Genomic DNA, 275,237 nt, shown 5'->3' on the forward strand with positions numbered 1-275,237 from the left:
TATAATTTATTTTATTTATGCATTGATATTACACCATATATTAATGATTGTTGTGAAATTTGGGGTAACACTTATAAAAGTACAGTACAAAATGTTTACAAAAAAAAAGGTACTGTAATTTATAAAATTATCAATAGTGTAAGATGATAGCATTAGCCATAGTAGTAAATGATACTGGATACCAGAGGAAGTAGAGGTTTCGTTTTGAGGTTTTTTCATCTACAGTTATATATAATGCCTTCAATTCAGAATAAGGAAATAGAATTAAGCTTCACGGCCAAACTGATAAAACTAAAACAAAGTGGAATGCGTCAATTTCTCATGCATTTATTGGTGAAAAACACGTTTAATCTCAATATATTTGTTAATTTGTCAATAAAAATGCTGTAATATGTTACTGCTGATACTGTTCTGTTTTCAAAGAATAATAATTGATCCTAAATTTTGGGAAATGATAAAATGATGCCTCGCATTTTTTGACGATGGTAAAACGATGCCTCGCATAAATTTCTGACTTGCCTTGCTTTTGCGCATATCCTAGGCCTGTTGTGCATGTAGTTCTCTGTGCCCTGGGGACCTGTGAACACCTGCACATAGCCGGCCTAGCCCATTAAACAATTATTACGCAATAAACATTAAGCTATATATGCTTTGCAATTAGTGGTAATATGTAGGCCTACACACATAAATATAAGTTTAATTTATAGTATAATAATTAGATATCAAATTAATAGTTTTCATACAATAATATCGTGGATTTATATAGCGCCTAATGTTGTGAAACATTATTACCCCAGTCTATTGGATCAAACGTGTATGGAAACATCCAAAATTGAAATGACACATGAAATAAATAATGTCATATTGCAGTTTTTGGTATAACAAGTGAGCATCTTCATCTGCAATCAAAGTTGCTATTTCATTGCCAGAATTTTACCTGTTTGGTGACCAAGTCAACAACTTTTTTGGCTTATATTATAATGCTGTTTCCAAGATTCATCGAGCATAAAGGACATTATATTGTGCCAACAAGGATGAAGAACCATCAGTTAAAGATACTGCATATCAACGGTATTCAAAGGGTTTGGGTAATTTTCTAACTTGCCATCACTACCGGTGACCGGTAAACAAGCTTTGTTCTTATGTCATCCACACCAGCATTTGTTATAAATCTTTATGAATTTGAAATAATTTGAAATGGTGAATAAATTGATAATTGGTACTTAATTACAGTATTTAAATTTCTACAACAAGCAGTATTTAACTTCCTTGGCAAAAAATTTCAGGAAATGGAATCGAAACTTTGAATGCAGATGGAGCATTAAATCTATTAGGGGCCTACTATTACTTTGCCATCATTAATAAAATATTTTAAGATAGAAGAAGCAATATAGTGGAAAAATCTGTAGTTAAAGAAAACACTGGGGAGCAAATGGCAACATCTTCAATGGCATTTCGAATGAGAAACGATCTGTACTTGCAAAGAAACAAAGATATGAATTATGAATGAATTCGAAACATGCATCTTTTGTTCAGTCCAAAATTAACAAGACATCTGATTAATAATAATTAATAGTAATTCACTTAGAGTAGGTGGTCTATATTAGTAAAACCAACCGTTAAGGAGATAATATACAGGGCTTCAAAATGGTAAATGGCGGCCATTTTTAATTTATGCTAATGAACCCACTTCACGATGTCCAATTTTGGTAAACTTTGGATATGATGTTAATTTGGACCATATCAACCAGACAAAACAAAAACAAATTATGTTGCAATTTGTTCTAGGTTCAACCATACTTTTACTGGACTATAGGTATAAACCATTTTTAACTTGCTATGAATAATTAAAAGTCAAGTTATAAGCCAAAATACGTTTAAAATGATGGCGGCCATCTTGGATTTAAACATGGCGGCTGAAATAGAATATTTACAACTTTAATAACAATATATTTGGAATCCTCTGTATCACAAACATAGGTACTGTATATAGACATCATTTCTAACCTACTATGTTACTTATATGTCAAGTTATAAGTCAAAATACGTTTTAAATGGCGACCATCTTGAATTCCAACATGGAAGCTGAAGTAGAATATTTACAACTTTAATAACAATATATTTGGAATCCTCAGTATCACAAACATAGGTATAGAAACTATTTTTAACTTGCTATGTTAATTAAAAGTCAAGTTATAAGCCAAAATACGTTTAAAATGGCGGCCATCTTGGATTTCAACATGGCGGCTGAAATAGAATATTTGCAACTTTAATAACAATATAGTTGGAATCTTCACTATCACAAACATAGGTATAGACACCATTTTTAACTTGCTACGTCACTTAAAAGTCAAGTTATAAGCCAAAATAAGTCTGAAATGGCGGCCATTTTGTTTTTCACATTTTAAGGGTGAAGATCTAAAAATTGAGCCGGGTAAACAGCAAATTTGAATTCAGCACCCCTAAATTACCCTAAAACACATGTTTATTCGCTTTTAACACGAAATGCCTACAGCATTTCATTTTTCTCAAATCTGGACTATAGTCTATATAACTATAGATGGTACGCTCGCTTCGCTCGCGTACCATCTAGGTCGTGCCCACAACAGATGGTTCTCGAATACACAGTAATTTCAGCGTAAAAAAATGCTTTTTTTTTAATGTACGTACTGCAGGACGATAATAGTTATTGTCGTTTACAGAAATGAATAAATAGACACGATGATTTATGTATTAAACTGAAATTAGCACACTGGGAATTACTTCCGAAAGAGAAACTTGTCACAAAATGAGTCCAAATTTGTTATTTGGACGCATTTAAACAAACCCAATTTGTGTTTTGTGTGTAACATTAGGGTTGAGGGATGGGGAAGAGGATATGGGTACAAACAATGTTTTAATATATTCTTTATCTACTCAGTAACGAAATATGTTTTTCATGTTTGATAGGCCTATAAATAATATACCACTTGATACAGTAACACATTTGCAATTTAATACTTTGTTAAAACTGTCACTGTTAATGTTATAGTCGATTGAAATAGCATGTACATGTAACGATACACGTACCACTACAACGTTTATATTCTTTGTAATTATTAATTAATACAAACGTTGAGAAGCAACTGTCAGTAGTACAGTTTATTTGTACAGTATATTGCTTCGCTCGCGTACCATCTAGGTCGTGCCCACAGACGGTTCTCGAATACACAGTCATTTCAGCGTAAAATTAAATGTACGTACTGCAGTATGGGCGGCCATTAGGGCCAAAATAGACAAACGTTCCCGTACGAACAATTCCGCTCGTAGTTTACAGAAACGAATAAATAGACACGATGGTTTATGTATTAAACTAAAATTAGCACACTGGGAATTACTTCCGAAAGAGAAACTTGTCACAAAATGAGTCCAGATTTGTTATTTGGACTCATACTTTGTTAAAACTGTCATAGTCGATTGAAATAGCATAGTACATGTAACGATACACGTACCACTACAACGTTTATATTCTTTGTAATTATTAATTAATACAAACGTTGAGAAGCAACTGTCAGTACTACAGTTTATTTGTATATTGTACGTTCTATATAACAGTAGGGCCTACTCACACTCACAGTAATACGTTTATTTGTGCATGATTGTGTTATACATCTAACAGTACCCACACTCACAGTAAATTCTATGGCGACCACAAATGTTAATACGTATTTACAGTAATGTCCAAGTATTGCAATACTATATCTATATATAGGTTTTAGGTTAATTCCCCAAGGGCCAATAAATTTACCTACAGCTGGTGGTACTTGTGTTAAAGCAAAGAGTTATATTGGAAAGTTCCATTCATCGGAAATCAATACATTTGTATAAACGTATATTAATCGGCCTGTCTTCAACATTATGATGCTGTACTCGAGCTGTTCAATCGGTTTTCAGCCATTAAAAACAATTATCGTAGGAGGAGATAGGAAAATGCGAAGCATCTTCGTATATTGTCTGCGGGTATTTTTCAAGACGGACATCCATTAGACAGTGTATACCACGATCGAAAAACACCCCTATTTGGGGCAAATCGTTGAACCTAAATTCGTTGTAATCGTCAATAACTAATTATCTAACTTAATTTAATTAGTAAACAGGGTTACATCAGGTGGTTAAAATCAGTACCGAAAGTACGAACCAACTTTATATACCATCGAGTAAACATTCTAGAAATAACGCGCGATTTACCGAATTTTGCCCTTACGTAAATTTATATATAGAAGATACGATATCTATGTTTGAATGCGTATTACCATTTATCACTAGGGTGATGGTCATGTTTATAATTATTTCTGTGAACTTTTTAATGAGTAGGCGGTAATTACAAAGTCTGAAAATGTTGAAACATGTATAAAACAATATATTTAATTATAATTGTGGACATTACTTTTAGTAATAATGGTTTGAGATCCCTTTATAATGGCCGATGATAAGACTTGGGTTACATGTTGGTATGCCTAAAGTACAGCTCACAAATCACTGTTTGGTTGCAATTTTTGCACAAAGAGAATCGAGAAATATATGATACTGTACAGGGCCATTTACCAAATATACATATACATAGTTATTTCATCGTGTTTGTAGTATATAAGCCTATGATTGTTATCTATCGGCTATTAACTTAGCAGATAACAATAAAAATAATACACCAAACATCGATCAATCAGTATAAGATTTTCCTGAATCGAGAAATATGATACATTTATCAAATATGATCTTAGAGAGAAAGAAAAAAAGAAATAAGAAATAAATGCTAAAATAGTTTGGTTTCTTAGTTAATTGATGGTTAGTATTCGTAGTTAATTGATGGTCAGTATTCTTGATGGTTAGTATTCTTGATGGTCAGTATTCTTGATGGTCAGTATTCTTGATGGTCAGTATTCTTGATGGTCAGTATTCTTGATAGTCAGTATTCTTGATGGTCAGTTTTCTTGATGGTCAGTATTCTTGATGGTCAGTATTCTTGATGGTCAGTATTCTTGATGGTCAGTATTCTTGATGGTCAGTATTATTATTTACAATTAAATAAATTATATAGTTTGTTTAAGTTTGTTTGTTTCTATTATAGTGGAATCTAAAAGGTTTTAAGAATTTAGCCTGAAAAATTGCACTCCTTTCTTATTGTGTTCATTATTATTATAAACATAAGCAAACATTTACCCGGTATACTTGTCAGCAATAAACCGTGACGAAGTCGGGACAGTTTGACAACGAAAAAAAAAACACTTTCTTTTCAAAGACTTGTGGTTGAGGTATAACTCTAGCTCAAAAAAACCTTTAGAAGCCAGCAACGAAAGCCTAATTTCAAATGTTTGTTCCAATTCAATAAATGATTCTGGTTTTTTTCGTAGTTGAAAATAAGATTTAAAAAAGAAATAATTATTGCAAGTGTAAGAAATATTGCCTCACTTGTCTGGAATTTTGTTTTATTTAATCATAATCAAATTTAAAGTGTCCAGGCTCTGGTCAATATAATAGATTAATGCCTGTTTTGATATCTTTCAGGCAAAATGGTGAGCTTAGGTCGAAATCGGAACTGGCTTGTTTGTGGTATTTCACTTCTTTGTGTAATATTATACTTCAACAAACAGTAAGTACACGTTCTTAACACTACGAAGACGCTAAAAAATGGGATATTTGTTACGAAAAATCTGAGACAAAATTGGATTATGTCTCAGACAGACGTTTGCAATTTGGACAATGACAACAAACGACGACAATTACCTCCCGGACTGCTGCCATAAAAACAACTACCCACTTGGATTGGACAACCAGCCCTTTGACAATCACCCCATAGAACAATCACTCCTAAAACAAATATGCCAAGACTGTTCCCGGACTCTATGACAACCAACCCACATTTAAACCAACTGACCATCCATACCACATAACAGGTATATATTATTATAAAATAAATTATCGTTTTTACAGGGAGGACATACACAATGATGTTCTAAAAATAGATGTGATTAAGATTGAAGATCACAAAATGGAGAACATTCCAAGCAAAACAGCCAGAAGTTCCAGTATAAATCAAGAAAACAAGATTTACACAGCGAAACAACAACAATACGAGGTTTGCAAACCGAAGCAGCAAATATTGTTTTTGAAAACACATAAAACTGGAAGTTCGACCTTAACTTCTATTCTACAAGTGTATGGGTTTTTAAGAAATCTTACTTTTGCCGTTCCAAAAACCGGTGCACAAATATTGAGCAGAGGCTTCTTCAAGACGAAACAAGTTCGTCCTGGAAAATACGATATGTTAGTGAATCATGCTAGGTATAACAAACCAGAAATGGAAAAAGTTATGAAACCAAACACAACATACATTACAATAATAAGGGACCCAAGCACACAGATTGAATCAAACTTTGGATACTTTCGACTTAGTGGCAAATTTAAACTTGGAAACATGTCAAACCCATTTCAGACATTTGCAGAAAATCCTTCATATTACTGGACCAGGTACCGAAAAACTTCTTTCCGCAATTATATGAAGAATCCAAATTTATATGATTTAGGTTTGACAGAATCTCAACAAGAAGACAGAGATGTAGTCGAGAAATTCATTGCTAAAATAGCCAAAGAATTCGATCTTGTTCTTATTCAAGAATATTTCAACGAATCTTTACTTTTGTTGAAAAAACTAATGTGCTGGGAAATAGACGACATCTTGTATTTGTCAAAGGGAAAACGGAGTAAAAAAATTCGGTTCGATATTGATCAGTCACTTAGGGAGTCAATTCGTAAATGGAGCTGGGGAGATGTACTGTTGTATGATCACTTTAACAAAACGTTGTGGAGTAAAATACGAGATTACGGTCCATCTTTTCAAGCGGATCTTGCAGAATTAGAACTGAACTTAAACCGAATTTTACATAATTGTACCGTACCAGATGTTGTCCTTGACAACCGCCGTGAAACGTACTTTAAATTAAACAAAAAAGGGGCGCCAAAGTGTACCCATATGTTAAGGAACGATTTGAAGTTTACTAAATTGATAAGGATCGCTCAATATGGTGAAGAGGAGACAATTAGATAAACTATAAAAAAACATTAAATTTACAGATATACATTTGGGATTTTAAAGACAATGTTTGTAATAAAGGGATTGTTGTCTGGAAAAAGAACATTCATGAAATAATAATTAAATTTCAAACTTGAATGAAATTTTAATTGCAAATAAAAATTACTGTACTAATATAAACTATCGTATCTCTGTTATGTTATGTAAACTATGTGTTTGTACACATGCGTGTACAAACATGCACATGTAAACATGTTTATGCATTGTAAACAACTATGGGTATATTGCAATCTAAAATATTTTGAAAAATAAGCTATAGACTATACAGTATATATATTTATTTAATAGTTAAGGGACATCACAATGTAAATAAAAATATGATCAAATCGGTGGACATATGGATATAGCCATAATGACAATTATAATTTGTATTCTAAAACAAAATTTGACCTGATATTTTAAATTGAAAATTAAATTTACCATACGTTGTTTTTAATATTTTGCATCTGTAGTGATTATGTAGTGGATTATTATATATCAATAAATGTCAGTGTGTCAAATCAATATTCAGTCTGTATGGAGTATAGACTCTGACAAAAAATCGTAAGCTTTGTCTACACTAACAAACTTTATGTGCACATCACACTTTTTTGTCACATAACGTTTGATAGTGTAAACAGAGCTTTAGAAGAAAAACATAAAAGATAATTGTTAGTTCATGGAAATACTTAAGTATTATAAGTGGCTATAGGAATGACCTTGTATAAAAGTACAGATGCTTCGTTGATTTTATCCATTTATTTTTCTTATTACACTTTATTAATAGAGGGTGACCCTACGAAAGCCTATTAGGGCCAACAAAATGAAAAGCAATATTATTTTTTTGTTGGTCCTAATAGGCTTTCGTATGACGACCCTAAACAGCGTATGCTGACAATCTTTTGATGAGTTATGATAAGTGTCTGTATGTGACAGTGGCTGTGTGTCTAGTACACTCGTCTCGAAAGATGTAGGCCTAGTAGGTTCTTTAAAGTGCCAATGAGCCAGATGTGTACACTGGACCTACGGTTTATAGTCCATCCGAGAAGACTCGTTCTACCACCAGAACCATATAGAGCGAGTGAGGCTCAAACCCTTGCCGATGTTAATATGGAAAGGTATTACGGTTCCACTGTCTTAACCGCTTGGCCACTTACCGATAATATTGATTCGTTGCAATTTTACAGAAACAAACATAGAAATAACTAGCCTAAACCTTCCTTGTGTAATATTACAAATGAAAAACTAAATTACAGATTGATATAGGCCTATGTAGTTTTATAAAAATTATCATTATATCTCTAGTTTACACAGAAAACATTATTTTTTTTTATCGAAAACCCCTGTATTCACATTACATATTTATTTTCACATTCTTATTTTTTAAAATTACCATTAACAGGGTTGAAAGTAATAAAATATAATAATATATATAAGCAAAAATCAACAGAAAGCAAGACAACATTTATATATTACTGACATGAGACAAAACCTTGTGACGGAAACAAGGAAGTGAATAAAAAAAAATATCAACAGATCCATGAACTTTACAATGTATTACATATCATCATATCACATGTTTTTAGTATAATTAAATTGTATTGATTGATTATGTGTAGTGTATGGTATCCCGTGGTGGTACAAGGTTAATATTAGCAAAACTGGTCTTTTTGACTGCCTTTGTTATTAGCTACCACCAACGAGTTGATATTGATCGCAATACATTCTGATTGGACGGTATCGATATAAAACAGTGTGTAGTCGAACGTCTGGAGGCTTTTAGAGATGTAGTCCTACAAAAAAAACGAAGCTACAGCTTTTTTATGCAGGATCTCTGTTTTCAGTTGTACTGTAATTATGATGTACTGTAATTGATGCCTAAATAAATGTGGAATAAATGAAAATGAAATAGTCGGAACTTATTTATTTGTCTTGTAGTAGACCAAAACGTAGATCTTCGACTAAATGGTCTTCCACACCGGTTCCAGTCCGGTCCGGCGAATCGAAAAAATCAGTGTTTCGTTTTCACGATGCTCTAATACGTAGCCGCGTGAAATCGAAACATTGACGTTCGATTGGATTTTCCGGTGCCGGACCATCGAAACCATGCCGGAACATGTGTGAAAGACCCTTAAAATACCCTTTAGGCCTGGTAAAAACTAAAGATAGATGTTTAAGATGAACACTGAATTACTCGTAATCAATGTTGTTATACTGCCCTCTTTATAAGGGATAACACACTGAGGCCCGTTTTATACTGTTTATTTTGTTATACCATGGAGGTATTATACAGTACAGTAGTAGTAAAATCCGAAGCAAAATACTGACGTCTGTAATGCATGTGCTTGTTGTATAGAGCCTACCATTCGATCTATTTAGACCTTATCAATTAGGTCTACTAATAAACAGCAGGTGGATACCTTCTCAGAAATATCAAAGAACGGTAGGTCCGTATTTACTAAGCCATTAAAGGGATGTATAGGCCTAAATTATAACTAATATAGGCCTCTTATTAGCTAAAAGAACGGTGACTGGGACTTAACTTTATTTTGACGTTAAGTTATTAAGGACTGTACATTTGATTTTAAGATACGGTCTTGTGAAATACTTTAAATTGAGCTCCCTGTACACATACGTCCGGTATGCCGTTCGTAAGTCGACCAAGCCTTTTCAATCGTTACCATCAATAGGAAGCCCCAAGCCCTACCTAGCCCTTTAATCGGAACCAAACCCTACCAAGCCCTATATAACCAGTAAAAAGTGTAACAAAAAAACAAGGATATATTTAGACTAAGAGGTTTGATTGCATTTTCATCAATAAACTCATACTTTATATATATCTGCTGTCTATCTGAAGATCGTTTAACGTGAAACACCGTGTAATAGACGCCCGTGTTCTATGTAATTCATAATATATATATATATATATATATATATATAAACACAAGAGGCAAAGAACATTAATTCTAAACCGATATATATATATATCCTCCATTTTATACACTTTATACTGTTAATAGGTCAAAATGATACTGGCCAGAAATACATTGTCTCAATTGTTAACCATACAAGTTGTAGGCACTTTTATTTATTAACATTATTTTATTTTAATATAGCCTATACGTAATTTGTTTTGGGACAAAAGGTGAAATCTAAACTTCATTCAGTTGTTTTTCTATTATACGCCCGAGAGCGAATTTTGTTAAGGTTTCGGATTTACCTATTTACACTCCTTTTCATACGTTTTGTTCTATTATATGCTATTGTTAATAAAAACCCGGAATACTGTTAGCGCCGTCACGACAAGATATGTCCAAACTTCCTATGAAAGATTGGTAACGCTTGAGAGAACACATTTATATTGATATTTCGTTCCAAATACAATCAGATTGTTAATGATATCTTTCAGGAAAAATGGCGAGTTTAGGTCGAAATCGACGTTGGCTTATTGTTTGCGGTATTTCAATTTTACTTTTGGTAGTATATTTCAAGACGGAAGCAGAAATAAAGTAAGTTCACGTTCACACAAGGAACAGACCATAACGGTGACGAAAACCATTAATTAATCTTATTTTCCACTAGACGAATTTATTCGCGTGAACTTCGAAAGGGTCAGATTATATACGCATGTGTAGAGTGGAGTTTGGAAGATGGAAACATGAATACGCATGCGTATAAGCTGACGCTTTCGATTCGCACGAACAATTTCGCCTAGTGGAAAATCGGCTTTACGTTCGAAACGCAAAGAAAGAAATTTGACCAAGCGAATGCCGATCAACCAAATGTCACCTGTGACGTCACACCAGTAAATAAACTTAACACAGCGAATTGGTCTGAGAGAGTCATGTTTAAAATATATAATTATGAAGTGTGAAGCTGTAGCTTGGTGGTTTACGTGCTTGCAATTTACTTAAATTGGCGAATTACTCGCTGTTGGATGCGTAAAAAAGAAAAAAAAATGTATCGCATGCAGTATCCGAACTAACCTTGGACAACTACCGATGACCTCAAACGATTATCACAATTTTCTATATTGTGTGGCGCAGTTTGCAAAAACAAACATCAACATATTGCGTAAAGTAATCAATACGCTCAAAATATGGCAAAATAATAATATCTCTATTAGATTAGATCTCTGTATCGTCTGCTAAAAAATGACAGCTTGGCGCGCCATAGCCGATCTGTCAACAAACAATAACATTTTTTGGCGATATACTTACGAGTTAATGAATAGTATATTAAACCAATATTATTACAAAAATGACTTCTTTCTAAAAAAGAAATATGATTATCGTTTTCACAGGGAGGATATGCGCAGTGATGATGAAAAAAATGATCGAAAAAAATATGTGATTAAAATCGAAGGAAAGAAGTTGATGAATATTACGAGAGAAAAAGCAACCAGCAGTTCCAGTATAAATAAAGAAAACAAGATGTACACAGCGAAACAATACGAGGTTTGCATACCGAAGCAGCAAATATTATTCTTGAAAACACATAAAACTGGAAGTTCAACTTTAACTTCCATTCTACAAGTGTATGGATTTTTAAGAAATCTTACTTTTGCCGTTCCAAAAACCGGTGCACAAATTATAAGTAGAGGTTTCTTTAGAACGGACCAAGTTCGTCCTGGAAAATACGATATGTTAGTGAACCATGCAAGGTATAGCAGAACTGAAATGCAAAAAGTTATGAAACCAAACACAACATATATTACAATATTTAGAGACCCAAGCACACAGATTGAATCAAACTTTGAATATTTTCTACTTAGGAACACATTTCACCTTGAAAACATGCCAAACCCATTTCAGACATTTGCAGAAAATCCTTCATATTACTATTCCAAATACGGACAAAGGTCTCCTTTCCGCCATTATATGAAGAATCCAAATCTATATGATTTAGGTTTGAAAGAATCTCAACAAGAAGACAGAGGTGTAGTCGAGAAATTCATTGCTAAAATAGCCAAAGAATTCGATCTTGTTCTTATTCAAGAATATTTCAACGAATCTTTACTTTTGTTGAAAAAATTAATGTGCTGGGAAATAGACGACATCTTGTATTTGTCAAAGGGAAAACGGAGTAAAAAAATTCGGTTCGACATTGATCAGTCACTTAGGGAGTCAATTCGTAAATGGAGCTGGGGAGATGTACTGTTGTATGATCACTTTAACAAAACGTTGTGGAGTAAAATACGAGATTACGGTCCATCTTTTCAAACGGATCTTGCAGAATTAGAATTTAACTTAAACCGAATTTTAAATAATTGTACCGTACCAAATGTTGTCCTTGACAATCGCCGTGAAACATACTTTAAATTAAACAAAAAAGGCGCGCCAAAGTGTACCCATATGTTAAGGAACGATTTGACGTTTACTAAATTGATAAGGATCGCTCAATATGGCGAAGAAGAAGAAACGGGTAAAGTAGGCCTACAATAACATTCAAGAGTTAGGCCATACTAAAAAGTTCGTGAATCATCTAGGATTGCGAATCATGGTATTTTAAACTTAAGCATAGTTCATTTATTTTGAATAAAAAAAATTGATTTTAAAAATAATAATGAAGTTTTGACTCTTTGTGAGGAAATTAGACGATGCTGTTGGTTTTTTTTTTCTCCGTAAAATAGATAGATTTCTACGGAAATCTATAATTAAATCATGAGTGTACTAATTTCAAACATTTTTGTTGCATTTCTCTCTTTTATTAAGCTGTTTTATCATGTTATTAATATTTGAATATTTGCTCATTATTTTATGTCTAGGTATTTAGCTGGTTACCAGTAATTTAATTGCGTTGTATGTCTATACGTTTTTTTCGATTCAGAATATAATTTAGGGACGAGGCTCATTAACTCGATTAATTTATATTGGACCATTAAAATTAAATGCAAACATGGCACCCTCACAAATGTACAAATCTGTAAAAAAGAAAATCACCCAATCACGTAGATCTGCCCATTTGAAGGCGGAGTTTGCACATCATGTGACTTTGCACACATCTCAACAAGGTTCTAGGACACCTACCCCCTAGACAGTTAACCCCCGGATGTTTACCACCCGGACAACTACCTCCTTAGGACAACTACCCCACGGACAACTACCCCCCGGACAACTACCCCCTTGGGACAACTACCCCCTTAGGATAACAACCCCGGACAACTACCCTCCGGACAACCACCCCCTTAGGACAACTACCCCCTTAGGATAACTACCCCCGGGTAACTACCCCCGGGTAACTACCCCCGGTCAACTACCCCCGCCCCCCTCCAAATCCAAAAGTAGACAAATATATAGGACCGGTTTCTGTAAAAATGAAATCATCTGTTTTTAACGGGTGTTTCGAAACTAGAGACCCGAGACCAGAGACCTGACACAAGACCCAATACGAAAAGGGAGACCTATATTTGGGTCTCCCTTTTCGTATATTAGGGTCTCCCTTTTCGTATAGTGTGGTCTCTCTTTTCGTATAGTGTGGTCTCTCTTTTCGTATAGTGGGGTCTCTCTTTTCTTATAGTGGGTCTCCCATTTTCGTATATTTGGGTCTCCCTTTTCGTATATTTGGGTCTCCCTTTTCGTATATTTGGGTCTCCCTTTTCGTATATTAGGGTCTCCCTTTTCGTATAGTGGGGTCTTCCTTTTCGTACGTGGGTTTCCCTTTTCGTATATTTAGGTCTCCCTTTTCGTATTGGGTCTCGGGTCTCTGGTCGCGGGTCTCTAGTTTCGAAACACCCGTTTTTAACCGATTATTCTGTTTAACAGCACGCTAGACCCTAGATGTGCTAGATTTAAAGTACCGTATTTATTGAAAAAACGGCCTGGGCTGTTTATTGTTTAGGTGGTTTTTAGGTGGACATTTATTGGAAGAAAGTTGTTTATTCAATGGGAGGGGGTATAATCTAATGGAAATAGACGCCGATTATTCCATATGATGTTTCATGGGAGTGACACCGTTTATTTGAGGGGAATTTATTTAAAGATCGCCGTTTATTCGGTGAGTGAACATTGAGGTCAAATATCAAAAGTGATATTATTCTTCAAGTGTACAAAAATACATATATGACAAATTTGAGACAAAAATTAATTCTTTTAAGACCAGTGGTTATCGAAGCATTGTCCTGACGCAAAAATTATTATTATTATTAGCGAACCCAGTCTTTACAGTAAATACAGGGAGTACTATATAATACGTTCGACTATCCTATGATCATGTGTGACAATCTTCAGTTTATACCAGGCTATATTTATGTTCAATCTTTTACTTTTGTTTACAATAATGAATAGTAATTCGTCAAAGTAACGAATTAAAATATAGTTATTAATTCCTATTATACACTGTTGCAATCAGGTTGTTGAATGGTGGTAGTTGGCCGTCCGGGGGATAGTTGTTCTAAAGGGATAGTTTTCTGGGTGGTAGTTGTCCAGGGGTTAGTTGTCCTGCGGAGGTAGTTGTCCTAAAAGATTATTTGCCCTCGGAGTATTGTCCAGGTCCAGGAGGTAGTTGTCCTACGGGGAGTATTGTGTCAGAGGTAGTTGTCCGCGGGGTAATTACCCGGGGGGGGGGGGGTAATTGTTTCTAGGGAGTAATTGTCCGGGGGGTAGTTGTCCAGGGGTTAGTTGTCCTGCGGAGGTAGTTGTCCTAAAAGATTATTTGCCCTCGGAGTATTGTCCAGGTCCAGGAGGTAGTTGTCCTACGGGGAGTATTGTGTCAGAGGTAGTTGTCCGCGGGGTAATTACCCGGGGGGGGGGGGGGGGGGTAATTGTTTCTAGGGAGTAATTGTCCGGGGGGTAGTTGTCCAGGGGTTAGTTGTCCTACGGAGGTAGTTGTCCTAAAAGATTATTTTCCCTCGTAGTATTGTCCAGGAAGTAGTTGTCCTACGGGGAGTATTGTGTCAGAGGTAGTTGTCCGCGGGGTAATTACCCGGGGGGAGGTAATTGTCCGGGGGTAATTGTCCGGGGGGTAATTGTTCCTAAGGGGGTAATTGTTCCTAAGGGGGTATTTGTCCGGGGGGTAGTTGTCCTAAAGGGGTAGTTGTCCTAAGGGGGTAGTGGTCCAGGTGGTGGTTGTCCGGGGGGTAGTTTTCCAGGGGATAAATGTCCAGGGGGGAATATCCGGATACGCTCAACAAACCGCCGCTGTCCACCATCTGTATAATTTATTTAATTGTATGCGTTGTATTTGTATATTTATACGGTACCGTTCTTATTTTTGTTTGAATTATTATTATTATTTTAGGGGTCAATGTGAGACAAGTTCTACTTCTAATTTTGATCCCTAAGATGGTCTTATATTAATTGTTTATGATTGTTTATTGTAATATTGTTTGTTATATATTGTGACCATCTTAAATAAATGTATTATTGAATTGAATTGAATTGAATATAGTCTGCGTTTCAATCTGCTGATGTGTAGGCCCTACTATGAAGACGTAAGTCGGTTTTCCACTAGTCAAATTTATTCTCGCAAATCGCACACGTATTTATATTTTCATTTACGTGACGTGAAAAACGCGCAATAATTGAGAACTGAGGAGGGATATTGAATTCGCCTCGGATTTTGGACGCCCCCCGGAGTGTGAACAATTTATATTATTTAGGCCTATCATAGATAACAATTATCTTGCAACCTGTCAAAGAATGAGGGTTATCATTAACATTGTTGTTAAAGTTTATATCAAATAGGCCCTAATAGAAGTATTAAAACCCGGATGTACCGGTTTTACAAAATAAATAAACGGCTGGTTTTCACATTGTTTGATACTTTTTATTCAATATTAAATATTATTCATATATTTACAATTATTTGTTAGAGAACACATACAGCATTCATCACATTTACCCAAAAAATTATCTTGTTTTATGATGATTTTTTAAACTCGGAGCTTCCCTTTTCTGTTTCTTTTTAATGAAAAAAAAAACCCCCAAATTATAAAAATAATTCAATAATTATTATTTAATATGTATTTATTTATTTTTAAACATATTTTCCGGAGTTCCATTCTGCACCTTTATCGTTCTAGAATGACAATTGAGTGATCAATCAAATCAACAAGATTAAATTACTTATAACAAAATTGGCTTTATGATTTTTGGCATGACTACTGGCTTTCTTTTGGTCCTTGTTTGGTCAATAATTTCAATGTACAGGTACAATAATGTCCAGCGAGTAGAGGTCTCACGACAGGCGCTATATAAATATATTATTACGCTGTATATATATAATTAGGCTATAAAAATATATTAGTCACTATAAAATGTAAAATGATTGATAGGGATGATAGGAAATGATAGTGATGAACTTGTGGAATTTACGAAATACATGTCTGATGATTTACTGCTTGGAAGGAGTAGTAACATCTCTGATGCGTTTACAGTATAAATAGGTTTATACAGTGGCGTAACAGAGAGACCCCTGGTTTAGTAACCCTAAGTGGCCCTCCAACGCTGGAGGCCTTGGCGTTTTTAGCCCTTTATGATTTTTCCTCTTGCCACTGCTCAGGGGCCCCCATAAGCTTCGGTGCCCCTGGGTATAGCCAATGAGCACTCATGTCCATTGCGCCACTGGGTTTATAAATACTTGTTTTCATTTTCATTTCATTTCTTTATTCGACAACAAGCGGTCCAGGGGTTGCTACAGCAACAGAGCGCCATAACACATTTGTGTCCGCAACCCCTGTAACATACAACTTAATACAAGTTAAAAATGTATATAAAATATACAGAATATACAAAAAATTTAATTCATTTGTATTACTGTGTTACACAATTTAAAATACACCTATACAATTATTATTATTAACCCCATGTGTTGAACTAGGGGTTGTTTTAACCAAGACCTGTTAGCTTTCTGATGCGGCTGTCAACCTCGTCTCGTGGCAATACGGTGTTGCGGATCACTCGAGTTCCGGTGAACATAGATCTACCGTGAAGCAGGCGAAAGTTGTCAAATATCACCACACGACCTGGGTTGTATTTGATCCAGAACTCGTTTTCGGGGCTGTATATTAACTTATTAAAGAGACGTATTCCGTCGTAGAACTGCTCAGTTTCTTCAAGTGAAAGGTGTTGTACCGAAATTCTGTCCGTTGTTTGGTACCTAATACAAATTATAAAGATACGAGATGTAAGAGGAGTAACGGCTATGGCCACTCAATGGCTGAGCACAGGGTCCCCAAAGCATGAGAGCGCTCACTGGCTAAACACGGGGGCCACATAGCGCGAGAGCACTCACTGGCTAAACACAGGGGCCCCATAGCGTGAGAGCACTCACTGGCTAAACACAGGGGCCCCATAGCATGAGAGCGCTCAATGGCTAAACCCAGCAGCCCCCTGCCTGATACTAGGCATATATTTTATACAAAAATTGTATAATATAATTAAAATTATATATATTTTGTATAGCCTATTTTGTAAATAACGTATTATATCTTCATAATTTATCTTTTCTGTGTATTTGATTGGAACTTAAAGAGGGCCCTAAATATCTGGAAGCATTACCCGCTATACATAAAGTTGAAATAAAATAAAATTAGTAAATACAAATACCTGATAATTTTGACCTCATTGTCTCGAATGGTAAATACCGGATAATTTCCTTTGTAATGGACATCTATTAGGTAAAATAAACAAAATAATACCGCTTACCGATCATCCACATGAGGGGGTGGTTTAACCGGGTTTCAAGGAGAAGTATGGGCCATTGATAATTGGAGGAGGGTATCACTTACTACAGTTGAGAAAATAAATGATGTCGACTTATACATTTAGCATTTTTATGGAAATAACATAAATATTGAATCTAGTTTGTACTGTTTGTACTATTACATCATACAGTACATACGCTATTTTGTTACCATGTACAATAATATAATGATAATAGATAATTGTGTATTTACGTTTATCAATAAATTCCTGTTTCACTAACACTTCTGATAGGATTCGGTAAGCATCCGGGTTAGATTTACGGATTATTTCAGAGACATGAAACCCATCGACGTAACAACCAAGACCGCCCTCTCCCGTGTGCTCCATCAGGTGAAACGTCAGATATCTGAAAAAGCAAGCTTAATTGAGTCTGTAAGGTTTGTGGCATTACTGGAGGAAGTTTTGTAGGCTTACATAGACAATTATTTTGTGCTAAGTTAGTGGAGTGGAGTGGTTAACATGCTTGCCTTCCAATCCCAAGGTCTAGGGTTCAATCCTGACCTAGTGCCAGGGTTGTAACTCATGACTCTTTCAACTCCACTCTCTAAACCTCAAATGATACTTAGTGTAAAGTATGCCAATTCTAAAATAGTTTATCCATCCTGTAATTCAAACTCGCTGTTGAATGTGCATACAATTTAAAAAAAAATAAAAATTTGAATCGCCATCTAAAACCACATTAAATTATATTGTTATAAAACACAGAAAGTAAACCTGGGAGAGACTTATCGGGATAATCTTCTAGTAAACATGTAAAACATACCCCAGTGGTTCGACTGAGTAGGCGCTATCTGTGTGGAAGCCAAGGGAATGGTTCGTGTACGCTATATCATCATACATTTTCTCCTTCGATGATATAACAATGTTATCCCTGCCATGTTCACATTCACGCAGAAAACAAATTCTTTCCGATAAAGCCTATACCATAAGAGAAGCAGAATTAAATATCTATAAAGCTCTGTCTAAACCATCAAACTAGTGTTCTGTGCCCAAATATGGTAGTGCTATGCTTAAATATGGTAGTGATATGACAAAATCATGTCCATATATGGGCACATCACATTTTGTTGTCACAGAAAGTTTGATAGTGTAGACAGAGCTTTATAATATTAATGTTTAAAGGGGCGGATCCAGGAAAGTGGTAACATAGTCTGTGTCAAATGTAATTCATAAATTCATTATAACTGCCAAAAGAGGGGATTAAGCGTGTGGACCAAGGGCTGCCTCTGCATTGTGATCATTATGTACTTACAAGAAAATCTTCTTTTGTTAGAGGCACATTGTCAATAAATGCAATACCATATGTATAAAGATTTCTGAGACATTTAGCCAATCCCTCAGTTTCGTTCATATATTCTTGAAAGGAGACATCGGCTATTTCTGATGTTAGTTTTTCGGCATTCCATAGTCTTCTGTTTGGGTATCGAATTGGTCTGTTATCTAATAAGCTGAGTAAATAGTCTAAAGTGTACACACTGCTGTGGCCATCATTCCCTAACAAAACAAGAAATAACCTTTTAAATAGTAACAATTTTGTATTTGTGCTGTGGTGTACATAATAACAATGGTATGGTATGTCCAACAAAATATATATATGATTCATTAGACCATTATATCATTGCATTTATTTTGGATGCATTATGCCTTTGTTGTAAAGTACAGTGAAACCCTATTAGGGGTTTTTTTAATTTTTATTTCTTTATTCTGATATAAAATCAATATGATAAAAACACAAAAAAAGTACCGAGATGGCAAACTTATTTCCATTGTGGTCCTAAACAAATATAACAGAATAAACAAGGAAACCACAATTACTTAAACATAATACACAAACATATAGCAAATTAAATTTCTCTTAATCTAAGAATTTCACAAAAATAACCTTTTGATCTCTGTTTAAATTATTGTAATGAAGAGGAGCTTTGAACAAAATAGGGGAGTGAATCTAGTTACACATCCTTATGACCCAAAAAAAGGGTCCCTTGTTAAAACATGATATGCTCCAAGATCATTTCACAGAAAAGTGGTTCCTTCTTAGGTGTCCTCTGAATAAGAGTTGCAAAGGAGCGATTTTCTACTGTACTGGAAAGAAAGATCTAGTTAAAGTAACTTAAAGCAGAATTTTGAAATAAGGGGAGTCATGGTGTAGTGGCAGGGTCTAAAAGTTGTAAATTCAAGGGTTGTCTGTAATGTTTGGTGAGTGGGTGTGGTAGGTTTGGCGTGTGTGTGGTAGTTTGGTGTGTTTGGTTGCGAGAACTGCACGGTAAGCATACTTACAATCTACATGCACGCTATTCCCTTTCTTCTCCAGCTTAGCTATTGTTGGTTTCGTTTCTATTTTAGACGGATCATAGAGATTCTGGTAGCGGGTTTCACTGAAGCACTCCTGGCATCTATACAAAAGGGAAAGTAAGTAAGATTAGTGTACAATTGTTAAAAAATTTTTGCAATTTTTATACTCTCTTTTTTTTATTGATCAATCAATTTTAACTTACTTAAGCACATACTAAATATTAAAAAGCTACGTCACTATAACACGGTGGAAGAAATAATTATATAATTAACTAACAAGTAGTGTCAGTACTACATACGGTTGGGGTGTTTCATACAAAACTTGAGGCCTAGTATTTTAGTTATGCACTTGTCAATTGTATGACCCACTATACGACCCCCGGGAGAGGTGCGTCATTTGTCCGATGTGCGTCATACCTTTGAATACCATGACGCACCGGTGCGTACAAAATGTGACTTACCTTTAGGTGACCATGACGCACCCATTTTGACGCACTGTGACCATGTTGTTTATGATATGGTGGGTGGTAAAGTGACGGTCATTGACACACCTTGTTCATTGATGTGACGTACCATCTAGGTTTTTTGACGTACCCCTGCGTCAGTAATTATTTGTAAATGACGCACCTCTCCCGGGGGTCGTATAGTGGGTCATACAATTGACAAGTGCATTATTACCAGGGGCGGATCCTGGATTTTTCACAAACATATCTGATGATAGGCTGTCAAAAAGTAATTGATAAAATGTAAATAATTTCATTTTAGCTGTAGCGGTTTCACTGAAGCACTCCTGGCATCCCCACCCCCGGCTAAACCACTGATCATAGACAATCACCTTTGTCTAATTGTCAATACAATAGCCTACCAACTTATTATGGGATACCTTTTCAGGGGACATTGCTGCTCGCGAACTAGAAGAACTAATGTTTTAACACTGCGGCCAAACACTATATTGAGGAGAACTCCTATTTAGGAACACATTGTTGGGACCCGTTGCTGGATTCACACCTAAAACTTGGTTTCCACTAGGACGCAAGCACAACAAAAGTAATTTGACCATCACAAACGATGGATTATTAGCTTGTGATAGGTCAATTTGCAAAATGTGTTGTTCTTATACGTGTACACGCATGTGTTCTAGTGTGAACAAAGCAACCAAAACAATTAACGCGCGAACAATTAATCTACAAAAAAAAGAAATGTCATTTATGATATATATATATAAATATATAACTGTTGCTCAATGATTGATAAATGATAAATTCAAAATTGATAAACCTGCAATGGTCTCTTAGCCACATTCCACTGACGTTCTTCTCAGAGATTCCATTTTCATTAATTACTATATGATCTGACGTTGTCGTGACCACTACATCATCCTGACGTTCCTTCTTCAGATCATGTTTAGAAAACTTTCCGCTACTGCTGCTAGTGCTAAGCAGACGAAGTCCGAGGAGCGAGCCACTGCCGGTATTGCCATCGTCGGGGGGTAGGTTAGCCAGACACCTAGCGGCACACAGATTTTTACTTACAGGTGTTGTACGCAGGAAGTGTCTAACTTGACTATACCGAAGCGAATATTTGAAACAAATATTAAACAATTTCATTTTTTAAAACGTTTGGCAGTTCGTAGGAGAGATGTAGGTACTTCAGCTTTGATTTACAGTGTGACCGATTGCAGTTATTACACACCATGATATCTCTCGAACTACTGAACTGTGAGATTTAGAAGCACTGAAGTATGAAACTACGGTGAACCATAGGTGAGGCGCCTGCGATGTACACCTTGTGTGTTTGAACAAACTCTCACGACGACGGCCGGGAAGCGATTTTTTTTTTCGTACATAAGTTGGGGACCCCTCATGAAAATGTCACAAAATAAACATGAATAATTCATCAGTTCAATTTGTTATTCCGTGTGCACCCAAGCGTATAGCAACAAGAAGTGATTACACGCACAACTGCAATACGATTCTTTCTACAGTAGGCCTAGGATTCAAGGTCAATTCACGTGATTGCCTTCGCGCTTCACACACACACCACTATGCAAAATGTGTCGAGGCTAATCGACAGCTAGGCAAGATATTACACTAAGTAGTAATTGGACATAGCCCAAAGAAAGCTTAGACCCACAAGAATAAAAAATGTGTATAATTTGTGTACTGTAATTTGTTAATTCTGCTATTTTATTATCAAACAATATGCATGTTCTCAAAGGAACTTTAAAAATGCGCGTATATGAACACATGAGATGGGAAGATTAGACCCATGAGAATAAAAAATGTATTTTTGTGTAATGTTTTTTGTTTAATTTTGCTGACTTCTTACTCGGACTGTGTCATACCTAACATACACACGTCACACACACCCACACAGCTACTACTAGAATAGACATGGGTTTAGAGACTAATAATTAGGCCTAATAGTATTAATATAAATTATAATTTTAACACGTATTTCTTTAGTAATAAATTATATTAAAACCCCATAAACTAAAGGCTGATTATTTCGACAATCCACACAAAACGCTGCTATTCTTTTATGAAATCCCACGCGGCAACCACAGCGGAGATTAGGCCTAGAATCGTACCGCACTTGTGTAATCACTTCTTGTTGCTATACGCTTGGGTGCACACGGAACAAGAAAATTTAACTGATGAATTATTCATGTTTATTTTGTGACGTTTCATGAGGGGGTCCCCAACTTATGTACGAAAACAAAAATCGCCGGGGAAGAGGCATCGCGGGCATGATTATATAAAGTTAAACAAGGCATAGAGATATTAATATATTAATATAATGAAATATCTCAATGATCTCAAGCTTTAGCAATTTTGTCAAAGGATAACATCAGCAATAATTCTTTTTTCTTTGTCAGAACTAGAGCTAAAGCCTTTTATTATTACCTTTTTTATCTGTTATATAAATGATTAATTAAATACTGATAATATAAAATACGCGGCGTATAATAATAAAATAAGTTTTATAATGATTTAGGCCTAATATATCCCCCGTATATCTTCTTTTGAGGGTAGTACAATAGAGTCGCTTATTATATACAGTGTCAAATGAATATTTCCGAGTTTGGCAATACAAACAAAATATTCGTATAGGCATATACATCATATCAAAATGGTACGGTAGAGTAATCAACGTAGTAGTAGATGTACAGTAGGCGTATCTTGAGTTTCACTCGGCCGTTTGTTGTCAGAGAGACCTAAACTAAATCTGCAGAGTTCACGTCGCTTGTATCTTTAAAATCTATAATATTCTTACTTTAAGAACTGGAAATACCCCAATTGTTATGAAATACCCAATTGGTATGTATATACTGTGCTCAAGTGGACCCAATTTGGGCCAGTGGAGCACATGTGTATAGAACATACATAAATATAAAAATGTAGTGACTTTTTTCTTTTTTATATCACTGCGTGCCAAATTGGGTCCACTTGAGCACAGTTTAATTAACATACGAAAATATATTAAAATTCAGTAACTTATTTCTATTTTATATCACTGTGCTCCCCTAGTGCTAACGTAGTACCGTACAATTTCTATTTCTGAAGTTAATAAAGGCATAAATGGCGCTCCGTAGAGACTAGAGAATGATCGATGATTTCGTCACAGTGTACACACAAAGAGATAGACTACACTATCATATCTTTGGTACACATATACCACCTCGTGCATGTTTCATGTAGGATAGTAGAGTAGGCCTACTAGGCTATATCAACTGTTAATTGAATAGCCCGCGCTAAAGAAATCTAGGCCCTAAGCTGTTTTTTTGTTAACTAAACATGTCGACTTCTTCTAGGTATATTATATTGCATGTTGTTGGTAACCAACCCATTTATTACAATTGCTAAAATAGGCTAGGCTCTTTTTTAGCCTACCTAAGAAAGGCAGGTAAAGACGGTCTGAGAGAGGCGTGCCAGAGAGAGCTACCTACTACTACTAGAGGCCTAGCTACTACCTACTCCTAGGCCTAACTTAGGATGCTGTGTACATTGTGTCAGCTGAATGAACGCAATTGATTGGTCAATTGAAAATCGCTCACTCATAATAATTGATAATATGGCATGCATGCACATTTTTATTATTATTAATAATATATTAACTCGACAAACAAAGTTTAACTAACATCAATTTTTTTCGACTGGTTGGTTGGCTTTTAGTGGGTGTGGTACTGTCTATACCCATCATTGTCTTCACCCACCATTGCCTAAAAGGCCTTATTTGCTTTATAGGTCTACCAGTAACAGCTGATAATAAGGTGTGGGGAAATTACGAATACAGTTCACTCCGGCCGCGCTTAATTAATAATAAATCCGGCCGCGCTTCAATCCGGCCGCGATTCATTCCGGCCGCAGCTATGGAGCGCCCAATGAGACACGTTTTTTGTAGAGAATCAAAATAAAAATTAATTAGACGGATATTTTATTATTTGAAATAAATTTATTAATATTTTACATATTGTTATTATTAACTACAATTAGTAAGTATGGGTACTGGCAAGATAAAGTTAAGGTTTTTAACTAATTTTTAATGTTAATGTAAAGCTATAAAATGTACATAGAAAGAAATTAAATGTTGTTATTCAAGCATTAATTAGACGGGCATTTGATTATTTGAAAGGAAAAAGTTAAGTTAGGTTTAATTTGTAAGAAAAAGCATATCCAACTTCTTTGAATGTTAATGAAAAAAGTAAAATTGTTGCTAATAAATATTCAACTAGTTTCATTTAAATTCTTTTTTCTTTTAATTCTTTTGGTCACCAAGAATTTGTTATAACACTGAACAGTATAGAAAACGTAGATATGGGCGCGGCGCTCCATACTAACGGCCCCTTTGCACAGGAAGTCGAATTGAATAGCGGCCGAGTGCATAACATCGCGCTAAACTGATACAGCGGAGTGATCGGCTTCCGAAATTACCCCTGCATTGTTGTTGGGTGGGGTAGGATATCTCTTGACGTGCGCACTGACTGCCAGCAGTCGGTCGTATCAGCTACTGGTGGTTATAAAGTTATTCATGGAATAAATCACAAATAAATGCATAAATTTACCCTTACTTACCAATATTTATTCCTTTCTTTTTTTGCTGACATGGCTAAAAAATAAAGTTTGTTTGTTCATTGTTTAATATGGTAATTTCTCCCAAATCAAATTTTCATCCATTACAAAAGAATTATATTATTATTAATTTTTAGTAGTAGTGTACCCATCCATGATGCAGTAAAATGTATTGAATGGTTGCTTGGGCATTGGAAGTCAGAGACCAGCAAAGGTCAATTCCCTACCATTGAAACGTTCACATACCAAGAAGAAGCCGTGTTCAGTCATGTCGGCCAACCAATGTTGAATTTTAGGTACAGTTGATTAATATATATTCAATTTTATTTTCAGATACATCATTGTGTAATAACATGACAGTTTTTAAAAAAGTAGAATACACTTAATGCTGGAGTAACTTAATTAAGCCCAGAAGGCTTTACGGGTAGTTCAACCAGAAAAAATTATTTAAAAAAAAGTATATATAATACATTTTTCAAAAGTCAATAAATAAAAAAATTAAAATATATGATGTGAAAATGTGTATACCCGTACCTAAAAGTGAAACTACTAGTTTTTATGAAAAGAAATATTATGAAATTAACTAAACTAAACAGAAAAAAAAGTTTTCAAATAACGTAATAAATGGTTATATTCAACTAAAAATCCATTGACAGCCAATTTGACCATTTAAATTGACAGTCTTTTCAGGTAAATTAATTTTGTTGGAATCCAATTTTTGGTCAAAGTGGATAACTATTATGTTACATTAAAATGGCATATTTAAACAAAAATATTTTTCAGGGGGACAACATCTTTAAATCAACCAAACTGTGTTTTTTTTCTGTTTTTAGTTTCAATGCCACCCATCCAGAGACTAGTAAACCATTACACCGAGAAACTGGGTTTTTACGAATCAATCCTGGTACAAATCAAGCTGCTTATCTTGCTGCTCAAAACTTTGGTAAAAATTGTAGGAATTATTTGTTTTTACTCGGGGTACCCGAGTCTAGGACTTACTCATTTTCTCCTCCACCATCTGGACACTATTGAGTAAAAAGTGCAATTTTTAAAGTACTACTCCTCCATTATTAGTTGTAGTATTGAGCTGGGATTTGGCATGAATATACTACAGGGACATGTCCTCAAAGCTATAGAGCCGGATTTTTAATTTTTTGTTAATTAATTTGTTTAATTAAGAAGCCACAATGTGTGACACACACCACAGCGTTATGTAGTTATATGGTTATATGCGGCTTCTTGGCGTAGTGGTTATCACGTTTGCTTAACACGCAGAAGGTACCTGGTTCGAGCCCGGACGAAACCTTTTTTTTTTAAACTTTATGGTGAAAAGTACTGTATACGCAATATGATAATTATACACAGTATATCTTATTTTTATTATTTTTTTAAATACTTATTTTGTGTAATCGGTAATTATCACTTTTACACATGTTTATTTTTTAATTCTTTGTGCTTATTACCATATTTATTTGTAATTTAAATGGATTAAAAAACTTTCTGTAACCCACATTTTTAGTGTAAGTGGGTTTCGTAGTGTAGTGATTGTCAAGTCTGCTTAACACGCAGAAGGTCCCGGTTAGAGCCCTGGCGAAACCTATTTTTCTTTAACTTTAACTGTATACGTCTGTATACAGCTTCTTTCTCTGTACCCCGAGTATTGCACATTCGTGCTTTTTTACTCGGGGTACCCGAGTCTAGGACTTACTCATTTTCTCCTCGTCCTCCATCTGGACACTATTGAGTAAAAAGTGCGATTTTCAAAGTACTACTCCTCCCTTATTCGTTGTAGTATTGAGCTGGGATTTCGCATGAATATACTAAAGGCACATGTCCTCAAAGCTATAGAGCCGGATTTTTCATTTTCAAACCAGATGCAGCCATAAGACGTCTCGAAGATGGTACCATATAGCCGTATTTGGTAGGTTATTGATGTGTATGTGACGTCACATCCCGTCTTATGACGTCATTGCAGCTTCATTTGCTGTACACCGAGTATCGCACATTCGTGCTTATTTGTTAATAATTAATTTGTTTAATTAAGAAGCCACAATGTGTGAGACACACCAAAGCGTTAGGTAGTTATATGCGGCTTCTCTTGGCGTAGTGGTTATCACGTTTGATTAACACGCAGAAGGTACCTGGTTCGAGCCCGGGCACAACTTTTTTTTTTAAACTTTATGGTGAAAAGTACTGTATACGCAATATGATATAGGCCTACAGTATATCTTATTTTTATTATTTTTTAAAATATTTATTTTGTGTAATCGGTAATTATCACTTTTACACATGTTTATCTTGCTTTGTGCTTATTACCATAATGATTTATTTGTAATTTAAATGGATTAAAAAACTTTGTGTAACCCACATTTTTGGTGTAAGAGGTTTCGTATTGTAGTGGTTATCAAGTCTGCTTAACACGCAGAAGGTCCCCGGTTCGAGCCCTTGCGAGACCATTTTGCTTAAACTTTATGGTGAAATATACTGTATACGATGATATAGAGTATATATATCTCGTTTTATTACTCGGGGTACATGAGTCTAGGACTCTCTAATCTTTTCCTCTTCTTCTTCCATCTGGACATGACACACTATTGAGCGAAAAGTGCGATTTATAAAGTACTACTCCTCCCTTATTCGTGGTAGTATTGAGCTCAGATTTAGCATGAATATACTACAGGGACATGTCCTCAAAGCTATAGAGCCGGATTTTTTATTTCAAACCGGATGCAGCCATATCACGTCTCGAAGATGGTACCGTATAGCCGTATTTGGTAGCGCGGTTATTGATTTGTATGTGACGTTACATCCGGTCTTATGACGTCATTACAGCTACTTTCGCTGTACCCCGAGTATTGCACATTCGTGCTTGTTATTATTATTAGGGAAAAAATGACCAGAATTGTACTGAGAATTGAAGGTTTTAAATTACATTTTATTTAAATCACTTTAACGGTGGGGTTGTGGTCAAAATGACCCTGATTGTGAAAGACAACACATTGAACAAGTTTTCCATGTTAGGTCACAAAGTAACGATGCTCTTGTATAGAAAATAGACGTATGTCCGTATCATGGATTGTGGATAGAGTAAGTGTGACAAGCATTGCCTTATATGGTACTGGCAATTATACCCGCCCCAGGGCGGGTTCAAAATTAGTTTACAGCCTTCTCAGTACATAACACCCGACGCCAGTATCTGTCTATACTCGCCAACCTCCACCCCTCTTCAATAACACCCCATACTCTTTCTTAAAAACAAATTCTTCCCAGTGATGGACAAATTCAATTCAACCTAAGCTTCGAATTGAGAGGAGTATGCATAGCTACGATGGGTCTAATAATGGTTAAATGGTACGTTGTAAATTGTGTAAATGAATAGGTGTCATATTGGCTGATAATTAAAATATGTAATTTAGATACTGCGGTCCCCCAGCCTTCTTTCTCCTTTCACCACCCCAGCCACCATCAACAAACCTTAACTCCTCCCCTGGACAGTTCAAATTTAGTAACTTTTCCTAGTACAATCCAATCATATAGGCTACTTCATTACGCTAGTATTTTCACTCCTCCTCCCCCTACTACACTACACCCCAGTACAAATTATCTTATTATCACTCCCAACCCATAAACCCTCAGTGGCAGTTTTCAAATGTAGTTTAAAACATTCCAAATACAGTTTCGGTCATGGTGATAGGCCTACATCCCCACCCCAAACTCTCATCTGCTTCCCAGGGATGATTAAATACTTTAACATTTTCCAACCACAATTCTGGTGTAAGCAAAATCCCCTGAACCCAAACCCTATCTCCCAACCCCACTCTCCCACAATTGACGTTTTTTTCTTGGAGGATTGGTGATGTAATTGAACACAGTAACAGTAAACATCATGTGTATGTTCACACAGGTATGGATGTCTGTAATGAGACAATCCAAGAGACCGATACATAGCTGGATATGGTTAAAGTACTTTGCTAAATGTGTAATTGAATAGGTGTCATATTGGTTAATGAATAAAATATGTATATCTATATCTATATTTCCCCAAACGCCTTGCTGAGGATAATTCAAATACTGTAAAACTTTTGTAGTATATATTTTACAATTCGATAGCCTACAACCCCGAGCCCTAGCAAAAATGTGACATCACAAACCACCACACCACCCACCCCTCCCACTAAAACCCCAGGAGTCGGGGGAATTTTTGTAAATGTAGTTTAAAACCTTCCGGGTACAATTGCCATCATTTTAATACCCCATACGTATGGTTACGTGCAGAAACAGAAATTTTTATAACGAACAAACATCGAAAGTGGGGGGTTTGACCACATTTTGGTCCCTAACTTGGATCCTAGGTGGCGGATGATGTTGAAATATAGCTTAGAACATTCCCGGTACAATTGCGGTCATTTTGATACCCCATATGTAAGATTATGTGCAGTAACAAAATTTTGTATAACGAACAAACAAACAAACAGACAGACAAACTCTCTCACTTATAATATAGATTATACATGAAGAAATATTTCTTACAAAAAACGCTGCTTGCTTATTGACTTAAAATACTTAAATTGTCTGTCAGACAATGGTTTTTGAGTTATAATTAAACGTTTCTTTTCTCTTTTTATACGTGAATACATTTTTTTTTTTACAGAAGTGATAACTTTAATATGAAACACAGACTCAATTTGTGTCACTTCAGTTTATTTTATTGCTAAGGTCAAGTCTGGGGGTCACTTTATCAGCCTAGATACTTCAAGTGTATCCTATTACAAACAAAAATTTTAATGGACTGTTTTGATAATAATTCAATGATTATCTGACAGCGAATTACATTATATATATCGGTCTAGATTGACAGTAAAAATAAATACTAGAAATGCTTTGGGATTTGTAATTTTAGCATGACGTGTCCTAATAGACTATCTTTTCCCATAATTTTTGGGTCCAGCAGCTGCGATCTATAAATTATAGTTGTGTTTACAATTTAGCAAAAACGTCAGCCTCTAGTACTATAACTGCTGCTTGCTTTCAGCTTATAAATGATTCATCTCTCGTGACATAGCGGGCTAGAGCAGCAGTGTGAAAATTAAAATAAGTGTATATGCAATAAAATGTTGGTAATTTACAAGCGTCTTTATCATTTATTTCTTTATAAAAATGTAATGAATCATTTTAGAGGCAATTAGTAATTGACATAACATGCATTTGTGCTACATTACAATGTGTGAAAAGATCTATTTTTTATTTGGCGTTTTATTTATTTATAGGTTTAGTTGAACTTGAAGAAGGCACAGTTGAGGGTACGGAAATAAATCTAGAGTCTACAACAATTGGCAGAATGTCGTTTGCAAATGACCCATGTGTAACAAAGGTAATACTGCAAAGTATACCATTTTCTAAAGCTCTGTCCACACTATCACTCTGTATATGAAAAAGTGTCCCTTTAATAGAGGTGGCCCCTGAATACAAGTCGGCTGTTGTAGTGTATATTTCTTCGTTTGTTTCACAGGAAAGTTTCTCCTTAATAGGGATGTCCTCTGAATGGTGTTTTCCAAAGAGGGGTTCTACTGTGTAAATCTTAAAGCTCTGTCTACACTATCAAACTTTATGTGACAAAAAGAATGTGATGATGATATCATATCACTACCATATTTAAGCATATCACTACCATATTTAAGCATATCACTACCATATTTAAGCACCTCTTTCAAAATATTCACAGCACTACTGCATTGAAAAGAATAAATCAATTTTTTTTTCATTTTTAAGATAAAAAGAAAATTTAAATTGACTGCGCCCGACACATTGGAACAGACTGTTTATATGGCAACAACCAAAACACCAGAATTAAAGGAACATCTGTGGGTACAGTACAAAAGATAGATGAGCATGATTGTGATCAGGTAAAGCTAAAGGTGTGTTCACACTAGCAAACCAGTTTGATAAAGTTTCATAGTAAAGCTCTGTCTACACTATTGAACTAGTTTGACAAAAAAAGTGTGATGTACCCAAATATGGTAGTGATATGACATCATCATGTCCATATATGGGCACATCACACTTTTTTGTTGCATAAAGTTTGATAGTGTAGACAGAGGTTTAAGCCTAGTCTACACTTTTATTTGCTTGTGTTTGAAAACTGAAGTTTGCTAGTGTAGACCAAAGCATAAGCCTAAGAACACAGACTAGACACATGTCCTTGCTTGTTTTTGTTTGTTTATGAGATGAATAAAGAGATTTACAGTACAGATAATAAATACTGCAACATTTGGACGCGTAGACTACGTTTCGTACGCGTGGCAACTTCGTAGGTTTCGCGTGGCGTAATCTACGCAAGCTAACATGCTACGCGTAGTCTACGCGTAGCCTACGAAGCGAGAGCTAGGAGGGGAAATCCCAATGTTCAGATTATTGTGTACTGTGCTCTGCATGCACCACACTGAATTAGTTAACGAATTTGAATACTAGTTTTCATCAAATTTAAAATGCGAGTTAATTACTGTGAAGTAATAATAAATGTATTAATATTAGTATTAATTACTGCTGTGTGTTGGTTGTGTTAAAATGGGACATTTATTTTTATGAAAGAAGAACAAGTGTACATCTATCACCGATCGGCCAACGTACGGACGGACGGCGGTCGTTGTCTGTTTGTGTGAAATGGCCTCCGGCTAGGCCTAGCTAGCTAGCTAAAAAGGTAGGGTTACCGGCGTACCTACCGACAGTTTAATTTTAAAATATGTGGTACGCCTATATAGTACTTATAGGCCTACTTAGTAGTAGTACTGTATGATAATCCATACTGTGTACAAGCGTTAAATACGATGTACATGGCGTGAAAATGTGAAATAATGTGGTATAGCCTAGCTTATAGGTGACAGAAGGATATTTCCTCGATACGACATTTTTCGCCGTGAAGCTGCTGTTTACCCACGTGTGTGTATCGCGCAGTACAACTCTACTGTCTGAACTATGTTTGTTTACTAGGCTATATAATGAACGATGTTTCGTTTTAAAATTGCGTTTAAATGAAATATTACGCTTATTTAGTACTATGGGATAATATGAATTCTTTAAATACTGTAAATGTCAAAATAATAGAATACAAATACGATATTATTTTTGTTCTAACGGAAATCGAGACGGATCACTCCATTCGTAATTCATTCGCCCAGTGTGTTTATATCCACGTGTTTATGATCCGCGGATGGATACTCTCTCTGAACTGTACTTTTATGTTTTGATTTTAACCTTCCATTTAGTGAAGTTCAACTTTTATTAAAGACCCCTTCCCTGCAATTTTGGACGTTTTTTGGAAAATAATACATATATATCACTTTAAAAACATTAAACCATGTCATTCCTTGTCTTAAATGTACGTTTTATGGTAAATTATGATAAAAAGTGAGAAACAATGCACTACCTAAGTAGCTCGCGGCGATCGACCTCTCGTGGACGGTCTTAGGCCTAGCCTAGCTAGGCTTAGTTTTGTAGGCCTAGCTGGTAAACATCGATAACGTACGAACATCGTACGCTAGCTATATACCTAGCCTGACGTTGTATAGTTGCTGCATTAATTGTCTTTCTATTTTTGTCAGACTCCGTTGATACAAATTTGGGAAAACCCGGTATTTTCGCTGAAAAGTTAGGAGTCTTCCATTTGTTTTGGCTTCACGATCGATCGAAAAGTGGGCGAATTACAGGTGAAAAACAAAAATATCAATCCGCGCGCAATGCATTTTGGGATTTATAGCGGGCCTCTATAATTATTAGAATCGATTTATTTTTCACATTTTTAACCGTTTAAAGACGAAAAAAGTTATCGCAATAGGACCATATAGTATTATTTTTACATTAAATATAGTTTGTGATCTTAAAATAGATCTAAAAAACGTAGGGAATGGGGCTTTAAATAAAGTCTTGCATATTTCCTAACCCTAAAATTTATTTTTATTTATAACTAAAATAACATTTATTTAAATACTATCTAATTTATTATCGCGCATGACTAAAAAAAACCAAAACAACAAGATCAGGCAAGCACATGTTATGTGTCCTCCCCGGTGTCCTCCGATCCTCCTCCTCTCTGCTGATAACGATGTTCTAAACGACCTGTAACTTGACCCTCCACCGATCCTCTGCTGCAGGTTGTTACAATAGCTAATAATGGAGTTTGATGTACAGTTACGACAGTTTCAAACCTGGATATTTTTTGTTTAAATGAAACATACTGAGTACTGTATTAATTACTTATAAAAAATTAACTTGCAATTTTAGGCCTACTACTTATACTATTGCTATGGAAGGTAGTCATAATAACGGCCCGTCATCAATTCATTTTGTACACTACTGCCTGGCCGGCGATGGTGAATGTACAGCAGTCAGCAGTAGGCCTAGTTAATTAGACTTTTCGCGTCTAGCCTAGGCTTTGAGCAATTTTAATTGCTATTTTCTTTAGAAAAATTTGAATTTCAAGTATGTTTAATAATGATGATGATATTAATATTATTGTATTGGCGAAACAATCGTATCATTTCTATTTATTCGAACTTTTTGTAGCCTGCTTAGCTGTCGACGATGTACTTGTACACAGTTGAGTTTGGGGAATTCCCACACACAGTTGATCACAACGTAGGCTACGAATGCTACGCGTAGCCTACGCACTACGAATGCTACGCCACGCAACCGCCACGCACCCGCCACGCGTAGACTACGTTACCTACGCGTGGCAAATGTTGCAGTAGTTTTTATCTGTAAAGGGTAATTAGTTTTAATTGGTTTATAACATTTAATGTGTGTTAAAGTGGAGCTACACTCAGACTTTCTCAGCTTATATTATGTTTAAGTATGTTTAATTGAAAGTGATTACATAAAAAAAAACAGGAAAAATACGGAAATATTTTCCAAAAACTCATTTCTAAAAAATCGGTCAGAAAATAGTGTTTTTTAACACATTACAGTTTTTCAGTAACTTAGGGGTTATTAGTTTACAATACGTCGCAAAACGCGTTACACTTAGCGACTGACGCGTTTTAGTCGCCGTTCAACGCATTGATGAAATGTCTCCCCTTGGGTAAATTATGTGTCGAAAAATGGGGAATAAATTTTATACACACAATTAATACGATTTGTTTAGGCCTAAGTAATATTTCCGATAAGAATGTCAGTATAATTTACATGTAACCTCATGATTTTCACTGTACAACAACAGCATAATAATCTTATCAGATTGCTTTTAACTTTAAGCTAGGGCTAGGCCTAGCTCAGCCGTGTGCTCAGCCTAGCTAGCCTTGAATTTTTGTCTAGAGGCCTATGTATTCATAGGCATGGTCGTTTCGCCCCATTTATCGTTCCTGGGTTTTCTCGCACATTAAGAATTGTGAAACACAAAATCCTATAGTATACAGAACAAGAGTAGTAAAGTGATGTGCAAGCTTAGACCTGACTGAAAAGCAACTATTCAGGCACCCTATCATGGCCCATGGGTAGGCCAAGGTCGGGTGCCAGCAAAACAAACTTCACTGCTGTCAGCCTAGCCTAGCTAGAGGCCACGCAGGATCGGTACATACCTACACTCTAGTAGGCCTAGGCCTAGCTTTATTGAATATACTGTATAGCCACGTCTTTCTCAAATCTCGTTAAATTTGACATTTTAGTAATAGTCTCATAATCACATTATTACACTGTGAAATATAATAGGGTCACATTCAGAATGTTTTAATATACTTTTCGCCCGTCAAAAATAACATCGCGACAAAATAACAGATCGCCAGCTGCAGTAGTGTGATTGTGAAAAATGTCACGTGATCGTACTCCCTAGCAAAATAAAAAACCCAATTGGACCCGAACGGGGGAAAGTGTCTATTTACGCAAAATTGCGCAATGTATACGTGATAAAAATACCAGAAATAGAAAGATCTGGAAAAATTACATAAATTTACATTTTACATTTTTTTTTTGGTGAAGAAATGAATTTTTTAGGATTATTCAAATATACCCCCCTTTTGCATGTAAAAGAATAGGAAATTACAAGGTATCCCCCCAAAACGCAAAAAGGCGTGATTTTCAAGAAAATCGTACTCATTGAAAAAAAATTCAAAAAAATATGAAGTATAAGGGATGATATTTTTAAATAATAGTTGAAATGTATGAAAAATAGTAATTTTCTGGGTGGAGCTCCACTTTAAAACAACTTGGGTCTATAAACAATTATTGTCATTTAGTGCGATAAATATAAAACTGGTTTGACTATAAGCAATTATTAACAATAAAACATGTTTGACTGTAATAAAACAAAATATATAAATTCCTTTACTTGCACTGATGAAGGGCTAGTGTTGCCCAAAAGCTCTGTTAACTTTTCTGGCTCGTTTTAATTTAGCTTTTCGCTTTCTTCTTTGTATCTCTATTGAGATCCAGCCACTGATACCCACAGCATTGTCATTTTTTCAGTGCTTATTTTATATTGTAGCCTATCTCCATTGAGATCCAGCCACTGATACCCACAGCATTGTCATTTTTTCAGTGCTTATTTTATATTGTAGCCTATCTCCATTGAGATCCAGTCACTGATACCCACAGCATTGTCATTTTTTCAGTGCTTATTTTATATTGTATCTATCTCCATTGAGATCCAGCCACTGATACCCACAGCATTGTCATTTTTTCAGTGCTTATTTTATATTGTATCTATCTCCATTGAGATCCAGCCACTGATACCCACAGCATTGTCATTTTTTCAGTGCTTATTTTATTTGTATCTCCATTGAGATCCAGCCACTGTGATACCCACAGCATTGTCATTTTTTCAGTGCTTATTTTATTTTGTATCTCCATTGAGATCCAGTCACTGATACCCACAGCATTGTCATTTTTTCAGTGCTTATTTTATTTTGTATCTCCATTGAGATCCAGCCACTGATACCCACAGCATTGTCATTTTGTCAGTGCTTATTTTATTTTGTATCTCCATTGAGATCCAGCCACTGATACCCACAGCAATGTAATTTTTTCAGTGCTTATTTTATTTTGTATCTCCATTGAGATCCAGCCACTGATACCCACAGCTTGTTATTTTTTCAGTAATTTGCCATTGGATTTAAACTAAAATTATGAAATATAAAAAAAATATATTCAATTTCAAATTTCTTCTTTGTTAGGTGTGAACCAGAGCTTAATGTGATAATGTATAGTTGTAATGATTTCTAGTATTGCATGTAAAGTACAATATACCATGGTAAAAAAACATGTTTGATATATATATATGAGAATGTTGGCTATCTCTTATATAAAGATATGCCTAGATTAAATGTAATTTGTGAAATGATAATATTGGTGCTTGTATAGAGTTTAATCTCAATCATGGTTGTAATTGTTTTAATCCATGCTGTAAAGCTCTGTCTATATTATCAAACTAGTTGACAAAAAGTATGATGTGCTCAAATACAGTAGTAATATGCCCAAATATGGTAGTGATATGACATCATCATGTCTATATAAGGGCACATTATATGTTTTTGTCTCATAAAGTTTGATAGTGTAGAGAGAGCTTAAGTAAATGGACAGGTTGTTATGAAATTATAATAAATTTTGATTATTTTACAATAATCAACTTGTGCACATGTCAGTAAACTGATTCAACTCTCCTCTTAGTATTCACTGTTTCTGTAATGTTGAATTAATTTCAATTGTGCTTTTCCAATTCACTGCCATGACTACAACAGTAATAAATATCAGGTTGCTGTTGCACTTTTAATTTCATCCAATAGAATGGCATCAATAGTTTAAAGGATGCATGAACTTTTGATACAAAATGATCCTCGAGTTATTTTTAGATCGACCATCCACTTTGTTAATTAGTGAACAACAATAGGCAACCTTATTGTATATTAGATTCAACTATTTATGCTTACGCAATGGAGTTATTCATTTTATACCTCCATTCTCAAGCACTATACACTCTCCATGGTTACCAATTAGGTACTGCTAATAATAACAATCATCATAACACTTAAATATGTTCAGAGATTTATTACTTCTTTAGAATAACAATAGAGAATTACTGTCTGTTATTTTTTTGGATTCATTTTTCGTCATATATCTAAATTGTATTAGTATGAAAAAATAGTATGTTAGGTGAGAAAAAAAGAGTGTTTTATACACCTGATTGATTCATTAAATTTAATATATTTGAGCCTGTGCAATTCGTCTTCCTAGCAATGTTTTCTACTTTCTCTGACCCACTATCTCAATAGTTTTCGTAATTTAAATCATGATTGTAAACATAAAACAAACAAACAAGTATTCAGTATTTAGCTACATACAATGAATTTACAACTAATGAATGGAATGAAATTGCATATTTTTGTACATAAAAATAACGATTAGTTTCTTTTACTATATTATACTAAATTCTACTTAAATTACCAAAAATATACAGTAAACCCCTTTTCCCTGGACACTCTCAGAGGAATTACCGAGAATTTCATGGTTCCCAGAGTTCCATGGTTACCCAGAATTCCATGGTTACCCAGAATTCCATGGTTACCCTGAGTTCCATGGTTACCCAGAATTCCATGGTTACCCAGAGTTCCATGGTTACCCAGAGTTCCAATGGTGCCTTTCATAGAAGATTTCATTCCCCCATTAATGTATGCTTCGTGTTTTAAATATATTCTTTTTTATTATTTTTTATTTATTAGACATTATCACTGAGAAAAAATTTACAAAGTAAATAAATGTTCGCATTGTTAAAAAATTATAATAAACTCAACAAATATATTATTTACAATTCTTAGAAAAACATGTAACAAAATCTTTTTTTTTTTACTGCACATTATGTTATTTAAAAATGAAAAAATATAGTGAAATGTTTTGCGTTCCATTAGATAAGATGCAACAATAAGCATTGTAAAGAACAAACCATTTTCTGTTATAACTTGACATCGCTTAATATGGTAATACAAATTTCATAAATTTGGTATTACTGTATTCGCGAAAGTTATCACCATGGCAATTTGTTAGTATCCATTGAGTTCATAAATTACAACCTAATTATTTTTTCTCAATGTTTTGTTCCTTAACAATGATCTTGCATTTGCCACAAGCTGTAATGAAAACCAGTCATTAACTATTTTGAACTACAAGAAAGACAATTTTTTAATGATATAAACAAACTTCTTAAAAATGACAATATTTATGTCGGTGGTTAATTGTTGATCATTAATATAATAAATAATCTCAGAAATTAGACACCACTTTTGTTTACATATTGTATCAAACAATATGATTTTAGTCTTCAATTGTCATTGTACTACTACTTTGGTACACCCCTATTAAAGATATATTGTCCCCCAAATACATGTAAAATGAAGATCAGACTTTAAATAGGCCATTAACGAAGTTAATCACTTAAAAAATAATGTTTTCACTTATAAAATGACAAATAAATGGTTAAATTCAATTCAACCAAAAACCCAATCGCTGGCAATTTGACTATTTTTGTCTTTAAATTACAGTTTTTTCAGGTACATAATTTTGTTTTCACTTAAATTTTTGGTAAAAGTGAATTAATATTACAGTATGTGATGTTAAAATTGCATAGTCAACAAAACCATTATTTTGTTCAGGGGGACAATACATCTTTAAGAAAGACTTTACCATCAATTTATTGAACAAGAGGAAGTGCTGTTTTAACACTATGACCATCCCCCTATTCAGGGGACACCCTATTGTTACATTATTTGGTCCTGCAGGTGTCCCTTTAATAGAGGTTCTGCTGTACTGTGTCCGTGATTTATTTTGGCTAGGAATGCATTTGATGGATTCCTGTTTACTGATTACGTATTATGTTCCCTCGGAGAGTAGAATATTAGAAACTCCGATACAGAATTAACATCAACTGGAACCATGGGCTGGCAGCTTCAGACATCAAACAAACGGTATTCGGATATTGAAAATAAATTATGAGCAAGTACTAGTAGTACCGGATTAATTCATCTAGAATAGTCCAGAGATGAGCGTAGGATTACACTGTTTAAAATTTGTAGTCAAATGTATACTGTGTGTAGGCCCCTACTGTATTTTATCTTATTGTCCATACATAGGATTTTTGTAGGATGTCGTAGATGATTTAAACAATGGATTTTCGCCCTGTAATAGATAAAAGAAATATATTTATTATAGTACAGAGTCACATATGTATCACATGAGAAAACGTCACTCTTCCCTGATGTTACATCTTATATTTAGGTTATGCATAAGGTATGATACAGGTTTCACATGTGATATGTATGTAACACTGTTTCATAGAATTTGCCTATGATACTACATAAAGTATTTGGCAAATTATTGATAGTAATTGAAAGTTGTTGACCATATGCAGTATCTAGGCAAATTCAATAAAACAGTATTGCGTATGTGTTACATATGACACTGTTTCATAGCATTTGCCTATGATACTGCATATTATTTAAAAGTTGCTCACCGTTTCCTTAGTACTTTTGTTGAGTTCTTTTTCAAACCTTGCATACTCTCTTCTGTCGTATATAAATGTCAGCATTCTCCAGATGAACAAGGCGGCTAATCCTGCCAGTAAAATACCCAGGATAATCCCCAGCACCAGGAAAATTATATTTTCTATACTTTCAAATATTTTTTCTTGGCAATCTAGAAAATCCAGAAAAAAATATATTAATTTTTTTTTTAACAACAATTGTGTTTAACTTCTTAAGCTCTGTCTACATTATCAAACTTTGACAAAAAAAGTTTGATGTTCCAAATATTGTAGTGATATGACATCATCATGTATCATTTTTTGACATAAAGTTTGATAGTGAAGAAAGAGCTTTAGAAACTTCTATTTATTGTTATTAATGTTTGGTGATTATTTACAGTAGGCCTAGTGATCAAACTCTCTCCAATACTGGGCTCTCTGAAAACTGAAAACTCTCCCAAAACCAGACTTTTCTTGAGGTCCAGAATGTTCCAAATTTATTTACTATTAGAAATGTATTCAGAATTTCCAGAAAACCAGAAATATTAGGTCAGGCCAACGGTTTTGGGAGAGTTTGACTTTGGGTAAGCCAAAGTACTACTTACATCGTCTGCTGTTAATAATGATGTACGTTGCCGTGTCGTTTGTTACGATGATGAACGAAAATCGACAATTGTCTTCATTCACATATTCACATGTTTTGTTGGAATCTGAAATAAAATTGAAGCCATTTTTAGAGTGTTTTCTGGTTGTAAAGGGCTTAAGGCTTATTTACACTAGTATGATAATCAATGTATTATGCATTTTTCATACATTAAAAAATATCTAAAAAGTTTTCAGCCTAGGACTATAGGTTAACCATCTATGCTAACTTTGATGAAAATAATATGTTCACAAATCAAATGATGTCATGATTAGTAAGAGCAATAATGATATGATTTTATTCTTCATTGATTTTATTGATCATTATTTGATTGGATTTTGAAAAAAATTATTTTTTATTGAAGACAGCATAAATGATTATCCTATAGTTCTAGAATGAAAATATTTCAGTTATTTTTGTTTCAAGTAAGAAAAATGTATGTGTTTATTTATATATTGTTGATCATTATTCTCCTAGTTTAAATGGGTCTTTAGTCCTGTTCCATTGCAGGTTCCATTGGTGACCCTGGAATAATTTTCCCTATTCTATTAAAGTTTAGGTTTATCATAAGCTCTGTCTACACTAAAAAAGTGTGATGTGACCAAATATGGTAGTGATATGACATCATCATGTCCGTATATGGGCACATCACATAAAGTTTAATAGTGTAGACAAGGCTATATTACTCACCTAAATCATATGTAGAGTTTTCATAATTTTCATCCTCAAAGATGACATATTGTTTGCATTTGTTTGGACATTTCGATCCATCGCCGTTTACCGTACAAGCAATGCAATCGCGCTTTTCATCACACAGTGCTTCAAAACATGTCTGTTAAAGATGTATTATTCAATTATTTGGATTTTATTTGTTTGTTTTATGTAATATTTGAAAGCTTTTTATTTGGTTGTTTTGAATCAGAAATCGACGTTGATGCCATAAAAAAAAAAATTCCTTTGGCCTTGTGTAGCAGTCTTCAATTTTGGAATAAATCTATATCACTATTTGACATTGTTTTACTTTTAAAATCACATACAACAAACAATTAAATATCCAAATAATAGTAAACATGATGTTAGCATGTATCTTATATAACTTTTTATAATTTCAACTACTACCGGGAGTAGACTATTATGACCATGTGACTCTACTAGTGTATAAAGCCGATTATTAACTAGGCGGATTTATTTACATGAATCGAAAACATCAGTTAATATGTATGCGTAGAGAGGTATTTGGAAGATGGAAGCATGAATATGCATGCGTATAAGCTGACTCTTTCTTTTCGTGAACAAATTCACCTAGTGGAAAATCGGCTTTAAGTTTCTTGTACATTTTGTATTCTGTAGGGTGGGTTACTAAATTTACACAGTACAACTCCTTGGCCATAAATGTTAATAAGTTTGCAATGTAGTTTTACTTACATATTCATCGCACAGCTCACATGTTGGTCCGTCGTAGGCTGAGTCTTGGGAACATTTGCATAACCCACATTCACAAGTTCCGTATCCATTACACAATTTCTATATATTTATTATAGACAATAAAAAAACAATAATAAATGCTACCAATACTCACTTTAATCTCCATTACTATTAAGTGGGCTAATGCTAAAATATTTTGTTATTATTAATTTTTATTTTTTCAGGATTAAACCCTGATCAAATTGTTTGATGTATTTATTAATAACTAAGTCTCTGCTGAGTTTGTAACAATGTATAATATTGCATGCCCCAATGAAAGTCAGTTTAAATCTGTTTGGGCTACCCTGGGTAAAGAATTGTAAAAATACTAATTAGTAATAATAATAATAATGATCAACTTGGTACACCACATATATTAGTTCTGAAAGAACTGTTGAGTTTCTCTACGTTTTGATCAATATGCTTTGATTATTTTGAGTGAGGATGATCAAAGCATATTGATCGAAACGTCAAGAAACTCAACAGTTCTTTTCAGAACTAATATTTACGTGGTGTACCGCCAACTTTATATCAACATTTGATTTCGCCATGCAAACCTTTAAACAATATAATTATTACATTGTAAAACCTAGGCCTACCCCATTAGCAGCAATACATCCATCGTTAGGAGGACAACTACAGTCATCCCCTGTGTACCCAGGCTCACATACACATTCATTGCATTCACATCTACCATAATCTATGTAACAAATGTAAAATATTTATTTTTATTTAACGCCGTTCCGCCTCATAATCTTCTGACTTTTCCGCCTCGGTCGCTCTGCTTATTTCTGCTGTGAAGTTTCTCCAGATTGTTCTGTCGGTTCTAGGACACCTACCCCCTAGACAGTTACCCCCCGGATGTTTACCACCCGGACAACTACCCCCTTAGGACAACTACCCTCTTAGGACAACTACCCTCTTAGGACAACTACCCTCTTAGGACAACTACCCCCTTAAGACAACTACCCCCTTAGGATAACAACCCCCTTAGGACAACCACCCCCTTAGGACAACCACCCCCTTAGGACAACTACCCCCTTAGGATAACTACCCCCCCGGGTAACTACTACCCCCGGTCAACTAACCCCCGGTCAACTATCCCTCGGTCAACTATCTCCCCCCCCCCAATCCAAATCCAAAAGTAGACAAATATATATGACCGGTTTCTGTAAAAATGAAATCATCTGTTTTTTACGGGTGTTTCGAAACTAGAGACCCGAGACCAGAGACCTGACACGAGACCCAATACGAAAAGGGTCTCCCTTTTCGTATATTAGGGTCTCCCTTTTCGTATAGTGTGGTCTCTCTTTTCGTATAGTGGGGTCTCCCTTTTCTTAACTTATAGTGGGTCTCCCTTTTCGTATATTTGGGTCTCCCATTTTGTATATTTGGGTCTCCCTTTTCGTATATTTGGGTCTCCCTTTTCGTATAATTAGGTCTCCCCTTTCGTATATTAGGGTCTCCATTTTTGTATAGTGGGGTCTCCCTTTTCGTATAGTGGGTTCTCCCTTTTCGTACGTGAGTCTCCCTTTTCGTATATTTAGGTCTCCCTTTTTGTATTGGGTCTCGGGTTTCTGGTCTCTGGTCTCGGGTCTCTAGTTTTGAAACACCCGTTTTTAACCGATTATTCTGTTTAACAGCACGCTAGACCCTAGATGTGCTAGATTTAAAGCACCGTATTTATTGAAAAAACGGCCTGGGCTGTTTATTGTTTAGGTGGTTTTTAGGTGGACATTTATTGGAAGAAAGTTGTTTATTCAATGGGAGGGGGTATAATCTAATGGAAATAGACGCCGATTATTCCATATGATGTTTCATGGGAGTGACATGGTCACCGTTTATTTGAGGGGAATTTATTTAAAGATCGCCGTTTATTCGGTGAGCTAACATTGAGGTCAAATATCAAAAGTGATATTATTCTTCAAGTGTACAAAAATACATATATGACAAATTTTAGACAAAAATTAATTCTTTTAAGACCAGTGGTTATCGAAGCATTGTCCTGACCCAAAAATTATTATTATTATTAGCGAACCCAGTCTTTACAGTAAATACAGGGAGTATAATACGTTCGTCTATCCTATGATCATGTGTGACAATCTTCAGTTTATACCAGGCTATATTTATGTTCAATCTTTTACTTTTGTTTACAATAATGAATAGTAATTCGTCAAAGTAACGAATTAAAATATAGTTAAATATATAGGTATATTAGTTATTCTTATTATACACTGTTGCAGAGTCAGGTTGTTGAATGGTCTGGGTGGTAGTTGTCCGGGTGGTAGTTGTCCAGGGGTTAGTTGTCCTACGGAGGTAGTTGTCCTAAAAGATTATTTGCCCTCGGAGTATTGTCCAGGTCCAGGAGGTAGTTGTCCTACGGGGAGTATTGTGTCAGAGGTAGTTGTCCGCGGGGTAATTACCCGGAGGAGGGGGTAATTGTCCGGGGGTAATTGTTCCTAGGGGGTAATTGTCCGGGGGTAGTTGTCCAGGGGGTAGTTGTCCAGGGGGGTTGTTGTCCTAAGGGGGTTGTTGTCCTAAGGGGGTATTTGTCCGGGGGTAGTTGTCCTAAGGGGGTAGTGGTCCAGGTGGTGGTTGTCCATGGGATAGTTTTCCGGGGGGTAAATGTCCAGGGGGTGAATATCCAGATACATGTTCTGTCAGATGTTCTTTATTTTCTGTAGGTCCGTTGCAGTTTTGAATTTGCGTTGGTAGTATGGTAGTTGGATCTGATTATATTAGTGCTTTCAAGTCCCATTTCAATGTTATTAGAATAGTGCACACTGTGGTCTCCTTTTGAAATGGGTTTGATAGTTAGTCTGGAAACCATATTGAGTAAAAAATTGGCGCATAGCTGCATGGAGCATTGTGAAAACGATGCCATTTTATTTGCCAGAGCAGAGTGAAAGACGTTTAAACCCGGTATAAATTGGCATGATTAATTTTTTTTTTTTGAGAAATAAAAATGGTATTTATTTACCTCCACACATGCTGCCTTCATATATTGGGCAGGTTGTACTGCTACATTGACAAAACTCACCAGTAAGCTAGAAAATTAAATGTACTGCATGGTAACTATAAACAGTTAAATTAACAACTTATCATATAGTCTGACCATTTTATGCACAACACAAGTATTATATACCATTAATACCATTGGCAAACCTACTACATTTTTACCCTAGCCCTAATGCTGGCTTCCCATTAGATACACAACACAAGGACATAATGCAACGATTTGCTTCTACGCCCTTGCGCCTCTAGTGCGAACCAAACTTAAAGCTCTGTCTACACTATAAAACTAGTTTGACAAAAAAGTGTGATGTGCCCAAATATGATAGTGATGTGACATCATCATGTCCATATATGGGCACATCACCTTTTTTTGTCGCATAAAGTTTGATAGTGTAGAGTCCAATTTGAGGAGTTTGAAATGTGGCTCACATATAAGTAGGTATCCCAATGAAAGCGCACAGAGGGGTATCACTTTTGAAATATTGACGAAATTCGAAAAAGTAGTATGACTTTGATGTTAAATAAATCGTATTCAATCTTAATTAATACTTACAAAATTTATATTGTTTGAAAGTACTTGTTTTAATCTTTGTATAAGTGTGTTTATAATTAAAATTAATGAATTAGTTGCCGAGAAAATGCGATTTTAAAACGGTTCTAAAATCCCGTCGAGCCGATTTCCGCGCGTTGAAAACCTCATCGGAAAATACCCATCAGTTTTCAAAACACGATCGCACGATTACCATTGGAGCTAGCGGATTAATTTTTGTTGTATGTTATCAGGCTTTAAATAAGCTTTAATTTGATACGAAAATCGTCTTCTATAAATAGGTTTTTCGTAACGAAAAGTCAATTTTTGTGACAAAAATCCAATTTTGATTCACCGTTTATGGAAAAATATTATGGATTTTGGTATTAAATTATAGCTAAATCTACATTGAAATCGATAAAACATAGTTTACAAACGTATTGTGCATGGTAATTGAGCGAACTACATTTTAAAATGGTGCATGAGGCGTAAATCCCGTTCAAAATTTTAAAGATCCAACCATTATAATCCGGTGAATATTGTAGTGAGTAAAATATTGTACTCTAAAATACGCGCGTGTTTGTTGTGGCGTTTTCCGTTAAGTACATTAATGCACCCTATCAGCGAATGGTACGTTCCATATTTTGAACACGTTGTTTAGTTTTCCTCGCTCGAGTTCGACCGGCTCGACGCGAGATGTGTGACAGCAGCGATGTCGGAGATTGACATGTCCTTTTCCGTCGTAGAATATCTGGTTTTACACATTAATTTAACAACTTAAAATTGATGTAATGTGCGGAAGATTTATTATGCAAGTATACAATGCAAATGCGTTAGGTTAAAATGTACCGAGGAAATTTATTAAGCTAATTTACCAACGTTACATTTGACTCTGTATACGGCGGCCGAAAGTCATTAACTGCGACCGAAATACTTTAACGGAGCGACTACTGATCGCGAGTAAGCCGTGACTTGGCCTAAACTTTAGCTCCGTATTTCAATTTAATAACGTAATAATACGAAAAGAAAACAATTTTTATAATGTTATATATACTATTCAGGTAAACAATTAATTGTTTTAATTAACATTGATTATTTTAAATGAGTTTATTTTGACCCATATTGTGCGTTTGCCTTAAAAGAGCATATCTTACTTAGCTTAGATTTGGTGTCATAATCATATGGGCCTAAAATCTTGTTTTACGTATTCAAAAGTTATATATAATAGTATTTATGATTGAAATTATAAATATAAAGTATATTAAAATATTCTAATAATTATACTTACCGAAAATTAGTGTAAAAGAAAGGAAACAGTACACACCGTTTTTAACATACTTTTTCATTTTTTCTTTTTATAATTTTAAATTTCACCATTAAAAAAAATTTTTTTTTTCATATACACATCTAAAATATATTTATTAATGAAATATACACTACATTCTAACAAGTACAAAAAAAATTAAATGAATTAGTACAGTAGTTCAAAAGTTACAGATCATTGAAAAATTGCAGTTTTTTCATTTTTTAGGGAATTCCAGCAAAAATGGGCGTTAAATGCTTTCCTACCACTTTGCGGACCAATAATTTAAAAAATAGGTTTCGTTGAGGCTCCAAAAAAAATAGAGTTGTACAACTCTGTGATATCTATAGGTTTAACAAAATTCAAAACTTTTAACTAATTATTGTAAAAGTTATAACCTTTTAAAAATGCTTCCAATTTCAACTGCAAAAAACACCATTTTTAGGCAAAAAATCGTATATTTTTTTACCACTTTAAATAACCATAACTTTAGAACGGGTAATCGGATTTCAATCATTTAAATCGCAAAATGCTAATTACATTAAGTTCTTTATGGTTAACTGAAAGAAAATGTAAAAAAATTAATCTGAATTTTTTCATTGGGATACCTAATATAAGCTAGAAGAAAAGAATTACAGAAAAAATGTTGAACTTACACCTTCATTGCAAAGGCATTTACCACAAATGCAGGTACCTTTACTTGAACAGGCAATGCTTTCTCCGTCCCTTTACGAAAAAATAAAAGTGTTAATTAAATTATTACAAAGTATTAGTACTATATAATAATTACTTTAGCAAAATTTAAATCCAGACTTTCAATTAAAAAAAAAATGGTATAAGATCAATCAAAGGTGGTACACATGTTACTCTGTATCACAGGATTTGTCTAAGATACTGGACACATATAGATACAGTACTCCTGGACTAATAATGAAGTGCAGTATTTGTTTATGTAGAGTATGTATCAATGGTGGAAACACAGGCTAGTGACTGTATTCACCAATTACACTTAAGTAAAATTTCTCCATTAAATGTTAAGTATTTCACTTAACTCAGTAAATATCTTAAGTATTTCCCTTAAATTGTATTCATTTAAGTGGGAGATTTTTTTAATTTTAAGTGTAATTATTTTCCTTAGCCTAAAGCTCTGTCTACAACAAACCAAAAAGTGTGATGTGCCTAAATATAGTAGTGTACTTCAATATGGTAGTAATATGACATCACCATGTCCATATATATGGGCACATCACATGAAGTTTGATAGTGTAGACAGAGCTTAAGTGTGATTGGTGAATACAGCCACTGGCCCCAAGCTGGATATGCGTATGACAAACATTGTAAATACTTACGCAATACACTCATCATTGAGGACAGAGCTGCCTTCATCTAAGCTGCATTCACAGTCTTGTCCATATCTACCAGCGTTGCATTTACACACCCCACACACATTTGTTCCGTTACCATAAGTGCACTGTGATGCGCTAAGGGACTGTTATAAAATTTAAAAACGAATTTATAATGATTGCTTTGTTTTGTTTATTAACCAGGAACAAATGTAAAAGGATGTTCATCTTTGAAGTACAGACAATTGAAATATAAAAACACAAATTATGCAAATTATGCAAATAACCTCACCCTGGTTATTTAACTGACCAATCACAGCACACAAGTTTTAATTTAACATATGAACAAATTGTTGCTCTTCATGAAAACAATAGAATATCTCAAGAGATAATGATTGCAACTTGTAAAGGTCTGTCTACACTATCAAACTTTATGTGACAAAAAAATTTGATATGCCCATATATGGAGACGATGATGTATATCACTACCATATTTGAGTATATCACCACCATATTTGGGAACACCACACTTTTTTTTGTCGTCAAACTAGTTCGATAGTGTAGTTTAGACAGAGCTTTAAAAATTGTAAAATATGTACTGCAGTGTGAAAGGGATGTAACTTACAGGAGTACAGTTGCAATCACAAAGTGTTTCCACACGAACTAACACTTCCTCATTAAATCCATCTGGTTTTACAGTAAATCTGAAACAAAAAACAAAACATTAATGTTTGTATTATACAGTATGTATTTCCTGTTCAATCAATCAGAAACTAACCAATACAAATCACAACAATAAATCAATGCACATTTTTATCACAGAGTAGTTTTGACAGTGATTCCAATTGTTTTACTTACTCAATAGCAATTAGCATAATAGGAAATCAGTCATATTTAAATAAGTACAACTGTTGAATAAGTACCATTAATGAATAAATGAACCTGTTAAATAATAAGTATTGCTGTTGATTATGTGTAACTGTTTGATAAATGCAACTTTGAATAAGTACTGCTGTTGAATAAGTGCAACTGTTAAATAAGCACATTATTAACTATTCCTCATAATGGGTAAACTAGAGGATGGTGTTATAATACAATAGGGCTTAAGATTTAGCACTTTGTAATTTTAAATGGTTTGTTATGTATTCATTTCAAGGATAAGTGTGACAAAAATGGTCTAAAAACCTGGGATTGAGTAAGCATACCAGTAAACCTTCATGTCTATCATTACCTTTGTTCTCCAGAAAAACAATTTTGGTTAGTAACGCTAACTTCCAGTTCAAAGGTCACAGATTCTTGACTTGCAACACTCAGACATTGTCTTGAATTGGTCGTAACTGTGTTACCACAGTAAGAGGTATATTTAACTTTAAGTGGTGACGCTGCCGTATCATCCATTCTCACTTCTGATGTGATTTGCTGAGAATATGAAACAAAATTTGCATAATGAAATTTGCATAATGACAGTGGATGAAAATAAGTAAAGAAATGCAAATAAGCACATAGTGAGAACCAATCAACTTCAAGATTGATCATGGAAGAGAAAGTTGAAGTTGAAGGAAAGAGGAAGTTGAACGAAAGAGGAAGTTGAAAGAAAGAGGAAGTTAAAGGAAAGAGGAAGTTACAGGAAAGAGAGGAAGTTGCAGGAAAAAGGAAGTTGAAAGAAAGAGGAAGTTGAAAAAAGAAAGGAAGTTACAGGAAAGAGAGGATGTTGCAGGAAAAAGGAAGTTGAAAGAAAAGATGAAGTTGACCGAAAGAGGAAGTTGAAAGAAAGAGGAAGTTGCAGGAAAAATGAAGTTGAAAAAAAGAGAATGTTGAAGGAATTGCAGGAAAAGAGGAAGTTGAAGGCAAAGAGAGGAAATTGAACGAAAGAGGAAGTTGAAAGAAAGAGGACGTTACAGGAAAGAGAGGATGTTGCAGGAAAGGGGCAGTTGAAAGAAAGAGGAAATTGCAGGAAAGAGAGGAAGTTGAAAGAAAGAGAGGAAGTTGAAGGCAAAGAGAGGAAGTTGAAGGCAAAAAGAGGAAGTTGAAGGAAAGAGAGGAAGTTGAAGGAAAGAAGAAGTTGCAGTATAATAAAAAAAGGAAGTAGAAGATAAAGAGGAAGTTCTCTAGTATGATGAAATGGTTAGAGTGTAATTGGGAGTTACTTACTTCATAACTACTCCTTACAAGCTGAACGATGTTTGAGGAATCTGTAGCTAGTTCAGCTACTTTACCACTTTCAAAGAACTCTTTCACAAGACTCTGCAAAAATGAGAACATTTAAATGCATTGTAATTACAGTAGAACTCATTATCAAACTGACAACAAAATGCGATGTGCCAAGATATGGACATGATGATGTCCTATCACTACCATATTTAAGCATATCACTACCATATTTGGGCACATCACACTTTTTTTGTCAAACTAGTTTGTTAGTGTAGACAGAGCATTAAAGAGACACCCTTGTGCCCAACGAAGTGTCCCTTAATAGTGGTGTCTTAATATGGATTAATTGGCCATAGTAAAAAGTAAAATTATAAATTCTTGTGAATTAAATTGTAATTATATTTTGAAATTCCTTTCTGCTAAATTAGTCTTTACAATCAATTAGGTGATTTTGAAGAAGAAGAATGTACAATTTATTACCTTGTAAAATGGTATGTCGTCGTAGAATTGTCCTCTAGATATTGCAAATATTGGAATTATGTTTTGTTTCTTCATTTTGCTGCTGATTTGTCCTATTGATGGATAGTCCTGCAAAATTAATATTGAATTATTAATATTGAATTAATTACTCATAGTGATTTTCTAAAATTTAGTGCTTCACTGAAAACCTTAAGAAGAGTTAACTTATTTAAAACGTGTGTTTATTAATCAATAGTGGTTCAATTTATACTTTAAACATTTTGTTTTCATGGCAGTACTCCACAAAACTGAACATTGACTTCGATTTAATTTGCTGGTGCTGGACCGGAACCATACCAGCACAGGTGTGAAAGACCCTTTTAGTTATGTGGTGGCGCTGTATTGGCCTGTGACAGGATTTGAACCAAAAACCAATGAAGCATAACAACCAATAAAACCACTGTGCCACTACTTAATGTCCAAACGCTATACACCATGAAATACACATTATCATGTCTGCTATCTGCATTCAAAATTCCATGAATTCCATTGGCATTTCTAAATTGTAGGCCTATAATTGTGACTGAGATTTTACTAGTATTGTTTCTTTAGTGTAGTAACCATTACGATCCAAGTGGCATTCTCCGTCATTTGGTGTAGATGCTTTTCCAATCTAAAAACAAATTAATAAACATATAATTTTACAAAATGTCAATTAGTAGACTAAAGAGATTACAGAAAAATACAATGTATCAAAAAAAGTTAATATTTAAATTGATATCATTTAGTTAGTAGATATAATATATAATAGTGTTTATTATTTTACTTTATCTGTCGAAAGTGGAGCATGCCGCACACCAAACTCTACCCCTGGAAAAACACACCCCTTATTATCACCTGTCGTTGTAATGAATGATAAATAGAAATAGGAAAATGGTAATACATGGATCATGTTAAAAATTATTTTACTGTAGTAACCACTTTTTTTACTGCCATATCATGATTTTAATTAGTTTCAATGCAACCTAAATTTGCAGTAATTGTATAAACAGTTTTATTATGTATATCACTTTCCTATTATGTGTGTATTTTCACTTTTCTATTTATCATTTATATGATTGTAGTTAGTTTCAATGCATATAACCTAAAATAGATTGTATAAACATGTTTAAGAATAAACAAATGTAGTTCCTGCAGTACAGTAACTGCAGTAGAATAAATTTGACATGGTTCCTTAGTAAAATGTTTTACCATAATACTAATAGTGTATTTATTCTCTTGACTTTGTGTTCCTGATGGACTCCTCCCATGACATCATGACCAAAGGTGCTTCAAATGAGTCACCCTCAAATGGTTTTGAGTAATGCTTTCACTTGTACAGGACATAAATTAAGTTTGTACTTAAACATCCCACCCACCATTTGTATAATACAGTAGGTATAGCTTTTATGGACATATTTTAACCTGTATAGTTTTCTAGGCATTTTGAGATTTTAAATAGATTTTTTAATAACTTTTTTAAAGATGTATTGTCCCCCTGAAAAAAATAATTCTTAAAACTGTTATGCTATTTTAATTTCACCTATAGTATAGTGTATAGTGTATTAGTACATCACAGCCACTGATCACCAACTGGGCCCTCTGGGAGATCAGTCTTTGACTGAAGAGGTCAACCAGTATGAAGATAAAACAAACAAATACAAACAAACAAATAGTTATCCACTTTGACCAAAAATTGGATTGAAGAAAGAAATTATTAACCTTTAAAAAAAACTGTAATTTAAAGTAAAATAATAGTCAAATTGACCGGAAGTCAATTGGTTTTTGGTTAAATTTAACTACTTATTTAAGTTAAATCATTGTTTTATATTGTTTCGTAATAACTTCATTAAAACTGCAAAATTGGCGATTAAATTTTTTTTTTCCTGAACAATTTCATGAATGGATACTAGCTGTAGAAGAGCATTGTTTCTGATAGGTGTGATAAAGAAAGTGAGCTTTGAAACTAAATTATTTATCACTTACCTTTCCATCGAGAGCGATGTGAAAGTCAGCGTCGCTCATATAAATAATGAAATGACGGGCTTCCTCACGCCAACCAATTTCTTTCTACGTAATAAAATTGTAAAAGTCATAAAGAAACATGCAACACATACAAAATATTATATACATATTTGGCATGATCTAAAGTAGTTTAAACTCTGTGACACAGATAATCAGTTATATCCAATATGGATTAAAACTAAAACTGTTTTTGTACTAGAATATGACAAGAACTAATATCTAAATATGATATACTGTATATGAAGGACTAATTAATAATTGCATAAACAGCACAGAACTCGTAAGTTATGTTTATGCTGTCAAAAGTTATGTCGCGATCCTGTGATGTCCATGACGCAAACATATTTGGCACAGTCACATTAAAATATTTTTTTTACATTTTTTTATATACCTACTTAAATTTAATATATAAGCAATAATTCAACCAAAAAATGAAATGTTTTCATAGATTTGTTTACTAGATATAGCAATTCAAACTTTCTAAAGTGTAATGTCTGTGACTAAAAAATACTGTGGAATGCCCCTTATATTAAATCCATACGTGGGTCCTACAATTACAATACAAAAGATAGGAGATTAGTTAAGTACAGCACATTTTAGGCCGTGTTCAAAGGGAGAAGCAGAATAGTAGTAATATTGTATGGAGAGTGCAGAATCTGTTTGGGCTTTAGCCTATTTTCAATCCTGGTTATTTTTCATTGATGACAGAATAAATATTATAATTTTTATAGTACCTTGCATACAGTAGCTTGCATGAGACCATCTAGGCCTCCCTCAGGTCTGTCTGAACTCAGTGATTTGGTTACATCTGTGAGTAATGCCTGAAAAAAAACATTTAATGAATAAAATAAATCTAGGTTGATTAGCTTAGTGATGGAAGAACATGGTGCAATGTTTAAGATAAATAATGTTTAAGATAAATAATGTTTAAGATAAATAATGTTTAAGATAAATAATGTTTAAGATAAATAATGTTTAAGATAAATAATTTTTAAGATAAATAATTTTTAAGATAAATAATGTTTAAGATAAATAATGTTTAAGATAAATAATGTTTAAGATAAATAATGTTTAAGATAAATAATGTTTAAGATAAATAATGTTTAAGATAAAAAATGTTTACGATAAATAATGTTTAAGAATGTCACTATAGTAGAACCCATCCATTGAGACATCCCTATTAAGAGGATACTTTCCTGTGAAATGAACAAGAGGCAATATATACAGTATGTTTAATGGTTGGATCCTGTATGTGTCCTCTTAATAATAAATATTCCCTACTGTAATTGCCAAAATTGATTTATTTTTTTACTCAATCTGTTATTTTTTATCGAAGACAACAATTGCCTCAGATTTTATAGTGTATGTTATAACCCTGTTTTAAACACTATCAAACTTTATGTTACAAAAAAAATGTGATGTGCCCATATATGGACATGATGATGTCATATCACTACTATATTTGGGTATATCACTACCATAGCTTGGCACATCACATTTTTATGTCAAACTAGTTTGATAGTGTAGGCAGAGCTTTACACTCCTATTCAGAAGACGCCTCTATTAAGGGACCACTTCTAACGAAATGAAGTTGAGCAATATTATGCTTTCACACCCTATTAAAGAGACACTTTGTTGGGTCCCAAAGGTGTCCTTTTAATAGGGGTTCTGCTGTGTTAGTGGTAATACCTAATCTGTACCATGTGATAGAGAATATGTTTCCTTTGAATCAATTGGTATTAAAATACAAATATCAGAAATTGAAACATTGCATTTAATGCTCTGTGGTTTTTTATGGTTTATACTTATACACAGGTCATGTATGCTAGTAAAATTATACTTGCAACCGTCTTTATCATACATTACAATATTCTATGCATATAATTAACCTTTGACCCACAATCGTGCAATTTAATGGATATCTTGTGTAAATCCTTCCAAGATCCAAGATGTCTTTGTAATTATGAAATTGAACGATTAATAAATGATAATCTTTTAGAATATTATATAGCTTGTATTATGCTCTATTTGAATAGCAGTGTAGTTTGTTATTCAAATCCTAGTCTTATTTTATTTTTATTAGGACATGTTTAAATTGAGGTCTTATTAAATAAAGAGAACTATGCTTGAAATATGAATGACATTGTTTGAAGGGAGGTGGTGTTGAAGGGAGAAGGAGGGGAAAAGAGATGTAAAGATTATGTGATCTATCAAACTAATTTGACAAAAAAAAAGTGTTATGCGGCCAAATATGGTAGTGATGTAAATGTAATCTCATGTTTCTCTCTTATTCTATTGTTGTACCTTTGCATTGTCCTTGTTTTTTTTTAGACGAATAAATGAAATGAAAATTAAAATACAAATATGTATTTAAAACAAGAGCAAATCAGCCTGTAATATGCATTTTAACCCAGTGATGTTATTCTGGTTTTAGCTTTTAGGAGTGGAGAAAGGTTGTGTTTTTGAAAGGAGATTTTAACTTCATAGAATCCTCTGTATCTTTATGTTTGAATGTCATCTGTATATTTTGTATTGTTGTTAAGAGGGCCTCTTCAAGTCAGCTGTACTGACAAAGTTGACTAAAGAAAATAGCACTAATATTTCAATATTGTACCAAGAAAAATGTAGATTACCACAGATATTACTGTAGATAAGATTCACAATATGAACATAAAAGGAAATAAGTGGTAATTAAAACCAATAATAATCTATGACCTCAGCCAATAACCATAAGGAAAAATTCATAATTTCATTATTAGTCATACACTAGTAGTATATATAATTAGAAATTTGATATGTAAATGATTCATCTATAATACTTTACTGTCATGTGAAATTTATACTGGTTATTACTAATTTTAAATTATATACATTTGCTGAGTAATAAATTAATATTAACATTTAACACACATTTTTATGCAAACTGTATATTGTCTATTTACCATGAGTAGAAGGTTCGCCAAACCTGAATATACACTATAAACTGATATGACTGCAGATGTAATAGCCACAGAAAATTGAAGCATTCAGCCCGTAAATTATAAGCAAGCAAGCTAGGAAGTTTTGTAGATTTAGATATTGAATGAGAAAGTAGGGGTGGGGAAGAGTAGAAGTGAGCAAGAGTAGGGGTGAGCAGGAGTAGGGGTGGGAAAGCGTAATGATGAAAAAGACTGGGTAGGGCTAGGAGGAGGAGAGGTGTGGAAGAGTAGGAGTGAGCAAGAGTAGGGTTAGAGTGTAGTTTTCGGTATGAGGTTGAAATGGACACCAAACCAGTAGTATATTCATTCCAACTGCAATAGTATTTTTATATAGTACATTTTTTTATTTTTTTAAATTTTTATTTGAGTTTTATCCCATTTAACTCCAATTGTTCTTCCTGTTTTGTATTTTTTGTTCATCAAAATTTATGATTGAATGAATGACCAACCAACCAACCAACCAACCTTGTAGAGACTAGGAATTATAAATAATACAATAATATAATAACCACAATGGTAATATTTACTTTATAATACCATATTAAGTACTTACTAACATTCTTTGCCGATGAGACTTTGCCATGAAGATTTAAAGAAGGTGGAATTATATATCTACTGGTACCATAATGTTTTATTACTACTGTTAGCCAATGCATTAGTCCTGCCACATAGAGAACTATAATATTGATATGGTATCAACAATATCATTGGTAAACCAAGGCAATCCTGTCTTGGTTAAATTATATTGTAAAAGAGAATATCACGAGTTTTAATCCCAACTTAAAATGAACTTTTTGTGATAAAGATTTCTATAATTAAAGTTGGGAAATAAAGAAAAGTTACCCGATTCTCTGTACTGTATCTAGAAAAATCCTGTAATACAGTATCGCCTAGTATCACAGACTACAAAATACCACTTACCCTAAACTTACATGATACAGGAATCATGTGATACAAATGACGTGCTGTATTATGGAATATGCATGTGATACTGTGAGGCAAATATTGTATGTTGAGATACAGCGTTGATATTCGGCTAGAAAAGTATATTGTTTGTTACAACCCACCGTCTTGGGGAATACACGATTAATAATTTATATATACCTTACCTGAAACATGTTAGTGCTTTGAGAAAGAGGAAAGATATTCCTAAATCCGTATGGCTTGTCACACACATCATTTTGAAGACTAGTTAGGTATATACACGGATTTTGATTTCTATTATCCAAAATAAAGCACAAAAAGATCATTTTTACCATATACAGAATTTATATAATGTATTAAAAACAGAATTTTATGTGCCTCTTCCCTGTTCAAATCGCCCCCATGTACGTGATTTTTTGTTCAAATTTGAATTTAAATAAACCTATAATTCGTTCTTTCTTAAGGTCTTTCTACACTACAAAACTAGTTTAACAAAAAATTGTGATGTTCCCAAATATGGTAGTGATATGTCCAAATATGGTGGTGATATGACATCATCGTGTCTATATATGGGTTCATCACATTTGTTGTCACATCAAAATTTAATAGTGTAAACTGAGCTTTGCACATTGTCAAAAATCTGAATGTAGCCAGTTGGCACTGATATCGTTCCGATCGATAAAAATGGTCTATCTCATTGTGATTGGTCAAAGTACAAATTGCGTTGCACTTAGGTCGTTATATTGCGTCCTAAGAGTGGGGCCCAAGTTTAGGAGGTTTTGACAAAGGATTGAATGTACAAGATTTTATTAGACTACTGAGAAACGTAAATCAACTTTGAACAAAGAATTTCGCCATAATTAGCATAAAGCTTGGTTCCCACTAGGACGTAAGCGCAACGCAAGGGACCAATCACGACGCGATGGATCATCCGAACTGTCTCTTGTGATTGGTCCACTGTGTTGCGTGTACGCCCTTTATGTTCCAAGACTGATTTATGTACAACAATTTGTACACAATTACCAACCAAGTAGAACCATGTTGTATCCCTCTTCATTAACAATAAAATATCTACTTTAGATTTTAAAGATTAAAATGGATATTTCCTTTGAGATTAATAATAATAAATTGAATTATGAGTCAGAGGTTACAATAATGTAGTACACAGGATGTAAAAAAACATGCATCATAACAAATCCTTTATTGTCTGTAAACTTATAGGCCTTACCAGTAAAACATTCATTTCAGCTTTATATTTATTGTATACGACGCATCATAGACAAGATATTGTCTGTTTTTTTTATGTTGTTGTTATTCCATTCGGCGTTTCTATTGTCTGATGATTCGCGCCTTTAACATAATCAAAGTCTGGTCCCCACTAGAGACGCAACGCAATTAAGGACGTAAACGCAACGCAAGAGTGTTGACCAATAACAAGCGACAGTTTGAATAACCCATCGCTTGTAATTTGTCAAAAACAGATACAATATCCATAGACAAACTTTACTTACTGTAGATATAATTCTCTAATAAACGGGGAGACTGTTTTATCCACGAACGAACCAAATCCAAGCTGAAAGTCGGTTGTTATCAATCGCATAGCGTTTGCTGGAAAAACAATCATAAAATAATCGTAAATGAATTATTAACAGTACATATTGATATAACAACGCTTTACCTATTTTTCCATATTTCATTTTAAGCCTGTTTTCCATTAACGAATTTAATTCGCATGAATCGAGCATTCTGATTGGTTGCGCATGTTACTATGCCGGGAAACGTTAATAGTCATGCGCATTAATATTTCATCCGCTTTTTGCAACCCGATCAGAGATTAGGGATTTTCAATTTATTTTATTGGAAACTTACCTAAATCGACAATAACTTTTCGCATGGTTTCTAAATCATCGTTCATAGAATGGGAGAGATCCATGACAAAGTACATATCAACTGGATAGTCACGTGACGGCCTTACTGTCACGTTAAAGTAAGCTGGTTGGCCTATGAAAATATAAAAAAAAAACAGTCAGTTACTCTGATGTGACTGTCATGGGCGGATCTAACGCCCCAGCCTTCTAAATGTTGCTTGATTATACATTAACCATCCCTAGTAGTAAGTAGTAGTACTAGTAGTAAGACCTCCACCGTGAAACAAATCAGTCGAAACTGTCAGTAGTTATTCAAATTCTTTTAGTTGCTAATTAGCAATGCTAAGAAGAGACTTAGCTTATCGTTATATGCAAGCGACTACGCAGCTATTGAGTCAAAATAGTCATTCCGCGCATTTTTTTGCTGAGCGTGCGCAGAATGAGTCGATGAAAGGTCGCTAGTACTGTAGTAAAATAGTTTTGCATCATAAAATAACTTTCGTACACTTTGTAAATTTTCATTACTTGAAACTTCAGTTTTGAAACCGAAAATTGATTTTATAATTGTACTTTGTCTAAACAAACGTATTCAAAGTACTGTAAAAACAACACTTAAAAATGTAAAAATATAGTCCTTTGGGTGAAGCGTTTTCCGATGATTCTTAACAAAGGAAAACAGATTGATAGTTTCCTGTCTGTCGTCAGATAACTTTTACAAATTGTCGATTATTAGAATAAGTGAATTGTCTGGTCTAGAAAAATCTACTCTATTATAGATTTATGACGAAGTTACAAGTTCATGAACTTTAAACATTATTTTAAACCAAGGAATTTTACTATTTCGCCTGGTCTTAACAGATGTTACAAACTACAGTGGAAAGATTTAAATAGTTTTAAAATATTAAGCTTTGTCCGTCCCCATTTGAAGGTAATTTAACCAACCACGACGCGATGGATCGTTGAAACTGTCGTTGTGATTGGTTAACTCACTTAAGTTGCGCCTACATCGTTGCGTTGCGTCCAAGTGGGAAAATAGGTTCGAGCCCGTAATTAGTAAAGATAAATATGTTGGCACATATGGCGTTTCATGCGCCTAATAAAACAATCGCATTTTCAGACAAAAGTCGAAACGTCGACTGATGGACTAACATAAAAAAGACAATAACAGGGGCAAGTCTAATGTATTGGTTTCATAAAACGTACCTGGCCTTATTGCTAGTAGAACTTCCTGTGGACTGACTTGGATCGGACCAATATTATTAATCTTATCTTGTACAGCCATATCCTACAAATAAAATGCATAGGCCTAATTATTAATATAATTTGTTGGAATATTTCAACCATTTTTTTTTTGTGAAGACACGATTTTAGTTTCATGACCCTTATTTGACCTTTGATGTCATGAATATCTTTTTCAAAATAAATGTAATATTCAACTAGAATATAATAATAAAAATTAAATGAAAGAGCAGAAAAGTTATTAATAAGTCATGATAAAACCTGTTTAATTATGTAGAAACAGCTCAAAAGTGTTTATTATTTAAATTTTTATCATTTCTAAGTTAATAGTGTAAACTATTTTTATCTCATAGCTATAACACAATTCGCCTCTCAAATTGTTTTGCTTTTAAATAAATTGAGTATTTAAATATTGATAATCTAGGTTTTAAACCGTGTAATATTAGTAAAAGATAAATATTTGGCATATATGGCGTTGCATGCGTATGATACTTACTATTATAGGATATACATCTCGTGTCGTCGGGTTCTGTATATCTGCTTTCATACAATATAATTCAATGTTAGCTACAGTATCACATCTGGATCGGGAATAGGTCTAAAACCAAAGAAATCTGAACATTATGCCTAATCAGAATATATCACAAGCCAGGGCCTACATTTGGAGTATGATGTAATCAATAGAATATTGAATATTAAGAAAGCTTTAAATCAATAAACGGATTCGATCGATTAATTAATTTCAACGAATATTGATCGGATTCATTTATCGATTATTTTACGAAACGATTGATTGATCGTTTCTCAATTTTTTTGATTGAAATAATTATTGATAAGTTGGTAAATGATTGATTCATTTATCGATTATTTTACGAAACGATTGATTAATTATTTGTCGATAATACATTGAATGATTATTGATAAGTTGGTAAATGATTGATTCATTTATCGATTATCTTACGAAACGATTGATTGATTATTTCTAAATTTTTTTGATTAATCGCTTGAAAGGATTATTGATAAGTTGGTAACATTGAATAATTGATTTGTTCATATTGATTATCGATTATTGATTTACTTACAGCCGATGAACACCAAGCACACAATGCCGACGATTGTAAACATTCACTACAGGTTGACGAACTGGAACATGATACTAAATTGCTTTCTGAAAAATGAAGTCACAAACATACTTTATGGGTGGGAGGGATAGGTGGGGATAGGGGGTAGAGGAACACGTTTGTAGTGAGTCTATTGTTCTTTCCAATTCGATCACAGTCAATATATGTCGTTTCTAACATAAAGACACTTATAATAGTATAGGCAACACGTTTGAATGAAGAAGTTAAGCGCTGTCGATACGTAGGCCCACTACAGACTTTCAGACAGATTTTAGTATTAATTAAGTATTTAAAAAAAATCATTAACACGTGTATAATTAGATCGTTGATACGGGAGCATCGCTTTTAATTTAGACTTCACGGTCATCCATCGACGATTCTTTCCTTTTTAATTATAAATAATAGTTCATGGTTACGTTACCACCTGTCTATATAATCAATACGCACAACGAATCATTTTAAAAGTTTAGGCCAGGCCTACTGTAAACCATGGTTGGGGCCATGGTTGTTGTCGGGCCTATGTGTTTCACCGCATTTCTCGCAAAGTATAACACCATTTTATTTACTACTACGGATTGTGACCCGACGTGTTTTGACAGTAAGCATATTGTTGCTTAAAGGTGTTGTGTTATGAGTTATAGTTTCCTTTGACTTCCTTCCTTTACTTCCTCATTCGTGTTTTAAAATAATGTAAGGTGATAATCTGGTACGTATGCCTACTACTAATCGTGTTTTTGCAGCAGTGGTAAAGGCAACGATGACGACATGTGAAACATGACGAGAAACCGGACGGGGGATGGCGACGGCAGTGGTGATAAAGAAGGTAAACAGGACGAGGGTGGATAGCGATAAAGAAGGTGAAGACGACAAGTGGTGATGTAGACGGAAGAAACAGGACGGTGGATAGCGACGGCAGTGGTAAAAAGGTGAAGACGACAGCCGAAGTGACGACGACACGACGGCAGTGGTGATTTAAAGAAGACAGTCGTGAAGACAACTGTGAGATAACGTACACGTCAGAGGTGGAAGATGACGACGACGGCAATGTTGATAAGGCGACGGCGGTAAAAACGGGAGCATAGGAGGGTGTCACGAAAGCTCAGACCACGAAAGCTCAGACCCCCTAAGACCTAAGATCACGAAAGCTAAGACCCAACACCTGAGATTACAAATACTAAGATATACTACAGCTTAAAAACAATACTTGTTTATCCATACATAATTTTAAACACAGTAGGTTTCATTTATTACCATAAATATAATTTAATAATACCGCAAAACATAGATAAAATCGCATTATTTTCGCCCGTTGAGTAAATGTATATTTTTTCTTTACAACAAACAAACTTGACGGGTTGTTTGTTGGTATATATTTACTCCATTGTGTTGGTTCAGAGGATGTTTTTCTTGCGCACCTGCCTTTCTTGTATTTTGACTCCAAATTTGTTGACTAACTTTATCCTGAACACCACACTTTAAAATTAGGACTTATAAGTACTTTCAGAAGGAGAAACACATGATAACAAATAAATAAATCTTTTAAATTGATGATTTTACAGATATGTTTCTTTGTATACTGTAATGTAACTCCTCGAGCTCCCCATGCTCAATGTTTTTGTTTCTATGGAGCGCCAAAAGAGCAACAATAATAGTACAAGTATAAAAACAGAAAGGAAACGAAACAAAAAATTAAAATTTATTTGCCGGTATTTATTTCTTCGTACTTGCATGATTATACTATTATCATTACAATTTTAATTTTACATTGTTCCATCCACACTGTAGATGGACTCCACAGAGTTTTCAGCCCTCTATATAATTTTTGCTATTTTGACGTTCCATAGAAACAAAAACATTGGGTAGGCCTACTGTACTGTAGGCTAGTCATTTTGTGTGCGAGAAAAAGTGCCAATTCTAAGGTGTGGTATTCATAATAAATATTGGGAGTTAAAATACAAGGCAGGTGCGAAAGATAAATATTTGTAATCTTAGGTGTTGGGTCTTAGCTTTCGTGATCTTAGGTCTTAGGGGGTCTGAGCTTTCGTGACACCCGAGCATAGGACACAGTACCTGTACCGTAAATGGTTATAAGATAACTTGCTTGGGGTTGGTAACCAAATCATAAAAATCATGACGAGGATGATGATGACGTCACCACCATACACGCGCGCTCACCATTCAGTACTTACTTTTTGATTGGACAGTCGCTGATGATAACAGCAAAACCATGATAACTATTGCTAGGTGTAATACTACATAGGACGCCATTATTCGTTGTTTGGACCTGTTGAACAAAACACATAAAATGTCAGAAATATTATGAGAAAATAGTAGTCGCAGACAATAAAAAAAAACACTGAGCATAGTCATATCACTACCATATTAAAGCATATTTGGGTGCATCATACTATGAACATTCAATTTTGTTAAAAATTTGGGGTATTGCTAAATCCCGCAAACCCCCGCAAACCTCCAAAAAAACATAGCAAACCCCATCCCAGTGGGTTGTACACTACTTGATTCAATCACTTTTATGTTGGTTCGGTGGGGTTTGCTATGTTTTTTTGGGAGGTTTGCGGTGTTTAGCAATACCCAAAATGTCCAAATATTAGATTTAGAGACTCTTTTTTCCATATGCTTGTCATCTATATAATGTACATTTTTCAAGATAATTAGTTAAAGTGTTACATTTTTATATTGTGTTTTAAATTGTATTGTATCTATGTTTCTAAACTCAGGAAAACAAATTTCATGTATGTAATATTATGTGATAATAAATTGAATCTTGAAGTATTCATTATAAATCTACAATACTATTTTTGTTGTACTTTCGTAGGAAACCAAAAAGCAGGAAATCAAGGCGGCTGTCAACGCTTTGATCCTCATGACATCTCCCATGATTATCGTTCTCAACTACGGGAACTTTAGGTCACCAGAAAACGCAACATTGTTGTTAAAAAGCTATTAAACTTCGATGATTTGACTTTCTATTGTTGCCTTCTGATGAAAAAGGACATAGAGAGTAAAGAATTCTAATTGTCGAAGATCAAGAGATCTTGTGCGTGTGTAAGCCTATACTTAAATTAGTTTTGTAGAGATTGTATAGGCCTAATTGAACTGAAATACTTCTTTAAAACGAGAGTTTAAAAGTTAGTGTATATAAAGTGTTCTTGAGCAGTTCCTCATTGTGCTCCTCTGCTATTCTCTGATACATAGCTTTTATTCTTATGAAAGTCGTTAGAAATAACACAGCTTTTCTGCTTTATCGGAAGAAGAATACAAAAGCTTAAAGGATAATAGTGTTGAGTCTCCTTGACATGTGTTAAACAATATAATCCCGCTCCATAGATTCTGAACTGACTTTAGTAATTATTTTAGCTTGTAGGTACAGTATTATTATGGTATTAAAATCCGATGTCCGGGTTATATTCTTGGGTTTCAATTGTCAGCACAAACGTGGTTAATTACCGATTTAAAACACTTGCTTTTTCACATCAAGATATAATATCAGGTACTTCTGTATTTGAAATCATTTAATTCAAAACATGTAAACATCCGGTGGCAACATGAAGCTTTTTATAGACATATAGGAAATTTAAATTGTAAATGAAAAACGAAACATGACCTTACACAGCAAGCATTGTGTGAAACCTGTACTTTTTGAAATAATATATTATTATTACTTATAAGTTAATTAGTTATACTTAAAGATGTATTGTCCCCAAAAAACATGAAAATGAAGATTAATTAAATCAAATAGGTTAGTTTTACTAAAGTTAATCACTTCCGTAGAAAAAGAAAATAAAAAAAATTATGTTTTTTCACTCACAAATAACATACAGTAATAAATGGTTAAATTCAACCAAAAATCCACTGGCTGGCAGGCAATTTGACCCTAAATTACAGTTTTCCAGGTAAATACATTTTGTTTACATTCAATTTTTGGTCAAAGTAGATAACTATTATGTGACATTACAATGGAATATTCAACAACAAAAATTAATTTCACAGAAACATTAACATCAGATATTATTCGAACTATTTATCCATTCGATCGTAAGATCATGATGCATTATGACAGAGCTAGCTAAACTCTCACCTGATACTAACCATTATTAATTAGCAACATTAGCTTGCCTTTATTAGTGCAAAGTACAACAGCCATTACATGTTTTGTTTTAAATGTGACCTTTCGGGCATGTCACTCGAGACTATACGCGTACGCGTAAAACATCATTCTGCGCATGCTCATATATGTTTATGAGCGTACGTAGGAACGACTTTTTCACTCGACAGCTGTAAGTTCGAGTGACACCCCTTGAAAGCAATTGTTGCTATTTCTTTCAATACGAATAATATTGTTCTAGTTAACAAGGCCTATATTAATTTAGTTTCGAAATGATTAAAACTCATAATAATTGGTATTCAATCTTGAAATAATAAACAGTATATTCAATCCACGTTAATTATATTTTAAGATTTCCGATACTACTAATACTACTGTACTACTAATACTTATGGTTATTTCTTGACAACCACCGATATACAGTATCTACACACACAGACACCAGACATCCTCTTAATAAATAACAACCCTCTTAGGCACCATATGTTTTAACATTGACCGAAACTCAACAAATTAGATTTTTAACAGTAAATTCAAGTTTGTCCAAATTCGTGTTAGAAAAAAATCTGTCGGGTGTTAACAGACTACTAACAAGGCTGTTTGATTCATTTGGTTTTCTTTTTGTAATAAGTTTACTGAGTGGGATGTATGGCAACTCTGACGTAATTGTACTTCAGGCAAGTACACACTGAGCACAAAATGAAATGATTTTCGGGTGGGACTCGAACCCACGACCTCCAGATCCCTGACGAAAAGCAACTTCGTATAGTATATTCATATACATATAGTAATTATCAATAATTTTCTGTCGAGTTGGCCTAATCTATACGTTGAATAATACCGTAAAAGTAATATGCGAAATAAGTATAACAAATAGCTAAGGTTTTGCCTGCCACACCCCTTTAACTGTTAGAGGGGTGTGGCAGAAACTTATACACGAAAGTCATTTTATAGATGATAATATAATATATTGTATTGCACCACAGGCCCTACTTTGGCGTTATTTCATAAGAGGTTAATAAATTTCCGTCAAAAAAAAACATAATTCGTTACTGAACCATAACAGTTTCTATCACTTTTGTACACTGTAACCTTCACGGTTCTATATCTGTAAACGGCCGCCGGAAATAATACGATTTACTCTAATTACTCCGTACTCTAATTTCTACTTGTAAGTACGATAAATTATCCCTGGTGTAAAGTCAACTTGAATCCAGATTTTGTTAAGGTCTACACAAATCCTTCAACCGTGGTATCATTTCCGTTCTTATTGTATACTTTAGCTTAACTTACAATTTCACCGGTAGTGCTGCTGCAAAATGACAACCGGCTAATTTTGATAAAACAGGCTAAATTTCACTTTGAAGAAAATATTATGTGTAGCATACCAGTATATTTCTAATTGCTGTAAGAAAATTAATTCTTACTCCCGGTTCATGAATTGGCTTTCCTCCGAGTTAAAACATTTATACATACAGTGGGCCAATTGTAATAAATACTCATTGTAATTATAATAATTATATTAATAAATATTCCGATTCGAACGAAAGGTTAATAATAATAGTACATTCTATACGTATGTTTTTCTATATATAGGCCTACAATGACGTGATTGGTGATGAGAAGTTTTATTTAGCTGTATCTTCGTTAGGCCTATTGTCGTTTCTTTTAATAACATTTTTTTTACCGTTTCATTTGTTAATATAATTTATAATAGCTGTTGCTTGGGCACTAAAGGCTTGACCCCCACTTTTGGATGCAGCCCAACTACGTAGGCGCAACGCAAGTGAGTTGACCAATCACAAACCAACAGTGAGATAATCCAACGCTTTGTGATTGGTCAAATTAATTGCGGTGCGCTTATGTCAATAAAATGTCACTCTTCGCTTTCCAAATGCATTGAATATCGAGGGTTTTTTGCTTTTGTTATCAGTCCCTCGAATTTGTCTTTTTAACCGATAGTAAATTTAGGCCTAGCAACAGCAATACCGTAACAGCATTAAGTAAAGGAACCAACCAATATCTTGCTTCTGATTGTGTAAAACGGTAAAATCATAAAAGTAGGTTGACAGATATTTGACACCGAACAAATAGTACTTTCAAAAGAATTTTGTCGTTGTTGAATTGACTTAAAATACCGTAATCACCACAATAATAAAAACTAAGAAAATAGCCCCGAAGCGTGAAGCGTTATAGGCAGTGTAGCCACCAAGACAGAATCACAATATGTACTTTGAACTACACTACCCGGTTATATAATTTCCTTTCAGCTGAGGGGAGCGGGTAGGGCCTAATCATCGTGACAGAGATCAGACCACTCCTAGTGTTACCGGCAATCGAGTGGTGGTCTATTGTTTTCAAGACCGTTTTCAAGCCTACACTGTTACATAAAATCAATCATTGAAGATTAACAAATAAAGTTCGAAATAATAATCATTGTGGTTTGTCCCACTTTGGTCGGAAATTCGTGCTAATAATAAATTTAGACATTACCTCAAAATTAAAGTTTAAAATATCACTGTTACTGATAAAAATCAATTATATGGTGGTGTTACTGCTGGTAGCTTTAACGTTTAAGTGAAGAAGACCAAAGAATAGAACAAATGAAAAAAAATGATAACAAAATGATAACAACCCGGTCTTCTATTGTTATAAGAATACCAATGCTATAACAAAGGAAATGAAGCAGACAATTTAGATTAGCAATAAAGAAGATTTTGCGGGCTTTTTATCATATTTACACTCATGATATTTTATATTTCAAATATACTGTATTATTTCTATGAATCTGTGTATATAATAATTATATAGAAATTTCGTGATATGAGACGTTTCTTTTGCCACTTCTTTTTACTCTGTGAAATATAATTATTAATATTTATTATTATTATTCATTTATTAGGATTTATATATTACATTCTTGATAACATTTAAAAAAAATAGTATATTTGTGTCTCGTTTTCGGCCTCTAACTTTCATACGATATTACCGTATGTGGCATATGTTGTTATGTTAGCAGGAGGCCTATACGCACCTTCATAGATGGTATACGTACCCGCCTATGTGATATGGATCTCCTGTGATATTACCTCAGAGATGTAGAAAATAAGTCTTCCTATTTTACATGTGACTGAATATGTAACGTTTTAATAAACAATTCCATTGGCATATAGCATAAATAATGTATCAAAAACAGGCTACAATTCTTCTAACCTGGAAACGATTAAAATTAATGAACAACAAAATGACGTAGATGTGATCGCTAAGATCGTTCTTCTTGTGCTGAATAAAGTAAAAACTAAACCAATTGCTGTATGTATGTTCAAGCAGAAAAAAAAAACGATTTTACCTTTCGACGACAACCCCGTTCACTTCTGAAACACCTTCACCACATGCGTAATATAATCCGAATCGTAGGCCTATGGAATGAACAAAATACACGAATGCTGTCCACACACCGGCGTAATTACAAATGATTACGAGGCAAGATTCTGTGTATTTTAAATAAGGAAGCGCGCAAAGATAGTATCTCCGGCTTTCAATACATCGACAACGGACATGACAAATTCATAGATTGTTCAATATAAGGATTTTTTTTTGTAATGCTTCAGTGGTTTTGCCGGAGTTTTTATTATTTATTTCTAACTATTCAGCACATGTTATCAACCATCACCAGGGGCGTATTATATTTTGTATCGTATTTTATATTGTACCTCTATTATGATTGTCGATGTGATGCAGAGATGTTCAATGAAGAGAGAGAGAGGTATAAATTAATTAAATTAAAAATATCTCCCTGGTTGTATAAATCGTTTTGATACCTCTTCCCCCGTTTCTCCCCTACCAACAAAACCTTCCACACCACGTCCTGAAACAGAAAATCATATTAAAAATCACCATCTTTGAAAATACTGTTGAATAGGACGCCTTTTAACTCATGGCGGGCTGCTGTAGATATATGATAAGGCCTACATTGATTTTCATACGGAAATTCATTATACCGATTTGTGTTTTTCGTCTGTACAATAGAGTAGTCGTGCTTTTAGACTAATTAAAGTTTAGAAGACGTTCAATCTTACTGATAATAAATGGTTACAATGTGATTGCCATGGTAACGCTTCTATTATAATCATCTTTCAATTAATCACGTGACATGAAACGTATTGTTTTTAGACTCGCCATTATTCATCATTAACAATAATGGTCTAAATAGTAATTTCTTGAGATGGAATATTATCAATAATAAGTAACAGATGGCATTGTTTGGTTCTTGTCTACAAAACAATTTACATATTGGACCAATAAAGATTCTGTATTCCGATATTTTAATAAGGATACTTATTACGTAGAATAGGCCTATTGTTACCAAAAGTTATTCAATTTTTGTTTTGCCACTTCAATGTTCATTTTACTTTATAGCCCGGATGTAGTAAAATCATAAAGGAAATACACCTTTCCGTGGTAAAATAAAGCACAGCCCACGTAATAGGCCTACATGTAATTTAGCGTGTCATGCACATTGAACTACAACAACATTTTAAATGAATTCACGTTGCTACGTGAATCAACATTTTGACATTGATTGTTATTATACAATGAGGGCGATATTTATATTTGTGTTAATGCTTCCTCATGTAAACCAAGATAGTCTATAGTAATAATATTATTTAAAGATATATTGACCTCTGAAAATATAATTCTTATAAATCATTTTTTGTTGAATATTCCATTTTAATGTAGTAATAGTTATCCACTTTGACCAAAAATTGGATTGAAAACAACATTTACCTGAAAAACTGTAATTTAAAAATATTCAAATTGGCTGTCAGCCAATGGATTTTTAATTAAATTTTATTTTTTCATTTAGTAAACATTATTTGTTTTAGTTTTGTTTTCTACGGAAGTGATTAACTTCATTAAAACTACAAAATAACCTATTCCAAAGATTTCTTCGTTCTTTCGTTTTTTCGGGGCAAAACATCGTTTTAAAATACTATTAATAAATACATGTAAATTTGTCGTCGGTGTTTCTAGACAAAGGCAATAATATGATTGAACAACGTGCATTATTTACGGTTGTGTGTGTAGTAGCCTACATCGTTCTACTTATATTCGTTCACCTTATAAAGAGAATTTCATTCAAAATTTAATTAATTAATATTTAAATTAACTCCACATAAAGCAAAGGAACGTTTGTAATATTTAGCAACTCCCTGAAGATATATCGTGTTACTTATGGCCTATATTTATTATGTATAAGTGTCGCGTAATTAACTTTATGGCCGCCAAATGGTAATAAAGGCTAAGTACAACGTGAAATAATAGACTCGCCAAACAGTGTTATATGATACGAGTCATCCAATCAGACATACACGCTCTATACTGAAAAAAAGGCAGATAAACACTTCGGAATCACCAAATTATAATTCATTAATCGCGCGCTGAGAGCGTGTCGTGGGAACTTAACTTTAAGAAATAAGGTCTGCTGCCACCAACGAAAAATAATACTGCACAAATAGTGGATTAGTTAATTTTCCTAAGCAGGTGTTTACTTAACATTTAAATCAATCAGAACAAGATTCAAGTTATTTGTCAAACTATGTAGAAACAAAGACTAGATAAAATTTGTATAAATATGCTGTATCTTATACAAAAATTGTGTTTCTAAACCTATTTTGCTTGTTTCCGGAGTGCTTATATTTTAGTTGTGTGGTGAATAATCGTATGGTCCAAAATCATCCACGAAATATCAATGGCGGACACATCGACAAGACGTATAGTTCACTCGTTCCACATGTTGGAGTTTTTGTGACAAAAATTAACACATTATTTACCTAGTAAATGACATTGAGAGGAAACAGTATTTTATCTATTATGACAGGACTAGATAGATGTGATCATAGTCCGATGGAATCGCCGGCAGATGTGAATGGACAGGATTTAGAACCGGGTCTTTCTTCTAAGCCCGGCGGCGGCGGGAAATATTCATCATCGGTCGGCGGCAAGCACAACTCACCCGATGGGTTCTACCAATTGCATGAATCACCACGTTCAACATCGGGTTCCCGGCCATGTTCACGGCCTTCATCGAGGCATGGTTCTCTTCCAGGTTCTCGTATTGTGTCAAGAACAAACAGCCAAGAATCTATAATAGATCTTTTTGACAACATTCTCACGTTAAAGTAAGTAGCCTATTTTTTGTTGACTGCATTCAGTGTTAGGGTAGAAAAGGGTAGAAGTGACAGTAAGTTCTATTTTTTTTTAATTAATAATTATTTTAAAAAAAAAGTAATTTTACTAAATTATTTTTCTGTAGATATAATAAAAAAAAAAGTCTAGAGAAGCCTACATCCGATCCCACCTTCCAGGTTCCTACTGTACACCACCCTCACCACTGCACCTCACCCCAACCCACCACACACTGCACCCTTACCCACCACACTGCACCCTTCACCCACCACACTGCACCCCTCACCCACCACACTGCACCCTTCACCCACCACACTGCACGACCCGTCACCCACCACACTGCACGACCCCTCACCCCACCACACTGCACCCTCACCTCATTCCACCCACCACACCCTTCCTTCACCTCCAACCACCACACATCCTGTCTGTTTGGTTGGAGGGAGAGCTGTAGCAATCTGTACACTTATTGTTAGTAGGGATAACGATGCAAAATTAAAAGTTGTTATTTTTAAACCAATTTAAATATTATATGTTAGTATTTTGTTTCAATATTCCAATAAAGAAAGAATTACGAAAATCTGACTTGTAGTTTTCGAAATATAGGGTCTAAAACATCGCCGAAAATGATCGTTTTTGGCCACGAACGTTGTAAACAAATTGCGCCCTCAGTCGACAATTGTATGAACCACACCGTTTTTCGCTAAAATAATTACATATAATTACGTTTTATAGTAATTTATTTTATATATCAACATTGGAAATATCAATAAAATATATTATTAAATGTTTACAAAATATATAAAGTTGTTTATTTAACGGAATTCGTACAAATTCATTGCTCTAAATTGGTGTAGTAACGATCAGTACAGACAGACCATGTGACTTCGCAGTACACGCGAGAGAAAACATTCCGCTGTGGGTGATTCGCGTCCACCAATCAAATAGCCAGAATCCAAAATCATTCAACCGTGAGCTCTGCCGATCGCGGGAAATCTCAGCTTTGATTGGATTACGATGACATCATATCACAAAATGGTGGTTTTGTAGTTGAGCCTCACGTAATTTTCACAATTTTATTTCAAAAATGAAATAAATAGACCTTCTTTATGGTATGTCTGATTTTTCTCTAAAAGATTTGAATAATAAAGGCTTCATATCGAGAAAAAACCGTTTTTTTGGCACTTATAATAAATATTTCTCAGAGAAAAAAGCACATGGCATGTAGAACTATATTATCTTGGCGTAGGAAGACAAACAAATCCCAGGTCATGAGAGGCTCAACTACAAAAACAAGGTTGAATAGGGTAAGGTCACTGGACCGTTTGAAGGTTTTTGAGTAAACAATCTACCGCGTATGGTCGTACGCGCTAGACAGTACGATATTTTAAGCACATTTTTTACATGTTTGGTTGAATGTAATGAAGATAAAAAATAGTTGATCTTATGGAATGATATGTAAATAAATAAATACTCAAAAGAATTATGTTTACAGTTCAATTATTTTCAGAATAATACTACATAAAAATGTGTTTACCAATGGACAAATAATCGCGTCAATGACATAGCGCGCATGGTAACGTACGCGGAGTTGAATCGTGGCAATAACAATGGAGTCAACTCTCGGTAACCCTATTGTTAGCGATGTTGACAGTCAAGAAACACATTATTGTGCAAAACTAGCATGTCACCTATAATAATAATATAAAAATATTAAAACAAACGTTAACATAGTAATATGTAACTATGACAAATTATATAAATGATTTAAAATTCAGAAAAAAAACAGAATTATGGTTGAATCAATATAAGTTGAGTTTGACATTGATTTTTTAATTAAATTTACCCTTGAAAGAAAGGTTGAATATAGATTCAATTGAATCATCCATTGAATCCATTTTCTTTATAAAATATAGAAGCTACAGGTCATGAATTAAAAACAACAGTGTTTATATATATTTATGTCTGCTTAAAATGGATATGAAAGGGTTCCTAGCAATATCATTTTATTGGCTCAACGTGTAGATCAATCAGTTTTAAGCTTGCCATAGTCATACTTAATGTTTTGGAGGACGACAACGCCCTCAAAACGCCCCTGAGAAACCTGTGAAAAACTTTTTGTGACGTCACTAAAAGTTATTTTTGTATTACAGAGATAGGAATTTAGCAGTAAATCATTGATTGATGCAAAAGCATGGTAGTAATTACTTATTGCTTTGATATTTTTATTCTTGGATAAGTATGTTAGCCTAATCGAATAAAATTAATTCATATTATCAACCAAGTTTTTTTTTAAACGGATTTTAATTTCGTTTTTCAAGGCCATCTTTTACGAAATTCATAGCCAAATGCCTATCTTGCTGGGTACACGGAGTTATTTTGCGCATGCGTGAGAATCACAGAGTCGACCACCTTGGCCTCTCTCTCGACCCTCCTCGCGAGCGATGTTTATTTCGCTATTTATTATACACGTATTATTGAAACATTCATTTTATTATTATTTCGTTGTAATTAACTGAAATTGATGGAAATTCGTCCACATCGTCTTGTTAACACGGGTGTTAACATCGTTTTGAAGAAACGGTTGGACGAGTAAATGGTGTTTGACAATGCCATGGCCTGGAGCTAGCTAGGCCTAGCCTAGGCCTTTTTAGTAGTGATGACTGCTGGATACGGTGTTTAGTCGCCCGGCCAGAGGTGAGCTGAGAGCGTATGCTCCTTGATGTATCGTTGAGGGTGTTAATGGTAGGCACAATTGTGTTACTGTATTATGTATATACACATTATTTATAAGTACGTTTATTAATATTGTTGTGTGCTGTAGTGTCCTGACTAACGTATTATTAAAATATTTTTTTGTTATTACATGCCGCCCTACTAGCTAGCTAGGCAACACTGAATACTAAATATTATGATTCCCAATAAAATAAATAGAGTTGGATTTTCTCTAATGTAGTAATAAAGGTTATAACAGGCCAGGCCTAGTTAGGGGTATTTCAGCTTGTATCATATACAGTACAATATACAGTACAGTATACAGTAAATAAACAATTCATTTGTATTTTTACCTACCTACAGGTCTATAATTGGAGTGCAATTATGATAATTGATGGACGGGATAAGCAAATGTATTTATTGATTGGAATGGAAGCGCAAATGTTAGAGTAAAATTATAATATTAAGGTAACAGATACTGAGCATTGCTATTTTAAACTGTTGATCAAACCTACATAATACATTATACTAAATTATTATTTTGTTTTGAGGGCAGATAAACATGTGCTTATTCATTTTCCTTTTTTCAGGTGAATAGAAAGATACCCAGAGTACTTTATAATAGATGCTACTTGGATCATGCTTGCACGATACATTTATGCAGTATACTAAGACACCAAGTATAGAATGAGCGCAGACAATTAAAATTACAGAACTAAATATTTATGAAGAATAGTAAAATATGCATAATAGAATTCTTTAGACGCGAGCGCTAGGGTTACAGTCATACTGTAACTATGGTAATGTACTACCAGACAGTACACTAGTAGCAGTGCATCATATAGTGTTTGTTTTTAACCATCTAAATGGGTCTGGGTATATAAACAAATAAACCACTACTGTACTTCTTTTTTTATTTATTTAGCCAAATACTATGTACAATGGACATTTATGAAAGAATCCATCTCTTGAATATGATGGAGCTGGCTGGTGTTGATAGAATTAAAATGTATCACTCAGGTCTCAAAAGTAATTTATGTCCTGTTTGAAAAATCCTGCTTGTTCCAAACTCATTATGATACATTTGTTCAATAAAATTCATTCCACACACTATTTCTGCCATATAATTTGATGTTTACAATTTTATTACTAGTACTATTACAGTTCTTCAAAGCCATCTCATGTACTGTTGATTCCATAAATCTGCAAAGATAAGACCAATAAATGGATGGAAATGTACTACTGTATTATTTTTATTCAATCCTACCTCTAGGCCCTATAGTATTATATTTTATGACTTGGTAACAAACAGAAAGAGGTTATTATTTAATTACACTACAGTTACTAACTAAACTATAATAATCCTCTCGGCCTCACCTCCTCTGCTCTACTTTAATTATTAGTATTATTATATTACTATATTAGTCAATAACAAAAGTCAGAGCCAAAAACAAGTTCAACACAAGCTTACCTTTTTTATTTACGTCGCCTTTTACATACGTCTACGCCCGCGCCTTGTCCACTTCCTGGAGGTTCGTCGGTGGACCGGCGACTGCTACTCTCTTGTACTGTAGGCCATGGAGTAACTCCATGTGTAGGCCTAGCCTACTACTACTAGCGAATTTAGAAGAAACTATAGTCTACTAGACCTAGCCTAATTTGTAATCTGCGTGAGTGGTTTAGTGTGAGAAGTACAAATACACACTTTCTTCTTTTCACGTACAATCTTTGCAGACATAACTTTTTATTGATTTGTGAAATATCGATATTTTCTACGACTGCAGCAACAGGGAGCTTGCAACACGCGAGTCTCGTGTAGCATGGGTTTGTTTATTTTGTTTACACCACACAGTCCGCGAACGAGACAAGGCGGTGATTGGACTGTATTAAAATTCATTAACCAATCACAAAACGACTGCTGCCGTGGCTACAACCCCGGGTGTTTCAAACTCTAAATTTGACGATCTCGTACGTGCGTATAGAACGTTCATAAAAATTAAGATGGCGTGCCAGTTGGTCGGCCATTTTGCGGACGTTTTATACCAAAATTTAATTTGTTTATTTCTCAATTTCTACTAGGTATTTGAATCTAATTTTTTGTGTGCTGTTTATTAACATTAAAAGGATTCATACAAAGTCCTTTTTGTGAAATTTTAAAATCCTTTCATATCCATTTTAAGTCTATAGTAATTGGATTAACAACAATATTGATTTATTTCTATCTTGCACAGTGAGTTCCGGTCAATTCTTTTATTGTACTATGTGTTTTTAACTTTCTAAAGACTTGAACCAGTAAAATGCCAAGTCATTGTATCCAAGCAAATAATTAGCACTAGGTCATGTTTATGAAACTTTAAATATAAACACAGGTGTTTTTATGCAAATTCTATACTCGTGCTATTTTTTTATCCAGTAGCAGTCTGACTACTACTATTTAAAAAAAGTTCCAGCCTATGTATTTTTTGCTTGCGTTTGATTATTATTATTATTAGCTTTAATAACGTTAAAGTTTTAACCAATATCATATTTAATACAGGCAGTATTTTGTTGTTACAAAAGTTAAACGTACAATGTGTTTAATGCTTACATAGTGCAAAGGTTAATCAAATTTATTCTTGCGCACCGGATTTTATCAAAAAAAGCTGTGACGCTTCAGTTTGCAACGAAAGCATTGTACTGTAATTAAGTCTGAAGACTTTGATGTTATGACGTTAATTATAATATGACCCTTGTTTGCGATATGAAATCAAACTGAATCTGAACATGCCCTAGACTTTGACCTGACAACTGGTACAAGCGTTGGAAATGATGATAAAATGAATGACAAGACATCACTCATGTTAACAATCAAACTATTGTCATCATTTCAAGTATCGATATTAATGTTTATACACAGTGGGTATCAGTATACCTTAATACACATGATAACACATAATAGCCCCACATAGGTAAAGGTACCTGTCAATAGACCACTTATACACTAATTAATCACATTTTTTGGCAGATACATGGGCTAATCTATATAACTGAAGTATATATAGATATAATTAATAACAATTATGACTGCCAGTTGTCAATTTGAAAAAATGATTGACGGGTAAAAATCGATTTGATTGAATCAATTAATCGTCTCAAGTTTTTCACCTAGTATGTCATCTCATACTTTAGACTTGTATTCAACTAGGTTGTAACTACAGTATATCGAAAATTACATTATACAGTATTTGTATTCACTGATACAGTACATTAGTGCTTTTAATAAAGGTAGCATCAACTAACATTTGTGGACGGTCGTTAGGTACAGTTAGTCTTTTTTTTTGGTGAATATTTATTTGAAATTTGAGGCTATTTCTCCATGCATAGTGTTAAACCAGCGTAAGTACTTTGTAAACCTTTGATATTTTGCAACTCATTAAAATAGTAGCATGTTGTTGATCATTTGCTGTAATGTCATGCAATGTTGAGGGAGTGACTAATTTAATTCGGTTTGATTACCAGTTCTGGGTGTGGTTGTTAAAGTGTAATTTGAAATTTTTATTTTTGGTTACGATCTTCTTTCGAATTGTGAAAATGCTTTATTGTTTTATTATGTACAACAATTTCTTGTTAATTCTGGAAGATTTGATTGTCAATGTTTCTGTTTTTTTGTTTTAAAATATTTTATTTGTTAATCTGAGGCGCCTGAAGCTAAGGTGGTTCCATCTTGTAAGGCGTCTCTGTGTAATATACTGAATTAAAAAAAAACGGTTGCCTACACCACTACTGATGTATTGTCTTGAAATGTATTGATGTTAGGCCAAGTAAAGGTTGTTATAACAAGCAACAGATTATTTAGTCAGGATGCAATCAGCTGTTGCTGCTGTCACTGTTGGTTAAAGCTCACTAGATCAGAAACTTCAAACCTATTTGTGTTAGCCATTGTGGTAAAACTAAAATGCTTTTTAAATTCCAATACTGTATAATAATACATATCTTTTTTCACAGAACCATTAACATTGAGTATTATCCAGATTCAGATTCAGATTCGATTTATTAAGTCATTCATACATAGTATAATGATAATTGTTTTCTTGGCAGAAAAACACAAGCAAATCAATACACACATAACATCAAATACAGTATTTATGCATTTGATTGTCTGATCATGATTCATTACTGTACATTGTACTATAGAGACTCTCACCTGATACTAAATAATGCTGTATAATAGCACACTTTATAATTCATTTGTTTGATCTCTAAACACCCATTCAAGTGAAATGAAACATTATTTAGCCCAATCCATAAATGGCTGGCCCAGTGAGTTGCGCGCGGCTTGCAGCCTATGTACATGGGCCTCTAAATTAAACAAACATTAGACTACAGTAGTTAGTCCAATCCATAAATGGCAGGCCCAGTTAGTTACACTTACATCCTACGTGGGGTTCCAGATTAAACAAACCAGATATCCAATACTGATCCATACAGTAGTAAGCCAGACTTGCCAGTTTTTTCTATATTATTGTTGCCCATTTTGCAATTGATGTCGCCACTATTGTTAATTATAGTAAGATGATCATAATCAATTTGTTCCACCCACCCATACTGTAAACTCCTATTCGTCCCCTGTCAAAAGTGGATTAAATTTTGGTTAAGCCATTGCTGGCCTACAGTAAACAAGATTATTTTACCCAATGGCTCTGAGATTTGAATTTAAAGTTCTTTAATCAGTGAATAGAGATAGTATACTGTACGTTGCATTTTTAAAATATCCATTTTGCATACAAATGAGTTGCATATACAGGGCAAATTGAAAGTTTAAGTTGTTGCATACAGTATAAGATTTCTAAGGTCTTTCTACTGCTGTGGAATATTTTATACTTAATTACCAATATTTGTAATAAAGAATAGCAAATTACAGTATTATGCATGTTTAAAACTCTGTCTACACTATTTATGTGACAAAAATGTGATGACAATGATGTCATATTTCTACCATATTTGGGCACATCACACTTTTTTTTGTCAAACTAGTTTGATAGTGTGGACAGAGCTTTATTGTCTCATCACATTTGATGACAGTATATCGTGGTGTTCTAATTATTTTTGGTTTTTCCAGTGGAAAGTTTGTGTCTCCAAAGCCGAAGCCATTCAAAGAAGCCAAATTACATTGGAGGGATAAAGTGCGGATGAATCATGCCATTTGGAGGGCTTGGCATATTCAGTGTAAGAATGAACACATTATTTCTTGGTTTATTTACAGGCGAGCGGTAACGGCAATAAAAATATAGAATCTACAGTTTCTCCGTGTGATAAGCTACGCGGTTTTCCGCTTAACGTTACCGCTCGTCTGTGTAAATTGGCCTTTACGGTAACATAGTATGTGAACATGTTGTTTTTAGAACATGCAACAAGGTATTAATTAGAACACATTATTTCTGCCATCACTGTAGAGTATGCTAATGTGAACAGTAAATTGTGCTGCATGTACAGGTATTAGTTTAAGTTTATACAGTAAGTCTGTTTCCTGTCTAGCTTACAGTACCTGGATAAACCGACAATAGCCCTTTCTCCTCAAAGAGCGAGATATAATTTGAAATTTTTATTGAACATCCCTCTCCACAAATGGAATAGTCCATGAACTATGCCTTCAGGTGGTAGCCTTCCCACAAACCTCCATCATCACTTCTTTTCGAGATAAATTTTAGGAGGTACTGTATTTTGATAAACCGGACCGACCATTGATAATACTAGCAATTAAGTTTTTATTTTTATTGTTAAGACGAATATAAATCTGTGATAATATGAAAAAGTCCTCTAACGGAGACTCAAACCCGGAACCTTCTGCTTGATATGCCGATGTCCAACCATTAGACCACTCATTGGCTTTATGATACATGATTACATTTGATTAGATAATGACCCTTTAACACTCTATACAGTTAGAATGGAATATTGCAAAAACCAATGATACCCAAAATGAATAGACTAAAAATGAAAACTTGAGGGGAAAAAATGTTGAACATTTCATAGCTAAAGCTCTGTCAACACTATCAAATGTGATGTGCGTGCCTATATATGGACATGATGAATTCATATCACTACCGTATTTAAGCATATCACTATATATTTGGGCACATCACACTTTTTTTGTCAAACTAGTTTGATAATGTAGACAGAGCTTTAGTAGAAGATACACTTTATGATTAGATGAATAACGACAAGCCTCTCTTTAAATTCTTACTCCCAATTAGATGTAAAGAAGAAAGAGCCTGTGATTTGTCAGTTCACTACACCAGAGCCTGATGAAAGGGCACGCCTACAGGTACTGTATGTCTGCATTATGTTTGTGAATTACCATTTTTGCTTGCGTAGAATATAGTGCTTCCAGCATTTCTTTTAAAGTGGTATTAATATTTGCGCCGTATCTTGTTAATTTAAACCCTTGAGACAAATTTATATGATGGTCTTAAATGTTCCAATGAGAAAATACTTTTTTAGACATTTAACCGATGTACGATAATCACACTTTTAGCCTTTGAATAGTAAATAAAGTATGTATACGTTTCATTTTTCTTCGTAATTGTATTTCCCGAAGTAACAGAATGGACTGTGAACGTAACGTTTGAGGATGAACAAATTTGAGGATAGAATGTAGCCAAAAACTAGACTCTACTGACAAAAATGGCTTTAATAATAACATTACTATATCTTATCTACAGTTTAGTCCTTATTTAATTTACTTATTAGATGTTAATCTACTTCTGTGAAAGCCGCTTAAAAATCTATATATTATTTTTTATTTTAGATAATTGACTTAATTATTATAAGCTATAGTTGAACCTTGACATGTTTTAGTAGGCAAACTGCGGAAACAGACCAGGGGCCTGAAAACAGATTTGATTGTCCTGGGAATTGTGGCTGATATTTTGCAATATATTTTTACATGATCAGTTTTGTTTCTTATTTCTCAGGCTGATATAATTCAAGGCGGCAACGCTAACCTACCGCATCCCTCAAACCTTGGAATGCATATTCAACATTATAAGAATTGGAGGCTCTACCACAAAGATGTTGTCAAGGTATGTTGAGGTACTGGAAGTTTCCCCCCAGTCAAAAGGATATTTTAAGGCCTTTTATCATCTTTCCAAATATCATCCTAAGTAGCCTCTTATTAAATTAATAGAGAGCTTTCGTTTGTGGATGACGTATGTCATTGGCAGGAGATAATAATGTATACAAAGATAACCCTTGCATATAAGCTCAGTTACGCCGTTTTGTTCTGGATTGTCATGTGAACGAGTTAACGTTCTTTCATTGTCTGCCATCCCATGAGCTTGCTGTTAAAGATGTATTGTCTCCCAAATACATGAAAAATGAAGATTGATTTTTTACTTACTTGCATTCATTTTTTAGAATATTGTTATGTGTTATGATATGGACTTTGTTCTGAAGTAAAAGTGAATTGAATTGAATTACTTAAAAACAGACTTTGAATAGGTTATTTTGTAGTTTTAATAAATTTAATCACTTCAGTAGAAAAAAAAATGAAAAAAAAAATAATGTTTTAACTTATAAAATGACAAAATAAATGGTAACATTCAACCAAAAAATCATTGGCTAGCTACATTTTTTTCAGGTAAATATAATTTTTTTAGATCTAACTTTTGGTAAACATGGATAATTATTATGTGACATTAAAATGGCATATTCAACTTGTTGCACATCTCATTGAGACTGTGCCTCTGACTTAAAAGAGATACAATAAAAGTTCAGTTCAACAACAAGAAAATATTTTTGCGGGGGAATAATACATCTTTAACAAAGATTGCTTAATTATTTCTGTAGCTACACCCCCCTCGCAATAATGTGTGTTTACAGATTATAAATTACTAGCTCATTGATTTTTGTTCAAACACCCACGATTTCAGAGATTTCATTCATAATATAATAGTAAATAATAGGGGTCAAACAACTTTCCTTTATAACAGTAGAAGGTAAGGTTTGGTGATCCGTAAAAAAATGTTTTTGGAGACGATGATGCATTTTAAAAGTTATTATAAGATGGAATTAAATGCGTTTATTGAATATGGTCTATGGTCTACTGACTAACCAAAGACATTACTGAGACCATCCCTAATTAAAGGATTACCTGTTATAGGACCACTTTTAATTATAATTGTTAAAACTGCATTAGTGTCTAAAGCTTTGTCTACACTATCAAACTAGTTTGACAAAAAAGTGTGACATGCCCAAATATGTTAGAGATATTCCCAAATATGGTAGTTACTATATATGACATGTCGTGTCTATATATGGGCACATCACATTTTTTTGTCACATAGAGTTTGATTGTGTAGACATTGCTTTATTATAAACCTGGATAATAAAGATTGCTAAAAATAGAAATTATGAACAAGATCAGATGACACATATTTAGCGGTCTACTGATAGATTGGCCCACTTTTTTCTAATTTACATAATTGACCCAAATATGAGGTCAAATCATTATTAAAAACAATTCAAGTTTAATAATAATAATGAGGGCCTGGAGAAAAAGTTGAGATGTGTAATCCCAACCATGCTTGTGGGACGTCATCAGTTTAATCAATTCTTGAATCTTAATATTTAATACCTCATGTACAGTATCTCATGAATGTCAGTTCATGTTTTTAGTAGTCTCCCCCCTCCCCCTCTCCCTTTCCATGGATCTCACATTAGGGAGTTATATTATACTCAAGCATAGGATTATGTACATATTCAGTCATAATATACTACTACAGTTAACTCTCCCAATACCAGACACCTTTGGGCTGGCCAAATATGTTTTCTGGAAAGTCTGGTATTCGGAATATGTTTTTAATAGTAAAAAGGAATTGGGGCCTTTTGGACCTCTAAAAAAGACTGGTATTGGGAGAGTTTACGGTTTTCAGAGAGTCCGGTATTGGGAGACTTGACTATACTAGCAAAAGCCAAAACTCTCAAAGTGCGAGTACATTAATCATTTGCGTCCTTTCCACAGTGTTCATCTGCCAAAAAGGATGACCCAGAGGACTATGCCATCGATTTGGATAAATCGCACCCACCCCTATCCCCCATGTTGGCGAAGAACCTCGCCAACGACGACACTCTTAAAGACTTCTCAGACACGCTCTTCATCAGCCGCACGAAGAAAAAATTTGCGGCACCAACTGCTAAAGAAATAAGTAAGATTTTAAAAAATCTTTCTAAAGCTTTGTCTACACTATCAAACTTTATGTGCCAAATAATGTGATGTGCCAAATAATGTGATGTGCCCATATATGGGCATGATGATGTCATATCAATACCATATTTAGGTACATCACACTTTTTTGTCAAACTAGTTTGATGATAAAGAATTTTATTAAAGGTTGACAAAGGTCTGGTTTTGCTTAAATTGGTTTTTTTTCTGATTCTCTATGCTATAATGAAAACTGTGTTTCGAGGAATTCATTTCTGATTCTTTAACACCGCATATAAATCGTTGAAGAACGTCGACCACAAATTGCCTGGATAAACCTTTTACATGATTCTGTATAAAGTGATTCAATGTATTTTCCACGTAATTCAGATATGTCATCCATCTTTACTGTAATGTTATACATTTGCTGTTGTGAAAAATCAGTTCTATGTTTAATTCCTTATCTTTATGTTAAATGAATAGTGAAAATTATTAATAAAAGAAAATGTTATACAGGCTGACATTTCAAGAAAATATGTAAGAAACGAAATGTATATTGCTGTCCTGTATTAAAGCTCTGTATTACACTATCAAACTTAATGTTATAAAACAATGTGATGTGCCCATATATGGACATGATGATGTCATATCACTAACATTTGATAGTGTAGACTGAACTTGACTTATGGCAAATGTTTTTAATTTAATATTGTATAAAATGTGTGTGTTTTTTTTTAATAGTACGAAAGGCGCATATATCAGATATAATTCAGCCAAGTCTGATGACCCTTGAACCTGATCTAGATGAAGATTTTTTTATGGACACATTAGAATCATTAACAGGTACTTGAAACTTAAAGATGTATTGTCCCCCAAAAACATGAAAAAATAAAGATGAATACAATCAGATTTTGAATAGGCCATTTTGTAATATTAATATTAAAGTTAATAATCACTTCCAAAGCCAAAAAAAAAAAAAAATTATGTTTTTATTATAAAAAGACAAAATTAATAGTTAAATTCAGACATTGAATAGGCCATATTTGTAGTTTTAATATTAAAGTTAATAACTTCCAAAGAAAAAAAATATAAAACAAATTATGTTTTTTACTTAAAAAATTACAAATGATTGTATCTAATTTTTGGTCAAAGTGGTTAACTATTATGTGACATTAAAGTGGCATAATCAACAAAAATATTTTAAGAATAATTTTGTCAGGGCGACAATACATCTTTAATTGTTACATTTTATTAACATTAACACAACATTTACTGAATTTTCACAATCTAATGTTCTTATATTACTATATTAATAGACTGGGTATGAATTCAATCAATCAATCAATCAATCGTTCGATTTATATAGCGCCATTCCAACATTCATTGCTCAAGGCGCTGAGTTCCTATAGCATTCGTGCCCCCCACCCCACCTTTCCCCAAAATTAAGCACACATTGAGCCAAGTTGCATTTTGAATTCCTGATGTACTGTAGAAGTGATAATGTCAACACTGTCATTCCAGTTGTTCAGAATTTGACCTATATAACATAACCTTAATAATGTAATCAACAACAGATGTTATACTGTAATGTCACATTTTATTTTGTAATTAACATTAGTAAATGTTCAACATTGGTTACTTTCTATCAAATTCATGGCTTGTTTTTTTAATTGCCATAATTTAAATACTAGTCAGAACTAATAACCAGTGGACCAGTGAAAATTACTACCATATATAAGCACAGTACATTGAAATGGTAATTTGGGACAGTAAAATGGCATGGGCTAGTGTGATAGGTATAACTAGTTTACTGGACTAGTTGAGTACCAACTATAACATCAATAAATGATGTTTGTCTTTGATATTTATTTCTGTAGACAAGTTTTACAAATAACATGAAAACATTGCATTAGATGATGATTAGATAATGTTTATGCTGTATTTATAAGTATTAGTATTAGTAATAAAAGATTTTCATTTTTCAGCTAGATTTTTATTATTTATATTATAATAACATCTTGGAATATTATGAACATAAGCCATAAAACATTTGGTTTGATTTGGCTTTAGGTTTTAACATGGTGACATTCTTATGATTTACTGCCCTGGTTTAAGACATGCTGACATATCATAAGAGATATATAGTGATGGCTTAAGTTATTTTGCAACATATGTTTATGCGAAAGAAATCTAGTTTATCAAGTGTCAGATTATCGTAATTGATAAAAATCAAAACAAAATTAAGAAGCTGTAGATGTTTTAATTTAATTTTAACGTTAGTTGCACAATTATTATGTAAATAATTCAAGTTGGTATTATTTCAATAAATTAGTTTTAGGACAAGATGTAACAGCTCTGTCTACACTATCAAACTTGTATGTGACAAAACAAATGTGATTTGCCCAGATATGGACATGATGATTTCATATCACTACCGTATTTGGGCATATCACTGCCATATTTGGGCACATCACACTTCTTTTGTCAAACTAGTTTTATAGTGTAAACAGAGCTTAACAAATTAGCTAATAAATTAACAGTAATCTAATCAAATATTTACTGAATTATTTTAGAAGATAAAAAATATGGTATAAATATGGATAGTTTAGACAGTATATATTTTAATTTTTGTATTTATTTCTACCTTATTATGCGTACACATTCTCATACGGTAGAATATTGTAATATTTATAATGGTTTTGTAATGTCGTTTAGAGAGAATATCAAAGAAGATTCTCTTGCCACTCGTGATTGATGGTTTTAATTTACAATTTATTGTAATTGTGTGTCGTTTTTGGACAGTGCAGATTACCAAATTCGTATGAAGAACTTGATAGTACAAATCGATATTGATAGAAACAAATTGGAATATTCAAATACTTAATTGGTGATTAAGTGGATAAATTAATTAAATCTCATTATTGCCAATTCATAATTGATTTTCTACATCGGTAATCTTCCTTCCAAACAGCATTTATCTAAAGTGACTAGTTATTTAGGATACATGATATTGTGTTTGTTTCTCTATAATATTATCAATTTCCTTTTCATTCGGAAATATTTCATCAACAAACGCACAAACAGAAAAAGAAAATTCTCAAACTCTAAGCTTAAATATATAGGATACTTCTCCAACTACAATTCATTTTTTAGTTATGGAGCATATAATATGGTAGAACCCCTATTGAGATTACACCTTCAAGACAGTGTCCCCTTAATAGAGGTTTTTCTTGTCAATAGTGGTTAGCCATAGCGTTAAAACATATTGCAGTAGTAGTAGGGATCTTCCAAAGAAGCATTCTTCTGTATTTGTAATTGTAGTCTAATGCCAGTCAGTTCATATGGACAATACTATTAGCTCCATGCGATTATGTAGTAATTCGTGGTTTAATAATAATAATATCATTGTAGGTATATAAAGTGCTTAATAATGATACGTCAATATTATATGGCACTTAATGCACAAAGCCTGTAATCGCCTCACATTATCCAGAATGTTGTGAAACTTTTAAGCGCTGTATATACAGTTAGTATTACCCCGGTTATTTTTTTATCAAACACGTTCAAATATGTATCCCATAATGCAGCTAGTAATCACCGCAAAATTGTGCCTTGACCTTACCAGGTACCCATTTGTACACGTGGGTGAAGAGAAGCAATATAATATGTTGTTTGTGGGTGTTTTAATAGAAATTCTTACAATATAAAGTATAGTAATAGTATAGTAATAACAATAACCTGCAAACTCTGTTTATACAATAATTACATATTTTAAAAATGTCTTTTTCTAGACTTGCTAACCAAAACACCAACCAAGGACAATAGTATGGGCTCTATGCCAATGTGTGGCAATTCCTATGGTGGTTTAATGAGAAGTGACTCATTAGGACATGTGAGTTAAGCAATTAATGAGTCACAATTTAACACGTTCTTCTAGTACATTTTAAGAAAAGCAATGTAATGTGTCACATTAAATTCAATAGATAGACAACAGAACAAAAAAATAAAATTAAATGAATATATGATGTTGTAATTAAACATGTGACCACACCATCAGAAAATTGTCACCAAGAATTAAATCATAAACATTTTTTTTTTAATGTGGCATCACCTAAAAAGCAAAATACAAATTGGAAAAAGATATTATTAAATACAGTCAACTCTCCCAATACCGGACTCTCTGAAAACCAGAAACTATCCCAAAATTAGAAAACTCTCCCAATACCAGACTTTTCTTGAAGTCCAAACAGTCCCATTAAAAACACATTCCGACTTCTCGAAAGACCAGACATATTTGGCCAGCCCAAAGGTGTCCGGTATTGGGAGAGTTGACTATATAATGAAACAATATTTCAGATATGGCCTAATATAATTGATATAAATTCTAAAATTGTAGAAAAATCTTTTTTTCCTATTGCAGGATCAACTATCCAGCTCCATATATGGTGAAATGATGAGTACAGATGCGTCTTACCCGGTTGTAGTGCAGTCGTCCAGCAAACCGCGCACAGTCAGTTTCAACACTATCCCGTCACCGACATCGCGCCAACTATTCAACTCTAACGAGCCCCAGATGCAGTTCAACCAGTTCCCGATGTCCATGCCACAGAACAACCAAATGGAAGGAAACTTTGTGAGTGATATGGGCGTCTCGGAAGTTGATATAATAGATGATTTGCTAAATTCTTTCTCAACAGCAAACTATAGTTTTCAGACAATGCATCCTGTGTCTACCACTCCTGTTGACGTCATGACGAATTTTGGAAATCAAGTGCAAATGGTAACTAAACTGAATGAATAAAAAAATTAATAGAGTTCATTTGAGTAGGCAGCCTCCCACAAGTTATCACTGGCTTTATCATTCTCTCTTGAATTAAAATTTTTTTTTTTTTTAGAAAAAGACAAAATAAATGGTTAAATTTAACCAGAAACCCATTGGATCAATTCAACTATTTTTTGTTACAGTTTTACAATACAATATATTTTTTTCAATCCAATTTTTGGTTAAAGTGGATAACTATTATGGGACATCAAAATGGCATATTCAACAAGCAAAAAGGTCTAAGAATAAGTTTAAACAAGCCTTTAATCTGACATCAGCAACAAATCCACACTATGCCTATCACTAGATCACAGATAAGATAAATCAACTGAGTTTTACATTATAATTCTTTTTTACAGGCGACTTCAAATACTAAAATGGAACCTGTCAGTCCCATAATGCATCAGTGCAATAGCAACGTTTCCAGCGTTGTATCCTCTCCTGGAAACGTTCCTCAATCCATGTCGGAACAAACCCAAAATGAACTAATCGCATCGTTGAACACCTGGGTTAAACCGACGGCGTCAGCTACCGCCGGTTGGGATCCTACTACCATGGTGATTACAACCGAATCCGGTATGCAACCGATACCGATGGCTATACGTATAGCACAGACGCCGACAAGTTACTATTCGCAAGAAAACATGGACTTTGAAAACTCGAATGTCTCTACTTACAACCAATCTTTGCAGACAAATACTAGAAGAGGTTTGATTTAGATAACAATAAAGACAAAATTTCTTTATATTTTAGATAGAGTAAAGAAATATAAATAAATAAATAAAAAGTTGAAAATACAACATGCTCTAAACTTTTTTCAAATAAATTGTCCAAAAAATATATTAAATAAAACAATAATTTTAAAATTCCTCAGTTAAAAGTGATGCTATTTGATTCATTGTTATTATGATAGTTTTTATTTTTTATAATCAGAGCGAGCAAAGACAGCAAGTCCTCGTCAATACAGGACGCTGGCGCCCCTTCCTGAGGCCATCGGATCTGCCTTATCTGTAAAGGTAGGTAGCATGCTTACTGAGAGTTTGCCGTGGTAGTAAATATTTATACCAATACAGAATACAATATAATACTTTGTGTAGATCCTTGGAGGTTGATTTCGAAGGAGAACAATTTTGTAGAAAAGTTTTTTGAAAGAAAAATATGTAATTTTACATTTTACTAAATTAAAATTTAAAATGTTTTGATGCATTTTACTTCTGTTGTATTACTCTCATGGCAACGCCTTTTTGGTTTAAGTAGATTAAATTCACACTTAGACTATATAGAAAAAAATATTTAAAATATAAACATGTGTAAATACAAGCAAATTGAAAATGATATATTGTATTCTGTATTGGAATTGTAGAATAAAATATCTGCTTTTACAGTACAATGTAACAGAATTGTTGAAAATTGTAAAGAAATGCCATGTTACAATTTGACTAGTAGTCAATTTACTCCTACGACAAAAATATGTTTTGTATAAGGGATCATGTCAAAATATTCTTGTGCAGTTACTGCAGTAATTACATTTTGTTTAATGCAATTAGCATGATTTTTTCAATCGTACACACTATTGTAATCCATTTTTCAAAAAATTTTTTTTAAACATTAAAAATAATTATACATATTATACAATTGTACATTACTGCAGTAACTGCAGTAGAATATTGTTCACATGATTTCTAAATATGATAATTAATTGATACATCTATCATAAAACAATCTATGATTGGACATTTTATGTGGTTTGGTGAAACTTGATAAAACACTTTTTTTTATATTTTTATTAGTTATTGTTAAAGGTAGGTGTATTGTTTTTTTTTTTTTACACTAATATTTGCATATATTTGCATATCATTGCCCTACTACGTATGTTTTCCTAGTTGGATTCGAAAGATCGTGGTAAACAAAGTCCCACGAGTGATCGAGAAGCGTTAACCCCGGTGCTAACTCCTGGCTACCTGTCTACAGCATCTAGTGAGTAATGGTGTTGAGTGTCTATACTCTGCTGCCACCGCGTCTCCTCAGACAATGTTATTTGCACTATGTGAACCTCAGGTTACTCTGTGAACCCCTGGTTCACTTGCGGCAAGTATACCGCGGCGTTTGATCCACGCCGTGGATTTTGCTTTTTATCACCTTGTTTTTTTTCTAAATATAATATGTATATTTTCTTATAATTTTCATTTATTAAATTTTTCATATTTTAACCCGTTTTCACTTTCAACAACAAATATATATCCCGGGATTAAATTCTTAGTGGTATAGAGGTAGATTCCCAGGCTTATGTTCTAAAGTGCATAGGTTCGAATCCACAAAATAATCATTTGCAGGGATCCCATTATTCTAATTAGTAGACAATATTTGCTTTTATCGTAGAAAAACGTAAAAAATATGAGTGACATGTTGTCATATGTAGGATGTCCATATTTCACAAGTTATTTTTAATAATAATAATTTAGTTGATTATGTAAAGAAATGTAATTTTAAACACTACCCTATGCTTAATCTTGTTGGTGTAATGCTCATATAATAATAAGAATTGATAAAAACATTAGTTTGAATTTATATAATAATTCAAAACTCAAAACCCCCTTTTAGCACATTTTGCTGTGTTCAAATGAATGCTGTGTTGTTTTTAAACTATAAGAAAATAATTATATTCATTTGTATCATATTAGATAGGTTGTAAAAATATTCTCTGCCACTACTTAAAAAAAACACACACAAAAAATCAAAAAATCATACAAAATTGTAATTTATGTACGTTGTATAATTTTTAATTATATCAATTTCTTTTTTTAGTGAAGTACCTAATTGATTTTTTTGTTTTAGATGCCGAATAATTTAATATTCTTATTTTTAACTTCCTTTTAGGTATGGAATATTCTTATTTAGACAAATAACTACAAATAATTAATTATCAATAAATCTTCTATTTTTATACAAATTAGGCCCATAAGAATCCCACACAACATTTATCTGTTAATTTGTAATAAAAAATTGCAGATTTTTAACAACCACTTTCTAGTGGTAAGTACACCCTATACAACAGTATTACTTATTATATACTGGTTGTTTTCAGTGAAAAATACATACTGTAAATATATGATGTGTATGATAAAATATGTTTTGTGCCATTATTTCTATCTATGATTCAGTATTTTGTCGCTTTTTACTCCACAGGTACAGCTTCTTCTCCTGGTGGGCCTAATGATCCAAACACTCCTACAGAATTTGAGGTAAAGTTTGAATCCTTTGAATTGACAATTTCATCACATACATTTGTTGATATATATAAGGCCTTGTCTACACTATCAAATTTTATGTGACAAAAAAATGTGATGTGCCCATATATGGGCATGATGATTTCATATCACTATCATACTTTTTGGTCAAACTAATTTGATAGTGTAGTCAATAGCATGTTGCATCTTGTTTTGTTTTTGTTTATATATTTAGCAAATTGCCAAGGGTAACCATAAGCGAATTCCTTCACTATCCTCTTTAAAGATGGCAATCATGTTTACAAGACAAACATATACACACAAGACGCTCTACAAACAAAGACTTATTACCAGTCTTGGAGTGTGGAGTTGTTATTTGTCATTAGAAAAAATCCTAAATGACAGGACTTTAATCCAGGACCCTTGGATTGGTAGCCAAGCATCATAACCACCAAGCCACAACTCCACTGTATTAACATTACTTTTTTTTGGTTTTGTAGTTTCAGGCCCCAAGGTCGAAAAAGAAACGTTCAGAATTAGATGGTAAACAAAGAGTAAGTAGAATTGAACAAAACTAACCAAGATTTGTTTTCTGTTAAAATTTTTGTGATTTTACTTAAGGATCTTTATCAAGTCTTCATGTTTATCTGGTCTTCATGAAGAGTGTGACAAAGGCCGGTTTCAGAATTGTTATATTGGATTTCTTTTGTCCCCAAAATCGAGTAAAGGGCTTGAGGGGGCTATTGAAAGATTGATTAATAAGCCCCTTGGCTAATCGAGAAATTTGCTGGCAATGACAGCATGTTTTCAATCACAGATTTCTTGGGTCCAATTTGGAAGTCACTTAAGACATCAAAGAATTAATTAAAACTGAATTAACATTAATTAAAGAAATATGTAGACAACGACGTTTTATTTACACAAGCGTTTTCAAATACGTATTTTACTTAAATTGCGATACAGGAACAACGCAGGAGGATACAACATTTATCGTCAGAACACAAAAGAAGACATAATATACAATCAGGCTTGGACGAGATTCAGCAGATAGTGTGTGGGCCTCAATCGGGAAATGAAAAGATTAGTCAAGCTACGCTTTTAATAAAAAGTAAGCTATTATATTTGTAGTAAATTCTCCAGAAAAAGAAATTCATTTTTTTCAGAATAGATTTTTGTTTTTTTTAACTGAACCATGGTGTCACTAAAGAAAACAAAGATATATTTTGTTGCGATTTCTGTTTACCTGATGATGTTAATTAATTTTTAAAAAGGCAGGTAAATTATAATAATATTCGTTCTTAACATAGCCTTTTTCACAATGCTTCTAAGTGCTTCACATTATTACACCGGTCATTTTTTGGATGGAAACATACTCCCAGAATGCAAGTGGTAATCAGCGCAAAGTTGTGTCTTGATCTAACCGCTTTACTAAAGAAAATGGAAATATATTGGAGACAAAGTGTCCTGTAAAGAATTTATATTAACCTATCTCTAACTCCTTTCTTGACCATGTGCCTATCTGGCCCTTTCTCACTCTCTCAGTGGTCATAATAGGCAACAGTTGGAAAAACCATATTTATCATTATTTCTTCTTACTAATGTATACATTTTATTTCTAATTTGTAGCTACGGACCATATAAAATCTATACAAGGCGAGATTGAAAAGAAGAAATGTGAAATGACAGAGTTAAATGAAGAAATTGAACGTTTAAATGACCAAATAAAGTAAAAACTTGTTTTTTGTATTGTAATGACAATGTAGCTAAGTGGCTACTTATTAATGCCATGTTTGTGGTTCAAATCCTATCGCTGTATCATATATGGCTATAGCAGCTTCCATACCCATGAGTGCATCCACAAACTCATGCCTTGATTGCTATTGCAACTTAAATTGCAACCTCAATTGCAACTCTGGTTTACAGCTAATTTCATTTCATCTTTTATTTAAAAAAAAAGAATACAGAGTACAAAATTTTCCATAGCTGAAGAACAAGTTTAGTGTCTACATTATTATAAATATAAATTTAAAAAAAATAAAATTATATGTATAAATAAACCGATGCCACATTAGTCACGTGGTTAATACAATAACTTCATCCATCTACCATGTAGATTGGATGATGGAAGAGCAAAATCATAAATGCATTCGTGACCATATTGCCTGTCCTCCTCTCACAACATGCCATACACCACTTTACAGTGTAGTTCATAGAAGGAACAAATGTGGTTTTCTACAAATGCCTTCCAAGATTTTGATTTGCTTTGTTGCTGCCTAGCCTGTGAAACTGACACATTCTAGTTCTCCAGTTACAATCTGACAATAAACTTTGACTGCAATTTGAGTTACATAGCAAAAAAGGAATGTTACAAGATTTAAACTCAATCTATGTATTTAGTTATACCAACTTTTTCATGTTAATCAATGTAATATATGTTATTTGCAGTGAAGTCCAGGATGCGTTACCGGATGCTGGAGCACCAGTGGTCAGTTCACAAAATGACCATCAACTACAAGCAATGTACGATGAGTATGTTAGACAATCAATGTGCTCTAATTGGAAGTTCTGGATTGTATCCTTATAAATCAAACTTCATTTTTTAACATTTTATTTTAAGTCTTTAAGCACATGTGGCCAAGGATTACCAATAGTAAATTAATCACTGTCCTATCAGGTAGGTGGTAATACCCCCAATACAGGGCTATTATGTGAACCAGTTCACCGGGGTAACCCTATACGTGCTCAAATGATGAACTGTGTTCTTTAAAGTGCACACAGGTTATAACTGTGTACTGGACATTTATTGTTTTAATGTTAAAAAAAAAATTTTAAATGTTAAATTATTCTGGTCCTCAAGTTTAACTGGAAACTTAGGAAATTCGGATTAGGCTGTGAGTGAGTGAGTGGCCGAGCGGTTAAGACAGTAGAACCGTAATCACGTAGCCATAACATCGGCAGGGGTTCGAGGCTCACTCACTCCATGGTTCTGGTGGTAGAAAGAGTCTTCTCGGATAAGGACTATAAACCGTAGGTCCAGTGTACACAACTTGCTCGTGTGCACTTTAAAGAACCTAGTACATCTTTCGAGACGAGTAGGGGGTTACCCCGGTGTATTAGTACATCACAGCCACTGATCACCAACTGGGCCCTCTGGGAGATCAGTCTTTGACTGAAGAGGTCACCCAGTATAAAGATAAAACAAACAAACAAGGCCCTCCACAGACCCACGGCAGCCAGCAGTGCAGCGCCTACCAGATCAGCACACCGGGAGACGATCCCCTACTCTTTTTGAATAATGTACCAAGTTCTTTAATGTGCACTGTGAAGTACACGGGACCAACAGATTTACATCCCATCCAAAGGACGAGGCAATGAAAAGTAAAGCATCGTACCTAAGGATGCAATTAGTATGGTACAGATATTACCATTACACCATCACTCTCCGGTATATACAGCACCCGCCGCTATTTCTAGACGGTCTCCCATCCAGAAAAAAACCGGGCCCAACATTGCTTAACTTCGGTGATCTGACGAGAACCAGTGTTTCAACGCAGTATGGCCGTATATAATATATATATAATAGTCTTATCTTAGAACAGGAATAGAAAGTAACACATATGCCTTTAATCTTTATTTACCCACTGTACCACTATGATTTTATTCCTTAATTCGTAACCAGTTTCGTATGCTAATTGAGCCTCTATTTTCATCGTATTTAAGTGCGATGTCGAGCGTATCGAGCGATAATTTTGAGCAAGCACTAAACGAATGGGTTGATCAATCTTGTAGACTAAAAAATCTACGACCATGTAAGTATTTATAACCTAATTTAACCAAACCGAACCAGCAAGTTTCTGTCTACACTATCAAACTAGTATGACAAAAAAAATGTGATGTGCCCACAAATATGGTAGTGATATGACATCATCATGTCCATATATGGGCACATCACATTTTTTGTCGCATAAAGTTTGATAGTGTAGACAAGCTTTAGTAAGACATTGGAGATACTCATTGCAATGAGTTGGTTGTGATAGCTCTGGTATTGACCACACAACTGTATTTCACTCCTGCTCTTTTTCAGTGGCAACAAAAGCTGTTCGTGAAGTCAGTAAAAAGACGATGGTGCTTACAAAACCTCAATTACTTTCAAAACAAGTTCAAGATTTAGTGGACAGAGAATTTAGCAATCACATGGAGGAGAGTTGATAGTCACCCAGTATTCAAAAGAGTTTTACATATAGCATGCCTTGATGAATTTTTAATTCAAATTTAAGATAAAACTTAAAGATAGCAGAAAAAAACACATTGCTGAGTTCAAGAACAATTTTAATATATTTTTGTTATATTGGCATGGTAAATCGTGTGTTTAATTTGATATTTTCTATTGGATTGGTCAACTGTTCATGTAATTTGATATTTTCTATTGGTACAGTTGACTGTATGTCCAACATGAAGTTTTCTAACAGTGCCTAGTTACCTGTTCTGATAAGATAGAATTAAGTAGCATGTTCGACATTGCTGATGGAAAATAAATACTAATTACATACATGGTTGACTGTGCCTATAGACAATTTTAAACCATACGCATGATTGTGCGGATAACCGTATAGCAACAAGTATAGCATTTTTCTGCAATTTTTATTGTTTGATCCCAAATTTGACTATGTGCCATTTAAACTGTAGATAGAGTATATTATAGTACTTTTTAAAATGGTGCAGAATTTATATTCTTATGTTTTCTAAGATAAATCTAAGTATCTATAAGTTTTAGCATATTTTTTACACAGAATTGTATCAAATAACCTCTTTTGTGTTTACTCACTACTTTGTAGTTCAGTTGCATTTATATGTGTGTGTGTGTGTGTGTGTATATGCAAGGACGTATGCAGTTATAAAGTAATGTTATACAGGTTATATAGAGCCTGGTATCCAGGACAAACTGGTGTTCTTTTCTTCGCTACAAAGATTGGCAACAAAGCATTTATTTTTATCTTTCGTAAATCATAGAATGTATAAATTTGTGACAGAAATTTATGCTGCATTGTCTTGTCATATTTTCCTTATCCTTGATTTTTTATATATGTTTCTATAAGCCTGTTGGTTCATCTCCATCACCATTATACCACCAATTTTAAGCTCTGTCTACACTATCAAACTTGATGCGACAATTAAAATGTGATGTGCCTATAATATGGACATGATGATGTCATATCACTACCATATTTAAGCATATCACTACAACTTTTTGTGTCAAACTCGTCTGATTGTGTAGACAGAGCTTTAGAGAGCTTTCAATTTGCGATGACTATGAGCTCTGCTTATTGTGTCATTGGTCGTTGTCTGACCTAGAAGCCACTAAAACTTTTGAGGAATAGAGCTAGGAATCTCGTCCCAATGCGCATGATATAATAAGGTATTCGGCTGTTCCAAATCAAAAACTGCTGTTGATGCTATAACTACATTTAGTGTTTGGATGGTGCAGAAAATTCAGTTTTAGAGTTATAGAAATAGTATAAAATAGTAGAAATCTATTGTAATGAATTCAAAATTCAAATGATTTTCTTATTTTGTCTTTCTAAGACTGTCTATTTATATTTAGGTTCTTTCCTGATATTTTATTTATTATCCTATTAAAATGGTTTGGAGAATTGCCGGTGATTAAAAAAAGTAATTTGAGGATGTCAAATTTGGTTTAATAAAATTTAGTTATTAAATGTTCTTGATATAAGGAGCATATTGTAACTTTTGATATGATAGATGGTTTCACTATTAATTGTTTTTATTCTATAAGGCTGCATTGATATATGTTGTTAGGTAAAATTAACTATTATATTCAGTACAGATGGGTATACCAATGGGTGCATATATGCAGTATGTCTTCTGCAGTGTGTTTGTTGATTGCAGACAATCTAGAATCCGATCATATTACAGTAAACAATTTTTAAACGGTACTTCATCTTTATTCAGCTGGATTTGTAAATATTTTATTTCAATTATGAATATACGTTTTTATAATATTAATCATGCATATTGCATGTATCGTATGAATATCATTTATTTTAACTGGAACACCCACTAGGAACCCTTTCAGCCTACCTACAGTTATTATTAACTGGAAGCACCCACAGTAACTTATTTTGAACACCATCCACAATTATACTACCGTAATTATTTAAAAAGAAATATATCGTATATTATTTGTGGAAATCAAATAAAACAACAAACCCACACTTAAACCTACCATGGTCATAAAATCTTGTATGACATAATGTATCATCAAAGTAGCAATAATATTATTACTATCATGAGATTAATAATAGCATAATGTTTCTAAAATTAAGTGTTACTGTTAACATGATTAAGTTGTCTTTTTACCTAAAACCACCCACTGGCAAACCATAAACATTTGTATGTTTTTTTGTGGATTTTTATTTATCTTTTGTTTTATAATTAAGCTTGGTTCCCACTTGGATGTAACGCAATGACGTAAGCGCAAAGCAAGTGAGTTAACCAATCACAAGCGACAGCTGATAATGATGCAACACATCGAAGATTGGTCAAATTACTTGCGTCAAGTTTTATGTTGCGTTGCGTCCAACTTAGAACCAAGCTTTAATAAAGTAGCAATAATGTTTATATTATTATTATCAATACTAATTTTTCTTTTAAATGTTAAAATGTAAGTTGTTCTAACTGGAACCACCCATTAGCAAACCCATAAACCCTAACTATTTGTCTACTGTGTCATGGTGCATATCGTAATATTATAGTACAATAATGTTATATAATATTGGTATTAATAGAATTTGGAAAAGTCCGGTATTACTTAAATTCGTGGTTGCTGGTATTTGGGAGAGTTACTATCACTTTTCAATACTACAAAACATTTTTAATATTGTGAGTGTTTAATAAATTATTTGTTGTTTTAATTTAAATTCTAGATACACATATTTTTTCCAGTATTAAACTGAAGATCAATAAATTGTTGGTGTTTATAATGCAATAGGATAGCAGACCTACCAATATTTTATTTTTCATTTTATGACAGTTTGGAGCCAAGTTTTTGTACTGTACATTTTGTCTACTGTGTACTAGAAGAAAATTCAAATTAATATTGGTAAAGGCACATATGGCGTTTCATACATATACTTAGTTGGAATCATCACCTGGACTAAATACAAGCTACATAAAAGACAATAACTACAGTAGTTATTTTGTTGTTAAAATGAATAAAAATATTTATTTTAACTATGTCTACCTTGTATCAAGAACAATAAGTATTTCCATGGAATTAAGAACCATGACAAAATAGTTCTACAGCAGTAACTATACACGTTTACTCTTTAAAGATGTATTGTCCCCCCTGAAAAATAATTTTTTAAATTTTTGTTGTTGAATATGCCATTTCAATGTCACAAAAATTAGATCGAAACAACATTTATTTACCTGAAAAGCTGGTGCTTTTGAAGCCAAAAATTGTCAAATTGGATTTTTGGTTGAATTTATTATGTTATTTTATTTTATAAACTAAAACATTATTTTTTTTTTTTTATGGAAGTGATTCACTTTATTAAAACTACAAAATAACATATTCAAAGTCTGATTTAATTAATCTTCATTTTTCATGTTTATGGGGACAATACATCTTTAACCTGTCAAAATGCAATTATTTATATAAAAGCTTTTTTTTAGGGGTAATCATTCACAGTTGTGTTTACTGCAGTAACTGCCTTATTTGAAATTGCAGACAAATTGTAATTACTGGAGTAAAATCATTTTGAAATGGTTATGTATATTGTGTGCTAGTATGCTACATTATTTATTTTTAAAAATCTGGTCTGATAACGATTTTTATTAAAAGGGTGAGAAATAAAGTTATGGAATAAACTTAAAGATATTTGTTGTTATAATTAAATGTGATGTATTAATTTGCTGCTGCCTGCATACGACCAGAGAAAAATATATTGGTAGTGGCGTAAGTAATTTATTCGACTTTCTTAGGCTATTTTGTCGTTTATTTTACACTCAACATTTTCATTTTCACACTTGTGCTAAACAGCGCATAGAGACTTGTATTTTGCGCTATATAAATTTAAAACCATTAATGAGTAGGCGAAGGATTGTCACTAAGTAAAATTGTCATTTTCCATCAAGTTTCCTTCTCAGTTTATTATTTCCACGTCTATTCCGTGCCTAGCTTACCTGGATAAACCTATGGATAATTCTTCTCCATGGTGAGAAAAAAAAAGACTGATTTTTGGTCTATTTTTTCTATTGTATCTCAATATTTCTTTTTAAAAGCTGTCCCATCATAATTCATATTTTTTTTAATCGATCGTACCCGCCATTTGTTGTTTTTTGATACAGCCTTGCTTTTACTTTTTTTTTTGAGTTAGACTAAGATTTTACTTTTCATATTTCAAATCTTTTCTTTGTACAGTAGTAATTTATAGAAATTTGAATAGCGTGCCGATATCTTAGATTAGATAAATTGGTGATGTTTCGTTACATAATATTTAAGTAGTACGTGTCTCATACGATTTTCGCGCGCGCGATTTTTCCCTTTAAATGTTGACCTTTCACCCAACCCACAATTCGTACACATTTGTGTTTGACGAAGTGTGTGTGCGCAGCCATCTTAAAAACAAGAAGCGAAGAGATAATGTTCTAACACTGGATAGATACCAGAGAAAAGCAAAGATTTTAGGGTACTGTGGACCAAAACAAACTTGAATGCTAGCTACAGGAAGTGACACTATTGATTCAGAAGGGAAGCGAAAGAAAAGGAGACCCTCGGAGAATAATCATTACACTCAGACCGACAGGAAAAAGTTGAAAAAGGACGAAGCAACAGTCGCTGAGCCGATGGGGGAATCCGTACCGAGGAGGGCTAACTTTTCAGCCCTCAGTCCGTCAAACAATGGTTTTACGACAGGCAGAGCTTCACCAATTGTTAGTAATAAACCTGGAGCTGGCAAGAAACTTATAATAAAGAATTTCAAGGGTAAATTAAAGCTGACTTGTTTAATTTAAACCTGCCAGTGCTAGGCCTAGGCAGCCTAGGCCTAGGCTAGCTGCTCTCAGAGGTTGCAGGCCTACATAGAGGCCTAGGGTAGAGGGCCAGGTGAACTTTGACCTGGATTTGATAGGCCTAGCCAAATGACAATAAAACCTATAATAATATTCAATGCTATTTTTAATCATGTTTAATTGTTGATATTTTTACGTAACAGGTTAGCTTGCAATTTCTTTTTTAATTTCCAGTGAAACCAGAACTTCCAGAAAATTACCAAGAGGAAACATGGGAACGGTTAAAGGAAGCTGTGCAGGCTATTCACAACAGCAGAGCAATAAAATACAGTTTAGAGGAACTATATCAAGCAGTAGAAAACATGTGTTCACACAAAATGTCTGCCTCGTTATATGAGAAGCTAAAGCGAGTTTGTGAAGCACATGTGGAATCCCAGCTGCCATCACTCATCAGATATCCTTATGTGAAAAGATATAACATAATTCATACAGTGTGATTATCCTAGAAATACATAGTGGCAGTATCTAGGTAGTAAAATTGCTGCCACATTCCAGAGCTTTGAGCACAAATCATTATTTGCAGCAAAATGATTATTTTTTCATAACCAAAAATTTATTTTTTATATCAATAATATTTTACATGGGTGGTCCATCCACTAAATAATGCCACTAAACATACATAGCCGATTCTCTGTATCTATAATGGCAGTATCAAAGCAAATTGTGTGATACAGCAGAATATGTCGTTCACATGTGATGCATGTACTGTATCATAGACCATACAGTAAGCCAACCTACCTAAATTACAGATATTGAACTATATAATTTGCCATAGATGATACAGGACAGAATGCATAATGTGGAGATACAGTAAAGATAATTGAGTGGATTTGCTTGAGATATAACAAATATTGATTGATAATTTAACAGATTATAATACTGTCCATTACAAAAAGTTAATGTTAATAGAAGTCTGTAAAGCTCTGTCCACACTATAAAACTAGTTTGATGACGTGTCCAAATATGGTATTACATCATACCATATTTGGTTTTTGTGTAGTTTGATAGTGTAGACAGAGCTTTAGACATAGTAACAAGCTGGATATTTAAAACAATGTACTTTTACTTTTTAGTTAAAATAGAACTTTCTGGTTATTAGCTCCTTAATTCTTTTGCACTGATATGCAAGATAGTCTATCATACCTCAAACTTGTTGATAAATGCTGGCAGGATCATTGCAGACAAATGGTATTATTATTACTGTATTATTATTATTTAACTTCATTTCAGATTTCTCCATACAGTACATATATAAATATAAAAAGTAAGCAAAACATTCAAACTATAAAAATATCATAAAATAATAGGCAGTACGAAAAAAAAACAAACAGAAACACTAGGTGCTCAAGTACTTCATCCATGTGGCATACACTTTTGACCCAATCATACTAGATTGTACAACAACCTTACGAGAGAATTGTTACTATTTGTAATTCTATTCATAAAATCCATAACAGGTTTATCTATAATATTCATAGAAAGATGGAGCATTACTTTGACTAGCACTACAGTGTCTAGGAAGACCCTATACATTTTCTGAAGGCATTATTATAACACCTGCAACTCTCTAATATTAACCTGAGTGAATTTAGACCATATACTACTGCAATACATAGTGCTACAATAAGATTTAAACAGAATCTTATGCTTCTTTCTTTCATTGCCAAAATATACTACAATAACTGTGAATATTATATTATCAGGATGCTTAATAATTATAATAGTTCATTCTTATATATACCGCATATAGCAAATATCTCAATGCGCTGCACAATATTATAAATTTTTGGATCAAACACGTATGGAAACATACTCCCATAATAATAGTGTACAAAGATTTTTTTGAGCAAAGTAAATACTTTTTACTTTTTTTTGTTTGCAGATAATGATCCGAAGTATTTTCCTGTTTTTGGACAGGACATATGTACTACAGAATTCAATGGTATCGTCCCTGTGGTAAGCAACAAGCAATAGTCGGAGCTCAAAACTTACCGTTACAATTTTCATGATAAGATTAGATTTTTCATTTTACTTACAAATTTCAAAAACTACTTGATGTATACTGGTTGTATTTTTGTTGTAAAAAATAATCACTTCTGGTTTTCAGTCTAGCAAAAGTGCTTGAGTGTTTGGTTGCTCATTTTGCTAGTTGGATTTTGTACAAACTAGCAAAGGTGTTCTTACAAAGCAAATTTCTAGCCCTGCTAGCAGATCAACATTATTATATTGGATGCTAACATATCGAAAATATTGGTTATATTATTTATTATTATACATTGGTTAGTCATGTTTACAAAAATAAATCTTGATATACTATAGGATTTATTGTGTATTTAATGTATAAAGCTCTTTTATGTGTTAAAAATATGTGATGTACCCATATATGGACACGATGATGTCAAATTACTACCATATTTGGCATATCACTACTATATTTGGCATATCACTGTCTTTTTTGGGCATACTGTATCATTACCATATTTGGGCACATCACACTTCTTTTGCAACAAGCAAACTAATCATGCAAATACAATAAATTACATTGATTGAGTTTTTACTTTTTTTTGTTTATAGGGACATGGGGCTAGATTTGTTTAGAGTACACATTATCAGCAACAAGCTGGTGGAGACGCGTACAGTTGATGGTTTACTGTTGTTAATAGCTAACGAGCGAGCTGCGGATGTCGTAGACCACAGCCTCTTGAAGAGCCTACTTAGGATGCTGTCTGACCTTCAGGTAAACCAAACACATCAAAGTTAAACATCCTTGTTTTCCATCATCAATGAAAGCCCTCCCTCATCCCTCTCTACCCCTCCACCCTCCCCCACCCCACACCCCCTACTTAGGATGCTGTCTGACCTTCAGGTAAACCAAACACATCAAAGTTAAACATCCTTGTTTTCCATCATCAATGAAAGCCCTCCCTCATCCCTCTCTACCCCTCCACCCCCCCCCCCCCCCCTACTTAGGATGCTGTCTGACCTTCAGCTGGTAAACCAAACACATCAATGTTAAACGTCCTTGTTTTCCATCATCAATGAAAGCCCTCCCTCATCCCTCTCCTCCCCTCCCCCACTTCCCTTTCGATCGTCAAGAGGCTTAAATCATTTCTGTTTGAGAGTACATTTGTTTCAACAGAAACAACTAAACACATAATCCGACTGTCATTTTAATTAATCATTGCAAACTGTATACTAAAACTCTGTATACACTATCAAACTAGTTTGACAAGAAAAGTGCCCAAATATGGTAGTGATATTCCCAAATATGGTAGTGATATGACATCACTATGTCCATATATGGGCACATCACATTTTTGTTGTCACATAAAGTTTGATAGTGTAGACAGGGCTTAAAGAATTGTTAAAAATGTATACTAAGATATATAAATGAACGGTTGGAGTTCTAAAATACCCTGATGTATGGTACACAAAAGAGCACAATTTAAAATCTTGATCTTGTATATAGATTACCATAAGATTTTTACTTATATGTGACAGATTTATGGTAATGCATTTGAGAGGAAGTTCCTGGATGCCACAGACAGACTTTATGCCCTGGAGGGACAACGATTGATGGAGGAGAGAGATGTAAGAATTTTTTTTTACATTTTTAATGAAAAATTTACAATTTGTTAGTTTGATAATGATTCAAAGCATCTTCATGTAGTTTATATTCTCTTCTTGGCTATCCCTGTTTCGAGGATGACGGTCTATTGTTCCTTATTGTTGTCGATTGACTTTAAATATCTGTCTACATTATCAAACTAGTTTGACAAAAATTGTCTGATATATAGTGAAATGCCCAAATATGGTAGTGACATGAAATCCTCGTGTCAGTATATGAGCACATAACATTATTTTGTCACATAAAGTTTGATATTGTAGACAGACCTTAAGATGATTTTTTTTATGACATATCATGTCCATATATGGGCACATTATTATTGATTGTATAGACAGAGCTTTAGGTGATTTGTGTATGACATCATCGTGTCCATATATGGGCACATCACATTATTTTGTCACATAACGTTTTGATAGTGTAGACAGAGCTTTAGATGACTTGTGTATGTCATCATCGTGTCCATATATGGGCACATCACATTATTTTGTCAAATAACGTTTTGATAGTGTAGACAGAGCTTTAGGTGATTTGTGTATGACATCATCGTGTCCATATATGGGCACATCACATTATTTTGTCACATAACGTTTTGATAGTGTAGACAGAGCTTTAGGTGATTTGTGTATGACATCATCGTGTCCATATATGGGCACATCACATTATTTTGTCACATAACGTTTTGATAGTGTAGACAGAGCTTAAGATGATTTGTGTATGACATCATCGTGTCCATATATGGGCACATCACATTATTTTGTCACATAACGTTTTGATAGTGTAGACAGAGCTTTAGGTGATTTGTGTATGACATCATCGTGTCCATATATGGGCACATCACATTATTTTGTCACATAACGTTTTGATAGAGTAGACAGAGCTTAAGATGATTTGTGTATGACATCATCGTGTCTATATATGGGCACATCACATTATTTTGTCACATAACGTTTTGATAGTGTAGACAGAGCTTTAGATGACTTGTGTATGACATCATCGTGTCCATATATGGGCACATCACATTATTTTGTCACATAACATTTTGATAGTGTAGACAGAGCTTAGATGATTTGTTTGTACTGTTGTTTATCATTCTTTAGGTGAATAATAATAGTTTTAATAGAATATATTTAAATGATGTTACAGGTTCCAGAGTATCTGACGCACTGTGATAGACGACTTGATGAGGAAAGTCAGCGTATCTTACATTACCTTGACCACAGTACCAGGAAGCCCCTAATAGCATCTGTTGAAAAGCAACTACTAGACGTACATGTACAAAGAATACTACAGAAAGGTAGGCACGCTTTTCCATGTGTGTGGAGGGCGGGGGGAGTGGAAGGAGGGAGAGGGCTCAGGGCCTAAAAATTATGAAATGAAATGCGGAACCTAATGTCATTTGCATTTCAATGGCGGATCTAGGATTTTTCAGTAGGGCATGGGGCCAGGCCCTAAAAGTGTTGAAATAAAGCTAATGCCTCGTACCATAATACCGCGTACTCATATGACAAGATATAGAAATTATTTTTATCCAAATTTAATTTTCAATTTTAATCAGGTTATACAGCGGTAATTTTATTGCTTAGCTAATTTGTATTTACTTGTACTGTTTTATGTATGTAACTGTTTTTATAAGCTCTGTGTTTTAAGTATTTTAATGTGTCAATGCCAAAGAAAAGCAAATTTCCAAAAAATATTGGACAAATAAATATATATCTTATATTAATACGCGTTGTTATTCTAACATTATTACCCCGGTCATTTTTTAATAATCATACACGTATGGAAACATACTCCCATAATGCATCTAGTATTCAGACCAAAGTTGTTTGACCTTACCAGGTACCAATTTATACACCTGGGTGGAGAGAGTCAAACAGAACTAAATTGTCTTGCCTACGGCTACAAGCAATGCGGCGAACATTGGATTCAAGTACAACGTCTAAAGCTGTGTGTACACTATCAAACTTTATTTGACAATAAAATGTGATGTGCCCAAATATGGAACTGATATGCACAAATATGGTAGTGCTATGACATCATCATGTCCATTTATGGGCACATTACATTTTTTTGTCACATAAAGTTTGATAGTGTAGACAAGGTTTATACACTGTGCCACTGTTAGTTTCTGAGGCTTTGAAATGCATTTAGTGTAAACTAAATGTATATATCTATATGAATTAATTGATTACGTTTGAATTCTGTATAGGTCTTGATAATCTGTTGGATTTGAACAGAACACAATATATAAGTCTGTTGTATAGTTTGTTGAATAGGACTAAGACTGGACTCACTCAGCTTTGTACTCACTTCAACGCATATGTAAAGGTAAAAATATAAAGTTTCTAATGACTAATAATGACTTATTCAAATGTGGTCGACGTATGATTGTTTTATTTCAATAGAACAATTTTCCTCCTCCTAAGAAGAGTTAAGGAGTTTTGAATTATTTATTTATTTTTTTATATTTTATTAGAAAACTGGAATGGCTATAGTAGTAAATCCTGAAAAGGATAGAACACTTGTACAAGAGCTTTTAGATTTCAAAGAGAAGATGGACAGCATCTTGGAAAAATGCTTTTGCAAGAACGAAGTGTTTTCACACAGCTTAAAAGATGCATTTGAAACGTTTATCAACAAGCGGGCAAACAAACCAGCAGAATTAGTTGGTACGTAATGAGTATTCATTTACTATGAGTTAAGCTTGATTCTACTGGGTTGCAATGCAATGATGTAGGCCCAATTTATACGAGTGAGTGGCCAAGCAGGTAAGACCGTGGAACCGTAATACCTAGCCATAATATTTGAGCCTCACTCACTCCATGGTTCTGGTGGTAGAACGAGTCTTCTCAGATAAGGACTATAAACCGTAGGTCCAGTGTACACATCTAGCTCATGAGCACTTTAAAAAACCTAGTGCATCTTTCGAGATGAGTAAAGGGTTACCCTGGTGTACTAGTATACACACAGCCACTGTCACTGATCAAGAGGGCCCCTTGATTGTCAGCATATGCTGTTTAGGGTCACCCTTTATAAATGAAAAAAATAAATAAAAAAACAAAATGTCTTGTTTTCAGCCAAATATGTTGACAGCAAATTGAAGACGGGGAACAAGGAAGCGACGGAAGAGGAATTGGAAAGACTGCTGGATAAAATTCTTGTAATCTTTAGATTCATTCATGGTAAAACCACATGCTTTTTATAGTACATTACAACCCTTATTACCTCTTAATATTGGTCTCCTCTGAATGGGCGTTGGCCGCAATTGATAAACGTATATTTTTTAATTTCATACGCATATATATATATTGCCCTAAGTTATAGTGTTTAGTGTGAAACTACTAACTCAATTATAAAACATATACTTTGTGTCATAGGGAAAGATGTGTTTGAGGCATTTTACAAAAAAGACCTTGCAAAGAGGTTACTAGTTGGCAAGAGTGCGTCCGTAGACGCAGAGAAGTCTATGTTAACTAAACTTAAACAGGGTGAGTAAATAATATATATCGTCGAATTGATGCAACATATCACACTTATATTACCCCTGAATAATGAATGAACTATTTACCATTAATATCATGAGTAATGTAATCAACATGCGAGTGAGTGGCCGCACGGTTAAGACAGTGGAACCATAATATGTAGCCATAATATCTGCAAGGGTTTGAGGCTTACTCACTCCATGGTTCTGGTGGTAGAACGAGTCTTCTCGGATAAGGAAAAACACCGTAGGTCCAGTGTACACATCTGTTTCATGTGCACTTTAAAGAACCTAGTACGAGGTAGGGGGTTACCCGGGTGTACTAGTATATTACAGCCACTGATCTTAACTGGGCCCTCTGGGAGACCAGTCAGTCAGTCACTGAAGATAAATAATAATAACAAAACTAACCACATGAAATTAGTTCACACAGCCACTACTTTACAGTAGGCCATCTAGTAGGCCTCCTAGTTCTGTAATAATAATCAATTTGTTGATTGTGGAACTTACAAAGATGAAGAACCACAGCAACATAGTATTGGCACCTTCTTTCAAATTATCCAAAATTCAATATAATTATAAAGCACTGTCTACACTATCAAAACTATAAAAAAAGGGTGATGTGCCCATGGTAGTGATATGCTCAAATATGGTAGTGATATGACATCCCCATGTATGCCCACATCACACTTTTTTGTCACATAAAGTTGAGCACTGATGTTTGTTTTTGTAGAATGTGGTGGAGCATTTACAAGTAAGTTGGAAGGCATGTTTAAAGATATGGAGTTATCCAAAGACATCATGGTAGCATTCAAGCAGGTAGGCTAACCACTCTCTCATTGCAACATTACCTTATTAGGTGATCATTTAGAATAAAATGATCACCTATTGTTATTGTATGAAATCTTTATTCTTCTTCTTCTTCTTGGTTATCCGTAACTTAGTTGCAGGATAACCCATGTGATTGTAAATATCTTTTTTTTTCATCTTCTTTGTTATTCTTTCTTTCCCGGATTTTGTGACCAGCATATCTCTATTGCTTGTGAACATAACTTTGTATAACTTGGTAAAAAGATTGACATTGAAGGGTAGATGTGCAGCCAAGCTTTTGGACGATGTCAGATACGCGTTGCGTAAGTTACGCGCGATTTTATGAATTTCTATAACTGATCATAACTTTAGAACCAACAAATATTGTTTCATGAAACTTAATAAAATTATAATTCATATCATGGGTCAATTTTCTATGGATTAAAAATGACATGTTTTACAAGAAGTTACGCGCGCACGCGCATTTAAAGTTTCAAAATGCGCAAAATTATTTCTAATCAACTTTCTACGCTGATCATGACATTTTGAGCATGTCAAAAATTCCCGCGCGTGCGAAAAAATTTACGCGTATGGTGCGCACGGTGCATGAAAATCATGTTTTTTTCTCTTGAATTATGATTTTCCAGCCTTTCCTAGTCATTTTAAAAAAGATTGACATCATTTCAAATTAAAATGACGTCATACGAACACGTTGATTTAGACAATTTGCGTGCGTTTTAGTTGCAAAAAAGACAAAATATTGTCAAAATTATGCCTACTTTGAATCTATTATAACTCCTCAGGATCAACCGTTACCCCCATTTAAAAAAATTTAATATGTAAGCAGATATGTTGTAGATATAAATTCATGCAGAATCTTTACCCCTCGGATGTTATGACGTCATCGTATGGCCACACAAATGTAAAATATTGGATTTTTTACTGTTTCGTTATTGCTCATTACATTAAATAGAGCGCATATCGCTTATACGTATTCCATTTCCTCATATATTTTAATACTGTCTAGGTCAATCAACTATCTCTCGCATGAGTTAAAAATATTTTATTTTTTATGACGTCATCATGTCTAAAAATGTAAATAACGTGGGTCACTTATTTTTATCTTTACAGTAAATTTCAATCGGTTATAGCTCGTTAGAGTTATAAGTGATAATCATTATTAAAACGTTTTCTTGAAGCTATTGGATTGTAGATACGAATTCATGTGAATATTTTGTCAATCAGATGTTGTGACGTCATCATATGGCCAGTTGAATTCAAAAAGTCATATTTTCACCTCTTGCGTAAAAGTTCATTGCGTTTAAACGAGAGCGCATCTCACTTTTACGTGACCAAAATTCTTTAAATTTGTATTAATGTAATTAATTAGATAATTATCTTCTAAAATTGTTATTTTTATGTCAATTTGATGATGTCATCGTGTTAATAATTGGATTTAAAAGATGGGTCTCGAAATTCCGTCTATGCTACACTGTATATAACATACAGTGTATTCTGTAAATACTGTAACATGATGTATGCTACAAAATAGGTACAATTCAGCACTTTAAACATATTTATTTCATGTCACAGGATGGCATAATAATTGTCGAGGTTCATATAGTTTAAAGTATGTGCATGTTGCGTATGCGCGGATAACCCGAACTCGTCAAAGTGACGAGTTCAAATCTAGTTGGTTATCCGCAACTTAGTTGCAGGATAACCCATGTGATTGTAAATATCTTTTTTTTAGTTATCCGCTTAGTAGCGGATAACTCCTTGTAATCGTCCTGGATCTTTTTAGTTATCTGCTTAGTAGCGGATAACTCCTTGTAACTGTCCTGTTTCATCATCTTTTTTTTTTTTTTTTTTTTCTGTATTCTTCTTTCTTTCTGTCATTTTTGTGTCTCGCGTAACTCAAAAACGTGTAAACATAACATTTCATAACTTTGTCAACATGTGGGCATTTACGTGAAATTGTGCACCTCCTATTTTTGAATGACGTCAGAGTTGCGCAACATGACTTACGCGCGTTTTTCCGAATTTTGCGTATTTAACATAGATCGAAAACCATATAACAATTTAAATTGAAACTGAAAAAAAAGTTTAAGTTATATCTTGCGCTAACTGACTATGGGGAAAAAATGGCATGTTTCACACGAAGTTACGCGCGCACACGCGTTTAAAATTTTAAATTGCGAAAAATCAATTTCTAATCAACTTTCTACGCGTTTCATGTCATTTTAAGCATGTAAAAAATTCCCACTCGCGCGCTTTTTTTTACGCGCGCGGTGCGAACGTAGCGTTGAAAACAATTTTTCTCTCGTGATTTATGTTTTCAAGCCTTTTATAGTAATTTTACCAACTTTGAAACAATTTCGACTTCAAATTACGTCATACGGGCACGTCGAATTGGATAATTTATGTGCGTTTTTTAGGAAAAAGTTCAAAAATTTGTCAAAATTATACCTTTTTTTAAACAATCATAGATTCTAAACTACGAGGTGAACTTTGTTTAAATTACATATCCAGGAAGATGATAAGTTGTAGATAAGGAATCATGCATTGATATGGCAAACCGGACATTGTGATGTCATCGTATGGCCACGCGAATATAAAATATAGGATTTTGGTATCTTTCGTCATAGCGCATCTCATTTAATAGAGCGCCTCTCCACTTATCCGTATTCCATTTTAACCCAGATTTTGAAATTTTCTAGGTCAATCAACTATCTTACGCAAGAGTAAAAATTTTTTTAATTTTTATGACGTCATCATGTCTAAAAATGTAAATAACGTGGGTCACTTATATTTATCTTTACAGTAAATTTTAATCTGTTATAGCTCATCAGAATAAAATGTGATAATCACGATTAAAACGTTTTCTGGAAGCTATTGGATTGTAGATACGAATTCATGTAAACATTTTGCCAATCGGATGTTGTGACGTCATCATATGGCCAGTTGAATAAAAAAAGACGTATTTTCATATTTTGCGTAATAGTTCATCACATTTAAAAGGGTGCGCATCTATATTTTACGTATTCAAATTTCTTCTACACGTTAATATGTTGTTCCTGAGATAATTTCCTTCTGAAATTGCTATCTAAGTGTTTCATTTTGATACCGTCGCCATGTTAAAAATTGGAATAAATGGCGGGTCCCGTAATTTCACCTATTCTACACTGTATGTAATATGTATACAGATTATACTGTTTGCATGTATATACTATATGACACAAAATTGACAGAATTCAGCACTAACAGCATATCATATTCTTCAGTTCTTGTCATAATGCCATAATCTTTATCTGTGTGCAATATTCCAACGTATGACGTGCACGTTGCGTTTGTCGTGGTGCGGATAACTAACTCGTCAACGTGACGAGTTTCATGTCTAGTTTTTTTTTTCTTTATATTATTAGTTATCCGCTTAGTAGCGGATAACTCCTTGTAATCGTCCTGGATCTTTTTTTTTTTTTTCTTTATTAGTTATCCGCTTGGTTACCAAGCGGATAACTCCTTGTTATTGTATGAGATCAACATTTTTTTTCTGTATTATTCTTCTTTCCTTCCTTCCTTTTTGTGAGTCGCGTTTCTCTAAAATGTGTAAACATAACATTTCATAACTTTGACAACATATGGGCATTTACGTGAAGTTGTGCACCTCCTATTTTTGAATGACGTCATAGTTGCGCAACGTGACTTACGCGCAATTTTATGAATTTCAATGATTGATCATAGATTAAAAACCAAAAGTCATTTAGTATTGACACTTTGACAAAATTTAAGTCATATCAGGGGCAAACTTTCTACGGATTAAAAATGGCATGTTTCACAAGAAGTTACGCGCGCACGCGCATTTAAAATTTCAAAATGCGCAAAATTAATTTCTAATCAACTTTTTACGCGTTTCATGTCATTTTGAGCATGTCAAAAATTCCCACGGGCGCGCAATTTTTTACGCACGCGGTGCGCACGTAGCGATAAAAACATATTTTTTTCTCTTGAATTATATTTTTCAAGCCTTTCCTAGTAATTTTGAAAACAATTTAGACCTTTTCCAGTTTAAATAACGCCATACGAACACGTTGAATTAGACAATTTGTGCGCGTTTTTTATGAAAAAGCTTAAAAAATCATCAAAATAATGTCTTTTTTTAAACAGTCATAGTTTCTAAAGTAAACCGTGAACCGTTTATTTTTATTACAAAATCTAGAAGTTGATGAGTTGCAGATATCGGATCATGCATCGATAAGGCTAAAAAAACATTGTGACGTAATCGTATGGCCACATGAATGTAAAATATAGGATTTTTGTCTGTTTCGTTATTGCTCATCACATTCAATGGAGCGCATCACGCTTATCTGTATTCCTTTTTCTCCTATATTTATATATTGTCTAGGTCAATCAACTTTCTTTAGCATGAGATAAAAATATTTAAATTTTTATAACGTCATCATGCCTAAAAATTTTAATTACTTGGGTCATTAATTTCATCTTTACAGTAAATTTTAATCTGTATTGGCTCGTAAGAATAAAATGTGATAATCACGATTAAAACGTTTTCTGGAAGCTATAGGATTGTAGATACAAATTCATGTAAACATTTTGTCAATCGGATGTTGTGACGTCATCATATTGCCAGTTGAATAAAAAAAGTCATATTTTCATATTTTGCGTAATAGTTCATCACATTTAAATGTGCGCGCACCAACATTTTACGTATTCAAATTTCTTCTACACGTTAATATGTTGTTGCTAAGATAATTGTCTTCAGAAATTGCTATCGTTGTTTTTTTTATGACGTCATCATGTTAAATATTTGAATTAAAGGCAGGTCCCATAATTCAGTTAATATGTCATATAATATACAGTAGTACAATGTACACCAGCATAGTCTCTGATGTGAGCAAATTGTTGTTTGCCGCCCTCTGTATCATGTAGAATTAATGTCTCCTTTTATACACAGTGTACTGTATAATTATAATACAAGGCGAAAATACAGGACCACCTCTTATTATAGTTTTTAACGTATGACGTGCACGTGGCATCTGTCGTGCGGATAACTAACTCGTCAAAGTGACGAGTTTCATGTCTAGTATTATTAGTTATCCGCTTAGTAGCGGATAACTTCTTGTAATCGTCCTGTTACTTTTTTTTTTTTTTTTTTTTCTTATTTCTTTCTCCTCCATTTTTGTGCCTCACGTATCTCAAAAACTTGTAAACATAACATTTCATAACTTTGTCAACATATGGGCATTTACGTGAAGTTGTGCACCTCCTATTTTTGAATGACGTCAGAGTTGCGCAACGTGACTTACGTGCGATTTTATGATTTTTTATGATTGATCATAGACTAAAAACCAAGCATAAATTTGTTTTGACACTTTGTGAAAATTTAAGTCATATCAAGGGCAAACTTTTTGTGGATTAAAAATGCCATGTTTTACAAGACGTTACGCGCGCACGCGCATTTCTCCTCTATTTTTCTATCTCGCGTATCTCAAAAACGTGTTAACATAACATTTCATAATTTTGTCAACATATGGGCATTCACGTGAAGTTGTGCACCTCCTATTGTGAATGACGTCAGAAATGCGCAACGTGACTTACGCACGATTTTATGAATTTCGCGTATTTAACATAGATTTAAAACCATATAACAATTTAAATTGAAACTTAGCAAAAGTTTAATTTATATCATGCGCTAACTTTCTGTGGAAAAAAAATTGCGTGTTTTACACAAAGTTACGCGCGCACGCGCATTTAAAATTCAAAATGCGCAAAATTAATTTTTAATCAACTTTCTACGCTGATCATGACATTTTGACCATGTCAAAATTTCCCACGCGCGCGAACAATTTTATGCGCGTGGTGCGCACGTAGCGCTAAAAGTATTTTTTTTTCATTGAATTATGTTTTTCCAGCCTTTTATAGTAATTTTACCAATTTTAAAACAATTTCGACTTACAATTACGTCATACGGGCACGTTGAATTGGATACTTTACGTGCGTTTTTTGATGAAAAAGTTCAAAAATTTGTCAAAATTATGCCTTTTTTTAAACAGTCATAGATTCTAAACAACGAGGTGAACTTTTTTTTAATTACATATTCTGGAAGTTGATGAGTTGTAGAAATCGGATCATGAATCAATATGGCTAACCAGACATTGTGACGTCATCGTATGGCCACACGAATGTAAAATATAGGATTTTTGTCTCTTTCGTTATTGCTCATCATATTCAATGGAGCGCATCACGCCTATCTGTATTCCTTTTTCTCTGAGATTTTAATATTGTCTAGGTCAATCAACTATCTTAGGCATGAGTTAAAATATTTTAATTTTTATGACGTCACCATGCCTAAAAATTTTAATTAACAGCGTCATTAATTTCATCTTTACAGTAAATTTTAATCTGTTATAGCTCGTAAGAATAAAATGTGATAATCACGATTAAAACGTTTTCAGGAAGCTATGGGATTGTAGATACGAAATCATGTGAACTTTTCGCCAATCAGATGTTGTGACGTCATCATATGGCCAGTTAAATAAACAAAGTCATATTTTCATCTTTTGCGTCATAGTTCATTACATTTAAAAAAGCGCGCATTAATATTTCACGTATTCAAATTTCTTCTGAACGTTAATATGTTGTTGCTGAGATAATTTTCTTCCGAAATTACTACAGTACCTTCGCGTTTCCTTTTGAAAATTAAGATAAAATACGGGTCCCGTAATTTCACCTATTTTACACTGTTTGTGACATGTATACAGATTATACTGTGTATACTATATGACAGAAAATATACAGCATTCAGTACTAACAACACATCATATTCTTCAGTTCAGGTCATAATGACATAATCTTTTTCGGTGTGCAATATTCCAACGTATGACGTGCACGTGGCGTTTGTCGTGGTGCGGATAACTAACTCGTCAAAGTGACGAGTTTCATGTCTAGTTCTTCTTTCTTTCTCCTCCATTTTTGTGTCTCGCGTATCTCAAAAACTTGTACACATAACATTTCATAACTTTGTCATCATATGGACATTTACGTGAAGTTGTGCACCTCCTATTTTTTAATGACGTCAGAGTTGCGCAACGTGACTTACGTGCGATTTTATGATTTTTTATGATTGATCATAGACTAAAAACCAAGCATAAATTTGTTTTGACACTTTGTGAAAATTTAAGTCATATCAAGGGCAAACTTTTTGTGGATTAAAAATGCCATGTTTTACAAGACGTTACGCGCGCACGCGCATTTCTCCTCTATTTTTGTATCTCTCGTATCTCAAAAACGTGTAAACATAACATTTCATAACTTTGTCAACATATGGGCATTCACGTGAAGTTGTGCACCTCCTATTGTGAATGACGTCAGAAATGCGCAACGTGACTTACGCACGATTTTATGAATTTCGCGTATTTAACATAGATTTAAAACCATATACCAATTTAAATTGAAACTTAGCAAAAGTTGAATTTATATCATGCGCTAACTTTCTGTGGAAAAAAATTGCGTGTTTTACACAAAGTTACGCGCGCACGCGCATTTAAAATTCAAAATGCGCAAAATTAATTTTTAATCAACTTTCTACGCTGATCATGACATTTTGACCATGTCAAAATTTCCCACGCGCGCGAACAATTTTATGTGCGTGGTGCGCACGTAGCGCTAAAAGTATTTTTTTTTTATTGAATTATGTTTTTCCAGCCTTTTATAGTAATTTTACCAATTTTAAAACAATTTCGACTTACAATTACGTCATACGGGCACGTTGAATTGGATACTTTACGTGCGTTTTTGATGAAAAAGTTCAAAAATTTGTCAAAATTATGCCTTTTTTTAAACAGTCATAGATTCTAAACAACGAGGTGAACTTTTTTTTAATTACATATTCTGGAAGTTGATGAGTTGTAGAAATCGGATCATGAATCAATATGGCTAACCGGACATTGTGACGTCATCGTATGGCCACACGAATGTAAAATATAGGATTTTTGTCTCTTTCATTATTGCTCATCATATTCAATGGAGCGCATCACGCCTATCTGTATTCCTTTTTCTCTGAGATTTTAATATTGTCTAGGTCAATCAACTATCTTACGCATGAGTTAAAAATAATTTTAATTTTTATGACGTCGCCATGCCTAAAAATTTTAATTAACAGCGTCATTAATTTCATCTTTACAGTAAATTTTAATCTGTTATAGCTCGTAAGAATAAAATGTGATAATCACGATTATAACGTTTTCAGGAAGCTATGGGATTGTAGATACGAAATCATGTGAACTTTTCGCCAATCAGATGTTGTGACGTCATCATATGGCCAGTTAAATAAACAAAGTCATATTTTCATCTTTTGCGTCATAGTTCATTACATTTAAAAAAGCGCGCATTAATGTTTCACGTATTCAAATTTCTTCTAAACGTTAATATGTTGTTGCTGAGATAATTTTCTTCCGAAATTACTACAGTACCTTCGCGTTTCCTTTTGAAAATTAAAATAAAATATGGGTCCCGTAATTTCACCTATTTTACACTGTTTGTGACATGTATACAGATTATACTGTGTATACTATATGACAGAAAATATACAGCATTCAGTACTAACAACACATCATATTCTTCAGTTCAGGTCATAATGACATAATCTTTTTCGGTGTGCAATATTCAAACGTATGACGTGCACGTGGCGTTTGTCGTGGTGCGGATAACTAACTCGTCAAAGTGACGAGTTTCATGTCTAGTTCTTCTTTCTTTCTCCTCCATTTTTGTGTCTCGCGTATCTCAAAAACTTGTACACATAACATTTCATAACTTTGTCATCATATGGACATTTACGTGAAGTTGTGCACCTCCTATTTTTTAATGACGTCAGAGTTGCGCAACGTGACTTACGCGCGATTTTATGAATTTCATTGATTGATCATAGGATAAAAAATAAAAGTCATTTTGTATTGACACTTGGTGAATATTTAAGTCATATCAAGGGCAAACTTTCTATGGATTAAAAATGGCATGTTTTACAAGAAGTTTACGTGCACACGCGCATTTCTCCTCCATTTTTGTGTCTCGCGTATCTCAAAAACGTGTAAATATAACATTTCATAACTTTGTCAACATATGGGCATTCACGTGAAGTTGTGCACCTCCTATTGTGAATGACCTCAGAAATGCGCAACGTGACTTACGCGTGATTTTATGAATTTCGCGTATTTAACATAGATTGAAAACCATATAACAATTTAAATTGAAACTTAGCAAAAGTTTAATTTATATCTTGCGCTAACTTTTTGTGCTCTAAAAATGGCATGTTTTACACGAAGTTACGCGAGAACGCGCATTTAAAATTTAAAATGCGCAAAATTAATTTCTAATCAACTTTCTACGCTGATCATGACATTTTGAGCATGTCAAAAATTCCCACGCGCGCGAACAATCTTACGCGCGTGGTCCGCACGTAGCGCTAAAAACATCTTTTTTGCGTGAATTATGTTTTTTCAGCCTTTTATAGTAATTTTATCAACTTTTAAAACAATTTAGACTTAAAATTACGTCATACGAGCACGTCTATTGTACAATTTGTGCGTGTTTTTAATGAAAAAATTCAAAAATTCGTCAAAATTATGCCTTTTTTTAAACAATCATAGATTCTAAACTACGAGGTAAACTTTTTTTTACTTACATGTTCTGGAAGGTGATGAGTTGTAGATATCGGATCATTAATCAATATGGTTAACCGGACATTGTGACGTCATCGTATGGTCACACGAATGTAAAATTTATGATTTTTGTCTCTTTCATTATTGCTCCTCACATTAAATGGAGCGCATCACCGTTATTTGTATTCCTTTTTCTCCGAGATTTTAATATTGTCTAGGTCAATCAACTATCTTATGCATGTGTTAAAAATATTTAATTTTTATGACATCATCATGCCTAAAAATTTAAATTAGGTGTTATACTGTGTACTTTAAAATGTATATACTATATGACACAAAATAGACAGAATTTAGCACTAACAACATATCATATTCTTCAGTTCAGGTCATAATGCCATAATCTTTTTCTGTGTGCAACATTTCAACGTATGACGTGCACGTGGCGTTTGTCGAGCGGATAACTAACTCGTCAAAGTGACGAGTTTCATGTCTAGTTTCATCTTCTTTGTTAATCTTTCTTTCCCGGATTTTGTGACCAGCATATCTCTATTGCTTGTGAACATAACTTTGTATAACTTGGTAAAAAGATTGACATTGAAGGGTAGATGTGCAGCCAAGCTTTTGGACGATGTCAGATACGCGTTGCGTAAGTTACGCGCGATTTTATGAATTTCTATAACTGATCATAACTTTAGAACCAACAAATATTGTTTCATGAAACTTAATAAAATTATAATTCATATCATGGGTCAATTTTCTATGGATTAAAAATGACATGTTTTACAAGAAGTTACGCGCGCACGCGCATTTAAAGTTTAAAAATGCGCAAAATTAATTTCTAATCAACTTTCTACGCTGATCATGACATTTTGAGCATGTCAAAAATTCCCGCGCGTGCGAAAAAATTTACGCGTATGGTGCGCACGGTGCATGAAAATCATGTTTTTTTCTCTTGAATTATGATTTTCCAGCCTTTCCTAGTCATTTTAAAAAAGATTGACATCATTTCAAATTAAAAGGACGTCATACGAACACGTTGATTTAGACAATTTGCGTGCGTTTTAGTTGCAAAAAAGACAAAATATTGTCAAAATTATGCCTACTTTGAATCTATTATAGCTCCTCAGGATCAACCGTTACCCCCATTTTTAAAAATTTAATATGTAAGCAGATATGTTGTAGATATGAATTCATGCAGAATCTTTACCCCTCGGATGTTATGACGTCATCGTATGGCCACACAAATGTAAAATATTGGATTTTTTACTGTTTCGTTATTGCTCATTACATTAAATAGAGCGCATATCGCTTATACGTATTCCATTTCCTCATATATTTTAATACTGTCTAGGTCAATCAACTATCTCTCGCATGAGTTAAATATATTTTAATTTTTATGACGTCATCATGTCTAAAAATGTAAATAACGTGGGTCACTTATTTTTATCTTTACAGTAAATTTCAATCGGTTATAGCTCGTCAGAGTTATAAGTGATAATCATTATTAAACGTTTTCTTGAAGCTATTGGATTGTAGATACGAATTCATGTGAATATTTTGTCAATCAGATGTTGTGACGTCATCATATGGCCATTTGAATTCAAAAAGTCATATTTTCACCTCTTGCGTAAAAGTTCATTGCGTTTAAACGAGAACGCATCTCACTTTTACGTGACCAAAATTCTTTAAATTTGTATTAATGTAATTAATTAGATAATTATCTTCTAAAATTGTTATTTTTATGTCAATCTGATGATGTCATCGTGTTAATAATTGGATTTAAAAGATGGGTCTCGAAATTCCGTCTATGCTACACTGTATATAACATACAGTGTATTCTGTAAATACTGTAACATGATGTATGCTACAAAATAGGTACAATTCAGCACTGTAAACATATTTATTTCATGTCATAGGATGGCATAATAATTGTCGAGGTTCATATAGTTTAAAGTATGTGCATGTTGCGTATGCGCGGATAACCCGAACTCGTCAAAGTGACGAGTTCAAATCTAGTTCTTCTTTCTTTCCCGGAATTTTGTGACCAGCATATCTCTATTACTTGTGAACATAAGATTGTATAACTTTGTCAAAAGATTGACCTGTATGTGTAGATGTGCAAGAAACTTCGTTATATGACGTTAGAGTCGCGCAGCGTAAGTTACGCGTGATTTTATGAATTTCAATGATTGATCATAGATTATAAACCAAAAGTTATTTTGTATTGACACTTGGTGAAAATTTAAGTCATATTTTGGGCAAACTTTCTATGGATTAAAAATGGCATGTTTTACAAGAAGTTACGCGCGCACGCAAATTTAAAAATGCGCAAAATTAATTTCTAATCAACTTTCTACACTGATCATGACATTTTAAGCATGTCAAAAATTCCCGCGCGCGCGAAAAAATTGATGCGTATGGTGCGCACAGAGTACGAAAATCATGTTTTTTTCTCTTGAATTGTAATTTTCCAGCCTTTGCTAGTCATTTAAAAAAAGATTGACATCATTTCAAATTAAAATGACGTCATACGAACACGTTGATTTAGACAATTTGCGTGCGTTTTAGTTGCAAAAGTGACAAAATATTGTCAAAATTATGCCTACTTTGAATCTATTATAGCTCCTCAGGATCAACCGTTACCCCCAATTTTTTTAATTTAATATGTAAGCAGATATGTTGTAGATATGAATTCATGCAGAATCTTTACCCCTCGGATGTTATGACGTCATCGTATGGCCACACGAATGTAAAATATTGGATTTTTGACTGTTTCGCTATTGCTCATTACATTAAATAGAGCGCATATCGCTTATACGTATTCCATTTCCTCATATATTTTAATACTGTCTAGGTCAATCAACTATCTTTCGCATGAGTTAAAAATATTTTAATTTTTATGACGTCATCATGTCTAAAAATGTAAATAACGTCGTTCACCTATTTTCATCTTTACAGTAAGTTTCAATCTGTTATAGATCGTCAGAATAAAAAGTGATAATCATGATTAAAACGTTTTCTGGAAGGTATTAGATTGTAGATACGAATTCATGTCAATATTTTGTCAATCAGATGTTGTGATGTCATCATATGGCCAGTTAAATTCAAAAAGTCATATTTTCATCTCTTGCGTAAAAGTTCATTGCGTTTAAACGAGAGCGCATCTCACTTTCACGTGCCCAAAATTCTTCAAATTTGTATTAATGTAATTATTTAGATAAATATCTTCTAAAATTGTTATCTTTATATGCCAATTTGATGATGTCATCGTGTTAATAATTGGATTTAAAAGATGGGTCTCGTAATTTCGTCTATTCTACACTGTATATAACATACAGTGTATTCTGTAAACACTGTAATATGCTGTATGCTACAAAATAGGTACAATTCAGCACTGTAAACATTCTAAATTCATGTCATAGGATGGTATAATAATTGTCGAAGTTCATATAGTTTAAAGTATGTGCATGTTGCGTTTGCGCGGATAACCCGAACTCGTCAAAGTGACGAGTTCAAATCTAGTTTTTCTGTATTATACTTCTTTCCTTCTGTCATTTTTGTGCGTCGCGTTTCTCTAAAACGTGTAAACAGAACATATCGTAACTTTGTCAACATATCGACATTTACGTGAACTTGTGCACCTCCTATTTTTGAATGACGTCAGAGTTGCGCAACGTGACTTACGCGCGATTTTATGAATTTCAATGATTGATCATAGACTAAAAACGAAACATAATTTTGTTTTGACACTTTGTGAAAATTTAAGTCACATCAAGCGCAAACTTCCTATGGATTAAAAATAGCATGTTTCACAAAAAGTTACGCGCGCACGCGCGTTTAAAATTTTAGAGTGCGAAAAATCAACTTCTAATCAACTTTCTATGCGTTTCATGTCATTCTGAGCATGTCAAAAATTCCCACGCGCGCGAAACTTTTTACGCACGCGGTGCACACTTAGAGTTAAAAACATATTTTTTTCGCGTGATTCATGTTTTTTCAGCCTTTTATAGTAATGTTACCAACCTTTAAACAATTTCAACTTAAAATTACGTCATACGAGCACGTCGAATTAAATAATTTGCACGCGTTTCTGGTGAAAAAGTTCAAAAATTCGTCAAAATTATGCCTATTTTTAAACAGTCATAGATTCTAAACTACATGGAGAACTTTTTTTTAATTACATATTCTGGAAGTTGATGAGTTGTAGATATCGAATCATGCATTAATATGGCTAACGTCATCGTATGGCCACGCGAATATAAAATATAGGATTTTTGTCTCTTTCGTCATAGCTCATCACATTTAATAGAGCGCATCTCCACTTATTCGTAGTCGATTTTCACCCCGATTTTAATATATTCTAGGTCAATCAACTATCTTTGGCATGAATTAAACATTTTTTAATTTTTTTATCGTCATCATGCCTAAAAATTTAAATTACGTTGGTCATTAATTTCATCTTTACAGTAAATTTTAATCTGTTATAGCTCGTAAGAATAAAATGTGATAATCAGGATTAAAACGTTTTCAGGAAGCTATTGTATTGTAGATACAAAATCATGTGAAAATTGTGCCAATCGAATGTTGTGACGTCATCATATGGCCAGTTAAATACAAAAAGTCGTATTTTCATCTTTTGCGTTATATTTCATTACATTTAAAAGAGCGCGCATCAATATTTCACGTATTCAAATTTCTTCTACACGTTAATATGTTGTTGCTGAGATAATTTCATTCTGAAATTTCTACTTTTGCATTTCATTTTGAAACCGTCAAGATGTTAAAAATTACAATAAAATACGGGTCCCGTAATTTCACCTATTTTACACTGTTTGTGATATGTATACAGATTGTACTGTGTATACTATATGACACAAAATAACAGAATTCAGAAATAACAACATATCATATTCTTCAGTTCAGGTCATAATGCCTTAATATTTCTCTGTGTGCAATATTCTAACGTATGACGTGCACGTGGCGTTTGTCGAGCGGATAACTAACTCGTCAAAGTGACGAGTTTCATGTCTAGTTAGTTATCCGCTTAGTAGCGGATAACTTCTTGTAATCGTCCTGTTACTTTTTTTTTTTTTTTTTTTTCTTATTTCTTTCTCCTCCATTTTTGTGCCTCACGTATCTCAAAAACTTGTAAACATAACATTTCATAACTTTGTCAACATATGGGCATTTACGTGAAGTTGTGCACCTCCTATTTTTGAATGACGTCAGAGTTGCGCAACGTGACTTACGTGCGATTTTATGATTTTTTATGATTGATCATAGACTAAAAACCAAGCATAAATTTGTTTTGACACTTTGTGAAAATTTAAGTCATATCAAGGGCAAACTTTTTGTGGATTAAAAATGCCATGTTTTACAAGACGTTACGCGCGCACGCGCATTTCTCCTCTATTTTTCTATCTCGCGTATCTCAAAAACGTGTTAACATAACATTTCATAATTTTGTCAACATATGGGCATTCACGTGAAGTTGTGCACCTCCTATTGTGAATGACGTCAGAAATGCGCAACGTGACTTACGCACGATTTTATGAATTTCGCGTATTTAACATAGATTTAAAACCATATAACAATTTAAATTGAAACTTAGCAAAAGTTTAATTTATATCATGCGCTAACTTTCTGTGGAAAAAAAATTGCGTGTTTTACACAAAGTTACGCGCGCACGCGCATTTAAAATTCAAAATGCGCAAAATTAATTTTTAATCAACTTTCTACGCTGATCATGACATTTTGACCATGTCAAAATTTCCCACGCGCGCGAACAATTTTATGCGCGTGGTGCGCACGTAGCGCTAAAAGTATTTTTTTTTCATTGAATTATGTTTTTCCAGCCTTTTATAGTAATTTTACCAATTTTAAAACAATTTCGACTTACAATTACGTCATACGGGCACGTTGAATTGGATACTTTACGTGCGTTTTTTGATGAAAAAGTTCAAAAATTTGTCAAAATTATGCCTTTTTTTAAACAGTCATAGATTCTAAACAACGAGGTGAACTTTTTTTTAATTACATATTCTGGAAGTTGATGAGTTGTAGAAATCGGATCATGAATCAATATGGCTAACCAGACATTGTGACGTCATCGTATGGCCACACGAATGTAAAATATAGGATTTTTGTCTCTTTCGTTATTGCTCATCATATTCAATGGAGCGCATCACGCCTATCTGTATTCCTTTTTCTCTGAGATTTTAATATTGTCTAGGTCAATCAACTATCTTAGGCATGAGTTAAAATATTTTAATTTTTATGACGTCACCATGCCTAAAAATTTTAATTAACAGCGTCATTAATTTCATCTTTACAGTAAATTTTAATCTGTTATAGCTCGTAAGAATAAAATGTGATAATCACGATTAAAACGTTTTCAGGAAGCTATGGGATTGTAGATACGAAATCATGTGAACTTTTCGCCAATCAGATGTTGTGACGTCATCATATGGCCAGTTAAATAAACAAAGTCATATTTTCATCTTTTGCGTCATAGTTCATTACATTTAAAAAAGCGCGCATTAATATTTCACGTATTCAAATTTCTTCTGAACGTTAATATGTTGTTGCTGAGATAATTTTCTTCCGAAATTACTACAGTACCTTCGCGTTTCCTTTTGAAAATTAAGATAAAATACGGGTCCCGTAATTTCACCTATTTTACACTGTTTGTGACATGTATACAGATTATACTGTGTATACTATATGACAGAAAATATACAGCATTCAGTACTAACAACACATCATATTCTTCAGTTCAGGTCATAATGACATAATCTTTTTCGGTGTGCAATATTCCAACGTATGACGTGCACGTGGCGTTTGTCGTGGTGCGGATAACTAACTCGTCAAAGTGACGAGTTTCATGTCTAGTTATTTATTTCTCTCTGTACAAATTTGTGTAACAATTATCTCAAAAAGTTTAATGTAAATGATTACCAAAATTTTACAATGTCTTTCAAATACTGTAACTTAGTCCTAATAAGCTTTTCAGCGTGATCACTCATCCATGACGTTGCGTATACGCCATTTTGTGAAATCACATTGTCAATCATATCTCCATAATTCATTATCACATATTAATGAAATTCACTACACGTAAACTTCAGGTCAAAGGTAAAAGTATTAGCAAATAAAAAATTGCGTGTTTCAAGGTCATGCGCGTGAAATCGCGCATTAAAATTTTAAAAAGCTCAAATTTAAGTTTTGATCAATTTAGAGCATGAAATAGGCCATTTGCGTGTTTCAAAAAATTACTGCGCAAAAACACATTTTTGCGCACGCGATTTTTAAAAAGGGTAAAAAATAAAATTTGATGTATACATCATATTCTACTCACAATCCTTAGTACATTCTCCGACTTTGAGTCCATTCCGACTTAAAATAACGCTATACGAGCACGTTAAAAATGACAAAATGCGCACATTAATTGTACAAAAGTGCTAAAAATGGTAAAAAATAAGGCCTTTTTAAAATGAATATAACTCTTCAGAATGGCAGGTGACCCCCAATTTTTTTAACTTATTATGGAAGCCAATAAGTTGTAGATATAAATATATATACATATTAGACGTACAAAATGGTATGACGTCATGAAATGGCCACTTGAATTTAAAAATTAGTAATTTTTATCTTTTTGTGTGGGTTATCACATTCAATAGAGCGCATCTCTGTTATTTGAGCCCGATTTTTGCAGATATTTTAGTATGTGCTTGCTCAATTAATTATCTTTCTCGTGAGTTGTCAACATTTTTATTGTGATGACGTCATCACGCGTAAAAACTTGAATAACCTAGGTCGTGTAATTTCAGCTACACCATACATTTGAATATCTTATAGCTCCTCAGAATTAAAGGTGACCTTGAAGATTATAATTTATTATGAAAGCTGATGAAATGTAGATATGAATTCATATCAAAATTAAGCCTATCGGATGTTGTGATGTTATCATATGGCCAGTTGAAGTTAAAAAGTAGTTTTTAAATTTCTTTAGTCGAAGTTATACAAATTTCAAAGAGCGCGCATTGCGCTTCTACGTGTCAAATTCTCTTCCAATCCTTATATTTATTTGCTCAATTCATTATCTTTCGAAATTGTCATCTTCGAGTTTATTTTGATAATTCCATCATACCAAAAAATTTGAACTTGATGTGTGTCCCATAATTTCACCTATGCTACACTGTATATAGATATACAGTATATACTGTACATTGTATATAGCATATAATAGGCATAACTCAGCACTATAAGCGTATAATAGGATGGCATACATCAACATTTTCCTATCGTATGTTAACGTACGTACATGTTTAAAAAAAATTAATTTCATTAAAATGATAAAAATGATCACCTATAATTCGTCAAAGTGACGAATTAAATTCTAGTTTCATTTGTCATATTTAAATTACAAGAAATAAAACAAGTAAAAAAACCCAAAAGAATGAAAAGGCAACATGAATTTGGATGTGAGCCCTCTGTAGTTTTCTTTTTTAAATGCTACTAAGAAATAAACCCTGCCAGATTTTAGTGGTCTTTAGTAGCTTTTGTCTAAAATTAAAATCCCTCCAACAAAAGTCTGGCATTAGAAATGGTCTTTTAAATCCTATTATTTAGAGGGAAATTAAATGTAATCTGTTTGGTTGGTCTGTCCATTTATGTGTATCTCAAAAACTGCAGTATTTGTCTGATTTTTTTCAACATTTCAATGGCTGTCCTACCCTAACAATACATTTAAACGTTTATTTTAAAGTTTTTTTAATTGGAGGGAATATTTGAATGAAATGTTTATTTGAGTCCACTTAAAAACTGTGGTCTATGTAGTCCGGTGGCAGGAGGGGGGAATCACCACCCGAAAGGGGACAAATTGCCATCCAACTTTTCTAGACTAGAATTTTCCGTAGATTACGAATATGGAAGGTAATCGATCAGGATAGGAAGCGTTTTCGAGATATAAGGGGTCAAAGTTCAAAATTGACCAATTACAACTATGTATTATAACAAATTTATTGAAGCACAATTTGGTCTGTTATTACATTTTTATGATTATAAGTGTCTATTCAATCACCTTATGAAAAAAAAATCCTTTGTGATTAAGGGTCAAATGTCAATATTGACCAATCATAAAACGTACCTATAAAACCAAATAAAAACTAATATTTAATAAAAATTGGATGTTTTCTCATCCTGTTAATCAATCATACGCAATGTAAAAGAGCGAATACATCATTTCATCAGTTGACATAAGGTCAATTTCATCAGTTGACATAAGGTCAAAGGTCAACATTTTAATACGCGTATTAGTTAACAAATAAATGCAAAGTTGTCGAAACTATGATATTGATGGTTTTTCAAGTAATCAAATTATTTGATAAGTAAAGTTATGTTATTTCATTATAATACTGTATTTAATCAAATCAGACTTCGATCAAGATAGGAAGCGAATTGGAAGAGATAAGGGGTCAAAGTTCAAAATTGACCAATTATAACAATGTATTATATACATATGTATTATAACCAATTTATTAAAGTTCAATTTGGTCTTTTAATACATGTGTATGGTTATAGGTATTGTATGGTGTTATTCAGTCGCCTTATAAAACAAATACTTTGCAATTAAAGGTCAAATGTCAATATTGACCAATCACACAATTTGCATTTAAAACCAAATAAAAACTAACATTTAAGACAAAATGTTATGTTTTATCATTCTGTTAAGACATCTATCAATCATACACAATCAAAAGAGCACATTTATCATTACACAAGTCGACATGGGTCAAAGGTCAACATTTGAACAAATGATCCACTAAATAATGCAAAGTTATTTAAACTATGAGATCGGTGTTCATAAATGTAATCATATTATTTGATCAGTGAAGTTATGGTATTTTTATATTTTTTCTAGTGCGCATTATTTTAAATGTATTAATATAATACTGTAAAGTAAATAATAAAATTAATATTATGACGATTAAAATGTTATGATGTTAAAAAAAATGTTGCGCTGACCTTCAATGATTTGCCACTATACAGTTGCATTTATTAGGGCAACAATATTCGTTTTTGGAAAATAAACTACTATTCATCAGAACCAGAGAATACCAATTCGTACAGGATAGGGCATAGGCAGATCCAGGTGGCCAAACTCAATCCACAACTCACTACACAGACAGACCACAATTTTTATATAGTTTGGCCCATACAGGAAAGAGTTTCCTGTATACAAAGGATTCTAAAATAACCCAATGGATTTGCCCGAATGAACCCTCTGAGGACCCTTTTGGGATCTCTATGTGGTGTGCTTCTACATAAGGCCCTGTATTAGAAATTAGTAAATAGTTCATAGATGAACTATGGAATAAAACTAAATGTGCACCCTCAATCTTTAAATAACATTTATGGATTTGCTCAAGTGAACCCAAGGGCTGATCCTTCATGGACCTTTCGGGGTTCTCTATGTGGGGCTACAAGAGACCCTATATTGGAAATAATGTATGTGGGGTGAAAATGTGGGTTCATAGAGATATAATAAATATCCCTGTGCGCCCTCGATCATCCATAAGGAACATTTTATGGATTTTCCCAAATTAACCCAAGGGCCGGTCGTTCTCCATGGATGGACATTAAGCTCCATAATGGAAATATAAGGGGTGACACTGTGAGTTCATATAGACAGGCGCGGCCCATGAATTAAGCTGCCTGTGCACTCTCGATCCTTAAGACAAATTTATGGATTTGCCCAAATTAACCCAAGGGCCGGTCCTCCATGGACATTAAGTCCCATAATGGAAATATAATGGGTGACACTGTGGGTTTATATAGACAGGCACATGGAATAAAGCTGCCTGTGCACTCTCGATCCTTAAGGAACACTTATGGATTTGCACAAATTAACCCAAGGGCCGATCCTCCATGGATGGACATTAAGCCCCATAATGGACATATAAGGGGTGACACTGTGAGTTCATATAGACAGGCGCGGCCCATGAATTAAGCTGCCTGTGCACTCTCGATCTTTAAGACAAATTTATGGATTTGCCCAAATTAACCCAAGGGCCGGTCCTCCATGGACATTAAGTCCCATAATGGAAATATAATGGATGACACTGTGGGTTTATATAGACAGGCAGAACCATGGAATAAAGCTGCCTGTGCACTCTCGATCCTTAAGGAACATTTATGGATTTGCCCAAATTAACCCAAGGGCCGGTCCTCCATGGATGGACATTAAGCCCCATAATGGAAATATAATGGATGACACTGTGGGTTTATATAGACAGGCACATGGAATAAAGCTGCCTGTGCACTCTCGATCCTTAAGGAACACTTATGGATTTGCCCAAATTAACCCCCAAAGGCCGGTCCTCCATGGATGGACATTAAGCCCCATAATGGCCATATAAGGGGTGACACTGTGGGTTCATAATAGACAGGCGGGCCCATGGAATAAAGCTGCCTTGCACTCTCCATCCTTAAGGAACACTTATGGATTTGCCCAAATTAACCCAAGGGCCGGTCATCCATGGACATTAAGCCTCATAATGGAAATATAAGGGGTGACAATGTTGGTTAATATAGACAGGCACATGGAATAAAGCTGCCTGTGCACTCTCGATCCTTAAAGAACCGATTTGGATTTTGCCTAAAATGAAACAATTACAGCAGGTCATCTATTTAGACCCTTCTGTGGTTCTCTACTGTATGGTCAGTTCTACATTTGGCTCCTGTATGGGATCAATGCATTTGGCTACATAAGTTACTGTGTTAGAAATATATCGGGTAATTAAAACTGTAGGTTCCAATATTAAGCCATGGGAAAAGCCTGTCTGTGCACCCTCAATCCTTTTAAAAGAACCCATATGGATTTGCCAAAATGAACCAAGGGTAACTTCTGAATTCTCTATGAGCCATACATTCCGTTTATTGGAGATACATGGATACCTGATTGAAATTGCTCAAAAGAAAGACATTGTACTGTATAGTAATAGTATTATTCCCCTTCCACACCTCTTTGAATTAAATCTGCCCTGATAGGCTCTTTGTAAAGGCTTTCAAGGCAATAATCACACTTGTATTTTTCAAACAGTATAATCTATTAGATTGAATAAAAATATCTATTATAAACAATTTGCCGTTAGAAATCTCTATGCCATGTCGTTATTTAGATGAGAAAAACAGGTCAAAGGTTAAAATTACAGAAAAATAGGTGTTTAAGTCACTTTTTGAAAAAAATGTTGCATTATGTAAAGTATAAACATATATATTGTGAACAATTTGACACCAAAATTGGCTCCTTACGATAAATATTTATTAATGTTTTTATAACCTTATTCAATTATGTCAAAGGTTAATAACCACACTTCCGGTCATTTTCAAGCAATATCATCTGTTATACTGAATATAAATGTATATCTTGGGAACAATTTGCTCTTATTTTTAATTCTCTCCGACCTGCCGTTACTTAGATATAGCAAAAAGAGGTCAAAGGTCAAAATTGCTAACAATGGGGTTTCCGATCAATTTTCCAAAGAAAGTTCTGTTAGAGCTAATATAAACATATACATTGTGAACAATTTGACACTAAAATTATCTCACTACGTCCAGAATTTCCAGAGATATAGCATGTTTTTATATTGGTCAATTTTGAACTTTGACCCCTTATATCTCGAAAACGCTTTCTATCCTGATCGATTACCTTCCATATTCGTAATCTACGGAAAATTCTGGTCTAGAAAAGTTGGATGGCAATTTGTCCCCTTTCGGGTGGTGATATCCCCTCCTCCTGCCACCGGACTAATAGTAGAGCAGTTAGTGCCATAAAAATAGCCAAGTTGTGCACTTTATTACCAAAGCATGAAACTTGCCACAAAGTTTCTTTGATGTTATAGATTCAAAATATCGGGGGGTGCCAAGTGTCCAACGTCCGGTATGGCGGCCATCTTGATTTCAAAATGGCCACCATAAAAACAAAAAGTCTTCATATCTTGGCAACTATAAACAGTAGAGACTTGATTCTGGTGTTAAATTGTTCACAAACCACATATTTCTATTTGCTCTAATGAAAAGTTTCATCAAAAAATGACCGGAAATGACGTTTCTCCCAGTTTGACCTTTGACCTCTTATCTGTATATCTCAGTAACTACTGATCATTTTCAATCGATTTTGGTGTCATTTTGTTCAGAATAGAGACATTTATATTTGTAGTAATGAAACATTTTTACATAAAATGACTGGAAATACAATTTATAACCTTTGACATATATAATATGTGAACATACCAGGCCCGTAGCCAGGGGGGGTTTTTATGGTTCGGGCGAACCCCCCCCCCCCTTTACAGCGAACCCCCCTTAACCGACTGCGAACCCCCATCCCCGACATGCCCAATACCTCACCCTCATCTCCGAAAACAGGGGTGGCGCCAGGATCTTCCCGACGCGGGGGCTACATTCCCCGACGAGGGGGCTATGCGAGCGAAGCGAGCATCACTAGGCTGGGGGCCAGGGGGCCGCCAAGGGCCCCCGGTGGGGGTCGAGGGGGCGAAGCCCCCGGAAGCAACGCGTTCTAGCGTCATTTGAGGTCATTTTAATCAGATTTAGGGTAGCCATTTTTTCCATTTTTTATAATGCATAAATAAAATACTGCGTGCAAAAAAACGATGCGCGATGACTGTTTCAATCCATATTTTTCAATTTAAAAAATAAAAGTTCAAAGAAAATTTAGAAAAATAGAGTTGGAGGTCCCGGAAGTTGGACTTATTATACTTCAAAACATGAAACAGTCCCTATCAAGGTTGTGACTGAGCTAAGAAATGTTTGAAAAATGGAGATGTTAGGTCCCGGAAAATGGACTTCTTGTACTTCGAAATATGACCAGCTTTATTGTTGGGGCTGAGCTAAGAAACTGTTTAAAACTAGAGCTGCAGGTCTTCAAAAAATTGCATTTTATACTTCGGAAACATCAGGCCTAGAGTCTTAAAAAACGCAAGCGTAGACCTTTTTCAGTCGGGGAAATAAGTTTATTACTCCCAAGTGTATGCGTGCGTACCATCTAGACTTCCGAGTGGTGAGAAATTCATGACATACAGGACATTGAAAATGTAATAACTTAGCTATAATAAGATGTTGGCTAAGCGAAAATGGCATGTTTTTTTGTTTAGTAATGGATGAAAAATTTATTTTAGGTGCCCCACGGTACAGAAGGTTACTTGTAAAATTTAAAAAATTGGTGAACATACGAACAATTAACGTAATTCGTTTTTGCTGTAGTGTAGCGTACGTCGATGCAGTACACGACGTAACCGTCAGTAAACTTCGCCTGGAAAATAACTACAGTACACATTTTGGTCCCTGGATGGAACATGATATCACGCGTCTCGACCCAACGTTGAACGATTCGTACAAAGGGATACCGCCAGACAAGTGCGAACCTAGCTATTGTTTAGTAGTAAGTTAGATCGCTGGCAATAAATGAATGCATAAAAGTGCATAATGGCTCTCTGACGTACTCTCACGGTTAATGGAACGTCATGGTTTTCTAGGTGCTGAAGCTATATGAAGCTTGTGAACGCGAACGTTTTTTACTGTATATTATATTCCCCGACAAAAAGTACCCGTGTTCCCCGACGGGGGGTGGGAGGCTAGGCTCCCCGACGAGGGGGCTAGAGCCCCCGTAGCCCCCCCGCTGGCGCCACCACTGTCCGAAAATCGTCCAAATACGTGCCCCACAGTACAAAAAGTTGTTCGTAAATTAAACAATTCGTAAACTCGTTCGGAATAACTCATACAGTACCTTCTTCCCTGTATGAGCGTACTTTTAGCGATATAGTCTGTAAAGAGTTGCAAATGAATTGCCGATTTTAACCTGAAAAATAAATGTTTGGTCCCTGCATGTAACATGATATTGACGCGTCTCACAGCAAGCTGGGGGACGAACGATTCGTACAAAGGACACCGCCAGACAACTGCGTACCAATTGTTTAGATCACCATTGGAGCTAGCGGATTAATTTTTGTTGTATGTTATCAGGCTTTAAATGAGCTTTAATTTGATACGAAAATCGTCTTCTATAAATAGGTTTTTCGTAACGAAAAGTCAATTTTTGTGACAAAAATCCAATTTTGATTCACCGTTTATGGAAAAATATTATGGATTTTGGTATTAAATTATAGCTAAATCTACATTGAAATCGATAAAACATAGTTTACAAACGTATTGTGCATGGTAATTGTGCGAACTACATTTTAAAATGGTGCATGAGGCGTAAATCCCGTTCAAAATTTTAAAGATCCAACCATTATAATCCGGTGAATATTGTAGTGAGTAAAATATTGTACTCTAAAATACGCGCGTGTTTGTTGTGGCGTTTTCCGTTAAATACATTAATGCACCCTATCAGCGAATGGTACGTTCCATATTTTGAACATTATTTTTTGGGGGATTTTTAATTGTTCGCTTTACTTGTATGTAATTTATTTTCAAGAAGGAGTGTAGAAGTCTAAGTACAAACAAAGAGGGTTGCAATCATATTTACTTCTTTCTAATTAGACCTACAACACCAGAAAACATAGTGTTGTTCATCTTAAAAACAAACCATTAAACATTCTTACCACCACAAATCAAGACATTCAATTGAACAACAAGAGAAATGACATTGCATACTTTTGTAAGCTTTTACAAAACATGACAATTTACCAGACGACTATGAAATGCAGGATCATGTCCTATTCCAAACTTGAGGACGGAAAATAACTGATATGAAATAATAATCATCAATAAGCGTCTATTATTTCGATATATTTACACGAACAAAACAAGAACAAAGATACAGATGTATATTAAAAATCAATATCAATGATTCTGTTCTGCTAGTTGCTATTGTGTAGTGTGACTGCTAATAAATATTCATTAAAATTAGGATAAAATTGCTGGTGGTAGACAACATTAATTATTTCAATAATGCGGTACTTTTTTTCTGTTGTTTCACAGTTTCATGTACCTTTTTCACTGAAACGCACCGAATCAATAACAATAATAGTCTATTAGGTCTTGGCCAGGTGTGAAAAGCCCTTAACTGTACGCGCCGCATGTGACGCGATCCTTAGCCTGACTGTAGCAGGTGTGAAAGGCCCCTTAACTGTACGCGCCGCATGTGACGCGAATCTGAACCTTAGCCGGACCGGAGCAGGTGTAAAAGATAGTTAAAACTATCCTTAAGCTATTTGAACGTTTTAGTAGTATAATACCCCGTTCGGTCCAATGAATAATTCATAAATTAATTAATGAATATTAATATATTAATTATGAGTGTAGTATTTATGAATAATTATTATTTTAAAGGGTATTATTTATTAATAAATTAATTAATTATGAGAGGGTAGTTTTTAAGAATAATACTACACTCATAATTAATATTCATTAATTAATTTATGAATTATTCATCGGACCGAACGGGGTATTATACTCAGGCCCGTAGCCAGGGGGGTTTTTATGGTTTTTATGGTTTATGGACCCCCCCCCCCCTTTACAGCAAACCCCCCTTAACCGACTGCGAACCCCCATCCCCGACATGCCCAATACCTCACCCTCATCTCCGAAAATCGTCCAAATACGTGCCCCACAGTACAAAAAGTTGCTCGTAAATTAAAAAATTCGTAAACTCGTTCGGAATAACTCATACAGTACCTTCTTCCCTGTATGAGCGTACTTCGAGCGATATAGTCTGTAAAGAGTTGCAAATGAATTGCCAATTTTAACCTGAAAAATAAATGTTTGGTCCCTGCATGTAACATGATATTGACGCGTCTCACAGCGAGCTGGGGGGGGGGGGGACAGAACGATTCGTACAAAGGACACCGCCAGACAACTGCGTACCAATTGTTTAGATCACTGGCAGTCAGGCAGCATGCATAAAGTATATAGCCTTCCGACATACATCAGTATTTATGTGTGGCTATGAAGTATAATGTATCATAGAGGATTATAGTGAATATTAATATTTTACACTATAATATCTATGGTATCATGTACTGTAGTTCACATTATGGCATCCGATTATTTTTTTCTAGACCACCAGCCGATACGTACTCAAATGTATCAATATCACCTATTTACATTGGCATATTTAATTTCCTCAACAAATTGCTGTAAATAAATATTATAGATAGAGCTATAAAAAGAATTGCATTTGCCTTCACCCAGTGTGCTTTTTTCGGGGCTTCTCCTAGACGTACGTTCGCATTGAACTTGAACGCAAAACAAAATATCGAGTAAATGATCAAACAATCGGCGGTTCCGCACAGAGCACGCGCATCTAACATACGGCAACAAATGTTATCGTTTAAATAGTCCACGAGTCCAAGTACGATCGTTTTGCTCATTGGTAGCATGCTGCATGAGAGTGTCTTTTCCGGCCATCTAGGGGTGTCATTTAACAAAATTTGCTTCGCCTCAGGCCCCACCCCAGGGGGGGGGGATAGGTATGGGGGTGGGGGTGACCCAAATACTTAGTGTGCGAACCCCCCCTTGACAGATCCTGGCTACGGCCCTGCATACTGTATGTGGTTTACATTGGTATAAATGCACCTAATTTTTTTTAACGAAATAAATGACACTGCAAAAATGAGCAGGAATTATTATTCTGAATTTTTGACTTTTGATGTGATAGGATAGGCGTAAAGTATGACAGATCACTGAGAAACAGCAATCACTGAGCTCATCTATGCCGACTTGTTTGCTAAACTGTGATGTGTCAATCGTTAGATAAAAGTTTTGGTCCTCTCTCCATCATCTTTTTTTTTTGCAATGTATTATACCATATGGACAATTGTCTGAAATAAAAGTTGAATTGAATTGTTAGATGCCATTTGGAAATATTTTTGATGTAAAGTAGCATTCTTTCGTTGGCCTCTTTGATGTTGCATATGAGACAAGTTCGGAAAGTTTTCATTTTCATGAGTTAAGAGAATACCGTCTTTCAAACTTACTACAAACTTATCCTGCATTTGTGCAGTAGACCTACTTTCATTAGTCAGAAACTCAGATAATTCTTGTTCATTTTCGTTGCATCTAAAAAAATATACTCCATTTTTATGGTAATGGGCATTTGCTGTAAACCATCTGTATCCTTTTCCTCGATTTTCTCTACTCATTGATTTTTTAGCAAAATCCGAACCAAATCAATTCGTAAAAGACATCTCAATATAATTATTCAAGTAATTCTCAAATTAGTGACATGGACCTACAATATACTGTTCTGTACAAGACCTTTTTAGGCATCCACTTGTGGACTTTCACTTTGAAGGTCTTGGTCTCCTAATCATACAAGAAACAATGTCTGATTTAATCAATCAAAGTAGTGGGTCCAGACAAAGAAGGGGATGTAAGACCATCCACAGACAAAGAAGGGGGTATAAGACCATCACAGACAAAGAAGGGGGTATAAGACCATCCACAGACAAAGAAGGGGGTATAAGACTATCCACAGACAAAGAAGGGGGTGTAAGACTATCCACAGACAAAGAAGGGGTGTAAGACCATCCACGGACAAAGAAGGGGGTGTAAGACCATCCACAGACAAAGAAGAAAGGGGTGTAGGACCGTCCACAGACAAAGAAAGGGGTGTAAGGCCATCCACAGAGAAAGAAGGGGTGTAAGTAGGTATCCCAATGAAAGCGCACAGAGGGGTATCACTTTTGAAATATTGACGAAATTCGAAAAAGTAGTATGACTTTGATGTTAAATAAATCGTATTCAATCTTAATTAATACTTACAAAATTTATATTGTTTGAAAGTACTTGTTTTAATCTATGTATAAGTGTGTTTATAATTAAAATTAATGAATTAGTTGCCGAGAAAATGCGATTTTAAAACGGTTCTAAAATCCCGTCGAGCCGATTTCCGCGCGTTGAAAACCTCATCGGAAAATCCCCATCAGTTTTCAAAACACGATCGCACGATTACCATTGGAGCTAGCGGATTAATTTTTGTTGTATGTTATCAGGCTTTAAATGAGCTTTAATTTGATACGAAAATCGTCTTCTATAAATAGGTTTTTCGTAACGAAAAGTCAATTTTTGTGACAAAAATCCAATTTTGATTCACCGTTTATGGAAAAATATTATGGATTTTGGTATTAAATTATAGCTAAATCTACATTGAAATCGATAAAACATAGTTTACAAACGTATTGTGCATGGTAATTGTGCGAACTACATTTTAAAATGGTGCATGAGGCGTAAATCCCGTTCAAAATTTTAAAGATCCAACCATTATAATCCGGTGAATATTGTAGTGAGTAAAATATTGTACTCTAAAATACGCGCGTGTTTGTTGTGGCGTTTTCCGTTAAATACATTAATGCACCCTATCAGCGAATGGTACGTTCCATATTTTGAACACGTTGTTTAGTTTTCCTCGCTCGAGTTCGACCGACTCGACGCGAGATGTGTGACAGCAGCGATGTCGGAGATTGACATGTCCTTTTCCGTCGTAGAATATCTGGTTTTACACATTAATTTAACAACTTAAAATTGATGTAATGTGCGGAAGATTTATTATGCAAGTATACAATGCAAATGCGTTAGGTTAAAATGTACCGAAGAAATTTATTAAGCTAATTTAGCAACGTTACATTTGACTCTGTATACGGCGGTCGAAAGTCATTAACTGCGACCGAAATACTTTAACGGGAGCGACTACTGATCGCGAGTAAGCCGTGACTTGGCCTAAACTTTAGCTCCGTATTTCAATTTAATAACGTAATATACGAAAAGAAAACAATTTTTAAAATGTTATATATACTATTCAGGTAAACAATTAATTGTTTTAATTAACATTGATTATTTTAAATGAGTTTATTTTGACCCATTGTGCGTTTGCCTTAAAAAGAGCATATCTTACTTAGCAGCCCAGCTTAGATTTGGTGTCATAATCATACGGGCCTAAAATCTTGTTTTACGTATTCAAAAGTTATATATAATAGTATTTATGATTGAAATTATAAATATAAAGTATATTAAAATATTCTAATAATTATACTTACCGAAAATTAGTGTAAAAGAAAGGAAACAGTACACACCGTTTTTAACATATTTTTTCATTTTTTTTTTTTATAATTTTAAATTTCACCATTAAAAATTTTTTTTTTTTTCATATACACATCTAAAATATATTTATTAATGAAATATACACTACATTCTAACAAGTACAACAAAATTAAATGAATTAGTACAGTAGTTCAAAAGTTACAGATCATTGAAAAATTGCAGTTTTTTCATTTTTTTAGGGAATTCCAGCAAAAATGGGCGCTAAATGCTTTCCTACCACTTTGCGGACCAATAATTTAAAAAATAGGTTTCGTTGAGGCTCCAAAAAAAATAGAGTTGTACAACTCTGTGATATCTATAGGTTTAACAAAATTCAAAACATTTAACTAATTATTGTAAAAGTTATAACCTTTTAAAAATGCTTCCAATTTCAACTGCAAAAAACACCATTTTTAGGCAAAAAATCGTATATTTTTTTACCACTTTAAATAACCATAACTTTAGAACGGGTAATCGGATTTCAATCATTTAAATTGCAAAATGCTAATTACATTACATTAAGTTCTTTATGGTTAACTGAAAGAAAAAGTAAAAAAATTAATCTGAATTTTTTCATTGGGATACCTAGTGTAAGACCATCCACAGACAAAGAAGGGGTGTAAGACCATCCACAGACAAAGAAGGGGTGTAAGACCATCCACACAGAAAGAAAGGGGTGTAAGACCATCCACACACAAAAAAAGGGGTGTAATACCATCAACAGACAAAGAAAGGGGTGTAATACCATCAACAGACAAGGAAGGGGATATAAGACCGTCCACAGACAAAGAAAGCGGTGTAAGACCGTCCACAGACAAAGAAGGGGGTGTAGGACCGTCCACAGACAAAGAAGGGGGTGTAGGACCGTCCACAGACAAAGAAGGGGGTGTAAGACCACCCACTGACAAAGAAAGGGTATAGGACCACTTACAGACAAAGAAGGGGGTATAAGACCATCCACAGACAAAGAAGGTGATGTAGGACCATCCACAGACAAAGAAGGGGGTGTCGGACAATCCACAGACAAAGAAGGGGATGTAAGACCACCCACAGACAAAGAAGGGGGTGTAAGACCATCCACACACAAAAAAGGGATTATAAGACCATCTACAGACAAAGAAGGGGGTATAAGACCATCCACAGACAAAGAAGGGGGTATAAGACCATCCACAGAGAAAGAAGGAGGTTTAAGACCATCCACAGACAAAGAAGGGGTGTAAGACCATCCACAAACAAAGAAAGGGGTGTAATACCATCAACAGACAAAGAAAGGGGTTTAATACCATCAACAGACAAAAAAGGGGGTATAAGACCGTCCACAGACAAAGAAAGGGGTTCACGACCATCCACAGACAAAGAAGGGGGTATAAGACCATCCATAGACAACGAAGGGGGTGTAGGACTATCCACAGACAAAGAAGGGGGTGTAGGACCATCCACATACAAAGAAGGGAGTGTAGGACCATCCACAGACAAAGAAGGGGTGTAAGACCATCTACATACAAAGAAAGGGGTGTAAGATCATCCACAGACAAAGAAGCGGGTATAAGACCATCCACAGACAAAGAAGGGGGGTATAAGACCATCCACAGACAAAGAAGCGGGTATAAGACCATCCACAGACAAAGAAGCGGGTATAAGACTATCCACAGACAAGGAAGGGGGGTATAAGACCATCCACAGACAAAGAATGGGGTATAAGACCATCTACAGACAAAGAAGGAGGGGTAGGACCATATTACCGAGGAAGCATAGGCCTACAAAAAGAAGATGCAATCAAAATAGGCCTACCAGCCACTTGGAAAACAATAAATTGTAGAATAACTGAGGCTTGATTGTTGAAATATAAAGGGTTCTTTGTAAGGTCATTAATAATATATTGATATAAACACGATCATCATACTATTCATTTGACATTCAAATACAGTCTATCTCGAAAAGAAGCTCATACTATCACCTTTTCGAGGTTTGACGGTATTCCATAACATGTATGTTATTTCCTCTGTCAAACTATTAAAACTTTTAGCGAATCAGAAGGTGCCAACATCGTTGAACTATTAATGGTACCACCAAGCACAATAATTACCAATTTTATGTACAATATACAATTTAAGTACATTAATCATTTAATATAATTACGCCTATCAGGTCAAAGTTCAAAATTAGGTGCATTTAAGACCACCAAAAACCACATACAGTATATTCACATAATTAAAAATCAATAATTAAATGTCAAAGGTCATAAATTGTATTTCCGGTCATTTTATGTGAAAATGTTTCATTACTACAAATATAAATGTATTTATTCTGAACAAAATGACACCAAAATCGATTGAAAATGACCAGTAGTTACAGAGATATACAAATACGAGGTCAAAGGTCAAACTGAAAGAAACGTCATTTCCGGTCATTTTTGGACGAAAATTTTCATTAGAGTAAATAGAAATATATAGTTTGTGAACAATTTGAGACCAGAATTAAGTCTCTAATGTGTATAGTTGCCAAGATATGAACATTTTTTGTTTTTATGGTGGCCATTTTGAAATCAAGATGGCCGCCATACCGGACGTTGGACACTTGGCACCCCCCGATATTTTGAATCTATATACATTATAGAAACTTTGTGCCAAGTTTCATGCTTTGGTAATAAAATGCACAGCTCATGTCATTAACTGCTCTACTATAATGGTCTCTAAATAAGATGGAGTCTTTAACTGGAGGGAGCAGCTAATGGTAAAGGATAGGTGATCATCCGGGTCCGCCTTACAGCAGTCTTCAATTGGAGGGAGTCTGCTATTGTAATTATTAATTATTATTTATATTATGTATTTTGTACAGCATATGCAGCACCAATCAGTGCCGGGCAATATTGAGATGACCGTCAACATATTGACTATGGGCTACTGGCCTACGTACACACCGATGGAGGTACACCTGCCCTCAAACGTAAGTCATCTACCACTAATATAATATGTAAAAGTACGGCTTGAGCTAATATTTATTTTATTATTACACAGATGTAATTTATAGATAACTTCTTTAAAGATGTATTGTCCCCCAAAATCATGAAAAATAAAGATTAATAAAATGAGACTTTGAATAGATTATTTTGTAGCTTTAATAAAGTTAATCATTTCTGTAGAAAAAAAACTGGAAAAATCATTAACAAATTATAAAATTACAAAATAAATGCTTAATTCAACCAAAACCCCATTGGCTGGCAGCCAATTTGACTATTTTTTGCTTTATATTAAATTTTTTTAGGTAAATACTTTTTTTTCGATCCAATTTTTGGTCAAAGTGGATAACTATTTGGCATATTCAACAGAAAAATTGTTAAGAATTAATGTTTCAGGGGGACGACAATACATCTTTAAGGTTAGCCAAACTGGTAAGACTGATCACTCTTAAAATCAAAACACTAAACGTTGCTGACAATCATTTGTTTATAATTCTATTCATGTATTTAATAGCAATGTTTTTAGATCTCTGTAATTTCTTTGTTATGTATGTATATCAAATGTAAATTAACTAACGAAATTGAATTTGTACCTTGTTGTATAAATGACAATAAATACTATCGTATCGTATCGTACATAAGAGCATTGTATTATCTGCTATACATGCACATAGAGTATCACGGTGTGACGTCACAACGATACAGGGCGCTGCATGGTTGCTAGCCAACCAAAAAATTCGTTCAGCCCTACAGTACTATGTTGATAAACAGTGAGGATCTGTATTTATATCAAATTATGTATCTTAGCTTGATTTTTTTTTAACTTAAACTGTAGTTGAAGAATAAATAGATTGTTAAAAACAAATATTCAGTGATCTTTTGAAATTTTAGTTTGTTAGGTGATCATTTAGAATAAAATGATCACCTATTGTTATTGTATCAAATCTTTATTATTCTTCTTCTTCTTCTTCTTTCTGTACACTTTTTGTTTAACAAATATCTCAAAAAGTTAAATGTCAATGATTACCAAAATTTCACAATGTCTTTCAAATACTGTAACTTAGTCCTAATAAGGTTTTCAGCGTGATCACTCATCCGTGACAACACGTATACGCCATTTTGTGAAATCACATTATCAATCATATCTCCATAATTCATTATCACATATCTATATATATATTTACGTAAGGGCAAAATTCGGTAAATCGCGCCTTACTTCTAGAATTTTCACTCGATGGTATGTAAAGTTGGTTCGTACTTTCGGTACTGATTTTAACCGCCTGATGTAACCCTGTTTACTAATTAAATTGAGTTAGATAATTAGTTATTGACGATTAAAACGAATTTAGGTTCAAAGATTTGCCCCAAATAGGGGTGTTTTCCGATCGTGGTATACACTGTCTAATGGATGTCCATCTTGAAAAATACCTGCCAAAAAAATGCGAGGAGGCTTCGCATTTTTCTATCTCCTCCTACGATAATTGTTTTTAATAGCTGAAAACCGGTTGAACAGCTAGAGTACACCATCATAATGTTGAAGACAGGCCGATTTTCTTTAAAAAATACTATTTTGATAGATTTAATATACGATTATACAAATGTATTGATTTGCGATGAATGGAACATCCCAATCTCTCAGTCTGCCAGAGTTTGGTTTAACACAAGTACTGTAGGTAAATTTATGAGCCCTTGGTTTAACACATACCGTACGGTAGGTAAATATATGGGCCCTTTGAGAATAAACTTGCAATACTTTGACAATACTGTAAATACCTATTAACTATTTTTCATTTGAATCAAACATTTCTTACTGTGAATGTTCGTACTGTTAGATGTAATATAAAAATATATACAAATAAACTTTATTACTGAGACTGTGGATAGGCTCTACTGTTAGATATACAAATAAACTTTATACTGACAGTTCCTTCTCAACGTTTGTATTAATTAATAATTACCAAAAATATAAACGTCGTAGTGGTGTATCGTGACATGTACTTTAATATTTCAATCGATTATGACAGTGACAGTTTTAACAAAGTATTAAATCGCAAATGTTTTAGGCCTACTGTATTTAGAGGTATATTATTTATAGGCCTATAAAACATGAACAAAATATTTCGTTACTCAGTGGATAAAGAATATATTTAAAAATTGTTCCTCTTTGTACCTATCCGCTTTCCCATCCCTCAACCCTAATGTTACATAGCGAGGAGGCTTCGCATTTTCCTATCTCCTCCTACGATAATTGTTTTTAATAGCTGAAAACCGGTTGAACAGCTAGAGTACACCATCATAATGTTGAAGACAGGCCGATTTTCTTTAAAAAATACTATTTTGATAGATTGCTAGAGTACACCATCATAATGTTGAAGACAGGCCGATTTTCTTTAAAAAATACTATTTTGATAGATTTAATATACGATTATACAAATGTATTGATTTGCGATGAATGGAACATCCAGTTTGGTTTAACACAAGTACTGTAGGTAAATTTATGAGCCCTTGGTTTAACACATACGGTAGGTAAATATATGGGCCCTTTGAGAATAAACTTGCAATAGGTTCGGAAAATGTTAAAAACCAATTTCTATTATTTGAATCGGTAAACAGTTTCCATTTATTATACATTGATAATGAAACATGAAATATTCCTATTTATGTCCCTCGAGGTTCATTACAATTTATATTTAGTAGTCCCACGGACTTCATCTTAGCCACTCCCCCGAGTGCTAAGGCCAAATTTATGATACCCTACTTTCTATGTAAGTTTAGTTACAGTTAGTTCTTGACGATAATACAACGAATTTAGGTTACACCCTTCGGCCGCGAAAACGTTTCTGTACAAATATGATACCGATTGGCTTTATTTCATTCAACAGCGACCATAATCTTGCCAATTACAGGATAGATAAACTATTTTATTATTGATGTGCTTATAAATTAAGACTCATGTAAACAGCTTGATTACATCATTTTACAGACAAACAAAACTTTTTTAAACCTACTGTTTCAATAACTGAGTATAATACTGTATACGTTTTCATAAGTAAGTGCATATACATTTTCGTGTTTTCATTGACGAGATTGTAATAGTAACTTCAGTAACTATTACAGTACTTATTTATTATACGACACAAGACAATTGTATCTGACAGGTACGTACATTATTCTAAAAAATAAGTCTAGATAGATCCCTTAGGCGTCATAAATCACAGGCCAACAAATCAGTACTCATGACAGAAATTCGACCCAGTTTGGTTCACACAAATGTTTACAGGAAGTTCAACACCACAACCGATGATTTGCCCTAAATATTTAGGTAGACTACAGTTTAATTTTTCACTGAATAGGAGCTTGAATTTCCGATTTCCATTTCGCAGAATGTCTAGGTCTATTTATTTAGTTTGGTTCTTATAATATATAAATACAATCAACTTTATTACTGCGGTTCCATCACCACCACCACGTGCCGCCGCCCAATTCCCGTACATACATTTCCATTTCTCCCTAATTTCTTTAATCCACATAAATTAATTGTCCTTTATGGAATCCAGTATTGGTTTTGTTGTCTCTATTTCTGAATACCCCAATTAGGGGGACACTTCCGTTTTTGTTTAGTGTCCCAAAAAAGTCCCCGTCCGTGGATTCTACTGTATTCGAGAACCATCTGTGAGCACCCCTAGATGGTACGCGAGCGAAGCGAGCGTGCCATCTAGTTAATGAAATTCACTACATGTAAACTTCAGGTCAAGGTAAAAAATATTAGCAAATAAAAACCTGCGAGTTTCAAGGTCATGCGCATGAAATCGCGCGTTAAAATTTTAAAAAGCTCAAAATTAGGTTTTGATCAATTTAGAGTATGAATTAGGCCATTTGCGTGTTTCAAAAAATTACTGCGCAAAAACACGTTTTTGCGCACGCGATTCGTAAAAAGCGTAAAAAATTAAATTTGATGTATAAATCACAATCTACTCACAATCCTTAGTATATTCACCAAATTTGAGTCCATTTCCACTTAAAATAGTGCTCTATGAGCACATTACAAATGACAAAATGCACACATTAATTGTACAAAAGTGCTAAAAATGGTAAAAAATAAGGCCTTTTTAAAATGAAAATAACTCTTCAGAATGCACGATGACCCCTAAGTTTTTTAACTTATTCGGGAAGCCATTGAGTTGTAGATATAAATGTATATACACATTAGACGTACAAAATGGTATTACGTCATCAAATGGCCACTTCAATTTAAAAATTAGGATTTTTTTCCGTTTTGTGTAGGTTATCACATTCAATAGAGCGCATCTCCGCTTTTTGAGCTCGATTTTCGCGCAAATTTCAGTTTGTGCTTGCTTAATTATTTATCTTTCTCATGTGTTGTCAGTGTTTTCATTTTGATGACGTCATTACACGTAAAACCTTGAATAACGTAGGTCGTGTAATTTCACCTTCGCCGTAAATTGAATATCTTACAGCTCTTCAGAATTGAACGTTACCTTGATGATTATAATTTATTATGAAAGCTGATGAAATGTAGATATGAATTCATATAAAAACCAAGCCTTTCGGATGTTGTGACATTAAAATATGGCCAGATGAAGTTAAAAAGTAGTTGTTACATCTTTTTCGTCAAAGTTATACAAATTTCAAAGAGCGCGCACAGCGCTTCTACGTGCCAGATTTTTTTCCAATTTTTATATTTATTTGCTCAATTCATTATCTTTCGAAATTGTCATCTTTGAGTTTATTTTGATAATTCCATCATACCAAAAAATTAGAACATGATGTGGGTCCCGTAATTTCACCTATGCTACACTGTATATAGATATACAGCATATACTGTACATATTGTATATGGCATATAATAGGCACAACTCAGCGCTATAAGCGTATGCATCGTGTCATAGGATGGCGTACATCAACTTTTTACGATCGTATGTTAACGTACATGCATGTTTAAAAAGTGTTAATTTCATTAAAATGATAAAAATGATCACCTATAATTCGTCAAAGTGACGAATTAAATTCTAGTTTTTATTAAAAATGTTTTAAAATGACTACTTGAATAAGCCTATTCCAAACCATTGGTGACCTTGGAGTCACTCAGGCAGGCTGAACGCATTTTTGGTTGCGCTAGCAACCACGCAGCGCCACTTACCGTTGTGACGTCAGCATCGTGATACTCTATAAGCATCTAAGCTAAACCAATAAATAAATTAAATATTAATTATATTATTTATATATTATATTATCAAATAAATTAAACATCAGCCATGTCATTTTCCCTTTGCATTTCTAATTGCTTAAATTAATATTTCGGCTATTTACATACAATACAAGGCAACCTAATATATTGACTCAATGTTTAAATTGTTTATTCAGAAAACATAATCTTTCTCGTAATGGATTTTTAAACATATTACTTCATATTGATCCTAATATCAATTCATCTTCATCGAAATTTGCATCTGTGGATAAATGATAAATAAACTGTATATAAAAACAAAATTAAAATAATATTGAATGACTTATACTGGTAAGCATATCATAGGTTGGATAATATCTCTATGGTTGCATTTGCATAAGTTAATTATTTACACAGCATAGAGTATCCGTAGTATGTAATGGATTGTACTTTCTAACACTTAACAGAAGATAATTAGTTATCCGCTTGGTCCAAGCGGATAACTCCTTGTTATTGTATGAGATCAACATTTTTTTTCTGTATTATTAGTTATCCGCTTAGTAGCGGATAACTCCTTGTAATCGTCCTGGATCTTTTTTTTTTTCTTTATTAGTTATCCGCACTTGGCGGATAACTCCTTGTTATTGTATGGGATCAATATTTTTTTCTGTATTATTCTTCTTTCTTTCTCGCTATTTTTGTGTAGAGCGTTTCTCTAAAATGTGTAAACATAACATTTTATAACTTTGACAACATGTGGGCATTTACGTGAAGTTGTGCACCTCCTATTTTTGAATTACGTCAGAGTTGCGCAACGTGACTTACGCGCGATTTTATGATTTTTTATGATTGATCATAGATTAAAAACTAAAAGTGATTTTTAATTGACACTTTGTGAAAGTTTAATTTATATCATGCGCTCACTTTCTGTTTGAAAAAAATTGCGTGTTTTACACAAAGTTACGCGCGCACGCGCATTTAAAATTTCAAAATGCGCAAAAATAATTTCTAATCAACTTTCTACGCGTTTCATGTCATTTTAAGCATGTACAAAATTACCGCGCGCGCGAAAAATATTACGCGCACGGTGCGCATAGAGCATGAAAATCATGTTTTTTTCTCTTGAATTGTGATTTTCCAGCCTTTCCTAGTCATTTTCAAAAAGATTGACATCATTTCAAATTAAAATTACGTCATACGAACACGTTGATTTAGCCCATTTGCGCGCGTTTTAGTTGAAAAAGTTACAAAATGTTGTCAAAATTATGCCTATTTTGAATGTTTTATAGCTTCTCAGGATCAACGATTACCCCTAATTTTTTTAACTTAATATGTAAGCAGATATGGTGTAGATATGAATTCATGCAGAATTTTTACCTCACGGATGTTGTGACGTCATCATATGGCCACACGAATGTAAAATATAGAATTTTTTTGTCTTTCGTTATTGCTCATCACATTCAATGGAGCGCATCACGCTTATACGTATTTCTTTTTCTCCGAGATTTTAATATTGTCTAGGTCAATCAACTATCTTTCGCATGAGATAAAAATATTTTAATTTTTATGACGTCATCATGCCTAAAAATTTTAATTACGTGGGTCATTAATTTCATCTTTACAGTAAATTTTAATCTGTAATAGCCCGTCAAAATAAAATGTGATAATCACGATTAAAACATTTTCTGGAAGCTCTTGGATTGTAGATATGAAATCATGTGAACATTTTGCCAATCAGATGCTGTGACGTCATCATATTGCAAGTTAAATAAAAAAAGTCGTATTTTCATCTTTTGCATCATAGTTCATTATATTTAAAAGAGCGCGCATCAATATTAAACGTATTCAAATTTCTTCTACACGTTAATATGTTGTTGCTGAGATAATTTGCTTCCGAAATTGCTATCTTAGTGTTTCATCTTGATATCGTCGCCATGTTACAAATTTGAATAAATGGCGGGTCCCGTAATTTCACCTATTCTACACTGTATGTAACATGTATACAGATTATACTGTTTGCATGTATATACTATATGACACAAAATTGACAGAATTCAGCACTAACAACATATCATATTCTTCAGATCAGGTCATAATGCCATAATTTTTTCTGTGTGCAATATTCTAACGTATGACGTGCACGTGGCGTTTGTCGTGCGGATAACTAACTCGTCAAAGTGACGAGTTACATGTCTAGTATTATTCTTCTTTCTTTCTCCTCCATTTTTGTGTCTCGCGTATCTCAAAAACTTGTAAACATAACATTTCATTACTTTGTCAACATATGGGCATTTACGTGAAGTTGTGCACCTCCTATTTTGAATGACGTCAGAGTTGCGCAATGTGACTTACGTGCGATTTATGATTTTTTATGATTGATCATAGGCTAAAAACCAAGCATAATTTTATTTTGACACTTTCTGAAAATTTAAGTCATATCAAGGGCAAACTTTTTGTGGATTAAAAATGCCATGTTTTACAAGACTTTACGCGCGCACGCGCATTTCTCCTCTATTTTTGTGTCTCGCTTATATAAAAAATGTGTAAACATAACATTTCATAACTTTGTCAACATATGGGCATTCACGTGAAGTTGTGCACCTACTATTGTGAATGACGTCAGAAATGCGTAACGTGACTTACGCGTGATTTTATGAATTTCCCGTATTCAACATAGATTGAAAACCATATAACTATGTAAGTTGAAACTTAGCAAAAGTTTAATTTATATCTTGCGCTAACTTTTTGTGCACTAAAAATGGCATTTTTTAAACGAAGTTACGCGTGCACGCGCATTTAAAATTTAAAATGCGCAAAATTAATTTCTAATCAACTTTCTACGCTGATCATAAAATTTTGAGCATGTCAAAAATTCCCACAATTTTACGCGCGTGGTCCGCACGTAGCGCTAAAAACATCTGTTTTTGCGTGAATTATGTCTTTCCAGCCTTTTATAGTAATTTTATCAAATTTTAAAACAATTTAGATTTAAAATTACGTCATACGAGCACGTCGAATTATACAATTTGTGCGTGTTTTTAAAGAAAAAATTCAAAAATTCGTCAAAATTATGCCTTTTTTTAAACAATCATAGATTCTAAACTACGTGGAGAACTTTTTTTTACTTACATATTCTGGAAGGTGATGAGTTGTAGATATCGGATCATTAATCAATATGGCTAACCGGACATTGTGACGTCATCGTATGGCCACGCGAATATAAAATATAGGATTTTTGTCTCTTTCGTCATAGCTCATCACATTTAATAGAGTGCATCTCCACTTATTCGTTGTCCATTTTCACCCCGATTTTAATATATTCTAGGTCAATCAACTATCTTTGGCATGAATTAAAATTTTTTTTTAAATTTTTTTAACGTCATCATGCCTAAAAATTTAAATTACGTTGGTCATTAATTTCATCTTTACAGTAAATTTTAATCTGTTATAGCTCGTAAGAATAAAATGTGATAATCACGATTAAAACGTTTTCAGGAAGCTATTTTATTGTAGATACAAAATCATGTGAAAATTGTGCCAATTGAATGTTGTGACATCATCATATGGCCAGTTAAATAAAAAAAGTCGTATTTTCATCTTTTGCGTTATATTTCATTACATTTAAAAGAGCGCGCATTAATATTTCACGTATTCAAATTTCTTCTACACGTTAATATGTTGTTTCTGAGATAATTTCCTTCTGAAATTGATATTGTGTTTCATTTTGATACCGTCGCCATGTTAAAAATTTGAATAAATGGCGGGTCTCGTAATTTCACCTATTCTACACTGTATGTAATATGTATACAGATTATACTGTTTGCATGTATATACTATATGACACAAAATTGACAGAATTCAGCACTAACAGCATATCATATTCTTCAGTTCTTGTCATAATGCCATAATCTTTATCTGTGTGCAATATTCTAACGTATGACGTGCACGTGGCGTTTGTCGTTGTGCGGATAACTAACTCGTCAAAGTGACGAGTTTCATGTCTAGTTGAACTAAATATTGCTGGTTGGTAGACATTGCAATAACACTGTTTGTATACATTGTGTTAAAACTGTGTAAAACATTCTCACTCCTGAGGACGATCAAAGCGTATTGATCGAAACGTCGAGAAACTTAACAAACAGTTCTTTTCAGAACTAATATACGTGGTGTACCGCAAACTTTATATCAACATATGATTTCGCCATGCAAGCCTTCAAACAATATAAAACTATGTACTTTGAAGATCAGTGCACTAGTACTGAAAGTGCCTGCAGAATAAAGAAAGAATAAATAAATAAATGTCTAAAAACAGTTAGTGAACAACTAATTTCACTCTTTAAAATATTCTTGATTTGTGCAGACCTACGACCTATGCATTAATGTCGGTCTTCGTCTAGACTTAGAAACCAGTAAAAGAGAGTAAAGCTCTGTCTACACTATTTTGACCAAAAAAAATTGCCATTGCCATACTATTAATTAAAAATCATAACTCTTTGTTTTGTTAATTTTTATTAAATAATAATAAATTCATAACAAAAATCTTGAAAGTTGTTGTTTGCGTAACATTCAATCAACTGTATGGAGCACACTATATATACGATATATTAAAAATCCTATCTAAAGATAGTAGACGTCAATTTTTGTAGCTACCCTAGCTAGGCCTACGCATCGGTTATCCTAATTTGGACGGAAATCCGCCGACGAGACGACATCGGGTCGGTGGACCTCTCAGCTCACGCAGAGAGAGAGAGAGAGAGTCGAGGCTATCTATCTAGGCCCTAGTCTAGTTTCGGCGGCCTACACTATAAATTATTTAATCCTACCTTGGCTTAGCGAATTATAAAAACAACGACACCTAGGCTAGGACACCAACAAAATATATGCAAAATAAATATATATTCCATATTAATTACTATAAGATTTAACATAAAGGCGACATGTGTATAAGAAAAGGCCCGACTAGAATTTGGAGGGGAAAACATGTGAGCAGTTATTAAGATCATCAGAGCTGAGAGAGTGTTTCATGACATGTGACACAAAATCCAGGTACACGATCCTAATTACTGTTTATCGTCGGCAGCCACCCTCGAGCACATATAGACCGGCAGCCCAGAGACATTTGGTTAGATGAGCTAGGTACCAATATCTGACTATTTGAGTGTGTTGGGGGTCACTTGAAGTGAATGAAAATGGGAGTCTGCCGGGTACCCCCTGCTGCGTCTAGACCGGGGGACCCCGAAACGTGCTAAAAAATCGGCACAGGTTAGATGAGAGAGATACCACCTAATTTTACCACCATGGGATGCCCATTGGCATCCTTATAACAGTATCACAAACGACAGACTTTTTCTCTGCTGCAAAAGGCCCGCCAGACCCCCCGAGGGAGGGCCTAAAATGGGGTTAGCATAGATGAGTGAGGTACCACTCAAAATCAATTCCAAACGAACAAGTTGTGTTCATACAATACTAAATGGATAACAACAGACTAATTGTCTGCTGCACCGCAAGTGCCAGACACCCTAAAGTTAGACTAGAGGCCCCCCTTCCCCCAACTAACCCAGCTTAGATATTGTAGATACCACCAGCAACCAATGTTATATGATTTAGCACATTGTAAGCAATACCAAATGACCTATTACAGACTATCTGAACACTGCCCTGGCCCTGGCAGACCCCTCTAAAGTTAGACTAGAGACCCTCTTTCCCCAACTAGCCCAGCTTAGATATTGTAGATACCACCAGCAACCAATGTTATATGATTTAGCACATTGTAAGCAATCACCAAATGACCTATTACAAACTATCTGTACACTGCCTTGACCCTGGCAGACCCCTCTAAAGTTCGACTAGAGACTCCATTCCCCCAACTGGCCTAGCTTAGATATTGTTGATACCACCAGCAACCAATGTTATAATTATGATTTAGCACATTGTAAGCAATACAAAATGACCTATAACAGACTATCTGTACACTGCCTTGGCACTGGCAGACCCCTCTAAAGTTCCCCCATTTACCCCAAGTATATAGCCTACCTTAGATATTGTAGATACCACCAGCAGCAACAAAATAACCACCCAAAACAACATGTTTAATTGAATAAAGTTTAACTTTATTCGAACTAACACAAAACAATTGAAAATATATCACATCAATGACGATAAAATGACCATTACCATTCTAAAGGGGAAAATAGTTTAAGAGTTTCAATTAAAACTTATATATTATAAGCCAAATATATATAACAAGTATGGATTCGGGTAAATTTAGCATTCCTTGCCTTTGGATGTCAAAGATACATCCGTCTGTAACTCTTGGACATATTTTGAGAGAAAGCTTAGTAATCACCCTAATCAAATTCAGGATTGTAGTAACTTAATCTTAAGTGATTTGATTAATTAATAGTGGGTAATTTTAAATGCTGTATATTATAATCTTAATCCTGTATTCATATGTATATATATTTATAAATCCAAAGGCAAATTACTGAAAAAATGACAATGCTGTGGGTATCAGTGGCTGGATCTCAATGGAGATACAAAAAAAAAGCGAAAAGCTAAATCAAAACGATAAAGTAAACAGCCAGAAAAGTTAGCAGAGCTTTCGCGCAACACTAGCCCTTCATCAGTGCAAGTCTTATATAGATGCGTTGAGGCTGCAAACGTGCTCAATTGGAATCAAGAGCGAATATATATTTTTATAAAGTAGATGGAACACGGACGTCTATTACACGATGTTTCACGTTAAACGATCTTCAGATAGACTGAACAATACCGTATCTCGATCGAAAAAAATATATAAAAAAAAAATTATAAATATATATAATTTTTTTTTATGTACTTTATTTATGTAGATATGTAGTACTGTATCTATTAAAAAAGGTATTTGAACAAAATTAGAGATCTCAATGAGATCCAAATTGACAATTGCCGCAAAATCCTCACTGAGTTTGACGTTGAAATTCACTCTAGAACTAAGAAGTTGAAAAGAGAACTTCCTGCATCCTAGTTTCAAAACAAATTCAGGATTATCGCCAATGACTGCCGTAAACAATCAACGGTAATGGCCTGAAGGGAACATCACAAATTTGGTCTACCATGCAGACTTGGTCATTTCAACACAAATGACTCTACCTTCGGATGACTTCAGGGCTTTTAGGAAACCCTGCAGAAGGTTCGTTGGGACATATAACAAGAATCAGAGCAACACCTCTGATTCAGTTGTTGAAATTAATTGTCGACTTTCCGAAGGAGAGAAAAAACTTCCTTCCCGAGGACTTAAATTCTGCCCAAAACCAAGGCAGGTCGGCGCACAACAACTATCTTTGGATATAGAGTCTTTTTCTAGAAGATTACGATTACGTGAATATTTTGCTGATTCAGACAGCAGCACCACGCAAAACGAAGGCAACGTTAACAAATTTAAACCAAAAAGTTCCTGGAATCCACCTAAAAATCGTTGTCCAGCTTTAGAAACATTTATCCAGGCTATTGAGGAGGATGTACAAAACTACGTCCCGAGTCCAGATAAACGTGACAATCTCAAAACAAGAGAGGCAGGCCATTGCCAAATTGCGTCAGCGTAATGATATCATCATTAAACCCGCTGATAAAGGTTCTGCCACTGTTGCTATTTACATCAAATTTTATTAAGAGGAATCCTTAAGACAGCTTCATTATATATCGTAAACTCACAACGGAACCCACCCCGGAAATTGCGGATAAGGTGGCAAAATCTGTTTCTGTGATGGTAAAAAAAAACACTCCATCGATCCTAAGATTTACAGTTACCAAATCCACTAGTAGCGTTGATTTTGTGGACACTATAGTGACCATAGAAAATGGTACTCTCAAAACTGACCTATTCCGTAAATCCACTGATAAAAATATGTACCTGCTCCCTAGCAGTTGTCATCCCCAACATTGTACTAAAAACATACCGAACAGTAAAGCATTACCTATCAGACGTATCTGTTCTTCAGATTTAGATTTTCAGAATCGTACCGAAGAACTAACCGGACATCTCCGGAGTAGAAATTACAAACCTATCAACCTAGGTTGCCTCCATTACGGGGCTATTAATTTATTGAGAAACATATGCCCATTCTACAGTCCACAGAACGTCTCAGGACTGTTTTTCCGGAACCACCCATTATTGCATTTCGTAGACCTCCCAACCTTCGTGATATATTAGTCAGATCCAAATGTAAGAGTGAAATTAACTCTCATGACAGTCAAAATTTGGGCAGTCACCTTTGCGGCAAATCTTGCAAAACTTGTTCATTGGTTGATTCTACTGAAAAATGTAAGAGTAACCAAACTGGCCGCATTTTTCGGATAAGACAATCCGCCACTTACAGCTTGGTTTAACAGATACAAAACAATTACAACAACTCAGAAACACTAAAATTACGACGAAACAGATAAAGATTGGAATTAAAAATGTCAATATGGGGATGGGCCTGGACTAAACTATTATAATATAAACTTAATCTACTGATGTAACCACTTTTGAGAACATTGACTCTACAAAAGGGAACACAAAGGATACTATTGTTTCTTAAATTACGGGCGGGAACACGAATACCGAAATAGGTAGGTGTTTGTGGCAAACAGTACGTCGGAGAAACAAAAAACACTCTCCGTATGAGAATGACACAACACAAATCAGCTATCAACACATTAAAGCTTGTTCAACCTGTAGCCGAACATTTTAATTCATCTGGTCACTCGATAACAAATTTCAGAGTTATTGCAATATTCCATGTGTCAAATGGAGCGACAAAACTTGCAAAGACAAGGAAAACCACTGGGAATTACAACTTAAAACCACAAAACCTTTTGTACTTAACATTAGAAACATACTCCCAGGTTGGTAAAATTATTCCATTGTCTACCTAAATTTAAGTTTCAATATTAACCACCATTTAAGCTGTTTTTAGTCGCGTGGACGCGACTCTATAGTTCACTATGTCGGCGGTCGGTCGGTCTGTCGGTCTGTCTGTCGGTCCGGTATCACTATGCGTTTTAGCACGCGACTTATGGCTGTTGGCCATGTTTAGTTTCATTCCAAAATTGTTTATACTGTATCTCTACCAAGCTACCTTCTTTGTTTTCTACTCTTATTCAGACTCCACCCTGTCTCCTTTTGTTGTATTTCTTTTATTCCTGTCCACCCAGGCAGCACTTGCCAGCTCTTATCCTTCACTTGCAATGATGAAGGGCTAGTGTTGCCCGAAAGCTCTGCTAACGTTTCTGGCTGTTTTACTTTATCCTTTTGATTTAGCTTTTCACTTTTTGTTTGTATCTCCATTGAGATTCAGCCACTGATACCCACAGCATTGTCATTTTTTCAGTTATTTGCCTTTGGATTTATATATATAAATATATATAGAGGATTAAGATTATAATATACAGCATTTAAAATTACCAACTATTAATTAATCAAATCACTTTGGATTAAGTTACTACAATCCTGAATTTGATTAAGGTGATTACTAAGCTTTCTCTTAAAATAGGTTGCAAGAGTTACAGACGAATGTATCTTTGACATTCAAAGGCAAGGAATTCCAGATCCTCACAATTCTTAGCAGGAATGCTAAATTTACTCGAATCCGTACTTGTTTATATTTGGCTTATATAAGTTTGAAGTGAAACTCTTAAACTATTTTTCCCTTTAAAATGGTAATGGTCATTTTATCGTCATTGATGTGATATATTTTCAATTGTTTTGTGTTAGTTCGGTTAAAGTTAAACTTTATTCAATTAAATATGTTGTTTTGGGTGGTTTTTTTTTTGCTGCTGGTGGTATCTACAATATCTAAGGTAAGCTATATACTTGGGGTAAATGGGGAAACTTTAGAGGGGTCTGCCAGTGCCAAGGCAGTGTACAGATAGTCTGTTATAGGTCATTTGGTATTGCTTACAATGTGCTAAATCATAATTATAACATTGGTTGCTGGTGGTATCTACAAGATCTAAGCTAGGCCAGTTGGGGGAATGGAGTCTCTAGTCGAACTTTTAGAGGGGTCTGCCAGGGCCAAGGCAGTGTACAGATAGTTTGTAATAGGTCATTTGGTGATTGCTTACAATGTGCTAAATCATATAACATTGGTTGCTGGTGGTATCTACAATATCTAAGCTGGGCTAGTTGGGGAAAGAGGGGTCTCTAGTCTAACTTTAGAGGGGTCTGCCAGGGCCAAGGCAGTGTACAGATAGTCTGTAATAGGTCATTTGGTATTGCCTACATGTGCTAAATCATATAACATTGGTTGCTGGTGGTATCTACAATATCTAAGCTGGGTTAGTTGGGGGAAGGGGGCCTCTAGTCTAACTTTAGGGTGTCTGGCACTTGCGGTGCAGCAGACAATTAGTCTGTTGTTATCCATTTAGTATTGTATGAACACAACTTGTTCGTTTGGAATTGATTTTGAGTGGTACCTCACTCATCTATGCTAACCCCATTTTAGGCCCTCCCTCGGGGGGTCTGGCGGGCCTTTTGCAGCAGAGAAAAAGTCTGTCGTTTGTGATACTGTTATAAGGATGCCAATGGGCATCCCATGGTGGTAAAATTAGGTGGTATCTCTCTCATCTAACCTGTGCCGATTTTTTAGCACGTTTCGGGGTCCCCCCGGTCTAGACGCAGCAGGGGGTACCCGGCAGACTCCCATTTTCATTCACTTCAAGTGACCCCCAACACACTCAAATAGTCAGATATTGGTACCTAGCTCATCTAACCAAATGTCTCTGGGCTGCCGGTCTAATACTGAGTTAAAAAAAAAAACATGTGAGATGTTGCGGTAAAAGCAGAGAGTATATCGCGTTTCATGCCATGTGACCAAAAAAACTAGGTCTGTATAATTACGGTCTTCTGACGGCAGTCTTTTTGAGCTACCGATTGAACGTTCTGATACTATGGCCCTGTTCAGACCCATGGCGTTAGACCGTTTTAGCGTACAACGTTACTAGCAAGGTCACGTTACAAACCGCAGAGAAAAAAACGAGGTGTTCAGACCCATAGCGTACGATTATCACTACAACGGAAGTACGTCATTCAGGTTGTTTCTAGTTGCATCAATTCATGTGCTCTTACCCACGTGTTTTCATCATTATTTCCACTCTGTATATAGGCCTAGATCTCAGCCCTACAATTATGACAAAATTTGCCGTAAATAAAACATACCTCAGCATTTATTTAAGAAAAATATAGTAAAGCCAAATTTCTGTTTCTATTGTTTTATTTGGCGCCTTTTATTTTGTGTTAAAAATATTTTCCCCAGGTTCTTGTGTTACGAAAATAAAGCAGGCCTTCTAATGATGAAGAAAAAATTGATTGTGATTAGTCTATCCAGTCCAGTCAAAGATATATATTTTTTGTTCCAGTCGGTTGAAAATAACCCTTAACTTGCTAATAAAAGGGACACAGCTCCCCTTGTTTGTTTACTGAATTTTTTAGGAGTTAGGGGGTTAGTTTTCAGCATTAAACTTGTCCAGTCTAGTCTGCCTTGTATGAATGAGTGACTTTATGTCCCACGCTAGTTTTTAGCTTGAATGAAATGCGTGAATGATCGACTCTAGGCCTAGCTAGGCCTAAAAGCGTATGGGATCGTAGTCCCTGTTTAAATACAAGGTGCATGTATTTATGTCATTTGTGAGAAAATATAATGGTAATCAGTTGATAGTAGTTTGTAGCCTTTGTAACAGTTGTATTTGTAGTGTAGTTAGGCCTTATTTATTCTGGCCTTTTTGTTATTGAAATCCATCTCACACATTGACGATACAAGATGTCAGCCTAGGTCAAACCTTGTATCGCGTCATAACAGGAAACGTTCTGATTGGATACAACGTTGACTTACAGTAGCGTCGTACGCTAAAACGGTACTATCAACCGTTTTCCACTACAATGCTACAACCGTTGTACGACGCGTTGTACGCTAATCCCCAACTGTTCAGACACACATTCTTTTAGCGTCGTACGCTAAAACGGTCTAACGCCATGGGTCTGAACAGGGCCTATATTTAGAATGAATTGTTTACGATATTTTTCTCGCAACATCAAAGATCGTAGGCGCACCTAGCCTATCGGGGGTAGCCATAACAAAGATCGTTTGCGCGACTACCGTATATATAGACTGTGTGTTGTATTCGGGGTTAATATTCTTATCATTATATATATTTTTATGACGCACTGTAACAGGTTGGGGAGCGCTATTTTAGGCGCTCCTTTGATCGTTTTCAGGAGCGCCAAGGAGCGTCAGCGCCATGGCGCTCCTTTTAAATCAAGGTCTGATTATTAAAATGTATTATTAAAATGTATTATTAATGACTTCGAAAAGGAGGGCAAAATTATACTCGACCAGGACTATGAGAGTTATGATGCTGCCTGTACTCGTCTTAAATCACTAGTCTTGCTAAACATAGAGAAAAATTAATATTAAAATTTGGAGAAGCCTGAATCCTTAAGTCAGAGATACATCGTGATAGATTACGTAACCCCAATAAGCACTAATAGAAACTCAGCTATTCCATATTATTAATTAAAAACTGAATGCCTCTTGTTAATAATTGTGTAATATGACCACCTATGAAACGTTAAAAATAATCAATTGAAGAGCAGTGCCAATAACTTAATTTTAAATTATTTATATAGGCCTAGTATTATATTTTATTATTCCCATTTTAATTGTATTTTTCAAAGTTGTTTTGTAATATAGTTAATATAGTATGTGTTTTGTCACAGTGGATATGTGCATTACTGTATATAGATTATTTTATTTTTTAGATGGTGAAATTACAAGAGTTATTCAAAACGTTTTACCTTAGCAAACACAGCGGACGCAAGTTACAATGGCAACCAAACCTAGGTCATTGCGTCATGAAAGCCTCCTTTAAAAAGGTATTACAGTCAACTCTCCCAATACCGGACACCTTTGGGCTAACCGAATATGTCTGGTTTTCCGGAAAGTCTGGTATTCAGAATGTGTATTTAATGGTAAAAATGAATTTGGGACCTTTTGGACCTCAAGAAAAAAGTCTGGTTTTGGGAGAGTTTTCAGAGAGTCTGGTATTGGGAGAGTTGATTGTATAATATTAAAATATGTATTTTCCCCCAAAATATGAAAAATAAAGATGTGTAAAATCCAATTTTGAATAGGCTATTTTGTAGATTTAATAAAGTTATTCAATTCTTAGCCGATTCTCAGTTTAATTGTAATAACCGTATGAAAAATTAATTGATTATTTTTTATATGAAATGTTTGCTGTTATTCGGTCATGTGCTGTCATAATTTATTTTGTATTTATGTTTTTTTTCTTTTCCGTAGAGTATGAGAGAACTCAGCGTATCATTATTCCAAACTCTCGTATTACTTATGTTTAATGACAGTACAGAGTGCACATTAGAAGACATTAAACAGGCAACTGGAATTGGTAAGCTTGTATGGTGACTTGGTGGTTAAGTGCCTGCCTTCCAATCCTATGGTCCGGGGTTCAATCCTGATCTAGCTCCAATGTTGTAACATACTCTTTTAACTCGACTGCTTCAGCCTCAAATGAGACTAAAGTTCTGTCTACACTATCAAAGAAAATGTGATGTGCCCAATATGGTAGTGATATGACATTGTCGTGTCCATATTTGGGCTTTTGTTTATAATTAAATTATAGTTTATCTATCCTATCCTATTTTTTTTTTTATTTCTTGTTGGATGTGTTTAAACAAAAATTAGTAATTATAAAGAATTCCTAAATTCATAAAATTCCTCACCTAAAATAGGCTAGAAAATCATTTTTAGGCTAGTATACACAGCTAAATGTTTACAGGGTTTTTTATAATTTTTTTCAGAGGATAGTGAGCTCCGAAGAACACTTCAGTCTCTTGCTTGCGGCAAGGCTCGGGTCATACTTAAAACTCCCAAGGTAAGGATTCAATTTAACAGTGTTAACATTTTTAAATGAATTTACGTTTTTCATTCTTCTAAAAATTGTAATTTTATTTTTATTTTATTTTAGAGTAAAGATGTGTTCGATGGTGATAAGTTTGTTTACAATGCAGAATTCGATCACAAATTTTTTCGTATCAAAATTAATCAGATCCAAATGAAGGAAACGGTAAGGAGAATACAACCAAAATATGCAAATTTATTTTAATTTTTTGACTAACAAATGGCATATTTGAATTTATATATTATAGCTACATTTTCGCAAATCCCAACTCTCCCAATACTCGCGAGAGTTTCTGTCCCATTTTACGACCTCTAAAGACTAGAATATTGATTGATAGATTTTTGATTGATATGATTGATATATGATTGATTGATTAATTGATTATTGATTATTGATAGATTGAGGAGCAAGTGAATACACAGGAACGCGTCTTCCAAGACCGACAGTATCAAATTGATGCAGCAATTGTGCGCATCATGAAGATGAGGAAGAAGCTAAGTCACGCACTATTGGTGTCCGAGCTCTATAACCAGTTGAAGTTTCCAGTAAAGGTAAGTGCTGTTTTTGTCACTTTTGATTCCCAGTGGGCAGATGTTTGTTTTTTTATTGTTGATTACTACCCAACCAATCACATTCTTTATATTTTGCTTCACTTTTTTTGTTTTGCCTTTATTTTTTATATACATTAAATTTTTTATGTGCTTTTAATTTTTCATAAGGAGGCACTTGCATCATTCCTTCCTTTTCAGTTTCAATTCCACGTATTCCTAAATAATTAAAATAAATAGGATAAATAATTCATTTGTATCTTTATTTTGGACTTTAAATTCATAGAAAACAGCACATAAATAACAAAAGTCAATCCACAAATTAGACATGAGTTTAACTTAACTTGACAACAAAAGCTCTTTCATTTTTTAACCTAACCTAATATTTTGTATGAAGCTATATAAAAATGTTCTCGTAAATTTGGTAAATAAAGAGTACATTAAATTTTAGATGAGTGAAATTTATTACAGATTTTAAATATAGAAGTGATTGTTAAGCTCTGCTACAAAATGTATTGTGCCCAAATATGGTAGTGATATGACATCATCATGTCCATATATGAGCACATCACATTTTGTTGTCACAAAGTTAGATAGTGTAGACAGAGCTTTACTCGGCAAGTTTTCACGATTGGAGCATGCATCCATGTTGCTTTTTCTGCTTGCTTAGTACCTACTTGCTTATATATGTTTGTAGTACTATGATGAATAAAGTATTTTTTTCTTTTTTGTGCTTGTGTTTTTTCTTCATTTCATGACAGCAACCTTAATCAATGCTTGGAGATCTAACATAAGATAAATAAGGAAAAATAATAATTGTAGTAGTAGTAGTGGGTTGCATTGTAAGCTAGGTTGTGAATATGGTTATATTATATGGTCATCATAGTGTCATATGATGTCCCATCATGTCTAGGAGGGTCGCGTCACTTATGGTCGCAACCTCCCCTGTTGGATTACATATCCTGTAGGATTACATGTCCTGTAGGATCACATGTTCTGTAGGATCACATGTCCTGTAGGATTACATGTCCTGTAGGATCACATGTCCTGTAGGATCACATGTCCTGTAGGATCACATGTCCTGTAGGATCACATGTCCTGTAGGATCACATGTCCTGTAGGATCACATGTCCTGTAGGATCACATGTCCTGTAGGATCACATGTCCTGTAGGATCACATGTCCTGTAGGATCACATGTCCTGTAGGATCACATGTCCTGTAGGATCACATGTCATGTAGGATCACATGTCCTGTAGGATCACATGTCCTGTAGGATCACATGTCCTGTAGGATCACATGTCCTGTAGGATCACATGTCATGTAGGATAACATGTCCTGTAGGATCACATGTCCTGTAGGATCACATGTCCTGTAGGATCACATGTCCTGTAGGATCACATGTCCTGTAGGATCACATGTCCTGTAGGATCACATGTCCTGTAGGATCACATGTCCTGTAGGATCACATGTCCTGTAGGATCACATGTCCTGTAGGATCACATGTCCTGTAGGATCACATGTCCTGTAGGATCACATGTCCTGTAGGATCACATGTCCTGTAGGATCACATGTCCTGTAGGATCACATGTCCTGTAGGATCACATGTCCTGTAGGATTACATGTCCTGTAGGATTACATGTCCTGTAGGATCACATGTCCTGTAGGATCACATGTCCTGTAGGATCACATGTCCTGTAGGATCACATGTCCTGTAGGATCACATGTCCTGTAGGATCACATGTCCTGTAGGATCACATGTCCTGTAGGATCACATGTCCTGTAGGATCACATGTCCTGTAGGATCACATGTCCTGTAGGATCACATGTCCTGTAGGATCACATGTCATGTAGGATCACATGTCATGTAGGATCACATGTCATGTAGGATCACATGTCATGTAGGATCACATGTCATGTAGGATCACATGTCATGTAGGATCACATGTCATGTAGGATCACATGTCATGTAGGATCACATGTCATGTAGGATCACATGTCCTGTAGGATCACATGTCCTGTAGGATCACATGTCCTGTAGGATCACATGTCCTGTAGGATCACATGTCCTGTAGGATCACATGTCCTGTAGGATCACATGTCCTGTAGGATCACATTTCCTGTAGGATCACATTTCCTGTAGGATCACATTTCCTGTAGGATCACATTTCCTGTAGGATCACATTTCCTGTAGGATCACATGTCCTGTAGGATTACATGTCCTGTAGGATCACATTTCCTGTAGGATTACATGTCCTGTAACCCAACAATTTCTAAATTGAAAAAAAAGTATTATTAAAAATCAAACTAAATATAGGTAGATTTCACTAATTAACCTGATTTTACCCAGAATGCATTTGTTTTTATTCACAGCCAACAGATTTGAAGAAACGAATAGAAAGCTTGATAGAGCGCGATTACATGGAACGAGATAAGGACAGTTCCAATCAGTACCATTACGTAGCATAGACAATTATATACAAATTCACACAGCAAATAAATAAGATTGTGTGTGTTCTATGGCAGTTGAAGGAAGGTTGCTGTGGATGTGGGATGACTAAAGCTCTGTCCACACTATCAAACTAGTGTGATGTGCCCAAATATGGTAGTGATATGCCAAAATATGATAGTGATATGATGTCATCGTCTCCATGTATGGGCACATAACATTTTGTTGTCATTATAAAGTTTGAATGTGTAGACAGAGCTTAATCGTACAGAGACAATAATCGTTATTATATACATATGGATGCTTACACATCGATGTGGTCATGGCTTCTGCTTGTTAAGGATGTTTCCACTTGGATGCAACGCAATGACTTAAAGAGCACCACAAGTAATCATCCAATCTAGCGCTTGTGATTGGTCAACAGTGCCCATATATGGACTTGATGTCATACCCTTACCATATTTAGGCACATCACACTTTTTTTTGTCAAACTAGTTTGACAGTGTAGACAAGGCTTAAGCATTCACAGATTATCATGAAATCATCAGGTGATTGGTAACATTGTTGCATCATACCATCCAAAGGTCATCCATGTGGTTGGAACGGTGACCTGATTATGTTTAATATCACAAGAACTTGACCGTTGTGTATTTTCTGGACAATTTCGTCCTTCTACGGCTGCTGTGAAATACTTTGATATTATTTGCTTCTTTGGTATTTAAGAATTTCTGTGACAACTTATCCAATTATAAATGTATTTTTTTGTTTATCCGTAATCAAAATGGCGCTCGAATAGCCTTAAGTTGTGTTTACATTAAGCCTGGATTTGGTTCCATGGCGGGAGTCTAAAATGCGTTAGTGTGAACAGATGTATTATAAAGCTTGATTCCTACTATGACTCAACGCAGTGAAGATATTTAGAGCACTCAAAAGCGAACAACAACCGGTTACGTCATTGTGTTGCTCACTTCTGATTGGTCAAATTACCTACGGGTTACGTCATTCTTTTGCTTGCTTCTGATTGGTCAAATTACCGACGTAGCCGGTTACGTCATTGTGTTGCTCACTTCTGATTGGTCAAATTACCTACGTTGCGGGTTACGTCATTGTGTTGCTCGCTTCTGATTGGTCAAATTACCTTCGTTGCCTCGGTGAGAACCACAATTTGTCACAATTCTTTATCTGGCCACCGTATCGGAATTTGAACTCACTGTGTGAATGCAGCTTTATGACGGTATTGCCATAATGATTATGGAAAGTACTTGCACGTGTAAACGACGCATAACGGTATATGATAAGAAAGAATGTACCTTGTAATAAATGCGCTTTTATAAATGCTTGTTATTATTTATTACTAGGGATCACCAAGATTGGAGGGATTGGGGTGGGTGTGGGCTTGTAGTGCGCTTGTAGTGCGAACAGTGCAGGATCTGGACAAGCTTTTCGGTACTTTCTAGTACTACTGTAAAACGTATGACATAAACTTTGATACCGTATGCGATTTGTCTAATCTCAAGGAACCATAGGCCCAATCATACATTTAGTGCCGAGATCTTTTTCAATTATTAAGTAATTGTTATGTAACCACCGCCATCATGTCACTTATACTTCTTAAGTTCTAGGAAGCTGTCGATTCGCGACGAATATGGGGTTAGGGTTAACTACAATACGCATAATGGGTTGTCGGTCGTCGCCTGAACCTAGAAACCGCCACACAACTGAGTGTCGTCGAGGAATGGCGTAATGCCTGGTTTCCACTAGAGACGCGACACAACGAAAGGGATTTGACCAATCACAAGAGATGGAGTTATTCGACCGTCGCTTGTCATTGGTCAACTCGTTTGCGTTGCGTCTACGTTCTTGCGTTGCGTTCTAGTGGGAACCAAACTTTAGGAAGCGCTTATGCCTACCAACGTCCCTGCATGCGCACAATGAATTAGCTCGACTTTACTTGCTTGTCAGTCGTCGCAAATCGAAAGCTTTCTACTGGCACCACCACGGCGATCCATACACTATGGCTTTCTTAGTTTCTTACTTACCCGGGTGGTGAGTTGGATTTGCTAACTTTGGTGGGCGGGTCACAAACTTACTCGGGTACGATAAATAAGTCGGACGGGGTTACATGTTAACAACTCTCTGATTAAACTAACATTTACACTAATCATAATTTGGTTTGCGCCTTATAATCATTGTTTAAAAGGTTTAACGTTTTTTTGTTTTACCAATTAAAGGCAACGGCGGGTTTTAAATTGGATTTAGACGTATACTTCACATGTTCCAGAGTGTAGATATTGTTTATATATTGGGTTCAATAACTGGTGTAGCTAATTAACAATGTATAACAATATTCAATAATTAGCCAATGATAAGATTAACTAGAACTAATAAAAATCTGTGTAAAAAAGTGACTTCGGAAATGTACTGAATATTTTAGCCTTTATTTTTGTATTACATTTCAGAAAACGAAAAAAAAAACAAAAAAAAAAATTTTTCATGACGTCGTACGTTTCTCGGAGAATAATTATAGATATTTGTGTGTTGGTATCTTCATGAAAATCGTTAAATATTATAGCAGTCCGGATCATATTCCGGTACTGCGATTTGTATTTATGTAATCAAAATCTCAGTACTGCATAATATTACTAAATGATAAGTGTTGTTACGTTAAATCAAGCAGTGGTGGAGGTTTGACGCCAGAGAGAGTTTTTTGGTTGCGGGAGAGAGTTGTTGGGTACACCAGAGAGAGTTTTTGGGTGTCAGAGAGAGTTGTTGGGTGTCAGGGAGAGAGAGTTGTTCGGTACCAGAGAGAGAGAGTTGTTGGGTACCAGAGAGAGTTGTTGGAGGAGGGAGTTGTTGGGTGCCGTATTGCACTAAGCCAAAAGTTGTGGCACCTTTTAATTCCCCTCTATCCAGTAGTCTATATTAGAATTAGAAAATTTGTACAAAAAAATGTCTTTTTTTAGGCCAATTTCATTGCAACTGCCGAACGCCGTTTTCGGAAATTCACGACCATTTTCCTACGTAACAATTACTTCACTCGGGTCATTAGCGATATGTCGAGACAGCAGCACATGTTAAAAACATAAGTATACAACTGTATTCTTGATCATGTTTCTACCTCATGTTTCTACCTCATGTACACCGCTCCTGCCAAAGACAATATTGAGCACTCTTTTACCATTTTTCCTTCAAATGCAGTGGTAAGACTAGGTTATGTTCTTACTAATTAGGCCTACTATTTTTAAGCTGCTATAGCCAATTATAGCTAGCTGAATGCGGGATGATTCGGCCCAGGTGTGACGGGTCGAATCGGCCCACTTTTTAGGCCGATATAATGTCTGACTAAGAGTGGCTTCTAATTTCATTAGACTCTCGGTAGGTTTTTATGATATGAAATATTGTAAAGTACATTAAATTCTAACATTTTGAATGTTTTGTTATTTTTTGGGGGATTTTTAATTGTTCGCTTTACTTGTATGTAATTTATTTTCAAGAAGGAGTGTAGAAGTCTAAGTACAAACAAAGAGGGTTGCAATCATATTTACTTCTTTCTAATTAGACCTACAACACCAGAAAACATAGTGTTGTTCATCTTAAAAACAAACCATTAAACATTCTTACCACCACAAATCAAGACATTCAATTGAACAACAAGAGAAATGACATAACATACTTTTGGAAGATTTTACAAAACATGACAATTTACCAGACGACTATGAAATGCAGGATCATGTCCTATTCCAAACTTGAGGACGGAAAATAACTGATATGAAATAATAATCATCAATAAGCGTCTATTATTTCGATATATTTACACGAACAAAACAAGAACAAAGATACAGATGTATATTAAAAATCAATATCAACGAGATTCTGTTCTGCTAGTTGCTATTGAGTAGTGTGACTGCTAATAAATATTCATTAAAATTAGGATAAAATTGCTGTTGGTAGACAACATTAATTATTTCAATAATGCGGTACTTTTTTTCTGTTGTTTCACAGTTTCATGTACCTTTTTCACTGAAACGCACCGAATCAATAACAATAATAGTCTATTAGGTCTTGGCCAGGTGTGAAAAGCCCTTAACTGTACGCGCCGCATGTGACGCGATCCTTAGCCTGACCGTAGCAGGTGTGAAAGGCCCCTTAACTGTACGCGCCGCATGTGACGCGAATCTGAACCTTAGCCGGACCGGAGCAGGTGTAAAAGATAGTTAAAACTATCCTTAAGCTATTTGAACGTTTTAGTAGTATAATACCCCGTTCGGTCCAATGAATAATTCATAAATTAATTAATGAATATTAATATATTAATTACGAGTGTAGTATTTATGAATAATTAATATTTTAAAGGGTATTATTTATTAATAAATTAATTAATTATGAGAGGGTAGTTTTTAAGAATAATACTACACTCATAATTAATATTCATTAATTAATTTATGAATTATTCATTGGACCGAACGGGGTATTATACTCAGGCCCGTAGCCAGGGGGTTTTTTATGGTTTTTATGGTTTATGGAACCCCCCTTAACCGACTGCGAACCCCCATCCCCGACATGCCCAATACCTCACCCTCATCTCCGAAAATCGTCCAAATACGTGCCCCACAGTACAAAAAGTTGCTCGTAAATTAAAAAATTCGTAAACTCGTTCGGAATAACTCATACAGTACCTTCTTCCCTGTATGAGCGTACTTCGAGCGATATAGTCTGTAAAGAGTTGCAAATGAATTGCCAATTTTAACCTGAAAAATAAATGTTTGGTCCCTGCATGTAACATGATATTGACGCGTCTCACAGCGAGCTGGGGCGGGGGGGGACAGAACGATTCGTACAAAGGACACCGCCAGACAACTGCGTACCAATTGTTTAGAAACACTTACTTTGAAATGAAATGAAATGATCGCTTGTTAAGATACCCGTATAACATATAATGATATGTAGATTGGAATTAATGTATTAATGCAAGTCTACTTAAACTATCAGAATGTCCGGTAATACCACCAGTATAGTTAACAGGTTCGCCAATGTCAAGTGTATATCCTACTATTATACATTTTTTAAATAAAAAAAATTGAATTTAATCGTAGCTGCCTGAAAGTGGGGAAGATGGATTTTAATCAACACCTACCTACTTTAGTAATCTTGGTAATCATTAATTCTGGTAAGAAAAGTTATTTTATAATTTGAAACACGGGTAAGGTGACGAAGATACGTTCATTTTGTCGCAATAAATTAAATTATTAGAAAACAAGTTTTTATTTGATAAATGTTTTTCCTTTTTCTAAATGAAGGATTAAAAAAGCATGGACCTATAAACGTATAGGTTGTACATTTGTAATTGGTTAGCATTATTTTTAGTGTTACTACTCGATTGATTATTGTACTGTTTTCCTTTTTAGCTATACTTTGCTCTTCTTTACAATGTACTCCTAAACAAGATATCCTGATGGTCAATAATTCAAGCGATTGTTTTCGTGAGTGTGAGTTTCCCGCTAAACCGAGATTGTGCGAATTTGAGTTCACGGTAACGTGGTGGTATACGTTAGCAGCTGCTTGTACGGACTGTCCAGATGTCCGACAAGACTGTAGTGCATATCGCTGTTATTCGGTAGACGGTTCACGTAGACCAATTTTAACGGTTAATGAAATGTCACCTGGTCCAAGTATTCAGGTACAAATTTCATCTTTGTCGCAGAAGCTACCACATTGCTTAGCGTCTAAATCTTAATTTAAATAAATAGTAATTTCAGAAACGTATTTTAAAGTTAACACAGTAGTTATATTTACCCAGTCAGTTGGGTTCTGTTTCGTTGCAGTTCATTCTGTAACCGCCCTTCACAGTTCAGAAAGGGGATCATTTTGGTTTTCTTTTTCCATGACTGGTGCATACTTCAAAAAGCCCGCTAGAAACAGAGTAATTACTATAGGAAAGTTGATCACTTTAGTTTGTAACTGCGAGTTTGCTTGTGTAGACTAAAGCTCTGTCTACACTATCAAAGTGTGATGTGCCCATGGTAGTGATAGGATATCCATATATTGGCACATCGGATTTTTGTGTGCTGACCGAGCTTAAGCTTAATGGCAATTGAAGTATTAGTTTGACGACGTTCCTAAAAGTCATTGAAAAGTTTATTTTAAAACATAGGACTCTTTTTTGTGTGAATGATACCAACATTGTAGTCCCGTGAGCCATAAGATAGTATATAGGCCTATTGTTTTGACGGCTCCCAAATTCCCCTTTAAATAAGGTAGTTTTGTTACCACACTAATCTAACTGTGTTTATGTTCTATATTAAGCACAGTGTCTCTAGTTCGGTTTTGTTGTATTTCCAGATCTGTCATGGTGATACCATTCGTGTGAAAGTAAACAACGAACTTCAAGATGGAGGTTCGTTGACAATTCATTGGCATGGTATACATCAATTTAACACCGTGTGGGCAGATGGCGTTCCGATGATTACTCAATGCCCCATACCAAGTTCAACCTCTTTCGTGTACGAGTTTGTTGCAGACCCACCAGGTACCCATTGGTGGCACTCTCACGTTGGTGTTCAGAGAGGTGACGGGTTGTACGGAGCATTGATTGTCAGGGAACCGAGACAAAAAGAGTTCAACAGTAAAGAATATGACTTTGACCTTCCACAACATTACATGTTATTTAACGATTGGTTATCAATTCCGTCTATAACAATCTTCATGGTGTCGACTGCCAATGGTGTCCCTTCTGAACACAGCCTTAGCTTATTGATCAATGGCAGAAGTCACAATTATGACATAGATATAGACGTTCCGGTTTCTGTGTTTGAAGTAGAACAAGGTTTCCGATATCGGATGCGAATAGTGAATACTGCGTTTGGTGAATGTAATATGAGACTGGTAATTGAATCACATCCGATAACGATCATTGCCACTGATGGCTTTGAGGTGAAACCGATTCGAGTTGTGGATGCTTTGAATTTCACACCTGGGGAAAGGTAAGTAAAGGCTTCGTTTACACTGGGTCAGAATAAAACGCCTGGATCCGCTTCTGCTTGATTCCCAAACGCAAATGACGCAAACACGAAGGCGGCCAGTAAGCGCGAGGGATCACCCGAACCGTCGCGTGTTCAAAGTACTCGCGTACTCTCGTCGCCGCATCAATGCTATGCGTAGTTTGAATCAAACTATATCGTGTATTTAGACCAATTTAATGGAAAATCTTAAACTTATTTATTATATCATATTTCAGACTTGACTTCGTTCTTGAGGCGTCAGCAATACCCTCGTCCTATTGTATATACATAATATCATCAAATTACGACTTGTGTCCGGCGAGCGGTAGTGCTGTATTACAATACAAAAACACACCTGCAGTAAAGTTGAATTGTTCAGTGGAACCGCCATCGCAAAGTGTATTTACAACAGAAGGGTTTGACGCTGCTACTAGTAATAGTGACGTCACACTCAAAGACACGCACGCTTTACGTAAGAATATACGAGTAATTATGGGTTTTTTTAATAATGGTGCGTAGCGGTGGTTAAATAAGAAATACCCAGATGTATTGTGAACTCCAAATTTTACTCACTTTTATGTGCACTTGTGACTTTTGATGATATAGCCGTGTGTGTGTGTTTATATTTCAGAATCCGTGGATCCTGCTTTACATAAGGTTGATTTAAGATACTATGTGGTAATGGACAACCAACTCAAATTCTATACATCGACGAATCCAGAAGTCAACCAAACATACTCTTCAGTTTTTCTCATGAACAAAGTACAATTTGAATTTCCTCATACACCGTTTGTGTCATTACAACAAGATGATGACGTCAGCGCGTGTGAAATGACTCCATGGAATATCGCTATGCATATCGATGCACAGTACTGTAAGCCTTTAAATGTCAGTACAGATTTCGATATAGCCTGCAAATGTCCTATCGTGGCTAAAGCGAAACTAGGCCAGGTAATATTTTCTAATTATAAAGCTGCTTTTCCACTAGGAGATTTGTTTTCGTGTTTCACCAATGTGCATTGATATTTAACTCTAATTCAGGAAATTTGTGCAACTTAGATTCACGCGAATATTCGCCTAATGGAAAACAATCTTAAATAAGGCCGGTTCACACCAGACGCAGATTAATTAATTTTCGGCACAAATGCTAGCAATATGTTATTGAACGATTTTTTTATTTTGTTTGTGGTTTGTTGTTTATAGGTTATAGAGTTTATTGTGATAAACCAAATCTCCGTTGCTAGTCATCCTATGCATCTCCATGGACAGTCATTTCGAGTTTTAGCACAGGACAGATCCACTGAACATGTTTCTCCAACTGATTTAATTGATCAAGATAAAACGGGTAACATTTTGAACCAACCGGATTTATATTTTATACCCAAATACTGATTCAACAAAATAATACATACAAATATACAACATATATATGCAAAATCATAAACTGATAAACAAGGCAACCTAATAACAGCGTTAGTCCATTATAAGTAAACAACAAATGTAGTATTCTTACATTAAACAAAATATATTATTTAGAAAGAAACAACATATTTTTCAGAGGGTTTACCACGACTTCCATTGGTGTCTGCTGTTGTCAAGGATACGGTCAATGTTCCAGAATTTGGTTACGTCATCATAAGATGGAAGGCTGAAAACCCCGGTTATTGGTTCTTTCATTGTCACGTGGAATATCATGCAGTGGTAAGTTATGACATCATCAAAAAATGGTTGCGTTAAGCTCTGTCTACACTATCAAACTAGTTTGACAAAAAAAAGTGTGATGTGCCCAAATACTGATATACACAAAAGTTGTTGTATGACATCGTCATGTCCATATATGGGCAAATCACATTTTGTTTTTGTCCATGAAGGTTTATTGTGTAGACAGAGCTTTAACAAAGGATTTAAACAAGTTATATTGTTTTTTTTTTTCATTTCTTTAGTTGGGAATGGCAATGGTTGTTCAAGTCGGTGATGAAGACGAAATTCCAGATCCGCCAAAAGCGTTCCCATCGTGTAGTTCCTGGTCACCTGATCTTTAAATATATTTAAGTCTGACAAGGCTACATGTTAACAATTCTCTGATTAAACTGACATTTACACTAATCATAATTTGGTTTGCGCCTTATAATCATTGTTTAACGAGTTTAACGTTTTTTGTTTTACCAATTAAAGGCAACGGCGGGTTTTACATTTAGACGTATACTTCACATGTTACGGAGTGTAGATATTGGGTTCAATAACTCGTGTAGCTAATTAACAATGTATAACAATATTCACTAATTAGCCAATGAATAAGATTAACTAGAACTAATAAAAATCTGTGTAAAAAAGTGACTTCGGAAATGTACTGAATATTGTAGCCTTTATTTTTGTATTACATTTCAGAAAACGAAAAAACCAAAACATTTTTGTTCACGACGTCGTACGTTTCTCGGAGAATAGTTATAGATATTTGTGTGTTGGTATTTTCATGAAAATTGTTAAATATTATAGCAGTCAGGATCATATTCCGATACTGCGATTTGTATTTATGTAATCAAAATCTCAGTACTGCATAATATTACTAAATGATAAGTGTTGTTACGTTAAATCAAGCAGTGGTGGAGGTTTGACGCCAGAGAGAGTTTTTTGGGTGCGGGAGAGAGTTGTTGGGTACACCAGAGAGAGTTTTTGGGTGTCAGAGAGAGTTGTTGGGTGTCAGGGAGAGAGAGTTGTTCGGTACCAGAGAGAGAGAGTTGTTGGGTACCAGAGAGTGTTGTTGGAGGAGGGAGTTGTTGGGTGCCGTATTGCAATAAGCCAAAAGTTGTGGCACCTTTTAATTCCCCTCTATCCATTAGTCTATATTAGAATTAGAAAATTTGTACAAAAAAATGTCTTTTTTTAGGCCAATTTCATTGCAACTGCCGAACGCCGTTTTCGGAAATTCACGACCATTTTCCTACGTAACAATTACTTCACTCGGGTCATTAGCGATATGTCGAGACAGCAGCACATGTTAAAAACATAAGTATACAACTGTATTCTTGATCATGTTTCTACCTCATGTTTCTACCTCATGTACACCGCTCCTGCCAAACACAATATTGAGCACTCTTTTACCATTTTTCCTTCAAATGCAGTGGTAAGACTAGGTTATGTTCTTACTAATTAGGCCTACTATTTTTAAGCTGCTATAGCCAATTATAGCTAGCTGAATGCGGGATGATTCGGCCCAGGTGTGACGGGTCGAATCGGCCCACTTTTTAGGCCGATATAATGTCTGACTAAGAGTGGCTTCTAATTTCATTAGACTCTCGGTAGGTTTTTATGATATGAAATATTGTAAAGTACATTAAATTCTAACATTTTGAATGTTTTGTTATTTTTTGGGGGATTTTTAATTGTTCGCTTTACTTGTATGTAATTTATTTTCAAGAAGGAGTGTAGAAGTCTAAGTACAAACAAAGAGGGTTGCAATCATATTTACTTCTTTCTAATTAGACCTACAACACCAGAAAACATAGTGTTGTTCATCTTAAAAACAAACCATTAAACATTCTTACCACCACAAATCAAGACATTCAATTGAACAACAAGAGAAATGACATAGCATACTTTTGTAAGCTTTTACAAAACATGACAATTTACCAGACGACTATGAAATGCAGGATCATGTCCTATTCCAAACTTGAGGACGGAAAATAACTGATATGAAATAATAATCATCAATAAGCGTCTATTATTTCGATATATTTACACGAACAAAACAAGAACAAAGATACAGATGTATATTAAAAATCAATATCAATGATTCTGTTCTGCTAGTTGCTATTGTGTAGTGTGACTGCTAATAAATATTCATTAAAATTAGGATAAAATTGCTGGTGGTAGACAACATTAATTATTTCAATAATGCGGTACTTTTTTTCTGTTGTTTCACAGTTTCATGTACCTTTTTCACTGAAACGCACCGAATCAATAACAATAATAGTCTATTAGGTCTTGGCCAGGTGTGAAAAGCCCTTAACTGTACGCGCCGCATGTGACGCGATCCTTAGCCTGACCGTAGCAGGTGTGAAAGGCCCCTTAACTGTACGCGCCGCATGTGACGCGAATCTGAACCTTAGCCGGACCGGAGCAGGTGTAAAAGATAGTTAAAACTATCCTTAAGCTATTTGAACGTTTTAGTAGTATAATACCCCGTTCGGTCCAATGAATAATTCATAAATTAATTAATGAATATTAATATATTAATTATGAGTGTAGTATTTATGAATAATTATTATTTTAAAGGGTATTATTTATTAATAAATTAATTAATTATGAGAGGGTAGTTTTTAAGAATAATACTACACTCATAATTAATATTCATTAATTAATTTATGAATTATTCATCGGACCGAACGGGGTATTATACTCAGGCCCGTAGCCAGGGGGGTTTTTATGGTTTTTATGGTTTATGGACCCCCCCCCCCCTTTACAGCAAACCCCCCTTAACCGACTGCGAACCCCCATCCCCGACATGCCCAATACCTCACCCTCATCTCCGAAAATCGTCCAAATACGTGCCCCACAGTACAAAAAGTTGCTCGTAAATTAAAAAATTCGTAAACTCGTTCGGAATAACTCATACAGTACCTTCTTCCCTGTATGAGCGTACTTCGAGCGATATAGTCTGTAAAGAGTTGCAAATGAATTGCCAATTTTAACCTGAAAAATAAATGTTTGGTCCCTGCATGTAACATGATATTGACGCGTCTCACAGCGAGCTGGGGGGGGGGGGGACAGAACGATTCGTACAAAGGACACCGCCAGACAACTGCGTACCAATTGTTTAGATCACTGGCAGTCAGGCAGCATGCATAAAGTATATAGCCTTCCGACATACATCAGTATTTATGTGTGGCTATGAAGTATAATGTATCATAGAGGATTATAGTGAATATTAATATTTTACACTATAATATCTATGGTATCATGTACTGTAGTTCACATTATGGCATCCGATTATTTTTTTCTAGACCACCAGCCGATACGTACTCAAATGTATCAATATCACCTAGGCCTATTTACATTGGCATATTTAATTTCCTCAACAAATTGCTGTAAATAAATATTATATGGGGTAGGTATGGGGGTGGGGGTGACCCAAATACTTAGTGTGCGAACCCCCCCTTGACAGATCCTGGCTACGGCCCTGATACTACTCGTTTTGTCTTTATACAAACACTTACTTTTAAATGAAATGAAATGATCGCTTGTTAAGATACCCGTATAACATATAATGATATGTAGATTGGAATTAATGTATTAATGCAAGAAGTCTACTTAAACTATCAGAATGTCCGGTAATACCACCAGTATAGTTAACAGGTTCGCCAATGTCAAGTGTATATCCTACTATTATACATTTTTTAAATAAAAAAAAATGAATTTAATCGTAGCTGCCTGAAAGTGGGGAAGATGGATTTTAATCAACACCTACCTACTTTAGTAATCTTGATAATTATTAATTCTGGTAAGAAAAGTTATTTTATAATTTGACACACGGGTAAGGTGACGAAGATACGTTCATTTTGTCGCAATAAATTAAATTATTAGAAAACAAGTTTTTATTTGATAAATGTTTTTCCTTTTTCTAAATGAAGGATTAAAAAAGCATGGACCTATAAACTATAGTGTTAGGCCTACTACTCGATTGATTATTGTACTGTTTTCCTTTTTAGCTATACTTTGCTTTTCTTTACAATGTACTCCTAAACAAGATATCCTGATGGTCAATAATTCAAGCGATTGTTTTCGTGAGTGTGAGTTTCCCGATAAACCGAGATTGTGCGAATTTGAGTTCACGGTAACGTGGTGGTATACGTTAGCAGCTGCTTGTACGGACTGTCCAGATGTCCGACAAGACTTTAGTGCATATCGCTGTTATTCGGTAGACGGTTCACGTAGACCAATTTTAACGGTTAATGAAATGTCACCTGGTCCAAGTATTCAGGTACAAATTTCATCTTTGTCGCAGAAGCTACCACATCGCTTAGCGTCTAAATCTTAATTTAAATAAATAATAATTTCAGAAACGTATTTTAAAGTTAACACAGTATTTATATTTACCCAGTCAGTTGGGTTCTGTTTCGTTGCAGTTCATTCTGTAACCGCCCTTCACAGTTCAGAAAGGGGATCATTTTGGTTTTCTTTTTCCATGACTGGTGCATACTTCAAAAAGCCCGCTAGAAACAGAGTAATTACTAAAGGAAAGTTGATCACTTTAGTTTGTAACTGCGAGTTTGCTTGTGTAGACTAAAGCTCTGTCTACACTATCAAAGTGTGATGTGCCCATGGTAGTGATAGGATATCCATATATTGGCACATCGGATTTTTGTGTGCTGACAGAGCTTAAGCTTAATGGCAATTGAAGTATTAGTTTGACGACGTTCCTAAAAGTCATTGAAAAGTTTATTTTAAAACATAGGACTCTTTTTTGTGTGAATGATACCAACATTGTAGTCACGTGAGCCATAAGATAATATATAGGCCTATTGTTTTGACGGCTCCCAAATTCCCCTTTAAATAAGGGAGTTTTGTTACCACACTAATCTAACTGTGTTTATGTTCTATATTAAGCACAGTGTCTCTAGTTCGGTTTTGTTGTATTTCCAGATCTGTCATGGTGATACCATTCGTGTGAAAGTAAACAACGAACTTCAAGATGGAGGTTCGTTGACAATTCATTGGCATGGTATACATCAATTTAACACCGTGTGGGCAGATGGCGTTCCGATGATTACTCAATGCCCCATACCAAGTTCAACCTCTTTCGTGTACGAGTTTGTTGCAGACCCACCAGGTACCCATTGGTGGCACTCTCACGTTGGTGTTCAGAGAGGTGACGGGTTGTACGGAGCATTGATTGTCAGGGAACCGAGACAAAAAGAGTTCAACAGTAAAGAATATGACTTTGACCTTCCACAACATTACATGTTATTTAACGATTGGTTATCAATTCCGTCTATAACAATCTCCATGGTGTCGATTGCCAATGGTGTCCCTTCTGAACACAGCCTTAGCTTATTGATCAATGGCAGAAGTCACAATTATGACATAGATATAGACGTTCCGGTTTCTGTGTTTGAAGTAGAACAAGGTTTTCGATATCGGATGCGAATAGTGAATACTGCGTTGGGTGAATGTAATATGAGACTGGTAATTGAATCACATCCGATAACGATCATTGCCACTGATGGCTTTGAGGTGAAACCGATTCGAGTTGTGGATGCTTTGAGTTTCACACCTGGGGAAAGGTAAGTAAAGGCTTCGTTTACACTGGGTCAGAATAAAACGCCTGGATCCGCTTCTGCTTGATTCCCAAACGCAAATGACGCAAACACGAAGGCGGCCAGTAAGCGAGGGATCACCCAAACCGTCGCGTGTTCAAAGTACGCGCGTACTCTCGTCGTCGCATCGATGCTATGCGTAGTGTGAATCAAACTATCGTGTATTTAGACCAATTTAATGGAAAATCTTAAACTTATTTATTATATCATATTTCAGACTTGACTTTGTTCTTGAGGCGTCAGCAATACCCTCGTCCTATTGTATATACATAATATCATGAAATTACGACTTGTGTTCGGCGAGCGGTAGTGCTGTATTACAATACAAAAACACACCTGCAGTAAAGTTGAATTGTTCAGTGGAACCGCCATCGCACATTGTATTTACAACAGAAGGGTTTGACGCTGCTACTAGTAATGGTGACGTCACACTCAAAGACACGCACGCTTTACGTAAGAATATACGAGTAATTATGGGTTTTTTTAATAATGGTGCGTAGCGGTGGTTAAATAAGAAATACCCAGATGTATTGTGAACTCCAAATTTTACTGCTTTTATGTGCACTTGTGACTTTTGATGATATAGCCGTGTGTGTGTGTTTATATTTCAGAATCCGTGGATCCTGCTTTACATAAGGTTGATTTAAGATACTATGTGGTAATAGACTACCAACTCAAATTCTATACATCGACGAATCCAGAAGTCAACCAAACATACTCTTCAGTTTATCTCATGAACAAAGTACAATTTGAATTTCCTCATACACCGTTTGTGTCATTACAACAAGGTGATGACGTCAGCGCGTGTGAAATGACTCCATGGAATATCGCTATGCATATCGATGCACAGTACTGTAAGCCTTTAAATGTCAGTACAGATTTCGATATAGCCTGCAAATGTCCTATCGTGGCTAAAGCGAAACTAGGCCAGGTAATATTTTCTAATTATAAAGCTGCTTTTCCACTAGGAGATTTGTTTTCGTGTTTCACCAATGTGCATTGATATTTAACTCTACTTCAGGAAATTTGTGCAACTTAGATTCACGCGAATATTCGCCTAATGGAAAACAATCTTAAATAAGGCCGGTTCACACCAGACGCAGATTAATTAATTTTCGGCACAAATGCTAGCAATATGTTATTGATTGAACGATTTTTTTTATTTTATTTGTGGTTTGTTGTTTATAGGTTATAGAGTTTATTGTGATAAACGAAATCTCCGTTTATAGTCATCCTATGCATCTCCATGGACAGTCATTTCGAGTTTTAGCACAGGACAGATCCACTGAACATGTTTCTCCAACTGATTTAATTGATCAAGATAAAACGGGTAACATTTTGAACCAACCGGATTTATATTTTATACCCAAATACTGATTCAACAAAATAATAAATACAAATATACAATATATATATGCAAAATCATATTTTTCAGAGGGTTTACCACGAATTCCATTGGTGTCTGCTGTTGTCAAGGATACGGTCAATGTTCCAGACTTTGGTTACGTCATCATAAGATGGAAGGCTGAAACCCCCGGTTATTGGTTCTTTCATTGTCACGTGGAATATCATGCAACGGTAAGTTATGACATCATAAAAAAATGGTTGCGTTAAGCTCTGTCTACACTATCAAACTAGTTTGACAAAAAAAAGTGTGATGTGCCCAAATACTGATATACACAAAAGTTGTTGTATGACATCGTCATGTCCATATATGGGCAAATCACATTTTTGTTTTTGTCCCTGAAGGTTTATTGTGTAGACAGAGCTTTAACAAAGGATTTAAACAAGTTATATTGTTTTTTTTTTCATTTCTTTAGTTGGGAATGGCAATGGTTGTTCAAGTCGGTGATGAAGACGAAATTCCAGATCCGCCAAAAGCGTTCCCATCGTGTAGTTCCTGGTCACCTGATCTTTAAATATATTTAAAGACACTAGACTTGCAATTTTTGACGTTTTGTAAAAATAATGCATATATATATTAAACTAAAAGCATTAAACCAGGTCATTTCTTTGAAAATGTGTAATTTGTTGTAAACAATTGTAAAAATAGTAAAACCATTATTTAATAGATTTAATTTAATATCATATACCCTATTTTATACTGATTTAACATTCAGTAGTTGATGACACCGCCCGGATTAAAGATAATAACGTTTGAAAAAGCACGTGAGCACGGCAAAATGTTCTGTAAATGAGACATTATAAGTCGTCTGTATTGTCAAAATTAATATTTAAGGGAAATGTTTTGTGTACCAAGTAGAAATGTGATAAATAGTTAAATAAAAATAATTAAATAATACAAATTATTGGAATTATTTGGAGTTTATTTACTGTGCTCAGTAAATGATGGTAATTGTTTTTTTTTTCACGAGTCAAGTCGTGAAGAAGACGAAATTCCAGATCCGCCAAAAAGGTTGCCATCTTATGGTAATTGTTTTTCTTTCCACACTTCTTCCAGTCAGGAATGGAATTCATTTTCCAAACGGCGAACATACAAAATAAATATAAAAATTACAAATATATAAAAAAAAATTAATGAAAAAAAGGCGAACTGGATTATTATTATTCATTAAAACTTTTGTTTAATATATATTTGTATAAGTATATATTTAACCGTTAGGCATAATTATTATATTAGAATTAAGCTTATTGATTATATAATCTTATTAAGTTCATTACAAATGAGAAATGATGTGTTATGTGTTAAACATAACCTAAGATCAGAACGTATAAATATATATTGGTGCGTGGGATTCGTCCAACATAATTGCATTTATTTCTTCCTAACTTCAATTCAATTCAAAATTCTTCTCTTCATACAGAGTGTTTATTGTGGTAATACCACAGCGCACAAACCGTTTGCCTGATAGTTTTACTCTCTCAAACTGTGGTGAGTTGGATTCGCTAACTTTGGTGGGCGGGTCACAAACTTACTCGGGTACGATAAATAAGTCTGACGGGGCTACATGTTAACAACTCTCTGATTAAACTGATATTTACACTAATCATAATTTGGTTTGCGCCTTATAATCATTGTTTAACAGGTTTAACGTTTTTTGTTTTACCAATTAAAGGCAACGGCGGGTTTTACATTTAGACGTATACTTCACATGTTACGGAGTGTAGATATTGTTTATATATTGGGTTCAATAACTCGTGTAGCTAATTAACAATGTATAACAATATTCACTAATTAGCCAATAAATAAGATTAACTAGAACTAATAAAAATCTGTGTAAAAAAGTGACATCGGAAATGTACTGAATATTGTAGCCTTTATTTTAGTATTACATTTCAGAAAACGAAAAAAAAACAAAAAAATTTGTTCACGACGTCGTACGTTTCTCGGAGAATAATTATAGATATTTGTGTGTTGGTTTTTCATGAAAATTGTTAAATATTATAGCAATACTGATAAAGCTTGAACGCAACGCAAGGACGTAAACGCAACGCAAGCGTTTTAACCAATGACCAGCCAAGTTATAGACAGTTAGCAATCACAAGCGAATAAGCCATCGCTTGTGATTGGTCAATTCAATTGCGTTGCGTTACGTCCTTGTGTTGCGTCGCTAGTGGGAACCACGCTTTATATTCCGGTACTGCGTTTTGTAAGTATTGGAAACCTTTGGGGCTAACAAAGGAAATCTATTGTATGAAAGGAAAACAAAGGGTTGCTAATTAAGGTCTTAAGAAAACAATAGGGGTGATTGTTAACAAAGAAGGGACGCTAAGAGAACAATAGAAGGTGTGAAATGGTAACAATAGAGGCTGTGATTGTTAACTATACAGGGAAACAATAAGAAATCTACTTGATTCAAGTTAGGAAAACAAATGGGTATTAATTGGATGATACAGGTGTTTTCGTATAATGAGGGTGGTCATGACAATAGAAATGTAATTTTAATTAATTAACAATAGAATGTATAGTTTGAACAAGGCAGATGCTTTGTATAGAGTGTATCACAGGTGTTTTACAATTACTGACAATACTTACAACGAGTGCTTTGTTTTTTGACAATAGGATTTGATAATAATATAAAAGAGAGGGTTATAATTAAGGAGCAATTTTTGCTTGTAACAAGCCTAGGCTAACAAAGGAAATCTATTGAGTATAAGAATTATAGGAAAACAAAGGGTTTGCTACTTAAAGTCCTAGGCTAACAAAGGGGTATCTATAGGAGAAGGATAAGTACAGGGAAACACTAAGAAATCTATTTGATTAAAGTTAGGAAAACAAATGGGTATTAATTGGATGATACAGGTGTTTTCGTAGAATGATGGTGGTCATAACAATAGAAATCTAATTTTAATTAATTAACAATCGAATGTATAGTTTTAACAAAGTGGAGGCTTTGTATAGAGTGTATCACAGGTGTTTTACAAATACTGATAATACTCACAACGATTGCTTTTTTTTGGTGACAATATAGGATAATATAAAAGAGGGAGTTATAATTAAGGAGCGATTGTTTGCTAGCATTTGCGTGATTTGATTGGTCAAAAGTATACAGTCTGGTCCGAACCCCCCTTGTTGAAACAAAAAGCGGATTATAATTCAGACAGGGATGTATGTAATGGACCTTTTTTTTGTGTGATGTTTGTGGGGAAAAGACTAAATATTTTACCGTGATGACGCATACTTCCAGTTCTGTGAATATGTATTCAAAAAATATCCTTAAGGTCATAATAATATTACATGCCTTGCTCATAATATTCAAGCTTATGATAGTTACTTTGTAATGTGTATTCATGTGGTTTTGTTCCAGATGTCATAACTAAATGGTGGTAAGATTATTTCTACTAAAATTAAGGGTACTACTATTTGTTTCATTGACTCTGTCATTTTTACCGATGGCTTTAGCCAAACTACCTAAAACAAAACAAAACCTCTGGCATTAAAGAGTTAAAGAAGGGTTACTTTCCTCATAAATTTAACACGGTTGGTAATGCAAACTATGTAGGTCCATATCCCGGTACTTTGATGTATGACCCCGACAAGATGTCTAAATCGACCCGGAATGATTTTCTTATTTGGTATGAGCAGAGGCGAGGTGAAATGCTTGATTTAAAGAGTCAGCTAATTGATTATTGTGTTAGTGACTTGGACATTTTTAGGCGTTGTTGCTTATCATTTAGACACATATTCAAATGATTATTAACTGTTCTTGATAATGGTATAGATAAGAAAGGGGTCGAAACGGTTTAATAACCAAAGCCCCAGCCTGTAATTTTGTATTTTCTAAGAAATTTTTGAAGCCGAATACAATTGCTTCTTTTCCACTAGCAGATTACTTAACTACAGAGACTCATTCTTTTGCTAGTATGCAGTGGTTAAGTTATGAATCAAAACAACGTAGAATCCATATTCATCATGTCCGTAATGGTAATGAAAAATGCTTTGGTAGATATAAAGTTAATGGGGCTTCGTTTGAACCAAACTTCATATTTGAATTTATTGGATGTTTATACCATGGCTGTAGTAAGTGCTATCGTCCAAAAATCCTTTCACTGGTCTAAGCAAGGCAGATTCATATCTACAAACACAGAGAAAATCTTCTTATCTGAAACAGACGTTCTCTCAGTACTAGTATATTAAAATTTAGGAGCATAAGTGGAACAACATTAAGAAGTCCTTAACCCCTACGGAATTAGCAGTCATATTTGATGTACCTGCTATTCATCCTACACTTAATCCTCGAGAAGCTTTTTTTGGAGGTAGAACCAATGCCGGTAGATTGTTTTACCAAGTTAAAGATGATGAGCAGATTAACTATGTTGACTTCACTGGTCTTTATCTGTACTACAACAAATACGGAACATATCCGATCGGACATCACGAAAAGTTAGCTTTCAAAGATATGTCTACAGATATTCGTATTGGAGTATTTTGGTCTGGTTCAATGCACAGTTAGTCCTCCAAAAAAGCTGCTTCACCCTGTTCTTCCTTATAGGAGTAATGGAAAACTTGTGTTTCCTTTATGTCGAACATGTGTTGATAATATGTGTCAGGAATCATGCAACCAAGATGAAAATGAAAGATGCCTGACGGGGTCATGGGTATCAACGGGGTCATGGGTATCAACGGAGTCAGAGAAAGTTGAAGTTGGCTATGTAATTAGGAATGTTACTGTTGCATGGAATTTTAAGCATAAAAGTGAGTATAAGTCAGATGATCCTTCTTCCAGACTTTTCTCTGGATATATTAATACTTTTCTTAAATTAAAGCAAGAAGCTTCTGGATGGCCTGATTGGTGTGTAACGGATAAGCAGAAAGATAAGTACATTAAAGATTACAAAACAAATGAAAATATTAAACTCGATAAGGACTCTATTGCCTACAATGCTGGTCTACCGATCATTGGCAAAACTTATGCTAAATTCCTTCTAGGGAAAATTTGGACAGAGGGAAAATTTGACAAGAACTTTATTTACCTCTGAAACAAATGACATTTATGACAATGTTTCGGACCAAAAAGTTATTGTACATGATGTGAACTTTATCAATGACGATTTAGCAGAAATGAAATATATATAATATAAGACGAACACCAATTTGTAAAGGTAAACAAGAAAGTGAATGTTGTTATGGCGGCATTACTACTGCTACAGCAAAGCTAAAGCTCTATGACTTATTGGAAAAGTTTCAAGACCGTGTGCTGTTCTACGACACCGATTCTTGTGTATTTACATCTAAAGCTGGAGGATGGCGACCACCACTTTGTGATAATTATTGGGAATTAACCAATAAAATTAGCCCTAACGATAGAAATTATATCTCCTCTTTTGTTTCTGGGGGGGGGGGGGACCAAAACATTATGCTTACAGGTTAGACACGGGTAAAACGATCTGTAAGGTAAAGGGTTTTACCGTAAACTATCAAAATTCAAAATTAATCAATTTTAAAACAGTGAGTAAAATGGTATGTGGGTTGGTCCCCAAAAGTTAACCACATTTGATCCCAACAGAATAACGAGAAAAGCAAAAGAACGAACAATTGTAACGGAAGAAAGTAGTAAAGATTATCGTATCGTGTATAACAAACGAATAATAATCGATGATTTTAAAACAGCTCCATATGGTTATGCAATGTAAGTACCTGTACATTTCTTAACAAATTTCCTAAGTTTTTTTTGTGTAAACATTTTTGAACATAAAAAAAAAAATGTGTAAACTTTTTTGAACATTAAAAAAATTGTGTAAACATTTTTTGAACATAAAAAAAAATGTGTAAAGTTTTTGGAACATAAAAAAAATGTGTAAATAATTTGTAAAAAAAAAAAAAAATGTGTAAACAATTTAAAAAAAACAAAAAAAAATTGTAAAATTGTTCATCAAAATAAAAAAAAAATGTGTAAAAATTTGTGTTAGCAATTGAGCATTTTGTATGTAATACAATACGTTTTAAATGAGTTTACTGTATTAAATAAATAAAATAAAATGTATAAATGTTTATCAAAAAAAAAAAAAATTGTCAAACTATTTCTTAAAAAATTAAAAAAATGTATATATTTATATAGCTTTTAATATTTTTGTAATAGTGGTTTTTTTTTCCTTTTCTTTTTTTAACAAAAGGTATCATTCTACTGAATAGTCACTTACTAATTATTTATTTATTTTGATGTCTAATTTTAATTTTTTTTTTCACTACATGTATAACAATTGATTTTTTAGGTAAAAAGAGAAATAAATATTTATATATATATATAAAGGATTATTACAAATCTAATAATAAAATGGTTCAGCAATACGGTGCAGGGATGGTAAGTAAATCAAGTATTACATTACTGAATAATCACTAATATTAAAATAAAAAATATATGATGTTTAAATGTGTTACCAATAATTATATAGTTTGTATTTTTATTTATTTTTTTATTTATGTTTTATCTTTTCAGAAAAGAGTTCGAGATGAGGATGATAACGATGTTGAAGTTGATACAGAAGAAGATGTCGTTGATCTGAATACTGTTAATATTGAGAATTTGAAGTTATGTTTTCAGCTATTTCTAAAGTTTTACAATCTCACATGAATATCTTAGTAGGTGATAATTTAGTGTTTAACATTATACATATGCCTAAGCCTATCGGTGGTGGTCCGTCTTTTTATAATGGAATAGATTTAGCTCACCTAAACGTCAGATCATTAATAATAATCAAAGAGGATGATGAAAACATATGTTGTGCAAGGGCTTTGGTTGTCGGAATTTCGAGAATTGAAGATAAAGGTGCTAATACCCAAAGATGGGAACAACTTAGGAGCCGTCTTATCTCCAAGAGCATGAAGCCAGTCAACTAATGTTGAGAGCTGGTGTTAATCGTGGTCTTTCTGGTATTGAGGAATTTAAACGTTTTCAGAGGGTATTGTTTCATTACCAAATAGTTGTGATTTCCAAGGACAATCTCCACACAGTAATATTTAGCGGTGAGTACCGAGCAAAACAAATTTATTTATATCATCATGACAAACATTATGATGTCATTGTTTCAGTAGCAACTTTTTTGAAGGTTCGCCATTTTTGTAATCTTTGCTTTCAATGTTATACGGTCAAGTTCAATCACAAATGTAAGTTTACTTGTGAACTCTGTTGTTCCCATGACTGTATTCCTACTGTCGATACTGCTACTTCGGTTTATTGTGAAGACGGTAGACGTTCTTTTAAGAATCACAAATGCTTTGCTAATCATAAAATTGCTAGTCCAAAAGTATCTATTTGTGATAAGAAGAAACTTTGTATTGTGTGTGATCGCTTCATTCAAAAGGGTAATGATTGCACAAAACATTTTTGTAGGACATGTTCTATGTTAGTTGATAGTAGTAATTTGTATTACATGATGAAGATTAAGTTTCAGGATAAAAAAGGAGAAGAATTATAAAAATGATATTGAAAGAAAAAATGCGGCGGAGAAGTTCTTTTTCATCGATTTCGAGTGTACAAGAGACCGGTGAACACATTCCAAATCTCTGTGTTCTACAGAAATGCTGTGTAGACTGTATCACCGGTGATGTTGATTCCGAAGAATGTGATGTTTGTGGGGAAAAGACTAAAATATTTTACGGTGATGACGCATGCTTCCAGTTCTGTGAGCATGTATTCAAAAAATATCCTTACGCTCATAATAATATTACATGCCTTGCTCATAACTATCAAGCTTATGATAGTTACTTTGTAATGCGTTATTTGTATTCATGTGGTTTTGTTCCAGATGTCATAACTAATGGTGGTAAGATTCTTTCTACTAAAATTAAGGGTACTACTACTATTCGTTTCATTGACTCTGTCATTTTTATCGACGGCTTTAGCCAAACTACCTAAAACCTTTGGCATTTAAGAGTTAAAGAAGGGTTACTTTCCTCGTAAATTTAACACGGTTGGTAATGCAAACTGTTTTAGGTCCATATCCCGGTGCTTCGATGTATGATCCCGATAAGATGTCTGAATCGGCCCGGAATGATTTTCTTATTTGGTACGTGAAATTTTTGATTTAAAGAGTCAGCTAATTGATTATTGCGTTAGTGACGTGTACATTCTTAGGCGTTGTTGCTTATCATTTAGACACAGATTCAAACGAGTAACTGTTCTTGATAATGGTATAGATCAGGAAGGGGTCGATCCGTTTTCTATTGGTTTAATAACCAAAGCCTCAGCCTGTAATATTGTATTTTCTAGGAACTTTTTGAAGCCGAATACAATTGCTTCTTTTCCACTAGCAGATTACTTTATTATTCAATTGTCATCATATTCGCTATATGCCATGCAGCTGTACTTTTTTCTGTTCTTTTTTTATTTTTTATTCCAACTTTTATCTACTGGTTTTATATATATTTTGTATTTCTTTATTGTCTAATTAATTTATTTTCTTTATTTATATATTTTTTTTTTTTTCTTCTCTTATTTAAATATTTTGTAAAGGCAATCCCGTCACAAGATTGTAATCTTTTTGGGATTTGCCTTCGTCCATTTTCTTGTTTTATCACTTGCCATTTTGTTTTTGTTACTTTTGTCTTTTGGACGTGAATAAATGTTCCTTGAATTGAATTGAATTGACTTAACTACAGAGTTGCTAGTATGGAGTGGTTAAGTTATGAATCAAAACGACGTGTAATCTATATTCATCTTGCCCATAATGGTAATGAGAAATGCTTTGGTAGATAAATAGTTGATGGGGCTTCGTTTAAACCAAACTTAATATTTGAATTTATGGGATGTTTATATCATGGCTGTACTAAGTGCTATCGTCCACAAGACAAAAATCCTTTCACTGGTCTAAGCATGGCAGATTCATATCTACAAACACAGAGAAAATCTTCTTATCTGAAACAGACGTTTCCTATTATTGAAATTTGGGAGCATGAGTGGAACAACATTAAGAAGTCCTTAACCCCTACGGAATTAGCCGTCATATTTGATGTACCTGCCATTCATCATACATTTAACCCCCGAGAAGCTCTTTTTAGAGGAAGAACCAATGCCGCTAGATTGTTTTACCAAGTTAAAGATGATGAGCATATTAACTATGTATCTGGAACAAAACCACATGAATACAAATAACGCATTACAAAGTAACTATCATAAGCTTGATAGTTATGAGCAAGGCATGTAATATTATTATGAGCGTAAGGATATTTTCTGAATACATGCTCACAGAACTGGAAGCATGCGTCATCACCGTAAAATATTTTAGTCTTTTCCCCACAAACATCACATTCTTCGGAATCAACATCACCGGTGATACAGTCTACACAGCATTTCTGTAGAACACAGAGATTTGGAATGTGTTCACCGGTCTCTTGTACACTCGAAATCGATGAAAAAGAACTTCTCCGCCGCATTTGTTCTTTCAATATCATTTTTATAATTCTTTTCCTTTTTTATCCTGAAACTTAATCTTCATCATGTAATACAAATTACTACTATCAACTAACATAGAACATGTCCTACAAAAATGTTTTGTGCAATCATTACCCTTTTGAATGAAGCGATCACACACAATACAAAGTTTCTTCTTATCACAAATAGATACTTTTGGACTAGCAATTTTATGATTAGCAAAGCATTTGTGATTCTTAAAAGAACGTCTACCGTCTTCACAATAAACCGAAGTAGCAGTATCGACAGTAGGAATACAGTCATGGGAACAACAGAGTTCACAAGTAAACTTACATTTGTGATTGAACTTGACCGTATAACATTGAAAGCAAAGATTACAAAAATGGCGAACCTTCAAAAAAGTTGCTACTGAAACAATGACATCATAATGTTTGTCATGATGATATAAATAAATTTGTTTTGCTCGGTACTCACCGCTAAATATTACTGTGTGGAGATTGTCCTTGGAAATCACAACTATTTGGTAATCAAACAATACCCTCTGAAAACGTTTAAATTCCTCAATACCAGAAAGACCACGATTAACACCAGCTCTCAACATTAGTTGATTGGCTTCATGCTCTTGGAGATAAGACGGCTCCTAAGTTGTTCCCATCTTTGGGTATTAGCACCTTTATCTTCAATTCTCGAAATTCCGACAACCAAAGCCCTTGCACAACATATGTTTTCATCATCCTCTTTGATTATTATTAATGATCTGACGTTTAGGTGAGCTAAATCTATTCCATTATAAAAAGACGGACCACCACCGATAGGCTTAGGCATATGTATAATGTTAAACACTAAATTATCACCTACTAAGATATTCATGTGAGATTGTAAAACTTTAGAAATAGCTGAAAACATAACTTCAAATTCTCAATATTAACAGTATTCAGATCAACGACATCTTCTTCTGTATCAACTTCAACATCGTTATCATCCTCATCTCGAACTCTTTTCTGAAAAGATAAAACATAAATAAAAAAATAAATAAAAATACAAACTATATAATTATTGGTAACACATTTAAACATCATATATTTTTTATTTTAATATTAGTGATTATTCAGTAATGTAATACTTGATTTACTTACCATCCCTGCACCGTATTGCTGAACCATTTTATTATTAGATTTGTAATAATCCTTTATATATATATATAAATATCTATTTCTCTTTTTACCTAAAAAATCAATTGTTATACATGTAGTGAAAAAAAAAATTAAAATTAGACATCAAAATAAATAAATAATTAGTAAGTGACTATTCAGTAGAATGATACCTTTTGTTAAAAAAAGAAAAGGAAAAAAAAACCACTATTACAAAAATATTAAAAGCTATATAAATATATACATTTTTTTAATTTTTTAAGAAATAGTTTGACAATTTTTTTTTTTTTTGGATAAACATTTATACATTTTATTTTATTTATTTAATACAGTAAACTCATTTAAAACGTATTGTATTACATACAAAATGCTCAATTGCTAACACAAATTTTTACACATTTTTTTTTTATTTTGATGAACAATTTTACAATTTTTTTTTGTTTTTTTTTAAATTGTTTACACATTTTTTTTTTTTTTACAAATTATTTACACATTTTTTTTATGTTCCAAAAACTTTACACATTTTTTTTTTATGTTCAAAAAATGTTTACACAATTTTTTTAATGTTCAAAAAAGTTTACACATTTTTTTTTTATGTTCAAAAATGTTTACACAAAAAAACTTAGGAAATTTGTTAAGAAATGTACAGGTACTTACATTGCATAACCATATGGAGCTGTTTTAAAATCATCGATTATTATTCGTTTGTTATACACGATACGATAATCTTTACTACTTTCTTCCGTTACAATTGTTCGTTCTTTTGCTTTTCTCGTTATTCTGTTGGGATCAAATGTGGTTAACTTTTGGGGACCAACCCACATACCATTTTACTCACTGTTTTAAAATTGATTAATTTTGAATTTTGATAGTTTACGGTAAAACCCTTTACCTTACAGATCGTTTTACCCGTGTCTAACCTGTAAGCATAATGTTTTGGTCCCCCCCCCCCCAGAAACAAAAGAGGAGATATAATTTCTATCGTTAGGGCTAATTTTATTGGTTAATTCCCAATAATTATCACAAAGTGGTGGTCGCCATCCTCCAGCTTTAGATGTAAATACACAAGAATCGGTGTCGTAGAACAGCACACGGTCTTGAAACTTTTCCAATAAGTCGTAGAGCTTTAGCTTTGCTGTAGCAGTAGTAATGCCGCCATAACAACATTCACTTTCTTGTTTACCTTTACAAATTGGTGTTCGTCTTATATTATATATATTTCATTTCTGCTAAATCGTCATTGATAAAGTTCACATCATGTACAATAACTTTTTGATCCGAAACATTGTCATAAATGTCATTTGTTTCAGAGGTAAATAAAGTTCTTGTCAAATTTTCCCTCTGTCCAAATTTTCCCTAGAAGGAATTTAGCATAAGTTTTGCCAATGATCGGTAGACCAGCATTGTAGGCAATAGAGTCCTTATCGAGTTTAATATTTTCATTTGTTTTGTAATCTTTAATGTACTTATCTTTCTGCTTATCCGTTACACACCAATCAGGCCATCCAGAAGCTTCTTGCTTTAATTTAAGAAAAGTATTAATATATCCAGAGAAAAGTCTGGAAGAAGGATCATCTGACTTATACTCACTTTTATGCTTAAAATTCCATGCAACAGTAACATTCCTAATTACATAGCCAACTTCAACTTTCTCTGACTCCGTTGATACCCATGACCCCGTTGATACCCATGACCCCGTCAGGCATCTTTCATTTTCATCTTGGTTGCATGATTCCTGACACATATTATCAACACATGTTCGACATAAAGGAAACACAAGTTTTCCATTACTCCTATAAGGAAGAACAGGGTGAAGCAGCTTTTTTGGAGGACTAACTGTGCATTGAACCAGACCAAAATACTCCAATACGAATATCTGTAGACATATCTTTGAAAGCTAACTTTTCGTGATGTCCGATCGGATATGTTCCGTATTTGTTGTAGTACAGATAAAGACCAGTGAAGTCAACATAGTTAATCTGCTCATCATCTTTAACTTGGTAAAACAATCTACCGGCATTGGTTCTACCTCCAAAAAAAGCTTCTCGAGGATTAAGTGTAGGATGAATAGCAGGTACATCAAATATGACTGCTAATTCCGTAGGGGTTAAGGACTTCTTAATGTTGTTCCACTTATGCTCCTAAATTTTAATATACTAGTACTGAGGGAACGTCTGTTTCAGATAAGAAGATTTTCTCTGTGTTTGTAGATATGAATCTGCCTTGCTTAGACCAGTGAAAGGATTTTTGGACGATAGCACTTACTACAGCCATGGTATAAACATCCAATAAATTCAAATATGAAGTTTGGTTCAAACGAAGCCCCATTAACTTTATATCTACCAAAGCATTTTTCATTACCATTACGGACATGATGAATATGGATTCTACGTTGTTTTGATTCATAACTTAACCACTGCATACTAGCAAAAGAATGAGCCTCTGTAGTTAAGTAATCTGCTAGTGGAAAAGAAGCAATTGTATTCGGCTTCAAAAATTTCTTAGAAAATACAAAATTACAGGCTGGGGCTTTGGTTATTAAACCGTTTCGACCCCTTTCTTATCTATACCATTATCAAGAACAGTTAATAATCATTTGAATATGTGTCTAAATGATAAGCAACAACGCCTAAAAATGTCCAAGTCACTAACACAATAATCAATTAGCTGACTCTTTAAATCAAGCATTTCACCTCGCCTCTGCTCATACCAAATAAGAAAATCATTCCGGGTCGATTTAGACATCTTGTCGGGGTCATACATCAAAGTACCGGGATATGGACCTACATAGTTTGCATTACCAACCGTGTTAAATTTATGAGGAAAGTAACCCTTCTTTAACTCTTTAATGCCAGAGGTTTTGTTTTGTTTTAGGTAGTTTGGCTAAAGCCATCGGTAAAAATGACAGAGTCAATGAAACAAATAGTAGTACCCTTAATTTTAGTAGAAATAATCTTACCACCATTTAGTTATGACATCTGGAACAAAACCACATGAATACGCATTACAAAGTAACTATCATAAGCTTGAATATTATGAGCAAGGCATGTAATATTATTATGACCTTAAGGATATTTTTTGAATACATATTCACAGAACTGGAAGTATGCGTCATCACGGTAAAATATTTAGTCTTTTCCCCACAAACATCACACAAAAAAAGGTCCATTACATACATCCCTGTCTGAATTATAATCCGCTTTTTGTTTCAACAAGGGGGGTTCGGACCAGACTGTATACTTTTGACCAATCAAATCACGCAAATGCTAGCAAACAATCGCTCCTTAATTATAACTCCCTCTTTTATATTATCCTATATTGTCACAAAAAAAAAGCAATCGTTGTGAGTATTATCAGTATTTGTAAAACACCTGTGATACACTCTATACAAAGCCTCCACTTTGTTAAAACTATACATTCGATTGTTAATTAATTAAAATTAGATTTCTATTGTTATGACCACCATCATTCTACGAAAACACCTGTATCATCCAATTAATACCCATTTGTTTTCCTAACTTTAATCAAATAGATTTCTTATTGTTTCCCTGTACTTATCCTTCTCCTATAGATACCCCTTTGTTAGCCTAGGACTTTAAGTAGCAAACCCTTTGTTTTCCTATAATTCTTATACTCAATAGATTTCCTTTGTTAGCCTCTTATGCTCCTAAATTTTAATATACTAGTACTGAGGGAACGTCTGTTTCAGATAAGAAGATTTTCTCTGTGTTTGTAGATATGAATCTGCCTTGCTTAGACCAGTGAAAGGATTTTTGGACGATAGCACTTACTACAGCCATGGTATAAACATCCAATAAATTCAAATATGAAGTTTGGTTCAAACGAAGCCCCATTAACTTTATATCTACCAAAGCATTTTTCATTACCATTACGGACATGATGAATATGGATTCTACGTTGTTTTGATTCATAACTTAACCACTGCATACTAGCAAAAGAATGAGCCTCTGTAGTTAAGTAATCTGCTAGTGGAAAAGAAGCAATTGTATTCGGCTTCAAAAATTTCTTAGAAAATACAAAATTACAGGCTGGGGCTTTGGTTATTAAACCGTTTCGACCCCTTTCTTATCTATACCATTATCAAGAACAGTTAATAATCATTTGAATATGTGTCTAAATGATAAGCAACAACGCCTAAAAATGTCCAAGTCACTAACACAATAATCAATTAGCTGACTCTTTAAATCAAGCATTTCACCTCGCCTCTGCTCATACCAAATAAGAAAATCATTCCGGGTCGATTTAGACATCTTGTCGGGGTCATACATCAAAGTACCGGGATATGGACCTACATAGTTTGCATTACCAACCGTGTTAAATTTATGAGGAAAGTAACCCTTCTTTAACTCTTTAATGCCAGAGGTTTTGTTTTGTTTTAGGTAGTTTGGCTAAAGCCATCGGTAAAAATGACAGAGTCAATGAAACAAATAGTAGTACCCTTAATTTTAGTAGAAATAATCTTACCACCATTTAGTTATGACATCTGGAACAAAACCACATGAATACGCATTACAAAGTAACTATCATAAGCTTGAATATTATGAGCAAGGCATGTAATATTATTATGACCTTAAGGATATTTTTTGAATACATATTCACAGAACTGGAAGTATGCGTCATCACGGTAAAATATTTAGTCTTTTCCCCACAAACATCACACAAAAAAAGGTCCATTACATACATCCCTGTCTGAATTATAATCCGCTTTTTGTTTCAACAAGGGGGGTTCGGACCAGACTGTATACTTTTGACCAATCAAATCACGCAAATGCTAGCAAACAATCGCTCCTTAATTATAACTCCCTCTTTTATATTATCCTATATTGTCACAAAAAAAAAGCAATCGTTGTGAGTATTATCAGTATTTGTAAAACACCTGTGATACACTCTATACAAAGCCTCCACTTTGTTAAAACTATACATTCGATTGTTAATTAATTAAAATTAGATTTCTATTGTTATGACCACCATCATTCTACGAAAACACCTGTATCATCCAATTAATACCCATTTGTTTTCCTAACTTTAATCAAATAGATTTCTTATTGTTTCCCTGTACTTATCCTTCTCCTATAGATACCCCTTTGTTAGCCTAGGACTTTAAGTAGCAAACCCTTTGTTTTCCTATAATTCTTATACTCAATAGATTTCCTTTGTTAGCCTAGGCTTGTTACAAGCAAACATTGCTCCTTAATTATAACCCTCTCTTTTATATTATTATCAAATCCTATTGTCAAAAAACAAAGCACTCGTTGTAAGTATTGTCAGTAATTGTAAAACACCTGTGATACACTCTATACAAAGCATCTGCCTTGTTCAAACTATACATTCTATTGTTAATTAATTAAAATTACATTTCTATTGTCATGACCACCCTCATTATACGAAAACACCTGTATCATCCAATTAATACCCATTTGTTTTCCTAACTTGAATCAAGTAGATTTCTTATTGTTTCCCTGTATAGTTAACAATCACACCCTCTATTGTTACCATTTCACACCTTCTATTGTTCTCTTAGCGTCTCTTCTTTGTTAACAATCACCCCTATTGTTTTCTTAAGACCTTAATTAGCAACCCTTTGTTTTCCTTTCATACAATAGATTTCCTTTGTTAGCCCCAAAGGTTTCCAATACTTACAAAACGCAGTACCGGAATATAAAGCGTGGTTCCCACTAGCGACGCAACACAAGGACGTAACGCAACGCAATTGAATTGACCAATCACAAGCGATGGCTTATTCGCTTGTGATTGCTAACTGTCTATAACTTGGCTGGTCATTGGTTAAAACGCTTGCGTTGCGTTTACGTCCTTGCGTTGCGTTCAAGCTTTATCAGTATTGCTATAATATTTAACAATTTTCATGAAAAACCAACACACAAATATCTATAATTATTCTCCGAGTCGTCGTGAACAAATTTTTTTGTTTTTTTTTGTTTTCTGAAATGTAATACTAAAATAAAGGCTACAATATTCAGTACATTTCCGATGTCACTTTTTTACACAGATTTTTATTAGTTCTAGTTAATCTTATTTATTGGCTAATTAGTGAATATTGTTATACATTGTTAATTAGCTACACGAGTTATTGAACCCAATATATAAACAATATCTACACTCCGTAACATGTGAAGTATACGTCTAAATGTAAAACCCGCCGTTGCCTTTAATTGGTAAAACAAAAAACGTTAAACCTGTTAAACAATGATTATAAGGCGCAAACCAAATTATGATTAGTGTAAATATCAGTTTAATCAGAGAGTTGTTAACATGTAGCCCCGTCAGACTTATTTATCGTACCCGAGTAAGTTTGTGACCCGCCCACCAAAGTTAGCGAATCCAACTCACCACAGTTTGAGAGAGTAAAACTATCAGGCAAACGGTTTGTGCGCTGTGGTATTACCACAATAAACACTCTGTATGAAGAGAAGAATTTTGAATTGAATTGAAGTTAGGAAGAAATAAATGCAATTATGTTGGACGAATCCCACACACCAATATATATTTATACGTTCTGATCTTAGGTTATGTTTAACACATAACACATCATTTCTCATTTGTAATGAACTTAATAAGATTATATAATCAATAAGCTTAATTCTAATATAATAATTATGCCTAACGGTTAAATATATACTTATACAAATATATATTAAACAAAAGTTTTAATGAATAATAATAATCCAGTTCGCCTTTTTTTCATTAATTTTTTTTTATATATTTGTAATTTTTATATTTATTTTGTATGTTCGCCGTTTGGAAAATGAATTCCATTCCTGACTGGAAGAAGTGTGGAAAGAAAAACAATTACCATAAGATGGCAACCTTTTTGGCGGATCTGGAATTTCATCTTCTTCACGACTTGACTCGTGAAAAAAAAAAACAATTACCATCATTTACTGAGCACAGTAAATAAACTCCAAATAATTCCAATAATTTGTATTATTTAATTATTTTTATTTAACTATTTATCACATTTCTACTTGGTACACAAAACATTTCCCTTAAATATTAATTTTGACAATACAGACGACTTATAATGTCTCATTTACAGAACATTTTGCCGTGCTCACGTGCTTTTTCAAACGTTATTATCTTTAATCCGGGCGGTGTCATCAACTACTGAATGTTAAATCAGTATAAAATAGGGTATATGATATTAAATTAAATCTATTAAATAATGGTTTTACTATTTTTACAATTGTTTACAACAAATTACACATTTTCAAATTTGTGTTAGAACGCACCTTTAAGACAAGAAATGACCTGGTTTAATGCTTTTAGTTTAATATATATATGCATTATTTTTACAAAACGTCAAAAATTGCAAGTCTAGTGTCTTTAAATATATTTAAAGATCAGGTGACCAGGAACTACACGATGGGAACGCTTTTGGCGGATCTGGAATTTCGTCTTCATCACCGACTTGAACAACCATTGCCATTCCCAACTAAAGAAATGAAAAAAAAACAATATAACTTGTTTAAATCCTTTGTTAAAGCTCTGTCTACACAATAAACCTTCATGGACAAAAACAAAAATGTGATTTGCCCATATATGGACATGACGATGTCATACAACAACTTTTGTGTATATCAGTATTTGGGCACATCACACTTTTTTTTGTCAAACTAGTTTGATAGTGTAGACAGAGCTTAACGCAACCATTTTTTGATGATGTCATAACTTACCGTTGCATGATATTCCACGTGACAATGAAAGAACCAATAACCGGGGTTTTCAGCCTTCCATCTTATGATGACGTAACCAAAGTCTGGAACATTGACCGTATCCTTGACAACAGCAGACACCAATGGAATTCGTGGTAAACCCTCTGAAAAATATGATTTTGCATATATATATTGTATATTTGTATTTATTATTTTGTTGAATCAGTATTTGGGTATAAAATATAAATCCGGTTGGTTCAAAATGTTACCCGTTTTATCTTGATCAATTAAATCAGTTGGAGAAACATGTTCAGTGGATCTGTCCTGTGCTAAAACTCGAAATGACTGTCCATGGAGATGCATAGGATGACTATAAACGGAGATTTCGTTTATCACAATAAACTCTATAACCTATAAACAACAAACCACAAATAAAATAAAAAAAATCGTTCAATCAATAACATATTGCTAGCATTTGTGCCGAAAATTAATTAATCTGCGTCTGGTGTGAACCGGCCTTATTTAAGATTGTTTTCCATTAGGCGAATATTCGCGTGAATCTAAGTTGCACAAATTTCCTGAAGTAGAGTTAAATATCAATGCACATTGGTGAAACACGAAAACAAATCTCCTAGTGGAAAAGCAGCTTTATAATTCGAAAATATTACCTGGCCTAGTTTCGCTTTAGCCACGATAGGACATTTGCAGGCTATATCGAAATCTGTACTGACATTTAAAGGCTTACAGTACTGTGCATCGATATGCATAGCGATATTCCATGGAGTCATTTCACACGCGCTGACGTCATCATCTTGTTGTAATGACACAAACGGTGTATGAGGAAATTCAAATTTTACTTTGTTCATGCGATAAACTGAAGAGTATGTTTGGTTGACTTCTGGATTCGTCGATGTATAGAATTTGAGTTGGTAGTCTATTACCACATAGTATCTTAAATCAACCTTATGTAAAGCAGGATCCACGGATTCTGAAATATAAACACACACACACGGCTATATCATCAAAAGTCACAAGTGCACATAAAAGCAGTAAAATTTGGAGTTCACAATACATCTGGGTATTTCTTATTTAACCACCGCTACGCACCATTATTAAAAAAACCCATAATTACTCGTATATTCTTACGTAAAGCGTGCGTGTCTTTGAGTGTGACGTCACCATTACTAGTAGCAGCGTCAAACCCTTCTGTTGTAAATACAATGTGCGATGGCGGTTCCACTGAACAATTCAACTTTACTGCAGGTGTGTTTTTGTATTGTAATACAGCACTACCGCTCGCCGAACACAAGTCGTAATTTGATGATATTATGTATATACAATAGGACGAGGGTATTGCTGACGCCTCAAGAACAAAGTCAAGTCTGAAATATGATATAATAAATAAGTTTAAGATTTTCCATTAAATTGGTCTAAATACACGATAGTTTGATTCACACTACGCATAGCATCGATGCGACGACGAGAGTACGCGCGTACTTTGAACACGCGACGGTTTGGGTGATCCCTCGCTTACTGGCCGCCTTCGTGTTTGCGTCATTTGCGTTTGGGAATCAAGCAGAAGCGGATCCAGGCGTTTTATTCTGACCAAGTGTAAACGAAGCCTTTACTTACCTTTCCCCAGGTGTGAAACTCAAAGCATCCACAACTCGAATCGGTTTCACCTCAAAGCCATCAGTGGCAATGATCGTTATCGGATGTGATTCAATTACCAGTCTCATATTACATTCACCCAACGCAGTATTCACTATTCGCATCCGATATCGGAAACCTTGTTCTACTTCAAACACAGAAACCGGAACGTCTATATCTATGTCATAATTGTGACTTCTGCCATTGATCAATAAGCTAAGGCTGTGTTCAGAAGGGACACCATTGGCAATCGACACCATGGAGATTGTTATAGACGGAATTGATAACCAATCGTTAAATAACATGTAATGTTGTGGAAGGTCAAAGTCATATTCTTTACTGTTGAACTCTTTTTGTCTCGGTTCCCTGACAATCAATGCTCCGTACAACCCGTCACCTCTCTGAACACCAACGTGAGAGTGCCACCAATGGGTACCTGGTGGGTCTGCAACAAACTCGTACACGAAAGAGGTTGAACTTGGTATGGGGCATTGAGTAATCATCGGAACGCCATCTGCCCACACGGTGTTAAATTGATGTATACCATGCCAATGAATTGTCAACGAACCTCCATCTTGAAGTTCGTTGTTTACTTTCACACGAATGGTATCACCATGACAGATCTGGAAATACAACAAACCGAACTAGAGACACTGTGCTTAATATAGAACATAAACACAGTTAGATTAGTGTGGTAACAAAACTACCTTATTTAAAGGGGAATTTGGGAGCCGTCAAAACAATAGGCCTATATATTATCTTATGGCTCACGTGACTACAATGTTGGTATCATTCACACAAAAAAGAGTCCTATGTTTTAAAATAAACTTTTCAATGACTTTTAGGAACGTCGTCAAACTAATACTTCAATTGCCATTAAGCTTAAGCTCTGTCAGCACACAAAAATCCGATGTGCCAATATATGGATATCCTATCACTACCATGGGCACATCACACTTTGATAGTGTAGACAGAGCTTTAGTCTACACAAGCAAACTCGCAGTTACAAACTAAAGTGATCAACTTTCCTATAGTAATTACTCTGTTTCTAGCGGGCTTTTTGAAGTATGCACCAGTCATGGAAAAAGAAAACCAAAATGATCCCCTTTCTGAACTGTGAAGGGCGGTTACAGAATGAACTGCAACGAAACAGAACCCAACTGACTGGGTAAATATAAATACTGTGTTAACTTTAAAATACGTTTCTGAAATTATTATTTATTTAAATTAAGATTTAGACGCTAAGCGATGTGGTAGCTTCTGCGACAAAGATGAAATTTGTACCTGAATACTTGGACCAGGTGACATTTCATTAACCGTTAAAATTGGTCTACGTGAACCGTCTACCGAATAACAGCGATATGCACTACAGTCTTGTCGGACATCTGGACAGTCCGTACAAGCAGCTGCTAACGTATACCACCACGTTACCGTGAACTCAAATTCGCACAATCTCGGTTTAGCGGGAAACTCACACTCACGAAAACAATCGCTTGAATTATTGACCATCAGGATATCTTGTTTAGGAGTACATTGTAAAGAAGAGCAAAGTATAGCTAAAAAGGAAAACAGTACAATAATCAATCGAGTAGTAACACTAAAAATAATGCTAACCAATTACAAATGTACGACCTATACGTTTATAGGTCCATGCTTTTTTAATTTATCAAATAAAAACTTGTTTTCTAATAATTTAATTTATTGCGACAAAATGAACGTATCTTCGTCACCTTACCCGTGTTTCAAATTATGAAATAACTTTTCTTACCAGAATTAATGATTATCAAGATTACTAAAGTAGGTAGGTGTTGATTAAAATCCATCTTCTCCACTTTCAGGCAGCTACGATTAAATTCAATTTTTTTAATTTAAAAAATGTATAATAGTAGGATATACACTTGACATTGGCGAACCTGTTAACTATACTGGTGGTATTACCGGACATTTTGATAGTTTAAGTAGACTTCTTGCATAAATTAATTCCAATCTACATATCATTATATGTTATACGGGTATCTTAACAAGCGATCATTTCATTTCATTTCAAAGTAAGTGTTTGTATAAAGACAAAACGTTCAAATAGCTTAAGGATAGTTAAGGGTCTTTCATACCTGCTCCGGTCCGGCTAAGGTTCAGATTCGCGTCACATGCGGCGCGTACAGTTAAGGGGCCTTTCACACCTGCTACGATCAGGCTAAGGATCGCGTCACATGCGGCGCGTACAGTTAAGGGCTTTTCACACCTGACCAAGACCTAATAGACTAATATTGTTATTGATTCGGTGCGTTTCAGTGAAAAAGGTACATGAAACTGTGAAACAACAGAAAAAAAGTACGGCATTATTGAAATAATTAATGTTTTCTACCACCAGCAATTTTATCCTAATTTTAATGAATATTTATTAGCAGTCACACTACTCAATAGCAACTAGCAGAACAGAATCTCGTTGATATTGATTTTTAATATACATCTGTATCTTTGTTCTTGTTTTGTTCGTGTAAATATATCGAAATAATAGACGCTTATTGATGATTATTATGTTAGTTATTTTCCGTCCTCAAGTTTGGAATAGGACATAATCCTGCATTTCATAGTCGTCTGGTAAATTGTCATGTTTTGTAAAATCTTCCAAAAGTATGTTATATCATTTCTCTTGTTGTTCAATTGAATGTCTTGATTTGTGGTGGTAAGAATGTTTAATGGTTTGTTTTTAAGATGAACAACACTATGTTTTCTGGTGTTGTAGGTCTAATTAGAAAGAAGTAAATATGATTGCAACCCTCTTTGTTTGTACTTAGACTTCTACACTCCTTCTTGAAAATAAATTACATAAAAGTAAAGCGAACAATTAAAAATCCCCCAAAAAATAACAAAACATTCAAAATGTTAGAATTTAATGTACTTTACAATATTTCATATCATAAAAACCTACCGAGAGTCTAATGAAATTAGAAGCCACTCTTAGTCAGACATTATATCGGCCTAAAAAGTGGGCCGATTCGACCCGTCACACCTGGGCCGAATCATCCCGCATTCAGCTAGCTATAATTGGCTATAGCAGCTTAAAAATAGTAGGCCTAATTAGTAAGAACATAACCTAGTCTTACCACTGCATTTGAAGGAAAAATGGTAAAAGAGTGCTCAATATTGTGTTTGGCAGGAGCGGTGTACATGAGGTAGAAACATGATCAAGAATACAGTTGTATACTTATGTTTTTAACATGTGCTGCTGTCTCGACATATCGCTAATGACCCGAGTGAAGTAATTGTGACGTAGGAAAATGGCCGTGAATTTCCGAAAACGGCGTTCGGCAGTTACAATGAAAGTGGCCTAAAAAACACATTTTTTGTACAAATTTTCTAATTCTAATATAGACTAATGGATAGAGGGGAATTAAAAGGTGCTACAACTTTTGGCTTAGTGCAATACGGCACCCAACAATTCCCTCTTCCAACAACTCTCTCTGGTACCCAACAACTTTCTCTCTCTGGTACCCAACAACTCTCTCTCCCTGACACCCAACAACTCTCTCTGACACCCAACAACTCTCTCCCGCACCCAAAAAACTCTCTCTGGCGTCAAACCTCCACCACTGCTTGATTTAACGTAACAACACTTATCATTTATTAATATTATGCAGTACTGAGATTTTGATTACATAAATACAAATCGCAGTACCGGAATATGATCCGGACTGCTATAATATTTAACGATTTTCATGAAGATACCAACACACAAATATCTATAATTATTCTCCGAGAAACGTACGACGTCATGAAAAATTTTTTTTTTGTTTTTTTTTTCGTTTTCTGAAATGTAATACTAAAATAAAGGCTACAATATTCAGTACATTTCCGAAGTCACTTTTTTACACAGATTTTTATTAGTTCTAGTTAATCTTATTCATTGGCTAATTATTGAATATTGTTATACATTGTTAATTAGCTACACGAGTTATTGAACCCAATATATAAACAATATCTACACTCTGGAACATGTGAAGTATACGTCTAAATCCAATTTAAAACCCGCCGTTGCCTTTAATTGGTAAAACAAAAAAACGTTAAACCTGTTAAACAATGATTATAAGGCGCAAACCAAATTATGATTAGTGTAAATGTTAGTTTAATCAGAGAGTTGTTAACATGTAACCCCGTCAGACTTATTTATCGTACCCGAGTAAGTTTGTGACCCGCCCGCGATATTTCTTTTCGTACATAAGTTGAGGACCCCTCGTGAAACGTCACAAAATAAACATGAATATTCATTAGTTATATCCATAAGGTGTGACGTAAGAATCGAGCTAACTACAATTCGCTAATGTAAACGATTTCTGTCGAGCCGTCTGTGTAGTCGAGTGAATAAGACTATGGACTTTACATGTCGATGTATGGGGTTCGACTCCCATGAGCTACTCTTTTACTTTATAGTGAGAGAGAGATTATTTGGAGGGTTAGGTTTAGTTATATTTAGGAAGTAGTTTGGCTATCTTTCACATGGGGTCCCCAACTTATGTACGAAAAAAAAGATCGCGACCCGCCCACCAAAGTTAGCAAATCCAACTCACCACCCGGGTAAGTAAGAAACTAATAAAGCCATAGTGTATGGATCGCCGTGTAATCTACGATCTACCCAGTAATTACTATAGGAAAGTTGATCACTTTAGTTTGTAACTGCGAGTTTGCTTGTGTAGACTAAAGCTCTGTCTACACTATCAAAGTGTGATGTGCCCATGGTAGTGATAGGATATCCATATATTGGCACATCGCATTTTGTGTGCTGACAGAGCTTAAGCTTAATGGCAATTGAAGTATTAGTTTGACAACGTTCCTAAAAGTAATTGAAAAGTTTATTTTAAAACATAGGACTCTTTTTTGTGTGAATGATACCAACATTGTAGTCACGTGAGCCATAAGATAGTATATAGGCCTATTGTTTTGAAGGCTCCCAAATTCCCCTTTAAATAAGGTAGTTTTGTTACCACACTAATCTAACTGTGTTTATGTTCTATATTAAGCACAGTGTCTCTAGTTTGGTTTTGTTGTATTTCCAGATCTGTCATGGTGATACCATTCGTGTGAAAGTAAACAACGAACTTCAAGATGGAGGTTCGTTGACAATTCATTGGCATGGTATACATCAATTTAACACCGTGTGGGCAGATGGCGTTCCGATGATTACTCAATGCCCCATACCAAGTTCAACCTCTTTCGTGTACGAGTTTGTTGCAGACCCACCAGGTACCCATTGGTGGCACTCTCACGTTGGTGTTCAGAGAGGTGACGGGTTGTACGGAGCATTGATTGTCAGGGAACAGAGACAAAAAGAGTTCAACAGTAAAGAATATGACTTTGACCTTCCACAACATTACATGTTATTTAACGATTGGTTATCAATTCCGTCTATAACAATCTTCATGGTGTCGACTGCCAATGGTGTCCCTTCTGAACACAGCCTTAGCTTATTGATCAATGGCAGAAGTCACAATTATGACATAGATATAGACGTTCCGGTTTCTGTGTTTGAAGTAGAACAAGGTTTCCGATATCGGATGCGAATAGTGAATACTGCGTTGGGTGAATGTAATATGAGACTGGTAATTGAATCACATCCGATAACGATCATTGCCACTGATGGCTTTGAGGTGAAACCGATTCGAGTTGTGGATGCTTTGAGTTTCACACCTGGGGAAAGGTAAGTAAAGGCTTCGTTTACACTGGGTCAGAATAAAACGCCTGGACCCGCTTCTGCTTGATTCCCAAACGCAAATGACGCAAACACGAAGGCGGCCAGTAAGCGAGGGATCACCCATACCGTCGCGTGTTCAAAGTACGCGCGTACTCTCGTCGTCGCATCAATGCTATGCGTAGTGTGAATCAAACTATCGTGTATTTAGACCAATTTAATGGAAAATCTTAAACTTATTTATTATATCATATTTCAGACTTGACTTTGTTCTTGAGGCGTCAGCAATACCCTCGTCCTATTGTATATACATAATATCATCAAATTACGACTTGTGTTCGGCGAGCGGTAGTGCTGTATTACAATACAAAAACACACCTGCAGTAAAGTTGAATTGTTCAGTGGAACCGCCATCGCACATTGTATTTACAACAGAAGGGTTTGACGCTGCTACTAGTAATGGTGACGTCACACTCAAAGACACGCACGCTTTACGTAAGAATATACGAGTAATTATGGTTTTTTTTAATAATGGTGCGTAGCGGTGGTTAAATAAGAAATACCCAGATGTATTGTGAACTCCAAATTTTACTGCTTTTATGTGCACTTGTGACTTTTGATGATATAGCCGTGTGTGTGTGTTTATATTTCAGAATTCGTGGATCCTGCTTTACATAAGGTTGATTTAAGATACTATGTGGTAATAGACTACCAACTCAAATTCTATACATCGACGAATCCAGAAGTCAACCAAACATACTCTTCAGTTTATCGCATGAACAAAGTACAATTTGAATTTCCTCATACACCGTTTGTGTCATTACAACAAGATGATGATCAGCGCGTGTGAAATGACTCCATGGAATATCGCTATGCATATCGATGCACAGTACTGTAAGCCTTTAAATGTCAGTACAGATTTCGATATAGCCTGCAAATGTCCTATCGTGGCTAAAGCGAAACTAGGCCAGGTAATATTTTCTAATTATAAAGCTGCTTTTCCACTAGGAGATTTGTTTTCGTGTTTCACCAATGTGCATTGATATTTAACTCTACTTCAGGAAATTTGTGCAACTTAGATTCACGCGAATATTCGCCTAATGGAAAAGAATCTTAAATAAGGCCGGTTCACACCAGACGCAGATTAATTAATTTTCGGCACAAATGCTAGCAATATGTTATTGATTGAACGATTTTTTTTTATTTTGTTTGTGGTTTGTTGTTTATAGGTTATAGAGTTTATTGTGATAAACGAAATCTCCGTTTATAGTCATCCTATGCATCTCCATGGACAGTCATTTCGAGTTTTAGCACAGGACAGATCCACTGAACATGTTTCTCCAACTGATTTAATTGATCAAGATAAAACGGGTAACATTTTGAACCAACCGGATTTATATTTTATACCCAAATACTGATTCAACAAAATAATACATACACATATACAATATATATATGCAAAATCATATTTTGTTCACGGTAACGTGGTGGTATACGTTAGCAGCTGCTTGTACGGACTGTCCAGATGTCCGACAAGACTGTAGTGCATATCGCTGTTATTCGGTAGACGGTTCACGTAGACCAATTTTAACGGTTAATGAAATGTCACCTGGTCCAAGTATTCAGGTACAAATTTCATCTTTGTCGCAGAAGCTACCACATCGCTTAGCGTCTAAATCTTAATTTAAATAAATAGTAATTTCAGAAACGTATTTTAAAGTTAACACAGTATTTATATTTACCCAGTCAGTTGGGTTCTGTTTCGTTGCAGTTCATTCTGTAACCGCCCTTCACAGTTCAGAAAGGGGATCATTTTGGTTTTCTTTTTCCATGACTGGTGCATACTTCAAAAAGCCCGCTAGAAACAGAGTAATTACTATAGGAAATTTGATCACTTTAGTTTGTAACTGCGAGTTTGCTTGTGTAGACTAAAGCTCTGTCTACACTATCAAAGTGTGATGTGCCCATGGTAGTGATAGGATATCCATATATTGGCACATCGCATTTTGTGTGCTGACAGAGCTTAAGCTTAATGGCAATTGAAGTATTAGTTTGACGACGTTCCTAAAAGTCATTGAAAAGTTTATTTTAAAACATAGGACTCTTTTTTGTGTGAATGATACCAACATTGTAGTCACGTGAGCCATAAGATAGTATATAGGCCTATTGTTTTGACGGCTCCCAAATTCCCCTTTAAATAAGGTAGTTTTGTTACCACACTAATCTAACTGTGTTTATGTTCTATATTAAGCACAGTGTCTCTAGTTCGGTTTTGTTGTATTTCCAGATCTGTCATGGTGATACCATTCGTGTGAAAGTAAACAACGAACTTCAAGATGGAGGTTCGTTGACAATTCATTGGCATGGTATACATCAATTTAACACCGTGTGGGCAGATGGCGTTCCGATGATTACTCAATGCCCCATACCAAGTTCAACCTCTTTCGTGTACGAGTTTGTTGCAGACCCACCAGGTACCCATTGGTGGCACTCTCACGTTGGTGTTCAGAGAGGTGACGGGTTGTACGGAGCATTGATTGTCAGGGAACCGAGACAAAAAGAGTTCAACAGTAAAGAATATGACTTTGACCTTCCACAACATTACATGTTATTTAACGAATGGTTATCAATTCCGTCTATAACAATCTTCATGGTGTCGACTGCCAATGGTGTCCCTTCTGAACACAGCCTTAGCTTATTGATCAATGGCAGAAGTCACAATTATGACATAGATATAGACGTTCCGGTTTCTGTGTTTGAAGTAGAACAAGGTTTCCGATATCGGATGCGAATAGTGAATACTGCGTTGGGTGAATGTAATATGAGACTGGTAATTGAATCACATCCGATAACGATCATTGCCACTGATGGCTTTGAGGTGAAACCGATTCGAGTTGTGGATGCTTTGAGTTTCACACCTGGGGAAAGGTAAGTAAAGGCTTCGTTTACACTGGGTCAGAATAAAACGCCTGGACCCGCTTCTGCTTGATTCCCAAACGCAAATGACGCAAACACGAAGGCGGCCAGTAAGCGAGGGATCACCCAAACCGTCGCGTGTTCAAAGTACGCGCGTACTCTCGTCGTCGCATCAATGCTATGCGTAGTGTGAATCAAACTATCGTGTATTTAGACCAATTTAATGGAAAATCTTAAACTTATTTATTATATCATATTTCAGACTTGACTTTGTTCTTGAGGCGTCAGCAATACCCTCGTCCTATTGTATATACATAATATCATCAAATTACGACTTGTGTTCGGCGAGCGGTAGTGCTGTATTACAATACAAAAACACACCTGCAGTAAAGTTGAATTGTTCAGTGGAACCGCCATCGCACATTGTATTTACAACAGAAGGGTTTGACGCTGCTACTAGTAATGGTGACGTCACACTCAAAGACACGCACGCTTTACGTAAGAATATACGAGTAATTATGGTTTTTTTTAATAATGGTGCGTAGCGGTGGTTAAATAAGAAATACCCAGATGTATTGTGAACTCCAAATTTTACTGCTTTTATGTGCACTTGTGACTTTTGATGATATAGCCGTGTGTGTGTGTTTATATTTCAGAATCCGTGGATCCTGCTTTACATAAGGTTGATTTAAGATACTATGTGGTAATAGACTACCAACTCAAATTCTATACATCGACGAATCCAGAAGTCAACCAAACATACTCTTCAGTTTATCGCATGAACAAAGTACAATTTGAATTTCCTCATACACCGTTTGTGTCATTACAACAAGATGATGACGTCAGCGCGTGTGAAATGACTCCATGGAATATCGCTATGCATATCGATGCACAGTACTGTAAGCCTTTAAATGTCAGTACAGATTTCGATATAGCCTGCAAATGTCCTATCGTGGCTAAAGCGAAACTAGGCCAGGTAATATTTTCTAATTATAAAGCTGCTTTTCCACTAGGAGATTTGTTTTCGTGTTTCACCAATGTGCATTGATATTTAACTCTACTTCAGGAAATTTGTGCAACTTAGATTCACGCGAATATTCGCCTAATGGAAAACAATCTTAAATAAGGCCGGTTCACACTAGACGCAGATTAATTAATTTTCGGCACAAATGCTAGCAATATGTTATTGATTGAACGATTTTTAAAATTTTATTTGTGGTTTGTTGTTTATAGGTTATAGAGTTTATTGTGATAAACGAAATCTCCGTTTATAGTCATCCTATGCATCTCCATGGACAGTCATTTCGAGTTTTAGCACAGGACAGATCCACTGAACATGTTTCTCCAACTGATTTAATTGATCAAGATAAAACGGGTAACATTTTGAACCAACCGGATTTATATTTTATACCCAAATACTGATTCAACAAAATAATAAATACAAATATACAATATATATATGCAAAATCATAAACTGATAAACAAGGCAACCTAATAACAGCGTTAGTCCATTATAAGTAAACAACAAATGTAGTATTCTTACATTAAACAAAATATATTATTTAGAAAGAAACAACATATTTTTCAGAGGGTTTACCACGACTTCCATTGGTGTCTGCTGTTGTCAAGGATACGGTCAATGTTCCAGACTTTGGTTACGTCATCATAAGATGGAAGGCTGAAAACCCCGGTTATTGGTTCTTTCATTGTCACGTGGAATATCATGCAGCGGTAAGTTATGACATCATCAAAAAATGGTTGCGTTAAGCTCTGTCTACACTATCAAACTAGTTTGACAAAAAAAAGTGCGATGTTCCCAAATACTGATATACACAAAAGTTGTTGTATGACATCGTCATGTCCATATATGGGCAAATCACATTTTGTTTTTGTCCATGAAGGTTTATTGTGTAGACAGAGGTTTAACAAAGGATTTAAACAAGTTATATTGGTTTTTTTTTTCATTTCTTTAGTTGGGATTGGCAATGGTTGTTCAAGTCGGTGATGAAGACGAAATTCCAGATCCGCCAAAAGCGTTCCCATCGTGTAGTTCCTGGTCACCTGATCTTTAAATATATTTAAAGAGACTAGACTTGCAATTTTTGACGTTTTGTAAAAATAATGCATATATATATAAAACTAAAAACATTAAACCAGATCATTTCTTGTCTTAAAGGTGCGTTCTAACACAAATTTGAAAATGTGTAATTTGTTGTAAACAATTGTAAAAATAGTAAAACCATTATTGAATAGATTTAATTTAATATCATATACCCTATTTTGTACTGATTTAACATTCAGTTGTTGATGACACCGCCCGGATTAAAGATAATAACGTTTGAAAAAGCACGTGAGCACGGCAAAATGTTCTGTAAATGAGACATTATAAGTCGTCTGTATTGTCAAAATTAATATTTAAGGGAAATGTTTTGTGTACCAAGTAGAAATGTGATAAATAGTTAAATAAAAATAATTAAATAATACAAATTATTGGAATTATTTGGAGTTTATTTACTGTGCTCAGTAAATGATGGTAATTGTTTTTTTTTTCACGAGTCAAGTCGTGAAGAAGACGAAATTCCAGATCCGCCAAAAAGGTTGCCATCTTATGGTAATTGTTTTTCTTTCCACACTTCTTCCAGTCAGGAATGGAATTCATTTTCCAAACGGCGAACATACAAAATAAATATAAAAATTACAAATATATAAAAAAAAATTAATGAAAAAAAGGCGAACTGGATTATTATTATTCATTAAAACTTTTGTTTAATATATATTTGTATAAGTATATATTTAACCGTTAGGCATAATTATTATATTAGAATTAAGCTTATTGATTATATAATCTTATTAAGTTCATTACAAATGAGAAATGATGTGTTATGTGTTAAACATAACCTAAGATCAGAACGTATAAATATATATTGGTGCGTGGGATTCGTCCAACATAATTGCATTTATTTCTTCCTAACTTCAATTCAATTCAATTCAAAATTCTTCTCTTCATACAGAGTGTTTATTGTGGTAATACCACAGCGCACAAACCGTTTGCCTGATAGTTTTACTCTCTCAAACTCTGGTGAGTTGGATTCGCTAACTTTGGTGGGCGGGTCACAAACTTACTCGGGTACGATAAATAAGTCTGACGGGGCTACATGTTAACAACTCTCTGATTAAACTGACATTTACACTAATCATAATTTGGTTTGCGCCTTATAATCATTGTTTAACAGGTTTAACGTTTTTTGTTTTACCAATTAAAGGCAACGGTGGGTTTTACATTTAGACGTATCACATGTTACGGAGTGTAGATATTGTTTATATATTCGGTTCAATAACTCGTGTAGCTAATTAACAATGTATAACAATATTCACTAATTAGCCAATGAATAAATTAACTAGAACTAATAAAAATCTGTGTAAAAAAGTGACATCGGAAATGTACTGAATATTGTAGCCTTTATTTTAGTATTACATTTCAGAAAACGAAAAAAACTAAATAATTTGTTCACGACGTCGTACGTTTCGACGTCGTACGTTTCTCGGAGAATAATTATAGATATTTGTGTGTATGTTTTTCATGAAAATTGTTAAATATTATAGCAATACTGATAAAGCTTGAACGCAACGCAAGGACGTAAACGCAACGCAAGCGTTTTAACCAATGACAAGCCAAGTTATAGACAGTTAGCAATCACAAGCGAATAAGCCATCGCTTGTGATTGGTCAATTCACTTGCGTTGCGTTACGTCCCTGTGTTGCGTCGCTAGTGGGAACCACGCTTTATATTCCGGTACTGCGTTTTGTATTACGTATGTAGTCAAAATCTCAGTACTGCATAATATTACTAAATGATAAGTGTTGTTACGTTAAATCAAGCAGTGGTGGAGGTTTGACGCCAGAGAGAGTTGTTGGGTACACCAGAGAGAGTTTTTGGGTGTCAGAGAGAGTTGTTGGGTGTCAGGGAGAGAGAGTTGTTGGGTACCAGAGAGAGTTGTTGGATGAGGGAGTTGTTGGGTGCCATATTGCACTAAGCCAAACGTTGTGGCACCTTTTAATTCCCCTCTATCCATTTTATTTTATTAATTTTAGCAACATTAAAACAATACAAAACTTGAGTGTGCCAAGGAGTGGCAAAAGAGGTCAAAGGACCACTGTCGCCATAAGGCAGCACTCAAAGCATACATACATAAAACAATGTAAATATGTAATATTAATACCATAATTGTATACATTAAAGAGGCATAGTGTTTTTAAAGTGGTCCATTAACATGTTTTTAAATTGTACCCAACTTCCGCATACAAAGGCGTCTTTAATATTGACCGGTATTGAATTCCACAAACAAATAAATCTGGTTGGGATACAATGCTTTCCACTATCAGTTTTGGATGCAAGGTGTTTAAAAGTTAGAACATCCAAATGCCTACAATTGATAGTCAACATATTTAAAATAAAACTATTCTATTCTGTAATTTATATAATATATTTGTAACAAAAATAACGGTAAAATAATCTCGATTTGATTCAGCTGTCATCAAATTCAGTCTAGTTAATCGGTCAGAATATGGCTGATCTAAGATTCGTTGATGAAGGATAAATCGACTTGCCATTCTTTGAATTTTCTCTATCTTATTAATATGACATTGACGATAAGGATACCAAACAGGGGAGCAATATTGGATATGGGGAAGAACAAGACATTTATAAAGTTTAAGTAAAACAGATGTAGAACAACCTGTGGCAATTAGGCCTAATATAGCCAATAGCTGAATGCGGGATGATTCAGGTGTGACGGGTCGAATCGGCCCACTTTTTAGGCCGATATAATGTCTGACTAAGAGTGGCTTCTAATTTCATTAGACTCTCGGTAGGTTTTTATGATATAAAATATTGTAAAGTACATTACATTCTAACATTTTGAATGTTTTGTTATTTTGGGAGGATTTTTAATTGTTCGCGCTTTACTTTTATGTAATTTATTTTCAAGAAGGAGTGTAGAAGTCTAAGTACAAACAAAGAGGGTTGCAATCATATTTACTTCTTTCTAATTAGACCTACAACACCAGAAAACATGGTGTTGTTCATCTTAAAAACAAACCATTAAACATTCTTACCACCACAAATCAAGACATTCAATTGAACAACAGGAGAAATGATATAACATACTTTTGTAAGCTTTTACAAAACATGACAATTTACCAGACGACTATGAAATGCAGGATTAAGTCCTATTCCAAACTTGAGGACGGAAAATAACTGATATGAAATAATAATCATCAATAAGCGTCTATTATTTCGATATATTTACACGAACAAAACAAGAACAAAGATACCGATGTATATTAAAAATCAATATCAACGAGATTCTGTTCTGCTAGTTGCTATTGTGTAGTGTGACTGCTAATAAATATTCATTAAAATTAGGATAAAATTGCTGGTGGTAGACAACATTAATTATTTCAATAATGCGGTACTTTTTTTCTGTTGTTTCACAGTTTCATGTACCTTTTTCACTGAAACGCACCGAATCAATAACAATAATAGTCTATTAGGTCTTGGTCAGGTGTGTAAAGCCCTTAACTGTACGCGCCGCATGTGACGTGATCCTTAGCCTGACCGTAGCAGGTGTGAAAGGCCCCTTAACTGTACACGCCGCATGTTACGCGAATCTGAACCTTAGCCGGTGTGAAAGACCCTTAACTATCCTAAAGCTATTTGAACGTTTTGTCTTTATACAAACACTTACTTTGAAATGAAATGAAATGATTGCTTGTTAAGATACCCGTATAACATATAATGATATGTAGATTGGAATTAATTTATGCAAGAAGTCTACTTAAAGATGTATTGTCCCTTTGTCAAATTCCAAAAAACAAAAACAAATAAGATTTCGAAAAAAAGTGGGTCATTTTGAAGGATAAGTATCATAATAGATACAATACAGATGTTTTTTGGTTCAAAAAATAACTTTGACTTCCAGTCAAAGTTTTCGATCAAAACATATCTCATAATGCAACGAGCTTATTTGGCTACTCGGTATGCATTAATCATAAAACTTCCTCGCGATCTGTGTGAAAACACCTTCTCAACCGTGACGAGTTGTAAACAATCCTAATTAGCATCATGCATAATGTATACTCATGGTTTGAAATCTTTGTTTACTTTCGCTCGTGACGATTTCCAGACGAAATGTAATCAAATTAATTTAGCTGTTAAGTACGTAAAATTGTTGTTTTTGGCTTGAATTTTCGACTTAAAGTGATTAACTTTAATTTTACTTTTAATATGGCCAATTTAAATTTAGAATATTTTTACCTTCATTTTTGTGTGTTTAAAGTGACAATACATCTTTAAACTATCAAAATGTCCGGTAATACCACCAGTATAGTTAACAGGTTTGCCAATGTCAAGTGTATATCCTACTATTATACATTTTTTAAATAAAAAAAGTGAATTTAATCGTGGCTGCCTGAAAGTGGAGAAGATGGAAATTAATCAACACCTTTTTGAATGCGCCTTGAGCACTCTTGAGTGGTATGTGCGCTATAAAAATCCTGTTATTATTATTATTATTACCTACCTACTTTAGTAATCTTGATAATCATTAATTCTGGTAAGAAAAGTTATTTTATTATTTGAAACACGGGTAAGGTGACGAAGATACGTTCATTTTGTCGCAATAAATTAAATTATTAGAAAACAAGTTTTTATTTGATAAATGTTTTTCCTTTTTCTAAATGAAGGATTAAAAAAGCATGGACCTATAAATGTATAGGTTGTACATTTGTAATTGGTTAGCATTATTTTTAGTGTTACTAATCGATTGATTATTGTACTGTTTTCCTTTTCAGCTATACTTTGTACTTCTTTACAATGTACTCCTAAACAAGATATCCTGATGGTCAATAATTCAGTGTTTTCGTGAGTGTGAGTTTCCCGCTAAACCGAGATTGTGCGAATTTGAGTTCACGGTAACGTGGTGGTATACGTTAGCAGCGGCTTGTACGGACTGTCCAGATGTCCGACAAAACTGTAGTGCATATCGCTGTTATTCGGTAGACGGTTCACGTAGACCAATTTTAACGGTTAATGAAATGTCACCTGGTCCAAGTATTCAGGTACAAATTTCATCTTTGTCGCAGAAGCTACCACCACATCGCTTAGCGTCTAAATCTTAATTTAAATAAATAGTAATTTCAGATATAACATATTTTAAAGTTAACACAGTATTTATATTTACCCAGTCAGTTGGGTTCTGTTTCGTTGCAGTTCATTCTGTAACCGCCCTTCACAGTTCAGAAAGGGGATCATTTTGGTTTTCTTTTTCCATGACTGGTGCATACTTCAAAAAGCCCGCTAGAAACAGAGTAATTACTATAGGAAATTTGATCACTTTAGTTTGTAACTGCGAGTTTGCTTGTGTAGACTAAAGCTCAGTCTACACTATCAAAGTGTGATCTGCCCAAATAATATTTGGTAGTGATAGGATATCCATATATTGGCACATCGCATTTTTGTGTGCAGACAGAGCTTAAGCTTAATGGCAATTGAGGTATTAGTTTGACGACGTTCCTAAAAGTCATTGAAAAGTTTATTTTAAAATATAGGACTGTTTTTTGTGTGAATGATACCAACATTGTAGCCACTTGAGCCATAAGATATAGTATATAGGCCTATTGTTTTGACGGCTCCCAAATTCCCCTTTAAATAAGGTATAGTTTTGTTACCACACTAATCTAACTGTGTTTATGTTCTATTAAACACAGTGTCTCGTTGGGGAAAAAAAGAATTATCCTATTATCTTTGTATTACCTTATTATTATCCTGTATTCTACAGTCGTGTTTTGTTTTATTTTAGAATCCGTAGATCCTGCCTTGAATACTGTTGATGTGAAGTACTATGTGGTAATGGGCATGCGCTCCGACGTTTTTATTTCGTCGAATCCAGAAGCCAACCTAACAACATTCTCGACAGTTTTTATCATGAACGATGTACAATTTGAATATCCTCATACACCGTTTGTTCATTACAACCAGATGATGACGTCAGCGCGTGTAAATGCCTCCATGGAATACCACTGTGTATGTCGATGAACAGTACTGTGATATAAATAACAGTACAGATTCCAGTACAGCCTGTAAATGTCCTATCGTCGCTAAAGTGAAGCTAGGCCAGGTAATTTATATATAAATTATGGTTAATTCTGACATAGGCGAGCACAATGGAAAAACTTCGGTACAAATCTCCGCCTTGGATACCTACCTTATCTATCTCAGGGAAGATTACAGGCACTTTCCATCAATCAATACAGTGTCCCTTTGGAAGACGGAAGAAAAAAACAGATAGTAGGACTGGAGCTCAAGTTGGCCATTAGTCATAGTCATTTCAGTTTTTTGTTTATTTTAGGAACGGACCTCGCGTGTGAAGGTACAGTAGTTAAAAAATAAAAATTACACTGCAAATTAATAAAGATCAAATTAAATATACGCCATAAAGAATTCGGAATATATTGTGGGGAATAGTATTATAAAATTACATAGGGAGATTTTATGATAAGACATTTTGTTTAAAAATCAAATCGAGTGAAATCCCGATAGCTGAGTTTTATTGAGTAAGCTGGCAGGAATAAGTAGGCTATCTGTGTCCCGTTAGGACCGAGATGTCTGCCCATGTTGCACCTCTTATTGAGTTATGTTTAATTATCCTTTCACTCATTGTAGTTTTGATATTTAGTCTTTTCGGTACCCTGAAACTAAAATTCTTCATTACTGTTTTTGTCCTGTTTCCGGTTCCCGTGTTGTCCTGTTTTTCTTTCAGTTTCTATGGGCTGCCTTATACAAGCTTCGCTTTTTAGGAATGTTGCCCCTCTTATTTTAATCATATTTACTGTTAATTTTTATTTTCTATGAAAGACAAGAAGAGAAATAAATGTTACTTTGATTGATTGATTGATTGATTGATTGATTCTTTCTTGGGCCGAAACGGCCCACTCTGTCACGGCAGTTAGTTTCAAAAGATGTTTAAATTAAATAATGTAGTAATAATTATTAGGATGGTATTTATTTGAATAAACGCCTCTCCAATAAAGCATCACTTTGAATAATAATCCCCATCCCCAACCCAACTATCTAATAAACGTCCATCCACATTTATAATAACACAATTATACTATTTGTTGTAGTAGAATTCATCGCACTGTCTACAATTTACCAAGCATTTGTTATTCGTTTTTATCACTTTTCATATCTATTAGAGGATTTCATTTGATTACAAATGTTACCATATTATTAAAACTAAAAAATGTAACGTATATCCCTCGAATAAGCACCTCCCTCAAATTAACTCCGCCTCCCCACCTCCGCCCTATAAGGTCTCTACTAAACAATAAACACTATACTTTAAAATGTTATTAATCATCTAAGACACTGTGAAACAGAGTAGTTTAGTTTTACGAATGTCAAGCATTTTCAATAATGGTAACCGACAGAAAACGTATAAGGAGAACATTATCATTTCGAGAACCATCGTCTACACTTCCTAGAGGGGGAGCGAGCGAAGCGAGCTCACCCTCTAGTACGGTACTTTCTAGTTAATAAAGCATGTTTTCCACTACATCCAAATTTATTTGCGCGAATGCTGTCTAAAAGCTAACAAACCCAGCGTATAAGCTTTCGACACATTCACCCAGTAAATGGAAAACAGTGAATTGTCAATGTGAACAAACAATTCTTATTAGACTGAATAGAAACATAAATACCTTCAGATTAATTTGAGCCCTATTTAAAGTTTGTCCAACTATTAGTTACGGAGTTATTATATATATATATGATATGTAGGTCAAAGGTCAAATATGCCAAAAATCATACTTCCAGCCATTTTTGGACAAACTTTTCCATTAGAACGAATATTAATATGCATCTCCCAAATAATTTGACACTAAAATTATTTCATTTAATCTAAGCGTTGCAAAGATAGGACCATTTTGTTTTCAATGGGTCAAAACATTCAAATTGAGGTCAGAGGTCAAAGATGAATTTTATAACCAGCATGATTCAAATATTCATAAAACACAATGTTTACACTTTCCCCCTGATCTGCACACGAATATATTATTTCTACCCGCACTATTTAGTCCAGTCTATTTTAGTCTTAGTTTAGATATTTGAATCAGTGGTGAAAACATTTGTTTTCTGGATTATTGTACGCTGATGAGTGCATATCAAAATGAATATCGCACAACTTTCTTCATGTATTTTTATATTCTGTTATCATGGTGAGTTATTTTAATGGATATTTTCAATTAAAACAATATTTGAAGTCGTCTAGACTGATATAGATCGGTAATTAATGTCGTTGTTTTCAATATAGTATTTTTGTAATAATTTGATTATCAAATTCTATTTGTTTCAGCTATACTTTGCACTTCTTTACAATGTACTCCTAAACAAGATATCCTGATGGTCAATAATTCAAGTGACTGTTTTCGTGAGTGTGAGTTTCCCGCTAAACCGAGATTGTGCGAATTTGAGTTTACGGTAGCTTGGTGGTATACGTTAGCAGCGGCTTGCATCGACTGTCCTGGTTTCAGACAAGACTGTGATTTGCCTCAATGTTTTACCGTAGATGGTTCACGTAGATCTATCTTGACAGTGAATGGAATGTCACCTGGACCAAGCATACAGGTTCGTATAGGCATGGACTAAAGAACGATTTGGTATAAAGCTCTACACTATCAAACTAGTTTGACAAAAAAAGTGTGATGTGCTCAAATATGGTAGTGGTATGCTCAAATATAGTAGTGATATGACATAATCATGTCCAAATATGAGTACATCATATTTGTTTGTCACATAAGGTTTGATAGTGTAGATAGGGCTTTAGTAAAGAGACAACTTCATCAAATTTAATAATAAATCCAGAGGATTGGAACTGTAAAATGCTTTCTAATTTAGTGATGATTACATTAGAAGTTTCCCTCTGAATTAGTTAATAATAATAATAATAATACACTTATATTGACTTATTAATATTAATTTTGTTTCATTTACGGAGTTATTGTTATTGGTTGCAAATATAATCTAAATATGTTTCAACTATTTGTTTAAAATTTGTTTTTAACAGGTCTGTCATGGTGATACTGTTCGCGTAAAAGTCAAAAACCAACTTCAAGATGGAGGTTCGTTGACAATACATTGGCATGGTATACATCAATTTAACACCGTGTGGGCAGATGGCGTTCCGATGATTACTCAATGTCCCATACCAAGTTCAACCTTTTTCGTATACGAGTTTGTTGCAGACCCGCCAGGTACCCATTGGTGGCACTCTCACGTTGGTGTTCAGAGAGGTGACGGGTTGTACGGAGCATTGATTGTCAGGGAACCAAGACAAAAAGAGTTCAACAGTAAAGAATATGACTTTGACCTTCCACAACATTACATGTTATTTAACGACTGGTTAGGTATTTCAAGTCTTGATCTGTATTTATTAGCGATTGCCAATGCTGTTCCGTCGTCTGGATATACAGATACCATGTTGATCAATGGCAGAAGTCACAATAGGGACATTGATATGGATGTTCCTATCACAGTGTTTGAAGTAGAACAAGGTTTCCGATATCGGATGCGAATAGTAGATGCTTCATTTAGTGAGTGTATTGTAAGAATTACTGTCGAATCCCATCCGATAACGATCATTGCCACTGATGGCTTTGAAATGGAACCGGTTCGTGAAGTGGATGCTTTATACTTTACTGCTGGTGAGAGGTAATTCCAATCTAAATTGTTCATTTTAATTCAAGGGATGGAGCTGACATCATTTGTTTATTTGTGGGCACGGTTTCATGAACTTACATACTTATTTCGTTTAGGATATTTTACTGCAGAAACTATATTTTATACCGCAATAACTTGTTGTTTCAATTTTGGAGAAGTTTACGAATGCGCAGTGACGCATTGTTGGTTTGGCTTTTCAAATAGAAACTTAGAAATGCTGTAATAGTGCATTAATCCAATCAATGCAATACACGCAATTGTTTTTTACGACATGTCGATGGCTGGTAGGTATTTTTTTTTTTAGAAATGTGTATAGCATTCTTTCTTATTTTTAATTATTTCAGAGTGGATTTTGTACTCGAGGCGTCTGCAAAACCCTCAACGTATTGTATATACGTAGTTGGTATACCCAACCCAGTATGCCCTGCGATTGGTGCAGCAAAATTAAAATACAAGAATTCACCAACCATGGATGTAAATTGTACACAGTACAACACAGAACAACGTGATTTTTTTTCAACAGCCGTACTTAAAGATAACGATACAGATGTATACACATTTAAAGATACGCACGCATTACGTAAGATTTTTTTTTTAAATAAATTTTCCAAAGCAATTTGACTTCCCGTCACGAGAGCTGAAAAACATTGGCCTAGCAGACGGCCTAGGCAATTTTGCAATTTTATACACGGCCATAGAGGTATCCAATAGAAGGGTTCTAATATAAACATTCAGTTTGTGTCTTTAGGGGGCATTGCGTCATCAAAACTCTCAATTTCTAGTAGCCTATATTGTATACTATTGTAATATTGTCTTACAATGTCTTTTAATTATCTTTTCGCATTTACTATCTCTGTTGCGCGTGCGTACAAAAGTGTTGTTAAAACGTACGCCAATAGAATTCGAACCATACCATGAAAGCCACTCAGTGCCCTAATAATACTTAATAGAAGGACGTCTGCATATCAAGCAGAAGGTTCCTGGTTCGGATATCGGCTGTTTTTTTAAGAAACCGATTTTCTTAATTTGTTTATTCACAAATATAATATTTAATGTACTAATTCATTGTAGAACCTGTAGATCCGGCTTTATACCACGTGGATACTGTATATTATGTCGTCATGGGCGTCTCATACTACAGTTATACTTCGAATAGACCAGAAGCTGGAACAACTCACTCTCCATTTTTCACCATGAATCAAGTGCAATTTGATTTTCCGGATAAACCGTTTGTTTCATTCGAGCCAAATGGTAACGTAGATTCGTGCAGGACGTACCCAGGGTATAACAATACAGAGTTGGCCGAATGCAATAATACACACTGTAGTTGCCCTCTGGTTGCTAAAGTGAAACTTGGTCAGGTAACTTTATACATTTTACCATGTTTAGTAGTGTGAACATAAATCTACTTCTATTCAATTCAATTTAATTATTTCGACCGAAATCAAACGTATTTTTACATACACTAAACAAGTCAAACAGCAACAGAAGTATCATTAATTTTGGACGAGGGAAGACATAGAGACTCAAGTCACTAAAGCGTGGTTCCCACTAGCGACGCAACACAAGGACGTAACGCAACGCAAGTGAATTGACCAATCACAAGCGATGGCTTATTCGCTTGTGATTGCTAACTGTCTATAACTTCACTTGTCATTGGTTAAAACGCTTGCGTTGCGTTTACGTCATTGCGTTACGTTCTAGTAGGAACCAAGCTTTAAAACGCTTGCGTTGCGTTTACGTCATTGCGTTACGTTCTAGTGGGGACCAAGCTTAACTCTCTGTAGTTTAACTCTTATTATCTTAAGTTGCCAGTGATTTTTTCCCTTTCGAAGTTGAATTATTGTGGAAAACATTATTTGTTGATGCCCGCCATTTCTCGCAGTCTCCGTATATTTACGTTCTAATTTTGTTCAAGATGTATTGTCCCCCAAAAACATGAAAAATGAAGATTAATTAAATAAGATTTTGAATAGGCTATTTTGTAGTTTTTAATAAAGTTAATCACTTCCGTAGAAAAAAAAATAATGTTTTCCCTTATAAAATGACAAAATAAATGGTTAAATTCAACCAAAAATCTATTGGCTGGCAGCCAATTTTACTATTTTTTGCTTTAATTTACAGTTTTTTCAGTTAAATACTTTTTTTTATCATCTAATTTTTGGTCAAAGTGGATAACTATATGACATTAAAATGGCTTATTCAACAAAAAAAATTAAAATAATTATTTTTTCAGGGGGACAATACATCTTTAACCGTTGACTTTTCTTTTAAGGTAGTGGAGTTCGTTGTGATTGATGATGTTCATATTATCAATCACCCGATGCATCTTCATGGACAATCATTCCGACTATTAGCACAAGGACTTAAAAATATAAGTGCTGACGAATTAATCGAATTTGATAAGACACGTAGGTCCTATACATTTTTTTTTTCTTTCTGCTTTTTTAGCAGTCTTGTTCCTCTACCCATGGACCAAATTACCCGGGTGGTCAATATGGCTTGAATTTCTATCAGGCCTTGTACTCGAGAACTCTTTAACCAGCTTATACACTTAGATAGAATAATCTTGAACTAACCGGCGGCACTTACAACGCCGATTGGTTTAGACATTCGCGCAGATTGTTACGCTCAATTTGGAGTTTCATACAGATTGACCCGGGTAAGTTAGTATCATGTGTATAGTCTCGCTAACTTTGTTGTGTAGAAACCGTATACTCGGGTATGTAAATACATGGAGTAAAGAAATGGTAAATATAACCTATAGGCTAGAGGCCCAAGTCGTTGATCCAGCGAAAATATTGCAATGCAAAGCGGTTTAATTATACGTAGAAATTATACGTAATACAAATATGTAAAAAATAATAATGTTTCCGTTTCGTTTATGTAGATGGTTTACCAAGAATCCCGCTTGAATCAGCGGTTGTAAAGGATACGGTGAATATAATTTCGGGTGGTTACGTCATCATTAGATGGAAGGCTGAAAACCCCGGTTATTGGTTCTTTCATTGTCACGTGGAGTACCACTCACTGGTGAGTTATTTAAATATAATAAAAAACAATTCTACGAAGTTTAAAATCATCAGTCTATTAATGCATCGTTTTTTTTCCATTTCTTCCAAGGCGGGAATGGCAATGATTATTCAAGTCGGTGAAGAAGACGAAATTCCAAATCCACCAAAAGGATTTCCAACGTGTGGATCATTCACGCCCGGTGAAGAAGAAAAATCATAACGTTAACTTTACGACGACTTGAAACTGTTATTATAGTCGTCGTCCAGCTCTGCTAAAATCGAGTTCTATTCGCGACTACACCTTATGACGTCATGTCGACACAAACAAGCTAATATATCCCTAATATCAACTTTATTACTGTTAACCACGAAAGATAAAAAAAAACCTGTAATATTATATATCATATATTACGGTAATATCAAGCTAGCACACTGAAAAAAAAGAAGGTGTTGAGGAGAAATATTTCACATTACGTCAATATAGATATAAGTATTTTCTCTCTATAAAACTAAAATGAGAATACATCCTCCTTTTGGACATCCTATTAAGAGGACAATTTGTTGGGGGGGGGGGGGAATCCCGAAGGTGTCCCCTTAATAGGAGGTTTGTTTTTTATAGTGTTATATAGACAGTGTTTGTATATTTTTATTTTTTTTTTTGTAATAAATTACAGAAATCGCATAAAAGTAGTCCACGAAAGGCCTATATTATAAATGTTTTTCGAGAAATTCTTTGTTAAATATAGACCATGCATTATACTTTATCCGGAGCTGTCTGCTGGGTGTTCTATCGTAACAGGAGATGTATTATTGTCATTTTCATTCAGTGATATATATATATATATATAATAAATCCAAAGGCAAATTACTGAAAAATGACAATGCTGTGGGTATCAGTGGCTGGATCTCATTTGAGATACAAAAAAAGCGAAAAGTCAAATCAAAACGATAAAGTAAAACAGCCAGAAAAGTTATCAGAGCTTTCGTGGAACACTAGTCCTTCATCAGTGCAAGTATGTGTGCATCTATATATTGCTTGCTCTTTGTCTGTTATGTTTTTGCGTCCCTGACACAAGCATTTGCTTTATTAGTGACGCTACCGTTTTGGAAATAAATGTTAATTTGGATTGATTTAATATTTTAATTTTTTAAATATTTATTAAAAATCATGCCGCCGTACAGTACTGCTGCATTGCTGTTGGTTTTTGTAACGTGACAGTGGGGCGGATCCACCCAATTTTTTCAATTCTGATATAGGCCTAATATTATTATTATGATATATGTTATTAAATAAGTTCATTTGGATCTGATAATGTAATGTGAAAAAAAGTTACTTGTATATGATCCACTATAGTAGTAGTAGGCGAAACGTCAAGGATGTAGTAGCTTCAAGATCAACCAATCAATTTAAGTCCGGTCTTGAACGGGCATGGTCCAACCACCCTCTTAAAGTTGCGCCATATTCAAGAGTTGATGTAATTATCAAGAGGGGCATAGCCTAGCCTCGACTCCGGACCCAGCATTGCTGAGCTCCGGAAACAAGTAAACAAGTAAGTAAGTAAACAAGTAAGTTCTCTGGAAATGTAAGTACCGATATCATCTTACAAACTTGACACTATATTGGATGATATAGAAGTAACTTTTTTTCACATGATATATGTAATTATTTACATATTTTCATTTTTGTTACGTATACTGGTATTGCGTATTGCACACACAGGCATATTTTACAGGTCTACACTTAACCTCCATATCGTATCGTATTGTTGGAATAATTCATTTTTATGGCCTTCAATGCAATTGTTATTATTAATATTGAATAATTACCGCTAAATTAAGTGCTCTTACTCTACAGGTTGGTCGGTCGGTCAGTAAACGCGACTGCAGCCATGTATATGGCCTTGTTATACTGTTAATGTTATTGTAAATGTTACTTAATAAAATTAAAACTAACTGGAAACAAACAAAGATCAGTGTTTCTCTCTACCTTTACAAAGTAATACAATCGATATTGTAAAGAAAAAAAAAGGAAATCAAAGATATGCAACAATAACCTATTAACTGAAATTAAATAATCCCCAACAATTGCATCATTCAACGCTACACATAGATCTCATTTCTTTCACAAAACTAAACGTTTTTTTCCCTTTGTTTTGTATTCAAGCCAGGACCACAATAAAAACAGGTTTTCTTTTACCTGATTGTGTGATCCTGTATAAAGATGTTGTTATATAAAAAGAAAGTAATTACGCGATGATGTTTTTAACGTTTATACCGTTAACAAGCGCCTCTGTTTTTTACTTTTGTTTGGGTATCGTAATTATCGTAATACAAACACTAACCATATGTTATTATTAAGAGTCTATAGTAGAATAATTAATCAAACTACTACTGTAATTGTTTGTGGTAACTTTTAACGTTAATTCTTGTAAGAAAGGGAAACCGTTATCCGCGTCGAACTAAAAAATTATCTACGGCATTTTAACTTTCCAACAATATTCAAATTTGTCGGAAAAGAGACAGCTTATATTTTACCAAGGAGGTATTAGTCGATCGCGCGTCTGTTTGTTGTCTGTTTGTTTTTTAGCAGGATTACTCAAACATTTCTTTACCAAAATGAAAATACAGATAAATATGTGGTGAAGGACCACTTCATTAAATTTTGGAGGCAATCTGGACCAGGGTCCCAATTCTGGACCACTTTTAATAGGCCTACTATTTTCATACCTGCTAGCGTTAAAAGATAGGAGACAATTTTCAAAAGCCGGTAAGCAGTCTTAAAGTAAACTGAAATTGCGATTTTTCGAGAAAGACCTTGGGTTCTGTTCTGATATGATGAAAATAGTTTCTCGAAACATGTCACGGTATTTTAAGGCAATTTGCCTGTTCATCAAATGCCTCACAATTTTGATTTTGACTCGAACGTTTAGTGGTATCATACATGATTTATCTAATAATATTATGTTAATAGGTTATTAATTTTAACAAAAATTTGTAGAAATGAGTTGAATTATGATGTTGAAAAATAAAAGTAATGTTGGTATTTAGTTGGAAAATAAACTATGGATAAAAAAAAAGAAGAAAATGATATATACTGTAAACAAATATGTTAAGTTATGTGTAAAGAGTTAAGTAAGGTAAAAGAGATGAACATAAAAAGAAACATGTATGGATAATTTTTTTAAAAACCAATTTTAATAGGATAAATATATGTTAATAAAAAAAATGAATACAAGAACAAGAAAATATGTATGAAAAAAACAGTGTATTATTAAAACATGTTAATTAACTACTAAAAAACAAAAAGTAAAATATGTATGTAAATATTTAAAAAGACAATGTCAATGGAAATGTCCCCTACGACCATCTAGGTCATGGGACAACCAACCAACGAACTTGTTTGCAAATGCCTTCAACTATATAACTATAGAGGTATTACATTATCATCATGTGAGAGTAATAGTATTCTTACAGAAATCCAAGAGGCTTTAGGAAAAATCATAGGTGTGAGGACCACATATTTACACTTATAAAAGCATATTAGCTACGCGTAATGCGGAAAATAAGTTAATATAGGCCTACTTAGCCTTCCTGGATTTCCGTAAGGCTTTTGGCGTAATTGCCTTTTGTCAATAGCATGGAATACTGGTATCCGTGGTAAAGTCTGGAAAATTATTGATAAACTTTATACAAATGTCATATTGGTGTTAAGTTTGATGATATTGTAACTGATTATTTTGATGTCAATGAAGGGGTTAAGCAAGGCTGTTTAGGGTCACCCTTTATAAATGAAAAAAATAAATAAAAAAACAAATGTCTTATTTTCAGCCAAATATGTTGACAGCAAATTGAAGACGGGGAACAAGGAAGCGACGGAAGAGGAATTGGAAAGACTGCTGGATAAAATTCTTGTAATCTTTAGATTCATTCATGGTAAAACCACATGCTTATTATAGTACATTACAACCCTTTATTACCTCTTAATATTGGTCTCCTCTGAATGGGCGTTGGCCGCAATTGATAAACGTATATTTGTTAATTTCATACGCATATATATGTATTGCCCTAAGTTGTAGTGTTTAGTGTGAAACTACTAACTCAATTATAAAACATATACTTTGTGTCATAGGGAAAGATGTGTTTGAGGCATTTTACAAAAAAGGTCTTGCAAAGAGGTTACTAGTCAGCAAGAGTGCGTCCGTAGACGCAGAGAAGTCTATGTTAACTAAACTTAAACAGGGTGAGTAAATAATATATATCGTCGAATTGATGCAACATATCACACTTATATTACCCCTGAATAATGAATGAACTATTTACCATTAATATCATGAGTAATGTAATCAACATGCGAGTGAGTGGCCGCACGGTTAAGACAGTGGAACCATAATATGTAGCCATAATATCTGCAAGGGTTCGAGGCTTACTCACTCCATGGTTCTGGTGGTAGAACGAGTCTTCTCGGATAAGGACTAAACACCGTAGGTCCAGTGTACACATCTGTTTCATGTGCACTTTAAAGAACCTAGTACGAGGTAGGGGGTTACCCCGGTGTACTAGTATATTACAGCCACTGATCTTAACTGGGCCCTCTGGGAGACCAGTCAGTCAGTCACTGAAGATAAATAATAATAACAAAACTAACCACATGAAATTAGTTCACACAGCCACTACTTTACAGTAGGCCATCTAGTAGGCCTCCTAGTTCTGTAATAATAATCAATTTGTTGATTGTGGAACTTACAAAGATGAAGAACCACAGCAACATAGTATTATTATTATTATTATTTATTGCCAAAAACTAGTTACAAACAAACAAAACACAGAAACTAAGGGAGTAGGCAGGAACCTAAAAGTGAACCTAATCACTATAACAAGAGTTCAGGTTCCGTACTCCCAAAGTAACAACAATGATATAAAATAAACTATATAAAAATATTTAAAAAACAAATAGACGAATCAACAGTGTCAATATAAAATAAACGGATAAAATACATAATAGTCGATTCAACAAAGTCAATATAAAACATGTGATTTTTGGTGTATTGGCACCATCTTTCAAATTATCCAAAATTCAATATAATTATAAAGCACTGTCTACACTATCAAAACTATAAAAAAAGTGTGATGTGCCCATGGTAGTGATATGCTCAAATATGGTAGTGATATGACATTCCCATATATAGACACATCACACCTTTTTGTCACATAAAGTTGAGCACTGATGTTTGTTTTTGTAGAATGTGGTGGAGCATTTACAAGTAAGTTGGAAGGCATGTTTAAAGATATGGAGTTATCCAAAGACATCATGGTAGCATTCAAGCAGGTAGGCTAACCACTCTCTCATTGCAACATTACCTTATTTCATTTGTCTTATTTAAATTACAAGAAATAAAACAAGTAAAAAAAACCAAAAGAATGAAAAGGCAACATGAATTTGGATGTGAGCCCTCTGTAGTTTTCTTTTTAAAATGCTATTAAGAAATAAACCCTGCCAGATTTTAGTGGTCTTTAGTAGCTTTTGTCTAAAATTAAAATCCCTCCAACAAAAGTCTGGCATTAGAAATGGTCTTTTAAATCCTACTATTTAGAGGGAAATTAAATGTAATCTGTTTGGTTGGTCTGTCCATTTATGTGTATCTCAAAAACTGCAGTATTTGTCTGATTTTTTTCAACATTTCAATGGCTGTCCTACCCTAACAATACATTTAAACGTTTATTTTAAAGTTTTTTTAATTGGAGGGAATATTTGAATGAAATGTTTATTTGAGTCCACTTAAAAACTGTGGTCTATGGTCTCTAAATAAGATGGAGTCTTTAACTGGAGGGAGCAGCTAATTTCATCCGGGCCACATTACAGCAGTCTTTAATTGGAGGGAGTCTGCTATTGTAATTATTAATTATTATTTATTATTATTATATGTATTTTGTACAGCATATGCAGCACCAATCAGTGCCGGGCAATATTGAGATGACCGTCAACATATTGACTATGGGCTACTGGCCTACGTACACACCGATGGAGGTACACCTGCCCTCAAACGTAAGTCATCTACCACTAATATAATATGTAAAAGTACGGCTTGAGCTAATATTTATTTTATTATTACACAGATGTAATTTATAGATAACTTCTTTAAAGACGTATTGTCCCCCAAAATCATGAAAAATAAAGATTAATAAAATGAGACTTTGAATAGATTATTTTGTAGCTTTAATAAAGTTAATCATTTCTGTAGAAAAAAAACTGGAAAAATCATTAACAAATTATAAAATTACAAAATAAATGCTTAAATTCAACCAAAAACCCATTGGCTGGCAGCCAATTTGACTATTTTTTGCTTTATATTAAATTTTTTTAGGTAAAAACTTTTTTTTCGATCCAATTTTTGGTCAAAGGGGATAACTATTTCGCATCAACAGAAAAATTGTTAAGAATTAATGTTTCAGGGGGACGACAATACATCTTTAAGGTTAGCCAAACTGGTAAGACTGATCACTCTTAAAATCAAAACACTAAACATTGCTGACAATCATTTGTTTATAATTCTATCCATGTATTTAATAGCAATGTTTTTAGATCTCTGTAATTTCTTTGTTATGTATGTATATCAAATGTAAATTAATTAAACGAAATTGAATTTGTACCTTGTTGCGTAAATGACAATAAATACTATCGTATCGTATCATACATAAGAGCATTGTATTATCTTCTATATATGCACATAGAGTATCACGGTGTGACGTCACAACGATACAGGGCGCTGCATGGTTGCTAGCCAACCAAAAAATTCGTTCAGCCCTACTATGTTGATAAACAGTGAGGATCTCTATTTATATCAAATTATGTTTCTTAGCTTGATTTTTTTTAACTTAAACTGTAGTTGAAGAATAAATAGATTGTTAAAAACAAATATTTAGTGATATTTTGAAATTTTAGTTTGTTTTTATTAAAAATGTTTTAAAATGACTACTCCAAACCATTGGTGATCTTGGAGTCACTCAGGCAGACTGAACGCATTTTTGGTTGCGCTAGCAACCACGCAGCGCCACTTACCGTCGTGACGTCAGCACCGTGATACTCTATAAGCACCTAAGCTAAACCAATAAATAAATTAAATATTAATTATATTATTTATATATTATATTATCAAAAATTTAACATCAGCCATGTCATTTTCCCTTTCCATTTCTAATTGCTTAAATTAATATCTCGGCTATTTACATACAATACAAGGCAACCTAATATATTGACTCAATGTTTAAATTGTTTATTCAGAAAACATAATCTTTCTCGTGATGGATTTTTAAACATATTTCTTCATATTGATCCTAATATCAATTCATCTTCATCGAAATTTGCATCTGTGGATAAATGATAAATAAACTGTATATAAAAACAAGATTAAAATATTAACAGCATTGATATGTATGTAAAATGTTAACAAAATATTGTTATTTATTCATAAAACAAATATTGAATGACTTATACTGGTAAGCATATGTGACCTGCTCTGGCAAAGTGAAACATAAGTCGAAAATTTAAATTTTTCAGATTTGTATTCTATCTGGTAGGAAATGTTATATCCTTTACAATGATACCAAACTTAATATTTAACATGAAGGGGATCCCGAGATATTGTACGTTAAGTCGAAGCATGTATAAAGAAATATACAAATAACAGTTTTGAGAAAATCATGATTGAATGTCAATGTTATTTTATAAAACAACAACACAAATTAATATTTGTTAATCTAATAGTGTATACTTTCTAAGTATCACACATTCACAAAATATGATACAATGAAATGTTTTTTGGTAGGATATTGATTACTGTGACAATGCATACAAAAAAATATTTCCACATTCTATGTTAAGTACATACTTGTGTTTCTTTTAAGCACTTGCTTAAAATGGTAAAAAAGGGGGTAAATTAATGTTTTTACACTTAAAAAACTGTATTATTCTTTAAGAATTAATTAAATGTATATAATAAATTAAGTTATATAACATTAAATACCATTTCTTGAACTACTGGATTTAAGTACGTTCTTAAAAGTTACTTAAATAATTTAAATTTTATTTGTGTAGTGCCTGCTGATTAGATAACAAATACAACTTAAATAACATTATGCGATTGCTTTAATCAATTAAATAATGGATATGTTTTAAGCACATACTAATGTATTAAGTTTGTTTTAAGCATTTACTTAAAATTGTGTAATGTTCATGAAATTATGTTGGTGTAAGTGCATAATAATAGCCTACAATAACATGAATTAATACAATACTTATTATGTAAAAACAATAAATATGGTAGGCCTATGTGATATGTAGGCAAATAAAAGTGCCACTTAGGCCTAGCCTACCTATCCTAGCTAGGCCTATTTGCCCTGCAACCTACCTAGCTAGCCTACCTAGGCCTAGCTAGTCTAGTCTAGACCTGCTAGGCCTACCCTAGGGCCTAGCTAGGCTAGGACAAGTAGGCCTAGAAGGACCCAGCCTGGAGTCCAAAAGGCTACTTAGTAGGCCTAGGCTAGTCACTACACTGGCTGTAATAATTTAATATCATAGGTCCTTTGCTACTCTCATTATGTTTTTATTTTTTAGTCATTGTATTTGGCCCAGGCCTAGGCCCTAGACTAGATCCATCGATTATCTTAAATCTGAATTGTTTACACTCTCTTCTCCGCGTAAAAAGTAAACAGGTCAAAGGTCATTATAAGGATAAGCCAATTACAGTACTGTATTTCTACTACGCGCTAGCCATTACGTGGCGTATCCTTGACAACGGATTTCTGTTGTGTAAAAATCACGTCAGAGAAGCTTTTTACCTCCTCTAATTCCCGCTGAAGAAGCCAAAAATATTGAAAACCACTTGAAATACCCACTGAATATGGCTTATGAATATTTAAATTTTCAGACTCTACCATGTTTCTAAAGGTAGCTATACAAATATTTTCATAAACTGCACAGTTTTCTAACAGTGTTTCATGCACTTTATTTCATTTTTTTGCAACAAAATGAAATCAAGACAAAAAAGGTACTCATTAAAATCACTTATTTAGCCCTTTTATAAACTTAATTCACACAAAATGAAACTTGATCTTGATTCTTAAATAGTTGTAGATTCCAAAAAGGGGAAAACCCTATTTTCACCAAGATAGTGATTTTTAACTTACATAGTACTTCTATAGGTCAATACACTGAATAAAGATCAGCGAGTTATGTTTCACTATGCCAGAGCAGGTCACATATCATAGGCTGCATAATATCTCTATGGTTGCATTTGCATAAGTTAATTATTTACACAGCATAGAGTGTCCGTAGTATGTAATGGATTGTACTTTCTAACAGTTAACAGAAGATAATTAAACTAAATATTGCTGGTTGATGGTAGACATTGCAATAACACTGTTTGTATATATTGTGTTAAAACTGTGTAAAACATTCTCACTCCTGAGGACAATCAAAGCATATTGATCGAAACTTCAAGAAACCTAACAGTTCTTTTCAGAACTAATGTATGTGGTGTACCGCAAACTTTATATCAACATATGATTTCGCCATGCAAGCCTTCAAACAATATAAAACTATGTACTTTGAAGATCAGTGCACTAGTACTGAAAGTGCCTGCAGAATAAAGAAAGAATAAATAAATAAATAAATAAATGTCTAAAAAAACTAATTTCACTCAATATTCTTGATTTGTGCAGTCCTACGTCGGTCTTTGTCTAGACTTAGAAACCAGTAAAAGAGAGTAAAGCTCTGTCTACACTATTTTGACCAAAAAAAATTGTCATTACCATACCATTAATTAAAAATCATAACTCTTTGTTTTGTTAATTTTTATTGAATAATAATAAATTCATAACAAAAATCTTGAAAGTTGTTGTTTGCGTAGCATTCAATCAACTGTATGAAGCACACTATATAATATAAGTCGACCATTATTATTAAAATGTATTATTAATGACTTCGAAAAGGCGGGCAAAATTATACTCGGCCAGGACTATGAGAGTTATGATGCTGCCTGTACTCGACTTAAAATCACTGGTCTTGCTAAACATAGAGAAAAATTAATATTAAAATTTGGAGAAGCCTGAATCCTTAAGTCAGAGATACATCGTGATGTGTTGCTGCTTAAAGAGATCTAGATTACGTAACCCCAATAAGCACTAATAGAAACTCAGCTATTCCATATTAATATTTAAAAACTGAATGCCTCTTGTTAATAATTGTGTAATATGACCACCTATGAAACGTTAAAAATAATCAATTGAAGAGCAGTGCCAATAACTTTAAGTTATTTATATAGTATTATATTTTATTATTCCCATTTTAATTGTATTTTTCAAAGTTGTTTTGTAATATAGTTAATATAGTATGTGTTTTGTCACAGTGGATATGTGCATTACTGTATATAGATTATTTTATTTTTTAGATGGTGAAATTACAAGAGTTATTCAAAACGTTTTACCTTAGCAAACACAGCGGACGCAAGTTACAATGGCAACCAAACCTAGTTCATTGCGTCATGAAAGCCTCCTTTAAAAAGGTATTACAGTCAACTCTCCCAATACCTTTGGGCTAACCGAATATGTCTGGTTTTCCGGAAAGTCTGGTATTCAGAATGTGTATTTAATGGTAAAAATGAATTTGGGACCTTTTGGACCTCAAGAAAAAAGTCTGGTTTTGGGAGAGTTTTCAGAGAGTCTGGTATTGGGAGAGTTGATTGTATAATATTAAAAAATGTATTGTCCCCCAAAATATGAAAAATAAAGATGAGTAAAATCCAATTTTGAATAGGCCATTTTTTAGATTTAATCAAGTTATTCAATTCTTAGCCGATTCCCTGTTTAATTGTAATAACTATATGAAAAATTAATTGATTATTTTTTTATATGAAATGTTTGCTGTTATTCGGTCATGTGCTGTCATAATTTATTTTGTATTTATGTTTTTTTTTCTTTTCCTTAGAGTATGAGAGAACTCAGCGTATCATCATTATTCCAAACTCTTGTATTACTTATGTTTAATGAAAGTACAGAGTGCACATTAGAAGACATTAAACAGGCAACAGGAATTGGTAAGCTTGTATGGTGACTTGGTTGTGAAGTGCCTGCCTTCCAATCCTATGGTCCGGGGTTCAATCCTGATCTAGCTCCAATGTTGTAACGTACTCTTTTAACTCGACTGCTTCAGCCTCAAATGAGACTAAAGTTCTGTCTACACTATCAAAGAAAATGTGATGTGCCCAATATGGTAGTGATATGACATCGTCGTGTCCATATTTGGGCACATCAATTTTTTTTTTTCACATTAAGTTCAATAGTGTAGACAGAGCTTTTGTTTATAATTAAATTATAGTTTATCTATCCTATCCTATTTTTTTTTTTATTTCTTGTTGTTGGATGTGTTTAAAAAAAAATTTGTAATTATAAAGAATTCCTAAATTTATAAAATTCCTCACCTAAAATAGGCTAGAAAATCATTTTTAGGCTAGTATACACAGCTAAATGTTTACAGGATTTTTTTATAATTTTTTTCAGAGGATAGTGAGCTCCGAAGAACACTTCAGTCTCTTGCTTGCGGCAAGGCTCGGGTGATACTTAAAACTCCCAAGGTAAGGATTCAATTTAACAGTGTTAACATTTTTAAATACGTTTTTCATTCTTCTAAAAATTGTAATTTTATTTTTATTTTATTTTAGAGTAAAGATGTGTTTGATGGTGATAAGTTTGTTTACAATACTCCCGACAGTTTCTGTCCCATTTTACGATCTCTAAAGACTAGAATATTGATTAATAGATTTTTGATTGATATAATTGATTGATAGATTATTGGTTGATTGATTGATTATTGATTTATTGATAGATTGAGGAGCAAGTGAATACACAGGAACGCGTCTTCCAAGACCGACAGTATCAAATTGATGCAGCAATTGTGCGCATCATGAAGATGAGGAAGAAGCTAAGTCACGCACTATTGGTCTCAGAGCTCTATAACCAGTTGAAGTTTCCAGTAAAGGTAAGTGCTGTTTTTGTCACTTTTTATTCCCAGTGTGCAGATGTTTGTTTGTTTATGGTTGATTACTACACAACCAATCATATTCTTTATATTTTGCTTCACTTTTTTTGTTTTGCCTTTATTTTTTATATACATTTCATTTTTTATGTGCTTTTAATTTTTCATAAGGAGGCACTTGCATCATTCCTTTTCAGTTTCAATTCCACGTATTCCTAAATAATTAAAATAAATAAGATAAATAATTCATTCAAATCATTTTGTATCTTTATTTTGGACTTTAAATTCATAGAAAACAGCACATAAATAACAAAAGTCAATCCACAAATTAGACATGAGTTTAACTTAACTTGACAACAAAAGCTCTTTCATTTTTTAACCTAACCTAATATTTTGTACGAAGCTATATAAAAATGTTCTCGTAAATTTGGTAAATAAAGAGTACATTAAATTTTAGATGAGTGAAATTTATTACAGATTTTAAATATAGAAGTGATTGTTAAGCTCTGCTACAAAATGTATTGTGCCCAAATATGGTAGTGATATGACATCATCATGTCCATATATGAGCACATCACATTTTGTTGTCACAAAGTTAGATAGTGTAGACAGAGCTTAACTCGGCAAGTTTTCACGATTGGAGCATGCATCCTTACATGTTGCTTTTTCTGCTTGCTTAGTACCTACTTGCTTATATATGTTTGTAGTACTATGATGAATAAAGTATTTTTTTCTTTTGTGTGCTTGTGTTTTTTCTTCATTTTCTGACAGCAACCTTAATCAATGCTTGGAGATCTAACATAAAATAAATAAGGAAAATAATAATTGTAGTAGTAGTAATGGGTTGCATATGTAAGCTAGGTTGTGAATATGGTTATATTATATGGTCATCATAGTGTCATATGATGTCCCATCATGTCTAGGAGGGTCGCGTCACTTATGGTCGCAACCTCCCCTGTAGGATTACATATCCTGTAGGATTACATGTCCTGTAGAATCACATGTCCTGTAGGATTACATGTCCTGTAACCCAACAATTTCTAATTTAAATTTAAAAAAATATTATTAAATATTAGCATGAATCAAACTAAATATAGGTAGATTTCACTAATTAACCTGATTTTACCCAGAATGCATTTGTTTTTATTCGCAGCCAACAGATTTGAAGAAACGAATAGAAAGCTTGATAGAGCGCGATTACATGGAACGAGATAAGGACAGTTCCAATCAGTACCATTACGTAGCATAGACAATTATATACAAATTCACACAGCAAATAAATAAGATTGTGTGTGTTCTATGGCAGTTGAAGGAAGGTTGCTGTGGATGTGGGATGACTAAAGCTCTGTCCACACTATCAAACTAGTGTGATGTGCCCAAATATGGTAGTGATATGCCAAAATATGATAGTGATATGATGTCATCGTCTCCATGTATGGGCACATAACATTTTGTTGTCATTATAAAGTTTGAATGTGTAGACAGAGCTTAATCGTACAGAGACAATAATCATTATTATATACATATGTATGCTTACACATCGATGTGGTCATGGCTTCTGCTTGTTTCCACTTGGATGCAACGCAATGACTTAAAGAGCACCACAAGTAATCATCCAATCTAGCGCTTGTGATAGGTCAACAGTGCCCATATATGGACTTGATGTCATACCCATACCATATTTAGGCACATCACACTTTTTTTTGTCAAACTAGTTTGACAGTGTAGACAAGGCTTAAGCATTCACAGATTATCATGAAATCATCAGGTGATTGGTAACATTGTTGCATCATACCATCCAAAGGTCATCCATGTGGTTGGAACGGTGACCTGATTATGTTTAATATCACAAAAACTTGACCGCTGTGTATTTTCTGGACAATTTCGTCCTTCTACGGCTGCTGTGAAATACTTTGATATTATTTGCTTCTTTGGTATTTAAGAATTTCTGTGACAACTTATCCAATTATAAATGTATTTTTTTGTTTATCCGTAATCAAAATGGCGCTCGAATAGCCTTAAGTTGTGTTTACATTAAGCCTGGATTTGGTTCCATGGCAGGAGTATGAAATGCGTTAGTGTGAACAGATGTATTATAAAGCTTGATTCCTACTATGACTCAACGCAGTGAAGATATTTAGAGCACTCAAAAGCGAACAACAACCGGTTACGTCATTGTGTTGCTCACTTCTGATTGGTCAAATTACCTACGTTGCAGGTTACGTCATTCTTTTGCTTGCTTCTGATTGGTCAAATTACCGACGTAGCCGGTTACGTCATTGTGTTTCTCACTTCTGATTGGTCAAATTACCTACGTTGCGGGTTACGTCATTGTGTTGCTCGCTTCTGATTGGTCAAATTACCTTCGTTGCGGGTTACGTCATTGTGTTGCGCCTCGGTGAGAACCACAATTTGTCACAATTCTTTATCTGGCCACTGTATCGGAATTTGAACTCACTGTGTGAATGCAGCTTTATGACGGTATTGCCATAATGATTATGGAAAGTACTTGCACGTGTAAACGACGCATAACGGTATATGATAAGAAAGAATGTACCTTGTAATAAATGCGCTTTTATAAATGCTTGTTATTATTTATTACTAGGGATCACCAAGATTGGAGGGATTGGGGTGGGTGTGGGCTTGTAGTGCGAACAGTGCAGGATCTGGACAAGCTTTTCGGTACTTTCTAGTACTACTGTAAAACGTATGACATAAACTTTAATACCGTATGCGATTTGTCTAATCTCAAAGAACCATAGGCCCAATCATACATTTAGTGCCGAGACCTTTTTCAATTATTAAGTAATTGTTATGTAACCACCGCCATCATGTCACTTATACTTCTTAAGTTCTAGGAAGCTGTCGATTCGCGACGAATATGGGGTTAGGGTTAACTACAATACGCATAATGGGTTGTCGGTCGTCGCCTGAACCTAGAAACCGCCACACAACTGAGTGTCGTCGAGGAATGGCGTAATGCCTGGTTTCCACTAGAGACGCGACACAACGAAGTAAAGGGATTTGACCAATCACAAGAGATGGAGTTATTCGACCGTCGCTTGTCATTGGTCAACTCGTTTGCGTTGCGTCTACGTCCTTGCGTTGCGTTCTAGTGGGAACCAAACTTTAGGAAGCGCTTATGCCTACCAACGTCCCTGCATGCGCACAATGAATTAGCTCGACTTTACTTGCTTGTCAGTCGTCGCAAATCGAAAGCTTTCTACTGGCACCACCACGGCGATCCATACACTATGGCTTTCTTAGTTTCTTACTTACCCGGGTGGTGAGTTGGATTTGCTAACTTTGGTGGGCGGGTCACAAACTTACTCGGGTACGATAAATAAGTCTGACGGGGTTACATGTTAACAACTCTCTGATTAAACTAACATTTACACTAATCATAATTTGGTTTGCGCCTTATAATCATTGTTTAACAGGTTTAACGTTTTTTTGTTTTACCAATTAAAGGCAACGGCGGGTTTTAAATTGGATTTAGACGTATACTTCACATGTTCCAGAGTGTAGATATTGTTTATATATTGGGTTCAATAACTGGTGTAGCTAATTAACAATGTATAACAATATTCAATAATTAGCCAATGAATAAGATTAACTAGAACTAATAAAAATCTGTGTAAAAAAGTGACTTCGGAAATGTACTGAATATTGTAGCCTTTATTTTAGTATTACATTTCAGAAAACGAAAAAAACTAAAAAATTTGTTCACGACGTCGTACGTACGTTTCTCGGAGAATAATTATAGATATTTGTGTGTTGGTTTTTCATGAAAATTGTTAAATATTATAGCAATACTGATAAAGCTTGAACGCAACGCAAGGACGTAAACGCAACGCAAGCGTTTTAACCAATGACAAGCCAAGTTATAGACAGTTAGCAATCACAAGCGAATAAGCCATCGCTTGTGATTGGTCAATTCACTTGCGTTGCGTTACGTCCCTGTGTTGCGTCGCTAGTGGGAACCACGCTTTATATTCCGGTACTGCGTTTTGTATTACGTATGTAGTCAAAATCTCAGTACTGCATAATATTACTAAATGATAAGTGTTGTTACGTTAAATCAAGCAGTGGTGGAGGTTTGACGCCAGAGAGAGTTGTTGGGTACACCAGAGAGAGTTTTTGGGTGTCAGAGAGAGTTGTTGGGTGTCAGGGAGAGAGAGTTGTTGGGTACCAGAGAGAGTTGTTGGATGAGGGAGTTGTTGGGTGCCATATTGCACTAAGCCAAACGTTGTGGCACCTTTTAATTCCCCTCTATCCATTTTATTTTATTAATTTTAGCAACATTAAAACAATACAAAACTTGAGTGTGCCAAGGAGTGGCAAAAGAGGTCAAAGGACCACTGTCGCCATAAGGCAGCACTCAAAGCATACATACATAAAACAATGTAAATATGTAATATTAATACCATAATTGTATACATTAAAGAGGCATAGTGTTTTTAAAGTGGTCCATTAACATGTTTTTAAATTGTACCCAACTTCCGCATACAAAGGCGTCTTTAATATTGACCGGTATTGAATTCCACAAACAAATAAATCTGGTTGGGATACAATGCTTTCCACTATCAGTTTTGGATGCAAGGTGTTTAAAAGTTAGAACATCCAAATGCCTACAATTGATAGTCAACATATTTAAAATAAAACTATTCTATTCTGTAATTTATATAATATATTTGTAACAAAAATAACGGTAAAATAATCTCGATTTGATTCAGCTGTCATCAAATTCAGTCTAGTTAATCGGTCAGAATATGGCTGATCTAAGATTCGTTGATGAAGGATAAATCGACTTGCCATTCTTTGAATTTTCTCTATCTTATTAATATGACATTGACGATAAGGATACCAAACAGGGGAGCAATATTGGATATGGGGAAGAACAAGACATTTATAAAGTTTAAGTAAAACAGATGTAGAACAACCTGTGGCAATTAGGCCTAATATAGCCAATAGCTGAATGCGGGATGATTCAGGTGTGACGGGTCGAATCGGCCCACTTTTTAGGCCGATATAATGTCTGACTAAGAGTGGCTTCTAATTTCATTAGACTCTCGGTAGGTTTTTATGATATAAAATATTGTAAAGTACATTACATTCTAACATTTTGAATGTTTTGTTATTTTGGGAGGATTTTTAATTGTTCGCGCTTTACTTTTATGTAATTTATTTTCAAGAAGGAGTGTAGAAGTCTAAGTACAAACAAAGAGGGTTGCAATCATATTTACTTCTTTCTAATTAGACCTACAACACCAGAAAACATGGTGTTGTTCATCTTAAAAACAAACCATTAAACATTCTTACCACCACAAATCAAGACATTCAATTGAACAACAGGAGAAATGATATAACATACTTTTGTAAGCTTTTACAAAACATGACAATTTACCAGACGACTATGAAATGCAGGATTAAGTCCTATTCCAAACTTGAGGACGGAAAATAACTGATATGAAATAATAATCATCAATAAGCGTCTATTATTTCGATATATTTACACGAACAAAACAAGAACAAAGATACCGATGTATATTAAAAATCAATATCAACGAGATTCTGTTCTGCTAGTTGCTATTGTGTAGTGTGACTGCTAATAAATATTCATTAAAATTAGGATAAAATTGCTGGTGGTAGACAACATTAATTATTTCAATAATGCGGTACTTTTTTTCTGTTGTTTCACAGTTTCATGTACCTTTTTCACTGAAACGCACCGAATCAATAACAATAATAGTCTATTAGGTCTTGGTCAGGTGTGTAAAGCCCTTAACTGTACGCGCCGCATGTGACGTGATCCTTAGCCTGACCGTAGCAGGTGTGAAAGGCCCCTTAACTGTACACGCCGCATGTTACGCGAATCTGAACCTTAGCCGGTGTGAAAGACCCTTAACTATCCTAAAGCTATTTGAACGTTTTGTCTTTATACAAACACTTACTTTGAAATGAAATGAAATGATTGCTTGTTAAGATACCCGTATAACATATAATGATATGTAGATTGGAATTAATTTATGCAAGAAGTCTACTTAAAGATGTATTGTCCCTTTGTCAAATTCCAAAAAACAAAAACAAATAAGATTTCGAAAAAAAGTGGGTCATTTTGAAGGATAAGTATCATAATAGATACAATACAGATGTTTTTTGGTTCAAAAAATAACTTTGACTTCCAGTCAAAGTTTTCGATCAAAACATATCTCATAATGCAACGAGCTTATTTGGCTACTCGGTATGCATTAATCATAAAACTTCCTCGCGATCTGTGTGAAAACACCTTCTCAACCGTGACGAGTTGTAAACAATCCTAATTAGCATCATGCATAATGTATACTCATGGTTTGAAATCTTTGTTTACTTTCGCTCGTGACGATTTCCAGACGAAATGTAATCAAATTAATTTAGCTGTTAAGTACGTAAAATTGTTGTTTTTGGCTTGAATTTTCGACTTAAAGTGATTAACTTTAATTTTACTTTTAATATGGCCAATTTAAATTTAGAATATTTTTACCTTCATTTTTGTGTGTTTAAAGTGACAATACATCTTTAAACTATCAAAATGTCCGGTAATACCACCAGTATAGTTAACAGGTTTGCCAATGTCAAGTGTATATCCTACTATTATACATTTTTTAAATAAAAAAAGTGAATTTAATCGTGGCTGCCTGAAAGTGGAGAAGATGGAAATTAATCAACACCTTTTTGAATGCGCCTTGAGCACTCTTGAGTGGTATGTGCGCTATAAAAATCCTGTTATTATTATTATTATTACCTACCTACTTTAGTAATCTTGATAATCATTAATTCTGGTAAGAAAAGTTATTTTATTATTTGAAACACGGGTAAGGTGACGAAGATACGTTCATTTTGTCGCAATAAATTAAATTATTAGAAAACAAGTTTTTATTTGATAAATGTTTTTCCTTTTTCTAAATGAAGGATTAAAAAAGCATGGACCTATAAATGTATAGGTTGTACATTTGTAATTGGTTAGCATTATTTTTAGTGTTACTAATCGATTGATTATTGTACTGTTTTCCTTTTCAGCTATACTTTGTACTTCTTTACAATGTACTCCTAAACAAGATATCCTGATGGTCAATAATTCAGTGTTTTCGTGAGTGTGAGTTTCCCGCTAAACCGAGATTGTGCGAATTTGAGTTCACGGTAACGTGGTGGTATACGTTAGCAGCGGCTTGTACGGACTGTCCAGATGTCCGACAAAACTGTAGTGCATATCGCTGTTATTCGGTAGACGGTTCACGTAGACCAATTTTAACGGTTAATGAAATGTCACCTGGTCCAAGTATTCAGGTACAAATTTCATCTTTGTCGCAGAAGCTACCACCACATCGCTTAGCGTCTAAATCTTAATTTAAATAAATAGTAATTTCAGATATAACATATTTTAAAGTTAACACAGTATTTATATTTACCCAGTCAGTTGGGTTCTGTTTCGTTGCAGTTCATTCTGTAACCGCCCTTCACAGTTCAGAAAGGGGATCATTTTGGTTTTCTTTTTCCATGACTGGTGCATACTTCAAAAAGCCCGCTAGAAACAGAGTAATTACTATAGGAAATTTGATCACTTTAGTTTGTAACTGCGAGTTTGCTTGTGTAGACTAAAGCTCAGTCTACACTATCAAAGTGTGATCTGCCCAAATAATATTTGGTAGTGATAGGATATCCATATATTGGCACATCGCATTTTTGTGTGCAGACAGAGCTTAAGCTTAATGGCAATTGAGGTATTAGTTTGACGACGTTCCTAAAAGTCATTGAAAAGTTTATTTTAAAATATAGGACTGTTTTTTGTGTGAATGATACCAACATTGTAGCCACTTGAGCCATAAGATATAGTATATAGGCCTATTGTTTTGACGGCTCCCAAATTCCCCTTTAAATAAGGTATAGTTTTGTTACCACACTAATCTAACTGTGTTTATGTTCTATTAAACACAGTGTCTCGTTGGGGAAAAAAAGAATTATCCTATTATCTTTGTATTACCTTATTATTATCCTGTATTCTACAGTCGTGTTTTGTTTTATTTTAGAATCCGTAGATCCTGCCTTGAATACTGTTGATGTGAAGTACTATGTGGTAATGGGCATGCGCTCCGACGTTTTTATTTCGTCGAATCCAGAAGCCAACCTAACAACATTCTCGACAGTTTTTATCATGAACGATGTACAATTTGAATATCCTCATACACCGTTTGTTCATTACAACCAGATGATGACGTCAGCGCGTGTAAATGCCTCCATGGAATACCACTGTGTATGTCGATGAACAGTACTGTGATATAAATAACAGTACAGATTCCAGTACAGCCTGTAAATGTCCTATCGTCGCTAAAGTGAAGCTAGGCCAGGTAATTTATATATAAATTATGGTTAATTCTGACATAGGCGAGCACAATGGAAAAACTTCGGTACAAATCTCCGCCTTGGATACCTACCTTATCTATCTCAGGGAAGATTACAGGCACTTTCCATCAATCAATACAGTGTCCCTTTGGAAGACGGAAGAAAAAAACAGATAGTAGGACTGGAGCTCAAGTTGGCCATTAGTCATAGTCATTTCAGTTTTTTGTTTATTTTAGGAACGGACCTCGCGTGTGAAGGTACAGTAGTTAAAAAATAAAAATTACACTGCAAATTAATAAAGATCAAATTAAATATACGCCATAAAGAATTCGGAATATATTGTGGGGAATAGTATTATAAAATTACATAGGGAGATTTTATGATAAGACATTTTGTTTAAAAATCAAATCGAGTGAAATCCCGATAGCTGAGTTTTATTGAGTAAGCTGGCAGGAATAAGTAGGCTATCTGTGTCCCGTTAGGACCGAGATGTCTGCCCATGTTGCACCTCTTATTGAGTTATGTTTAATTATCCTTTCACTCATTGTAGTTTTGATATTTAGTCTTTTCGGTACCCTGAAACTAAAATTCTTCATTACTGTTTTTGTCCTGTTTCCGGTTCCCGTGTTGTCCTGTTTTTCTTTCAGTTTCTATGGGCTGCCTTATACAAGCTTCGCTTTTTAGGAATGTTGCCCCTCTTATTTTAATCATATTTACTGTTAATTTTTATTTTCTATGAAAGACAAGAAGAGAAATAAATGTTACTTTGATTGATTGATTGATTGATTGATTGATTCTTTCTTGGGCCGAAACGGCCCACTCTGTCACGGCAGTTAGTTTCAAAAGATGTTTAAATTAAATAATGTAGTAATAATTATTAGGATGGTATTTATTTGAATAAACGCCTCTCCAATAAAGCATCACTTTGAATAATAATCCCCATCCCCAACCCAACTATCTAATAAACGTCCATCCACATTTATAATAACACAATTATACTATTTGTTGTAGTAGAATTCATCGCACTGTCTACAATTTACCAAGCATTTGTTATTCGTTTTTATCACTTTTCATATCTATTAGAGGATTTCATTTGATTACAAATGTTACCATATTATTAAAACTAAAAAATGTAACGTATATCCCTCGAATAAGCACCTCCCTCAAATTAACTCCGCCTCCCCACCTCCGCCCTATAAGGTCTCTACTAAACAATAAACACTATACTTTAAAATGTTATTAATCATCTAAGACACTGTGAAACAGAGTAGTTTAGTTTTACGAATGTCAAGCATTTTCAATAATGGTAACCGACAGAAAACGTATAAGGAGAACATTATCATTTCGAGAACCATCGTCTACACTTCCTAGAGGGGGAGCGAGCGAAGCGAGCTCACCCTCTAGTACGGTACTTTCTAGTTAATAAAGCATGTTTTCCACTACATCCAAATTTATTTGCGCGAATGCTGTCTAAAAGCTAACAAACCCAGCGTATAAGCTTTCGACACATTCACCCAGTAAATTGAAAACAGTGAATTGTCAATGTGAACAAACAATTCTTATTAGACTGAATAGAAACATAAATACCTTCAGATTAATTTGAGCCCTATTTAAAGTTTGTCCAACTATTAGTTACGGAGTTATTATATATATATATGATATGTAGGTCAAAGGTCAAATATGCCAAAAATCATACTTCCAGCCATTTTTGGACAAACTTTTCCATTAGAACGAATATTAATATGCATCTCCCAAATAATTTGACACTAAAATTATTTCATTTAATCTAAGCGTTGCAAAGATAGGACCATTTTGTTTTCAATGGGTCAAAACATTCAAATTGAGGTCAGAGGTCAAAGATGAATTTTATAACCAGCATGATTCAAATATTCATAAAACACAATGTTTACACTTTCCCCCTGATCTGCACACGAATATATTATTTCTACCCGCACTATTTAGTCCAGTCTATTTTAGTCTTAGTTTAGATATTTGAATCAGTGGTGAAAACATTTGTTTTCTGGATTATTGTACGCTGATGAGTGCATATCAAAATGAATATCGCACAACTTTCTTCATGTATTTTTATATTCTGTTATCATGGTGAGTTATTTTAATGGATATTTTCAATTAAAACAATATTTGAAGTCGTCTAGACTGATATAGATCGGTAATTAATGTCGTTGTTTTCAATATAGTATTTTTGTAATAATTTGATTATCAAATTCTATTTGTTTCAGCTATACTTTGCACTTCTTTACAATGTACTCCTAAACAAGATATCCTGATGGTCAATAATTCAAGTGACTGTTTTCGTGAGTGTGAGTTTCCCGCTAAACCGAGATTGTGCGAATTTGAGTTTACGGTAGCTTGGTGGTATACGTTAGCAGCGGCTTGCATCGACTGTCCTGGTTTCAGACAAGACTGTGATTTGCCTCAATGTTTTACCGTAGATGGTTCACGTAGATCTATCTTGACAGTGAATGGAATGTCACCTGGACCAAGCATACAGGTTCGTATAGGCATGGACTAAAGAACGATTTGGTATAAAGCTCTACACTATCAAACTAGTTTGACAAAAAAAGTGTGATGTGCTCAAATATGGTAGTGGTATGCTCAAATATAGTAGTGATATGACATAATCATGTCCAAATATGAGTACATCATATTTGTTTGTCACATAAGGTTTGATAGTGTAGATAGGGCTTTAGTAAAGAGACAACTTCATCAAATTTAATAATAAATCCAGAGGATTGGAACTGTAAAATGCTTTCTAATTTAGTGATGATTACATTAGAAGTTTCCCTCTGAATTAGTTAATAATAATAATAATAATACACTTATATTGACTTATTAATATTAATTTTGTTTCATTTACGGAGTTATTGTTATTGGTTGCAAATATAATCTAAATATGTTTCAACTATTTGTTTAAAATTTGTTTTTAACAGGTCTGTCATGGTGATACTGTTCGCGTAAAAGTCAAAAACCAACTTCAAGATGGAGGTTCGTTGACAATACATTGGCATGGTATACATCAATTTAACACCGTGTGGGCAGATGGCGTTCCGATGATTACTCAATGTCCCATACCAAGTTCAACCTTTTTCGTATACGAGTTTGTTGCAGACCCGCCAGGTACCCATTGGTGGCACTCTCACGTTGGTGTTCAGAGAGGTGACGGGTTGTACGGAGCATTGATTGTCAGGGAACCAAGACAAAAAGAGTTCAACAGTAAAGAATATGACTTTGACCTTCCACAACATTACATGTTATTTAACGACTGGTTAGGTATTTCAAGTCTTGATCTGTATTTATTAGCGATTGCCAATGCTGTTCCGTCGTCTGGATATACAGATACCATGTTGATCAATGGCAGAAGTCACAATAGGGACATTGATATGGATGTTCCTATCACAGTGTTTGAAGTAGAACAAGGTTTCCGATATCGGATGCGAATAGTAGATGCTTCATTTAGTGAGTGTATTGTAAGAATTACTGTCGAATCCCATCCGATAACGATCATTGCCACTGATGGCTTTGAAATGGAACCGGTTCGTGAAGTGGATGCTTTATACTTTACTGCTGGTGAGAGGTAATTCCAATCTAAATTGTTCATTTTAATTCAAGGGATGGAGCTGACATCATTTGTTTATTTGTGGGCACGGTTTCATGAACTTACATACTTATTTCGTTTAGGATATTTTACTGCAGAAACTATATTTTATACCGCAATAACTTGTTGTTTCAATTTTGGAGAAGTTTACGAATGCGCAGTGACGCATTGTTGGTTTGGCTTTTCAAATAGAAACTTAGAAATGCTGTAATAGTGCATTAATCCAATCAATGCAATACACGCAATTGTTTTTTACGACATGTCGATGGCTGGTAGGTATTTTTTTTTTTAGAAATGTGTATAGCATTCTTTCTTATTTTTAATTATTTCAGAGTGGATTTTGTACTCGAGGCGTCTGCAAAACCCTCAACGTATTGTATATACGTAGTTGGTATACCCAACCCAGTATGCCCTGCGATTGGTGCAGCAAAATTAAAATACAAGAATTCACCAACCATGGATGTAAATTGTACACAGTACAACACAGAACAACGTGATTTTTTTTCAACAGCCGTACTTAAAGATAACGATACAGATGTATACACATTTAAAGATACGCACGCATTACGTAAGATTTTTTTTTTAAATAAATTTTCCAAAGCAATTTGACTTCCCGTCACGAGAGCTGAAAAACATTGGCCTAGCAGACGGCCTAGGCAATTTTGCAATTTTATACACGGCCATAGAGGTATCCAATAGAAGGGTTCTAATATAAACATTCAGTTTGTGTCTTTAGGGGGCATTGCGTCATCAAAACTCTCAATTTCTAGTAGCCTATATTGTATACTATTGTAATATTGTCTTACAATGTCTTTTAATTATCTTTTCGCATTTACTATCTCTGTTGCGCGTGCGTACAAAAGTGTTGTTAAAACGTACGCCAATAGAATTCGAACCATACCATGAAAGCCACTCAGTGCCCTAATAATACTTAATAGAAGGACGTCTGCATATCAAGCAGAAGGTTCCTGGTTCGGATATCGGCTGTTTTTTTAAGAAACCGATTTTCTTAATTTGTTTATTCACAAATATAATATTTAATGTACTAATTCATTGTAGAACCTGTAGATCCGGCTTTATACCACGTGGATACTGTATATTATGTCGTCATGGGCGTCTCATACTACAGTTATACTTCGAATAGACCAGAAGCTGGAACAACTCACTCTCCATTTTTCACCATGAATCAAGTGCAATTTGATTTTCCGGATAAACCGTTTGTTTCATTCGAGCCAAATGGTAACGTAGATTCGTGCAGGACGTACCCAGGGTATAACAATACAGAGTTGGCCGAATGCAATAATACACACTGTAGTTGCCCTCTGGTTGCTAAAGTGAAACTTGGTCAGGTAACTTTATACATTTTACCATGTTTAGTAGTGTGAACATAAATCTACTTCTATTCAATTCAATTTAATTATTTCGACCGAAATCAAACGTATTTTTACATACACTAAACAAGTCAAACAGCAACAGAAGTATCATTAATTTTGGACGAGGGAAGACATAGAGACTCAAGTCACTAAAGCGTGGTTCCCACTAGCGACGCAACACAAGGACGTAACGCAACGCAAGTGAATTGACCAATCACAAGCGATGGCTTATTCGCTTGTGATTGCTAACTGTCTATAACTTCACTTGTCATTGGTTAAAACGCTTGCGTTGCGTTTACGTCATTGCGTTACGTTCTAGTAGGAACCAAGCTTTAAAACGCTTGCGTTGCGTTTACGTCATTGCGTTACGTTCTAGTGGGGACCAAGCTTAACTCTCTGTAGTTTAACTCTTATTATCTTAAGTTGCCAGTGATTTTTTCCCTTTCGAAGTTGAATTATTGTGGAAAACATTATTTGTTGATGCCCGCCATTTCTCGCAGTCTCCGTATATTTACGTTCTAATTTTGTTCAAGATGTATTGTCCCCCAAAAACATGAAAAATGAAGATTAATTAAATAAGATTTTGAATAGGCTATTTTGTAGTTTTTAATAAAGTTAATCACTTCCGTAGAAAAAAAAATAATGTTTTCCCTTATAAAATGACAAAATAAATGGTTAAATTCAACCAAAAATCTATTGGCTGGCAGCCAATTTTACTATTTTTTGCTTTAATTTACAGTTTTTTCAGTTAAATACTTTTTTTTATCATCTAATTTTTGGTCAAAGTGGATAACTATATGACATTAAAATGGCTTATTCAACAAAAAAAATTAAAATAATTATTTTTTCAGGGGGACAATACATCTTTAACCGTTGACTTTTCTTTTAAGGTAGTGGAGTTCGTTGTGATTGATGATGTTCATATTATCAATCACCCGATGCATCTTCATGGACAATCATTCCGACTATTAGCACAAGGACTTAAAAATATAAGTGCTGACGAATTAATCGAATTTGATAAGACACGTAGGTCCTATACATTTTTTTTTTCTTTCTGCTTTTTTAGCAGTCTTGTTCCTCTACCCATGGACCAAATTACCCGGGTGGTCAATATGGCTTGAATTTCTATCAGGCCTTGTACTCGAGAACTCTTTAACCAGCTTATACACTTAGATAGAATAATCTTGAACTAACCGGCGGCACTTACAACGCCGATTGGTTTAGACATTCGCGCAGATTGTTACGCTCAATTTGGAGTTTCATACAGATTGACCCGGGTAAGTTAGTATCATGTGTATAGTCTCGCTAACTTTGTTGTGTAGAAACCGTATACTCGGGTATGTAAATACATGGAGTAAAGAAATGGTAAATATAACCTATAGGCTAGAGGCCCAAGTCGTTGATCCAGCGAAAATATTGCAATGCAAAGCGGTTTAATTATACGTAGAAATTATACGTAATACAAATATGTAAAAAATAATAATGTTTCCGTTTCGTTTATGTAGATGGTTTACCAAGAATCCCGCTTGAATCAGCGGTTGTAAAGGATACGGTGAATATAATTTCGGGTGGTTACGTCATCATTAGATGGAAGGCTGAAAACCCCGGTTATTGGTTCTTTCATTGTCACGTGGAGTACCACTCACTGGTGAGTTATTTAAATATAATAAAAAACAATTCTACGAAGTTTAAAATCATCAGTCTATTAATGCATCGTTTTTTTTCCATTTCTTCCAAGGCGGGAATGGCAATGATTATTCAAGTCGGTGAAGAAGACGAAATTCCAAATCCACCAAAAGGATTTCCAACGTGTGGATCATTCACGCCCGGTGAAGAAGAAAAATCATAACGTTAACTTTACGACGACTTGAAACTGTTATTATAGTCGTCGTCCAGCTCTGCTAAAATCGAGTTCTATTCGCGACTACACCTTATGACGTCATGTCGACACAAACAAGCTAATATATCCCTAATATCAACTTTATTACTGTTAACCACGAAAGATAAAAAAAAACCTGTAATATTATATATCATATATTACGGTAATATCAAGCTAGCACACTGAAAAAAAAGAAGGTGTTGAGGAGAAATATTTCACATTACGTCAATATAGATATAAGTATTTTCTCTCTATAAAACTAAAATGAGAATACATCCTCCTTTTGGACATCCTATTAAGAGGACAATTTGTTTGGGGGGGGGGGAGGGATCCCGAAGGTGTCCCCTTAATAGGAGGTTTGTTTTGTATAGTGTTATATAGACAGTGTTTGTATATTTTTATATTTTTTTTGGTATTAAATTACAGAAATCGCATAAAAGTAGTCCACGAAAGGCCTATATTATAAATGTTTTTCGAGAAATTCTTTGTTAAATATAGACCATGCATTATACTTTATCCGGAGCTGTCTGCTGGGTGTTCTATCGTAACAGGAGATGTATTATTGTCATTTTCATTCAGTGATATATATATAATAAATCCAAGGGCAAAATACTGAAAAATGGCAATGCTGTGGGTATCAGTGGCTGGATCTCATTTGAGATACAAAAAAAGCAAAAAAGCTAAATCAAAACGATAAAGTAAAACAGCCAGAAAAGTTATCAGAGCTTTCGTGGAACACTAGTCCTTCATCAGTGCAAGTATGTGTGCATCTATATATTGCTTGCTCTTTGTCTGTTATGTTTTTGCGTCCCTGACACAAGCATTTGCTTTATTAGTGACGCTACCGTTTTGGAAATAAATGTTAATTTGGATTGATTTAATATTTTAATTTTTTAAATATTTATTAAAAATCATGCCGCCGTACAGTACTGCTGCATTGCTGTTGGTTTTTGTAACGTGACAGTGGGGCGGATCCACCCAATTTTTTCAATTCTGATATAGGCCTAATATTATTATTATGATATATGTTATTAAATAAGTTCATTTGGATCTGATAATGTAATGTGAAAAAAAGTTACTTGTATATGATCCACTATAGTAGTAGTAGGCGAAACGTCAAGGATGTAGTAGCTTCAAGATCAACCAATCAATTTAAGTCCGGTCTTGAACGGGCATGGTCCAACCACCCTCTTAAAGTTGCGCCATATTCAAGAGTTGATGTAATTATCAAGAGGGGCATAGCCTAGCCTCGACTCCGGACCCAGCATTGCTGAGCTCCGGAAACAAGTAAACAAGTAAGTAAGTAAACAAGTAAGTTCTCTGGAAATGTAAGTACCGATATCATCTTACAAACTTGACACTATATTGGATGATATAGAAGTAACTTTTTTTCACATGATATATGTAATTATTTACATATTTTCATTTTTGTTACGTATACTGGTATTGCGTATTGCACACACAGGCATATTTTACAGGTCTACACTTAACCTCCATATCGTATCGTATTGTTGGAATAATTCATTTTTATGGCCTTCAATGCAATTGTTATTATTAATATTGAATAATTACCGCTAAATTAAGTGCTCTTACTCTACAGGTTGGTCGGTCGGTCAGTAAACGCGACTGCAGCCATGTATATGGCCTTGTTATACTGTTAATGTTATTGTAAATGTTACTTAATAAAATTAAAACTAACTGGAAACAAACAAAGATCAGTGTTTCTCTCTACCTTTACAAAGTAATACAATCGATATTGTAAAGAAAAAAAAAGGAAATCAAAGATATGCAACAATAACCTATTAACTGAAATTAAATAATCCCCAACAATTGCATCATTCAACGCTACACATAGATCTCATTTCTTTCACAAAACTAAACGTTTTTTTTCCTTTGTTTTGTATTCAAGCCAGGACCACAATAAAAACAGGTTTTCTTTTACCTGATTGTGTGATCCTGTATAAAGATGTTGTTATATAAAAAGAAAGTAATTACGCGATGATGTTTTTAACGTTTATACCGTTAACAAGCGCCTCTGTTTTTTACTTTTGTTTGGGTATCGTAATTATCGTAATACAAACACTAACCATATGTTATTATTAAGAGTCCATAGTAGAATAATTAATCAAACTACTACTGTAATTGTTTGTGGTAACTTTTAACGTTAATTCTTGTAAGAAAGGGAAACCGTTATCCGCGTCGAACTAAAAAATTATCTACGGCATTTTAACTTTCCAACAATATTCAAATTTGTCGGAAAAGAGACAGCTTATATTTTACCAAGGAGGTATTAGTCGATCGCGCGTCTGTTTGTTGTCTGTTTGTTTTTTAGCAGGATTACTCAAACATTTCTTTACCAAAATGAAAATACAGATAAATATGTGGTGAAGGACCACTTCATTAAATTTTGGAGGCAATCTGGACCAGGGTCCCAATTCTGGACCACTTTTAATAGGCCTACTATTTTCAGACCTGCTAGCGTTAAAAGATAGGAGACAATTTTCAAAAGCCGGTAAGCAGTCTTAAAGTAAACTGAAATTGCGATTTTTCGAGAAAGACCTTGGGTTCTGTTCTGATATGATGAGAATAGTTTCTCGAAACATGTCACGGTATTTTAAGGCAATTTGCCTGTTCATCAAATGCCTCACAATTTTGATTTTGACTCGAACGTTTAGTGGTATCATACATGATTTATCTAATAATATTATGTTAATAGGTTATTAATTTTAACAAAAATTTGTAGAAATGAATTGAATTATGATGTTGAAAAATAAAAGTAATGTTGGTATTTAGTTGGAAAATAAACTATGGATAAAAAAAAAAGAAGAAAATGATATATACTGTAAACAAATATGTTAAGTTATGTGTTAAGAGTTAAGTAAGGTAAAAGAGATGAACATAAAAAGAAACATGTATGGATAATTTTTTTAAAAACCAATTTTAATAGGATAAATATATGTTTAAAAAAAAATGAATACAAGAACAAGAAAATATGTATGAAAAAAACAGTGTATTATTAAAACATGTTAATTAACTACTAAAAAACAAAAAGTAAAATATGTATGTAAATATTTAAAAAGACAATGTCAATGGAAATGTCTCCTACGCCCCTACGACCATCTAGGTCATGGGACAACCAACCAACGAACTTGTTTGCAAATGCCTTCAACTATATAACTATAGAGGTATTACATTATCATCATGTGAGAGTAATAGTATTCTTACAGAAATCCAAGAGGCTTTAGGAAAAATCATAGGTGTGAGGACCACATATTTACACTTATAAAAGCATATTAGCTACGCGTAATGCGGAAAATAAGTTAATATAGGCCTACTTAGCCTTCCTGGATTTCCGTAAGGCTTTTGGCGTAATTGCCTTTTGTCAATAGCATGGAATACTGGTATCCGTGGTAAAGTCTGGAAAATTATTGATAAACTTTATACAAATGTCATATTGCTGTTAAGTTTGATGATATTGTAACTGATTATTTTGATGTCAATGAAGGGGTTAAGCAAGGCTGTTTAGGGTCACCCTTTATAAATGAAAAAAATAAATAAAAAAACAAATGTCTTATTTTCAGCCAAATATGTTGACAGCAAATTGAAGACGGGGAACAAGGAAGCGACGGAAGAGGAATTGGAAAGACTGCTGGATAAAATTCTTGTAATCTTTAGATTCATTCATGGTAAAACCACATGCTTTTTATAGTACATTACAACCCTTTATTACCTCTTAATATTGGTCTCCTCTGAATGGGCGTTGGCCGCAATTGATAAACGTATATTTGTTAATTTCATACGCATATATATGTATTGCCCTAAGTTATAGTGTTTAGTGTGAAACTACTAACTCAATTATAAAACATATACTTTGTGTCATAGGGAAAGATGTGTTTGAGGCATTTTACAAAAAAGGTCTTGCAAAGAGGTTACTAGTCAGCAAGAGTGCGTCCGTAGACGCAGAGAAGTCTATGTTAACTAAACTTAAACAGGGTGAGTAAATAATATATATCGTCGAATTGATGCAACATATCACACTTATATTACCCCTGAATAATGAATGAACTATTTACCATTAATATCATGAGTAATGTAATCAACATGCGAGTGAGTGGCCGCACGGTTAAGACAGTGGAACCATAATATGTAGCCATAATATCTGCAAGGGTTCGAGGCTTACTCACTCCATGGTTCTGGTGGTAGAACGAGTCTTCTCGGATAAGGACTAAACACCGTAGGTCCAGTGTACACATCTGTTTCATGTGCACTTTAAAGAACCTAGTACGAGGTAGGGGGTTACCCCGGTGTACTAGTATATTACAGCCACTGATCTTAACTGGGCCCTCTGGGAGACCAGTCAGTCAGTCACTGAAGATAAATAATAATAACAAAACTAACCACATGAAATTAGTTCACACAGCCACTACTTTACAGTAGGCCATCTAGTAGGCCTCCTAGTTCTGTAATAATAATCAATTTGTTGATTGTGGAACTTACAAAGATGAAGAACCACAGCAACATAGTATTATTATTATTATTATTTATTGCCAAAAACTAGTTACAAACAAACAAAACACAGAAACTAAGGGAGTAGGCAGGAACCTAAAAGTGAACCTAATCACTATAACAAGAGTTCAGGTTCCGTACTCCCAAAGTAACAACAATGATATAAAATAAACTATATAAAAATATTTAAAAAACAAATAGACGAATCAACAGTGTCAATATAAAATAAACGGATAAAATACATAATAGTCGATTCAACAAAGTCAATATAAAACATGTGATTTTTGGTGTATTGGCACCATCTTTCAAATTATCCAAAATTCAATATAATTATAAAGCACTGTCTACACTATCAAAACTATAAAAAAAGTGTGATGTGCCCATGGTAGTGATATGCTCAAATATGGTAGTGATATGACATTCCCATATATAGACACATCACACCTTTTTGTCACATAAAGTTGAGCACTGATGTTTGTTTTTGTAGAATGTGGTGGAGCATTTACAAGTAAGTTGGAAGGCATGTTTAAAGATATGGAGTTATCCAAAGACATCATGGTAGCATTCAAGCAGGTAGGCTAACCACTCTCTCATTGCAACATTACCTTATTTCATTTGTCTTATTTAAATTACAAGAAATAAAACAAGTAAAAAAACCAAAAGAATGAAAAGGCAACATGAATTTGGATGTGAGCCCTCTGTAGTTTTCTTTTTAAAATGCTATTAAGAAATAAACCCTGCCAGATTTTAGTGGTCTTTAGTAGCTTTTGTCTAAAATTAAAATCCCTCCAACAAAAATCTGGCATTAGAAATGGTCTTTTAAATCCTACTATTTAGAGGGAAATTAAATGTAATCTGTTTGGTTGGTCTGTCCATTTATGTGTATCTCAAAAACTGCAGTATTTGTCTGATTTTTTTCAACATTTCAATGGCTGTCCTACCCTAACAATACATTTAAACGTTTATTTTAAAGTTTTTTTAATTGGAGGGAATATTTGAATGAAATGTTTATTTGAGTCCACTTAAAAACTGTGGTCTATGGTCTCTAAATAAGATGGAGTCTTTAACTGGAGGGAGCAGCTAATTTCATCCGGGCCACATTACAGCAGTCTTTAATTGGAGGGAGTCTGCTATTGTAATTATTAATTATTATTTATTATTATTATATGTATTTTGTACAGCATATGCAGCACCAATCAGTGCCGGGCAATATTGAGATGACCGTCAACATATTGACTATGGGCTACTGGCCTACGTACACACCGATGGAGGTACACCTGCCCTCAAACGTAAGTCATCTACCACTAATATAATATGTAAAAGTACGGCTTGAGCTAATATTTATTTTATTATTACACAGATGTAATTTATAGATAACTTCTTTAAAGACGTATTGTCCCCCAAAATCATGAAAAATAAAGATTAATAAAATGAGACTTTGAATAGATTATTTTGTAGCTTTAATAAAGTTAATCATTTCTGTAGAAAAAAAACTGGAAAAATCATTAACAAATTATAAAATTACAAAATAAATGCTTAAATTCAACCAAAAACCCATTGGCTGGCAGCCAATTTGACTATTTTTTGCTTTATATTAAATTTTTTTAGGTAAATACTTTTTTTTCGATCCAATTTTTGGTCAAAGGGGATAACTATTTCGCATCAACAGAAAAATTGTTAAGAATTAATGTTTCAGGGGGACGACAATACATCTTTAAGGTTAGCCAAACTGGTAAGACTGATCACTCTTAAAATCAAAACACTAAACATTGCTGACAATCATTTGTTTATAATTCTATCCATGTATTTAATAGCAATGTTTTTAGATCTCTGTAATTTCTTTGTTATGTATGTATATCAAATGTAAATTAATTAAACGAAATTGAATTTGTACCTTGTTGCGTAAATGACAATAAATACTATCGTATCGTATCATACATAAGAGCATTGTATTATCTTCTATACAGTCGGGCAGCAAAGTGGTTGACCTCGCGAATTATTACCAAATCAAAATTTGAATTGCCGCCATCTTGGAATCGCGATAAAGCAAGTAGTGCGGAATTACAAAATGCAGCAAAAAAAAATTTCAATAACATTTAAATAGCATATTCATACAATTAAATTTATATTAATAAAATTCAACTAAGGATTTTACGAAAGACAGGCTACTTAACAAATACTGCCGAGATCGGTTCCCCCACACGGCGTAGGGTACCGCAGTGCTAAGGGGCCTAGGTAGGAAAAAATCTGATTTTACCTGTTAAACATGCTTGAACCAAGGCCATTTTAATATATATTATCCAGATTATATATCAAAACAAACTGATAAAAGGATTTGTTGATTTGCTTCTGATGAGAAAAGTGCCGGATTCATTTCGCTGACGGCGAATGAATACACGAATTTTCGCCATTTTCTAGCACTAGCCTTGGGTACCCAGACAGCTGATAACGATTATATTCGATTGTCCAGACGTCTCTGCTACTGGTGCTCAATACTACAGTATGTATTACCATTGACCTATAGGTCCATGGTATTACTGTACATATAGTACTGTATGTTTAGTTTTTGCTTTCTTTATGGCAAAATAAATATTTAATTTTTATTATTGCTTATTTTGGTTTAACTTTATCCAAGAAGAAGTAAATATTATTATATATTTGCATATTACAGTCAAGTTGCAACTGCCACGAATCCACTCCACTTTGGTTACTAAATAACTAAATAATTAATAGTATAACATCATAACTAACAAACAAATTAACAAGTTAATAAATTAACCACCATTAAATAATTTTATTTACAAAAAAGTATTTTACATACAGTATAACATGTAATATCTTATTTACATCGAAGTAAAATATGCCTATCAAACTATCTTGCTCAGGCTAAAATATCAAGTTATATGTCAATATTTGAGTTAAATCATCGCGATAATAAAAATTTTTATTTTTTTTTTATTTTTAAAAGACATCTGTTACGTACATCAATTTACAAATATCAAAATAGGATTGTTTTTGCAGCACAAGATGAATCACAAGTCGGATAGTTTATTCTTAGAAACCTGAAAGAAAAAAAAAACACCAATAATGAGCTATTCATAGTTAAATAATTTTAATGTCAAATTTAGTCATCCTAAATTTTGTCGCCATGATCACTACTATACACAATACTGTATATATAAATATCATATGTACGACCATCCAAATTACCTCATCCTACCTACAGTCCTTCCTAGCCTAGGCTACATTATTGTCATATATTTACAAACCTCCAACAGCCACAACGTATTTTCTTTTCTTTGGCAAAGAATTTCCCGTAATATAGTCCTAAATTAATTAAATAAATCAAAAGGTCTAGGCCTAGGCCTTTCTTTAAATATCCGACGATATATATCCATAATCCAGTGGATATAGATTCAACATTTTAAACATAATAATAATATGGCTTTACATTGATTATAATAAGTCGGCGATATGCCACTAAAAACTAGCCTGCGGCCCTCTCTATCCGCCTACAAATAGCACTGGGTTTCCGTCAAATGGGCTAGGCCTAGCCTAGGCCTAGATAATACTAGTACTACAAGTTGGGTACATTTTTTTACGACCAAATAATCTACAATTATATTGCAATATTTACCAAACTAGCACCAAATCCAAAATAATAAAGCTACTAATAACATATTTTGGTATATTAACTGGTTTAAAAACGGATTGCACATAGTGATTTTGAAGGATTGAAATTACTCAACCACACGGCCTGTACTAAACATACGAATCCAAGATGGAGTCTGCTTAGAATATATCCCCAGCTTTGAACGGATATTGAATCCGTCCCACAAGCTGAACCAAGCTTAAACTTTCAGAAAAGATAGATTAATAACCTAATAACCAACCACTAAGTTTTTATAAAGGTTCCGTGCTGATGAGAAAAGTGCCGGATTCCCTACGAAACCAAACAAATAAATCATGTAGCCTACCTCAACGAACACCTCCATCTGCACTTTTTTCTTCAATAAGCTCTGTCGTCATTTCCTGGGCTATTTATACCAAAATTTTGTGGCGGGAATAATCTTCCATATTAGGAGTAACAATTTCCAAATATAGAAAGATATAATTTAACCCGGATGGTGGAAATTGCAGCAGATTTGTAAGGGTATTCCCATGCAAAATGCTTGCCGCGAAGTGAAAAGCGAACCGGAAGTCACTATAACTTGGCGATGCTCAGTGACCTGCGCAGTTAAAAAACAGCGTTTTAACGGTTAAATGAGCACTTTGCTGCTCGACTGTATATATGCACATAGAGTATCACGGTGTGACGTCACAACGATACAGGGCGCTGCATGGTTGCTAGCCAACCAAAAAATTCGTTCAGCCCTACTATGTTGATAAACAGTGAGGATCTCTATTTATATCAAATTATGTTTCTTAGCTTGATTTTTTTTAACTTAAACTGTAGTTGAAGAATAAATAGATTGTTAAAAACAAATATTTAGTGATATTTTGAAATTTTAGTTTGTTTTTATTAAAAATGTTTTAAAATGACTACTCCAAACCATTGGTGATCTTGGAGTCACTCAGGCAGACTGAACGCATTTTTGGTTGCGCTAGCAACCACGCAGCGCCACTTACCGTCGTGACGTCAGCACCGTGATACTCTATAAGCACCTAAGCTAAACCAATAAATAAATTAAATATTAATTATATTATTTATATATTATATTATCAAAAATTAAACATCAGCCATGTCATTTTCCCTTTCCATTTCTAATTGCTTAAATTAATATCTCGGCTATTTACATACAATACAAGGCAACCTAATATATTGACTCAATGTTTAAATTGTTTATTCAGAAAACATAATCTTTCTCGTGATGGATTTTTAAACATATTTCTTCATATTGATCCTAATATCAATTCATCTTCATCGAAATTTGCATCTGTGGATAAATGATAAATAAACTGTATATAAAAACAAGATTAAAATATTAACAGCATTGATATGTATGTAAAATGTTAACAAAATATTGTTATTTATTCATAAAACAAATATTGAATGACTTATACTGGTAAGCATATCATAGGCTGCATAATATCTCTATGGTTGCATTTGCATAAGTTAATTATTTACACAGCATAGAGTGTCCGTAGTATGTAATGGATTGTACTTTCTAACAGTTAACAGAAGATAATTAAACTAAATATTGCTGGTTGATGGTAGACATTGCAATAACACTGTTTGTATATATTGTGTTAAAACTGTGTAAAACATTCTCACTCCTGAGGACAATCAAAGCATATTGATCGAAACTTCAAGAAACCTAACAGTTCTTTTCAGAACTAATGTATGTGGTGTACCGCAAACTTTATATCAACATAGGATTTCGCCATTCAAGCCTTCAAACAATATAAAACTATGTACTTTGAAGATCAGTGCACTAGTACTGAAAGTGCCTGCAGAATAAAGAAAGAATAAATAAATAAATAAATAAATGTCTAAAAAAACTAATTTCACTCAATATTCTTGATTTGTGCAGTCCTACGTCGGTCTTTGTCTAGACTTAGAAACCAGTAAAAGAGAGTAAAGCTCTGTCTACACTATTTTGACCAAAAAAAATTGTCATTACCATACCATTAATTAAAAATCATAACTCTTTGTTTTGTTAATTTTTATTGAATAATAATAAATTCATAACAAAAATCTTGAAAGTTGTTGTTTGCGTAGCATTCAATCAACTGTATGAAGCACACTATATATACGATATAATATAAGTCGACCATTATTATTAAAATGTATTATTAATGACTTCGAAAAGGCGGGCAAAATTATACTCGGCCAGGACTATGAGAGTTATGATGCTGCCTGTACTCGACTTAAAATCACTGGTCTTGCTAAACATAGAGAAAAATTAATATTAAAATTTGGAGAAGCCTGAATCCTTAAGTCAGAGATACATCGTGATGTGTTGCTGCTTAAAGAGATCTAGATTACGTAACCCCAATAAGCACTAATAGAAACTCAGCTATTCCATATTAATATTTAAAAACTGAATGCCTCTTGTTAATAATTGTGTAATATGACCACCTATGAAACGTTAAAAATAATCAATTGAAGAGCAGTGCCAATAACTTTAAGTTATTTATATAGTATTATATTTTATTATTCCCATTTTAATTGTATTTTTCAAAGTTGTTTTGTAATATAGTTAATATAGTATGTGTTTTGTCACAGTGGATATGTGCATTACTGTATATAGATTATTTTATTTTTTAGATGGTGAAATTACAAGAGTTATTCAAAACGTTTTACCTTAGCAAACACAGCGGACGCAAGTTACAATGGCAACCAAACCTAGTTCATTGCGTCATGAAAGCCTCCTTTAAAAAGGTATTACAGTCAACTCTCCCAATACCTTTGGGCTAACCGAATATGTCTGGTTTTCCGGAAAGTCTGGTATTCAGAATGTGTATTTAATGGTAAAAATGAATTTGGGACCTTTTGGACCTCAAGAAAAAAGTCTGGTTTTGGGAGAGTTTTCAGAGAGTCTGGTATTGGGAGAGTTGATTGTATAATATTAAAAAATGTATTGTCCCCCAAAATATGAAAAATAAAGATGAGTAAAATCCAATTTTGAATAGGCCATTTTTTAGATTTAATCAAGTTATTCAATTCTTAGCCGATTCCCTGTTTAATTGTAATAACTATATGAAAAATTAATTGATTATTTTTTTATATGAAATGTTTGCTGTTATTCGGTCATGTGCTGTCATAATTTATTTTGTATTTATGTTTTTTTTCTTTTCCTTAGAGTATGAGAGAACTCAGCGTATCATCATTATTCCAAACTCTTGTATTACTTATGTTTAATGACAGTACAGAGTGCACATTAGAAGACATTAAACAGGCAACAGGAATTGGTAAGCTTGTATGGTGACTTGGTTGTGAAGTGCCTGCCTTCCAATCCTATGGTCCGGGGTTCAATCCTGATCTAGCTCCAATGTTGTAACGTACTCTTTTAACTCGACTGCTTCAGCCTCAAATGAGACTAAAGTTCTGTCTACACTATCAAAGAAAATGTGATGTGCCCAATATGGTAGTGATATGACATCGTCGTGTCCATATTTGGGCACATCAATTTTTTTTTTTCACATTAAGTTCAATAGTGTAGACAGAGCTTTTGTTTATAATTAAATTATAGTTTATCTATCCTATCCTATTTTTTTTTTTATTTCTTGTTGTTGGATGTGTTTAAAAAAAAATTTGTAATTATAAAGAATTCCTAAATTTATAAAATTCCTCACCTAAAATAGGCTAGAAAATCATTTTTAGGCTAGTATACACAGCTAAATGTTTACAGGATTTTTTTATAATTTTTTTCAGAGGATAGTGAGCTCCGAAGAACACTTCAGTCTCTTGCTTGCGGCAAGGCTCGGGTGATACTTAAAACTCCCAAGGTAAGGATTCAATTTAACAGTGTTAACATTTTTAAATACGTTTTTCATTCTTCTAAAAATTGTAATTTTATTTTTATTTTATTTTAGAGTAAAGATGTGTTTGATGGTGATAAGTTTGTTTACAATACTCCCGACAGTTTCTGTCCCATTTTACGATCTCTAAAGACTAGAATATTGATTAATAGATTTTTGATTGATATAATTGATTGATAGATTATTGGTTGATTGATTGATTATTGATTTATTGATAGATTGAGGAGCAAGTGAATACACAGGAACGCGTCTTCCAAGACCGACAGTATCAAATTGATGCAGCAATTGTGCGCATCATGAAGATGAGGAAGAAGCTAAGTCACGCACTATTGGTCTCAGAGCTCTATAACCAGTTGAAGTTTCCAGTAAAGGTAAGTGCTGTTTTTGTCACTTTTTATTCCCAGTGTGCAGATGTTTGTTTGTTTATGGTTGATTACTACACAACCAATCATATTCTTTATATTTTGCTTCACTTTTTTTGTTTTGCCTTTATTTTTTATATACATTTCATTTTTTATGTGCTTTTAATTTTTCATAAGGAGGCACTTGCATCATTCCTTTTCAGTTTCAATTCCACGTATTCCTAAATAATTAAAATAAATAAGATAAATAATTCATTCAAATCATTTTGTATCTTTATTTTGGACTTTAAATTCATAGAAAACAGCACATAAATAACAAAAGTCAATCCACAAATTAGACATGAGTTTAACTTAACTTGACAACAAAAGCTCTTTCATTTTTTAACCTAACCTAATATTTTGTACGAAGCTATATAAAAATGTTCTCGTAAATTTGGTAAATAAAGAGTACATTAAATTTTAGATGAGTGAAATTTATTACAGATTTTAAATATAGAAGTGATTGTTAAGCTCTGCTACAAAATGTATTGTGCCCAAATATGGTAGTGATATGACATCATCATGTCCATATATGAGCACATCACATTTTGTTGTCACAAAGTTAGATAGTGTAGACAGAGCTTAACTCGGCAAGTTTTCACGATTGGAGCATGCATCCTTACATGTTGCTTTTTCTGCTTGCTTAGTACCTACTTGCTTATATATGTTTGTAGTACTATGATGAATAAAGTATTTTTTTCTTTTGTGTGCTTGTGTTTTTTCTTCATTTTCTGACAGCAACCTTAATCAATGCTTGGAGATCTAACATAAAATAAATAAGGAAAATAATAATTGTAGTAGTAGTAATGGGTTGCATATGTAAGCTAGGTTGTGAATATGGTTATATTATATGGTCATCATAGTGTCATATGATGTCCCATCATGTCTAGGAGGGTCGCGTCACTTATGGTCGCAACCTCCCCTGTAGGATTACATATCCTGTAGGATTACATGTCCTGTAGAATCACATGTCCTGTAGGATTACATGTCCTGTAACCCAACAATTTCTAATTTAAATTTAAAAAAATATTATTAAATATTAGCATGAATCAAACTAAATATAGGTAGATTTCACTAATTAACCTGATTTTACCCAGAATGCATTTGTTTTTATTCGCAGCCAACAGATTTGAAGAAACGAATAGAAAGCTTGATAGAGCGCGATTACATGGAACGAGATAAGGACAGTTCCAATCAGTACCATTACGTAGCATAGACAATTATATACAAATTCACACAGCAAATAAATAAGATTGTGTGTGTTCTATGGCAGTTGAAGGAAGGTTGCTGTGGATGTGGGATGACTAAAGCTCTGTCCACACTATCAAACTAGTGTGATGTGCCCAAATATGGTAGTGATATGCCAAAATATGATAGTGATATGATGTCATCGTCTCCATGTATGGGCACATAACATTTTGTTGTCATTATAAAGTTTGAATGTGTAGACAGAGCTTAATCGTACAGAGACAATAATCATTATTATATACATATGTATGCTTACACATCGATGTGGTCATGGCTTCTGCTTGTTTCCACTTGGATGCAACGCAATGACTTAAAGAGCACCACAAGTAATCATCCAATCTAGCGCTTGTGATAGGTCAACAGTGCCCATATATGGACTTGATGTCATACCCATACCATATTTAGGCACATCACACTTTTTTTTGTCAAACTAGTTTGACAGTGTAGACAAGGCTTAAGCATTCACAGATTATCATGAAATCATCAGGTGATTGGTAACATTGTTGCATCATACCATCCAAAGGTCATCCATGTGGTTGGAACGGTGACCTGATTATGTTTAATATCACAAAAACTTGACCGCTGTGTATTTTCTGGACAATTTCGTCCTTCTACGGCTGCTGTGAAATACTTTGATATTATTTGCTTCTTTGGTATTTAAGAATTTCTGTGACAACTTATCCAATTATAAATGTATTTTTTTGTTTATCCGTAATCAAAATGGCGCTCGAATAGCCTTAAGTTGTGTTTACATTAAGCCTGGATTTGGTTCCATGGCAGGAGTATGAAATGCGTTAGTGTGAACAGATGTATTATAAAGCTTGATTCCTACTATGACTCAACGCAGTGAAGATATTTAGAGCACTCAAAAGCGAACAACAACCGGTTACGTCATTGTGTTGCTCACTTCTGATTGGTCAAATTACCTACGTTGCAGGTTACGTCATTCTTTTGCTTGCTTCTGATTGGTCAAATTACCGACGTAGCCGGTTACGTCATTGTGTTTCTCACTTCTGATTGGTCAAATTACCTACGTTGCGGGTTACGTCATTGTGTTGCTCGCTTCTGATTGGTCAAATTACCTTCGTTGCGGGTTACGTCATTGTGTTGCGCCTCGGTGAGAACCACAATTTGTCACAATTCTTTATCTGGCCACTGTATCGGAATTTGAACTCACTGTGTGAATGCAGCTTTATGACGGTATTGCCATAATGATTATGGAAAGTACTTGCACGTGTAAACGACGCATAACGGTATATGATAAGAAAGAATGTACCTTGTAATAAATGCGCTTTTATAAATGCTTGTTATTATTTATTACTAGGGATCACCAAGATTGGAGGGATTGGGGTGGGTGTGGGCTTGTAGTGCGAACAGTGCAGGATCTGGACAAGCTTTTCGGTACTTTCTAGTACTACTGTAAAACGTATGACATAAACTTTAATACCGTATGCGATTTGTCTAATCTCAAAGAACCATAGGCCCAATCATACATTTAGTGCCGAGACCTTTTTCAATTATTAAGTAATTGTTATGTAACCACCGCCATCATGTCACTTATACTTCTTAAGTTCTAGGAAGCTGTCGATTCGCGACGAATATGGGGTTAGGGTTAACTACAATACGCATAATGGGTTGTCGGTCGTCGCCTGAACCTAGAAACCGCCACACAACTGAGTGTCGTCGAGGAATGGCGTAATGCCTGGTTTCCACTAGAGACGCGACACAACGAAGTAAAGGGATTTGACCAATCACAAGAGATGGAGTTATTCGACCGTCGCTTGTCATTGGTCAACTCGTTTGCGTTGCGTCTACGTCCTTGCGTTGCGTTCTAGTGGGAACCAAACTTTAGGAAGCGCTTATGCCTACCAACGTCCCTGCATGCGCACAATGAATTAGCTCGACTTTACTTGCTTGTCAGTCGTCGCAAATCGAAAGCTTTCTACTGGCACCACCACGGCGATCCATACACTATGGCTTTCTTAGTTTCTTACTTACCCGGGTGGTGAGTTGGATTTGCTAACTTTGGTGGGCGGGTCACAAACTTACTCGGGTACGATAAATAAGTCTGACGGGGTTACATGTTAACAACTCTCTGATTAAACTAACATTTACACTAATCATAATTTGGTTTGCGCCTTATAATCATTGTTTAACAGGTTTAACGTTTTTTTGTTTTACCAATTAAAGGCAACGGCGGGTTTTAAATTGGATTTAGACGTATACTTCACATGTTCCAGAGTGTAGATATTGTTTATATATTGGGTTCAATAACTGGTGTAGCTAATTAACAATGTATAACAATATTCAATAATTAGCCAATGAATAAGATTAACTAGAACTAATAAAAATCTGTGTAAAAAAGTGACTTCGGAAATGTACTGAATATTGTAGCCTTTATTTTAGTATTACATTTCAGAAAACGAAAAAAACTAAAAAATTTGTTCACGACGTCGTACGTACGTTTCTCGGAGAATAATTATAGATATTTGTGTGTTGGTTTTTCATGAAAATTGTTAAATATTATAGCAATACTGATAAAGCTTGAACGCAACGCAAGGACGTAAACGCAACGCAAGCGTTTTAACCAATGACAAGCCAAGTTATAGACAGTTAGCAATCACAAGCGAATAAGCCATCGCTTGTGATTGGTCAATTCACTTGCGTTGCGTTACGTCCCTGTGTTGCGTCGCTAGTGGGAACCACGCTTTATATTCCGGTACTGCGTTTTGTATTACGTATGTAGTCAAAATCTCAGTACTGCATAATATTACTAAATGATAAGTGTTGTTACGTTAAATCAAGCAGTGGTGGAGGTTTGACGCCAGAGAGAGTTGTTGGGTACACCAGAGAGAGTTTTTGGGTGTCAGAGAGAGTTGTTGGGTGTCAGGGAGAGAGAGTTGTTGGGTACCAGAGAGAGTTGTTGGATGAGGGAGTTGTTGGGTGCCATATTGCACTAAGCCAAACGTTGTGGCACCTTTTAATTCCCCTCTATCCATTTTATTTTATTAATTTTAGCAACATTAAAACAATACAAAACTTGAGTGTGCCAAGGAGTGGCAAAAGAGGTCAAAGGACCACTGTCGCCATAAGGCAGCACTCAAAGCATACATACATAAAACAATGTAAATATGTAATATTAATACCATAATTGTATACATTAAAGAGGCATAGTGTTTTTAAAGTGGTCCATTAACATGTTTTTAAATTGTACCCAACTTCCGCATACAAAGGCGTCTTTAATATTGACCGGTATTGAATTCCACAAACAAATAAATCTGGTTGGGATACAATGCTTTCCACTATCAGTTTTGGATGCAAGGTGTTTAAAAGTTAGAACATCCAAATGCCTACAATTGATAGTCAACATATTTAAAATAAAACTATTCTATTCTGTAATTTATATAATATATTTGTAACAAAAATAACGGTAAAATAATCTCGATTTGATTCAGCTGTCATCAAATTCAGTCTAGTTAATCGGTCAGAATATGGCTGATCTAAGATTCGTTGATGAAGGATAAATCGACTTGCCATTCTTTGAATTTTCTCTATCTTATTAATATGACATTGACGATAAGGATACCAAACAGGGGAGCAATATTGGATATGGGGAAGAACAAGACATTTATAAAGTTTAAGTAAAACAGATGTAGAACAACCTGTGGCAATTAGGCCTAATATAGCCAATAGCTGAATGCGGGATGATTCAGGTGTGACGGGTCGAATCGGCCCACTTTTTAGGCCGATATAATGTCTGACTAAGAGTGGCTTCTAATTTCATTAGACTCTCGGTAGGTTTTTATGATATAAAATATTGTAAAGTACATTACATTCTAACATTTTGAATGTTTTGTTATTTTGGGAGGATTTTTAATTGTTCGCGCTTTACTTTTATGTAATTTATTTTCAAGAAGGAGTGTAGAAGTCTAAGTACAAACAAAGAGGGTTGCAATCATATTTACTTCTTTCTAATTAGACCTACAACACCAGAAAACATGGTGTTGTTCATCTTAAAAACAAACCATTAAACATTCTTACCACCACAAATCAAGACATTCAATTGAACAACAGGAGAAATGATATAACATACTTTTGTAAGCTTTTACAAAACATGACAATTTACCAGACGACTATGAAATGCAGGATTAAGTCCTATTCCAAACTTGAGGACGGAAAATAACTGATATGAAATAATAATCATCAATAAGCGTCTATTATTTCGATATATTTACACGAACAAAACAAGAACAAAGATACCGATGTATATTAAAAATCAATATCAACGAGATTCTGTTCTGCTAGTTGCTATTGTGTAGTGTGACTGCTAATAAATATTCATTAAAATTAGGATAAAATTGCTGGTGGTAGACAACATTAATTATTTCAATAATGCGGTACTTTTTTTCTGTTGTTTCACAGTTTCATGTACCTTTTTCACTGAAACGCACCGAATCAATAACAATAATAGTCTATTAGGTCTTGGTCAGGTGTGAAAAGCCCTTAACTGTACGCGCCGCATGTGACGTGATCCTTAGCCTGACCGTAGCAGGTGTGAAAGGCCCCTTAACTGTACACGCCGCATGTTACGCGAATCTGAACCTTAGCCGGTGTGAAAGACCCTTAACTATCCTAAAGCTATTTGAACGTTTTGTCTTTATACAAACACTTACTTTGAAATGAAATGAAATGATTGCTTGTTAAGATACCCGTATAACATATAATGATATGTAGATTGGAATTAATTTATGCAAGAAGTCTACTTAAAGATGTATTGTCCCTTTGTCAAATTCCAAAAAACAAAAACAAATAAGATTTCGAAAAAAAGTGGGTCATTTTGAAGGATAAGTATCATAATAGATACAATACAGATGTTTTTTGGTTCAAAAAATAACTTTGACTTCCAGTCAAAGTTTTCGATCAAAACATATCTCATAATGCAACGAGCTTATTTGGCTACTCGGTATGCATTAATCATAAAACTTCCTCGCGATCTGTGTGAAAACACCTTCTCAACCGTGACGAGTTGTAAACAATCCTAATTAGCATCATGCATAATGTATACTCATGGTTTGAAATCTTTGTTTACTTTCGCTCGTGACGATTTCCAGACGAAATGTAATCAAATTAATTTAGCTGTTAAGTACGTAAAATTGTTGTTTTTGGCTTGAATTTTCGACTTAAAGTGATTAACTTTAATTTTACTTTTAATATGGCCAATTTAAATTTAGAATATTTTTACCTTCATTTTTGTGTGTTTAAAGTGACAATACATCTTTAAACTATCAAAATGTCCGGTAATACCACCAGTATAGTTAACAGGTTTGCCAATGTCAAGTGTATATCCTACTATTATACATTTTTTAAATAAAAAAAGTGAATTTAATCGTGGCTGCCTGAAAGTGGAGAAGATGGAAATTAATCAACACCTTTTTGAATGCGCCTTGAGCACTCTTGAGTGGTATGTGCGCTATAAAAATCCTGTTATTATTATTATTATTACCTACCTACTTTAGTAATCTTGATAATCATTAATTCTGGTAAGAAAAGTTATTTTATTATTTGAAACACGGGTAAGGTGACGAAGATACGTTCATTTTGTCGCAATAAATTAAATTATTAGAAAACAAGTTTTTATTTGATAAATGTTTTTCCTTTTTCTAAATGAAGGATTAAAAAAGCATGGACCTATAAATGTATAGGTTGTACATTTGTAATTGGTTAGCATTATTTTTAGTGTTACTAATCGATTGATTATTGTACTGTTTTCCTTTTCAGCTATACTTTGTACTTCTTTACAATGTACTCCTAAACAAGATATCCTGATGGTCAATAATTCAGTGTTTTCGTGAGTGTGAGTTTCCCGCTAAACCGAGATTGTGCGAATTTGAGTTCACGGTAACGTGGTGGTATACGTTAGCAGCGGCTTGTACGGACTGTCCAGATGTCCGACAAAACTGTAGTGCATATCGCTGTTATTCGGTAGACGGTTCACGTAGACCAATTTTAACGGTTAATGAAATGTCACCTGGTCCAAGTATTCAGGTACAAATTTCATCTTTGTCGCAGAAGCTACCACCACATCGCTTAGCGTCTAAATCTTAATTTAAATAAATAGTAATTTCAGATATAACATATTTTAAAGTTAACACAGTATTTATATTTACCCAGTCAGTTGGGTTCTGTTTCGTTGCAGTTCATTCTGTAACCGCCCTTCACAGTTCAGAAAGGGGATCATTTTGGTTTTCTTTTTCCATGACTGGTGCATACTTCAAAAAGCCCGCTAGAAACAGAGTAATTACTATAGGAAATTTGATCACTTTAGTTTGTAACTGCGAGTTTGCTTGTGTAGACTAAAGCTCAGTCTACACTATCAAAGTGTGATCTGCCCAAATAATATTTGGTAGTGATAGGATATCCATATATTGGCACATCGCATTTTTGTGTGCAGACAGAGCTTAAGCTTAATGGCAATTGAGGTATTAGTTTGACGACGTTCCTAAAAGTCATTGAAAAGTTTATTTTAAAATATAGGACTGTTTTTTGTGTGAATGATACCAACATTGTAGCCACTTGAGCCATAAGATATAGTATATAGGCCTATTGTTTTGACGGCTCCCAAATTCCCCTTTAAATAAGGTATAGTTTTGTTACCACACTAATCTAACTGTGTTTATGTTCTATTAAACACAGTGTCTCGTTGGGGAAAAAAAGAATTATCCTATTATCTTTGTATTACCTTATTATTATCCTGTATTCTACAGTCGTGTTTTGTTTTATTTTAGAATCCGTAGATCCTGCCTTGAATACTGTTGATGTGAAGTACTATGTGGTAATGGGCATGCGCTCCGACGTTTTTATTTCGTCGAATCCAGAAGCCAACCTAACAACATTCTCGACAGTTTTTATCATGAACGATGTACAATTTGAATATCCTCATACACCGTTTGTTCATTACAACCAGATGATGACGTCAGCGCGTGTAAATGCCTCCATGGAATACCACTGTGTATGTCGATGAACAGTACTGTGATATAAATAACAGTACAGATTCCAGTACAGCCTGTAAATGTCCTATCGTCGCTAAAGTGAAGCTAGGCCAGGTAATTTATATATAAATTATGGTTAATTCTGACATAGGCGAGCACAATGGAAAAACTTCGGTACAAATCTCCGCCTTGGATACCTACCTTATCTATCTCAGGGAAGATTACAGGCACTTTCAATCAATCAATACAGTGTCCCATTGGAAGACGGAAGAAAAAAACAGATAGTAGGACTGGAGCTCAAGTTGGCCATTAGTCATAGTCATTTCAGTTTTTTGTTTATTTTAGGAACGGACCTCGCGTGTGAAGGTACAGTAGTTAAAAAATAAAAATTACACTGCAAATTAATAAAGATCAAATTAAATATACGCCATAAAGAATTCGGAATATATTGTGGGGAATAGTATTATAAAATTACATAGGGAGATTTTATGATAAGAAATTTTGTTTAAAAATCAAATCGAGTGAAATCCCGATAGCTGAGTTTTATTGAGTAAGCTGGCAGGAATAAGTAGGCTATCTGTGTCCCGTTAGGACCGAGATGTCTGCCCATGTTGCACCTCTTATTGAGTTAGGCCTATGTTTAATTATCCTTTCACTCATTGTAGTTTTGATATTTAGTCTTTTCGGTACCCTGAAACTAAAAGTCTTCATTAGGCCTACTGTTTTTGTCCTCTTTCCGGTTCCCGTGTTGTCCTGTTTTTATTTCAGTTTCTATGGGCTGCCTTATACAAGCTTCGCTTTTTAGGAATGTTGCCCCTCTTATTTTAATCATATTTACTGTTAATTTTTATTTTCTATGAAAGACAAGAAGAGAAATAAATGTTACTTTGATTGATTGATTGATTGATTGATTCTTTCTTGGGCCGAAACGGCCCACTCTGTCACGGCAGTTAGTTTCAAAAGATGTTTAAATTAAATAATGTAGTAATAATTATTAGGATGGTATTTATTTGAATAAACGCCTCTCCAATAAAGCATCACTTTGAATAATAATCCCCATCCCCAACTCAACTATCTAATAAACGTCCATCCACATTTATAATAACACAATTATACTATTTGTTGTAGTAGAATTCATCGCACTGTCTACAATTTACCAAGCATTTGTTATTCGTTTTTACCACTTTTCATATCTATTAGAGGATTTCATTTGATTACAAATGTTACCGTACCATATTATTAAAACTAAAAAATGTAACGTATATCCCTCGAATAAGTACCTCCCTCAAATGAACTCCGCCTCCCCACCTCCGCCCTATAAAGTCTCTACTAAACAATAAACACTATACTTTAAAATGTTATTAATCATCTAAGACACTGTGAAACAGAGTAGTTTAGTTTTACGAATGTGTTTTCAATAATGGTAACCGACAGAAAACGTACAAGGAGAACATTATCATTTCGAGAACCATCGTCTACACTTCCTAGAGGGGGAGCGAGCGAAGCGAGCTCACCCTCTAGTACGGTACTTTCTAGTTAATAAAGCATGTTTTCCACTACATCAAAATTTATTTGCGCGAATGCTGTCTAAAAGCTAATCCAGCGTATAAGCTTTCGACACATTCACCCAGTAAATGGAACAGTGAATTGTCAATGTGAACAAACAATTTCGTCAGCAACTTTAAATTAACATAATAATGCATTGATTGTTGATTAAACGATTTGGATAATTTTGTAGGTAATAGAGTTTATTGTGATTAGCGAAATACCAATTTCTAGTCACCCGATGCATCTCCATGGACAGTCATTTCGAGTTTTAGCACAAGACAGACAAGACACGGATATAGGGTTCAAAGTTACAACCAGCTAAGTTTATGAAACCACATAAAAATGTGATATTTTTTGGGAAAAAATGAAGATTGAGGGCGCTGTTCACACAAGTAAAAATACACTTTTTTGCCTGTATCTAATTAAGTTTTAGCTATAATAATTTTAAAATAGTCTTATTTGATAGATAATTAAATTTTCTTTATATAAAAAAAAAAATAAACTTAATATTAAATACACATAATTCTGATAAATTCATGTGAAGTGCTTAAAATCAGCAAATATAACACATTTTAATATTATAACAAATGCTAGTGATGTTAATAAATTACAAAGTTAGTGATCATAAATAGAATTATTTTACATTTCTATAAAATGTTGTTATTATACAACATATAAATGTAAATTTTTCGAACCATTTCACAAAAACAACCATTTTACGGCCAATAGTTTTTGAAATTATAGAAATTTGTACTACCGGTACAGGTCAAAGGTCAATAAAAATATTTCGGGTCATTTGCTTGAAAAAGTTCTTATTAGACTGAATAGAAACATAATACCTTCAGATTAATTTGAGCCCTATTTAAAGTTTGTCCAACTATTAGTTACGGAGTTATATGATATGTAGGTCAAAGGTCAAATATGCCAAAAATCATACTTCCAGCCATTTTTGGACAAACTTTTCCATTAGAACGAATATTAATATGCATCTCCCAAATAATTTGACACTAAAATTATTTCATTTAATCTAAGCGTTGCAAAGATAGGATCATTTTGTTTTTAATGGGTCAAAACATTCAAATTGAGGTCAGATGAATTTTAGAAATTTGACAACATGGGTTTTTATAACCAGCATGATTCAAATATTCATAAAACACAATGTTTACACTTTCCCCCTGATCTGCACACGAAGGCACTTTTTTTGACATAGGGATGACTATTAATGACCCCGCAGAAAATGTCATGAATATTCAATACAGTATATTATTTCGGGACTACCCGCACTATTTAGTCCAGTCTATTTTAGTCTTAGTTTAGATATCTGAATCAGTGGTGAAAACATTTGTTTTCTGGATTATTGTACGCTGATTAGAGGTGCATATCAAAATGAATATCGCACAACTTTCTTCATGTATTTTTATATTCTGTTATCATGGTGAGTTATTTTAATGGATATTTTCAATTAAAACAATATTTGAAGTCGTCTAGACTGATATAGATCGGTAATTAATGTCGTTTTTTCAATATAGTATTTTTGTAATAATTTGATTATCAAATTCTATTTGTTTCAGCTATACTTTGCACTTCTTTACAATGTACTCATAAACAAGATATCCTGATGGTCAATAATTCAAGTGACTGTTTTCGTGAGTGTGAGTTTCCCGCTAAACCGAGATTGTGCGAATTTGAGTTTACGGTAGCTTGGTGGTATACGTTAGCAGCGGCTTGCATCGACTGTCCTGGTTTCAGACAAGACTGTGATTTGCCTCAATGTTTTACCGTAGATGGTTCACGTAGATCTATCTTGACAGTGAATGGAATGTCACCTGGACCAAGCATACAGGTTCGTATAGGCATGGACTAAAGAACGATTTGGTATAAAGCTCTACACTATCAAACTAGTTTGACAAAAAAAGTGTGATGTGCTCAAATATGGCAGTGATATGACATAATCATGTCCAAATATGAGTACATCATATTTGTTTGTCACATAAGGTTTGATAGTGTAGATAGGGCTTTAGTAAAGAGACAACTCCATCAAATTTAATAATAAATCCAGAGGATTGGAACTGTAAAATGCTTTCTAATTTAGTGATGATTACATTAGAAGTTTCCCTCTGAATTAGTTAATAATAATAATAATACACTTATATTGACTTATTAATATTAATTTTGTTTCATTCACGGAGTTATTGTTATTGGTTGCAAATATAATCTAAATATGTTTCAACTATTTGTTTAAAATTTGTTTTTAACAGGTCTGTCATGGTGATACTGTTCGCGTAAAAGTCAAAAACCAACTTCAAGATGGAGGTTCGTTGACAATTCATTGGCATGGTATACATCAATTTAACACCGTGTGGGCAGATGGCGTTCCGATGATTACTCAATGCCCCATACCAAGTTCAACCTTTTTCGTATACGAGTTTGTTGCAGACCCGCCAGGTACCCATTGGTGGCACTCTCACGTTGGTGTTCAGAGAGGTGACGGGTTGTACGGAGCATTGATTGTCAGGGAACCAAGACAAAAAGAGTTCAACAGTAAAGAATATGACTTTGACCTTCCACAACATTACATGTTATTTAACGACTGGTTAGGTATTTCAAGTCTTGATCTGTATTTATTAGCGATTGCCAATGCTGTTCCGTCGTCTGGATATACAGATACCATGTTGATCAATGGCAGAAGTCACAATAGGGACATTGATATGGATGTTCCTATCACAGTGTTTGAAGTAGAACAAGGTTTCCGATATCGGATGCGAATAGTAGATGCTTCATTTAGTGAGTGTATTGTAAGAATTACTGTCGAATCCCATCCGATAACGATCATTGCCACTGATGGCTTTGAAATGGAACCGGTTCGTGAAGTGGATGCTTTATACTTTACTGCTGGTGAGAGGTAATTCCAATCTAAATTGTTCATTTTAATTCAAGGGATGGAGCTGACATCATTTGTTTATTTGTGGGCACGGTTTCATGAACTTACATACTTATTTCGTTTAGGATATTTTACTGCAGAAACTATATTTTATACCGCAATAACTTGTTGTTTCAATTTTGGAGAAGTTTACGCATGCGCAGTGACGCATTGTTGGTTTGGCTTTTCAAATAGAAACTTAGAAATGCTGTAATAGTGCATTAATCCAATCAATGCAATACACGCAATTGTTTTTTACGACATGTCGATGGCTGGTAGGTATTTTTTTTTTTTAGAAATGTGTATAGCATTCTTTCTTATTTTTAATTATTTCAGAGTGGATTTTGTACTCAAGGCGTCTGCAAAACCCTCAACGTATTGTATATACGTAGTTGGTATACCCAACCCAGTATGCCCTGCGATTGGTGCAGCAAAATTAAAATACAAGAATTCACCAACCATGGATGTAAATTGTACACAGTACAACACAGAACAACGTGATTTTTTTTCAACAGCCGTACTTAAAGATAACGATACAGATGTATACACATTTAAAGATACGCACGCATTACGTAAGATTTTTTTTTAAAATAAATTTTCCAAAGCAATTTGACTTCCCGTTACGAGAGCTGAAAAACATTGGCCTAGCAGACGGCCTAGGCAATTTTGCAATTTTATACACGGCCATAGAGGTATCCAATAGAAGGGTTCTAATATAAACATTCAGTTTGTGTCTTTAGGGGGCATTGCGTCATCAAAACTCTCAATTTCTAGTAGCCTATATTGTATACTATTGTAATATTGTCTTACAATGTCTTTTAATTATCTTTTCGCATTTACTATCTCTGTTGCACGTGCGTACAAAAGTGTTGTTAAAACGTACGCCAATAGAATTCGAACCATACCATGAAAGCCACTCAGTGCCCTAATAATACT

At 34.2% G+C, this 275,237-nt stretch overlaps 16 protein-coding genes, 2 long non-coding RNA genes, 1 other non-coding gene and 1 pseudogene across 23 annotated transcripts; 15 read left to right on the plus strand and 5 right to left on the minus strand.

Moving 5' to 3' along the window:
* The first annotated feature begins 5,533 nt into the window (after positions 1-5,533).
* On the plus strand, positions 5,534-7,989 carry LOC140049237 (galactosylceramide sulfotransferase-like). Its single transcript, XM_072094080.1, has 2 exons — positions 5,534-5,629; positions 5,971-7,989. Exons 1-2 carry the CDS (start codon positions 5,550-5,552, stop codon positions 7,082-7,084), a joined length of 1,194 nt encoding a protein of 397 aa, XP_071950181.1. The 5' UTR covers positions 5,534-5,549; the 3' UTR covers positions 7,085-7,989.
* A 1,338-nt stretch (positions 7,990-9,327) lies between these two features.
* LOC140049216 (galactosylceramide sulfotransferase-like) lies at positions 9,328-12,692 on the plus strand. Its single transcript, XM_072094051.1, has 3 exons — positions 9,328-9,551; positions 10,518-10,617; positions 11,412-12,692. The coding sequence occupies exons 2-3, from the start codon at positions 10,523-10,525 to the stop codon at positions 12,550-12,552; spliced, it is 1,236 nt and encodes a 411-aa protein (XP_071950152.1). The 5' UTR covers positions 9,328-9,551; positions 10,518-10,522; the 3' UTR covers positions 12,553-12,692.
* Positions 12,693-15,843: 3,151 nt separating this feature from the next.
* LOC140048722 (trimethyllysine dioxygenase, mitochondrial-like) lies at positions 15,844-21,827 on the minus strand. Its single transcript, XM_072093494.1, has 7 exons — positions 21,385-21,827; positions 20,092-20,207; positions 19,067-19,308; positions 18,578-18,732; positions 18,006-18,160; positions 17,656-17,719; positions 15,844-17,206 (listed from the first exon to the last, which is right to left on the minus strand). The coding sequence occupies exons 1-7, from the start codon at positions 21,711-21,713 to the stop codon at positions 16,936-16,938; spliced, it is 1,332 nt and encodes a 443-aa protein (XP_071949595.1). The 5' UTR covers positions 21,714-21,827; the 3' UTR covers positions 15,844-16,935.
* A 1,956-nt stretch (positions 21,828-23,783) lies between these two features.
* Positions 23,784-33,051, plus strand: LOC140049497 (peroxynitrite isomerase THAP4-like). Of its 2 annotated transcripts, none has more exons than XM_072094394.1 (5): positions 23,784-23,920; positions 25,319-25,474; positions 26,012-26,121; positions 30,446-30,549; positions 30,948-33,051. In XM_072094394.1, exons 1-5 carry the CDS (start codon positions 23,904-23,906, stop codon positions 31,059-31,061), a joined length of 501 nt encoding a protein of 166 aa, XP_071950495.1. In that variant the 5' UTR covers positions 23,784-23,903; the 3' UTR covers positions 31,062-33,051. The 2 variants fall into 2 exon arrangements, with proteins under 2 accessions (XP_071950495.1, XP_071950494.1); XM_072094393.1 differs by having other exon boundaries at positions 23,793-23,920; positions 25,316-25,474.
* Trnav-aac (transfer RNA valine (anticodon AAC)) lies at positions 27,562-27,634 on the plus strand. Its single transcript has one exon. It is a non-coding gene; the product is annotated as a tRNA-Val (tRNA).
* A 4,293-nt stretch (positions 33,052-37,344) lies between the features above and the next one.
* LOC140050251 (integrin beta-6-like) lies at positions 37,345-68,456 on the minus strand. The gene is made up of 24 exons (XM_072095361.1): positions 68,249-68,456; positions 62,963-63,057; positions 60,735-60,820; positions 60,149-60,250; positions 59,617-59,698; positions 58,415-58,546; positions 58,057-58,153; positions 56,731-56,839; positions 53,378-53,464; positions 52,605-52,688; positions 51,175-51,252; positions 50,601-50,708; positions 50,121-50,213; positions 49,201-49,388; positions 48,595-48,673; positions 47,976-48,115; positions 47,283-47,352; positions 44,760-44,826; positions 42,379-42,479; positions 41,741-41,839; positions 41,006-41,147; positions 40,278-40,382; positions 39,664-39,845; positions 37,345-39,329 (listed from the first exon to the last, which is right to left on the minus strand). Exons 2-24 carry the CDS (start codon positions 63,039-63,041, stop codon positions 39,267-39,269), a joined length of 2,373 nt encoding a protein of 790 aa, XP_071951462.1. The 5' UTR covers positions 63,042-63,057; positions 68,249-68,456; the 3' UTR covers positions 37,345-39,266.
* Positions 68,457-70,502: 2,046 nt separating this feature from the next.
* Positions 70,503-220,380, plus strand: LOC140049249 (MLX-interacting protein-like). 3 transcript variants are annotated; one of them, XM_072094095.1, is made up of 19 exons: positions 70,503-71,081; positions 78,902-79,008; positions 80,037-80,107; positions 80,757-80,864; positions 82,805-82,988; positions 83,726-83,827; positions 86,776-86,876; positions 87,405-87,764; positions 88,166-88,514; positions 88,740-88,822; positions 89,690-89,783; positions 90,993-91,048; positions 91,534-91,587; positions 91,997-92,141; positions 92,660-92,759; positions 93,479-93,605; positions 94,713-94,842; positions 95,118-95,263; positions 220,370-220,380. In XM_072094095.1, exons 1-18 carry the CDS (start codon positions 70,741-70,743, stop codon positions 95,240-95,242), a joined length of 2,637 nt encoding a protein of 878 aa, XP_071950196.1. In that variant the 5' UTR covers positions 70,503-70,740; the 3' UTR covers positions 95,243-95,263; positions 220,370-220,380. The 3 variants fall into 3 exon arrangements, with proteins under 3 accessions (XP_071950196.1, XP_071950195.1, XP_071950197.1); XM_072094094.1 differs by lacking the exon at positions 220,370-220,380 and having other exon boundaries at positions 70,504-71,081; positions 95,118-98,921; XM_072094096.1 differs by lacking the exons at positions 70,503-71,081; positions 220,370-220,380 and adding an exon at positions 76,432-77,178 and having other exon boundaries at positions 95,118-98,921.
* LOC140049538 (uncharacterized) lies at positions 73,061-74,916 on the plus strand. Its single transcript, XR_011845292.1, has 3 exons — positions 73,061-73,833; positions 74,167-74,271; positions 74,394-74,916. It is a non-coding gene; the product is annotated as an uncharacterized lncRNA (long non-coding RNA).
* Positions 74,704-75,977, minus strand: LOC140049539 (uncharacterized). The gene is made up of 2 exons (XR_011845294.1): positions 75,275-75,977; positions 74,704-75,006 (listed from the first exon to the last, which is right to left on the minus strand). It is a non-coding gene; the product is annotated as an uncharacterized lncRNA (long non-coding RNA).
* Positions 94,480-94,600, minus strand: LOC140050615 (5S ribosomal RNA; annotated as a pseudogene).
* On the plus strand, positions 99,655-166,827 carry LOC140049251 (cullin-4A-like). Its single transcript, XM_072094097.1, has 19 exons — positions 99,655-100,040; positions 100,301-100,520; positions 101,245-101,314; positions 102,009-102,082; positions 102,701-102,863; positions 103,628-103,717; positions 104,898-105,048; positions 105,964-106,082; positions 106,231-106,423; positions 106,832-106,936; positions 107,132-107,242; positions 107,969-108,054; positions 140,658-140,765; positions 158,745-158,858; positions 159,286-159,391; positions 159,804-159,877; positions 159,971-160,069; positions 160,303-160,455; positions 162,824-166,827. The coding sequence occupies exons 1-19, from the start codon at positions 99,770-99,772 to the stop codon at positions 162,917-162,919; spliced, it is 2,403 nt and encodes an 800-aa protein (XP_071950198.1). The 5' UTR covers positions 99,655-99,769; the 3' UTR covers positions 162,920-166,827.
* Positions 167,910-179,933, plus strand: LOC140049014 (uncharacterized). Its single transcript, XM_072093825.1, has 13 exons — positions 167,910-168,066; positions 168,305-168,576; positions 169,239-169,879; positions 170,134-170,369; positions 170,529-170,848; positions 171,101-171,242; positions 171,456-171,598; positions 171,841-171,936; positions 177,498-177,666; positions 177,825-178,144; positions 178,402-178,543; positions 178,649-178,791; positions 179,034-179,933. Exons 1-13 carry the CDS (start codon positions 168,012-168,014, stop codon positions 179,130-179,132), a joined length of 2,778 nt encoding a protein of 925 aa, XP_071949926.1. The 5' UTR covers positions 167,910-168,011; the 3' UTR covers positions 179,133-179,933.
* LOC140049224 (uncharacterized) lies at positions 175,638-177,502 on the plus strand. Of its 2 annotated transcripts, none has more exons than XM_072094061.1 (3): positions 175,638-175,877; positions 176,540-177,180; positions 177,431-177,502. In XM_072094061.1, exons 1-3 carry the CDS (start codon positions 175,653-175,655, stop codon positions 177,492-177,494), a joined length of 930 nt encoding a protein of 309 aa, XP_071950162.1. In that variant the 5' UTR covers positions 175,638-175,652; the 3' UTR covers positions 177,495-177,502. The 2 variants fall into 2 exon arrangements, with proteins under 2 accessions (XP_071950162.1, XP_071950163.1); XM_072094062.1 differs by lacking the exon at positions 175,638-175,877 and adding an exon at positions 176,053-176,120.
* On the minus strand, positions 195,166-200,385 carry LOC140048769 (uncharacterized). The gene is made up of 8 exons (XM_072093551.1): positions 200,306-200,385; positions 199,822-200,093; positions 198,520-199,160; positions 198,034-198,269; positions 197,556-197,875; positions 197,157-197,298; positions 196,909-197,051; positions 195,166-196,667 (listed from the first exon to the last, which is right to left on the minus strand). The coding sequence occupies exons 1-8, from the start codon at positions 200,358-200,360 to the stop codon at positions 196,569-196,571; spliced, it is 1,908 nt and encodes a 635-aa protein (XP_071949652.1). The 5' UTR covers positions 200,361-200,385; the 3' UTR covers positions 195,166-196,568.
* Positions 203,337-204,853, plus strand: LOC140049020 (uncharacterized). The gene is made up of 3 exons (XM_072093830.1): positions 203,337-203,348; positions 203,592-204,232; positions 204,483-204,853. Exons 1-3 carry the CDS (start codon positions 203,337-203,339, stop codon positions 204,763-204,765), a joined length of 936 nt encoding a protein of 311 aa, XP_071949931.1. The 3' UTR covers positions 204,766-204,853.
* Positions 205,679-209,274, plus strand: LOC140049021 (uncharacterized). The gene is made up of 7 exons (XM_072093832.1): positions 205,679-205,849; positions 206,511-207,151; positions 207,402-207,637; positions 207,796-208,115; positions 208,373-208,514; positions 208,728-208,870; positions 209,113-209,274. The coding sequence occupies exons 1-7, from the start codon at positions 205,679-205,681 to the stop codon at positions 209,209-209,211; spliced, it is 1,752 nt and encodes a 583-aa protein (XP_071949933.1). The 3' UTR covers positions 209,212-209,274.
* LOC140049252 (uncharacterized) lies at positions 217,740-222,465 on the plus strand. The gene is made up of 7 exons (XM_072094098.1): positions 217,740-217,823; positions 218,263-218,906; positions 219,260-219,495; positions 219,987-220,276; positions 221,191-221,326; positions 221,806-221,948; positions 222,039-222,465. The coding sequence occupies exons 1-7, from the start codon at positions 217,800-217,802 to the stop codon at positions 222,147-222,149; spliced, it is 1,584 nt and encodes a 527-aa protein (XP_071950199.1). The 5' UTR covers positions 217,740-217,799; the 3' UTR covers positions 222,150-222,465.
* Positions 222,466-225,303: 2,838 nt separating this feature from the next.
* Positions 225,304-237,606, plus strand: LOC140049023 (cullin-4A-like). The gene is given in 11 exon segments (XM_072093835.1): positions 225,304-225,433; positions 225,758-225,862; positions 226,059-226,169; positions 227,170-227,255; positions 227,865-227,972; positions 232,375-232,488; positions 232,911-233,019; positions 233,483-233,556; positions 233,644-233,692; positions 233,770-233,960; positions 235,111-237,606. Coding segments are annotated over 11 exon segments (1,173 nt in total). The 3' UTR covers positions 235,207-237,606.
* Positions 237,607-244,758: 7,152 nt separating this feature from the next.
* Positions 244,759-249,504, plus strand: LOC140049070 (uncharacterized). Its single transcript, XM_072093893.1, has 6 exons — positions 244,759-244,848; positions 245,288-246,520; positions 247,012-247,301; positions 248,216-248,351; positions 248,831-248,973; positions 249,064-249,504. The coding sequence occupies exons 2-6, from the start codon at positions 246,247-246,249 to the stop codon at positions 249,172-249,174; spliced, it is 954 nt and encodes a 317-aa protein (XP_071949994.1). The 5' UTR covers positions 244,759-244,848; positions 245,288-246,246; the 3' UTR covers positions 249,175-249,504.
* A 2,827-nt stretch (positions 249,505-252,331) lies between these two features.
* LOC140050249 (cullin-4A-like) lies at positions 252,332-265,212 on the plus strand. Its single transcript, XM_072095360.1, is given in 11 exon segments — positions 252,332-252,461; positions 252,786-252,890; positions 253,087-253,197; positions 254,198-254,283; positions 254,892-254,999; positions 259,982-260,095; positions 260,517-260,625; positions 261,089-261,162; positions 261,250-261,298; positions 261,376-261,566; positions 262,717-265,212. Coding segments are annotated over 11 exon segments (1,173 nt in total). The 3' UTR covers positions 262,813-265,212.
* Positions 265,213-275,237: the final 10,025 nt, after the last annotated feature.

Source organism: Antedon mediterranea, chromosome 5, assembly GCF_964355755.1.
Source record: "Antedon mediterranea chromosome 5, ecAntMedi1.1, whole genome shotgun sequence".
NCBI classification, from domain to species: domain Eukaryota; kingdom Metazoa; phylum Echinodermata; class Crinoidea; order Comatulida; family Antedonidae; genus Antedon; species Antedon mediterranea.

Bases quoted from the DNA above. Each gene is read 5' to 3' on its own strand.
- LOC140050251 (XM_072095361.1), bottom strand. From the start codon at position 63,041: ATGGCGTCCTATGTAGTATTACACCTAGCAATAGTTATCATGGTTTTG. The intron at 49,389-50,120 runs GTAAGTAACTCC...TCATATTCTCAG, and splicing joins TTGTAAGGAGTAGTTATGAA to CAAATCACATCAGAAGTGAG. The intron at 39,330-39,663 runs GTGAGCAACTTT...TATCTATTACAG, and splicing joins ACAAAAGTACTAAGGAAACG to GGCGAAAATCCATTGTTTAA.
- LOC140049224 (XM_072094061.1), top strand. From the start codon at position 175,653: ATGGTCAATAATTCAAGCGATTGTTTTCGTGAGTGTGAGTTTCCCGAT. The intron at 175,878-176,539 runs GTACAAATTTCA...TTGTATTTCCAG, and splicing joins CACCTGGTCCAAGTATTCAG to ATCTGTCATGGTGATACCAT. The intron at 177,181-177,430 runs GTAAGTAAAGGC...ATCATATTTCAG, and splicing joins AGTTTCACACCTGGGGAAAG to ACTTGACTTTGTTCTTGAGG.
- LOC140049251 (XM_072094097.1), top strand. From the start codon at position 99,770: ATGCTAGCTACAGGAAGTGACACTATTGATTCAGAAGGGAAGCGAAAG. The intron at 107,243-107,968 runs GTGAGTAAATAA...TTGTTTTTGTAG, and splicing joins GTTAACTAAACTTAAACAGG to AATGTGGTGGAGCATTTACA. The intron at 108,055-140,657 runs GTAGGCTAACCA...TATTTTGTACAG, and splicing joins TCATGGTAGCATTCAAGCAG to CATATGCAGCACCAATCAGT.
- LOC140049216 (XM_072094051.1), top strand. From the start codon at position 10,523: ATGGCGAGTTTAGGTCGAAATCGACGTTGGCTTATTGTTTGCGGTATT. The intron at 10,618-11,411 runs GTAAGTTCACGT...TCGTTTTCACAG, and splicing joins AAGACGGAAGCAGAAATAAA to GGAGGATATGCGCAGTGATG.
- LOC140049249 (XM_072094095.1), top strand. From the start codon at position 70,741: ATGACATTGAGAGGAAACAGTATTTTATCTATTATGACAGGACTAGAT. The intron at 88,515-88,739 runs GTTTGATTTAGA...TTTTATAATCAG, and splicing joins GCAGACAAATACTAGAAGAG to AGCGAGCAAAGACAGCAAGT. The intron at 88,823-89,689 runs GTAGGTAGCATG...ATGTTTTCCTAG, and splicing joins GATCTGCCTTATCTGTAAAG to TTGGATTCGAAAGATCGTGG.
- LOC140049237 (XM_072094080.1), top strand. From the start codon at position 5,550: ATGGTGAGCTTAGGTCGAAATCGGAACTGGCTTGTTTGTGGTATTTCA. The intron at 5,630-5,970 runs GTAAGTACACGT...TCGTTTTTACAG, and splicing joins ATATTATACTTCAACAAACA to GGAGGACATACACAATGATG.
- LOC140049070 (XM_072093893.1), top strand. From the start codon at position 246,247: ATGTGTATAGCATTCTTTCTTATTTTTAATTATTTCAGAGTGGATTTT. The intron at 246,521-247,011 runs GTAAGATTTTTT...AATTCATTGTAG, and splicing joins TAAAGATACGCACGCATTAC to AACCTGTAGATCCGGCTTTA. The intron at 248,974-249,063 runs GTGAGTTATTTA...ATTTCTTCCAAG, and splicing joins ACGTGGAGTACCACTCACTG to GCGGGAATGGCAATGATTAT.
- LOC140048722 (XM_072093494.1), bottom strand. From the start codon at position 21,713: ATGAAATTGTTTAATATTTGTTTCAAATATTCGCTTCGGTATAGTCAA. The intron at 18,161-18,577 runs GTATGTTTTACA...TTGCTTTTTCAG, and splicing joins TACTCAGTCGAACCACTGGG to ATATCTGACGTTTCACCTGA. The intron at 17,720-18,005 runs GTAAATACACAA...TTTACCTAATAG, and splicing joins ACAGGAATTTATTGATAAAC to ATGTCCATTACAAAGGAAAT.
- LOC140049021 (XM_072093832.1), top strand. From the start codon at position 205,679: ATGCAAAATCATATTTTGTTCACGGTAACGTGGTGGTATACGTTAGCA. The intron at 205,850-206,510 runs GTACAAATTTCA...TTGTATTTCCAG, and splicing joins CACCTGGTCCAAGTATTCAG to ATCTGTCATGGTGATACCAT. The intron at 207,152-207,401 runs GTAAGTAAAGGC...ATCATATTTCAG, and splicing joins AGTTTCACACCTGGGGAAAG to ACTTGACTTTGTTCTTGAGG.
- LOC140049014 (XM_072093825.1), top strand. From the start codon at position 168,012: ATGGATTTTAATCAACACCTACCTACTTTAGTAATCTTGGTAATCATT. The intron at 168,577-169,238 runs GTACAAATTTCA...TTGTATTTCCAG, and splicing joins CACCTGGTCCAAGTATTCAG to ATCTGTCATGGTGATACCAT. The intron at 169,880-170,133 runs GTAAGTAAAGGC...ATCATATTTCAG, and splicing joins AATTTCACACCTGGGGAAAG to ACTTGACTTCGTTCTTGAGG.
- LOC140048769 (XM_072093551.1), bottom strand. From the start codon at position 200,360: ATGGATTTTAATCAACACCTACCTACTTTAGTAATCTTGATAATCATT. The intron at 197,052-197,156 runs GTAACATTTTGA...CATATTTTTCAG, and splicing joins AATTGATCAAGATAAAACGG to AGGGTTTACCACGAATTCCA. The intron at 196,668-196,908 runs GTAAGTTATGAC...TCATTTCTTTAG, and splicing joins ACGTGGAATATCATGCAACG to TTGGGAATGGCAATGGTTGT.
- LOC140049020 (XM_072093830.1), top strand. The intron at 204,233-204,482 runs GTAAGTAAAGGC...ATCATATTTCAG, and splicing joins AGTTTCACACCTGGGGAAAG to ACTTGACTTTGTTCTTGAGG.
- LOC140049497 (XM_072094393.1), top strand. The intron at 26,122-30,445 runs GTAAAAATTGTA...ATTTATTTATAG, and splicing joins TCTTGCTGCTCAAAACTTTG to GTTTAGTTGAACTTGAAGAA. The intron at 30,550-30,947 runs GTAATACTGCAA...TTCATTTTTAAG, and splicing joins ATGACCCATGTGTAACAAAG to ATAAAAAGAAAATTTAAATT.
- LOC140049252 (XM_072094098.1), top strand. From the start codon at position 217,800: ATGTCACCTGGACCAAGCATACAG. The intron at 218,907-219,259 runs GTAATTCCAATC...TAATTATTTCAG, and splicing joins TACTTTACTGCTGGTGAGAG to AGTGGATTTTGTACTCGAGG. The intron at 219,496-219,986 runs GTAAGATTTTTT...AATTCATTGTAG, and splicing joins TAAAGATACGCACGCATTAC to AACCTGTAGATCCGGCTTTA.